Source organism: Myotis nattereri (assembly GCF_964212035.1).
Source record: "Myotis nattereri genome assembly, chromosome: 2".
In the NCBI taxonomy this organism is placed as follows: domain Eukaryota; kingdom Metazoa; phylum Chordata; class Mammalia; order Chiroptera; family Vespertilionidae; genus Myotis; species Myotis nattereri.
Window position 1 is genome coordinate 153214948 of NC_138076.1, and position 219030 is coordinate 153433977.

The following is a 219030-nucleotide window of genomic DNA, read 5'->3' on the forward strand; positions in this document are numbered from 1 at the left end:
TGAAACACCAAGTTTGAATGCCTTTGCGGTTATCAATCTGTCATGAAATGCATCAAACAGAAACAAACCTCTTTATTTCATCAGAACGGATCCATCATATGCCCTGCAGACCTGCTCTGGGTGTGGTTGGAGCCCTGAGGAACCGGTCCCCTGCCTTCTGTCTCCAAACGGCAGAGTGTCAGTGACTTAGTGCCACTGGCAAGGCCATCCCATCCCCACCGCTGGGGCTCTACATCTTTCTGGATAGGAGAGATTAACTGGGTCAGCGGTGCCAGAGCTGATGTATTTTGATCAAATGCATCTTTAGTATCACCTGTATTCTTCTGTTTTCACCCGTGAATCCAGAATGTGGCTTATTTGTTTCTGTGATAGTTAGAAATTATTAGGAGTATTAAAGTTGGTCCTTGGGGTAGGGGGAGGGGGGAGATGAAACTCTCCGTCACTGAAATGTAAAAAATGTAAGGTACACAATCCTTAATGAACCTTCTCTGAAATAGGCAGTCACACTGCCAAATGTTTTGGAAGGGCAAATTGCAATTAATTGGAAATAAATAAGAAATTATATAAACACCACCACCACCACCACCTCACCACCCCCCGCCACCACCCAGTGTAAAACCTATGTTAGTGAACTGAACACTAACCAAATAGCTAGTGCTAGATTGAAGGCAGTTTAATGTTGAGTAGGGAGCACAGCCTTGGAAGCCTTTAGACAAACTTGGATTTCAATTTGAGCTTGGCCAGGTATTAGCTATGTCACTTGCCTTAACGGCTCTGAGCATTAGCTCACCAACTGTAAAATGGGGATATAACTACCCACTTCATATTAGAGATAATGGATCAAGTGCCTGACTTAGGGAGGTTGCTTAATACACAGAATCATTAAGATGAAAAGAAGTCCCATGATGCCCTAGCCAGTTTGGCTCAGTGGATAGAGCAGCAGCCTGTGGACCAAAGAATCCCGGGTTTGATTCCAATCAAGGCACGTACTAGAACTTCGGTTGCAGACTCCTTCCTGACTCGGGCCCTAGTTGGGGGGTGTACAAGAGGCAACCAATCAATGTGTTTCTCTCACATCAATATTTCTCTCTGTCTTTCCCTCTCTTCCACTCTCTCTGAAAATCAATAGAAAAATATCCTCGGATAAGGAATAAGAAAAAAAAAGTCCTTAGGACCAAGGATCCAGTGCAATCTCTCTCTGAGAGGGTGCCCACGCCTTTCTGCCTCCCTCTTCTTTCCCTCAGGAGTGTTCCCTTTACCTTTAAAGAAAAAGGAGGAGGAGGAGGAGGAGGAGGAGGAGGAGGAGGAGGAGGAGGAGGAGGAGGAGGAGGAGGGGGAGGAGAAGTCCCATAGTGATATCAAAAGCCTTGGGAATGAAACTTCGGGCATCCCCACTTTAACTCGTTCTCTCTCCTGTGCTGTCTAATAGATACAACCTCTCTGCAGTGTGGGCCCTGACAGTTGACTTTTCTGTCTGTAATGCAAGTGTCTGATCTAAGCTTTGACAGCCCCAGGCTATCTTGAATACGCACATTGCCAGCAACACAACTAGATGAAGAGCCAGGATTTACCTCACCCCATCAGGAAGCTCCTTTGGTTTAGAGACCCTGGTTGATTTAGATAATTGGCCACTTGGGATTTTTCATTTTTCTCTCTTCCTGCACTTCATTTTTTTAAAATATATTTTTATTGACTTCAGAGAGGAAGAGAGAGGGAGAGAGAGATAGAAACATCAATGATGAGAGAGAATCATTGATTGGCTGCCTCCTGCACTTCCCCTACTGGGAATCCAGCCTGCAACCTGGTTATGTGCCCTGACCAGGAATCAAACCATGACCTCTTGGTTCACAGGTCAATGCTCAACCACTAAGCAACACCAGCCAGGCTTTTCCACACTTTAAATTACCACTCGTATCGTATGTTTTAAATTCTCCAATAAAGAGTGATCCTGTGAAATCCTAGAGCCCCAATCTTGACTTCAATAAAAGCAGAACTCCAGGCCTATGTTCTCTCTCTCTCTCTCTCTCTCTCTCTCTCTCTCTCTCTCTCTCTCCCCCCCCCCCCCCCCCCAACCTCTCTGTGTGCTCCCTGGCATGCCTTGTAAGCTCCAGGGCCAGTAATAAACGTGTTTTTTTCCTTTAGGGTTTCCTGATGGTTATTACTGAAGGGCATATTGCAGGCAGAATAAGAACCACAAGAGTGGTTCCAGTCATAACATTGGACTGGAAAGGGGAGATGTCAGTGGGAAACTCACTGGGGCCCAGGTGAGTGGCCCCAGGCACCTCTTGCAGATAGCATTGCCATCATCACAGGCTGAGACGGGTACACACAATTGGCATAGTCAGCAGGATTGCATAATTGACTTTGCAATGAACTCAGGGGACTGCCTTTTACCTGCAACTTGCTTATTCACCACCTAACACAGGTGGGTAAGACCCTCTGGGAGAGGAGCACAACTCACTGGGGTCTGTTGAGCTGCTTTGTGCTTTTGCAAATTGCCCCTGTCCTGTGCTGTCACACCCAAAGGTCACGGCTGTCATAATAATCCAAGGATCTCCCCAGAGCTGCATGGTCAAAGCCATATGGTCTAACAAGAGGATTAGACCACTAATTATAAAGGCCTTAATTGACTATGAATGTGCATAAGGGTCCTTCATGCCTCCAGGCCAAGGAGACTCAGGGAGGTGGATTGGCGTGCAAGGCTATTGTCACCGCCCAAGGACCAGCTCTGGGATGAAAGGATGAGGAAAAGATGCCCACAGGTGAGGAAGACAGGCGACCTCTACCTTCGATCACTGAGTTGGTGAGTCACGCCTGGACTATGTGTCCCAACCAGGAAGAGGGAACTTACCTTGCAACTGGTTTGAAACCAGTGCACCACCAGAGGGAAAATACAGCAGAGTCTACCATCTCTGTGTCACTTCTTCACTTGCGGCTGTAGCTCTTTGTCTCCTGACCCAATGGGATATTGTGGGTCCAATCTTTGGTGCAATGTTGCTAAAAACTAGTGGACAAATATAAATGTCCCAAACATCTAGTGCCAGTGCCTCCTAAGAATCTGAGGGGGTACGCCAGCTCCTTGATGAATGTAAAGCCCCTATGGAAGCCTCCTAGGCATTGCTCAGTGGCACAACATACCCATAATGCCAAGGCTCTACTATTATGCCCCAGAGGCCTATGGCGTTTTCTCACAGACCCTATGCCTATTGAGCCAATGGAGGCAGACCCCAATCCTGGAGAGGAAAGTGGCCACCTGTGAAGAGGGCTCCCAGAGATGTCATCCACAAATGTTTCCAGTAACAACACCGAAGATTAGGGTAACAGGAGACAATCAAGTAGAAAATAAGATCAGGAACTATACCTTCACTGAAAATTAAGTGTTTCATAAAGATTTTATGCTGCAGGAAGGCTCTGAATTGTTACAGCTGCCAAAATGCGTCAATTGGCCGATATCGCTAAAGACCCTAACATATGTAACTTTCTTAAAGATTCACCTGGGCTTTATGCTTGTTTCCCCCGAGATACTACAGGCCCTGAGCCCCCTCAGCTTTACCCCGGTCAGGGCACAACTATAAACATGCCTCACAAGCTGTCCTTGCCACCAAAGGAAAAGCTGAGGGGGCTATTGAAGCCTCCAGTGAGGAGGAAGAGGGGGATGGGAAGGCAACGTCCCCTGGAGCCACCAATATTTGTAGCAGGGCCCTTCCTGTCCTCACTTGGACGTTTCTTGTCTGGTTCTGTGCTTGTCCTCCCATCACACTGATCACTGCTAAGGCTCACAGTGAATGGAAAGCATACGATGAAGCCCAGGTCCTGCTGGGCAGAACTGGCAGGGTCCAATGTGGTTATCATTTCCAGGACCTTAGTGACTCAAAGGACCCGCTCTTCATTTCCAACCCTGAAGAGGCCCCATCTGACCCTGAGTTCAGAGATTTAATTTTACAGGTGTTCCCCTAATGGCAGGGCAGCGCTACTGCATTTTATTGGAACTGCCCAAACCATCCAAAAGGCACTAGAACGCCTAGGCTAGGAGAAAACTCACATTCTTTCTCTGTCCCTTGCAGATGCAAATCTTGTCATGTCTTTGACATGTAAACTAAAATTCTGCCCATAACTGCCTCAGACCAAAGAAAAATGGAGGTCTTTTAAAATATAAAATTCTTTAAAAGACCTTTTGCCCCAAATCTATTCCACACACCTTAAGGTTATTTGTCAATGATAAATACAAATCTTAAAAGTCTTCTCCATAAATAGCAGTATAAAGCTTTAGCCATTGGAGTGGGTAACCTTAACTTGTGTCATCTGCCAGTTTGGATTCAACAGTGATTTATAAACTAGTGAGTTATATATTGTTGAACCTGATGACTAAACTTTTAGGATAGGAGCTATACGGTTCTCTGTGTCTGTTTATGTGGTTATGTTTGAATATGTGATTTCTTTCTACCTCCAGACGGTATTGCCAAAACTAATTTGTAAAAGAGCTCTACTTAATTGGCTTTAAAATATGTACTTATGAATCAAGTATTCTTAAAACCAATAAATATAGAAACTAACCAAAAGGTTTTTTTCAAGTTCACATGATCTGGGATAGTCTTTGGCAATAATAGTTTAAGTTTGGTTTAATTAAAATAGGTTTGTCTTCAGAGTTATTAGCATTGAATATCATTCAGATATGCAACTTTTATTATATATGAGTTTACTAGTCAAATAAATTCATGTTATCTCAATTATAAAATTTGTCAACAAGGGAAGTAGCTTGGGATGATGGCTGACTAATGAAGCTTAATGAAGTTTCTAATGAATAGTCTAAACGTCATTGTTGGGGGCAAACAATTTAAATAGATGTAAGTGAAATAAAAGTTAAGGCCAATTTTTCGGCAATAATTATATGTTATAGTATGTGCACTTAAAAATAATTTCCAAAATCTCTTTGGTAACATGCTGAATTAAATTAAATGACAGGGATTCTTTGACTGTCTAAATCATTTCCAAATAAGATAAAATAATAGAACTAATTGCTAAACAAATCTAAGTTTATTTATTGTTGGCCTCTTCTTACAGGGAATTAAAAATTTGGGGGTGTGTTAATAAATATGTCTTGTGCCACATTAAAATATTGTGCTATGAAGAAATATATGTTTCTGAAACTTCTAAAATGTATTCATAAACTTGTTAATCTAAATAATGCTGACATAATGGATAGTTCATAATTGCTCACTTCTTAGTTTTCACTAGAAATTAAAGTTTCTATGGGTTAAAAATTCTAATTGATGTATGTAATTGAATATACTAGAAATAATAATAAAAACAACGCCATATACAAGGAAAGTAGGATGTATTTTTTGTTAAGAAAATGAAGTATGAAGATACATCTTTGCCCTGACTGGGTTGGCTCAGTGGATAGAGCGTCGGCCTGCAGACTGAAGGGTCCCAGGTTCGATTCCGGTCAAGGGCATGTGCCTTGGTTGCGGACACATCCCCAGTGAGGGGTGTGCGGGGGGCGGCTGGTTGATGTTTCTCTCTATCCCTCTCCCTTCCTCTCTGTAGAAAAAGCAATAAAATATATTTTTTTAAAAAAGATACATCTTTAACATTTAAAAAAGGAAGTAAATTTATTCTAAAGCAAACTGGTTATTTCAGAATAGGAAAGAGAAAAATCAAGGATAAAATGATATAGAAATTTGGGGAAAGAGAAGAAAGAGAGAATTTTATTTTGTGTAGTCAAAATTTCTAAACCAGAGTGAATTTATTACAAGGGTTTTAAAAAATAAGTTTTGCTATCAACGGTGTATCTATGTAAAAAAGACAGCATTTATTGTACTATTAATCTGCTTGCTCTTGATAAGACATTGTGAAAGATTTTTCTTTATATTTTAAGTAATCTGGCTGAAAAGCACAGATTTTATTTTGTATCAAATTATTTTCCTATGCTTCATGTTATCTTATTCAGGTCTTTGATTAGTTAGAAAAACTGTCTCCTCAATATTGAAAGAGCTAAGTTTGGTTCACAGCTATGTACCTTCTGTACCTGCCTTTAAAATCTTTAGTCACTTTGGTTAAGTAGATAATTAAGTATTATTTCATGATGATCTGTGATCTTATTTAGTCAACTGTCCAAACTTATATCAAATTCCTAAAAATCTGATATGCAATGCTATCAGTCATAATTCCAGTTTTTATTTTAAAATTATATGTGTCTCAGAAATAATCAAATTCCTTGTCAATGCATTATAACTCTCTTCAGGTTTTTAATTATGGGCATTTTTAAGACTTCGGTTATTAACCGACAGTTATTGTTTTCCTTCGATGCTTTGGCAAAAGTGCTTCATCGTCAAGGATATTCATGGAAGGCACTCAGACAAGGTCCTGATAATTTACAGAACATACCACTGACCTGGTTAAGAATTTGCAAAAATCTAAGGAAAGCCTGAATTCATTAACCTGCTAACAGAAGTTTGCAAGCAAGAATTAATTAGACGGGACTGAATGAACTGGCGATGACTCTAATTTTTATGATTCTTTATTAAAACATCGCTGGTTCTTGATTTTTTTCTTTTTCAATTTTAAGGAAGCCTTTTCTCTTTAGATAACTATGACTTTCAGCAATTTGAAAAGTATACCTTCGTTAACAAAGATGAAAACAATTTTTCACCCTACCTGATCCCAACAGAATTCAGAAACTCCTGATGAACATTCTTATTTTTGTGGTGATATAGTTATTGCATAAGTTCAAGTAACAGGACACAAATGGAAACACTGGTTATATTACCAAAGCTCTGACTGCAATGTCCTATTTGAGAGAGATAACGTAGACTCAAATATGACCAGACAGCTTTAAGGGAGTAAGGTTGACTTTATGGAGCCAATAAAGCCCCTTGAAAAATATCAGCCTAGAACTTTAGTTACAGGGATCCCAGCAGCTTTACCAAGGTGAGTAAGAAAAGTCACTTCCTGGTAGACCCAGGAACCTCAGAGGACCTCAAAGAGAGAGGAATTCATCCAGTCAATAGGTATTAGAGGTGATGTCTAATGGCAAGTCCTTGGCTTGGCTGAGATTCCTTATGAAAGGTTCCAACCAAGGTACATGCTCTTGACCGGGAATTGAACCTGTGACCCTTCAGAGCTGGGGCTGACACTCTAGTGGCTGAGTCACACTGGCCAGGACCCTACCCCTGACTTTTATTTAGCATATCAGCCACCCAGGCTGTTTACATCCTCACTATTGACTCTGATGCCCTGCAGCACAGGATTGTAGTGTGAGCTGGTCAGGTGAGTTTCCTTTGGGAACTGCCATTTCTATCAAAGATAACAAACCAATTTGTTTGCAAGTGCCTGACATAAGCTTTGAAAGCTGAGGTATGCACTTTAAAAAAAAAAAAAAAAAAATGCATTCACTTCAATGAAGGCTAGCTTAGGTCCCCCCAAGATGAGGCTATTGTTTTGGAGGTTCTGTTTTATTTAGATAACTGGACACTTCCCCGCCCACCCCCCACCCCCACCCCCGGCCCTTCTCTTCCCACACTTTAAATTCTCCCTTTTTTTAAAAAATAGTTTGTTGATTTTCAGAGAGTGAGGAAGGGAGAGGAGGAGAGAGAGAGAGAAACATTGATGTGAGAGTGTAACATCGATTGGCTGCCTCCTGCACACCCCGCACCAGGGATGGAGCCCGCAACCCGGGCATTGCACTGTACAGGCAATCTTTCAGTGTGCAGGATGACACCCAACCAACTGAGCCACACCAACCAGAGAACCCACTCTTATATTTTAAATTCTCCAATAAAGAGTGAGCCTGGGAAACTCTAGACCACCAACCTTGACCCAATAAAAGAAGACCCCAGGCCCATCTCCTCTCTCTCTCTCTCTCTCTCTCTCTCTCTCTCTCTCTCCACTAATAAAAGAGAAAAATGGTAATTGGCGTACAGCGCTACCCTTTTCATTGGCTAATCAGGGCTATATGCAAATTAACTGCCAACTAAGATGGCAGTTAACTGCCAACAAAGATGGCGGCTAATTTGCATATGTAGGCACAATGCAGGGAGGCAAAAGGGAAAGCAGGAAGAAGCCCCCTGCCACTGACAGTGATCGGAAACCCAGGGGGAAGCTAAGAGCTGGGGGGCAGGGCAAAGGTGGAGAATCAGGCGCCTTTGCCACCCTGGCCAGTAATAGCAGGAAGTAGGGGTGGAGCCAGCGATGGGAGCTGGGCACAGTCGAAGCTGGCAGTCCCGGGAGCTAGGGGTCCCTTGCCTGGGCCTAAAGTGGAGCCCACGATCGCGAGGCCGCTGCCACTGCGGGTCCCCGCTGCCCGGGCCGGACGCCTCGGCCAGAGGCGTCCGGCCTGGGCAAGGGGCCGATCAGGCGATCGGAGGGTGATGGGGGTCTATGCTTCTGGCCGAGGCATCAGGCCTGGGCAAGGGGCAGAGCCAGCAATGGGAGGGGTCTGGCGGTCCCCTGCCCAGGCCTGACACCTGGGCCAGAGGCATCAGGCCTGGGCTGGGGGCAGAACCAGTGATGGGGGGAAATGAAGGTCCCCTGCCCAGGCCGGACACCTCTGTCAGAGGCATCAGGCCTGGGCAAGGGGCAGATCCTGCGATTGGAGGGTGACGGGGGTCAACGCCTGAGTGCTCCCAGTATGTGAGAGAGGGCAGGCTGGGCTGAGGGACACTCCCCCTCCCCCACACCCAGTGCACAAATTTCGTGCACCAGGCCCCTAGTGTGTGTGTGTGTGTGTGTATATATATATATATATATATATATATATATATATATATATACCTGGAACCTCTCTGTGTGTCTCTGGCATGCCTTGTATGCTCCAGAACCTGTAAGTATAAACTTTTTTTCTTCAGAGTTTCCTGATGGTTCTACTGCAATCAGAATAAGAACCACAAAGATGGTTCCAGTCCTAACATTGGTCTGGAAAGGGGAGATGTCAGTGGGAAGCTCACTGGGGCCCAGGTGAGTACCCCCCAGCATTTCTAGCAAATAGCATTGCTATCATCGTAGGCTGAGACTGGTACACAACACTCTCTTACTTTGCTCTCACGTTCTTTCTTTCTCTACCCTTACCCGGTCAGGACAGTGCTGAGGTAAGGACTTCCTGATTACTAGCTGACCTGCCCTGCTCTTTATCCTGAAAATCTGCCAAGTTCCTGCCCAGCCTGAATGAGATGGGTGAGGTTGTGTTTCCTGGGAGTTGTGGTGGTGGACACTGCAGGGAGGGGAATTGAAATTCTGAAATAAAAATAAGGTTCCCAGGTAGCCACAATCTGACAATGGTTCCATAACCAACCTAAAAATTGGGAAAATCTCATGTGGGCCTAAGGATCTGATTTGTTTCCCATAGCTTTATCCTGGGATGGCTTCATCAATGCCCCTTACTCACAGAGCAGACTTCCAGGGGGTTGGAATCAGAGCTGCCTAATTTAGAACCTAAACTCACCTTCTGGCCAATCCCTTTCCAGTTGGTCTAGGACCATGGTCGGCAAACTGCAGCTTGCGAGCCAGATGCGGCTCTTTGGCCCCTTGAGTGTGGCTCTTCCTAAGCCTTAGGAGTACCCTAATTAAGTTAATAACAATGTACCTACCTATATAGTTTCAGTTTTAAAAATTTGGCTCTCAAAAGAAATTTCAATCGTCGTACTGTTGATATTTGGCTCTGTTGACTAATGAGTTTGCCGACCACTGGTCTAGGACAAAGCCAGCCTCTGGCAGACAGTGGATGGGAAGAGTTCTCCCCAGACTACTCTTAAATGACATGCAGGCTTTTTCAGGTTGTCCACATTTATGAGACCTTTACCGAAACGAGTCAGGAGGGCCTGTGGAAGGAGCTCTCACACCCTATGTTGGGCACAAAACTTCTACAAGAATTCAGGGGTTACAAACAGAGCTCTGGGTTATAACAGCCTCTCCCCTTATCTTTCTCTTCCCTTCTGAAAAGAACTTCATTTCCTGTCTCTTTAAAGTTAAGCCCTTTGAGGACCCCAAAGTTTGACATGTTCCCTGGACTAAAGCTGAATTATGAGCCAGTTAAAGAATTTCCTGCCATGGCCAGTGTTCTAGGTGGTTAGAGCATCGGCCCATGCACCGAAGTGTCTAGGGTTCAATTCCCAGTCAAGGGCATGTACCTGGGTTTCAGGTTCATTCCTCACCCCAGTCAGGGCTTATGTAGGAGGCAACCAATTGATGTGTCTCTCTCACACTGATGTCTCTCTTTCTCCCTATCTATCTATCTATCTATCTATCTTTCCTCCCCATCCCTCCCTCCCTTCATTCTCTCTAAAAATCAGTGGAAAAAATATCCTCCAGTGAGGATTATCAACAACAAAGAATTTCCTAAGGTAACTGAGGATCCTTACAGATTTGCTGAAGAAATTAACATAATTTTCCAGACCTACCAGCCTGGGTTTTCTAATTCACATCAGCTAGTTCATATGCTAGTTGGTGAAGGCCTGACTTAGCATTGGATGAGGCTTGCCCAATGGGAAGATTCCAAACAGATTTTTTAAAAAACAAATTCTGATTTTTGAGGAAAATGCTAGAAAAGTCACTTGAGATCTCTACTGAGCAATTTCAGAAGCCTTTCCAAAGCCTGTTGATCAGGACAAAATTCAGACCTGCTCACAAAAGTCTGACAGACCTATTATAATCAACTTCATATTTAAAAAAAAAAATTCTGGTGTTCCTCCAGATGTGGATTCTACTCAAGTAGCCTTTAACTCTGCGTTTATTAATGGGCTGAACTGAGACTTTCCCCTTTTAGTTAAAAGAACCAGGCTGGAATGGGAAACCATGTCCACTCTAGATTGGGTTCATTTGGTAAATAAGCTTGCTTGTACCCTAGATGAGCCACCAGAAGTAAGACCACGAAGATTTTTAATTTTCAGCCCTGGCAAATGAAGCCCCCTCTACAAAACCCAAAGTCTCCTTGCTTCTGCTGGTATTGCAAAGAGTCAGCATACTGGAAAAGAGGCTGTCACAGGTTAAGCACTTCAGGAGGCCTCAGCCCCTTAGCCAGCCTTCCCAAGGCCTTCCTCGTCCCAATGGTGGGGCCCCGAGGAACTACAGGGGCTCCCCCAGATCCCCCTCTTCACCGGCTCAGAGAAACTCTTCTCCAGGTTGGGAAGAATCTCTGTTCCCTGGACACCAGAGCTCCACTCAGTGTTAACCCCGCTGCGATAAAGCGGGCCCTGCTCCAGGTGATACACAGTCCAGATAGTGGGGACTTCAAACACCTCCGCAGGGTTCTGTCTCTGAACCATGCCTTTTTATTTAGGCCCTTTGAGAGGTAATTTCTTAGCCCCGTAGTGCTTCTGCCCCTATTTATTTATTAGTCTGAGACTTCCTAGAGAAGTATCATGCCAAAACTTCTTTCTCCTGACGGGGGAAAATAATCCTAAAACTTGACAGTAGCTCTCAAAATAGCCAATCAGGTGAACGAAGAGGCACCTCTTTTTCTGGCAGCACTGTAACTGGCTCTGGACCGCTGATCATTGGTTCCTACGGGACCAGCTGCCATCCTCTTTGTGGGCAAAATCTCCAACGGGTACTTGCAAAACTCGCAGCGCACCGCCTCGTAAGATCAAATAGATCCCTCGAAACCCCTTCCCAGATTACTCAATCCCCCATCAGTCAAGGGGTCCTTCGAGGTATGTAGCCCATAATAGACTACAGAGCTCAAGGCCCTCGTCCCTCCACTCTTACCTATGAGAAACCCAAGGCCGAGGATGGAGGTTTGTGCAGGACCAGGGCCTCTGAGCAATAAACAGCCTTGTTATCCCTCCACACCCCGTGTTCCTAGCCCTCACACACTACGAGCTTGTTCCCAGCTGGAAACAAATTCTTCACGTAATTGATTTATGCAGTGCATTATTTAACATTCCAGGGATGGAGCTAGCCAATACCTTCCTGCCGTCACTGGGGAAGGGAAACAGTGCACCTGGACCGTAATCCTTCAGGATTCTGCTGAGAGCCCTTCCTATTTCTCACAAATCTTGAGGCTGGTTTGGACGATGTAACTTTCTCTCAAGGTTTTCCTTTGTTGCAATCCGCCCGTGATTTGTTTCTCTCTCTTCCTCCCAGGTCTTCTCACAGCAAGATAGCATCTACCTTTCAGAATGTGTAGCCTTAAAGGAAAGAAACACTCTAAAGAAAAATCAGCTTGTCTGAACCCAGATTCCATGTGTGGGGCATCTGATATCAGAACAAGGATTGCAGCGGGACCCTAGCAGGCTTCCTGGTCCTAAAGTTCCCGGGGCCCAACCCTAAACAGCATCTGTGAGGCTTTCTTGGGCTACTGCGAAACGGAATCCCAAATCCCTGTCTTGTAGCAAACACCTCTGTATGTTTTACTAAATAATGACAGTCCCAACCCAATTCTATGGGGACGACATGGCCTTTTAAGCCTCACAGGAGAGTTTAATGGACCTGTCTGCTCTTGGATATCCCAGAAACATGGGCACCACGATAGGCGCATAGGGTATTATAGGCAGCAACCGGGCCCTGTGGCTCGGGATAGCTCCCTTGCTGGAGCCGTTACTGCCACAGCTCTTTTGGTTAAGACCACAAAGGAAATTGTTTTGGGATCCCCTTTAACCATCTCTGCACCCCATGCCCTAAGAGCCCGCCTGGATTCTCACCACAACAAGCACCTTTCAGTGAGTCACTTCCCTCCTACGAAGCCCGTCAGAGAGGTAGGGGGAGGGAGAGAGAGGTAGAAACATCAATGATAAGAGAGAATCATTGATCGGCTGCCTCCTGCAGGCCTCACACTGGGGATCGCGCCTGCAACCTGGGCATGTGCACTGACCAGGAATCGCACCGTGACCTCCTGGTTCATAGATTGACTCTCCTCACATGACACGAAGCTCCTCACCACTTCTTAACGCTGAAGAACCACCCCCGTAACGATCTGCAGGAGACTCCCCTGGGTAATGCTGATTTCTCCTGGTTCAGGGTGGTGCATATTTGAAGGGTAAAATGGGAGTAGACTTTTGAATTCATGCATGCACCTAAAGAGGTGCCGTCACCGAACCCTGACCAGAACTGCACACAGAAGCATTTTGGCATCTGAAGGACACAGTTTTCCCCAAACCAGCAGCCCAGGCCTGCACAACCTTGTCTTACTATTGCTTCTTACTTTCGTTCCCTTTGTCTTTCTTAGAAGGAAAATGCCCTGGTCCACATTTCCCAATCTATTGTGAAAGGGGAAACCTCTCCAGTTGCTGGATCTGTCATCAAGAGCTTCAATCTGTCCAAGACAATAATGACCCCTTATTTCACTACTTGCAGGTTTGAGCTCCTGGTTTGGAATCGTACAGACTAAGTTTGTTACGTTGTTTTTAATTTGGCTCTATGTTCTTCTTGTTGTTCAGCTCTGCGCCTGTTGCTTGTGGAGCCTACACAGGAGCAGTTCCAGTCCACGCACCTTCCCTCCAACGTTAGCCGCATCACCCAGAAGAGATCTTTCCGAGTATTGAGGGACAAAAGGCCGCTGAAATGAGAGGATGTGACCGCTGATCAGCAATGCTTTCAGAGAAAGATTCTATCAAAAGGGGAAACATCCAGATTTATGGTAGAGATCGTAACCGAGACAGGAATCCAGAGGGCCTGTGGGCGGCGCTCTCACCCCCTGTGTGGGTCATGAAAACCTTACTGAACAGCCCTGAGTTTACACCGGAGCTCTGTGGCTGTGACAGCTCTCTCTCCTTATGTTCCTGGCTCACCCTGTCTGTACATATGGGGTTGCAATGTAGATCTGTTCTCTAATTCTTGGAATTGCTGAGGTGAACCCTGCCGCGGACACCCAGCAGGTTAGAGAGGCAGCTGAGCACCCCGAGGCAGCCTGCAGTAAACCCAGAAACACTACTAGGAGTTAAGGTGGTGCTCCTTGACGAGACATCAGGACAGACAGCGGCGAAGGGCAAGAAGAACTGAAAGACATGAAGCTTTGGGAAAACTGATCATCTCTATAGCAAGACAAGCAGTGATGACAAATCAGGCCTTTGGGGGGAGGGGCCGGTCAGATAGAAATGCTTTTAAAATGAGCATTAATTGAATTTTTATCACTAGAAGTTCCAAGGCAGCGGTTCTCAAACTTGAACAAGAACCAGAATCGCATGGCAGGCTTGCTAAAGCACCAACTGCAAAGGCCCCAACCCAGAACTCCTGGTGCAGTGAGTGGGAGAGGCCTGAACACCTGTATTAGTAGCAATTTTTTAGGTGATACTGATGCTGCAGTCTGGGGACCACACGTTTGGTGTGGGACCCTCTTGTGGGGTCGTCATCACATCGTTAATCTAAACATTATGTGATGCATGACTGTGTACAGAAACTCTTCTGCAGAGATGATTTTAAAGGTAAATTCATCTGTGAGCAATGGGCAGCTCCTAATGCATTTCCTTAGAGACCAATTCTTGAGAAGAGTGTAAGTTTCCTGTCAAATTCTTTAATGGAAACCTAGGCATCAGCATGGTATCATTCCTGTATTTTTATCCATAGAGTTCTATCAGGATGAAACTCCCCAAAGTCCATATTTGAAGCAGAAAAACACAGACAAAGCTGCTGAAGTTTCTGTTGAGGTGAGGTGAAGGTGGAGTAATTCTGCAAGTGTTTCCTTTCCTCCCATCTTCAGAATCCCCGGAGGCCTTTCCTGGGTTCTGGGACTCCGCCCGACACTTAGAGCTCCAGCTTGCACAGGCCACAAAGGTAAAAGGCCCTCTATGCAAAATACAGGTTTGTCAGCCAGGCAAGGAGGTCAGCAGAGCAGCCTACTGCAAACTCCAATGGATGGTCCATGTATCTGTGCTAAAAATGAGGAGTCTAGGAATCAGACAAGAAAACACTTTTGTAAAGAAATTTTATTGCATAATTATTGTATACAATAAACATAGGAAAGGATTTTTTTAATGAAAATTTCACATCATTTTCAAAAGTTTTAAATTGTTTGAGAAAAAGTTATTACAAAGCTATCTAAGGCAAAAAGAATATCTATCCTTCTGAACCAATGGTAATCCACTGTATTCTGTATTTAAAGCAAGACATTTTCAATTCCGTTAACCTGGAGAGGCTTTTAAATTACTATGTTATTTGCATTAAGAATGTAAATGCATCTAAGAAGTGCAAAGTTAAAACACATAGAAATGTTCTCTAATACGATATATACTGCTGCTTTCTTCAGAGCTGTTCTGCATGATTGTCTGGACATACTTTGTACACACGGCAGAAGTCTGCGTCTCCTAATGGCACAGCCAGGACCGGGGCAGAGAGGGAAAGTCCCCGCATTTCCTATGCTAAATGGCATAACTCCCACAGATCACATACACCTCGCCATATTGACTCAGTTCATTGCACTCCATATCCTGCAAAAATAAATCCAGTGCTCGACAGCTGACATTATTGCTCACTGACATTTTAGTAATATATTTCCTTAACATAAGACAGAAATATACTGAAATTTGATACCACTTAAACTCAAAAGCAATCTGGAATCAAATCACATGCATACACCCCACTTTTTTTTTTCGATGGATGCTACATTTTTCTTAAAGTTGATGCTGGGAAATGTGGTAGAATAAAAACTGGCTTCCCGTGAAACAAAGACTAAGGATTAGAAACAGAGTTTTTTGAGGGAAATGTTAAGCCCTACAGTAAAAATGAAGGAACAGTAAGAACCCAGAGTCCCCGGGGAGAGGAAAGAAGCCCCTCGTTTATCTTCCTTGTCTAGCCCAACACTGTGGCTCGTGTCCAAGGGACCCCGGGGCAGGCCACCGCACCTAACTCGGGGGATGTGAGAAGTGCTGCGTGGACCCCCAAAGGACAGACTCACACAGTGGCAGGAAATGTCTGGGGAGACCCACTACTTTGGCCGACTCCACATGGGCTCGTTGGGTCACTGGATAATGTTGGGGCTCCCTCTGTGAGGTTGGGAACAGCTTCTAAGACTGTCTAGATGCTGAGGCTTCAATGATCTTAAATTTTATATCTCATGTCGACAGGGGAGTGAAACCTGCAAATTCCCCCAGCGACCCTGGCCTGAGGGGAAACACCTGGCAGTGAGGGGAGCCGGGATTGCGAAGCTGAGGCCTCAAGGACCAGGAGCCACACCAAGACGTCAGGGCCTCCCCAGGATGCCGGTGGAGACATAGAAGAATGTAGACGTGACCACACTGACATCTCGATTTGTCACAACTTTTCATTTTAATTTCTCATTTTTTCTCTAAAACTGTCAGGTGTCCCTCTATCTTATTTTTGTCGTGGTGCATATAAGAAAAGATGTCAATTTTCATGTTTTCAAAGATTTACAAAAATAATATTTTTCCAAAAACTACATTTCAGGATTAGTGTTCAAGGCTACAGGGACAAAATAGATTAGCCATAAAAGCTGTACCTGCACACCCGGTGGCGGCGACACCAACTTGTATCGGCACGGCTCACCTCCGTGCACAACAACAGCCATCCCACCAGCCTACATGTTCTACAGCAGCTGAGTGGGGCTCCTCCGAGTAAAAGCAGCCACGCTGCTACAAAGAAAACATTTCTGGCTCTTAGCCCAACTGCTTCCATACCAATCAGCTAAGTCAGCCTCCTCTCTATGCTTCTTTCCATTTCAAATGCCTGGGTTTCAGCCTCATGGGCTATTAGAACCAGATCAGTTTAATTTCACCACACTGATCTTCACTGTGTGGCAAGATAGTAATGCTGCCCTGAGAGTGTCAATTATTTTACAAATGTTGTATGTCTCGGTTTATACATGAAGAGGAGGCACACAACAGATCAGTGTCAAGGGTGAGACTCAACTCCTGGCTATTCCTATGTTAACTCCCGCCCTCTCTCCAGAGTTCACCTGAACCTGTGCACAGAGTCCCTCCCTTTGGGTGCTGTTGGCTACGCGCAGGACCCCCGTCAGCTCTTCCGCAGAATACTGGCTACTTGGGCCCCAGGACGTGCTCTTTGGTCTCCTCTGCTCTCTCGTTTCTGCTGCCTGGCGAGTGCTTGTTCCCGACACTGCAGGTTGCACAGTGGAGTTCACCGGCATGCCCTTCCAGGCCCAGCTGGCATTAGGTGTGCAGGACGGACTTCTACAGGGCCAGGGCAGGTGTTCTCCTTTGTGAACTCTGGGCAAAACGGGGCTCCGCGTTTCACAGTTGTCGTACATTCCAAAGTTTTCAATGGAAAATAAAATAAAGGCCTCACCGTGAGGTAATGTTTACTTCTCTGCCACAACGCTCCTTGCGCCCCCTCAGATCTGGCAACAATTTAACATAAGGAAAGACTTTAGACCTTCACACCCTTTTAGTGAGAATAAACGACCTCAGCTCAAACAGTCCACAAAGCTAAGAAGTCTCGGGAGACATCACTCCGTCCTTATCTGTGCAATGCCGGGCCATGTGTCTCACAGGTCTCCCCCTGCTCCTGCACCCGGCTCCGTCCCTGCAGCGCCCACCGGGAGCTCTCCAAGCACTGCTGCCTCTGACGTCGGGGGAAACAAATCTCAGAAGGAGCTATGACTATGTGGTGAGGAAAATTATGTCCAATGGTACTGAAGTGGCTTGTGAAGAAGTTTCCCAAAGCTGTCTCGACTCGCTAAAGTTATAAACAGTTCCGGATCTAGTCAATAGCAAAATACATTGGTGGCTAGGGCCTCTGTTTAAGCAAAAGAAGAAATATATCAATAGCACAAAACTGCCCCTGTATTTTTTTTTTTTTTTTGGAAAAAAATATATCTAAGATAGACAATTCTGAATTCTGTTAATAAGCTGTGCATTAAGTACACTTGTCTCCCTCGCGGCCCCGGGCTCTACAGCTCCGCCTTGTCCGCCTGGGCAGGACTGCCGGCCCCATGACCCCCGGAGGCGGCGCTCTCTGCAGGTGCGAAAGACAAGGAGGCCGAGTTGATGCAGTATCTTTTGCCGGTTGGACGGGGCCCGTCATCAAAAATGTGCCCAAGGTGAGCACCGCACTGAAAGAGAAGAGCAACATGTAAGGGAAGAGCGTGGACAAAGCAGGCTTTGAGAGGAACGCGCATTGAGCAGTTTAAATGGATGGCCAGCCTGTAGAGGAACGATGGAAACCATCGCGGATGATTTCTAATCCGCCTGTCAATAGCTGCAAAGATGGTTTCTGGCAGGCTCTGCACCACATGCTGAGAAGAAAAAACACTAGAATTGTGCATATCAGAAATCATTTAGGAGCCACTGTATTTTTTGATCTGTGAAGTCTCTCAGCCAGCTGAAAAATGACTGCAGTAATTTTATGAATTGAGTTGACCCTTGATCTCCTCTTGTAAGAAACATGGCAGAATAAAATCTCTCCCCCCCTGGCATTACTTTTGGCTTTGGATGGGTGGGTTTCAGATATGCAGAAGTCCACTGTAAAAGATACTGTTTAACTGGCCGTGACGGAGGTGATGTTTGCCTTCATGGGCAGTAAAACTTAACATCAGAGAAGCACGGGATGTTCTCAGAACCCAGCAAAGCAATGACGAGGCTCAATGCATTTGTCCCGGGCGCCAGGACTGCAAGTGTGGCGAATGCAAACGTCGCCAGCCCGCACAGTCTCGTTTCCTGGCTTCCCATAGGTGGAGTGCCATGCTGGCTTCTTTGCTCGCATGAACTGCATTATTATGTGAAGAAGGAATAAGCTATTTAGCTCAAATCCATGCTACTGACCCTCCAAAAGGCTGGGGAAGGAGAAGAGGCACAGAATCCAGACAGAGATGGGAGGGAAGGTTGATTTTGATGGTGTTTAAGGGAAACTCAGTCCAGAGAAAATGTCTCAAAAAAAGGCTGGCTCACTGAGTGAAGCTTTGCACTGCTGGCCCTGACGCTGAGTCTGACTCCAGGAGACCACAATATAGGCCACACTCAGACCTTTGTCAGCAGGGACGGGGGTGAAGGCTACGGAGACCTTAGTGCACCGCAAACAGGCTGTGAAAACACATCATTTATCATGTAACAAAGAAACCAAAGCCTGGGGCAAATGACTTCCATTCATTCATTTGATAAATCTATATGGAGCGTCTGCTGAAGTAAACTAGTTGCCCGATGAAGAAATCTCAGATACAGGACGATCCTTGGCCTCATGGAGCTTACATTCCAGCGGGAGAGACAGACAATCCAGACCCAAAGAAACGGTCAAGTGTGGCCGTGGAAATAAAGGCGAAGGAGAAAAAACAGTGATATGAAGTGTCAGGTTTGAGGGCTGCCATTTTAGGTGTGGTGGTCAGGAGTGGCTTTCCTGGGGCGACTTTGGTATAAGAACACGAAGTCAAGGAGTGGCTATGTAGGGGAGGGCATTTCCAACATATGGAAGAGACTTAGGGAAGAACTTGAGAGAAAAGGCATATAGGTGATTTATTCACTCTTCTCACGGCTTGTTTGTTGTGTAAAACACTTATAAATTGCAGAAAAAGAGAGGAAGAATTGACAAGGGAATAAGGCTAAGATACCAAATGGAGATGGTGCTCATTACACTAGAAAGAACTAGAATCTCAGTTTTCCCATCAAAAGTGCTAAGTTCAATTCCTGAGGGTTCTCTAGTTATTAATAAACAGCACAAAGACCAAGTTGGTCTCTGTGGCACTTCCATGTGAAAGTGCATTCTTATTTTACTGCCAGCACACTGCGTCAGCTTGTTAAAGAACTAAAAATGAACCCTGATTTGATCTATTGCCTGGAAAATATGAAACAGGCCTACAAAACAAATCTTGCATTATTTGACCACATTCTATGCAGGTTTAGGTAATATCAAGGCTGACAGCTCAGATTGCTTTTCCTTTCTATAAACAATTGAGGCCAAATTTTCAGGCATCAGCAGCTAAGATGCTCCGGTAAAAAATCCATGTGCTTCCCCAGTGGACACAGGAAAACACCTATTTCTGCTGCCAGAACAGTCAGCGTGCAGGCAGCAGGAGCCAGTGCCCTCGGTGGCCGTGGGAGCACAATTACGGATCTCACACGCCGCGCGGCGCTTTGATCACCTGGCATCTGAGAGGTGGACTTTTCACATAAAAGCCTCAGATAGGTTTTTATTTTTTTAATGAGTGAATACAGCTATCTGGGCAAAATAAACGATATTGCCTTTATTAATCATCTCCTGGACATATTTAGAAAACAGTTCTATTTACCTTCCTCCAGAAATAAAGCACCATCGGGACTGGCTTGAAGCCTTTGGGAGTATTTGTAGGGTCCTCATTTCCCAAATCATTTGTCAAAATTCCAGATTAGGGTAATTTAATCTGCTGAACTGAGCTGGTTACTGGCCTGCAGTTTCATTTGCCAAATCTGGAACTAGGCTTTTGGTTAAACAGAAAGGAAAACACAGATTCTAGATGTCCCTAGACGTCCCAGGCAAAAGACACGGGGGGGGGGGGGGGGGCTAGGAAGAGCAATTACATCATCTGCAAACGCCTATAATGGGTTGGGGAGGGGTAAGAAATCCTCGGCAAAGGTGTGAAAATGGACCGATGGCATCCCCGTGCTTGCCACCGGGTATTCTGCAAGAGTCACACTGAGCTCCGATCACTGAGAAAGGAGCAACATGTCCAAGCACAGCAAGGTGTCCATTTGTTATCTGTGCCACCACACGCCCATCCACCCCCACTGCCTGCAAAGCAGAGAGGCCATTTGTAAGAGGGAAGCCTAAGCACACAGGGCCCTGTCTGTGTCCCCCCAGGCACATGCAATCTCACATAAAAGACGCTGCCGGGTTTCTTTTAAAAGTGCGCAAGCCCTGAAGGCTCCTCCCCGAGAGCGCACATGGAGACCATTCTTTCCAGCTCCTACCCCTGGCCGAAGCCGAGATGATGAATGGAAGTTGTCAGTGATGCGTTGTTTCTTTAGCCGCCTGCAAGGTCTGCCTCCCTGGCCCCAGCCAACTGGCAATGTGTTGGGATCTCTCTGCACACCTGGTTGTAACTGAAACAAACTAGTTGCCCGATGAAGAAATCTCAGAAACCTGCTGTTAATGATTTATTTCAGGGTAGAATCTTTGGTGTGCTTTTTGAAGGTTGTTTTAAAATGATTATGGATTTCTGTATTTTATAAGTAAAATACAAACCATCACTCTTCTAGCTCCCATTCTGAAGAAACAGGAGGTAATTGTTCAAGAGGAAACTTTTAAAAATTCCCACAGGAATCCTTTATCACCTAAGCCTCCCACTCAGAAAAGCTGGCAACTAGGGAACCTGGAGAGAACCCAGGGAAAGGACTTCCCTCCCCCCCCAAGAAAAGTGATTGAGCATCAATTTTAACAGAACTCCTTAAAGTCTGACTGCAGTTCCCACTCGTGTGCAATAAGAAACACGAGCAGTGCGCGCCACATCGCTGCATACTTCCGCACTGATGTATTTCCAACTGTCCTGGAGGGTTTTCTCCCAGCTATTCCTAGGATGTTTGGGGCCTTATTATTGTCATCTTCTCTTACATGTTTGATCTACAAGATGAAGTAGTTTCAAAGCGGTGCTTTTACACTTGGGCACATGGGGCAGGATGGGAAGGAGAAAAGAGTTGTAAGAAGAAAGGCAATTTACTATGCCAGTAGTATCCTGCTTGCCCCGCCGTTATTGAAGACACTTGTGTGTAAGGAGGGCTCTTTTCCTCTGTGCTTACGAGAGTAATCTTTTGCCAAGGAAATGACTGTAAAGTCACCAGTTTAGCATTATGATTGTACTGAAAGATCAAGAAAAAGAGAGATGGGCTGTGCGTCTGCAAGCCCATGGTAACACATGGGCATCTTTAATCATCAGCAATATATGGATTGTCATCTGCAAAAGATTAATAAGGTTTGGGGTTTTACCAAAAACTGCTTAACTTTTGAAAAATACTTTGCATTGGTGGATATTTACCTTTCCGTTGATTTGGAGTTAGGAGAAATTAATAATGATCTGAAACAAACTGGGGGGGGGGGGATGGGGGGGGCTCTACCATAGATTCAAGCAGTAAAAGCAACAGTCACAAACTCCAACTTGGGTAAACTCAGGGTCCTGATGGTTTCCTTAAAGATCATTACAAACAGTTCTTTGATTCACTGGTCTCCCACTTGTTTCAGATGTAGAATTTTAATCTAAAGAAGGAAGCCTTTCCAGGAGGGCCTTACTTCTCTGAACTACAGCAGAAACCCTGCAAATCTTACCTCTGCACTAAATTTAAACTCCTGGCAAAAACTGATTAACAGGCTGGGGTTGGAGGATTAGGGAGAAGCGGTCAGACAATTACTCCTAGTGGTCAGTGCACTGGAATAGAAGCAGTGTGCTTTATCATTAACTGGAAACTGTAAAGTAAAATTAAGGAAAAATTTTTATAACTGAAAATTGTTAGGAAATTCCTATAGCCAGCAATAAGATGCATATGCCCACCCAAAGTGAGCAAATTTAAGACAAAGATCCTCTTTGGAAGAGCTAACTGGAATAAAACTCCTCAATTCAGTAGGTAGAATAGTCAAAGAAAACAAGTGTGGTTGCCACAGAAATCAGAACGTAACAGTGTCTCCTATTCCCCCAACAGGAACCCTGGTGATGTTTTCCAGGCTGTCAACCTAAGATCCAGCAGTGAGCCAGGCTTCGCACACAGCAATCCTTATAGGAGGGCCTGACTGCAATGTTCCTTTGAAAAATGAGGATAGTGCTGAATTGAACGTAACTTTCTCAATAAAATTGTACTAAAATATTGTTACCTAAGAAGTCACTAGACACATGGGAAAACATACAATGTAGTATAAAGAGGTGGTAGGTTACGGCTCCCAACATGTTTGCAATTTCTACCCAAGTATGAGGCCTAATTCACTGCATGGTGTGATCCATATCACAATTTAAAAAAAAAAAAATCCTAAGTATTACAGGAAGAATTAGGGACCAGCCCTGGCTGGATGGCTCAGTTGGTTGGAGAGTCGTCCCGTACACTAAAAGGTTGCAAGTTTGATCCCCAGTTGGGGTAGGTACAGGAGGCAACCAATTGATGTTTCTCTCTCACATCAATGTTTCTCTCTCTCTTTCTCTCTCTCTCTCTCTCTCTCTCTCTCTCTCTCTCTCTCTCTCTCCTGTCCTCTCTCTAAAGCATGTCCTCAATGAAGATAAAAAAAAAAAAAAAAAGAATCAGGAACCAACAGAACAAAAAAAAAAAAATCGCATATTGCCAGGCAGGCATGTTGAGTTTACCAGTTTCATCATGGAAGCTCAGGTCATTTGTATAAGTTGGCGGTAAAAGGGTCTTCATGTTTAGATACTGCACCTTTACTACAAGGAAAGAAGTAGTTCTCATAATAGGTCCAACTGAGCCTGTCTATGAGATGCTCCAAGCCTCTAAGAGTCTCTAACATCGATGCAATTCAGTCCAGAGAAAGAACAAGACATGTGAATTCAAAAATGTAACAAGATATTTAGAAAGAGGAGTTTCCCACACCCTGTCATATCAAAAAGGAAACAAAACAAAACAAAAGAATGGGAGAGGTTGGGAGTAGGAGGAGAGACTACATAAACTGAAAGAACTGAAGGCAAAAGAAGATAAACTGATAATGAAAACTCATGTTGAACATGAGAAACTGGGAAGTAAAATACAAGTGGTTACTCTGGTATGGAAACCATTAAAGCAGTTTTGGTGTGTGTGTTTTTCAAGTCAAGATAAAAAGGACGAATGAAAAAATTGGAAAAAAGAAAACTAAAGGGAAATGTAAAAAAGAAAAATAAACTTGTGTGAAACACAAATTAAAAGACAAAGAACTGGATGTGAAAGGCACCGGCACCCTTTAATTCAGGAAGCTCACACTCCACCTGGGTGACAGGTGGCCCCTCCTCTGTTCACATGGGGAAGGATCCAGAAAACATTTTGGGGGTTGGAACCCCATTATTTTCTACATGGAACTTACTTTGCAAACCATGTGTTTTTACACATGCCTTAGAGCAGTGGTTCTCAACCTTCCTAATGCTGTGACCCTTTAATACAGTTCCTCATGTTGTGGTGACCTCCAATTCCATTGTTACAAATTGAACATAATTAAAGCATGGTGATTAATCACAAAACAATATGTAATTATATATGTGTTTTCTGATGGTCTTAGGCGACCCCTGTGAAAGGGTCATTCGACCTCCAAAGGGGTTGCGACCCACAGGTTGAGAACCTCTGCCTTAGAGAAACAAATTTCCTTCCCTCTTCTCTTTAAACTTAAAACTTTCTTCCCCTCCCCGCCCCATTAGCCCCTTTTAGGCCCCCTCTCAACCCTTCTCCCCGAGGCCTTCACCACCCTATTTTCTGTGTCCATGGGTTATGCTTATATGCATGCAAGTTCTTTGGTTGATCTCTTCCCAATGCCTACCCTTCTCCACCTTCCCTCCAAGATTCTGCAGTCTGTTCCATGCTTCTATGTCTCTGGATATATTTTGTTCATCAGTTTATTTTGTTCATTAGATTCTACATATGAGAGCGATCATGTAATACTTGTCTTTCTCTGGCTTATTTTGCTTTAAACTTAAGCTTTCATTTAAGAAGGGTCAAACACATTTATTTGTTTGTTTGTTTGTGTTTTAAGCATTTTTATTGATTTCAGAGAGAAAGGGGGAGGGACAGAGATAGAAACATCAATGATGAGAGAGAATCATTGATCAGCTGCCTCCTGCACGCCCCCTACTGGGATCGAGCCTGCAACCCAGGCATGTGCCCCGGACTGGAATCGAACCTGGGGGACCCTTTAGTCCGAAGGCCCACACTCTATCCACTGAGCTAGCGCCACGTTTTAAATATGAGAAGTAAAGGCGGTGGGAAAAGAAGCTGAAAGGGAACAGGCCAGTGTTAGTTCTTCACCCAACTGTATCAGTAACCGTCACCAAGGCCTTTAACCAGAGGCTGAGAGCAACAGCTGGGTTAGCTTGACATCCTTCTATGAAGTTTGTCTAATTTTGGCAGTTTGTGAGTTTCATTTCTCTTTGGTCACCTTCATGGTCTTTTCTTTATTACTACTAGTGTTACCTCTGTGGCTGGCACAGAGAAAGAAGAAGTTTATTCCCACTGTGAATTTTAAGAATTAGTCACAAAGCCATCAGAGAGGAGGGCCTTCAGGAAAGTTATCTTATGCCTTACTTTTTTTTGTACCTTTTTTATTCAATTTTCATGTGACTCAATGTTTGAAAGTGGGCTCTAAGTGAAAAAGGAGAATAACAGTCATTTAACAGCCTTTAAGGTGAAGGAAGGAAGGAAGGGAGGGAGGGAAGGAAGGAGGGAGGGAGAAAGGAAGGAAGGGCTATTACTTTCAATAATAAAGATTTTTTTAAAATAAAAGCTATTAGCCTTACTAAGAGGCTTACTAAGTATTATGTATGTGCCTAAATTATAAATTACTATGTGCCATCCTATCAAGTTACTATTTTGTCAAATATTTTAGATTCCTGGGTAGATAGTCATAATTTGTTTTAGCAGCAGTTATAAAAATATCAATTAAAATTCAGTTGGATTCAAAACTGAACTGAATTAAACTAACTGCTGGGGGATCATAGGATTTCTTTTTCTTATTTCAATGTGACTGTTTATGGTGCATCTATCTATCTATCTATCTATCTATCTATCTATCTCTATCAATTTAAGCACCACAAAGAGCTCTGTCGCTAAGTGCCCAAAATCAATCTCAGTTCTGCCCCTTAAATCTATGTAATTTATGCAAGTGTAATTGTTCTCCTATGCCTCCATTTCCTCATCTGTAAAATGAGGAGAATGAAAATATGTACCTAATAAGGTTATTGTGAGTATTAACCAGAGGGGTTTTTATTTTTTTTTTATTAAAATATATTTTATTGATTCTTTACAAAGAGGAAGGGAGAGGGATAGAGAGCTAGAAACATCTATGAGAGAGAAACATTGATCAGCTGCCTCCTGCACACCCCCTACGGGGGATGTGCCCACAACCAAGGTACATGACCTTGACCAGAATCGAACCTGGGACCCTTCAGTCCACAGGCCGGCGCTCTATTCACTGAGCCAAACCGGTTAGGGCCAGAGGGGCTTTTAAAAATGCTGATGTTCAGGCCTTGTCCCAACCAATTAAGTTAGAATCTCAGGAGGTGAGACGAGCTTCACAAAGTCCCACTCTCTTGCTTAGAGAAACTCTCTTGCATCATACTTGAGAAACAAGACTGAACTGAAATGTGACTGGAAAATAAGAAGTCTGCTTTTCAAAGGAGAGAGTAGCTCTCATATTTGAAGACAGTAAACTTGCCAACCTTATTTTTTTTAAAAATGAAGACAGAAATTCATCAGATGGTTAGGGTCAAACCAATCTCCCTCCCCACTTGGTAGTAAATATGCCACCTACTCCCTAAAACTCTTGTGCCTGATGGAGGGGGTTAAAGGGCAGGTAGAAGAATTTTGAGGGAGGCCCATGTGGCAATCACTTTGCTATTACAGCTGCCTGACTGTGCCCCCTTTACCTTTGATATATGCAACAGACATCCCCCAACGAAATACTCAGTAGTATCAATGAATTTCAGTGCCACAATACTCAGACTTTCCATTACACTTAAAGCAGATAAGAACAGGACTCCCTACTGCAGAATAGCATGTGTGGTTGCTCTCACTTGGTGTGCAAGAAGGTTCTAGCTACCTCTCTAGTTTCAAGCATCAGATATCCACATATTCAAGTCTTTTGACTGGGATGACAGGTTAACTATTTTTGCCTCCTCATTTGCTCTCTTGGAGCCAGCAGAGCAAATGTGGTAAGAGCAGAGTAAAAGGAACAAATTAGAACATCCTTGGATATGAGGATCAGTCTATATTCTTGGAGAAGCAGGGAAGAAATTACCATAGCCCGTGTTCCCACTCTGCACTCACAAGCCTACCATTGAATTTCCTCTTCCTACAGCCAGTCTCCGCCCTCCCTCCTCACACCCACCCAAAGAAAGCTGTTTATGGGGTCTCTGTTCACTGTGTTTAGATCATTACCATTAGAGGTAAGATGACTGAACAATGAGTGCACAGAACCAACCCCAGGGAGAGGAGGACCTAAACATCAGATGACATAAGGCCACGGAATGAAGTCTTCATATGTCCTAAGAATGGCCCATTCTTTACTCTATTGAGTCCACTGACAATGATTTTTCCTACCATGATTTTGTCTAATAATGTTGAAGCCAATAACTGGCATATAATTAGACTTGCTAAACACATGCAGACAGGTACCCTTAAGATTCACAGAGACTTCGCTGTGGTCGTCTGCTCCTTTTGAGACAGTCATTCACTGGGCTTTGTTGCTGTATTTAGCAAAGCTAGGCATCTTGGGAGTGTGTGCAATGCAGAATGGGCCCTGGGTTTCAGGGGAGGGAGGGAACTGACCTGAGAGCAGCTCGTCTCCACCCTGTGCATCCCGTAGGAAAAGTCATCGGTGAGTGTGATTGCTTCAGAGCTGATCACATCGTGGAATGAAGGCCAACCTGGGGCAGAGCCGGCACAAGACCCAAACCAGAGAGAGGAGAGAAACAAAGACTTGGGTTAGAACGCAAGAATCGTGTTTACGTTTTTCAACTTGGAAAAAAAAAAAAGTTAAAAGTTGATGGCTAATATATTTTGCAAGAGTGCAACTCAATTTTAAGAGGATCCTTTTCCTCCCACTCAGATGACAGTTGAATTGGCATTTTTCTGTTTCCTGAGACATTCTTAGACCATCTAGTAGTTTTCCAGAGCATCCCTGGACTTATTAAGCTCTCCCTCACCATTTTCTCCTCTCTCATTTACCTTCAGGGTCACTGGGCAAGGCTCTGAAGCACTATGAGCCTTACAATGTGCCATTTTCCAACACACAATCCAATGGGTCTGGATGTTGACTTTTCAACTATCCACGCTTCTTTAGGAAATATGCTTTTTCATCACTTAGTTTGGATGGTTAAAATACAAAAAAAGGAAGACTTAATTTTCTGGGATGGGGATACCTGGAAAGCTCTGCTTCTATCTATTTGGGGGGCAGGAGGCTTGCTCATTGCTCATTTCATAGGAGAAAGTCATAGAACAGTGTTCTTCAGCATTTCTGTGTAGCACCTTCTCTCAAATAGCATCTTGTTCCAGTTTTCATTTATTCTAATGACTTTTAAAATATGCACACAGCTTTAAGAAACTCAATGGTAAATGAACCATAAGATTGTACAAATGTTTATGAGTGTAAAGTCAGGTTTTATGTTCAGTACTTATGGACCATAAGATTATACAAATGTTTATGAGTGTAAAGTCAGGTTTTATGTTCAGTACTTATGGGCATGTTTTTACATGTTTCCAGAAAATATGTCGGGAGTTACTGAGCTGAAGCCTGCGTCCCCAAAATGATGAAAGAGGGGCAATGTTGCTGAATTGCTGGTGCAATTTTTTTTTTCTTTTTCAGAAGCCAAATTTATTCCTACAGAAAGGAGGAAACTTTTTAAAAACCTATTGAAAGAAAACAGAATGCAAACTTTAACAATATGATTTCCAGTTTCAAACAAAACAAATTAGCTCAGGCCAAAATGTTATAAGAAACTCCCTTCCAAGCTCCCCATCCCCCACAACACAACAATATAGCTTTCATAGTCAGCGCTAGATTTAACCCCGAGACTGTGAACACTTTCTAGTTCCTTGACTGAGTACAAGATTACTGCAAATCACCAGGAAAAGTTTACCCTTCTACTTATAACATTCCCCTAAATTTAATTATGCTAAGACACACCAGCATCCTCTAGAAAACTCAATTTTCCCTATTGTCTAAATTCTGGGGAGAATCTGAACATATTTCACATAGGTGAAAGTATTTGGTTTATAACGATTACTTGACACATTTAGGTGTTCTCTGTTCAGTGACTGAAGTGCCAATAGCTAGTAAAGAGGAATTCAATGGTGATGCCTGAGGACATTGAAAAAAAATTTATTTATGAAAAGAGAGAGAACATTCTGTATTTTGTAACCTCCCATGTCATAATTCATTTGATTGCAGTCTATGACAACTAATATTATGAGGGGACATAACTGATTCAACAGAAAACAGGTAAAGAATTAGGAGTGCTGTTTTGATTTTAGTTTAGCATAAAGCTGCCTCTACACCGCCCCCGCCCCCGCCACATACATTTTCCTATTTCTACAACTAAAAATAGGTACAGAAATATATATATATTTCTCATACTACCCTGAATCATATATAACTCGTCTTGTTCTGCTCATCTCATTGTATTTGTGATGTGTTTGCATGCCCTCCTCCCTGACGCAGTGGTGAGCACTCTAAAGGGAGAGTCTGACTCATCAACAGCTGAAATGTTTATTAACTTGATTTCCAATGAGCCTTAAACAAAAAAAAATGAGATGAATAATTATGCTACCTCACAGAGATTCACAGGAGAGAGAAAATATAATCATATTCCTTTATTGACCAACTAGATCAAGAAATACCAACACCAGTTTCTCACTGGAGTATGCAACTTGGCTCAATCATTATAATGAAGCCTCTCTATGTAGGTGAAATAGGCTTATTATTTATTTAGAATGTTAAAAACAGGAAGATCATTTAGGTCACTCACCTACAGCATTTGGGGGGAGGGAGGAGAACAGAAGGATAAGTTATTCGCCAATGTTACACAGCAGTAGTGCCAGGGCCAAAACTAGAATATGGGTATTCTGACTTCAGTGCAGGGCTCTCTCCTGATCCACCTTCTTTCTCAGCGCAAGGCTGAGCTCATTAATTTGAACTCTAGCAGGAAGGAGGTGGCAGTTTTTAAGAAATATGTTTAAGGCTGTGTCTGGATTAGTTGGTGAGTTACACTGTTACACTTAGGAGCTTCGAGGTAGATGCAGATAATGCATCCAAAACAATACTGATTTTCTCACCTTCTAATGACCAAACTGTTCAAAGGGCAAGTCCAAGAGTAATGATGTAAATGATGCAATGGAGGTTGGGACATGGATAAGCTTCAAATCATTTATCTAGAACCACCACACAGACTTAAAAGTTCACCCTTAGGCAATACTGTTGAGAAAACTGCCCATTCTATTTGGGGTTTCTTAATACTAATTCTTTCCTAACAATTGTGAATCATCGCTGACTAAAGATTTTGGGCAGGGAAGTAAACTGCTTTCCAATGAGCTAGTAAACCATACAGCTATACATTTTGTAACCATGAATTAAATATTTATAGAATTTTCCAGAAGACTATATTCAAGAACAGAATAGAGGTTCTCAAAAGAATTCAATGTTTCCAGGAAAACTGTCGGCACTTGAATTATTTGTTGCTTACCATTGCGTTATTTAAACATCATAAGAGTCTCTTAAAAATATAGCACATTTCGAAACTCCTTCAAATTCAGAGTGTCCCTTTTCACCATATTAGTAACGTAGTTTTCAAGATGGAATATTCAACCTGCCACCCCAATCTTACTTAGTAGAGATTGACAAGGGAAACCATGCTGAGGACTATAACCCGAAGTGATGAAATGAACACATTTCAAAAGAGTATCCTGGTCAACTTCACCAATGAGGTTAATGCAAGAGAATGCTGAGTTCTTCTGCTAGGTCTCTCAAGAAAGCACAGCTCTATAGAAAGGGAATCCATCAGAAAGGTAAGTCCTTACTGACAATCAAACTAAGAAGGCCCTTCATGCAGGAATAAAGTGTCTCATGGCGGAGAAGCCACGTGATGACAGCACTTTGAAAGCGGAATTCCCTCATCATGTGAAAATATTTAAAGGAGGAACTCTTCACTGCGGTAAAAATCCTCAAAGGAAACCCTGCCCCCACTCCTACTAATAAGGAAAGTGCTTCAAAGGATGATAGGCAAAGACTGAAGCAATCTGGGTCTTGTTGAGAAAACTATCTTGAGCAAAGGGGGGCGGTGTTTATGTCAGTTCTGACATTAAAGAAAGATCATCCATCCTCCTTTCTTTAGGATTTCCCTTTTGGTCTTCTCATCTAACAAAACATTATTAGTTTTGGATGCATTCCATGCACTTTTTTAAAATAAAAGCCGATTGAAAACCTGTATAAACAGTTGGCTCATCCCACCCCCAACACATCCCTTTGTTTCTACTAGATGAGACTGGCTTTGGGCATATTACATTATAAACTGTATTTTTAAAGATATTAACCTATTATTATCAAGAATATCTTATATTCAACAAATAGCTTCCCCCCTCGAAGAATTCTCATCTCTGGAGACAAATAAATACAAGTACTTCAACTAAAGCAGACACGCAGGAATATGGCAGTTCTGCTGAAATTTTATCCAACCATCAGGCCAAATCAATATGCAGACATAACAATACTGCTGGTAAAATGTGAAACAAATCCAAACTATATGCATTTGCATCTCATATGTATGAGCAAGTGATCCAGTTAGTTATAACACTAGATTCCGGGTGCTTGCTAACATCTACACTAGAATGATTTTTTTAATTGCAGTAGAAAGAAGCATTCTCTCTCACTCATAATGTGGCGTAATTCAAGCTGTTCTGAGTCTGCTTGAGCCCAGAGTTGAATAATGACACAGCTCTCCACAAGTAGTGTTCTATTGACAATTTTTAAAAATATATTCTTATTGATGTCAGAGAGGAAGTGAGAGGAAGAGAGAGATAGAAACATCAGTGATGAGAGAGAATCACTGATTGGCTGTCTCCTGCATCCCCCCCACTGGCGACCAAGCCCACATTCCAGGCATGTACCCTCGACCAGAACTGAACCTAGGATCCTTCAGTCTGCAGGCTGACGCTCTATCCACTGAGCCAAACTGGCTAGGGCAGACAATTTTTAAATGTTTCACTCCAACTGCCTCCTGAGAAAAACTTCGTCAACTCTCTAGCCCAACTTTTTCCTATTTCCTTTCAAAAAAATCTTTGAACTTGTTAAAACCAGCAACAGATTATAAACAAGTTGAAACCAATTCCATCTGTACCATGTCTAGAAAATGTGGCCCTGGTTCTCCTACCTTGATTTACCAAGGATTGCTATCCATACACCTTCATTTCTCCTACATCTCCTAAACCCCCAAATAAAAACTTAGAAACCTCAGGAAGTTGGTTACATGAACCATCAGAACACAGCAGAAAGAACCCAAGACCAAAGAATTCATTGAATTGAAATGTGATTACAAATATTTTATCATCTTCAAATGCAAAATAAGCTTGAGCACAGTAAATCCCACTCAGGCCTGGGTGATGGTTTAACACGGAGGGCACACATTTCAGTATGGTTTTGATTAGACTTGCTGGAGATTTGCAGATCTATATTTTTATGTGTATACCAATTCTCACAGCTCTATAATTCCACGACCATATTTCAAAATGTGTAGTTTTTCGTTTCTATGAAGCCAGAATGTGTTAATCTCACACAATTCACCTTATTAACTACCTCAAGCCAAATAATAAAACTCTCTATGAAGAACTCCTGCTAAAATAATTTTTTGAAGCTTAGAGCCCTGATTCTTAACCAATTATTCTCTTCAAGCATAACTTTTATCTCATCTTTTAAAGGATGCTTCTCTATTCCCCCTCAAAGACACAAAAGTTTAAGTAGTAATCAACCAAATACATACATGTAATAGAAAATCATATACTGCAAATAACTCAGTGAATTCTTCCCTTCCAATTCTCCCTACCCCTGCAGACAATGATGTTAACAGGTTTTTTATTTCTTTAAAAATATGTTTATGTGCCCTAACTGGTTTGGCTCAGTGGATAAAGCATCGGCCTGCGGACTCAAGGGTCCCAGGTTCGATTCCAGTCAAAGGCATGTACCTTGTTTTCGGGCACATCCCCAGTAGGGGGTGTGCGGGAGGCAACTGATCAATGTTTCTCTCTCATCGATGTTGCTAACTCTCTATCCTTATCCCTTCCTCTCTGTAAAAAATCAATAAAATATATTTTTAAAAAATATGTTTATGCTGCTCTCTTCATGCCTTCATTTTAAACCTGTACTGTCCAATACAGCCACATGTCCCAATTTAAATTTAAATTAATTAAAATTAAATAAAATTACATTTCCAGTTCTCAATGGTTACATGTATGTGGTGGCTCCTTTCTTGCACAACACAGATGCCGATACAGAATGTGTCTATTATCATTTCCACAGACACAGAAACTGCCACTATTGGACAATACTGCTATAACATTATAAACTGATTCCCTCTTTTGAACAATGAAGATTTAGAATTCATATAGTGTATCTCAAAAAAATGTGTACACATTTTAACAGCTGATAACTCACTTAATTTTCACTCTTTTTCTGGTTTAACTGATTTGAAATAATGGGTGAAGCCAGACTAAGCTTTGAACAAAGAAATTTATCCTAAAGTGCCACTAGACTTTATTTTATGGGGGTACATAAAAGATAAAGTTGACGGTTTTCAATGAATTAAGGGCACACATATATCAAGCGATATGATTCCTGATTTATGCAATTCCATTGCTTTGCACAATCAGCAGTGCCTGGACCAGAACAGTCATCAGTTTGAGAACAGGCATTGACAAAAATAACTATTCATTTCTGTAGATTCTTTTAAATTTTGAAAATGAACTGTATGTTAATAAACACTGACTTTATAATCATCCAAAGTGTGTGTATATTTTGTGGACACCCAGTACTTAGACTAATCTCCCATTATCCTTCCAATTTTTGATAGTTATATTATTTTTAATTCTTTTCAAATCTTGTTTGGTCATGTCTGCACCTTGAAGTAAAATATAAGAGCAGGTAGTCTGTCTATTTTCTCCTCCATTGTATTGCCAATGACATAAAATAGTGCCTGAAGCATAAGAGGTGTTGCAAAAAGCTATCTGATGAACAAATAAAGGTATGGTATCTTATGTCTTCATATTATTTGACTGTCCACTCCACCCTGATCTTCCCCCCATCGATTCCTCCTCCCACCCCCATCTCAGTGCCCAACTATAATGAAGTCTTCTCTGCCCTTACGAAGATTGGTTCTAAGGAACTGAAAACTAGTAAACGGGTGGAGTGGGTGGAAGAAGGTCTGGGGATGGGTAGGGGTTGGGTGGAGGGGAGCTAAACAGGGGTAAATGGGGGACATCAGTAATCAATAAGATAAGACTAAAAAAACTAGTGAACAGCGTTCATATCATTATGGCTATACGCAAAGCTCAGGAGTCCTGGGATTATACTTCCAATTGTCACAATCCCAGGCTGCCTAAAGTCAAACAGGTCTCCCTTTTTCACACTGCATCACATATTAAAAAGCACATCATATTTTTTGTCTTTTGTTTGAACCATGACTTTATTATATAATTGTCCAAAATTTTTCTGTAATTCAACATTTTAATTTTTAATTATAAATATTTCAAGCATATGTAAAAGTATACAAACTATAGTTTATGATTGTTCATATGGAAAATAATGCAATAATCCTATCTAATAATAGACAAACATGGTAATTGACCATACCTTTGCTATGCCTCCCATTGGATAATCAGTGCGATATGCAAATTAACTGCCAAAAAAGATGGCGGCTAATTTGCATACTGCAGGCAGGGCGGGACAGCGCCATCCCGCCTGCCCTGCCACCATCCGGGCCTGCTATCTGTGACTCTGGGCGGCGGGCATCCTGTGCGCGACCCGACCCGGGGCGGCCAGGTGGGGCAGGGCTCGTGCAGGAGGCAACTAATCCACGTGTTTGTCTCACATCTATGTTTTTCTCTCTTTCCCTCTCTCTTCTACTCTCCCTAAAAATCAATGGAAAAATATCCTCAGGTGAGGATTAACAACAACAACTAAATTAATAATAAATGAAAGTCTAAAGAACAGCTATATTAGTTTTACGTCTTCTTCACTTCATTTTTTTTAATTTATTTTTTCAATTTTCATCCTCCTACTGGGGATGTGCCTGCAACCAAGGTACATGCCCTTGACCAGAATTGAACCCAGGACCCTTTGGTCTGCAGGCCGACGCTCTATCCACTGAGCCAGACCAACTAGGGCTAGACTTTAATTTAAACACCTTGCTGCGGATCTGTTCTCTGAGCCTCGTTAGAATCCTGCTGGGAGTCTCTGCAACAACGGTTATATGTATTTTGGGCTACAGATTTCTTTCATCAGTTGTACCCATTAATGCATTTCCACCCTTTTTTTTCCCTTTGGAAAAATTGGTTAAAATTTCTTGATGGCTTAAGACCCCCTGCCCCCATCCAGCTCCCTTTGCAATGTGTTTCTTCTTCTCCACCCCTTCCTCCTCCTCCTCCTCCTCTTTTCTTGTTTTTCTTGCTCTCACTTTAAAGGGGTCTCTTGAGAGAAAAGGAAACAAACATGTATGTTCAGTCTATCACTCTGGACAGGAAGCTGAGATTTCTTTTTAATAAAGTGCAGATTTTACTCTCTTGATCTAATATTTTATGGGAGGAGGCAACAGATTTCAGGCTCCATAATTTTTCTGCTAACCACAATTATATTATTTTTTACCTTACTGATAAAAATACCAAAATCAATGTAAGGCTTAGCAACTTTAACTGGCTCAGACTTGACTCTGCTTACAAAGTGATTATGGGCTAAGTGTATGAGATTAACACTTACATTATACGACATCCGAAATGGCCTCTGAGTCAGAATCAAGGCAGATCCAGATAGTCTATTCCCTGACTGGTGCGGTGGGAAAAAATGTCTTGGACTACTTTTCAGCACTCTATTTGATTGTTGGATACAGTTTGAGAATTTATTGTATTTCTGTACTGCTGCCATTGCAAATATAAGGACAAGTATCCCCTTAAATGCTGATGACATCATTTCATTACTGCAAACAAGCAACAGTCTCAAGAGGCAAACTATTCCAGTCAAAAAAATAGTGTAATAGTAATAACGACAAAAAAAATCATTGGTTTTGGCAAACATTCTCCCATGCTTCCTTCAGCTTTATTAGCCAGTACCTCAAATAAAAACAGTACTTAAATACTTACCTTAAAAAGCAAAGAGTATATATATATATATATATATATATATATATATATATATATATATGAATTAGCATAGATCTGCAGTCTCTAAATATTCATGAAGATAAGAAATGCTAATAACATTTGAGTGCAATGTACTATTCGAGCATTGATTTTATTTTGGTTACTAGCTACCTTGCTTTTTCATCTTGTTGTCAAAGCAACCCAGTGGTTCTAAATGGCTGTAGCCATTTAGATGTCATGATGATTGGGGCCACCCAAAGGCTTTTAAGCAGACTAGTAATAAGATCAGACTTCTGTTTTAGGAAGATGGCTTGTGGGGCAGCCGGAGGGTAGGGGATAAGAGGGAGGATAAAAACAGGTATGTCAGAGGGAAGACCATATATGGGAACAGAATTGGTGAAGCTATAAATGAAGGCATTTGCAATGAGACTGGAAAGGAGGGAAGAGATTATAGAGAGATTAAGAGCAGAATTATTTGATGCTGCTGACGGAGGGACCTGTGGGGAGTGAAGGAGAAGGACAGCGTCAAAATTCCTACTGGGTTTCCAGCTGGAACACACTGATCATACATTTCTTTTTCAGAGAAAATAATTAAATCAGGTTAGTGTGGAACTATCTAAGAGGCAGAGCAATATTTGGGCTCAGAAGTGAGGCTCTGGCTAAATATACAGATGTGAAAGTCTGTATATTACTTTTCTAATGAAAATTTTGCAATAAAATGAGTGATGTGAAAATATTCAGGCATGATAACATTTTAAGCATTACTCGAATGTTCCTTAGGATATTGAACAGAAGCTATAGTTGAAGAAAGACTAGACAACTAAAATAAAATTCCATCCCTGGAATCTCTTTTATCATCAGTTTATTTTTAAGTTGTTGGTTGTTGTTGTCTGTAATACCCTCTGGCCTACCAGACTGTGAATCATGTGTGTAATGGTTTAAATGACCATGGAAATCCGTTTTGCTTTGGGGCACAAAGTAGGTCCTCAATAAATAAGGTTGATCAATGAATCCAGACCTTTAATTTTAGGTCAGGTTCTCCTGCCAAACATGTTCACAGCCGCCAGTCCTTTCGCATCAAAGAACGCATCACAATTTGCCATTACTTACTTATGTGGGCAATTTTAAACTAATGTCTGCTTCTCTCACTAAGCTCCAGGGGACCACGATTGCTTTGTTTACCACTATATCCTCAGCCCGTAGCTCATGCGAGTACTTGTTGAATAAATTAATTAACAAAATATCATGTTTTATTATTTAACAACAAAAATAGACTCGCTCAAAAGATTATCACTTAGTTTGGATATGCCATCACTAGGCAATCAAAAAAATTTTTTTTAAATAGGCAAAGAATTTCTGCTAGCTCGCTTCAGGCAATTTTTTACAAGTATCAAAGTCAATATGGTTATTTTCTTGCCTATCTAAAATAGTGCATTTCTTCAAACTGATTATTAGTAATTTCATATGGAGAAACCACATAGCCTTATCACCCATCCGCATTTCAGACAGTTGAATCTATATAAAGGACATAATGACTAAAGACTGTCAAGAGCACTGAGGGGTCCTTTGGGCAGTGTGAACATCTGGTGTCTATTCTCTGTGGAGATTAATAATGCAGCTATACTGTGGCAGGCTTTGCTAATTCCTTTGAGCCCTGCGCGGCATTTTTAAGTGGTTCCAAACACACAAGATCTCTAATTGGTATGGGTTTCACCCACAGTTTTCTTGCGATCTCAAAATATCTCAGAAACTCCTAAGCAGGAATTGACAGGGGCAAGCTTCCCTATTTCCCTTTGTTGAGACAGCTATTAATAATTTTTTTCAGGTTCAATAAAATTCCTGAACTCAAACCATTTCAACCGAAAAACTGGGGAAGGGGACTTTATTTTCCCTGGCCTGAACACTGTCTCTTGCTACTTTAAATCACAGTTAATGTTTTAAAAAATATATCTTACACATAAGTCAGTTGTAGACCTTTAGCATCAAAGGATCTGAGCAACATCACATGTAACAGCCTGACCTTTAGCCATAATTTCTAAGTGCCATTAAAAAATGTCTCTCAAACTGTCTTTAAATTTAGTGTTGACCTAGTCACCTTTATCCAAAAACATTCAGCTTTAAATGATTATTTTATTTTGCTTCCAAAAGCTCTTCAGTCCAGTGAGGTAGCCATTAGGGATGCTTCACAAAGGGTTTAGAGTTTGCTTAGAATTTATTAGCTCCGTCGGATGGGAAGATGGTAATTTGGATTGCTTGCTGAGTGAAGATTATTTACTGTGCTTAACTGACCTTAAGAATACCAGGAGGGATATAGGACAGGGAAATTCAAAGAAATATAGACTAAAAGTGAAATAGTGTTCCTTTCAACTGCAGTCTTGAAGTAGGTCTATTCACTACATAGCATCATTAGGGACTGTCACACTATTACTTATATTCTTCAGTTGGGAACCTATCAAAAATTTCAGAATAATGTGCCTGATAAAAATATAACATTACTTCTTCTAAGAGAGAGTTAAGCCTTGAGATTCTTTTACTTATCTAAATTTTCTCTGGATATATTTCTCTAACTGAAATCTTTCTAAATTCCTCAGTAGGCTTTAGATCTTTATTGTATTACTAGAGGCCCAGTGCACAAATTTGTGCACCAGTGGGGTCCCTCGACCTAGCCTGTGGGATCTGGTCAAAACCAGCTCTCTGACATCCCCTGAGGGGTCTCGGACTGCAAGAGGGCGCAGGCCAAGCCAAGGAACCCCACCGGTGCATGATCAGAGCCGGAGAGGGATGTGGGAGGTTGGCCAGCTGGGGAAGGACCGCGGGAGGGCTCCAGGGTGTGTCCAGCCCATCTCATTCAGTCCTAATGGGCTGAACCCCAGCAGCAAGCTAATCTACAGGTCAGAGCATCTGCCCCCTGGTGGTCAGTGCATGTCATAGCAAGCAGTTGAGCAGCTTTAGCATATAATTAGCATATTGTGCTTTGATTGGTTGAACGGTCTACCGGTTGACTAGACATTTAGCATATTAGGCTTTTATTATATAGGATGTGCTTTTAAGTACTGCAATCTGAAATGAAATATTTTCTTGTTTTCATAAATCTATGATCCTTCACTGGTCTACATAAACTTTTCATCTGTATTATACCTACTATGACTTAAATTTCTGACAACCCATTTTCTGAAACAGAGTAGATTGCTCAGAAAAGCTATTAAATACAAATATTTTAGAACACAATAATTGCTTAGAGTTGTTTATAGGAAAAAAAGGTGTTTTGACTTTGTAGCACACACAGCAAAGTTGAAGCAATTTATCAAGCACTAAACATTTCCTAATATATTAAAATTTATAAATAAATTACATAAAAAAGGCATGAAGCAAACTATATCCAACCAAGGTATACTCTGACAACTATTCATTCTCTTTAAAACTCTTTATGAAAATTTTTTGCTAACACACAATTCCCATTACTCCGCTCTTCCTTTTTATATATTTAATCACATTAATATACTATAACTTACTATTTACAGTTTTTTGTTTGTTTGTTTACTGTATTGCTCAAACTAGCATGAAAGCTCCATCTCAGAGATAACTGTTTAGTTTCAAAGCTCCTAGAAGGATACCTGGCATTTAATAAATTTTAGTATAATGCCTCTTCTATATGTTCTTGTTACTCTGGAAATCTGAGATTTAAAAATAATCCAGGAGTGTCAACCTATGAACCAGGAGGTCAGGGTTTGATTCCCAGTCAGGGCATATGCCTGGATGCAGGCTCGATCCCTGGTAGGGAGCATGCAGGAGGCAGCCTAACAATGATTCTCTCTCATAATTGGTATTTCTCTCTCTCTCTCTCCTTTCCTCTCTGAAATAAATAAAAATACATTTTAAAAAATAATAATCCATGCTTTGGGAGTTTTTTGTGTGTTTTATTTTTGTGTGTGTTATTTTGGTTAATCCTCACCCGAGGACATTTTTTCCATTGATGTTTTTTTTTTTTTTAAATCCTCACTGGAGAATATTTTTCCATTGATTTTTAGGGAGAGTAGAAGAAAGAAGGAAAACATCAATATGAGAGAAACACATCGATTGGTTGCCTACTGCATGCACCCTGACCAGGGCCTGGGCCAAGGTGGAGTCTGCAACCTTGGTATGTGTCCTTGATCGGAATCAAACCTGACACTCTATCCACTGAGCAAAACCAGCTAGGGTTCTATTGATGTTTAGAGAGTGGAAGGGAAGCAGAGTTGCGCAGCGGAAGCGTGCTGGGCCCATAGAGAGTGGAAGGGAGGGGGAGAGACAGAGAGACCTGCCCCGATTTGCAACTGAGGTACGTGTCCTTGACTGGAATCGAACCCGTGACCCTTCAGTCTGTGGGCTGATGTTTTAACCACTGAGAAAACTGTCTAGGGCCATGCTTTGGTTTTAAAACACATAATCACAAAAATCTGCTATAGAATTAGTTATAGAATCTCTAGGTTACTTACTAATATTTATTGAAGATTTTGGCACTCCAAACTCCTACAAATATTCTAGGGACCACAATGAAGGAAACCCACTTACTATCTCTCAACTCAAGAGCTCTTTGAATACCCAAGAAAGCAGAAACTAAACTAATCCATGGAGCCAAAGTCCTGTGTCAAGCAAGATCCATGGGTATAAGTGGTCTTTGCAATTCAAAAGCTGCAATGGCTTTGATTTTGACCAATGAAAAGTTTAATGCATTAAAAAATTAGATGTTGCCCTGGCCAGTGCTGCTTGATGGTTAGAGCATCAGTGCACGCACCAAAGGGTCAGGATTCAATTCCCAGTCAAAGGCACGTACCTGGGTTGCAGGTTCCATCCAGCACCCTGGTTGGGCACCTAGGAAATGTGCAGGAGGCAACCAATCGATGTTTCTCTCCCACATCCATGTTGCTCCCTCTCCTCTCTCCCTCTCCCCCTACCTCCAATTCCCTTTAAAAATCAATGGAAAAAAATATCTTCGGGTGAGGATTAACAAAAAAAATAAAATATAAAAATTAGATGTCATCACATGAAGAAAGCTGAACTTCAGATGCATGAATTAGGCTAAAGTGGTATGGTACTGCACACATATTTTAATTTGGCACTGGACCAACATAACAAAAAAAAAAGTAAAATTCCATAAAGGCCCAAGCACATCCATAATATATTCCATAGCCTATAGGTTGATATATTATTATGTCAATTGTGCAGTAATATTTAAGCCATACCCACTGGCCCAGTTGTAAATGAAGTGGGTGCAGGTGCAAGACTGGGCTCCTGAGTACTGAGTAGGCAATAAATAAATATTTGTTGAATAAGTGAACCAAATTGGGGCTGAAGAAAATATTAACAAAAATTGTGAAAATGATATCACATTAAATCAATGTATGTATTTCAGACGTTTTTGACAAGGATCACCTCTTACGTATTTATTTTCCTTATGCCACTAGACCAGAGTATAGCACTCCATGGATTACTTTCTCTTGGTAGTATGTCAGGGGCATAGAAAGCTAGGCAAAAATTATTTTTTAGTTTTATTTCCCATATTAGAAAACTTCCTTAAGGGAAATTTGTCAAGATCTGGTGCAATATAAAAGATTTTTTTTTTAAATATCTAATTTAAGGTGTAAATCAACAGCCAGTGTAATAACAGCTCTTTGATCTTTAACAGTTTTTATTTTTGTGCATTTTTATTTATTTTATTAAATCATTTTTACCTCTCAATTAATCTCAACTTCTTGCTCAGTTAGTTCCAGGTACTTGCCCTGGGTTTCTAGCCGCCAAGCTACCTTAATGTCATTACTCTTTTGATGCCATGTTGCTTAGCTCCTGCTGCTTTTTAAAAAATCTCATACACATATTTATTAACCATTTATAAATACATAAATGTGAATAAAACATACTTCAAATGCAATCTCTGCCCCATTTTCTTGGTCCCTTTTCTCACCCTACAGAAAACCTGTGTTAACAGCATAGTAAGCGTTCTACCTCATTTCTGGCCATATTCTCATAGCCTTACAAAATCATAAGTATCTACATACACATACAGTGTTTTAGTAGCTGCATAGTATTCCTCAGATAAGTAACCCGAAAGCCCAAGACGCCGCACCTAGCTAGGCACGAGGGCAACGCAACTGAAGAGGACCACTGCTGCTGGCTGCAGTGTATGGCTCAGAGAGAATACTTTGTAGAGGAACAAACGCAGATGCCAAAAGAGCAGGCTCTGGGAGAGGAAGCAGCATAGCTGCAGACGTAAGGTTTCCCTTACCAGAAAGCAAATGAAATAAAATAAGGCCCTGGCCAGGGAGCTCAGTTGGTTAGATATGCCAAGGTTGCGGGTTTGATCCCCAGTCAGGGCAGATGCAAGAATTGACCAATGAATGCATAAATAAGTGGAACAACAAATTGATGTTTCAAAAAAGAAATAAATTTTGAAAAAGCAAAGAATAGTTTTCCAATCCTGAAAACTCTGGACAATTATTAATGTCAAACAAGAGGGTGATGAAATTCAACCCCCAAAACACCCCAAGCATCCCTGTGACAGTGCCCAGGACTGTGGGCTGTGATGTGAGGGGATGGAAGTGTGCAGCCAGGGTCACATTCTGTACATGACAGATAAAAAGAGAACTGAAATCAGAACTGCTGAAATTTGACATTAAAAATGTCTGGTGGGTGGGAAGAGATCAACCAAAGAGCTTGTATGCATATATACATAATCCATGGACATAGACAATAGGGTCGTGGAGGTCTGGGACAGGAAGCAGGGGCAGGATATAAGGGGTTAATGGTCAGGGGGAAAAGGGACATATGTAATACTTTCAACAATAGAGATTTAATAATAAAAACATTTTAAAATGTCTGGTGAGGGTTAAGTTGGACTTGGAGAAGAATTTGGAGGTGTTACTTCTCACTAACAAAGTGAGGGGTGAATGGAGAGAAAATGAATAAGAAGAACTCATTCTTCCCAAATATAAAAATCAACAGACCACATTAAATTTATAATCCAGCCCTGTGGGACCTTTGTATCAAAACACCCAAAAAGGTCCACTCTGAAGTGGAAGAATAGTTTAAAACTAGAAGGTCCCCCCCAACCCCCCGTGCCCTTTGGTTATTTTAATTGGGATCTGGGAGAGGAGGGAAGAACAGATGTCTTTTCATCTGGACAACGTACCTCAAAGTCTAACTTTCCCCCTCTTTAATCCCTAGTTATGATGATTTGAAGAAATTCTTATATAGGACTTTAAAAAAAACTACTGTTAAATAAAAGTGAAGGTAAATAACATTAGATATATATATATATTTATATATTATGATTTAGATAAGAAATATATATTTTGTCTTCGTCCCTGTTTCTGACAAGATCTCCAATGGAAGCATGCAAACCTACATGGTCTCTCTCTGGAACACAATTACATAATTACCATAAAATGATGTGCTAGGTAATTATTAATGACTATATGAGATTCTAGTAATATGTCAGTATCTTTTGATTTTTGCAAGTGTTTTGCGGTAAGGGACCCCTATTTGAACACAGGAGTTTACGCTGATAAGGTGAGTTTTGGAAAGCCCCTAAGTAACCTGAGGATGGGGGCTGGTTGCCAGGAGATTAGAGGATTAGAACGTCCCGACCTCCTGAAGGGGAGAGGGGCAGGAAACTGAGGTCAGCCTCCCCAAAGGCTCAAAAGGATGGGTTCAGAGAGCCTCTGGTTGATGAACATGTGGAGTTGCTGAGAGTGGTGCCCCCACAGAGGGTACGGAAGCTCTGCATCAACTTCCCACAGAAGCTTTGATTGGTTGAACGGACGACCGGACAACCAAACACTTAGCATATTAGGCTTTTATTATATAGGATGCCACTTTTGTTTATCCATCCTTAGATGGAAATTTGAGTTGTTTCTACCTTTGGCTACTGTGAATAATGATGCTATGAACACTGGTTTAAAATATCTGTTTGACTCCCTGCTTTCAGTTCTTTTGAGAATATGGTCTATATTTGTAATAGCTATGTTTAATTTTTTTGGAATCATCATACAGTTTTCTATACTGGCTGCACCATTTTATATTCTGACCAGTAATGTACACAGGTCCTAATTTCTCCACATCCTCTCCAACATTTTCTGTTTGTTTGTTTGTTTGTTTGTTTGTTTAATAATCACCATCCTAACGGGCTCAGAATATATTTTTAATGAGTCACTCTCATATTCACAAATCCCCTTACCTCAAATTTATATAAACTTATAGAAGAGTGAGGTGAGCAATATATGTCTAGACAAAGACCTTTTTCACTGTATGAAAATACTCACACTGGCAATCAAACATGTGACCCTAGCATCATTAGCAGCATGTTCACAGCAATTAAGCTAACAGGCTCCAGCCACTACATCACTACTGACTGATACAGACCTGTCTCTGTTAGGAAAAACAACTGTTAAAGAAGGACCACATAAGAGGATGGGGTAAGAGGTTGGGGAAAGGCTACAATGATAAACATCTTTGTTTCTGCCTTCACCTCCTAAGAAGGTGCGTCAGTTCATTTACCTACATCAGGATCGGAAGAGCTAGAGGAGAATACAGATGAGAAAGGGACTTAGCTGTTTTAAATATCAGTTTGTGTTAACATCCTATATAATAAAAGCCTAATATGCTAAGTGTCCGGTCATCTGGTTATCTGTTCAACCAACCAAAACATAATATGCTAATGATATGCTAAGGCCGCTCAACCACTCGCTATGACATGCACTGACCACCATGGGGCAGACGCTCCAACCAGTAGGTTAGCTTGCTGCTGGGGTCCCTCTGATTGGGACTGAGACAGGATGGACATGCCCTGGAGCCCTCCCATGGTCCCTCCCTAGCTGGCCAACCTCCCCTGTCCCTCCCCAGCCCCGGTTGTGCACTAGTGGGGTCCCTCGGCCTGGCCTGCACCCTCTCGCAATCCAGGCTGTGGGACCGGCCCCCAAGTGCATGAATTTCATGCACCAGGCCTCTAGTATACATATAAACCCTCATTTCAGCTCTCTTATGTCACTGTGGAACCATGAAGCTTTAAAAAAAAAATTTTAATTTTGGAATCCATTCATCTTTCCTTACCACAAAATTGTCCTGTGCCATTATCTGGTACTTTTCTCATAGGTCTAACATTTCAGCTTGTTATAAAAGTATATACATACAGATTAATGTGCACTACATTCCAAGGACTTATACTTTCAGTATATATGTGAATAGCAAGTAATTATTGCATTGATTTTTCTCTACTCTAAAAGTAAATAATATACTAATCAACCAAGTAAAACACTAGTCTGTTACATATATTCTTTTATAATTTATAAACAGAATCTCTTATTTTATTGATTTAAAATTTTTTGAAAGTCATGTGCTGAAAAAATAAAAAAGTAACCATGCAACAAACACTATATAAGTACGTAGCTTTGTGGATAAAATTCTAGTTTTGTCCTTAAAGACACCAAACTACTTAAGTCTAGTAAAAGATTTCCTGGTAATCAACTCTGAATGATGTATTTGTTAGTGCCGATGTTCTGTTAGCCTTACATTTTTCATTTGTCTCATGCTAGAGGAATCTTGCCAAACGGCATATCCAGATTCAGACTTCATTTTCCTCTGGGCATGTTCACCTGCCAGTTATGATCAGAACACGGTTAGGCATTATCTTTTACAACACACAAAGACATGCACATGCATGAAGCTCTTCACAGAGGCAAAGTGTGTATTAACAATAACCACCAAGAATTTCTGAAACTCATGTGTCAAAAAGTATCATCTTCACTTCCCTGGGCCTTTCAAATGGAAACACACAAGGGCTCTGGCTTTCCACTATAACCTGACTTTCACCTTCAAAAAGAGCTTTGCAAAGATTCGGGAAAAGGATATCCAAAGGCATTTCTCATCAATTGCTAAATGGTCCGATATATTTGTAATTCTACCTCCTTTTCCTTTACACCAGTGAGTGATGAAAACCTGATGGGACAAGCAAGCAACACACCAACATCAAGTCACTAGGGAGTATTCGCAGAAACAGACAAAAACAGGCTTCGGTGGGCACAGAAAGGTGAATGCTGGGAACTGCATAAGCAGCAAGTGAAAACATCTCCATCATGAGAGGAAGAGGTTAAAAAGTTTAAGAAAATTTTTGAATAAAATTACTAGGACTAAGCTTGTGAAAGGGATTAATTTTTCAATTTTCTTGAAAAACAGGATCAATCTGTGCCCTGACTCCACAGGTATTACATACAGACCTCAAGAACACAGTTGTTTATAAAGTAACTGCTTCATGGGATCCAGCTAAAACTACAAAGACGTGAAATTCTAGGCAGACACAGGAAATTCTTTGGGGAATAAAAGAATTTTATGACTCATAAGATTACAATCTCCTGAATAACCAACTAAAGTAATCTAATGAAGTATTGTCAGCAGGAAAGGAGTTTGATAAATTTGTATGTTGTGCAGGAAAATTTTAAGCAAAACAGGAAATTGAACAAACTTGAAATTACAAATTAATTTGTAATTTTTCCTTTCAGGGTAAAACTTCAAGGGCACCAGGATTTTGTATACTGTATGACATTTTGTAGAATGGCACATTTTTAACTGCTGGGAATTTAAGCAAAATTCCATATCTATATTTAAAAAATAAATCAAGTCTGCTAAGGAGTAAGCCCAAGATTCAAATACAGGTCCTGGTGAAGGTTCTTAGTCTTCAAATGTAATACAGTTTGAAGAAGTTATAAGAGTTGGAGGTAAAGGCTTGAGCCGAGATGCCAATGTAGAAAGAAAGAAAGAGGTTCCGTTTTTTTCTGGGGGTGATCAACAACAAAAGCTAGAGATGGTACTATTTTCTTTACTTCACACAATGCTTAAGCATAGAAGAAACTCAATACCAGGAGGCTATCCTTACCTCAACACTTTATCCATTTTTTCCTTTCCTTAAAACATTTTCTATTTTTTCTGACTTAATTCTAATTCAAACTGTTGCTTGTTCTATATGAAATTCCCTTCTCATAATAGGTTGTAAAAATACAGCAAGCAATGAAAGCCCTCTGTTTAATCTTTCCCAGGGACAAACAGTGTACTGCACAATATGTAACCTTGAGTTAGATTGCAAATTACTTTTATTTAATTTAGTCTAGTGTTTAACTTCACCTTTGAATTATCAGTCTGCATCCTTCTATTTTGGTTTGATTCTCTGGTCCACTTAAAATGGTAAATGTTTACATTAAAAGGACAAGAGAATGTGTGATGTATTTTAACTGTCAAAAGTGTTGTGAACAGCAGCAGCTGGAAGAAGAATGTGTCGTCCGCTTCACTGTTAGCCTGAAGCCTTTTAGATTCTTTCCATCAGCAGTTACAGCTTTCATCACTCATACTAAAAAAAATTAAATTAAATTAAATTAAAAATTTCAACTGTCATCTCAGAAAAATGTCGTAAAATTTCTAGAATTCACTTGTGGCCTTTTTGCTGGGTTTGACGCAAACTTTCTGCTGGTACAAGGTTAGTGGATTGGTCACCAGACATGGAGCTTTTTTTTCATTTTCTGGATCGCTTGTTCAGATGAAGATAAAGGCCAGCAGCAAATGAAAGGAGTTCCATCCTGGGTGTTGCTGAGAGGTCTCTATGAACTGCAATCATCCTTCACATCATCCTGAATTCATGATGATATCACTCCTATCAAAGGCCTGCTCAGAAGACCAAACACTGAAAATAAGTAGATTCCCTTAATGTTTCCAGATCTGGTGCAATTCCAACAATAAAGCTGAAGAGAGAAATGTGATTTCAGGCCCATTAGAAACACAGCCGGCGTGACTCAATGGTTGATTATCGCCCTATGAATCAGGAGGACATGGTTCGATTCCAGTCAGGGCATATGCCCGGGTTGCAGGCTCGATTCCGGATCGTGCCGGAGGCAGCCAATCAATGATTCTCTCTCATCATTGATGTTTCTATCTCTCCTTCCTTCTCCCTTTCTCTCTGAAATCAATAAAAATATATTTTTTTAAAAAAGAAAGAAACACAGCTGGGAAGAAGTGGAGCCTAAGACTATGTTGGAGGATGAAGATAACCAATTCATGCATAATTAGACTTCAGGTTTGACACATTCAAGAAATACTTGTAGGTGGACAAAAGCCTACATGACCTAACTCCTACCTACATTTCCAAACGCATCTCCAGTCTCCCAATTGTGCTTGAGCGCACTGGTCTTCCAGTTCCTCTGATATAATCAAGTTCATTTGCTCTCTCCTCTACTTAGAACACTCCCCAAAACTCTGTTTGGATTCCCATACCTCAGACCTTAACTCAAATATCACGTCCTCATTGAGGCATTCCCAGAAATCCCTACCTAAATAGTGTCTCCCCTAACCCTATTGCACCACCATCGTCCCCTATCATCTGATCCTTTCTATCCTCTACACCTCTTCTCAGATGTCATCACATTTATCTGTTTCTTCTTTAGTGCCAGACACACATAAGCACTAGCCTGTAAACTCCCTAAGAGCAGGAGCCCTGCCTGTTCGTTTACCTGTTGCAGTGGTAATGCTATTACTACTGTTCCTAAAGCAACAAATACCTAGTGAATGCATGTGTTTAACACTCTACTAGAGGTTGAAGGTAAAACAACATGAAAAGGTACAAACTCATCCTCAAAAATCTTACAAAGACTACGGAGACTCAAGGAGTCATAATATAGTAGGATAACTGTTTACAGGGGGCACATAAGTCCAGTAGAAACAGCTTCCATATATGTATCTTAACAGTAAACAAACAAACAAACAAACAAAACAGAAAACCTATTTCAAGGAAGAAGACTATGTGCAAAGGCACAGAAACAGCCATAACAGCACAATTCTGTTCTGGGGAGACACTTTGTTAAGGTTTTATAAAATACAAATTGCTAGGGAGAGGAGAAAGAGAAATTAAACTTAACAGAGAGGGATCCAGGTCATGAAAATCCTTCTTGTCACGCAGAGGGGAGAGGTTTCATCCTAAGGCCAATGGGAAGCCAACAGGAACACCTCTGGGCAAAGGGATGACATGGTCATATTTGAATTTTAGAAAAATAACACTGAAAACTGATTTAGGTGATTTAGAAAATCAAATCATGGGCAGGTAGCAGGACAGCCAACAGTTACAAAATAAATAGGTACCATTGAAAGGAAGGGGACTCCGTGGCAGGAAAAGCTTAGACAAATTTTTCTGAATAATCCATCTTATCTCTGGATAGTTTTATTAGGCCATATGCTATGGCATTCACCCATGGAGCAGCCCTGACATGAGGTTCTAGACTAGTGTCTCGTTTAAGAAGTGTTAGCTACAGGGACGAAGCTATTCACTGGACAGGAAGCTTTCTTTCCCCGTTGGGTATTTAACAGTCCCGGACATTCTCTCTCTTGAATACAGGCAGGAGTTTGAGCACTGCCACTAAGCAAGAAATTCTGTTTCATGAGTGTATAGACATTTCTCATCCTTTGGGCCCCAATTCTCTAGCTCCAGGGCTAGTAGGAGGACTATGATCTACACAATGTAGTCATGTAGACTGCAAGACATCATGTATAGAGGGCGAAAAAGTAGAGGCAAGAGGACTGGAAGTCCTACCAGGCCAAGCACAGGAAAACTAGTAAAGTGTAAGGTGTGCAAGTGGCTTCACGCACTTGAGTTTACAAAAAGCAAAAAGCACTAGGCACCTGTCACTGGAAGACTGGGGATAAAATGAGATAATAACGTGATCTCCAATTTAGGAGGAGAGCCCTAAGGATTCAGATTCATGACCTGTCAGTGGGGATCTTCCATGCTCAAGCCTTTCTCAACCAGAGTTCCCAGATTGAATTAAGCTTGAAAGCCCTGATGTAGGGCCTAACCTGAGGCATCCATTGCAATTAATTCTCTAGAAGCATCTAGAAAGGTACTTTTGTGTATCATCCTTAGGGAAACTGAGAAAATATTACTCAAATCATTTTCTGTGGCCTATGATTCAAACGAAGAACCCAGGGTAAGAAAGGCAACAGGGGGGTTGCTGTGTTCTCTCTGGCCTCAAGACCTTCACTTAGTCTCATTTCATTGCTTGGGATTACTCCCACCCAACCCACCTACTCCCTTGCCTAACTCTCTCATACTCATCCTTCAGGTTTCAACTAAAAGCCAAAGGCCTTCCTTGACCTCTTCTACTGTATGAGTATGCCTAAAATTTGGACAGAGAGGATTCCAGGTCATAAAAGTCCTTCCATGTCATGCAGAGGGAGAGAGATTTCATCCTATACTAATGGGAAGTCATTGCAAACTCTGGGCAGAGTGACGTGATCAGGTTTGCTAGCTCCAAAAACCTCTCACTTTGTCTTTGTAATCTTATTTTTAAAATCCATTCATTTGGGCAGGGCCTGAGTCTCTGCTGCACCATATATACTCAGTGCCCAACCCATTAGGACATGTGTTGAACTGGTGTTTAAAAGAATGGATGAAGAAAGAGGGAGGGAGGGAGAGAAAGAGAGAGAGAGAGAGAGAGAGAGAGAGAGAAGGAAAAACCTGATGTGTGAACAAATGTGCCTTGATTGGAAGGTAGGAAAGAGAGCATTTTCAATTTTAAGAGACAATGTTAACACACATACAGAAAACTCTCAGGGCTACTTACCAAAAACTGAGTACTGTCTACCTCACAAGGAATGGAAAAGAAAATTAGTATTACCCAGGGGTACCATGACAAATGCAAATAGACAGAGGTAGCTGTACTTTTAATAAATTGTTTCATGAAAAGGCACAGCCATTGAAACATCATTTTTAGTCTTAAGCCGATCCAGTTAATTATGATGAACTTGAACTACTTAGAAACCTTTGAACCCGGCATACAATTTCAAAGCCCACAATAGGCAGAATGAAGGGCACAGGTGAAGGCAAAAGAAAGTAACCACTTATTCTTCTACTAGCACTTCAAGAGAGGAATATCCATAACATGTTATAGGGACTGGGGTAGCTGTTCTTGAACTTTTTCAATGAACCATGCCAATTTTTTTTCCAGTAATTTTTATAGTTTCTTATAAGACAGCTGCCTAATATGATGGTTCTTGTTTAAAAGAATCTGCCAAATTACTGGCTAGGAAAACTGGAATGGGCTAAGCCATGCAAAATACTACTACTACTACTACTGATTATAATAATAACAATAACAGTAATAACAACTGTAATAGTAAAAATAAAATTAAAATAAAAAGGGTGTGGAATTGAGTGAAAATCCTATCTAATAAAAGAGAAACATGGTAATTAGCATATGACCGCTACCCTTCCCATTGGCTAATCAGGGCGATATGCAAATTAACTGCCAGCCAAGATGGCAGCCGGCAGCCAGGCAGCTTAAAGTGAACATGAGGCTTGCTGGCTTCAGTGACAGAGGACTCCAACGTTCCCTGCCTGCCGCTGCCGGCCTCTGAGCTGCAACTCTAAGCTACTATGTTACAAATATAGAAGCTAAACAAAACCCCAGAAACCTGCTTTAGTCAGCCAGGCTTCAGCCAGCAGGATCGCAACATTGTTTCAAATACAGAAGGTAAACAAAGGCCAGAAACCTGCTTTCAGCAGCAGAGGCCTAAGAGCTGGAGCCAAGCCTCAGAGATAAAGCTGGCCCAGAATAAAATTTTAAAAAAGGAAAAGAAAAAAAGGAGCGGTTGGGAGCTTCAGTAACCCGCCAGCCTGAAAACAGCCCTCAGCCCCTCACCCAGACTGGCCAGGCACTCCAGTGGGGACCCCCACCCTGATTCAGGACACCCTTCAGGGCAAACCAGCTGGCCCCTACCCATGCACCAGGCCTCTATCCTATATAGTAAAAGGGTAATATGCCTCCCAGCACCAGAATCAGCGGAGCCAAGAGGCCTCCCGGCACCAGGATCAGCGTGACAGGGGGCAGCGCCCAAACCCCCTGATCGCCCTGCGGCTCTGTGTGTGACTGGGGGCGGGGCCACAACCTCCCTATCCGCCCTGCTCTGTTCGTGACAGGGGAAAGCATCCTAACCCCCTGATCAGCCCTGCTTTGTGCCTGATAGGGGGGAGCTCCCCAACCCCCTGATCGCCCTGCGGCTCTGTGTGTGACAGGGTGCGGCACCCCAACCCCGCCCCCCCACGGGCCCTGCTCTGTGTGTGACGGGGTAGAGCCATAACCTCCCCATCGGCCCTGCCCTGAATGTGAAAGTGGCGGCACCCCAACCCCCTGATCGGCCCTGCTCTGTGTGTGACAGGGGGCGGTGACCCAACTCCCCTATCGGCCCTACTCTGTGAGTGACAGGGGTGGCGCCGCAACCTGCCCATCAACCCTGCCTTGAGTGTGACAGGGGGCAGTGCCCCAACCCCCCAATCGGCCCTACCCTGAGCATGACTGAGGGTGGCATTGCAACCTCCCGATCTGCCCTGCTCTGTGCATGACAGGAGTGGCGCCCCAACTCCCCAATCATCCCTGCTCTGAGCCCGACCAGGGGCTGCACCTAGGGATTGGGCCTGCCCTCTGCCACCCGGGAGCAGGCCTAAGCCAGCAGGTCGTTATCTCCCGAGGGGTCCCAGGCTGTGAGAGGGCACAGGCCAGGCTGAGGGATCCCCTCTTCCCCACCCCCCCCCCCCGTGCACAAGTTTTTGTGCACCGGGCCTCTAGTAGGACTATAATAATGGTATCATGAACACAGCCCTGAATTGGTGACTAGGTTTTCCCACAGGAGACCTTGGGTAATCCGTGGGCTGCCCTGCTAAGTTCATATCATTTGTGAAATAAGAGCCCTGGACTACATAATCTTTAATGTTTCTTCTTCAAATGCTAACATCGTGTTTTATATATGCATTTAGATTTGTTATATATAACATGTGTTACATATTTAGTGTGTACTAATTATAAATCTATACGTATAAAAATATGAATGTATTATAAATAATCTAGTTCACAATGACTTCATCAATACATTATGGAGTAGCAATACAATAAAAATATTTTCTTCCATTTCATCAATAATCATATATACATAGGTGGGGCAAAAGTAGATTTACAGTTGTGAGTATGCAAAATAATTTATCTATACATTATTTATTAATGGTTGTATTATTTTTCATATGAACAACTGTAAACCTACTTTTGCTCCATCCTGTATTTTTGTCTTTCTAAAAGGCACCTATGATTGAATATCTGAAAACTAAAAACAGCTTACAAAGGGAATTTTCTGAGAACTAAGCATTTACTAACCTAATGATCAAAAAGACATGGTGATCATTACAAATCTTTCAAAGGTAAGAGTACAGTTTTCATTCATTTGTGCTTGTGGGGTTTAAAGAAGGATATCTGAGTATAATGGGGAGTATATCTACAAGGGCTGCACCAGTGACCATAGAGAGGACATATTTTATTCAATGCAGATATACAGAATATAGATACATAAAACTTAAATAAAAAGGACCAACACAAGTAAGACTTCCCAATGAAAAGCTCATGTTCCCATTCCTCCAAGTTTTTCAGAAAGAAAACTGTCATGAATCAAAAAAGAATTAAAGTCTTCATGGCATAGTCAGAGATAGGGACACCCTATTTTTCACTCAATACATCTTTACTTCCACAACTGCCATTATCATGTAAGGAGGAAAAACGAACTTAAAGTCTACTCTGTAACTGAAAAAAGAGCATTATTTACTTTAAAAGTATACTTAATTGAAAAACCTCACAATGACTGCCCAACAGATTCTCAAATTACTGAAACAAAATAAGAACAATATTGTATATCAAATATGCTACCTCATGAAAGGGAGGGGAAGTCCACTGGCAGTAGTTCTGGTAAATAAGATGCAAATACCACAATGTAAAAAGCTTTTCAGCAAGTTTCACTTGGGGAAAGGTTAATAGGAAGAAGCCAAACAGGGTAGCAAATATAAATCATTCACTCACTCATTCTACATCATTTTTATCTCTACTTAGTTTATCTGTTAAAAAGATGAGCTAAACTTATCTGCTAAGAACACAAATAGTAACAACCAGAAATGAATGTGTGCTTACTAAATTATGACAGGAATTATGCTAAGCCCTTTAAGTCATTTAATCCTCTCAACAATCTGATGAAGTTGGCACTATAGTTTTATATCAGTTTCACTGAGTTAGGAGAGATTATGTAATTTCCCAAGATTATCCTATCTAATAAAAGAGAAACATGGTAATTGGCGTACAACCGCTACCCTTCCCATTGGCTAATCAGGGCGATATGCAAATTAACTGCCAGCCAAGATGGCGGCAGGCAGCCAGGAAGCTTAAAGTGAACATGAGGCTTGCTTGCTTCAGTGACGGAGGAAACCAACGTTCCCCGCCTGTCTTGCCGGCCTCTGAGGCTGCAGTTTGAAACATAGTTACAAATATAGAAGCTAAACAAAACCCCAGAAAGCAGCTTTCAGCGAGCTGGGATCTCAGAGCTGGAGTTGATACAGAGTTTCGATTATAGAACCTAAACAAACCAGATACCTGCTTTCAGCAGCAGAAGCCTCAGAGCTGGAGCCAGGCTAAAGCTGGCCCAGAATAAAAAAAGAAAAAAGAAAAAAAGGAGCAGTTGGGAGCTTCAGTCCCAGCCTGAAAACAGCCCTCAGCCCCTCACCCAGACTGGCTAGGCACCCCAGTGGGAACCCCCACCCTGAAGGGTGTGTGACCAGCTGCAAACAGCCATCATCCCCTCATCTAGGCTGGCCAGGCACCCCAGTGGGGACCCCACCCTGATCCAGGACACCCTTCAGGGCAAACCAGCCATCCCCACCCATGCACCAGGCCTCTATTCTGTATAGTAAAAGGGTAATATGCCTCCCAGCACCGGGATCAGCGGAGCCGCGAGGCCTCCCAGCACCGGGATCAGTGGAGCCAAGAGGCCTCCCGGCACCAGGATCAGCGTGACAGGGGGCAGCGCCCAAACCCCCTGATCGCCCTGCGGCTCTGTGGGTGACAGGGGGCAGGGCGAGAACCTCCCAATCGGCCCTGCTCTGTTCCTGACAGGGAAGGTGCCCCAACCCCCTGATCGGCCCTGCTCTGTGCCTGATAGGGGGGAGCTCCCCAACCCCCTGATCGCCCTGTGGCTCTGTGTGTGACAGGGTGCGGCGCCCCAACCCCCGCCCCCCACAGGCCCTGCTCTTTGCGTGACGGGGTAGAGCCATAACCTCCCCATCGGCCCTGCCCTGAGTGTGACAGTGGCGGTGCCCCAACCCCCTGATCGGCCCTGCTCCGTGGGTGATAGAGGGCGGCGCCCCAAACCCCTGATCTGCCCTGCTCTGTGTGTGACAGGGGGCAGTGCCCCAACTCCCCTATCAGCCCTACTCTGTGAGTGACAGGGGGGAGCTCCTCAACCCCCTGATGGGCCCTGCTCTGTGCATGACGGGGGGAGTTCCTCAACCCCCCTGATGGGCCCTGCTCTGTGCGTGACAGGGGGCAGCGCCCCAACCCCCTGATTGGCCCTGCTCTGTGCGTGACAGAGGGTGGCGCCGCAACCTCCCCATCGACCCTGCCTTGAGTGTGACAAGGGGTGGTGCCCCAACTCCCCAATCGGCCCTACCCTGAGCATGACGGAGTGTGGCATTGCAACCTCCCAATCCGCCCTGCTCTGTGCATGACAGGGGGCGGCGCCCCAACTCCCCAATCAGCCCTGCTCTGAGCCCGACCAGGGGCTGCACCAAGGGATTAGGCCTGCCCTCTGCCACCTGGGAGCAGGCCTAAGCCAGCAGGTCGTTATCTCCCGAGGGGTCCCAGACTGCGAGAGGGCACAGGTTGGGCTGAGGAACCCTCCCCTCATCCCCCCGAGTGCACAAATTTTTGTGCACCGGGCCTCTAGTACATAAATAAATGGCTAAACTGGGATTTGAACCCAGAGCCCATGCTCTTAATCATCTCTCTGATGAAATCCCAGCAACTATTCATCTGGTACTAACTTGAAAACAGCATAAATAAACCTAATAAAATATCAACTTTGTAAATTATTTGTAATATATATGAAGATATCCTTAATAGATAAAGAGACTTTAGAAAAAAATACAATTTTCAAATATTCTAATAGAAAAAATAGGCAAATGAAAAACCAGCAATACAGAAAAGAAAAAAAATCCTATCTAATAAAGAGGTAATATGCAAATTGACCATCACTCCAACACAAGATGGCCGCCCCTATGTGGACACAAGAAGGCCTGCAGGGGAGGGCAGTTGTGGGGGACCAGCCCTGCAGGGGAGGGCAATTGGGGGGACCCAGGCCTGCAGGGGAGGGCAGTTAGGGGGAACCAGGCCTGCAGAGGATGGCAGTTGGGGGGGGGGGGGAACAACCCTGCAGGGGAGGGCAGTTAGGGGTGACCAGGCCAGCAGGGGAGGGCAGTTGAGGGTGACCAGGCCTGCAGGGGAGGGCAGTTGGGGGGAATAGCCTTGCAGGGGAGGGCAGTTATGGGGGAACCAGGCCTGCAGAGGATGGCAGTTGTAGGGAAACAACTCTGCAGGGAAGGGCTATTGGGGGGGACCAGGCCTGCGGGGGAGAGCAGTTAGGGTCAATCAGGCTGGCAGGCAGGCGAGCGGTTGGGAGCCAGCAGTCCTAGATTATAAGAGGGAAAAAGAAAAAATTATATATATATATATACCTCTACCCATGAGCTTACCCCAAATCCCCCAGCCCTAGGCAACCACTAATCCTCTGTCTCTATAGATTTATCTATTCTGGATACTTCACATCAATGGAATCATGTAATATGTCCTCTTTTATTACTGCCTTTTTAAAAAACATAAATAATGCTTCCAATGTTCATCATATTGCAGCAGGTATCAGTACTTCATTTATTTTTATAGCTGAGTAATATTCCATTAAATAAATATACCACCTTTTATTTATCCACTCTTAGTTGATGGACATTTGGATTGTTTCCATCTTTTGGCTATTATGAACAATACTGCTCAGAATATTTGTGTACAAATTTTCATGTGGACATATCAGACCCCAAAAAATCAATTCTAAAACCATTAACTGAGATAAGAGGGGATTTTTTTTAATAAAAAAGTAATAACTCGCCCTAGCTCATTTGGCTCAGTGGACAGAGTGTCAGCCTGCGGACTGAAGGGTCCCAGGTTCGATTCCAGTAAAGGGCATATGCCTGGTTGCGGGCTCGATCTTCAGTAAGGGGCGTGCAGGAGGTGGCCAATCAATGATTCTCTCTCGTCATTGATGTTTCTATCTCTCTCTCCCTCTCCCTTTCTCTCTGAAATCAATAAAAATATATTTTTTAAATGCAACCTATTTCTGAATATTTTTAAAATAGTAACTCAAAAACATACCCCTCATGAATTTTTATGCACTATAAAGCAGCAAACCATTAGAAATACAAAGAAATTTGGTAATCTTCAACTATTGTGGGTGGTGTTAATGCCCATCTTTCAAGAGAAAAATAAAGGTGAACAAAAATGAGGGAAGAATAAAAAGATATGAATAATATAACTGACGAACCTCACTGAATAAAAGAACTGCTTCTGTGCATTTACAAATTACAATTAGTTGCAGCAAGAGGGAGTTTGCAAGAGAAGGAAAGGAGCAGTGGTACAGAGAGTTCAAAATGTCAGCCAACCTTACAGGCCCTCAGCTGTAAGGCTGAGATTCATATTCTGTCTTAAAAAGTGAGGCTGACTTGAGAAAGTCACAGTTCTTGACAGGTTCCTGACGACCAAGGGAGAGAAACAAGGACCAAGGGAGAAGACATGAATTGGGGTAAACGTTTCTTAGGAATCTGGGTTGTATGAATTGAGACGAGATCAGAAAGAGACTCACCATAAATTCAACCTAAAGCTGAACTATAATATGTGGAATTAGAGCTAATTAAATCCATTCATTCTTTATTCGTTGATTCATTCTTTCATTCAAGCAAATATTCATTGAGTTCCTATTAGTCAAGCACTATGCTGGATGCAGAGGTATTGTGGTGAATAAAACAGACACCCACTATTTTTACCCTAGGTAATTTGCTTCTGATTCCAACCAGCAACTCTCTCCACTCTAGGTCCACATTAGAATCAGCAGAGAAGCTTTTACAATAATACCAATGCCTGGGCCCCAACTGCAAAGATTTTGGCTTAGTCTAGGATAGGCCCAGGCACCACATTTTTAAAAAGATCCTCAAGTAACTCATATGTGAGACTAGTATTGAGGAAAACTGCTCTAAGTGAAATTGGTAACCAGAGCTGAGGTTGGACTCAGAGTGAGTGTAAATAACTCCAGGAATAGGTAATAGGACTACTGCAGCTGGAACATTAGACAGGCTTTGTAGAGCTTCATCATTCAAGAAACACTGCTTTTGAAGTCTTCAATTATTCCCCTCTCCCCTCCATCTGTAGATTCCTAAAATAGTCTCCCATTTTCTTTTAGCACCTGGCTCAAATTTTCTCTCTCTAATCCAACTTTTCATGATCCTATATAACTTTCACAATCATGTTGGTAACTCTTCCAGCACCCTGTCTTCATGCTTCCTCAATCTCCACAACTCCAAAAACATTCATTTTCAATCCTCTGTTGTTACTGACTGGCTTGGGCAAACCATGTACCTAATTATCTATAAAATCTGCTCAAAAGTCCAGGAGGAGCTTAAAGCTGGAGGAATCATTTTTGAAACAAAACAAAACAAAATGTAACATGAAATAGTGGAATGGGAAGTTGATTCTTGGCATCCCAACCGGAAGTTCTGAATAAAATTATTCACTGAAATTATTATGTCCTCTCAAGTACATTATAGGTTAAACATGTTTGGTGAACTGGCCTTTAAATCCAATTTTTCTATTGTAAAATGTGTCCTACATTCAAAAACAATCAAGATACAAATGAGCTTTTAACAAAAAGTCTATTCATTTCTTTGAGAATGTTCTGTGTATCATATTCTGGCCAGTGTTTGATATGACAGTATCACTTGTATAAATATAAGTTATGAGCAAAGGACAGAGCCAGGGAATCCACACAGTAATTTTTAGTCTACATATGTAAAGTCACAAATTAAACGTTTTCAGCTAGAAGCATATATCATGAACATTTCTATTTAACCAGCAGCTGCTTCTGGCCTCTGAACAGGAGCACCCTAACTTCACTAATCACTTTTTCTCTTTTGGGGGGGAAGGAGCCAACCCATGCTTACTTTTAACTAAATGATGTTTTTGGTTTTCAGTCTTAATAGGAGGTGAAATTATTATGGGACAACTATTAAGGGACAAATTATTATGGGACAACTGATGTGCACCTACTGCCTATTAGCTTGAGATGATCTGGTTCCTTTGTTCCCAGTTGGTCTTTCTTCTCCTTTAATGCTCCCACACATCTTCCATTGGTGAGTTCCTCTCCTCCCTCCTCTAATATCGTGTACAGGTCAACATATTCCCATCATTGTCAAACACTTGATGGGAAAATCACGTTTCCCATCCTTCTCATAATGTACTCCAATGTTTCATGAAAGTAAACCAAGGAACAACTGAAACACACTGAAAGAGTATGGACATTTAAACACCATTTTTACAAAAAATCTCTATTCTTTGGCCAGAGGCAGAGAAGGGGGAGGGAAGAATGTTAAAGTTATAATATACCTTTCATTTTCTCTGAGTGTATGTGCAATACATGCTCTTGTAAATAAGACTAGAATTTTACAGGAATGTATAAGGGAGATAATAAAATCACCTGTAATTTTATCACTCTGAAGTAACTACCATTAACATTGTGGTGTTTTTCCTTTTGGACTCTTTTCTATGTAGAAAGAGAGTGGTAACCTGTTTCTATTATTGGACATTTAGGCTATTTCCTTTTTCTTTTTTTTTTTCTACTGTTAAATAATGCTTCCTGAACATTCTTTCCCATTAATCTCTAAATATTTTCTTTTTTAAAAAAAATATATTTTATTGATTTTTTACAGAGAGGAAGGGAGAGAGACAGAGAGCCAGAAACATCGATGAGAGAGAAACATCGATCAGCTGCCTCCTGCACATCTCCCACTGGGGATATGCCCGCAACCCAGGTACATGCCCTTGACCGGAATCGAACCTGGGACCTTTCAGTCCGCAGGCCGACGCTCTATCCACTGAGCCAAACCGGTTTCGGCAAATATTTTCTTTATAAAGTCTTCAAAGTGGAATTATTGGATTAAACAATTACCAAACTGCTTTTCAGGAAGACTGCATCGATTTATAGCCCCACTAGTAATATTCAAGATCTCTCCAAATCTACACTAATAATAGCTTAATGCTGTCACAACCTAAACAACCAGACTGACGATCAGTCACCAGGAAGTGCATGGAGCACCTCTCCATCCCTCCCCCGCGGCCCACAAGGCTGGTGGCAGGGGGACGGGGGGGGGGGGGGGGGGGGGGGGGGGGGGGGGGGGGGGGGCAAGGCGGGCACAGGGAGGTCGTTAGGCCTCTGGCCAATGCTGGGCCAGAGGCCTAATGACCTCGCCACTGCCGCAGTGGCTGCGGATCAGGCCCAGAGAGAGGCCCGGAGAGAAAGGCAGGTCCTGATCAGCAGCCACCACAGCGGCTGGCGAGGCCCAGAGAAAGAGAGAGGCAGAGCCTGATCAGCAGCTGCTGTGGAGGCTGTGGATCAGGCCCAGAGATAGGCCTGGAAAGAGAGACAGCTTTCAGTGGAGCTGTTCTGGATTTCCCAGACGAGCCAATGGCTGCTTAGGAGGCGGAGATTTTAACACTGACTGGCATAGAAACTGACCAATCAGAACCAAGTCTGGATGAACTGCGAGGAGCCAATGGCTGCCTAGGAGGCGAAGCTTTTGACACTGAGTAGCATAGAAACTGACCAATCAGAACCAATTCTGAGTGAACTGCGAGGAGCCAATGGCTGCCTAGGAGACAGAGCTTTTGATGCTGACTGGCATAGAAACTAACCAATCAGAACCTAATCTGGGTGAACTGTGAAGGCAGAGCCTAAGGTGGGGGCTGAGGAGGGGTTTTAAGGGCAACAGCTGTTTGATGTCAGGTGTAAAGAAGCGGCTCAATTTTTTAATAACCAGTTTGGCAGTATAGTGCATATGGCTGGCTATCAGTCCAGATAGAGAGATTATGTATTTTTGCCTGCCAAGAGCATCTCCTCCTGCTGAAAAAGGCTTCCCCCACCCCCCTTTTAAACAATCCTATCCTATATAATCTATCTATACTAATAAAAGGGTAATATGCTAATTAGACCGGGTTGACCAGCCATCTTCCGGACGTCCAACTTCCTTTCGGACAAAGCCATGGTGGTGGGGGCCAAGGCAGAGGCAGTTAGGGGTTATCAGGCTGGCAGGGGAGGGCAGTTGGGGATGATCAGGCCAGCAGGGGAAGGCAGTTGGGGGCAAAATCAGGCCTGCAGGGGAGGGCCGTCAGGAGCAACCAGGCCAGCAGGGGAAGGCCACTGGGGGTGACCAGGCCAGCAGGGAAGGGTCGTTGGAGGAGACCAGGCCGGCAGGGGAGGGCAGTTAGGGGTGACCAGGCCGGCGGGGGTGGCAGTTGGGGGTGACCAGGCTGGTAGAGGGGGCAGTTGGGGCCGACCAGGCCAGTGGGGGGCATAGTTAGGGATAACCAGGTGGGTAGGGGGCAGTTAAGGGTGACCAGGACGGCAGGGGAGAGCAGTTGGGAGCAATCAGGCCAGCAGGGGAGCAGTTAGGGGTGATCAGGCAGGCAGACAGAGGTGGGTAAGGGCAATCAGGCAGGCAGGCAGGTGAGCGGTTAGGAGCCAGTGGTCCCAGATTGTGAGAGTGATGTCCAATTGGAGAGGGTGCAGGCTGGGCTGAGGAAACCCCCCATGTACGAATCTCGTGCACCGGGCCTCTAGTTCTTTAATAAACATCTTGTAGTTGATATAATTTGCATTTCTATGATTAATACTGAGGTTGAATTTTCGCAAATTATTTTTGGTCTTTAATGATTATTCTATTGTCCTTTGTCCTTTTTTACTAGGTTATTCCTATGAATAAGAAAAAGTAGAAACAGTGCACTGAAAACCTTAATTCCAATGGGAAGGGGAAAGAGAATTAGAAGAGAACAATGTTGAAGGAGTTATGTTTTATTGTTTGATTTTTTTTTTAAGATGAAATGATTTGAGCTCATCCTCAGACTATGGGGAAGAAGTAAGCAGAATCAAAGAGCTTCAGAACTCAGGAATTAGCGTAATAAGTGATGGACTAACATTCTATTGGAGCATAGTTAATGAGGTTGCTAGAAGAAAGAGCATCTCTTCCTTCAATCAAGGAGGGAAGGAAGGAAGTGTTGGTAGAGATGTTTGCAGTTACAGAAGGGAAAAGCTGGATGAACTCAAGCTTTGTAGCCTCAAATTTCTCTATGAAATAGAAGGCAAGATTATGTCTGAGACAGAAAGGAATGGTAGAAGAAAAGGGGATTTGAGAAAAGTGATAAAGATGTAGAAGGACTGCAAAATAATGCCAAGAGGTGATCTGAAATTGAAAACCATAAATCTCTGACGGCAACTATTCCATAATTATGGTCTTTTCTTTAGAGGGCTACGCAGCCTTGGTGAAGGAGCTACAACCGCAAGCAGATGGTTGGGAATTTCCCAGGGAATTCCATATAAGGAAAACAAATCCAGAACCCCAAAGATACTGGAAAAAATAACAAAATGGTCACCAGAGTCTAGGATGGATGTGGAAGAAAGTAAAACAATGAGGGGCATAGTAGACTGAGAAGGAAAAAAAGGGGGGCCAAGATATGAAGGTTGAAGCAACCCAGTTGGACTGTCCAGATGGTCACTGAAATTACCCATGAGGGTGGCAAGAACTAGAGAAGAAGACTAAAATCCTCAATAAATAAAGGGCATTACCAGGGAGTTAAGAAATCACAGCAATGATGAAAGGCAAAAAGTAGTTGAAAAAGATGGCAAACCTCAAAAGAGGAGTTCTTCCATGAGGAAGGGAAACTGAGGTTCTGAAGGAGGTATGAAGAGTTACTACGGACACTGCCTCTATGTGTGGGAGAACTGCAGTTACAGGATGGACCCTGGGAGGGAAACAAATCTCTAATCAGGGAAATGAAGGAAAGGGTTTTGAAGATACTTGAGGATTAAAAATTGTATTTACAATAGAATGAGAGCAAAAATGGCTGCAAATCTGGTAAGAAAGAATCACGAATAATAAGCTATACAGGAATATAGGGGTAAGAGAGAGGAGTACCATAGGATAGTTAAGTACAGTTAGAGGGTGAGACTTCTGCAAAGCACATTTTGCTAGAGATTCAACATAATGCCTATCAAATTTCCCATAACAAGAAAAACATTCAAGAATACATGACCTCAGATGGGTCATTAACATCACTATTTACTAGGAGGAAGAAATCAACCCTTAAGTGCTCAGGACTTCATACCCAGGGTGGGAGAATAGAGGCTGTGTGATTGGTGCTAGTGCTCTTATTTTTTGCTCTTGATTTTAAAATAAAAAGGCTTTTCTTTTCTTTTGTAAAAATACCCATAGAAAAGGTTGCTCATTTCAGTTGAATTATGCAGGTGGACTTAGATAAATTAATGATTCATTTCTCAAAATTAATCTTATTTCAAAGTTATGTGGTAATACTGAAACATGGGGTCATCTTATAACATGGTGTAATCTGGGCATAAAACATGGTGGAAGAGATAAGTGGGAGCTAAACTCAAGCTCCTGCTCCCCTCACTCCAGGCCTGTGTCCTGTGTACCTGCCTTGGCCCAAAGAAGTTATTCAGCTGCAGTGGGGAGGTCAGGTAGGGAGTACCTAATGCATTGGACCAAGGACAGAACCATTTTCTAATGGACACGGAGGCATTGTATGTATAAAATAGCAGAGAACCTTCCTAAACACACCAATAATGCAGAGGAATGTATTGTCAACGTGATTTTTTTAAATTTAAAAATAACTTGTTAAATATGTGAAGTATTTTCTTCACATAATCCCAAAGTAAACATCATAAAAGACTAACACCCTACAAATAAATTTATTTTTAATTTCTGTAAAAAAGAAATTTAAACATCAAGCAATCAATTGGGAAAATAATGTGTTATCACTATTTTTTATCAGCAGCATCACACTAATATGTACCAAGCACTTTGCTGAGTTCTTTATATATTTTTTATTTAGTCCTCACAACATTGAGGTAGGTATTCTAATTATAAATATTCTTGTTTTACAAATGAGGAAGTAGGCTCAGAGAGAGATTACATTACTTGCCCCAAAATATGCAGTGCTTAAAAGATAGGGCCAAGATCCAAATGACAGTGTCTGACTCAATTTGCTCTTACTCCTAACCTCACTAAAAAACAAACAAAAATGTTAGTAACCAGTTCACAAACAAGAATTATAACTGATAAATAATACTTAGCAAGAAAATATTAAATAAGATTCTACTTCCCACCTATCAGACTGGTAAATAAAATAATACTCAGAGTAGATGAAAAAAAAAAAAAAAAAGCAAAACCTATATACAACTGGTGAGAATATAAATTGGTACATTTTTTTCTAAAAGACTATTTCATCAAAAAACTCAGAAGTCTTAAAAATGTACAAACTTATTTATTCACATTGCCAAATTTCCTCCTTATTTCCCTTTGTTCAATGCTCTTTATTCTCAAACTACATTCTTTGCTGTGTCAAACTCACTCTCTGAATGCTTTTAAAGTAAGATACTGATGTTGTACTATAATCCTGTCATCCATTAACTCTGCAATAGCTTTACATAAATAAACCCATAAGTTGAAATAATGAGATAAGACTGAGAAATATCAGGAAATATAGTCTATATTAAAGGTACATATATCTGCATAACAGATAATTCTATTCCTTCCTTTACAACAAAACTGACATGAAAGGTTTTTGCCACATTAATCTTTGTGAACTAGAAAAACAAAGTGAAATTCTCTCATCTGTTGAATTGCTTTAACATATTGTTAATTTAGCTAATTATCCAAAAATAGATCATGACATTTAAAAAGTGGTGCTATTTATACTCTAATTTGATCAAATATGATAATTTAATTTAAATATATACTTAAAAGCAAAACTCAAAATTATAAAAGCCAAATATAAGCTATAACATGAAAAAACATATACTTTATTGTTTCCATAATGTGTTTATTGATTTTTAGAGAGAGAGGAAGGGAGAGGGATAAAGAGATAGAAACATCAATGAGAGAGAACTATCATCCCGAAGGGCTGCCACCTCCTTCTAGAGATGTAACCCGCAACCCATGTGCCCTGATCAGGAATCCAGCCTCAATCTCTTGATGCCTGTGTCTACACTCAAACACTGAGCCACAGGCTGGGCAAAAATACCTTTATTTTCATACATTTAACCAAGTAGTGTATTTAATACGTGCCTACTCAATACTGTATATTTGTTGAACAGAAAGGTGTTTGTTAAGTATTTTGAAGTATAAATTTTTAACATATTTATATGATAACTAATGAATTCCCTTTTTTCCTCTCCAAGAGCATATTTTTAGTATATGAATTATAAACTAAATTCAAGTCATAGTTATAAAAAATAACTATTTCAGCCGAAACCGGTTTGGCTCAGTGGATAGAGCGTCGGCCTGCGGACTGAAAGGTCCCAGGTTCGATTCCGGTCAAGGGCATGTACCTGGGTTGCGGGCATATCCCCAGTAGGAGATGTGCAGGAGGCAGCTGATCGATGTTTCTCTCTCATCGATGTTTCTAGCTCTCTATCTCTCTCCCTTCCTCTCTGTAAAAAATCAATAAAATATATTTTTTTTAAAAAAATAACTATTTCATAGTAGCATTTGAAAGAAAAATATAAAGTCCACCCTTAATGGATGCACACATGAAGATCTTAGAACCATGCAAGTTCTCTTCACAAATTCTTGCACTTGGAAAATAAATGGCATAATGATGTGTGTCTTCTGCCTTAAATCCTTTTGATATCAAGAGACGTGTGAATAAATAATCTATGTATAAAGTAATTCACAACTGGCTATCTGAAACAGTTTCTAAAGGAATGCCTAAAGAAGAATACAACAAAATGAAAAATAGATCTAAGAATGATCAGGACATAAGAAACAGCAATCTACACTAATAGAAGAGAAAGATCCAAACTGACTGTACCTTCGCGATGCCCACCAGCCAATCAGGAGAGTATGCAAATTAACCCAACAAAGATGGCAGGTTAATTTGCATATGCAGGCATTCCGCACCGCCCCAGCCACTCAGGGCCTGTGGGCAGCATGGGAAGGCGGAAAGGTGGCTCCGGCCTGACCTAAGGCGGCGCCAGCAGCCAGGGGAAGAAAGGCCCATTCTTGCACGAATCTTCGTGCATTGGGCCTCTAGTGAATAAATCATGAGGTAAAATTAAATAGTTAAGTCTAAATAGTCAACAATGTAGCTGAAACGCTTAATGCAATTCTCAGGAAATGAACTGTATCAGAGTAGAGGCATAATGAGAAGTATTACAAAAATTCCATATTGGAGGCAGCTTAAGGGCATAGGGCTCAGAGACAAATAAAAAGTACTAAAGTTCTAGTATTGGGAGAAGTGGAAAGAAGTTAGATTTCAATTAATTCCCAACATTAACAAAAAAATACAAGGTCAAATATGTTCCTTAAGTTAAATGGCAAACAAGTAAGAAATAGTATATTTAACTTACAACTTTTTTTAAAAGGGTAAAATTTTAATCAATCCAACCAAATGAGAGAAAAGAACAAGATCACAAAGGGAAAACAAGATGGCAGGAATAATACCAAATATATTATTCTTCATAATAAATGTAAGTAAGCAATTAAATATTAATTTATTTGGCCTCAGATGGGTTGGCTCAGTTGGATGGAGCATCATCCCCTACACCAAAAGATCGCAGGTTTGGTTCCTGGTCAGGCACATACCTAGATGTGGGTTTGATCCCAGGTCAGGGGGCCTACAGAAGGCAACCCATTAATGTTTCTTTCTCACAATGATGTTTCTCTTTCTCTCTTTCTCTATCACACTCTCTCTCTCTAACCCATTAATGTTTCCCTCTCACATTGATGTTTCTCTCTCTCTCTCTCTCTCTCTCTCTCTCTCTCTCTCTCTCTCTCTCTCTCTTTCTCTCTCTCTGTATTTTTCTCTCACCCTCCCTTTCTCCTTTCCTCTCTCTAAAATCAATAAACATATCCTTGGGTGAGGATTTATTTTATTCCATTTTTTTGAGATTTCAAAATTAGATATAAATAAACTAGCATACTCCTTTTTCCTGCATGAAACTATACATTTACATTCCTGGCTTTCTAGAAAATTGTGCTATAAGGTATCTGACTAAAGACTAGCTTCAAATTTCTGTCAGAGATGAATCCCAGTTTTCATAAAATGATATGCCAGTGGTGATGGAAGTTAAGAAGCAATGAAACCGTGTGCAGGTGGCGGTGGAGTGATTCCCTTAAATAGAGACAATCAGAAAAATGTATCCAATTTTAAAGGGCTTTAATACCAGTTCACATAATTTGCAACATATTTTGCTTTGGTCTTATCCATCCTCCTCCTCTCCCACCAAACAAAACTCAAATCATTATGCTTTCAAAGGCAGACTGATGTGTTTGTTTAAGATGAATGTTATCTTTAGACAAAACAGACTTTCTTCCATTTGCCATTTTATGTAGTATTTACACATAACCTCAGTAAAGGAAAAAAATAAGGGATTAAAAAGACTTCCTCTAAGTAAATATGACAGAGACTGAATACACATCATTATCTCCGGATAAAAAAAAAAGACAGAACAACTGGAATCAATGGGCAAAACTCCAACATTAATAGTTACACTTGCCACCTTCATGTACAAATATAAAGCATTTATAGTTAAACTTTCTAAAATGGCCTATTTCCAAATGATGAAGACTGGTCTAGTTGTAAAGATAAATTTAAAAATTACGTACTGACTGAAGTGCTACTCTGTCTAATTGAAAAACAAAACAATAATCTTAGCTCTTTTCTGCTGAACCTAATATATATTAACTCTTTGAAGAATGTACTTAAGAATAGCACAAAAGCTATGTTTCAGTTAAAATTTGTTTTTAATTTATGCTGTTTTGGCTAAAAAGCAGGCACAATTTGATAAGGTAAAACACAACTTCAAGTGAAATATGAATGATATATATTTTCCTGTAATATTTTACTAGTTATAAATTTTAAAGTAGAAACTTAAGATAGCAGTCATTAAAACAGAATGTGAAAATATTTTAATCTTACTCAGTCATTAATCATGTCACTTTTACCAGATTGCCCTGCTAAATTATTCGAAACTAATTAAAACATTTCTAACCCATAGCTTTCCTGTTTCTGATAATGGTATATAAAACCATTCCATTGACTCTTAGTGAGAAAGGCATATAACATATAAAATACAAAAGCCTTGATTTTTCTGTTACCTAGTCCATGGCTTGTGTGGTGGCATCATATATATCAAGAGTCATATGAAATGAAAAAAAAAATCTTTTTGGAAAAATTATGCTCAAAGAGAAATATTATTAAATCTAGCAGTAAGAATAAAGTATAAAAGTAAGTTCCCTGCAATCATTTTATAAATGTAAAACATGGTGTCTTTTAAATTTCTAATGTACAAATTTGAAGTATTTTCAAAGAATATAAAAGTTTACTGGTAAACTGGTTACAAAATGAGAATTAATCTAATTACAGTGGGGCCTTGACTTACGAGTGTCCTGACTAACGAGTTTTTCGAGATACGAGCTGTCTCTCGGCCGATTTTTTGCTGTGAGTTGCGAGCTAAAATTCGGGTTACGAGCCAGCTTCAGATACCCCACTGCTAGTTAGCGCAGCGAACGTCACAGTGAACGCCACAACATCAGCCCAGCATCACGTGTCTCACTCATTCACTTTAAGCTTTGACATACGAGTAATTTGAGTTACGAGCTCTGTCACGGAACGAATTAAACTCGTAAGTCAAGACCCCACTGTACTTTCAAACTGGGGAATTTCTAAAAGGCAATTTTCTTTTCTTTTTTAGTTATTGCCTTTTGAGAGAGAGAGAGAGCATAGATTTGTTTTTCCACTTATTTATGCATTCATTGATTGATTATTGTATGTGCTCTGACCCGGGCTTGAACTCACAATCTTGGCATATCAGGATGATGTTCAACCCAACTGAGCTACAAATTATTTTTAAAAATCATAAAAGATTATTTTCTTAAAACTGGTTACAAAATGTAGATTAGAATTAACCATATGTGAGAATATAATTAAACTGTCTTTATTTTCCAAAAATCTATAGAAGCATATCTATCTATTAATAATAAAAGCATAATATGCTAATTAGACCAAACAGCCAAACTACCTTCCAGACGACCTTCCGGACAAAGCCTGAGCTGAGAGGGCCGAGCCCCTTGCATGAATTTTGTGCATCAGGCCTCTAGTTAAGTAATAAATTTGGTTATTATTGAGCTGAATATATTTAAATTTAAAATAATTCTACTAATAATGCATCTTTGTTCATTTACACAACTTACTACTTTAGGGAAAAAAATTCACTTATTATCACTTTATTGTCACCCATACCACCAAGAAGTTTATGGGTACTAAAATATTGTTAACAGTAACTACCTGTCAAATCAACAGTTCGACCAACTTATTAATTAAACTGACACTGGGATCTGTGATTATTTCTTCCTTGGTATGTGTAGACACATAGGCACAAGATAATCAAAAACCTCTCTTGGCCTTACTAACTGCAAAATAAACAGATAAGCAGCAGAGAGAGGTGACTATCTTTCAAGTTTATCATAATCGTGTAAGAATATCCTAAAAGTAATACATTTTTATGCAGAGAGTTATTTCTGTTAGATACTAAATTATTCTAAAACTAGAGGCCCGGTGCACAAAATTCATGCACGGGGGGGGGGGGGGGGGGGCGGAGGGGGAGTCGTCCCTCAGCCTGGCCTGCACCCTCTCCAATCCAGGACCCCTCAGGGGATGTCTGACTGCCTCTTGCAATGCAGGACTGCTGGCTCCTAATCGCTCGCCTGCCTGCCTGCCACCTGCCTGATCGCCCCTAACCCCTCTACCTGCCTACCTGATCACCCCTAACAACCTCTGCCTGCGTGATCACCCCTAACTGCTCCCCTACCAGCCTGATCACCCCTAACTGCTCCCCTAATGGCCTGATCGCCCCTAACCGCCTCTGCCTCACCCTGCACCTGGGACCCAGGATTCCCTCCTCTGGCTGGTTGCAGACACCCGGGACCTGGGCTTCCTCCCTCTGGCCAGCCACAGGCACCCAGGGCCAGGGCCAGCTTTGCTCAGGCCAGACACAGCCACAGGGGACCGTGGGGCATGCAGCTTGTCCCTCTCCCAGGCTGCAGGCACAGGCACAGCCACTGGCACTGGCACCCAGGATCGTGGGGTGGGTGGCTTGTCCCTCTCCCTGGCCACAGCCTGGCTGGTCCCCATTCCTCTCTCACCAGTGTGTAGTGTCTGAGCCATTACGGTGTGATGGCATGAGGGTGTGACAACCATTTGCATATTAGCTCTTTATTATATAGGACTAGAGGCCTGGTGCACAAAATTTGTGCATGGAGGGGGAGGATGGGGAGAGAGTCCCTCAGCCCGGCCCACGCCCTCTCACAATCTGGGACGACTCACTCCTAACTGCCCACCTGCTCGCTCCTTACCACTTGGCTCACCACTCCTTAGTGCTGCTGCGGAGGTGGGAGAGGCTCCTGCCACTGCTGCTGCACTAGCCAGCCATAAGCCTAGCTTCTGGCTAAGCCGCACTCCCACTGTGGGGGTGCACTAACCACCAGGGGCAGCTCCTGCATTGAGCGTCTGCCCTCTGGTGGTCAGTGTGCATAATAGGGACCGGTCAGTATGGCTATTCCGCTGTAATGGTCACTGGGCTTTTATATATACAGACTAGAGGCCTGGTGCACAAAAATTTGTGCACTTGGGGGGGAGGAGGGGTCCCTCAGCCAGGCCTGTGCCCTCTCACAGTCTGGGACCCCTCGGGAGATAACGACCTGCTGGCTTAGGCCTGCTCCCAGGTGGCAGAGGGCAGGCCCAATCCCTAGGTGCAGCCCCTGGTTGGGCTCAGAGCAGGGCCGATTGGGGAGTTGGGGCGCCGCCCCCTTTCATGCACAGAGCAGGGCGGACTGGGAGGTTGCGATGCCACCCTCAGTCACGCTCAAGGTAGGGCCGATTGGGGGGTTGGGGCACCGCACCCTGTCACACACAGAGCCGCAGGGCGATCAGGGGGTTGGGGAGCTCCCCCCTATCAGGCACAGAGCAGGGCTGATCAGGGGGTTGGGGCTCCTTCCCCTGTCATGAACAGAGCAGGGTGGATAGGGAGGTTGTGGCCCCGCCCCCTGTCACACACAGAGCCACAGGGCGATCAGGGGGTTTGGGTGCTGCCCCCTGTCATGCTGATCCCGGTGCCAGGAGGCCTCGCAGCTCCGCTGATCCTGGTGCTGGGAGGCACATTACCCTTTTACTATATAGGATAGAGGCCTGGTGCATGGGTGGGAGCCGGCTGGTTTGCCCTGAAGGGTGTCCTGGATCAGGGTGGGGGTCCCCACTGGGGTGCCTGGCCAGCCTGGATGAGGGGATGATGGCTGTTTGCAGCTGGTCACATACTCTTCAGGGTGGGGATCCCCACTGGGGTGCCTGGCCAGCCTGGGTGAGGGGATGATGGCTGTTTGCAGCTGGTCACACACCCTTCAGGGTGGGGGTCCCCACTGGGGTGCCTGGCCAGTCTGGGTTAGGGGCTGAGGGCTGTTTTCAGGCTGGCGGGTGACTGAAGCTCCCAACTGCTCTTTTTCTTTTTTTTTTAAATCTGGGCCAGCTTTAGCTCTGACTCCAGCTCTGAGGCCTCTGCTGCTGAAAGCAGGTATCTGGTTTGTTTGTGTTCTATAATCGAAATACTGTATCAACTCCAGCTCTGAGATCCCAGCTGACTGAAAGCAGGTTTCTGGGGTTTTGTTTAGCGTCTATATTTGTAACTATGTTTCAAACTGCAAGCTCAGAGGCCGGCAAGGCAGGCGGGGAACGTTGGAGTCCTCAGTCACTGAAGCAAGTAAGCCTCATGTTCGCTTTAAGCTGCCGGGCTGCCGGCCGCCATCTTGGCTGGCAGTTAATTTGCATATCACCTTGATTAGCCAATTGGAAGGGTAGCGGTCCTACGCTAATTACCATGTTTCTCTTTTATTAGATAGGACTAGGGGCCCGGTGCACGAAATTCATGCACTGGGTGTGTATGTGCGGGGGGAGTGTCCCTCAGCCCAGCCTGCCCCCTCTCACATACTGGGAGTCCTCAGGCGTTGACCCCCATCACCCTCCAATCGCAAGATCAGCCCCTTGCCCAGGCCTGACGCCTCTGAGAGGCGTCAGGCCTGGGCAGGGGACCCTCATTTCCCCCCATCACTGGTTCTGCCCCCAGCCCAGGCCTGAGGCCTCTGGCCCAGGAATCATGCCTGGGCAGGGGACCCCCATCTCCCTCTGATCGCTTGCTCCACCCCCCGCCCAAGCCTGATGCCTCTGACCCAGGCTTCACGCCTGGGCAAGGGGACCATCATATCCCCCCAATCCCCGGCTCAGCCCCCCGCCCAGGCCTGATGCCTCGGCCAGAGGAGTTGACCCTCATCACCCTCCGATCACCAATCACCGGATCGGCCCCTTGACCAGGCCTGAGGCCTCCGGCAGAGGTGTCAGGCCTGGGCAGGGGACCCCCAGCTCCCCGCGGTTGCAGGCTCCGCCCCTGCCCAGGCCTAACGCCTCTGGCTGAGGCGACCGGCTCGGGCAGCGGGGACCCGCAGCTGCAGCGGCCCCGCGATCGTGGGCTCCGCTTTAGGCCCAGGCAAGGGACCTCTAGCTCCCGGGACTGCCAGCTTCGACCGTGTCCAGCTCCCATCGCTAACTCCACCCCTACTTCCTGCTATCACTGGCCAGGGCGGCAAAGGCGCCTGATTCTCCGATCATGGCTGGGGGGCAGGGCAAAGGCGGCCCCAGCCCCCCAGCTCTTAGCTCCCCCCTGGGTTTCCGATCACTGTCAGTGGCAGGGGGCTTCTTCCTGCTTTCCCTTTCGCCTCCCTGCATTGTGCCTACATATGCAAATTAGCCGCCATCTTGTTGGCAGTTAACTGCCAATCTTAGTTGGCAGTTAACTGCCAATCATAATTGGCAGTTAATTTGCATATAGCCCTGATTAGCCAATGAAAAGGGTATCGTCGTACGCCAATGACCATTTTTCTCTTTTATTAGTGTAGATAATTTACAAATAGCTTGCTCAACTGCAATGTGCAAAGTTTTACCTGACTGTGCAATCAATAAACATTTGTGGAATTGAACATGGTTATATTTAACTTCCTAATTGGTACAATGATATTCATTTTGACATTAAAATTTCCCTTTCAGTCATTCATTCATTTATAAAAATTTATGTTTTCAACTGAACATCATAATATGTAGTTCTATTTGCCTCCATATCTGACATGACTATATTTGCCAAAGTTCTTAGGTTACATAAAATGCATGTTAGTGTCACACAGAATACTTCTAGGGGGAAAATGATATTTCATCATGAATAAATTAACATGATTTTAAAACTGAATTAGGAGAAAATTTGTCTTCTTTTATGTATTAGCATATATACTAGAAACTAGTCAATTTTAAGTTCTAGCTACACAATATTTTTCTGCAATTGTGAAAAAATATAAAATCTTATGCTAGAAAAATAAATACATTAGTACATTGCTTCAAATTTAAAAAACCAACAAGTTTCCCATTAAATAATCAAGTCACATATCTAAACATTGTTTTTAAAAATACTGCTAATTAAAAAGACCATGTTTAAAAAAAACTGAATAGATTTCTATATAGTATACTTTAAAAGGTAAATATTCAGATAAAATTTAATATAAAGTCAGCCACAAAATACAATAAATTTGAAGAAATTCATAGATAACTATAATGATTACGTTTGAATGAGGTTCAATGACACTTTCATTCATACAATAAAAGCATATTTTACTATTAGAACACAAAAACACAGGGAAAAACTAATTTTAACAGAATATTACGGCATAGAAACAAATTTAAATCTAAAATTTTAAAATAATACCCCAAAACTCTATTTTTTGATTGGCTGTAGAGCTACATAATGGCCTTTCATCCATTGTAAATTATTTGGATGAAAGATAACTTATAGACACATTTTTTAAGAAAAATATTATTTTTATAAGTGGAAATATTCTATATTATTTTGGAAATGGCAAAATACATCTCTTTGCAAAACTCAACATCATTTCACTTATCATTCATTCACTTAATAACATTCAACAAACATCACCATATGCTATTGTGTGAAAATATAATGTTGACTAAATATGTCTTTAATATATGTCAATTAAATAATCTTTAATTTCAACAAAACCAGAAAAGTACAACTAGAATAGAAGATTACTAATTTGCAACATTTGAATACTAGATAGGCCATCTAGCCATTTATGTTCTTAATTAAAAAACTGCATTTGAATCTCTAAAACATATATATATATATATATATATATATATATATATAATTTCACTAAAAGATTAGTGGTCATCAAGCGAATATTTTCTTTAAATTTCCTATTCAGGGAAATTCATGAAAAATCAGAAGACTCTCTTGTAAAATGTTATTTCCTATAAGACAGTTCTATAATACAAAAGACAGGACCAATATTTATTGAGACATAAAAAGAACTAAAAAGTCATTGTCATTTGAAACTATTTTAAAAGAACTATTTTTTTTCTTTTTAGGCAGGCAGGGACCAGAGAACATGGGAGCTTAAAAACCTTGTGTAGGAGTCAATTTATCCTGAGGGAAATGGGAAACAATTGAAGAAATTTCAGCAGGGGTGTGATATGAATAAATTTTCATTTTTATTTTTTATTTTTTTAATCTTTATTGTTGAAAATATTACATATGTCACCTTGTTCCTCCCATTAACCCCTCCTAGCCCACTCTCACCTCCTGCCCTTAGCCTTCACCACTCCATTGTCTGTGTTGATGGGTTATGTATATATGCATACAAGTTCTTTGGTTGATCTCTTCCCTCTCACCCTCCCTCCACCATCTCCCCTCTGAGATTCCACAGTCTGTTCCATGCTTCTATGTCTCTGGATCTATTTTGTTCATCAGTTTATTTTGTTCATTAGATTCCATGTATGAGTGAGACCATGTGATACTTGTCTTTCTCTGACTGGCTTATTTTGTTTAGCATAATATTCTTCAGGTCCCTCCATGCTGTCTCAAAGGGTAAGAGATCCTTTCTTTTCTTTTCTTTTTTTTTTTTTTAAGAGATCCTTCTTTTTTACTGCTGCATATTCATGGTATAAATGTTCCACAGCTTTTTTGATCCACTCATCTACTGATGGGCACTTGGGCTATTTTCAGATCTTAACTATTGTAAATTGCGCTGCTATGAACATTGGGGTACATATATTCTTTCTGATTGGTGCTTCGGGTTTTCTTAGCATATATTCCTAGGTGTAGGATCACTGGGTCAAATGACAGTTCCATACTGTTTTCCATAGTGGCTGCACCAGTCTGCATTCCCACCAGCAGTGTACTAGGGTTCCCTTTTCTCCACATCCTTGCCAGCACTTGTCATTTGTTGATCATAGCCATTCTGACATGTATGAGCTGATACCTCATTGTCATTTTAATTTGCATCTCTCGGATGATTAGTGACTTTGAGCATTTTTTCATATGTCTCTTGGCCATCTGTATGTCCACTTTGGAGAAGTGTCCATTTAGGTCCTTTGCCCATTTTTCAATTGGGTTGTTTTCCTTTTGTTAAATTGTATGAGTTCCTTATATACTTTAGATATTAACCCTTTATCAGATGTATCATTGGTAAATTATAACTTTTAAGTTCTGAAGTTGCTGCATATGGTCTCATGCTCCAAGAACTTGGAAACAAAGTCTTGGGCATTGTACCTGTAGTTTGTTTTACAGGCCCAATGGCAAAGCTCTCTTTTATATGCGTGGATGAGTGGATGAATGGATGAAGTTGAAGCCAGTAAATGTTATGTTATATAACGTCTCACTGGCCAGGACATCCCTATTTTGATATGGAAAACTCAAGTTAACTTAAACTTATGAAGCTAAACACTCAATTTGTCTATTTCCTTCATTCTTATTCAGTGCTCAACAGAGCAACTTTCTGGTTATGATCTGACTCCCCATGTAGGTTGGCCTTTAGGATGATAATATACTATAGTAAGGAAAATTCGGTTCGATTATGAATGATTTATTTTTGCAAATTGATAAAGTGAGTTCTTATAGTAATTTTGAAATATAGCTTCCCTACTTATAAAGAAGACACTGGTAAGTGTGCTGAGCCATTGAAAATTATATTTTTCATCATGAGCAAATACACTGGCATTCTAGTTTCATCCATCTGTCTTTTGGTTTGTTAATATGGGTCCCTCCCTGAGAGATACTGAAACATCTAGGTTTCTGACTCTGAAAGTTTAAGACCAGATAGTGGAACAAAGAAAAGTCACCAAAGCAATTAATGCTATCTTTTGAAGCCTCTTGGGAAACTGCCTGAAACTTTATCAATAGCTTACTAATGGCCACATTGTAGTCATATATAAATCTGTATTATACTTTGTATTTTCAAGGCATGTTTATAATCGTATTATTATGTTAAGATTGAGTGGAAAACATTATAACTTTTACTATATAACAGTTATTTAATACTAGAGGCCTGGTGCATGAAATTCATTCATGGGTAGGGTCCCTAGGCCTGGCCAGCAATCAGGGCTGATCAGGGCCTTCCGGCTGCCAGCTGGGGCCTTCCTTCATTCCACGCCATCCCCTGGTGGTCAGAGCACGTCATAGTGGGTGATCGAACTCCTAGTTGAACTCCCAAGGGGACACTTTGCATATTATCCTTTTAGATAGATAGATAGATAGATAGATAGATAGATAGATAGATAGATAGTAATTATAGAAAAATAAAAGGCTAATAATAGAAAAATTAAAATAAAAACAAATTTGCTCATTGAAAGAAATGTCTTATGATCTAATAAAAAGGACATAATGTTTGCAACTTAGAAATGTGAAGTCCAATACCAGATTGGCCATTTATAAGCTATGTGGCCTTAAGTGAGTCTCTTAGCCTTTTTCTATCTCAGTTCCTGGTAAAAATAACCTTGTGTACCTTACTAAGTTTTTTGTGAGTCTCAAACTTAGTAAGATTCATTAAAGCACTTTTTAAACAATAAAGCATTATACAAATATTTTCATCACTATATATCCATTAATATCATCTCTGAAGTTAGGGTACCAAAAATGTGATTATAAAGGAACTGGACCCCACTTTAAAAATATAATCACTCTAATTTTGTAAATATTTTTACTAAATAATTGATCTAAGCACATGGCATTTTAATGTTGTAGAATCAATTATTGGCTCCTATTCTTTTCCCCTCCCTACCTTTATATTCTTTACCATGAGATTCAGCAGTTCTTTCCTTTACTCTGAGCTTGGCCCTGGCACTTGCTTAGCCAATGGGATGCTAACAGACCAGACCTGATGCAAAGACAGACTTGCAGAGTTGTACTTACACTTTTCCCTTTTATCATCAATGACAAGACTCACAGAGCAGACCTGGACCCAACCTGGGACCAGCCTATGTCAGCCAACTCCCAACCAACCCATAGACATGTGTACATGAATAAATTATTATTGTTTTAACTAACTACTTTTTTTTATTTGAGAGGGAGGGAGGGGAGAGAGAGAGAAAGAGAGAGAGAGAGAGAGAGAGAGAGAGATGGATTTGTTGTACCACTTATTTATGCATTCATTGGTTGATTCTTTTATGTGCCTGACAGGGGATCAAACCCACAACCTTGGCATATCAGGATGATGCTCTTATCAACTGAGCTATCAAGCAAGGGCTAAGTCATCATTTTTTGTAATAATCACTGATAGGCTTGGTGATTACATAGAATATAATCTATACCTATAAAAGCCTAAGCGACCATTATGACCGAACAACTGGATGACCAGCTGATAGCTATGACACACACTGACCACCAATGCAGGAGCTGCCCCCTGGCGGTCAGTGCGCTCTAACAACCAACCTCCCATAGTCTCTCAACCAACCTCCTGAGGTCCCTCCCTGCTGCCCCACCCTGCTGCCAGTCAGCCCCAATCAGCCTCGATCGCCCACCAGGCCAAGAGACCCCACCCGTGCACGAATTCATGCACTGGGCCTCTAGTATACTATATTTGTATGATCCTTAGTTTAAAGAACCATCTTCAGGTTAGATAGCATAATCCCTAGCCATTATTTTTATCATTTATCCAACAATAATCAATGAGTAGCAATATTTTCCAGGGCGTATTCTAGGTCCTGAGTTAGTCAGGTTATGTAACATTTGTTGCCATAATAAACATGGCACAATCTCAGTGGCTTATTACAATAAAGGTTTATTTCTCTCTCTATAAAACCCAAATAAGGTATTCTTTGATGAAGGGCTCTCTGGAGTGGATCTCTTCCAAGTATGACTCAGGATCCAGATTTCTTCCATATTTTGATGCCATCACGTTCAATGTATACCTCTAATGTAAACTCAGAAGATGAAGAGAAATGTGGGGAAGTGCATTGGATACTTAATCCCATTCACCCAGAAATGACATAAGCGCCACTGGGAGATTTCGTTATATGTCCTCTCAGAGATGCAAAAAGGTTGGAAATTATAATCCCTGGCCTCTAGCCACTTTCCAACAACTCTATACGATGAAAAGGGAGAATAAATCTGTGTTTGTTAGTTAAGCATTTCTATCACAATTGGGGAGTAGAACAGACCAAGATTCCCAAACTCATGGAATTCTTATTTATTGACTATTTATAATCAGATACCAAAATTATAAAGATGAGCAAGACATAGTTCTTCCCTTCATGAAACTCACAGACTTGGAAGGAAAGAAGAAATCCACACAAATAATTATAGTGGGTGACAAATGCCATAAAAAGCAGTAAGGGCACATTCTTTGACCGCCAAACAATGAAACTGAAAATTAGAGAAAAGTAGAAAAATTTGGACACTTTCCTAAATAATCATATATTCAAAAGAAAATCAAAACTGCAACTATTTAAAATATAATACTGGGATTCAGCTAAAGATTTAATGAAAAAAAAGTCATAGCTTTAAATGTTCTAATTCTAAATTTAAAAGGAAAAAATACAAATGTAAGTATGTTACATAATGGTGTATATGAAATCCAAGAAAACTAATTGAAAATTATTAGAAGTAAGGAGAAACTTCATTTAAATCTATCTGACCCAAAACCTCTGCACTTAGCCACCATGCCTTGCTGCTTCCTGGTCTTTAAGTTAGTTTATGAAAAGAGATGAAGGGCTTTGTTCCCTCTACTTGTTTCTACACAATCCAGTAAGATTGTTATCGAAAAGGTTGCCTGATTTTTCAGGCCAACCTTGAATAAGATCCAGTAAAATAATAAGTGAATGAATGAATGTGAAGAAGAGAACAGTATTCGAAAACATTTGCTATTCTTCAAAGTTAATCTCTTTTAATGATAATGAAATGTGAACTGTCACTCCTTATTAAAAGGTATAGAAAAACTACACACTAATCATTAGCATTATTAAGCCATTCTCTTAAAAGTTGAAGGAAAACAAGTGATATGGTTTGAATAAAGTAAAGAAAGGTGAATTTGTCAAAATCTAAAATATATTAGCTTATGTTCAAATATCAAGATTTAATTCACCATCTGGATCTAAATTTAACCTTGTTAGCCCTTCTCAGCTAAAAATGCTAAGAAACTCAGTGAATTTATATAATGGACCAACTAGCTGTAAAATTCCATGAGAGAAGAAATTTATCTACCCTGTTCACAGCTATAATCACTGCATCTGGCAAATAGTATTCCTTAATAAATACATGTTGAATTAATGAATAGTCATTTCAATTAGTGAATGATGCCCAAAGATTTCAATATTCTCATAAAGATTTATATTTACTTGTTCTTCTATGTTATGAGGCCTCCACAATTAAATTTAAAATGACAGCATTGATTTGCAGCAATTAAAAAGTGTTGTCAACATGTTCTCACACTTATAAGATCTGAAAATGTTTTCCTTATAAACATTTCTTGAGAAAGGTTCACTATGTTAGATAGATTGTCTCATTTACTTATAAACTTTCAAAACTCTAGTTTGTGCTACATTCAAATTCCTTGCTTCCCTTCCACTTCGTGACCAGCATTATCAGCCTACTTTATTTGACACTACCCTTATGCTTTTGCCTCAAGCTTTAACTGATTATATTCTTTGATTTCCTTACCCTAGTGTAGATTCCTTTTTAACTGCAGATCTTAAAAGCGACATTGGCTGCTTTTTGTTCCTTGGAGGTTTTTTTCCCCTTCAGGATAATTACATTCTGTTGTGCCTTTTATTATGGTGTCTTTTAGGATCTTCTAACCTTGTACACTCTTGGGCTCTATTTAATAGTGAACTCCCTCCTCCACTCTCCACACTAAACCATGCTCATTAGGTTTCTTAATCCTCCATAATTTGCTTTCATGAAATTTTATACCTTCCCGTTGGTATGTTCTATGAATCCATTTCCTTAGCATACCTACTGCAAGCAGCCCAGAATCAACAGCACTAAACAAGCTTATTCACCAGCCAACATGACCCTATTCTGTACTATGCGTATGTCCACCACATACTCTGTAAAGTCATGTTGGCTCGGGGCAGGGGTGGGGGGGAATCTTTGTTTTGAATGTTTATGGACCATGAAACTATACCATTTAACTTGGTATTTCATTTTCTCATCCAAACATTGCCTGAGAAGGTTGGGACCACAGAATGAGACACTGGGTTAACCTGAATATACAGTTATAGACTCCAGCTTTTTCTTGGTCAGAAAGCTATTCTATTTTAACAGAACAGAAATAACAATATCCTGATGTTATGTAGTGACTAGTAAATTCCAACTATATCTTTTGTCTCACACTCAGAATTCAGAAGAGAAAAACATCTTTTTTCAGTTATTCTGCAAGAGCTCTGCTTTTCCAAATGGGTTGTTTTTCAAAGACATATGCATGTTCTTGAAATCTGACTACACAGCCGACGCTGGTCATTTCAGCAGCTCGTCCTCTGCTTTCTCTTCCATTCTACTCATCACTAGCACCTCTGCTGATGGGGATTTTTTTTTGTTTTTAACTTCCTAGCAAATACAGTTAAATTATTTAAAAAAAAACACACACACAAAAAAAAACTTGTTAGTGAACTGAAAGAGTTAATGAAATTTCCGAAGGTGCATAGCTTCTTCAAGCAAAGTTTGCACTTCAACCCTGGGCAAGTTAACTTGTGATCCTCCCCAACCAAATGACAGAAAGCAAAGCCAGTAAGTTCTTTATTTAATTGGTTTGCATCCACACACTGACCTCCACGGCTCTGTTTACATAGCGTATCATGCAATATGCGCCACAGTTCTCTGCTGCTTTCAAAAGCATGTTTCTCCTGAGATTTGATATATGGCTTTCATGTTTAATCACTACATTAAACTCAATGCTCTGCTTCCTCCAGCATCAACTAACTTCCCTTCTTGGGAGGTGGAGAAAGAGGACAGCTTCTTGCTACTTCTGAACATAAAAGGAAGTCTGTTTTATTCTATTACTAAGATCTCCAACTACACACACTCGTAGGCAAGCAACACTAATACATCAACTGGGAAACAGTATTAAAATGGGAACCTTTTAAAAACTCCTTTAAAATGATTGCTCTCAACTGGCGAAGCTGAAATCTTTAGACACGAATGAGTTATACTAAACCAACAGAAATGGAGTTCAATCAGTATATAACTCAGGATACAGAGGACACAGCTAGATGGCAGCTAAAATTTAAATCAAATTAATCAAGGATAGAACATTCATTGGGTTCTCAAGTCAGAAAACCTCTGCCTTTTGGTTGAGGCTTTCTTAAACTTCACCACAAATAGAACTTTCCTCTATTTATTTGTTTGTTTATTAAATATTTTTATTGATTTTTTTTTTAGAGCGAGAAAGGAAGAAAGAAACATTGATGTGAGAGCAAAACATTGATCGGCATCCCATGCACCAAAAGGTTGCTGGTTCAATTTCTGGGCCCTGCCTTTCAATGCATGCAATGCCACCCAACCGAGACACACCAGCCAGAGCAAACTTTCATCTCTCGGCGGTTCTCAACCTGTGGGTCGTGAACAATGAAAATACATCCTGCATATCAGATATTTACATTACTATTCATAACAATAGCAAAATTAGTTATGAAGTAGCAACAAAAATAATTTTATGGCTGGGGGTCACCACAACATGAGGAACTGTATTAAAGGGTCGCAGCATTAGGAAGGTTGAGAACAACTGCCTGAATGTGTACATAGTAATACCACAATCCTTCCATAAGAATTTGTACGTGACCCAAATTTGAGATAGATAAAAACCTCAAAAAATGAACAGGTCTCTTTCAATAAATGAAGACAATCCAAAATTTCCAGGTTTTAAAAATAACATGAAATGTATGTATTTTACTTTAAAATATTTCAAGCAAAAAAAAAAAAAAAGAAAAAAGAAAAAAGATAAGTGAAACAAATACGGCAAATTATTAAAAACTAGAGGCCTGGTGCACGAAAATTCATACACTCGGGGGAGGGAGGTGTCCTTCAGTCAGGACTGTGACCTCTCGCAGTCCAGGAGCCCTTGGAGGATGTCCGACTGACAGCTTAGGCCTGTTCCCCTCCCACTGGGAGCAAGCCTAAACCATCAGTGGGACATTCTTAGCCCTACAGGAGAGGCTCCCGCCACCACCACTGTGCTTGCGAGCCATCAGCCCAGCTTGTGGCTAAGTAGCGCTCCCCCTGTTGGAGTGCAATGACCACCAAGGGGCAACTCCGGCCCTGCACCTCCATCATCCCTCCACTGCTGCAGGTCACTGTTGCCCCCCCCCCCATCACTGTCCCCTCCCTCTGCCCGCTGGCACTCACTTTGGCTGGCCTGGCCCCGCCCCCCCACCGACCAGTCATTCCATTGTTCAGTCAATTTGCATATTAGGCTTTTATTATATAGGATAGTAAAATCTTGATGAGGGATATATATGTGCTTATTATACTATACCATGGCTACTTTTATATATAATTCACATTCTTCATTATAAAATTTTTTGAAACTTAAAAAAAATTATCTATGGGTTGCTTTTGAAGAAAAAAAGGACACAATTTTAATACGAAAAATTTAAATCATTCTCTAGGTTGACCATTTTGGTATATAGTCAACAACTGACATTTTTCATCAGGTGTTGACAATGAAAACTTTCCTTCCTTCCTCTTGAATCTGACTCCACAGCCTGAAACTCATTTACACAAACTGCAAATGTGCAGTAAGCTCTGCATAAGTTGGATTCTTTACTTGAGAAGAAAAAAGGTTATGTGTGTGTGTATAATTTTACTTTGAAATACTTTATGGCTAGTCATTGACCATAGTATTTGTTTTTAAGGGATTTTTTTCCTTAGTAAGATGGCATATTCCTTCATTTAAAAATCTTTGTCAAGAACACTGTTACAGCTGTATAGAACATTAAACAGAGTTAGTTTACTTTCTGTATTTGATGAACAATAGAGAATCTGAACCTATTAAAGTAAGACATTTAATTGTTCCAATATGCTACCTTATTTCTAACCAAAATTTGCATGATATAGAATGCCAAAGACTGCATTTCTAATTTTCTTTGTCATGATTCCCTCATTTGATAGTAAGCTAAAAAGAGTTTATAAGAAAAAAAAAATTATGTTTCTTAATTTGAAACCATCTAAATTCTTTCCAAAATGTATTTAAAATCCAAATTAAAAAAACACACACGCACACAAATAAACTTTTAATCAGTATTTCCCATAAGATTTTTCAGAGTACAGGACTTTATAAGTTTTCAAAGACATGCAGATGTTGTCCATGATAGACAGTTTAAAAAAGTAGAACTTGAAAAAATAAGACTCATGAACAAAATCTTTGGTCACAAGAGTGAAAGATGTGTGTCTGTACAGATGTTATAACTATTTTCAGAATAAATACCAACCTTCACTACCAGAATTTAGCAGCACACTTAAATGTGGATTTGAAAATTTAACATAAATTTTCTGACTTTGACAATAGCTGCCTAATATTTCAGTTTTGTACACCATTTCCAGGTTTTACCTTCAAAATGAACCTGGTGGACTTTTTCATTTTTAATAGCTATATTCAGGATCCTGGAGCTTAAAACCTGTTTCTGACTTAATATTTAGAGAATTAAATCAGATTATAACACCCAGTGGGTTCTTAAAAAAATTTTTGGTAACTGATTGGCAATGATAAAGACATGCAGTTTTATGTAAAAATTCATTCTTCGTCAATTTTATTCATTTATTTTTATTATACTTAAAGATTTTATTTTTTAAATATATTTTTATTGGTTTTAGAGAGGAAGGGAGAGGGAAAGAGAGATAGGAACATCAATGATGACAGAGAATCAGTGATCAGCTGTCTCCTGCACAGCAGCCCCTATTGGGGATTGAGCCCACAACCAGGCATGTGCCCTGACTGGGAATGAAATCGTGACCTCCTGGTTCATAGGTCAGTGCTCAACCATGGAGACACACTAGCCAGGCTTAAAGATTTTAACTAGTAAAAATGACAAAGATTTTTCACCTTATTTTGAATCACCTCTTATAAATCAATAAAAAAGTAAAATAGTTGATATAACCCACTGGGCCTTTAATCTCCTCATAGTCAATACTATAAACCAGAAATGCTTATCTTATACTATCAATGTCACAGGTGACTCCAAAGCCCAAGAACACACAGATGGAAAGATTTCTGGAATCATAGTTAACAAATTGGGTGAAATTGTGAACTCAAATGTCCAGACTTCATACTTAAAAGAGTCTCACCAAATTGGGGATTTTACAATAAAAGGAAGAACGAGCTTTTGAAAAAAATGAGTATGTTGGCTCCTTGTAACCACTCTCTCTCTCTCTCTCTCTCTCTCTCACACACACACACACACACACACACACACACACACACAGTGGCCAGATTATTATGACGACCTGACTTGTAGGCAAATTAGCCATACACTGCATCGTATGGGATATGGAAGCCGAAGGCCTGTTTGAACACCTTTGCTGTCCGCAGTTACCAAGATCAAATGTCTCCAATTCGCACAGGAACACAAGGATTGATTGGACAGTCGAGCATTGGAAAAAAGTCATGTGGTCCGATGAATCACGTTTCCAGTTGCATCATGCAGATGGCAGAGTGAGAATTTGGCGGAAACGGCATGAAAGCATGCACCCCACATGAAAGAGTACAACCCTTAAAGCGGGTGGGGGCAGTGTTATGGTTTGGGGCACGTTTTCCTGGCATGATTTGGACCCTTGAATTCGTGTGGAACAACGTCTGAATAGCACAACATACCTAAGTATCGTTGCTGATCAAGTTCATCCTATCATGTTGATGGCGTATCCCAATGGAGATGGCTTCTTCCAACAAGACAATGCGCCATGCCACAGTTCTCCTATTGTGCAGGAGTGGTTTCAAGAACATGAGGGAGCCCTAACCAGTTTGGCTCAGTGGATAGAGCATCAGCCTGTGGACTGAAGGGTCCTGGGTTCGATTCCTATCAAGGGCATGTACCTTGGTTGCGGGGACATCCCCAGTAGGGGGTGTGCAGGAGGTGTGATCGATGTTTCTAACGCTCTATCCCTCTCCCTTCCTCTCTGTAAAAAATCAATAAAATATATATAAAAAAAAGAACATGAGGGAGATTTTACCTTGCTTAGGTGGCCCCCACAATCACCAGATCTCAATCCAATTGAGCATTTGTGGGACGAAGTTAAAAGAGCCGTCAGGCAGCTGGTTCCACAACCATCAAATCTCACAGAACTGGACAGTGCTATTCATCAGGCATGGTGTCAGATTCCTCACATCACCTTTCAACATCTCGTGGAGTCAATGCCAAGAAGAATCGCTGCATTATTGAAGGCAAAAGGTGGCCCAACAAAGTACTGATGGGGTGGTCATAATAATCTGGCCACTCAGTGTATGTATATGTGTGTGTGTGTGTGTGTGTGTGTATGTATGTATGTATGTATATATATAGATATAGATATAGATATATAGATATATAGATGTATATCTATATATCTATATATCTATATATCCAACATTAAAAGGCTGTTAAATCGTATTGTTTAACCATATCTTCAGAAAAGAATCACTTCTACTGTTGTGGTAAACAACCTGCTTCCCTATTTATAATGGTCTGGCTCTCTAGCAACTTGAGCACGAAATTATAGCTAATTTGCCTACAAATGTCAGGTGGTCATAATAATCTGGCCACTCAGTGTATATGGTTTCTTTGTGGACATAATAAACAAAAACCTTTATTTTAAAAAAAGTAGGAATGTTACTTTTATTTCATAAGTTACATATTTCTGTGCAAATTATTTCTCCTGGAATAGAAAGTTAATGTTTATTTATCCATTAACAGTTCGCGAAAGAACATAATTCCCTTGCACCATACATGAAGCCATTTTTGTGCTTTAATTGTAAACATCATCAGAAACTCCAAGGCTCACAGACCTCAGCAAGTGACATAGAGACATAGTCAAACATAAGGATTATATGGCTACATTTGTGCTTAATAAGAAGAAAACACCCAATAATGAGGCTGGTATGCCACTGTTTGTGAGAATATAAATTTTGTTTTGATAGATACCAAATAATGGCTTAAGGTGACCTTAGTTTTCCACTACCCCCCCCCCAAGAAAACAAATAAAAAATAAATAATAAGTCATAGACAAATATCTATTTCTATTGGCTAAAACTCTTTATAGTTTACTGGGTTAGATGTAAATATTACCCACATTTGATAACAAGACACTTGCAGAGAATCTTCAAACTATTCAGGATGCTTTGTTCACTGAGAAACTAACTGTGTTTTGAGCAATGATTTTGCACAGCCCCCACTTCTGCTTTTAAAATAAAACTGTAGATAGAGAGCATTAATGCTTCTTGCAGAACTATCAAGAATCCCATAGTGAACATCTCAAGTGAGGATTCCAAGCAGCTCAGAGCCCTGCTTTGAGGTGGGGTTCGTGTTTTGAAAAGAGACTGCCTCGTCTGTTTAAAATCAAAATGGTTCTTGATCTGATGAATTACTCCTCAGAGAATAATGTAAATAAAATATACTCAGAATAACATTATTAATGTAAACATACCTGAACCAGAGTCAAATTTGGTTTCTGACCTGCAAAGGGAAAGACATTTTTTACAATATAAAAATCGCTTATTAAAGAATAACTGTTATTTTATGGGGAGGGCAAGGGGTAGATGCAACAGTTACAGATTTCAGTACAATGGTCAACAACAAGTAAAATAGCTTTAAAAAATGTAAATAGATATTTATTTTAACCATTTTAAATGCATGCATTACCCTAGGTCCCCTAAACATGCAGATACCCATAGACATAGCACAATATGGAAAAGATATTAACTTTTCACTTGTTTTTGAGAGAAAGAAGGTAAATTATATATATTTAAAGCACCCAATCTCTACAGATTAACTTTTTCAGTAATATAATAAAGCAATTTTTAAAAACCCACAAATTTAAAACTATCCTCTTGACCTATTATTAAAGATTTTTAATTATTTAACAAGTAATTTTTCACTAAGTTCTTCACAGAGTAAATGAACCTGGTAACCCCATATGTTTAATAAGTCGGAGGAAAAAAATCCAAGCCCTTGTGGGAACATTATGCTTCAGATATAGGTTAATACTGGTTGTAAATTCAGAAGCCTTTGAAGCTCTCGGTTCGGCTGTGGGAAAACTTCTGTGAGGTAATTACTCGCGAGATGCTGCTGATGTGCTGTCAAGCAGAATTAACCCCGAGACTAGGCCTATCTACACAAGCTCCTCTAAGACAGCATTGTCTATATCTAGCTCTCAAACCAATTAGTGGGCATGCTCCAGTCGGGTCTATATCGCACATTAACAATCAGTAGTATATATGTTCACAGCTGCCATCCCAAGATACAAGGACCAGCCAGCAGGAGTCCTGTTTAAAGGATGTTACGTTGACAGAGAAGACTTTTTCCTGGGGAAATGTAGTTAACTAAATGGGGAAAGAGATTTCTTTGAAATTATGCCAAGGTACCAAAGCACTTTTGGAAGTGGTGGCTTTTTTTTTTTTTTTTTTTTTTTTACCTAAATTAGCATCAGGAGAAGTCAACAAAGAGCAGAGAGGCAGAAGATAAGCAAGAAGCGGCTTCTTTTGTCACAAAAATTTATTTTCTCAAGTACTCCCAAATAAAGTTTCACCTGACGCTTAAAGTCAATAACTGTGAGAACAAATTATTATTATCACTACGGTTATCAATCACCACTGTAATTCAGGTCCACATTTTTCCCCAGTCCTGGGCCCACTAGTTGGCATCTCAGTCCTTCTCTTAGCTGTCCCTGACACTTGTTCAGGAGCAGGCCCATTTTCTTTTTTTCTCCTGTTCTGGAAAGCCTTGCTCAGGCCTTTTTGTTTCCACATTCTGAGCATAACTCTAGCCGACCCTGACCACTGTAGTCCTGCTGGTTTGCTTGCCTATCTTATCTTTCCCACTAGACTATGTCTATGAACCTTTGTAGCCACAGCACCTATATAGTGCCTGCTGCTTGTACTCAACAAATATCTGTTGAGCCCTAACCAGTTTGACTCAGTGGATAGAGCATCAGCCTGCGGACTCAAGGGTCCCAGGTTCGATTCCGGTCAAGGGCATGTACCTTGGTTGCGGGCACATCCCCAATAGGGGGTGGGCAGGAGGCAGCTGATTGATGTTTCTCTCTCATCGATGTTTCAAACTCTCTATCCCTCTCCCTTCCTCTCTGTAAAAAATCAATAAAATATATATATGTATAGATAGATAGATAGATAGATAGATAGATAGATAGATATCTGTTGAGAAAAACATCCTTATCTCCTTACCTGTATGTTCTCCCTCCTAAGGTTCCCTTCTACTTATGTCCTAAAATGCATTCTCTCATGTCCCCTGAAACTAGGCCATAGCAATTCCTCCTTTCTCTGTCATATCTTCAGTATCTTGGTTTCCACAGGTTTCTCCTCTCTTCTTCTTAGAAGTACTCCAAAATCGAATAAAAGCCTTCCTTCAAATATGTTCCCTGCTCTCATCCTCCCTCAATCTTACTGACTTTACTATCAAGTTTATTGAAAGGATGGACTATATCTTATATTGTATGTCTTCCTTTCCTGACCTCCCAACACAGGGATCTGCCCTTGCTAAGGTTTATCAGTGCCTTCCTAGTGCTAAATCCAAAGGCCCTATTATAGTGCCTGCTTTTCCAAACCTCTCTCCAAACTAGCACACAACGCTGCCTGAATGTCACAACTGCAACCTCAAATGCCACAGGTACTAAGCTAAACTCACTTTCTTTCCCCTCAAATATATTTATCCTGCTAATTTCCCTATCAGTTAAGTTGGAAATCATGACGGTATTCTAGTTTTCTTCTGCATCCCATTACCTAATTAGCCACCAAGACCTGCTGCTTCTACTGCCTTCCCCTCCGCTCTGTCCTCACACTAAGCATCTTTAGGCCGATCTTTGATTCAATAATCTCATAACCAGATCCCCGCGCCTTTTCAACCCATCATCTAATCAGCTACCAGATGTTTCCAAAACATCAATCTATCTATCACATTACTACCACCCCAACAACTAGAGCAGAGTTTTCAAAATTGGGTCACAAGAGAACCCATTAGTGGATTACAAAATCAATTTAGTGTATTGCAACTAGTATTTTTTTTTTAACTGAAATGGAATAATGAAGAAGACTAAATTCACCTCACATTTTGAGAATTTATGTAATTTTGTACAACTTTTAGGTACATGCATGTGAATGTGTATGTTTGTGCATGAACACTTGTTTACACATGTGTGTATGGAGCAGTAGAACCCTTACAAGTGAGCAAAAAGCCTCTGCTCTGGCGTTCCTCTGGCTGCGTCCTCCTCTCCCCAGGCAACCAAATACTCGGGTCCCCAGTATTCCCTACCCAAATGGCTCTGAGCCAGCTTTCTCAGCCTCAATTCAGGTCAGGTACGCTACCAGTGTGTGTATGTACCTCCAGCCCAAGGGGTAGCCAAAGGCTATGACTTGAAGGAGGAAGCTTGGACCTTAGGGCAGAAGGAACAAGGAACAAAATGGGTAGGGCAGGCCAATATGCTTTCCCTACTCTTCTGTGTTCCTGTTCAGAGAATTCTTCACTCAAACCTTCCTGTGAGAGTGGAGCGCTGACAGCACCCAGGAACCAGAGTTCCCCTGTGGACAAGATGGGCATGGTCTGGAAGGCCTTGGAATTCAGGTGCCTGCCTGGTGAGGACAGGGAAGGAGCGCTGAAAGAGCTCCTCCCCCAATAAAGAGGAAAGAAAGGAGGTGTTTCTCTTATACATTCCATAACCACTGGAAGAGAAGGCAGAGGGAGCCTTCTCCTCCTCACCTCCCACTTGGCCTTGTTGCTGTTATCCCTCCATTTCCCAGGGTTAATCACAGCATTTTGCCGGAAAACAAAAGTAATTTTAAATTTGCACCATTCTCAATTATTTGGTTTCACACACAGACTTTATTGTTTTTGTTATGAGATATGTTTGTCAAGGTAGGTTGGTATATTCTTTGCTAACAGTTAGTTTATTGCCTTAATTTATAACTTTTAGAATAATTAGCTATACTGTGCCCCAACTTGTCCTCTTGCCCAGCCACTGCAAATTCAAGGGCCAACGCCTGGTAATAAGTCATCGTGTAAAAAGGTATGATTTTTACTATGGGCCACAGACAACATGTTTGAAAGCTACTGACGTAGGGACACCAAGTTCACAATCTGGTGCATGGTGCACCATGACAGGCTTGTTTTTACATCTCTAATCCACACTGTGGCCTTTACTCTCACCAAACCAAACTATTGCCATCTTAGTTCACAGCCTGCATCCAGCATCCTCAGTCTTCCCCAGCTCATCACTGACAAACCTTGACTCAACCCTCAAGACTCACCTCAATCCCCTCAGCATCCTGCCTGCCCCCCTTGCCTCCCAGGGCTCCTGGCTCACCCCTGGGTTACTCCACAGTTGGGGGCCTGGCGTGCAATCTCACACCACGATGCGTAGCACCAACTCAAAGCTCAGCGAGCTACAGACTGGGTCTCATCCATCTTCATATTCTCAACACTTAGCACAGCACCGTGCATTTAAGAGTTCTTAAAAACTTGTAGTGGGAACAAATGAACAAATGAATCTGTAAATTAACAGAAGGACAAATACAAGATACAGTGATCAAAAACTCTATAAACACCTCTTAAGATATGAAAAATCATATCAGGAAGTTTTTATTCTTCAGACCATCTCATCTTCTCTAGGTATAGCTAGCTGGTCAGTATGTAAAATAGATACATAAAGTGCATAGAAAATATCTTCACAAAGTAATTAATAACCTTTGGAATACTTTTTTTATTTTAAAAAGTATTTTCAGAATTCTTTTTTTTTTTAATAATGTTTTTGTTAGTCCTCGCTGGAGGATATTTTTCCACTGATTTTTTTGAGAGAATGGAAGGAAAGGGGAGAGACAGAGAGAGAGAAACATTAATGTGAGGGAGACACATCGATTGATTGCCTTGAGATCAAGCCTGCAACGGAGATACTAGTATGTGCCCTTGACCAGAACTGAACCTGGGACACTTCAGTCCGAAAGCCAATTCTTACCCACTGAGCCAAACCTGCCAGGCTACTTTCCGAGTTCTTAAACACAGCACTGAAACTTCAAAAATACAACTACTCTATTAATAATTAAAACATAACAACAGAAGTTAATACTGTCAGTGTGAAAAGTAGGGAAAATGGGTTCTATGGTATAAGTTAATTCAGGTTTATATCAGATTCCACATACACACACTTATATACACAGGGACACAAAGTACTCCTGTACATATTATGGACTAATCTCTATTCATAAATCCTTTTAAAGAAAATAAGTAACTATAGATAGGAACAAACAAATAACAAGTATGACAAAAGAATTCACACAATACAGATTATATAAGAGAGCCAAGAGAAAAAAACCAAGATGGCGGCATAGGTAAACACCGGAGTTTGCTGCCTCGAACAACCACTACAAAAATACAACTAAAAGACAGAACGGACATCATCCAGAACCACAGGAAGGCTGGCTGAGTGGAAGTTCTACAACTAGGAGGAAAGAGAAAAGCATACCAAGACTCAGAGGAGGCGCAGTGCTGAAGTAAAATACTAAGGTGCAGAGTGCATGCGGAGCGGGCTGGCGGCTGAGGGCGTGGTTGTTGTTTTCAATCGGGAGGGAGTCTCAGGCTCTGAGCTCCAGTTCCGGGTGAGTCTCTAGGGACCCAGACTCATACGGGAGAAGCGGGACTGTCTGGCATCGCTCAGAACCCTAGGGCAGCTTTCTCTCCCTGGGGCTTGCAGCGATTACTGGGACACCGAGAAGCAGAGCCTCTGAGGGCAAGACTGAGAGCAGCCATAATTGCTAACCCCACCTGTTGATCCCGTGGGACCCACCCTGCCCAAGCCCTGCAGGGAGACTTTTGCTGGATAGCCTCAGGCAAAGGCTAGATTAGCACCTCCCTAGAGATCCAGGAGCCAGGAAGCCCAGAGGTCAGAGTGGGACCATCCAGTTTGCAGCTCTGTGGAACCATAAAAGACACACTCAGGGGGCAGACTCAGTGAGCACCAAAGCCCCATTGAAGCAAGTCTAGCCCCAGAGAGGTGTCTCCAACACAGAAGTTCTCCCACTGCAGACACAGCTGATTCTCACAGCCAATTGGCCTGGAGGTCAATTCCTCACAGTGATAATGACAACAATCAAGGCTTAATTACAACAAGACTGTGCACAAAGCCCACAAGGGGGTGCACCAAGAGTGTCTACCTCAGGTAATTGGGACACTTAGCACAGAAAGGCACTCTATTGACACAGCAGAGCATAAAAAATGCCGAGACAAAGAAACAGGACACAAACGACAGAATGGGAGGAAAGCAAACTGCTGGATTTAGAGTTCAAAACCACACTTCTAAGGTCTTTAAAGAACTGTCTAGAAGCCACTGATAAATTTAATGAGGCCCTCGAAAAGACTGGTGAGACCGCCGATAAATGTTGTGAGATCTTCAAGAAGACTGGTGAGACCACCAATAAATGTAGTGAGATCCTCAAGAAATCTAATGAGACCCTCGATGTTGTGATAAAGGACCAACTAGAAATTAAGCATACACTGACTGAAATAAAGAACATTATACAGGCTCCCAACAGCAGACCAGAGGATCGCAAGAATCAAGGCAAAGATTTGAAATATGAAGAAGCAAAAAACATGCAACCGGAAAAGCAAAATGAAAAAAGAATCCAAAAATACGAAGATAGTGTAAGGAGCCTCTGGGACAGCTTCAAGTGTACCAACATCAGAATTATAGGGGTGCCAGAAGAAGAGAAAGAGCAAGATACTGAAAACCTCTTTAAAGAAATAATGACAGAAAACTTCCCCCACCTGGTGAAAGAAATAGACTTACAAGTCCAGGAAGCGCAGAGAACCCCAAACAAAAGGAATCCAAAGAGGACCACACCAAGACACATCATCATTAAAATGCCAAGAGCAAAAGACAAAGAGAGAATCCTAAAAGCAGCAAGAGAAAGAAAATCAGTTACCTACAAGGGAGTACCCATACGACTGTCAGCTGATTTCTCAACAGAAACTTTGCAGGCCAGAAGGGAGTGGCAAGAAATATTCAAAGTGATGAATACCAAGAACCTACAACCAAGATTACTTTATCCAGCAAAGCTATCATTCAGAATAGAAGGTCAGATAAAGAGCTTCACAGATAAGGTAAAGCTAAAGGAGTTCATCACCACCAAACCAGTATTATATGAAATGCTGAAAGGTATCCTTTAAGAAGAGGAAGAAGAAGAACAAGGTAAAGATACAAATTATGAACAACAAATACACATCTATCAACAAGTGAATCTAAAAGTCAAATGAATAAATAATCTGATGAACAGAATAAACTGGTGAATATAATAGAATCGGGGGCATAGAAAGGGAATGGACTGACTATTCTCGGGGGGGAAAGGCATTGGGGGGGTGCGGGAAGAGACTGGACAAAAATCGTACACCTATGGATGAGGACAGTGGGGGGGGGGATAAGGGCAGAGGGTGGGGTGGGAACCGGGTGGAGGGGAGCTATGGGGGAAAAAAGAGGAACAACTGTAATAATCTGAACAATAAAGATTTAATTTTTTAAAAATCAGAAATGTCGAAATCAAGATAATCATGAGCAAAGGAGCAGCCGAGTCCCTGCAATGCTGCTTGAAGATGTCTCACCTGAGCCTGTTAATGAGAATCTTCAGGGTCTCGTTACAATTTTTCTCCTCCTTCAACGACACTCTTCCATTGGGCACTGTGCTACACAGAGCACGCCTGTGTAAACTCCTGCTGCCCATGGGCACACTTGTGTTCCCACTGGTACTGCTTTCTGTTTTGTTTTCCTTATAACCAGCCCATGGCACGTTCACTGGGATCACCCTGATATGTTGGAGACTTTATGCAGCAGGGCAGTCTAGGAAGCATTTAATAATGAGGTAACAGTCACGGAAAAGGCAGCCAGTGGAGACAGACACACCAGAGTCCAGGCACAGGTCTTCCACTTTCTACACTATGTGACTTTACAGAGGTTAAGAGTCTCTCTAAGTCTGAGTTTCACTATGTATAGAATGGGAGTAATTTATTTACCTTTTAAAATTTTGTGTAGATTAAATGAGAGGTTGCTATAAAGTGCCTATGTCAGGACCTGGCACAGATTAGAAGTTGAATAAAAAACAGGTTTTATCTAAGCAATGATACTAAATAAAGTTTACCTATGGTAACCATTACAACTAGCAATATTTTAGCTAAGTAAATAAAACCCCACTATATTATTTTTAAAAAGACTGCTTTACTCTGGTTGAGATCTTACTTGGGCTGCAATTTTATTATGAGTGTCAAATGATGTGGAAAAAAATAAGAGAGAATAGCAATAAAAATAACTGCAGAAACTGGAAAACAGTTAAGAGAGAGGGCTCATGGAAAGTAATTAAATGACCTGATTATAAAGTATGGAAAATAAATCTCATTTGCCCTTAAAGCACCAATAAAACATTCTCTAACTAAAATAGTTGCCCAATGCACTATAGAGCATACTGGAATGAGAATCTTCAGACTGGGATTCTAGCTCAGAAACCACGACTAGTCATTTAACTTGTAAGCCCCATTTTCCTCACTAGTTATATAAGGCATATGAAATAATTTAATGTTGCCCCACAAAAACTATCTCATGGAAAGGTAAGCTATCTAAATTTTGCTACAGTTCCCATTATAAAGAAATGAAAAAGAGAACAGAGGGAAAAGTGAGTGTGAGATAAAAATTTGCATCTGTAGAACTCAAAACTACAGATGGATAAGACTGAAAAAACAGATCATTCTTAGGGCCATTTTTTGTTCCAGGGTTCTACGATCCTTCTCCAGGACATATTGATAACTGGCTACTTTGAATTCCAATACCATTTCCTGCTTGCATAGCTTATAGCACTTAATTGTATGTTTCCTTTAAAATAAGTTTTTTTTGTGTGTATATTATATCTCTAGAAAGAATAAAGCTTTAAAAGTCAAATTCCTTTCGCTATTAAAAATTAAATCTAAAATGCTAAAGAAAACAATGTTAATGTTATGAGCTGAATTGTGTCCTCTCAAAATTCGTATGTTGAAGTTCTAACCCCCTACTACCTCAGAATGTGACTGTTTTTTGAAAATCGGGATTTAAAAGAGGTAACTACATTAAAATATGACATTGGGGTGTGCCCTAATCCAGTAGGATTGGTGTGGGTATGAGAAAAGAAAATTAGGGGGCAGACACACTCCGGGGAAGGCCATGTGAAGACAGAGAGAGGACAGCCATCCACAAGCCAAGGAGAATGGCCTCAGTTGAAGCCACACTTCTGACACCTTGATCTCAGACTTCCAACCTCCAGAATTGTGAGGAAATAAATGTCTGTTGTTTAAGCCACCCAGTCTGTGGCATTTGGTTATGGAAGTCCTAACAAGCTACTACACTTCATGTCTTCTTCAGTCAAATATGCAGGAACCTCAAATCTCCAATAAAAGCCCCAAACCTAGAAATTAGCTGGAAATAAAAATGTCTACAGCTCTTATACACTTTAACCCATTTTAGGTAGAACGTATATTTGATTTCTCTATTCTGCTTATTATTTTTAACCATATTCTGCCAAAGTGCTTTACCTACATTTTGATCATTGGGCAGCTGCTTCTGTAAATTACTAGAGACCACCACTAGGCATATCATAAGATTTTGATCAATGGGCTCTTTGTCTGTTCATATCGCTGTGGGGGAATGTTTCCAATGGTTTTGCCTGGTCCTTTACACAACTAGTATTGTAAACATATTTTTCATGTACTCTCTGGGGATGAGGCAAACTTGGGAGGTAGTAAAATTTACTGCCCTACATCCGTTTTCACACAATATTTGTTTGCCTATTTTCCCAGGAAATTTTCATTTCTACTCTAGGTTGTAATCAGGAATAGGACAATAGAAGTTATGGCTAGCAAGTTAGTGCCAGACACAATAATTGGCAGATCTAAAATTTTAGAGACAATAAAAGAAACTCAAACAAGAGAAATCCAGAGTTGACTAGTAAAAACTAGGCAAAAACTAGAGATCTTGATAGGCTCTGAAGATGCCCATGGGGATGAAAAGGTAAAAGAGCTCCATCCTCTACACTTTACAGAACTCTACAGCAATTCCTAAAGGGACAAGCAGAGCTCTATGTAGCTCATTAAGGCCTAACTGTATCCACTATTTTATAATTCAGTTTAATAATAATAATAATGACAGCTACGATCATGAAAGTAATCATTTAATTATGCCATATACTAAGACATGGAAGAATGTTATTTGACAGCATTAAATTTTAAAAATCATTGGTTAATAATTTTAGGGTTAAAATCGATGTTCTGATTGTCCAGATACTATGTTTATCCAGAGCCTTTCATTTCACTGTACACAAACAGAGGAATCAACACAAAATTAGAGAGAGAGAAACATAAATTAAGAATAAAGATGCCATGGAGAAAACAATCTAATTTCCAGTCTTAAGTCTACCCTCTGTTTCTACAAAACCCTAAAAAAAAGCCATTTGGATCTAAAAAAGTCAGGTGTGGAGGTTTTTTTTGTTTTGTTGTTTTGTTTTGTTTTGTTTTGTTTTGTTTGCAAAGTAAGGATAATAATATCTGCTATTCCATACAGATTTTTGGTAACAAAATAAATAATGGTTGAAACTGGTTTGGCTCAGTGAATAGAGCATCAGCTTGCAGAGTGAAGGGTCCCAGGTTTGATTCCAGCCTAGAGCACATGCCTGGGTTTCGGGCTCAACCCCAGTAGGGGGTGTACAGGAGGCAGCCAATCAGTGATTCTCTCATCAATGATGTTTCTATCTCTCTCTCCCTCTCCCTTCCTCTCTGAAATCAATAAAAATATATTTTTAAAAAATGGTTGAAGCACAAGGAAAATGTTGTAAAAATGAATTTTCCTTGAGAATTTTAGGATTACACAATTCAACAATTTAATTGAATATAGGAATTAATTTTCATAAGTATCTTAAACTCATTCGTTATTTTACTTAAAAATTTATCCTTTCTAGTTAGCGTAATTAAAACCCAGCCTGAGGCAAACCATCAAAGGTAAATGGATGAGAAAGTCATTGATTCTTTTTTCCATTCATCCATTAGACTTATTCATTGAGAATCAACCGGTGCAGGTAATGTTCTTGGCTCTGGGATACTAAGACAGAGTGTACATTCTGGGAAAGAGAGTCAGTAGCAAACAACTACATAAGTTAGATTATTTAAGAGAGAGGCTTACACAGAGTGCCTTCTGTAATGAAACCTAATGTGGAAGAACTATGTTAAATAAAATGGTCAGGAGTACTTTTTAAGGAGGAGGTGACACTTCGCTGACACCTAAAGAATGAGAAGTAGCCCACATGCAATGTGGGTGCAAAATGGAATCTTTGGTAGAGATTCTAGAGGAAAGGCAAAGGAAAAACCCAAGTTTGGCATGAAGAAAAAGGAGGAGAAGAAAGGGGAGAAAGGAGAAGAAGGGGCAAATAAAGGTCAATGTATGTAGTAGGAAGTGAATGAAAAACAGAATAGTAAGAGATGAGTCAGAGAAGTAGACAAGGGCCAGATCTTGCTTTGTGAAGAATGAATTACAATGGAATAACAGTCAAAGTAGATAGCCCACCTAGCACCCAGATCTTGGTTTTTAATACTATTTTCTAGTAAAAGGAACCATGGCCCTTTAGAGAATTGGCTGATTCTAAGACCGGGACAGAAAATATACAAGATAAGCCTAGAGCATCAAAGTAGTGCTAGAAGTAAGGATGGGCTCAAAAAACAACACCACACAAACAAATCCCTACATTGATAGGAACCTGTGAAGGGACACAGCCAACTGAAAGAGCTCCCAATCGCCAAAGCTGGAACAATCTGAGCAACAAGATAAATAAAGCAGTACTGCATTATAATCCAAAGGATAAGGTAAGTATCCATGAGTCCATATTGATATAAACAAATGATTGATTAATTAATTAAACGAGAGAAAAGACACAACTCTCCCTTCCAGAAGAATTCCAAATAATTTATGTAGATACTCGGTCCTCAAATTGGGGAGCATAGCTCCCTGCTCTTTAAGTGTGGGCTGTGCATAATGACTTCCTTCTGAAGAGTATGGTAAAGAAAGGGGTGGAAAGAGTAGCTTGACAGTAAGGAAACTTAGCAAACACTACCTCAGCCATGTCCCCAGCTCATTATCAAAAGTGATGTCATGTTGATAGTATGTACCCCTGATAGGTAATGAAAATGGCACTTTATTTCTTTGACCTGCCTCCCCAAAGTCTATAACCTTAATTGAATCATAAGAAAAAACATTGAAAAATACCAGCGGAGAGGCATCCTACAAAATACCTGATCAATATTCCTCAAAACTATAAAGGTCATCAAAAGTAAGGGAAGTCTGAGGAACTGTTCAAGAGAAGCCTAAGGACACATGTGATGTGGTATCCAGGTTATGACCTGAGCAGACAAAGGACATTAGGTAAAAGCTAAGAGATTCTGAATAAAGTATGACCTTTAGCTAATAAAAATATATCAATATTAGTTCATAAATTATAACAAAGACACTATACAAATGTAGTATATTAATAATAGGGGAAACTGGGTAAGGGAGAATTTGGAGCTATATACCATCCTATTAATTTTTTTGCAAATCTAAAACTGTTCAAAAAAATAAAGTCTATTAAGGAAAAAAAAAGCCAAAGCAGAGGGACTATCACAGTAATTTGGGTAAAAGATGATAAAGATGATGGTGAAGCAGTGGATATGATGAGGAGACAAATTCAAATTATATTTCCAAAGTGCACAGCACAAAATATGGTGGCAGATTAGATATGGAGGGTGAGGGAAAGATAATAATCAAGGATAACTCAAGTGTTTTACTCAAGTAACTGGGTAGATAATGAATACTACCTTTATTTAGTGAATGGGGGCGGGGGGGGGGGAAAGGGAGGGAAGAGTAGGTTTTGTTTGCCACCTCTGTCTATTTCTAATTCCTGTTTTATTCTGGTGAGCTATAGGATCAATAAGAAAATTTCAAGCTGTATGGTCTCACACAGGATCTCAGATTAGTATAATTCTTTTCTTTTTAATCACAGAGATACTAAAATCCTACTTTACAACAGAAAAGCATATAACTGTCTTATATAAAAGAGATGGTATAAATGTTTCTTGACCTAATTTAGGGACAAAAATTAGTAGTAAATCACTGGTTCCCTAGGTCCAACTCAATGATTCTGGAAAATGTATGATTATCCAAATTACATCAAGCTTTCACAAAGCACAGATTAAAGAGTTGGGAAATGTATACTTTTAAGTTCTCCAGATGATATTGAGAACCATGACCTAGATGGCATGCCTTTAAAGCAAAGAAAACTTCTCCTGTTTAAAATATGAAAGCATCCAGCCTTTCTAATCATTTCAATTTGTTTACGTTAGTAATTCCCAAAGGAACTTTTTGCCCAATGAGGAAGTAAAAAATGTCCCATCATAATATGGAAACTTCCACATTCACAAGTTGTTATGCATCACCATTATAAAGTTACCTTTGTGGGGAGCACTGAACTAAACACAGAACAACAGATCTGTCAGAAAAGACCCGGTCCCCAGGCAAAAAAAAATAATAGGTTTACACTTTCTCAGTGAACTTACTGAAAACATCTGATTTTACAGTTATTGTTTCTGGCCATTAATCAAGTGATAAAACCTTGGGTTCCATGAATTACACAGTGGGCCAGCAAATCATGAAAAGATTTATCACTAAGATGATGTTTTATGTGGTCAGAAAACTTACACTCCATTAAACCCCCAAGCAAAAATAATATGAAGAACAAAGACTCAATGGCAAGAAGCTGTCCCTCACGTCTGGAAACCATGAAAATAAGGTCACTGGAAGATCTAAGTCATAGTCATGAAGTCACAGTCAAAAGCACTTATGGAGTGCTCACTATGTGCAAAGCACTCTGTTTGAAGGAAGAGGCCTTTTTCAAGTAGCCATAATCCAGCTCATAAAGCCCCTTCTACTTTAAGATCAACAGTTTGAACCCCCATCAGGAGCAAATGGGTAGCTGGCTCATCCTGAAGGATGGAGGTGTAATTTGGTCAGTACCCCTCAGTGTCTAAAATGGAATGGGCCTCTGCAGTCTGTGTAAATTTCACCATCTGGGTGGTCTTCCAGAGCCATCTCAAAGAGGGCACACCACAGAGGTACTGAAGTTAATTTATGCTTATGTAGACTATGAGTCATGCAGCTGCCATTAACACTATATGCTGAAGTGAGTCCATAGACGTAAAATGTGAAAAACTCCAGCAGCATAAAGCCAACTTTCCTTAGAGCAGAAAAATTGCAACTAGAACCACTGGAAAACAAGACACAAGTGAACTAAAGTGTAGTTTGTTCCAAGGATAATGCAAGATAATAAAGATGAGTTATGAACAGCAGAAGGAATCATGAGTTACAGCCAGCTAATCCATGATCATAAAATAAAGGAATAATAAATTGAACATAGTTATCTGGTTTGACTTTAATTGACTCTCCTTTGTCTACCTACTTGTGGTGGTGCGATGCAGTAAAAAAGGCTCAAATAATGGAACCGGCAGCAACACTACTAAGAGCCGCCATATGTTAAACTCCTATTAAATGGCAAGCCCACTTAACACCCACAAGCAAGGAACCTAGCCAATTAAAAAATTTGAAGATTTAAAAACTCATCTCATAGATGGACAATTACGATTCTAAAAAAAGTCTTTTACCTATCTCCCAGAAGGAAAAATGTTTGTCTTCTTTTCTAGAGTTTATCCTACCTGCTAGTTAAATCCCTCCCCCTCATTTCTAATACCTTAAGTATATCCCAGTTTACACCTTTCTTCAATTTATCAAAAAAATAAAATAAACGTTTCCCTTGAGTTTGCTTTCCCACCAGTTCTAAGGGGTTAGCGCAGGGGTGGGCAAACTTTTTGACTCGAGGGCCACAATGCGTTCTTAAACTGGACCGGAGGGCCGGAACAAAAGCATGGATGGAGTGTTTGTGTGAACTAATATAAATTCAAAGTAAACATCATTACATAAAAGGGTACGGTCTTTTTTTTTTAGTTTTATTCATTTCAAGCGGGCCATAGTTTGCCCATGGCTGGAGCGGCACCTAGTCATTGTGACATAACCATGATGACTGTGTTTTCTGGGGTTATTTTCATTTCTGATATTTTATCACATTATCTCCATTTCAGCTTGTGGTCTGAAAACATGAGACTATATCCAAAAATCGTAAGAGTCTGACTTTCACTACTGGTTCTACCGAAGTTGTTCTCCAACAATGCCAAACCCAACCACTGGTTCTTATTCTTTTAAGTCTCTGCAGCATTACATAGTCTAGTTCATCCCTTCCATGGTATCTATACATCTAACTTCAGCCTTTTTAAATATCTTTTTTAAAATTGATTTTAGAGAGAGAGGAAGGGAAAGAAATCGATAGAGAGACTTTTCCACTTATTTATGTATTCATTGGTTGATTCAGGATGATGCTCTAACCAACTGAATTACCTGGCCAGCCTTTATTATACTAATACTAGAGGCCCGGTGCAAAAAAATTTGTGCACTGGAGGGAACAGGGAGGGGAGTCCCTCAGCCCGGCCTGTGCCCTCTCACAGTCTGGGACCCCTCGGGAGATAACGACCTGCTGGCTTAGGCCTGCTCCCGGGTGGCAGAGGGCAGGCCCAATCCCTAGGTGCAGCCCCTGGTCGGGCTCAGAGCAGGGCCGACTGGGGAGCTGGGGCACCGCCCCCTGTCATGCACAGAGCAGGGCGGATTGGGAGGTTGTGATGCCACCCTCAGTCACGCTCAGGGTAGGGCCGATTGGGGGGTTTGGGCACCGCCCCCGTCACACTCAAGGCAGGGTCGATGGGGAGGTTGCGGCGCCACCCCCGTCACGCACAGAGCAGGGCCAATCAGGGGGTTGGGGCGCTGCACCTTGTCACGCACAGAGCAGGGCCCATCAGGGGGGTTGAGGCGCCGCACCCTGTCACACACAGAGCCACAGGGCAATCAGGGGGTTGGGGAGCTCCCCCTATCAGGCACAGAGCAGGGCTGATCAGGGGGTTGGGGCGCCTTCCCCTGTCACGAACAGAGCAGGGTGGATAGGGAGGTTGTGGCCCCGGCCGCGGTCACACACAGAGCCACAGGGTGATCAGGGGGTTTGGGCGCTGCCCCCTGTCACGCTGATCCTGGTGCCGGGAGGCCTCTTGGCTCCGCTGATCCCGGTGCTGGGAGGCATATTACCCTTTTACTATATAGGATAGAGGTCTGGTGCATGGGTGGAGGCCTGCTGGTTTGCCCTGAAGGGTGTCCTGGATCAGGGTGGGGGTCCTGCTTGGGTGCCTGGCCAGCCTGGATGAGGTGGTGATGGCTGTTTGTAGCTGGTCACACACCCTTCAGGGTGGGGGTCCCCACTGGGGTGCCTGGCCAGTCTGGGTTATGGGCTGAGGGCTGTTTTCAGGCTGGCGCGTGACTGAAGCTCCCAACTGGTCCTTTTTTTCTTTTTTTTTATTCTGAGCCAGCTTTAGCTCTGGCTCCAGCTCTGAGGCCTCTGCTGCTGAAAGCAGGTATCTGGTTTGTTTGGGTTCTATAATCGAAACTCTGTATCAACTCCAGCTCTGAGATCCCGGCTCGCTGAAAGCAGGTTTCTGTGGTTTTGTTTAGCTGCTATATTTGTAACAATGTTTCAAACTGCAAGCTCAGAGGCCGGCAGCGGCAAGCGGGGAATGTTGGATTCCTCCGTCACTGAAGCAAGCAAGCCTCATGTTTGCTTTAAGCTGCCTGGCTGCCGGCCGCCATCTTGACTGGCAGTTAATTTGCATATTGCCCTGATTAGCCAATGGGAAGGGTAGCGGATGTACGCCAATTACCATGTTTCTCTTTTATTAGATAGGACTAGAGGCCCAGTGCATGAGATTCATGCACCTGGGGAGGAGGGTCCCTTAGCCCAGCCTGTGCCCTCTTGCAGTCTGGGAGCCCTCGGGGGATGTCCGACTGATGGCTGACAATCAGACATCTTTAGTGCTGCTCTGGAGGCTGCTCCCGCCACTGCCGCTGTGCACTGACCACCAGGGGGCAGCTCCTGCATTGAACGTCTGCCCCCTGGTGGTCAGTGCACGTCATAGGGACCAGTCATTCCCTGTTTGGTCAATTTGCATATTAGCCTTTTCTTTTTTTTTTCTTTTTTTTTTAAATATATTTTATTGATTTTTTACAGAGAGGAAGGGAGAGAGATAGAGAGTTAGAAACATCGATGAGAGAGAAACATCGATCAGCTGCCTCTTGCACATCTCCCACTGGGGATATGCCCGCAACCCAGGTACATGCCCTTGACCAGAATCGAACCTGGGACCCTTCAGTCCGCAAGCCGACGCTCTATCCACTGAGCCAAACCGGTTTTGGCAGCCTTTTCTTATATAGGACTAGGGGCTCAGTGCACGAAATTCGTGCACTGGGTGTGGGGGGGGGGGTTGTCCCTCAGCCCAGCCTGACAGAGGCATCAGGCCTGGGCAGGGGACCCTCATTTCCCCCCATCACCGGTTCTGCCCCCAGACCCCTCCGATTGCTGGCTCTGCCCCTTGCCCAGGCCTGATGCCTCGGCTAGAGGCGTAGACCCCCACACCCTCTGATCACCTGATCGGCCCCTTGCCCAGGCCTAACGCCTCCGCCAGAGGTGTCAGGCTTGGACAGGGGACCCCCATCTCCCCCCGATCACTGGCTCTGGCCCCTGCCCAGGCCTGAGGCCTCTGGCCCAAGAATCATGCCTGGGCAGGGGACCCCCATCTCCCTCTAATCGCTTGCTCCACCCCCCGCCCAAGCCTGACGCCTCTGAACCAGGCTTCAGGCCTGGGCAAGGGGACCATCATATCCCCCCAATCCCCGGATCCGCCCCCCACCTGATGCCTCGGCCAGAGGAGTTGACTCTCATCACCCTCCGATCACCAATCACCGGATTGGCCCCTTGACCAGGCCTGAGGCCTCCAGCAGAGGTGTCAGGCCTGGGCAGGGGACCCCCAGCTCCCCGCGGTTGCAGGCTCCGCCCCTGCCCAGGCCTAACGCCTCTGGCCTAGGCATCCGGCCCGGGCAGTAGGGACCCGCAGCTGCAGCGGGGGGCGCCGCGATCGTGGGCTTCGCTTTAGGCCCAGGCAAGGGACCCCTAGCTCCCGGGACTGCCAGCTTCGACCGTGCCCAGCTCCCATCGCTGGCTCCACCCCTACTTCCTGCTATCACTGGCCAGGGCGGCAAAGGCGCCTGATTCTCCGATCATGGCTGGGGGGCGCCTTTGCCCTGCCCCCCAGCTCTTAGCTCCCCCCTGGGTTTCCGATCACTGTCAGTGGCAGGGGGCTTCTTCCTGCTTTCCCTTTCGCCTCCCTGCATTGTGCCTACATATGCAAATTAGCCGCCATCTTGTTGGCAGTTAACTGCCAATCTTAGTTGGCAGTTAACTGCCAATCTTAGTTGGCAGTTAATTTGCATATAGCTCTGATTAGCCAATGAAAAAGGTATCGCCGTACGCCAATTACCATTTTTCTCTCTTATTAGTGTAGATAGGCCTTATAAATCTTCCTTTATCTTCCTCTTTAGCATTTCCCAATGTGTGTTAACAGTAACATTAGCCTTACAGTATGTTCCTCAATTAAGAAAATATTCTGTGGTCAAAATTTTTCAGAAATGCTACATATAACATTCTACTCCTAGAGCTATATATCAGTGAATTTTGTGCACTCCTTGCTTTTTTTTGATAAAGCAACCATTGACTTATTTTAACTGAATGTTTTCCAATAAGTAATCCTGTGTTTTACTAATCCACAGAACTCTTTTTTTAAAATATGATTTTATTGATTTCAGAGAGGAAGGAAAAGGGAGCGAGGGGATAGAAACATCAATGATAAGAGAGGATCACTGATCAACTGCCTCCTGCCTGCACCCTACTGGGGATCGAGCCTGCAACCCACGCATGTGCCCTTGACTGGAATCGAACCTGGAACACTTCCGTCTGCAGGCTGATGCTTTATCCACTGAGCCAAACCAGCCAGGACCACAGAACTCTTTTTTAATGAATACATATGAACATATCATGGAACTAATATAATGTAGAGTGGTATTTTGATGAAACAAATCTAAATATATAAAAGCCTAAGTGACCAAACGACCGAATGACTGGTCAGCCAGTCGCTATGACGCACAGTGACGACCAGGGGGCAGGTGCTCAATGCAGGAGCTGCCCCCTGGTAGTCAGTGCACTCCCACAGTGGGAGCGCCACTCAGCTGACCAACAGGCGCCACACGCTGGGCTCACAGCTGGCAAGCTCTGCTGCAGCAATGTGAGTCTCTCCTGCCTCCACGGCAGCACTACCAAGTGATGGTGGTGGCGACAGGCACAGTGGGGCCAGGATGAGCAGGAGCAGCGAGGCACCAAGTCCAGGCTTGGGCTCCTCCCCGGCTGCCTGCTCTTTGCACATTACTACATCCCCCGAGGGGTCCCAAATTGCAAGAGGGTGCAGGCCAGGCTGAGGGACCCCACCAGTACATGAATCTAGTATTTAGTACTAGAGGCCCAATGCATGAAATTCATGAAAGGGGCTTGGCCCTCGAAGCCACAGCAGCTTGCCTCGGCCCTCACAGTCCCAGCTTCATCCGGAGGTCTTCCAGAGGTGGTTTAGTCTAATTAACATATTACACTTCTATTATTATAGACTAGAGGCCCAGTGCACAAATTCGTGCATGGGTGGGGTCTGGCTGGCCCAGCCCCAATTGGCCAATCAGGGCTGGGCCTGTTGGGAGGAAGAGATGGTGATAGGTTGGCCGGCTGGCCACCCCGATTGGGGCCAATCAGGGCTGGGGTGGCTGCGGGGAGGAGCTGAGGGTGATTGGCCAGTGGGCCCTGCCCCCGATTGGGGGGGGGGGTGACTGAAGGCAGGGCCGGCCATGGGGAAGGGCTGTGGCTGGTGGGCTGGCCTGCCCTTCCCCCAATTGGTATTGAGGGGCCAATCTGGGGTAGGGCCGGGTGGGAGGATGGGCTCTGGAGGTTGGTCGGCCAGCTACACCCCATATTGGGGTGGGGGTGGGGATCAGAGGCTGGGCCGGCCGGGGAGAGGGGCTGTGGGCCAATGGAGGTGGTGGGGGCCCATCGGGGATGGGGCCAGCTAGCAGGAGGGGCTGCAGGAGGAAACAGCTTTTCACCAGTCTCGCATTCAGAGAGTTAAATAGATAAATCTACCCGGCTCTATCTATTGTCTATAGTTTGTTCCCTCCCTTACAGGCTATGGACATCACTCTCCAATCTTCCTTAAGCTCATCTGACTTATATTAACCAAACAAAGAATTAGGGGACAGCCTTAAAAGAAAAAGAGAAAAGCATTCTGGCTCCACCACAATCTTGCTCAATCCGAACCTTGTGGGGGAGAGGCTTGGAATCTGGGAGCATACTAGACAGCCAGATTGGCAAACTGCTGAAGTAGAACATGAAGCCTCCAGGACTCGTCTGCTCCCCCTGACCTAAGCATTTTCAGTTCTCTTCCATCATCTCCTCTTCATGAAGTGGCATGGTTTTGATTCTCCTAACCATCAGCTGCTCTTCTCTGTAGTGCATTTTGTCTATCATGCTTTTAAAGTGAGGGTCTTGTACTGAACCACAGAACACTCTGAATATAGGTTGGTCAATTGTAACACAGTAGGACGATCCATTAGCTATTATCTCCAGGGTTTCTCCACAGCTGCCTTTATGTTGGACAAGCAAAATCACTCTCTTCCCTGTTCCACCGCCTGGAGCAAATTACTACTTATCCTCAACATCAACCTGCAGTAGCCACTAAAATGTGAATCCAACAGCAAACAGACAAAACATCCCAGAATTTTAAAGCATTACTTATCTAATTGACCTTTTGGTCTCTGTTCTAAATAAAGAGCACAATTCTCTTTCTCTAATGAACTTTAGGTCTGAAAGCTGCAACTTATACCAATCTTTACAATGTTTTAGTGCCAATGCTTCACATTTACAGTGGTTTTCCACTAACAAAACATTTCAACATTATTTATTTAATCCTCTCTAAAGTTCCTGTGACATGGGTATTATCCTTACAAATGAGGAAATTAAGGCTCATAGAGGTTAAGTAGCTTATTCAAAGTCACACACAGTAAGTGGGGAAAGTTGTGACTTTAACCTCACATGTCTTATACCTTAATCATAGCTTTCTCCACTTTAAAATCCAAGTATAGTCACTTGGCCATCATCAGAAAACTAGTACCAATTAACACCAGAGTGTGATAGCTACCAGATGGCGAATTACTCAGCAAAAAGAATAATCAGCCAGAATACAGGGAGGCATCTATATATATAAAAGGCTAAGTGACCGTCCGACCATCCGGTAGGTATGATGCACGCTGACCACCAGGGGGCAGACGCTCAACGCAGGAGCTGCCAAGCTATGGTGTCTTGGCAGGAGCAGTTCTCAGGTGACACACCCTGGAACCAGAGAGGAAGGAGCCCAATTCCGGGGTGTGTCACCCAAGAACAGCCCTTTCACAATCTGGGACCCCTTGGGGGATGTCAAAGAGCCGGTTTCAGCCCGATCCCCACAGGCCAGGGTGAAGGATCCCCACCTGCCAGAGGAACCCTGCTCACTCCGCAGATGCCCTTCGAGCCGCGGCGCCACCCCAAGTGTGGCTGGCCAGGGAGGAACCACAGGAAGTTGGCTTCAGGTTGTGTCTGGCCTATCTCGCCCAGTCCCGCCCCACCAGCAACCTTCTAATTAATTTCCTTTCAATGTGCACAAATCTGTGCACCAGGGCACTAGTTACGGGGTGGGGCCACAACATTAGTAACAAAGAAAAAGAATTTCCAGAGGATGAGGCCCAGAAATCAGGATTTTAAAAAGATTCCCAGGTGATTCTAATGTGCAGCCAAGATTGAGAACCACTGAGTTATAATATAATAAAGGAGATGAGGAGCAGTGCTTTTGGGGACAAACAGATCTGAATCTGTGTCCTAGCTCCATCTCTTACTACAAGTGTTATCTTTTGTGAGCTTTGATTTTCTATTTGTTATGAAGAATAAATGAGATAATTTTTTTTAAAGAGTTTAACATAGCCCTGTCTGTTGGCTCAGTTGGTTGGAGCCTCTTCCCTGGGACCAAAAGGTTGGGGGTTTGATTCCAGATCAAGGCATATACCCAGGTTGCAGGTACCAATTGATGTGAGAGAAATCTCTCTCACATTGATGTTTCTCTCTCAAAATCAATAAACAGCCTGGCTGGCGTGGCTCAGTAGTTGAGTGTCAACCTATGAACCTGGAGGTCTAAAGGGAGCGGCTATAGTGTCAAGCCTCGGACTGACCTGTGGCAGAGCCACATATAAGTCCCAGCTTGGTGGGCAGAGCCCCACTAGCATAATTAAGCTTGACCTTATAGTCCTCCCTTGTTCCTACGTAGCTAATGGGCTATGGGAGGTGCAGCAAGTGCAGCCAAAACAAGGCTTGAGTAACAAAATAGATTTGAAACTTGCAAGAAGATTGTAAACATGTTGACCACTCCCCTTGTTTTGCTTTGTGTGCTCTGACTATAAAATAAAGCTTCGGCTTACAGGCTGTGTCACTGTTTCCTCATCCAGGCACAGTGATCCTACCTGGCCCCAACTGTATTCTCTTGTTTGTCTTCTTTAATCTTTCACCACCCCTCCTCAGGTTCACCCCTTACTGTGCTGGATGTGGTTCGGTTCAGAGTTCACTGTCCAATTCCTGGTCAGGGCACATTCCTGGGTTGTGGGCTCCATCCCCAGTGAGGGATGTTCAGGAGGCAGCCAATCAATGAATCTCATCATTGATGTCTCTATCTCTCTCTTCGCTCCCTTCCCTCTCTCTTGCTTTCTCTGAAATCAAAAACAGATTTTTTAAAAATCAATAAACATCCTCAGGTGATAATTAAAAACTAAATAAATAGAAGTGTTTAACATAATGCCTGGTACATGGTAAGTCCTCAAGCAATGTGTTTTTTTTTTAAAAAAAAATCCCTAATTTAAACATGATAGACAGTTTACTAAAATATGTCTGCTTGGAAATAAATACAAATCTTCTGACCTTGGTGTCCCATTCTTCATCAATTACCTCCAGGTGTCTGGGAATAGAACCATGTGAGAATTATAGAGAGATGGAAGGTAGCCATGAGGGAGGAGAAAATTTGAAGTGATGTTGAAGTAGAGGCCGAGAGAAGGCAGGCAAATAGAAGGTCTGAGCTAAATCTAACCTCCCAGTGGCTATCTTTTCTGAGTTATCACCATCACCAGTCACTTAGGAAGAACCAACAACTTAGAAGAAAAGGCAGTGTGTAAATTATCTACTTGGGATGTGAGTACATTAATAAGTAGATAGGATGAATTTGGGCTCTCAAAAATAAATTTGGAATTACATTCCATTTCATTCTTTCAAATTATCACTGGGGAAAAATAAATTGGAAGATAGTAAAATAACGTTTTAAATAAAATTTTAAAATACTAAATTATTCAGTGTTAGCAACATAGTGAGCAAAAGTAATATTAAAATAATGTAAAATATTTTTCTTATTACCCAAAAAATACATGTTCATCTTTAAAAAAAAAAGAGAGAACAGATAATCAAAACAAAAAGGTAAAAAATAAAACTTACAATCCAACAACCCAGAGATAATTACTGTTAACATTTGGTACAAAACCTTCTAAAGTGTTTTTTGTTTTTATATTTATAGACATATGTATTTTACAAATATGGAGTCATATGTAATTATTGTTTAGTAAACTTGTAAATTCTTTCCAGGTCAATACATATTCTTTTGCAATATTGAAATGCCATACCTGTATATATTTTCACTAGTTTTTTTTTAGCTAGACACCTATTTTTGATATTTAAATTATTTTTTACCATCGTAAAGATTAAAATATTTTTGTAGCTTTATCTTTATGCATAAATAATTTTTAGCATAAATTCCTAAAAGTCTATTTGCTAGATCATAAATTCCTAGAATTCTAAGACTTCTGACATACTTATTCAATTGTCATCCAGAAAGTTACTACTAAGTCACACTCTACCCGGCAGTATTTTAAAATGCTAATTTCCCAGATCTTGACCAACACTGAATTTGATGATATTGAAAATGTTCAATCATCCATCAAAGGGCACTTAGGTTGTTTCCAAGTCTTGGCTACTGTGAATAATGCTTCAATGAACATAGAGATACATACATCTTTATGAATAAGTGTTTTCATATTTTTCAGGAAGACACCCAGAAAAGGGATTACTGGGTCATATGGTAGTTTTATTCTTAAATTTTTGAGCAAATCTTAATATTATTTTCCATAGTGGCTCCACCAATTTATATTCCCACAACTAGTATAGGTGGGTTCCCTTTTTCTCCACACCCTCTCCAACACTTGGTATTTCTTGTCTTATTGTTAATAGTCATTCTAACAGGTGTGAGGTGCTATCTCATTGTGGTCATGATTTGCACTTCCCTTATAATTAGTGGGGGTGAGAGAGTATCTTTTCATATATCTGTTGGCCATTTGTAAGTCTTCCTTGAAAAAGTGTCTCTTCAGGTCCTCTGCCCACTTTTGAAATTAAATTGCTTGGAGTTTGTTGTTGTTGAGTTATAGGAGTTCTTTTTTTTTTCAATATATTTTTATTGATTTCAGAGAGGAAGGGAGAGAGAGATAGAAACATCAGTAATGAGAGAGAATCATTGATGGGCTGCCTCCTGTAAGCCCCCTACTGGGAATCGAGCCTACAACCCAGGCATGTGCCCTTGACCGGAATCGAACCCAGCACCTTCCAGTTCACAGGCCGATAATCTATCCACTAAGCCAAACCTTCTAGGGCTATGAGTTCTTTATATATTTTTATATTAGCCCCTTATTGGAAGTATCATTTGCAAATATCTTCTCCTAGTCAATTGGTTGCCTTTTTGTTTTGTTGATGGTTTCTTTTGCAGTGCAAAAGCTTTTCAGTTTGATGTCGTTCCCATTTTTTATTTCACTTCTCTTGCCTTTGGGGTCAAGTTCACAAAAACAGATGATTGGATAAAGAAGATGTGTGGTGTACATATATGCAATGGAATAAATACTACTCAGAAAATATTGTCATTTTCATCAACATAGATGGATCTTGAGAGTATTAGGCTAAATGAAATAAGTCAGACAAAAAAGGAGAAGAATGGTATTATTGCACTCATATGTGGGATATATTTGTGAAATAAACAGCAAAAAAACAAAAAACAAAACAAAAAGACAAACTCACAGATAAAGACAATGGAATGGTGGTTACCAAAGGGGAAAGGGGGTGGGGGAAGGACAAAGAGGATAAAGGGGATTAAATATATGGTGACAGAAGGAGCAGAGAAGAGAGTATACAGATGTCATATTATAAAGTTGTAAACCTGAAATTTATATAATACTAGAGGCCCAGCGCGCACGAAATCGTGCACAATTCGGGTTCCTAGGCCTAGCCTGGCCTCCGTCACATGGCCTCTGCCACTCTGTGACAGTACGTGAAGCTCCCCAACCCAGGACGCTCTGCGAACCCCATGACTGCTCCGCGAGGCTCCCCCTGCCCCTCAATGCTCTGCGAAGCTTGCTGCTGCCCTGGGAAGCTCACCGCTGGACGCTCCACAAAACTCTCCCCTCCCCCCATCCCATGACTGCTTCACGAAACTCACTGCTGCCTTGGTGACTGCTCCGTTAAGCCCACGAAGCAGCCCGCCACCGCCGCTCAACAGTCCCCAGTCCCACCCCGCCGCCAGCCCCACCTCATGGTGGGCAGCTCGGGGGGCGGGGGTGGGGGGGTACTGAGAGGTGCTCCATACACTTCATGGTGACTGGTCGCCTGTTCAGTCGTGACGGGCACCTAGCTCTTTATATATATTAGGATTAACAAATGTTACCCCAATAAATTTAATTTTAAAATAAATAAAAATTAATAGTAAAGAAAATGCTTACTAATTTGGTAGTTAAAAATCTATTGCTCCTTTTAATTCTTTTTTTATTACTAAGAGATAGAAGATTGCCCCCTATGCTTACTTATACTTATTTTGAAAAGTATCTGTTTATATCTTCAGCTTTTTTTCTCGATGTTTGTCTTTCTCCATTGATTTAAATATTAATCTCCTATCATGTGGGTTAATTTTTTCCCAGTTTGCCATTTTTTTTAAACAGTGTTTCTGATCTACAGAAATGTAAAGTATTTAGGTATTCCAAGCTAATTTTTTTCCCTTTTGTTTTCTGTTTTGGAATCTTGTTTAAAAAGGCAAATTTCCCACTTAAGACTTGCATAATCTTATTGTTAATATTTAAAATTTTTACTTAACCTAGACTTTATTGGGCTATATATTGGGTTGTCATATACTAAGGATAGGATCTAAATTTATATTTTTAATACTTAGTTGGTTGCCCCAACACTATGTACTTTATTTCATTGATTCTACTGGACACTTTATTTTTAACATGTTAACATCTCTGAAACCTGAATGTGTCTATAACCAATAAATAGTATTTCACAATTTATTTAGCAGGTTTTTTGTTTGTTTGTTAATCTTCACCTGAGGATATTTTTTCCATTGACTTCTTAGAGAGTGAAAGGCAGTGGGAGAGACAGACACATCAATTGGCTGCCCCCTGCACACACCCTGACCAGGGTGGGATCCAGCTTGCAACTGAGGCATGTGCCTGTGATGGGGAATTGAAGGCAAGACCCTTCAGTCCATGGGCTGAAACTCTAACCACTGAGCGAAACCAGCCAGGGCAAATATGTTTTATTCACTGAATTTTTATTTAGAAAGAGAGAGAGAGAGAGAGAGAGAGAGAGAGAGAGAGAGAGAGAGAGAGAGGAAGGGAGCAGGAGATAAAAACATCAATGAGTGAGAACATAGATTGGCTGCCTCCTGCCTGCCCCTCACTAGGGATGGAGCCCGCAACCTGTGCCTGTGCCCTGACAGGGAATCAAACTGGAAACCTCTCCGTGCATAGGTTGATGCTCAACCACTGAGCCACACTAACTGGGCTCCATTGATTTTTAGAGAGTGTGGAAGAGAGGAAGGGAGAAAGGAGAGGAAGAAGGGAGGGAGAGATAGAGATAGAACTCGCAACCCAGGTACATGCCCTGGACAGGTCATTGAACTTATGACCCTTCAGTGGGCAAACCAATGCTCCCCGTGGTCGGCAAACTGCGGCTCGCGAGCCACATGTGGCTCTTTGGCCCCCTGAGTGTGGCTCTTCCACAACATACCACAAAATACCACGTGCAGACGCGCACATACAGTGCAATTGAAACTTCGTGGCCCATGCGCAGAAGTCAGTATTTTGTGGAAAAGACACACTCAAGTGGCCAAAGAGCCACATGTGGCTCGCAAGCCACAGTTTGCCGGGCCGCAATTTGCCGACCACTGCTAACCAATGAGCACATTGGCCAAGGTGGCAGTTTTTTTCTTAGTGTTACTTGAAGTAGTGATAAATACTTTAATCAATGGCTTCTTAGATTTGATAAAACACAGTATTTTACTTTTATTACTATTTCACTAAGATTTTTTTTTGAAAAATATTTTGATTTCAGAACGGAAGGGAGAGAGAGAGATAGAAACATCAGTGATGAGACAGAATCAATGATCGGTTGCCTCCTGCACATCCCACGATGAGGACAGAGCCCACAACCTGGGCATATGCCCTGACCGGGAATCAAACCTTGATCTCCTGGTTCAAAGGTCGACGCTCAACCACTGAGCCATGGCAGTTGGGCTCACTCAATTTTTTTCATTAAAAAATTCGCTTTGCCCTAGCTAATTTTGCTCAGTGGATAGAGCGTCAGCCTGTAAACTGAAGGGTCCCGGGTGTGATTCCGGTCAAGGACACATGCCCGGGTTGCAGGCTCGATCCCCAGTAGGAGGCATGCAGGAGGCAGCTAATCAATGACTCTCGGTCATCATTGATGCTTCTCTCTCTCTCCCCAATCCCTTCCTCTCTGAAATCAATAAAAAATATTTTTTTTTAAAAAATGTGCTTCACCGGTTTGGCTCAGTGGATAGAGCGTCGGCCTGCGGACTGAAAGGTCCCAGGTTCGATTCCGGTCAAGGGCATGTACCTGGGTTGCGGGCACATCCCCAGTGGGAGGTGTGCAGGAGGCAGCTGATCGATGTTTCTCTCTCGTCGATGTTTCTGACTCTCTATCTCTCTCCCTTCCTCTCTGTAAAAAATCAATAAAATATATTTTTAAATAAAAATTTGCTTTCAATTTTTATAAACTTTCTTCTATTTTATAAACTCTCTCATATATTTTCCTGAGATGTCCCAGTATTGAACTACTTGTACATTCCTGAAATAAACTCTAGCTTGTTGTGGCATATTACTCTCTCCACACATAGCTATATTCCTTTACTAATGTTTTAAGATCCTTACATATATTTTCATAGGTCAGACTGGTCTATAATCTTTCTTTGATTGTAATGTCTTTGTCAGGTCTTGGTTTTAGGAGTATTTTACATTTGTCAAAGGAAATTATAAGGTTTCATCCATTTTCTGTGATAGACACAGTTTACATTAACACAGAAATGATTCTTTGAATTTTTCTATAAAAGTCCAAATTGGTTTGTGATAACTCTCAATTTCTTTCAGGATTACTGTCAAATATTATAACCTTTCTATAGTCAAATTTTTTATTTTATTTTTAGAAAATTATACTGAGATTTTTAACTTATTAGAATAGGATTATATACAGTATCCTCTTACATCAAAATTTCCCCCTATCTTTGGTTTTATCCCATTCTCATCCTTAGTGTTTTAAGCCTATATCCTTTTCTTCCTCCCTTTCTTTCTTGATTGGACTTGACAGAAATGTTCAAATTTGTTGGTCTTTTTGAAGATCAACCTTTTGAATTTATTTAACAGTTCTAGTTTTTTACTTTTCAAGTTATTTTATCTGAGTGCTTTTAAGATTTTCTCCTTGCCTTTGATTTTCATCAGATTTGCTGCGTCTAGATGTGGTTTTCTTTGTACTCATCCTGTTTTAGATTTATAGCACTTTTTGAATCTGTGACTTCAGTTTTTTTTCAGTTTGAGAAAATTCTTGCTATTATCTCTTCAAATATTGCTTCTTTCTAATTATCTTTTTCTTTCTTTTCTGTGGCTCTAATATGTTATACTTGAAACTGTACATCTTGTGCATTATCGTTTCAACAACTTTTCTTTTCTCTTTTCAGCTGTCTTAGCTTTAGTCTAGATATTCTCTACTGACCTGTTTTTCTATTTGCCAATCCTGCATTCTTCTATGCCCAACATGCTGTTGAATTAATCTCTTATGTTTATATTTCAGTTTTTGCTTTTTTCAGCCCCAGAACTATTTTATTCTTTACAATAGATTCTGTTTCTCTGGTGAAATTCTCCAACTTGTCATCTATTTTCTTGAATATATTAATCACAATTATTTTTAAATCTATGTCTGATGACTTAACTGGATTTGTGGGCCATCGATAGATCTGTTTCTTTTGTCAATGTATTTTCCTTGGCCCTTCACTTTGGTGTGCCTGGTAATTTTTGATAAATGCCAGATATTTTGCATGAAAAAACGAACTCTGGATGAACAGAGGATTCATGCTATCTTCTGATAGTCAGCTAGAGTGTGGAGGAGAAGGAGGAGATTACTTTAATCAGGGACTGAGCTAACTTGAGGTTGGGCTGGAGTTTTTTATAAACTTGGTCTACCCTTGGTTTGCCCCCATTACATTGGTGTGATGATGCTCAAGAGAGATTATTATTAAAAGTTTAGGATTTTTGAGAGCCAGTTGCTAAACACAGGCATCATTAAAAATTAATTACACAAACTTACAATTAAATAAGTTATATTTTAAAAGGTAATACTCAAAGCTCACCACTAGTAGATTTTTAAATTTAACTGTTGTCTATGCTATTTACATCTGTTGTATGGTATTACTAGAGGCCCAATGCATGAAATTCATGCCAGGGGCTTGGCCCTGGCAGCCGCAGCGGCTTGCCTTGGCACTCGCAGCCCCAGCTTCGTCCGGAAGGTCATCTGGAAGGACATCCTGTCTAATTAGCATATAACACTTTTATTATTAAGATGGCAATACTATACAATGGTATTACTACATGTCTTTTCCCAACTCTACATTCAGTGATGCCACATTTGTAGCTTGATATAGTCCATGATGGAGGTATTTACACCACAGAAATAAAAAACACTACAAATCAGAGCTTGATTAATTGTTATGTTGATTATCTAGATCAGTTGTTCTAAACTGGAGGTGATTTTGCCCCCAAGGGCAAATATATGAATAAATATCTGAATGAAAATATCTGAATAAATTTTTGCACAAATTGTGGTGAAGAGGGCAGGTACCACTGACTTATAGTGGGTAGAAGTTAGAGATGCTACTAAATATCCTACGATGTATAGGAACGGCCCTCTACAACAAAGAATTATCCAGCCCAAATGTCAACTGTGTTGAGATTAAGAAATTCTGGTCTGCTGGTAGCTCTGCTTCAGAATGTCTGGAATCTTTCCCTCTCTTCCCATGCCTAGAATTGGCAAATGCCTGTAGAGAAAAGGTGGGCATTTTATCCCAGTTTATTTTATTGTTGTTATATTTCTAGCTTTTGAGTTGCATACTTAGTTCAGATATTTTAAATCACTTATATATTAACTAGAGGCCCGGTGCATGAAATTTGTGCACGGGGGCGGGGGGTGGTCCTCAGCCTGGTTTACACCTTCTCCAATCCAGGACCCCTTGGGGGAAGTCCAACTGCCTCTTGTAACCTGGGACCACTGGCTCCTAACCGCTCGCCTGCCTGCCTCCCTGGTCGCCCCTAACCCCTCTCTGCCTGCCTGCCTAATTGCCCCTAACCACCTCTGCCTCCCTGCCTGATCGCCCCTAACTGCTCCCCTGCTGGCCTGATTGCCCCTAACTGCCTCTGCCTCGCCTTGCACCCGGGACCCAGGATTCCCTCCTCTGGCCAGTCACAGGCACCTGGGACCCAGGCTTCCCTCCCTCTGGCGGGCCACAGGCATCCAGGACCCGGGCCGGCTTCACCCAAGCCGGCTACAGCTGCAGGGGACCGCGGGTAGGCGATTTTGCCCGGGCCACAGCCGCAGGTGCTGGCACCCAGGACCACGGGGCGGGCGGCTTGTCCCTCTCCTGGGCCACAGGCGCAGGTGCTGGTGCTGGGGACCATGGGACGGGTGGCTTGTCCCTCTCCCGGGCCACAGCCTGGATGGTCCCCTTTCCTCTCACGCGAACTCATTTGTGCCTGGCTGGTCCCCATTCCTCTCTTCCCAGTGTTGAGTGTCTGAGTCGTTAGAGTGTGAGGGCGTGATGACCATTTGCATATTGGCTCTTTATTATATAGGATAAAAATATGTGACTATGAACTTTGCTTTTGATATCGCTTTGGGTAGCTGATCTTATTTTTGTCACTTTTTGTTCTTTTCAATGTTTCCATGTAAAAGGTCCCAGCCATAAACATGTTCATCTCTCCCTTATTTGGGAAAGGTACAACTTTAGTGCAAGCTATGCTGTTGTTGAAATAAGCATCCAGTAAAAGTAAGATCATGAGTAGTCTACAAAAAACTTTGGGAAGTGTGGTAGAGGATAAAAATTTAAGGGTAATAACTCTTCAAATATCTTCAAATTCCCTCTGGGAGGCAAAATCACCTTCAGTTAAGAATATCTATTTATACTTCCACCAATCTAATATCAACTTGAATCATGTAAACTGCCGTTTGTTATTCTTGATTTACTAGATAGTTAAGTACCAAGGATATGGAAAGTCCTATGCCCCTGCAGATGGAGCTTACAAAAATCTTAAGACATGACTATTCTCTCAAGAAGTTTATAGACTTGCAAATAACTAATGTATTAAAACTCTCAGTTACTAATCTAAGTTACATTATTTGGGAAATTTAGAATCAAGACTCAATTTTTAAAAATTATTCATCAGAAACTGAAAGTATTTTGAATGAGAGATCACTGAGTCACACAATCCTATCTAATAAAGAGGGAATATTCAAATTGACCATCACGCCATCACAAAGATGGCAGCACCCAAGCTGAGGCAGGGTTTCCGTAACACAAGATGGCTGCACCCACAGCAGAGGCCGAGTTCCCGTAACAAGCCTTAATGAGCAATCAGCAGGGACCTGAGGTTGCGTGGTGCTGGGCTGGGGCAGGGGACCTCAGGCTGCGCCCCCCACCTGGCGGGGCTTGACAGGGGACCTCAAGGTGCACCCCGCCCCCCGCCAGGCAGGGCTTGACAGGGGCCCTGAGGCTGCGCCCCCCACCTGGTGGGGCTTGATGGGGAATCTCAGGCGGCGCCCCCCACCCTGGTGCCAGGCCGAGTGACCTCAGGCCACGTCCCTTACCTGGCATGGCTTGACAGGAAACCTCAAGGCACACCCCTGCCTCGGCCAGGGCTAGGGGACCTCAGGCCGTGCCCCCAGCCCGGCAGGGCTTGATGGGGGACCTCAGTCCACACTGCCCGCCCTGGCACCGGGCCGAGGGACCTCAGCCCGCCCCACCCTGGCGCTGGGCCGGGAGCCTGAGGGTGCGCTGGGGGACCTGAGGCTGCACCTCCCACCCAGCAGGGCTTGATGAGGGCCCTGAGGCTGCACCTCCCACCGTCAGGGCTTGATGGGGAACTGAGGCTGTGCCCCCTGGCCAGCACCGGGCCAGGGAATCTGAGGCTGTGCCCCCTGCCTGTCACTGGGCCAGGGGACCTGAGGCTGTGCCCCCTGCCTGTCACTGGGCCAGGGGACCTGAGGCTGCGCCCCCCGCCCAGCAGGGCTTGACAAGGTTGGGGCCAGCCGGGTCTGGATCTCGCCCAATGGGGGTGGGGCTGGCTGGGTGTGGGTCTCACGTGACTTTGAGGTGCCACAGGTAGGTGAGGACTTGACTTTGGGTACCACGGCATGCCCCAGACTCTGACAGGAGGAAGGTTTTCATATACATTTTACTAACTTTCATCTCTGACACTTCTATTATAGAGAAAGGGCTAATAGCAATATTAAAACATTGATTCTAATTAATCCCCTTTTAATGTGCACAAATTTCGTGCACCAGGTCACTAGTATATTATAAAACATGTGGTAATGTTGGAGTCAACATTAATTTTGAGAACTTTAGATTTTCATGCTGTTAATGCTTTACCATACAAATGTATTTAAAGCTGCAGTTTTTACAAATCTTACCTTTATAATACCTTTATATTTTTTACAGCATGTTTATGCCATTATTTCACGTGATACAGCTGCAGTTCTATGAGTTAGAAGGAGCTGCCATTATTCTCACCATTTCACAGATGAGAATAATGAGATGGGAGGTGTAAGTAACTTGCTCTGGTTAAGCAGCAAGTGCATGCTGGTCTTCCCAGCACGGTGCTTCCACTTGGTCCTCTGGATGGCTTCCCCACTTTCCTTAATAATGGTACGTGATGGATCACTTACCCATGTATAAGATACAATGAATGAAAATTTATGCAATTCTTATTGAATAAGAGATCAGATTTTGAAAAAAAAATATTTACTTACAAGAAGAACAGCTTTGTGGATTACCTCAGAAGTAATTGCTAAAAGTTATACATTATTTTTTTATAAACTAGCTTTAAGTTGTTACAAAGTCTGTGAAGTGAAATATTCATGAATTTTCTGATTCGTGAATTTTCTGATTACACAAACAAGATAAATTTACATGAATTATAAATAAAACCTTTGCCTATGATGTTTCCCAGCTTATTCCAACTATCCATCCTAATTCACTAAAAAAAATATAAGCTATTTCTGTGTACTTTTGGAAAATTAACTGAAGAAACAGAATTGTGATTTAGACAATATAAGGCAAGATTATCCTTTCCTCACTTTTCTTCCCCCAAAATATACATTCATACATACACACACTCATGCTCACACTTTCAGCTATCCAGAAATGTTATGTATAAGTATTGCTTAGATTTTTCCATGTGTATGTGTATATAACTTTACAATAGAATAATGCAGTTATAATAATTTTTGCATATTGTTAAACTTTGAATCGTGCCTTGCCATAGTTTTCTGATTTCTTAAAATGGAGTTGTTCTTTATTTTATGCTATGCTTTTATGCTATTTAAGCTTTATGTTCCTGGTAGTTTGACAAATCAGGCATTCACAATGTTTTTTGCTCCTTATCTTTGCCAGTGACTCCAGGAAGTATTTTTCTTTCAATCTAGCTGTGGTCTTTCCCTGAGCTTACAGAGGAAATGAATATAGAGAAGTAACTCCCTCTGTTACAGATACTTTTCCTGTAAATCTCTGTGTGCAGGGACAAGGCAGTAAGAGTCAATGGGATGAGAGAAGTCCATTTTATGTTCTCTTCAAAATAATATGAGATATTTAGATATAACAAAAGTTTAAGCCACTACTCAGAAATACAGTTCATTACAGAATGGTTTTATTGTACTGGAAAGCTTACTTTGTTAAAGGATTTAGAATGAGGTGAAGGGCAATTCAAATCTTTTAAACTCAAGTTAAATGCATTTTGTTAAAGATTAAGAAACATTTGCTGGAATTATGAGTAATTTCCAACTAGAGTTCCATAAAAAGAAACCTTGAAATTAAGTTCGTATTTCTCTCCCTGGTAGAATTCCATAGTGACTGGGATGGTTTATACTAAATATCATAGGGATAGAGTTTAAAGGGGTTGAAAAATGGGATTTGAATGGAGTAAGAATAGAAAACTATCTCTCTTGCCTCACTCCACTCTCCCCTCCCTGCTTTTACATTTCTCCCTTTGCCCTCCCAAACACACACGTGCATACACACACACACACACACACACACACACACCATTATATCAGAAGGGGAAAAGATTATGTTGAAAGTCTCCTTTAGTGGTAAATGGAGTAACATACACTGAATAGCACAGTTGAGTAAATTGTGTGTGGCACTGAACTGGAATTTCTTCAGTGAAAGGGCTTATGTTCTTAAAGAGTTGAAAAACGGCTTAAATTTTCTAGTAGCCTAGAATAAAATTGCACAGGAGGCTCATGTGAAATGTAGCATGTGTGAATAGTTTTGCAGCAGCGTTCCATCTGAAATATAGCAACACAGCTGGCGCAGTGACTCATCACATTAATATATACTATTAACAGACAGTCTCTCTCTAATAAAGCCTGCACTTTCTCACATTATAAGGAATTTCTTAGGCTGTTGTGATAGTATGACATGTTCCTAAAACTTAGTCAGGCCACTTGAATTTAACATTTGTAGAATACCTACCATATACTATGAATTTTTCTGCATTTAGTTCTTACACCTGTTTGGTTTTATTTTCCCCATCTTATAGGTGATGAATCTGAGGTCACACATCTGGGCTAATATTCAACTGTTTCCACCAGTTGCTTTCAGCCTGTACATGGGTGTTCTGATTGTTTGATGAAAATTAAGATACAAAGAAAATTTAAGACAGGAGAAAAGACATTTAAGATAGCTCATGTCAGTTGGCCTCAATCTTCTCAGAAAAATAAAAGGTTTTAAGTGGTAAAAATTTTAGCCCTGGCTAGTTTGGCTCAGTGGATAGAGCATCAGCCCATGGACTGAAGGGTCCTGGGTTTGATTCCAGTCAAGAGCACATTGGAGGCTTAATTCCTACCCCTGGTCAGGGCACATGCAGGAGGCAACCAATCAATGTGTCTCTCTCACATCGATGTTTCTCTCTGTCTCCCTTCCTTCCAGTCTCCCTAAAAATCAATGGAAAAAGATTTTTAAGTGAGGATTAATAACAACAAAATAAGTGGTAAAAATCTGGAATACAGCTACTTGAGAAAATGTAATGGGAAAACAATAAGTGAAAATAAAAAAAATTACCTTTAGTTTCAAAAACCAGAATCCTGCCCATGAATCCAGCTGCTGCCCTACCTCACAGATGTTAAAAGGCCTACAGCTTACTTAACATTGGTTCCTTCCTTCCTGTCAGGATCCCAAGGGGCTTCCCTAAGGATAACAAACAGCCGGAAGCTGAGTCCTTCTGGATCATCTGCCATGAGGGATCTGTTTACTTTTGGTTCAGCCCTTCCTATATTAGAATGGTCTTCAATTTTCCACTTAAGTACTATGACGAACTCAGATTTTTTAAGGAATTGAGTGTGTGTGTTCCATTTGTTCCCATTGTGCTGAGCAAAATAACCAGATAGAATGACCAAAGTAAAATATTAAAACTTTATTTTCCTAAGATTCTTTACCTTTCATCTTTTCTAAAAGGCTGAGTGTTACTACATTATTCTATATCCATTTGAATACTGGCATGTGATCTTCACATGGTACTTATCCTCTCTCAGTTTCTTCGTCTATAAAATGTGTTGTTGTGAAGATTAAAAGACTTAATGCATATAAAGCACTTAGAACCATGCCTAGCATCTGGTAAGTGCTATGTAAGTGTTAGCTCTTGCATTATTATTATTATTATTACTAGAAGCCCAGTGCACAAAATTCATGCACTTGGGGTGTCCCTCAGCCTGGCCTACACTCTCTCACAGTCAGGAGCCCCTGGGGGATGTCTGACAGATGGCTTAAGCTGGCAGTCGGACATCCTTAGCGATGCCATGGAGGCGGGAGAGGCTCCTGCCACTCCGCTGCACTCACCAGCCATGAGCCTGGCTTCTAGCTGAGCAGTGCTCCCCCTGTGGGAGCACACTGGCCACCAGGGGTCAGCTCCCTGGTGGTCAGTGCACATCATAGTAACCGGTCATTCTGCCGTTTGGTCGATTTACATATTAACCTTTTATTATATAGAATTATTATTATCATCATCATTAGTGAACCTATTTAAATGAGTCATTAATTCAATGCAAGGTTTGGCAAGTAAGTGTATACAGAATAAAACTATCCTATGTGGTTCCTCAAAGTCTTAAAGTTATCAGGAGCTAATTACACATGAACAAGATTGAATAATATTAAGGCTTATCAGCTAACAAAGAAAAAAGTTCCTATTGAGGCTGCTACACCCCTATTTGCTTCTCTTTTCACCCACAGAAATATGTCTTATACACTGTTATGGCTTACTTCCCATTTTCATCATGCTACTATCTTATTCAAAAATATCTCCACAATCTGTCTGACAATATTCTGACATGCATCTGATCAAACAAATATTTAGTGATTATGATAAGCCAGGGAGTAGAGACAAGCATGGCTAAGACACATCCTTGCATTGTGGAGTTCACTTACTAGTGGGCAGACAAGCCCATAAACAGATAATTAAAACACAAAGTCATGTAATTACAACACAAAGTCAGAGAGTGGAAGGGAGGGAGTTCCTTGTATGCACAAAGGTGGAATGGCATACAAGGAACTATGAGATCAGGGATGAGGGACAACAAAGTCCACCCTGGAAGGCTCGGGTAGGGCTTCCTGGGGGAAAAGATGCCAAGACTTAAAATATTTCAAGTAAGAATTGAAATGCCTTCTTTGATATCCTTCTTTGGCTTCCTTAATAGGTCCCCTTAAGCACTCCAGCCATATCTCCCATTACTCCCCACATAACTCACCTCCTCACTCCTACTGGACAGTCTCCTAACTATTTCCTTTAAAAATCCACTTCTGATCCTATCTCCAATTCCTCTTCTCATATGGCATGCTCTATCAGGTATCCCCTACCTGGGAAAAACGAAACCCTTCTCTCTGCCTGGTGAACTGTCTTCATGAAACCTGGCCCTGCTTTGATGCAATCACATGCCCTCCTGTGATATGTGAAAGCATTTCTTCAAACAGGCACATTTGGGTAGACACTAACATCTTTCCACATTTATAACTGTTTATGTGTTTTCTTACCACTCCAACAAAACTATAAGTACATTAAGGGGAAAAGAGTTCATAGATTGTTTCACAACACCTGGCAAAGTGTCAGCCAAAGCAAAATATAAGTGGTCATATATACTTTTTGAATTAAATTATTTCACCAGTGCCTTCTCTGGTTTATCTGATGTGCAATAAATTCATTTTATGACATTTTAGAAGTTCAAATAACCAGAGGAGAGAACATTCTTACTTCTGTCAGTTAATTTACTAACTGAAAGTCAGTAGTACTTTATGAGAAACAAACTAGCCTGGTAGAATTTGTGAATGTGAAGAAAATGTGAACCATGGAATAAATTACACATTAGGTTTAGAAGCAGTCTGTGAATAAGGTTCTTGTACTTGGAAAGCAGTAAGAAAGCAGTATATTGTTGAGTGGGAATGTATTTAGGGCAAAGTACAAAAATGAAATAAGAATAATTGAATGGCCTTTTTTATAAGGAAGTATTATATATATCAGTCAAGTAAATGAAGAGGATTATACAAATATGTGGATGCACACGTGCATGCGCGCATGCACACACACACACACACACACACACGCACGCACTGAGTGTAAATAATGGAAACGGCAGTTGGGAAAATAACCTTTTCATATTGCTAATGATTAGGCATTTTCAAATTTAGCACTTTTCTTTCTTCTTTTTATTTCCTGTTTCTCTCCCACTGTTATTTCTCATATTGTACTGCTATTTAGTCTTTTCTGCCTAATTTTCTTCCTTCACTCCCTGCTAACAAAACTTCACATGTTTTCACACACACACCACTCAACTGTTTCCTACAATCTGTGTTCAAAGTACAAAACCAATTATCTAAAGAGGGTATCCAATAGCGATGCCATTGATTCACTGGACCAGTGATTTTCAACTGGTGTGCTGCAAGAATTTTTAAAACATGTAATACCTGACTATTTAGTCAGGGGCACTGACCTCTTTTCCCTTAGAATCTTCTATAATAATAAAAGTGTAGTATGCTAATTAAACCAGACATCCTTCCGGACAACCTTCCAGACAAAGCCAGGGCTGCGAGGGAAGCCCAGGTCCTGGATGCCAGAGGGAAGCTGGTGCCTGCAGCCAGGGGAAGGAAGGCCTACTCTTGCATGAATTTCATGCATTGGGCCTCTAGTGTCAAATAAGAAAATGACAATAGCTAACAATAATAGCCATCCAGTGTGAATGAATCAAAATTATACCTATTTTTTGTCAGATTATCAAAATATATAGTATTTTTTTTGTTATGCCACAGAATTTTAGTAATTAGTTTATGTGTGCCAAAAACTAATGAAAAAGGTTGAAAATTGTTGCCCTAGAGGTTAGATTTCCAGAAAATTCCAGAAGGCAGATTTCTGGAAAGTTGCATTATCGTGACACTACAGTGACTTCTCTGCAATTTAGTGAGCTGCAGCCATGCCCTCTCCAACAGGCCAGATCTCAGCCTCAGGGAGAGGGAGATAGGAGGTGGGGCTTGCAGGGAAAACTTTTTCTTGGGCTGTATATCAGTCCTAGGGCAGTCCTTCTAATTGCTATTTCTGTATTCCTTAAAATTTCTATTTTTCTAGTTTACTAGACAATCCCTCATTATCATAATCCTCTGTTATAGGTAATAATTCCTTATATCAAATCTTCCTGTTCAGATTACTGTGTGGTTTCTGTATCCAGACTGGTGCTGACTGATACATACTTCCTCTTATACTTTAGAGTAACAACTAAAATATCTTATCAAAATTTTAAACAATTGAAAAAGATGAATTATCTGGTGTTCTATATATAAACTACATGCTTAAAATATTCTTTTCAAGACCTTAGAGCTGCCCAGCAGGTGTCACTCTGTGGTTAGGCATCAATCTATGAACAAGGAGGTCACAGTTCAATTCCCGGTCAGGGCACATGCCCAGGTTATGGGGTCGATCCCCAGTAGGGGGAATGCAGGAGTCAGGTGATCAATGATTCTCTCTCATCATTGATGTTTCTATCTCTCTCTCCTCCCTTCCTCTCCGAAATCAATAAAAATATATTTAAAAAATCAAAATCTTAAAGCTATATATAATGAAGAGAGAAGCCCACAATATAACCTAATTTGCTACGGCAGTTCTATCTGTTATATCTACCAACCAAATCAGGCTTATTATCTGTTCCAAGAAAAGACTTTCATTTTTTTCTATCTTAATAAGTATATAAATATGCTGATACATGTTCTCACAACAACCATCTCACTTAAGTACTAGTAGACTAGTAGGAAATGGACAGACAGACAACAGAATGAGAGAGAAAAGAGCAAACAAGCAGGCGGGCAGACTGAGCCTTGCCACAATGAAATAATATGTCAATAATTTTTTACCAGTTCAATATTTTTTTCCTTGCTTTCATGGGCTCCTCCTTCAGAATTAATGCTGTTGTTTTGCTTTATGCCTTAGAGATTACCCTGGGACAATAAATCACAGTACAAGAACCTTTTGTGAAGTGGGAGAAGGCTGATTATGATCAAACAGATAGTAAGGAAGAAGTGGCCAACCAGAGACTGTCTCAGACACATCAGTTTCAGGAGAGTGTCCATACAGAAGCTGAGGACCAGAAAATTGGTTCCCTCAAAACTGTCCATGCCCTGTGGTCCCTGGAAAGTTCTCTGGTAGGAAGATAGTAACACTAAATCAATAAACTACCATTCTACAGCAGAGGCGAACGCAGGGGTATTTCCCCCCTAAAATGGACAGGAAACCAAATAAGGACAATTTTTTAAAAGTAGAATAACAATATGAAACCATATTCCATAAAAACTTAGAAAATCAAAGCTTTCCTTCCAAGAAGGCTAAAGGAAACAGAGGCACTAGCCCATCAAATGTGAAACTTCCTGACCCCCGCTAGTACCTATGTTTGGATAAGGGTCTTCCTTTTCGTTTTTGTGACTCAAAATTTCCCATGGGTTAAATCCTTCATTCACAGTGGTTCTGCTTTTTATTTAAAACAGTAAGTTTTCCTCAGATTCATTACTTTATTGAATCACATGATTAAACAAGAGGTGGAGAATCGTAAACAAAAAGCAAAGGGGATGTGGCTAAATTTTTACCTTTTAGGATATTAACAAGTTTAACATGGCTCAGCAACTATCTTAAGTGTTATATCAACTATTATGACACACACTAGAGGTGTTGAAATACAAGGACGTATGTTTTCTGAGAGAAAATGGGTGGCAATTTGAGGGGCTGGGGTTTTAACATGAAGAATAAATACTTAAGAAATCAGAACAGATTCTCAACCAACACTAATGTGCAAAAAGGTTTATACAAGCTAAAAAGGGTTTGAAACTTAAAAAAAAAAATTTTTCAAAGAAACTACTGTTTCCTGTTACATTAAAAAAAATGTAAATATTAGTGCTTTAAAAGGGAAACATTTATTGAGAGATATGTTTTACATACTACACATATTAAATTATTGTTTGTTCATTTCCCCTAAGAAATTTGTAATTGTTTTAAATACATGACATTTACTCTCAATTAAGGTTTCTGCCTTTTTATTCCCCCAAATCAACATCCCACGGGAAGCATGGGGCTTCTAGGATTTTCTCCTCCTAGATAAATACATTTTTGGTAAGAATTTTCCTTTCTTGAATAAAATTCATAATCTCCAGAATACACTGTCTGAATTAACTTTTTTGTGGAAAAGTCTATACACTGCCTATTTTATAGTAAACTATTGAGATCTTTAAAATAAAGATTTTGGACCAACGCAAAAACTGTTAAACTCATGTCATGCAATTTGCTTATAGATGTACAAGTATCTGTTATAATTCCCATGTTACTTTCAATACAGGTATTGCCCTTCACTGAAGAAATATGAATAATCAACTTGGTGGATATTATTCTACCTGAAGGATACACATGAAGAACTTTCATTATGGTCCAATAAGTAAATGTAGGGCCATTACTTGATAGAAAAATTCAATAAATAGAGAAATATTTTTATACTCACCAAAATCTTTTATAGCTCTGCTAAGTACCATGTTTACTACAACGAACAAGCTAATGTTGGATATTTGAAAAATACAAATGGTGCAAAATCAACAATTACTTTTATTTTGTGGGAGGGAAACAGAAATATGAAAATCTAGTAATGTAAAGACTCTAATATGAACAAGCACTACCTAATTTGTTGCCATCTGTGATGTGTCCACAGCCAAAGGTTTGTAACATACTTACTTGAACAATGGAGTTCCACAGACAACACATTTATATATTCCAGGATCTTTGTGATGAGTATATTCTCCTTCGAAGGCACTGATAAACAACAAACAGAGCATTTAAAAAATTAAGTAAAGTTAGCATTATTTCTTACAGAATGTATTTACTTAAAATATATTTCTCTAATAAATCTTTCAAGGGCTTTTTGTCCTATAATGAGAACAGACCAAACATATGGAAATCTGAACATTACTAATATATTTCAAATCTATATAATAAAATGTGCATATAACTACTCCAAACTAGTCCAGGTTAAATAAAAAAATTAAGCCATGTAGTTACGTAATGCTTAGGGGGAAAAAAATCCCATTAAAAAAAAGCCTAGTTCAGATTTGCAGAAAAAAAGAGACAACATTATTACATAAGATTTCTGCTACTCTGTAGTGTCCAAGAGTGTACACCAGAAAATGCAGAAGGATCCAAAGACTTCAAGTGGAAGGAGTCTTGTTTTTTGGTTTGAAAAGGAATATTGCAGCTTTAAGGGAATATTTTTCTAAGTTAACAATCTTAAAGGCTAGGAGGTCATTCAGCTAATACAAATCAGCTGTGCTAGCCCAACAAAAAGTCTATGTGCTCTGCAGCTTGTTTTTATTATCCTTTCACCCTCTTTATGAGGTCCAATTTTTTTATAAACAGAATTTTTAAGAATGACCTAATCTCTAGTTGTTTGTGTGCATTAAATCATTTTGCTAGTCATGTACACAACAGGACGGGTAGAAGTCCTCCTGGGCTAGGACTGAAGTCCGCCGCTAGCTCATTGTGTAGTGAAGGTGGACTTTGTCAGGGATTCAACACTTGGTAAATTCAGTAAACAATATCCACTGTGGCAGGAAGAGAGTGTTGCCTATTAACAAGAACCCCATGTGTGGTAAAGAGCTCTTTCAGCTCATGAATGAAAACAAGAAGTTACATAATTAATAAATTTGGATCAGAGGTAAGTTACGGCCTTATGCCAAGCTCCATGGTATAAATTAGACAACGAAATGGTTGGATCTTGGCAAGTTACCTTTGAGCTGGAATCAGCTGAGAGAGACTTTATTCACTAAAAAGAGTCTTGGAAGTGAACAAACTCTTTTTTCAGGACTTAGGGCGAACTTCCAAGGACCAAAGCCATGTGAGGGCAGTTATTGAAAATTTTTGACATTCCAACCACAAATGAGCCAATAAATACTTTCTCCACATGTGCTTCAAAAAGAAATTGGAGTGGGGTAGAAAGGAACTAAATTATGCTACCTTCTTTTTGCAGCCAAAACGTCTATACTTACAATGGCCACCTTCAAAATTTCAGCATCCTGGCAAAGCGCCAGGTCCCTCATGGTTTTGCTTACTGTGATGTCTTCCCAAAAAATGTACCTAAATCGCTATTACTTCCACACATTTTGTAGTAAACTAAAAACAGGCCCTTAATAAAAGCCTTGTGACTTTACATAAGATAGAGTGTTCATTAAATGGGGGAAAGAATAAATAAAACTTAGTCTTAACCTAAACAATACCATTTTCAAACCTTTCCAAGGATCCTAATTTGTAGTCTTTAGCAAATAAGTGTGGAATCCTTTAAATGTCAAGGAAGAGGATTCAAAGGCAGAAGTGGGTGGAGGGGAATGAAAAAAAACTAGCTTTCGCTTAATGGCTTTTTCTTACATTTCCCCTTACCTTTCGGTCCCTTTCTCCTGAGTGACATGATACTGCAGGGGTGTCAGCCGCTTCCTCAATTCCTGCTGGGAAAAGACCACCTTACAGTTCTTTCTATCCCTGCATGACCCTGGAAAGAGAAAGGATAAAGAGGAGGAGGCTTTTTAGCTTGAATCCTAAATAATTGCTTTGGCTGGCCGCCACAGCACAGCTTCTGCAGTCACTTGTCAATGACCAGAGCAGTCCCTAACGCACAAATTTACCTGAACTACAGCTGATTATTTCTCTCCATTAAACAACAAAAAGAGTTCCTCAAGATTCAGGTGGCTGCACTGGAGCACTGACAAGGTGCTGTATCAACTGCGAGCACATGACAGTAAAAACTCACGGAACACTCACAAGATGGGAGCGCATCCTTTCTGCCTCCCAATACCTTGAAATTCTTTTTTTTCAAATAGAAAATTTTAGAAGTATAATTCTATTTACACTGTATGTATAAATACATACATACAGAATTATACTATTTACACTGTATGTATAAGATGATGGGCATATTATTACACAATAATTATCTATTCAATAATGTTGGGTTTTATAGTACAGAGCAGCTTCATCATTCAATTTACATTCTAGGTGATTTAAATACCATCTTGTTTTTTTTTTAAAAAAAAAAAAAAACACCAAAAACCTAAAAATATATTTTTCATGGCTAGGAATTGTTGTTTTCTGTGATTCTGTTAGATACTTCACTAGATTCTATAGAGTTCTCAAAAACAAATGTCTTTTTAAAGACTGTATCTTACCATGTTAAACAGGCAGCAAGAAACTTTTCATAGACCCCAGGAGAAGACATTTTACACTAATGCAGACTCAAGAAGTTCCAAAGAGAGGGTGATAAAAATAGGGAAGAGGAAGGCCAAAGAGAAGAGGAATCGTGAATGCGATTTTATTTAGAGACCTACATTTTCTTTTTGCAAAGTATATCTAGGAACACTTCACTGATTAAGTGTATTTGAAGGGTGAAATAATTTTAATGTGATTCTAATAACAATGGCAGCTTTTATTTTAACCTATACAGACTGCAGTAAAATGTTCAGACAACACCTGTTTGTATGTAGTATTTTATTTTACCTGCACAAACGAGTGAAAAGAAATATAACTCCAGGACAAGGCAACCTTCCTGGCTGCAGTAAAAGTGCTTTTCTTTGCCATCCATCACTGGGGGAAGGAGGCTCGCAGATGGCCCTACCTGCAAACACTTCTTGTCATGTTCTGAAATCACTAAAAGAAGGCTTGCTTCGTTTCCTGAATATTAAGCTCAACGTCTTTTGAAATATAAAGACATATGATTTAGGTGTAGAAATGCTTTATACTGCTTTTACTTTTAAGGCACCTAATGTTCACAGTATGTGAGTTCCTTGATATTAAACTAGGAGAAAACTAACCAGTTACCCCGATGGTGGGATGGAAGGAGGATATCAGCTTCCAGACTCAGGGCCACCAAGGCAGAGGGGTTGGTTCTCTAGGAGAAAATACGGAGGCAGGAAAAGAGCAAACCAGAGGCAAAGGGAAAGGTGCACCTTGGAGCAGGCCAGGGGGTTGTCAAACAGCGCCTTGCCTGACCTTACACACAGTGCATTGGCCCTGCCCTGGCCTGGCAAGATCCTTAGGAAAAGCTGGCCTATCCTTAATGGCAAGATGGTCTCTCCTCTCACTGGGCGCACCCCATGTTACACTAGGCTTTATCCAAACACCTACTTCTTACACTGTTAATACGTTCCAAGGAGGAGATAGAAATGTTTCCCTGAGAAATGTTTGTCCTGTCAGAACAGACCTCTCCACAGCTTGAATGCAGAACTGCTCTTTCTTAAATTAAATAAGCAATTGACTGTGAAAGGCCCCTTTCTTTCAATTCACTATAGACTTCTTAGACGTTATCTTTTTGTTTTTATTCCTTTGTTTTCTGTAAGGGTTATATCTTTGTTGATTTTGTTCCCAAAAATCATTAATTGCAAATTTAACACAACAAAATATCCTGTTTGAAATTATTCTTCCCAATGGCATGGATAGTTAAAATCTGTACAATTAAACAATTCTGTCCAAAATATTTTTGCTAATATATGTTCATTCATACAAAAAGACCAATTGTGTTCCCAAAGTTGAGAGAACTAAGCTACCCATCTGTATGTCATTTAGTACAAGAGAAGCAACTGCAGGTTTAAATTACATGGTATTGGATTGCAATTTCCTAACATTGGATGCTTTTCTGCTTTTTTACCTTGAGTCATTTACTAAGGAGTGTTCATAAAAAGTAGCTTAAAGCACAGATGCTTGCAAATCATTTAGGCAAAGATGGTTCTCTCTTTTTCATTCCCCTCTCTCAAAAATCTCTCTTTTCTGAAGAAAAAGAATAAAACTGTTGGTCAGTATTGACGAACCATGTCAAGTATTTGTAGGAGAAAAGGTAAAATTGAAAACATCTGATTGAAGCAAATAATACAAACATAAAAGCTTTACTGGTGAATGAAGGGTATTGAAGAGACTTTAGCTCATAGATTAGAAATTACTTTTGATCTAAACATTGTTAAAAACAGATTATTTCCCACCATGAGCCATCTCATTAACTGCGCTGCACAGACGCGCCGTACCGGCGAGCTTTGAAAGAGTGCTGCTGTACCTTTTGTAAGTCTCCGTCTTATTGGGGAGGGGGATAGAGATTTCATTCCAGCTCTCTTTGTCTGTCTTTCAAGAACCACTAAAGCAGTATTCACACAAATTTTGTAGGAATGTGCCCTATGTCATAGCCTACAAATTATTTGGTTTTGGTGCCCTTAAAGGTCATCTTCCAAATTAGCAAAATTTTCCTACATCCTGGCTTTTCAACCTTAAATATAAATATTGTTTCCTAACTGTAAGTGAGGTTTGTTCTTTAAGAAAGGCCAGTGCTTATTTAAAGTTGTCAACCTGGTACATTTTTATTCTTTGGTCATACTATGTTCTCAAAATAATTAGGCTGGGAAAGTGTACCTAATAGCAAAAGGAAGTATATATCAACTAGAAACAACTATTGTGATTTTATATGAAACGACTCAATGAGAACTCAGTCAGATTTTAATAAATTTCTTGTCACATGGTTTAACAATAAAATACTTCCAGGACAACTGAAAGCTATACTATTACATTAGTTCTTTAGCATCACAACCAAAGATTGGCAGACACAGGTCAGAGCAAAAGTAGGTTTACAGTTGTGAGCACATGAAACAGAGTTTATTCTTGTAGTATTTTATTTGTTATTGTTATTTCCCATACATACAACTGTAAACCTACTTTTGTCCCACCCTGTATAAACAAAGAAAAGCTTCGCTTTTGTCTCTGATTTCCTTCTTCCTATCCGACTCACTTTCCTAAAGTCATGTGGTGCCACTGTCAATTTTGAAGAAATAATTTCATTTTGAAATTCTAGAATAATTCATTTGATGGTTTCCCTTTACTATCTTCACTTAGGTACTATAATTTTCTTATTGCACAGGGTAATTTAACATCAGTATTATGTGACATCTGCTCAATGACCTCTAAATTGGCTTAGAAGTATGTTATGAAAAGATTTTTCCCTTTATTTAAATGTTTAATAGAGTACTTTGAAGGTAGAAGTGTGTGTGTATACATGTAACACAAAGTATATTTGAGGGGGCAATACTGCCACTTTGATATCTAATCACAATACCATTCTCTACAGAGTAACTTCGGTATAGATAAGATCCATCGTGGACCCAAACCAAGGGCATTTATTTACTGAAATACGCCCAAAGCCTCTTTTTATATTAAGGCTTGTTCCATGTTGTTGCCTCAGAGGCAATACTGTCTTGAAGCTCCAAAGGGAAACCTTTGCTCTAAGGAGTAATCAACTTAGAGCAAGAGTCCATGTTCTGGCTAGGCCTGCTTCCCAGTCATGTGACCGCAGCAAGGCAGTCTCTGACTTTGTACTACCACCCTCACAGGTCTGCTCTAAGGAGCACAGTACCACTTAGTAAACTCTGAACAAATGCAACATTACGTTATCTTTCTGATTATAGTAAATCCGCAGTGAAAACTGTATTTTAAAAGGGAGCCAGGTCAGGTATTTCAGTGTGCTGCAATAATTTACTGGTAATTAGTTTTCTCTACTAATTCCCTCAGAACAGTATTTTGCTCAAGTTATCATTAAAAATGTTTAAAATAGGAATTGAGCCCTAACCGGTTTGGCTCAGTGGATAGAGCGTCGGCCTGCGGACTCAAGGGTCCCACGTTCGATTCCGGTCAAGGGCATGTACCTGGGTTGTGGGCACATCCCCAGTAGGGAGTGTGCAGGAGGCAGCTGATCGATGTTTCTCTCTCATCGATGTTTCTAACTCTCTATCCCTCTCCCTTCCTCTCTGTAAAAAATCAATAAAATACACATTTTTTAAAATGTTTAAAATAGGAATTGAAAGAAAATAACTGAAACTTAGTACCTACTATGTGCCAGGCACATTTCTAGGCACTTTTACATGAACACATTTAATCCTCTCAGTGATTCTGGGAGACAGATGGCATGCCTATTTTACAGACACAGAAACTGAGGTTCAGAGGTTTAACATAACTTATTAAAGACAAAAAGCAAATAGTAGGTATATCTGCTCACGCCCAGGGCTGTCTAACTGCAAAGCCCATGGTCACTGTATTTTCTGTGAGGAAAAAATATGTTGCAACTTACTTCTTTAATTATGCAGTAACTTTCAGCTTAAAAATTAACACTGACAACTTAAGATAATAAGGAAGAAAAGTTATAATCACCACCGTACATCCAGAAAAAATAAATACATTTGTCTATTAGCTAACGTCTGTTTTCTGTGTTCATTCCTTCAGCACAGGGTCAGTGACAAGGTTCAAACGGGATTCTCACAAAGTCTATAAAATGTTGAAAGGCTTTTTAACTTCCTGTTAAGAAGTAAATCAGATCTGTTACCTCAATCTTAAAGCACTTTAAAGTCATAAATCTTATATTCCAGTGTGAAAAATCAAAACAAAACCTAAAGATCCCATAACTTTAATTTTGCTTCTAGGATCAGAAAAAAAATGAAACTATTAAATATTTTCCAAAGATAATAAGTGAATAGTAGATAATAAAACTATCTTGTTTTGAGTTTACTAGATTAAAACAGTAAAATTCATGTTGAAATATCTTGCTACTATATTTTAAAATAATATACTTTGATTTTAACAAATAAATTTCAGTAGGTTATTAATTTGTCAGATTGGGAATCTAAACAAAATTTTATCCCATCAATGCAGTGTTAGAAATTTCTAAATAAGTGGGTATTTATAAAGCCATATCTAGTCCATTTTTGAGGTATCATGTAAAATAATATTCATAAAGGCTTTTTAAAAGTGCAAAGCACACTTTTAAAGAGAGAAAAGCTCTATGCTTGTAGAAGCATAAGCAGTCCTTCTGATTTTTTTCTCAGTGTAGACCTATGTAGGGAAAACACTCCTAAGATTAACATACAATCTAAAATGTCATGACACTTGCTTACTGTGCTTAGGTTTCCATGAAACTAGGGTTGCAGGGCTTACTTTGAAGACCATTGATCCAACATTTTTTCTTACTTTTTTTTTTTTTTTTAGTTATAAAAACGTTGAGTGTCTACGGAATTCCAGGCAATGTACTAAGTAAAATATACTCATTCATTCATTCATCCATTCATTATTTATTGAGCACCTACTATATGCTGGCATTATTCTAAGTACTTAGGATATACCCGTGAACAAAATTAAGATCCTACTTTCATACAGCTTCCACAGAGGCAGCAGGAGTAAAAGTAGACAGCAACACATAATGAAAAATAAGTAAATTATATAGCCAGTTAGAAGGTGGGTGATACGTATATGAAGGGGAAGAGCAAAACTAAGTACAGCACAGAGGACTGGGAGTGCTAAAAGCAAGAGCTGTGATCTTAAATGGAGTGGCCAAGGTAGGTCTCGCTGAGAAGGTGGCATCTGAGCAAAGCCTGAAGCAAGAGAGGAAGTTGGCTGTGCTGATATCTGAAGGAAGTGCTTTCTGAACACACATCAGAAAAGGCCAATGCAAGGACCAATATGCCAAGAAGTTCATACTCCAGTGGTAGAGACAGGTAACTGCAATACCAGTGCTAAAACCTGAATATCTACACTAATAAAATACAATCATGTAAATTGACCATACCTTCGCTACACCTTAAGCCACGCCCACCAGCCAATCAGAATGAATATATGCAAATTAACCCAACCAAGATGGCGGCCAGCAGCCACGGAGCTGGAGCAAGCAGGAGGCTTGGTTGCCCCAATGATGGAGGAAGTGAAGCTTCCCACCTGCCGCTGCGGGCTCTGAGCTCCACTCAAAGCAACAAAATTTCAATTATAGAAGATAAATAAACCCCAGATACCTGCTTTCAATGGGCCGTGGCCACGGAGCTGGAGCCTTGGGTTGCCCCTGGCGATGGAAGAAGCCAAGCTTCCCTCCCGCCCACCCTGGCCGGCTCTGAGCCCCACTCCAGTCTACAAAGTTTCAAATATAGAAGGTAAATAAATCCCAGAATAAAAAAAGAAAAGAAAAAAAGGAGAGGCTGGGAACTTCTGTCGCCAGGGGTCTTGGCCAGCCTGAAAACAGCCCTCAGCCCCTCACCCAGACTAGCAAGGCACCCCAGTGGGGACCCCCACCCTGATCTGGGACACCATTCAGGGCAAACCAGCTGGCCCCAACCCGTGTACCAGGCCTCTATCCTATATAGTAAAAGGGTAATGTGAAAATTGACCCTAACAGCAGAACGACTGGGAATGGTCACTATGACACACACTGACCAGCAGGGGCCAGACGCTCAATGCAGGAGCTGCCCCCTGGTGGTCAGTGCACTCCCACAGGGGGAACTCTGCTCAGCCACAAGCCAGGCTGACGGCTGCCAGTACAGTGGTGGTGGTGGGAGCCTCTTCCACCTCCTCAGCAGCGCTAAGGATGTCCAACTGCAGCTTAGGCCTGCTCCCCACTGGCAAGTAGACATCCCCCAAGGGCTCCCAGGCTGCCAGAGGGATGTCTGACTGCCAGCTTAGCCCCAATCCCCCGGGGAGCAGACCTAAGCCAGCAGGTGGTCATTCCCCGAGGGGTCCCAGACTACGAGAAGGCACAGGCCGAGCTGAGGGACCCCCCCGAGTGCACAAATTTTTGTGCACCAGGCCTCTAGTGAATAAATAATTGACTATTTAAATATGCAAAGAACATGTGTTTACACCAGGAAATTTACAATTACATATCTTACTACAGTGTCTCAGATTACCTTTTTACTTCCAAGAGAAATCTCAGTGAATATCCTTTCAGCAAAGTGCTATACTCAAAATAGCCCTCAGAGAGTATCTGTCCAGCTAAACTTTGAACGGAAGCCAGAGTGCAAGCTCTGCTAGTCTACTCCCTTTCACTCTAGAATCTAGATCAGCCGTGGGCAAACTATGGCCCGTGGGCCAGATCCAGCCCGTTTGAAATGAATAAAACTATTGAAAAAAAAGACTGTACCCTTTTATGTAATGATGTTTACTTTGAATTTATATTAGTTCACACAAACACTCCATCCATGCTTTTGTTCCGGCCCTCCGGTCCAGTTTAAGAACCCATTGTGGCCCTCGAGTCAAAAAGTTTGCCCACCCCTGAATCATTCCCAATCTGGAGTCATGTGTAAGAAGATACTCAATAGATGTTTTACGTGTTGAACTTTTTAAAAATACGTTTTTATTGATTTTCAGAGAGAGGAAGGGAGAGGAATAGAGAGATAGAAAAATCGATGAGAAACATCATCGATTGGCTGCCTCCTGCATGTCCCCTGCTGGAGATTGAGCCCATAACCCTGGCATGTGCCCTGACCAGGAATCAAACTGAACAGGTAACCTCCTCTTGGTTCCTGAGTCGACGGTCAACTGCTGAGTCACACCTGCTGGGCTATGTGTTGAATTTTTGATGGGCCTAAAGAGCAAAATCCTTTGGCCAAACAATGCATTCACCCTTCTGAACTACTTCAATAACTCTCCCCTTCAGAGTAATCTTGAAGGTGATGGCAGGAACATGTATAACTGAAGAGAGCATAAAATTAGTACCTAAACTTAGCTTCCACTTTTTTAAAACATTCTTAATTTTCACCTACAGATTCAGTTTAGTTTCATCTGTCCTCCAAGTTCAAAAGATAACACAAAGAAAATAAAACTCCAAGTCTTAGGCATCAGAAAACAACTTTTTTTTTTTTTTACGGTAAAGATTTTTCTTTTCTATATGTGAGAAAAATCATATCTTTGTCATAGTAATAATCACAGTTAATGCCTTTTTGCTGTTTTTCTATTATTTCACCTAAAACAGTTGTATGGATGTTTCAGTAATATTCCACTGATGCATGTATAGAGTTCTAATTAATATCAATGGACATTATAAGCATATCAAAGCAACCCACCATCTTAAACTTCTTGAATTAAACAAGATCCTATGTTTTCGTGGTGCATAGCTGAATGACAGCATTGGTCTTCTGGCTTCCATACTGAAGGTTTGAACAGATAAACTGAGAAATATTTTCAAGCAAGTTTTCCTTCTAAGTAAATAACTTGATAAATTCACCCCTATTCTGTTCACTCCTTTCATCTGTAGACCCTCAGTATTCGTGTATTTACTCTGCAAGATACTATTTATACAGGCTAATGTAGCATTTGAAATTATCCTCAAATGTCTTTGGTTATTTCTGTTTTATTCTCCCAGGTTATTAATTCTTTGAAGATATAAACTGTTGAGCCTAATATTAACTAATACTTTCTACAACTATTTATTGGACATTGACAATGAATCAAGATCTGTGATGAGCACTGAAAAGTTGAAAAAACAAGCCAAGGTTCTTGCCCTAGGAGAGTACATACTCTAGCAGGAAGAAAAGAAACAACCAATACAATGTGCAGTCTTATAGCAAAGGTATTTGCAAAATTTTATGTAGTCAGAGTTAGCAAAGAAGACATTAACACTCTTAAAGTAGTGCCCACCTAGACTGACCCTGTCTGGTTATGATTGGGATATAGAATACTCAATTTGCAGAAACAGCATCTATAGGGTCAGAGGGCCAGAGGAAATTCAAACAGGGAACAAAATTCCATCCAGACAAGCTGAGAGATGCAGTATGATCAGATGTGTAGTGTCGAGGTGGGAAGTACCTTATCCTAATGAAAGGAATGCAGTGTCTTTCATGTAAGTGGCATCTATCAGCTAACTTAACAAAGCAAAAAACAAGCCAGGATAAAATGTATATTCAGATTTGTTAGAGGAGAAATTGGGGAGGTGATAAATAAGGCAGTTTTAAAATTAAGGGGTAAATGTGCAAACATTTTCTCTCTATAAATCAATGGGAGTAATTATATTTCCCATAACATCTAAAGCCTATTAATGACTCAAAATTCTACCCCGTAATAGGAGGTTCTCCTTTGTGAGGCGGCATGATTTTCTTGAGAGGAGACAATGGAAAGCTTTGCTGCTACGTTCATCCTGATGAAACATTCACCTGAATGACTCTTTAAGATAGAAACCACATTTTACATTTCTTTTACTTGTGTGCAACAAATTTTTAATTTTTTAATTCATGTGCAGTAGTCATTCTATCAGCATCCTTTAAGTATCAAAAAGAACTAAAGAGTACATGTCAACTATTTAAAACATAATGCCAATACCAAGAGCAAAGGTTTTTATATTACAGAAAGCCTAGAGTTTAGGAAAATATTTAAAACATGTCTTGATCCAAAAAAAACATTTTCTGTCTTGCAAGGCATTTGAGTAAAAAGAGAATTTTTAAAGGCACTTCCATCATCAAATGACAGTAGTGGAAGAGAAAGTCATTTAACTCTAAGTCTATCTGATTGCATGTGAAACGTCTGACAAAGTTGGAGTTCCCTGTTTTTAATTTTTTTTTCCAGTATGGGTCTTCACTAGAACATCATAGCCCATACAGAAAAAAAAATTAAAAACAGACAGGCTCATTTCCATTCTACATTTCACATGCAATCAAAAAGACTTGCAAAAAATAGCTTTCTTTCCCATTCTCCCCTGCCCCCTTGGGAACACAGACTGCAAGGGAGATGAGAGGTAACCACCCACAGAAAGGAAGGAAAGGAGTCCTCTCTCAGATTATTATGCAGAATTTTATTTAAATATAACATAAGTATTCATTAGGAAAAAAATAAAATTTATATTGTCTAAGAGCTCAACTTTGTAAATTTCTAAAATTACACTGTTGCCAAATCAAATTTAAAATCTGAATTAATTAAGCACAATGAGCAAAAAACAAGTCTGCAATTGCTATTCAATAAAGCAGCTAAATCTGAGTCTCTACATTCCAGAAAAATCTGGTAGATTCTAGCGAGAAAAAAAGGTCAAGAATTTTATCACCCAGATAATTAAAGAATTATTCAATATCTCCTTGCAGGACAGTGCACAAACTAATATATATTTTTGCCATCTTTGCATGCCCAGCATCTCATAATGTGCCTGGGCAAGAGGAAGCACTAAACAAATATAAGTTGTATTTAAACATTTATTCAACTCTTCATTTTAATTATTGCTATTTAAATTTTCTTCTGGAAAGATATTTTCTAAATAATGTCTTTGCCTTTTGTTTCTTAGAAGTTAGTTTAAAAACTACAACAACAGTATTTGCTTAATAAATCAGTAAAATTATAAAAAGAATGATGGATTAAATTTTTTTCCTCTTTTACTACTCTGAATCTTTTATTAACTCTCTAGAGTTCCACATTCAAATCTTTTATGTCTAAAATTCCATTAACTCTGTGGATTTAAGACTATGAGATTACCTAATCTAGCATTCCCCAAAATGAATACTGGCTCTGAAAATAAATGCTAAGGTTGTTCCTCCTAGTGGGAAGGAAAGGAGAGAAAGTTTCCATAGTCAAACCAGATTAGGGAAATCTTGCTTACATGGGCTTCTTAATGAAGACCTCTTATGCTGATGTGTAGTATGAAAAATGTGGTATTTTGATGCACCATTATTTTATGCTCCATTAGAAAAGTAAAAAAAAAAAAAAAAAAAAAAAAAGAGTTGCCAATCAAACTATGACACAATGCTTTCTTATCACAATTTTTAAAGATACATCCTGGTCACCAAGATGATAAAATATAAAATGTAAGATGCACATCTTAGAATTTATAAAATCTGGCAACATGCAGAGTATCTCAGTTTGATAATGGGGTCTGATTTACAGGGTATTCGTAGAACTAAGTTTTTTTTTTTTAATAAGAGTTTGAGCCAAACTGACATTATATGCTGGGGAGCAAGATCTCAAATGCTTCAAATCCCATATGAGGAAATCAAGGCCCAAAGAAGTTACTTGACATGGTCACACACCTGGTTAATGAGAGCCAGGTTCTCTTGTCTGCAGCTTTCCCCTTTTAAGTTGTTCATTCATTACATTTCTCTCTTGAACCCATGCTTTGTTGTGCTTTAACATGCCAATCTTTTACTAACCAATGTGCCCACATTCCATTCCCACCCCCATGCTGCCATCCCCCACCCTACCACCTCCTGCTAATTACATCTACACATTCCTTCAATATCCTTCAGAAGAACTGTTGTTGTTTCAAATCCTATCCAACAAGCCATTTTGCCACTCTGGCAGAAGGAAGCACAATGCTTCTCAATTCTTCTACTCCCTCCCTCCACAGCACAGCAAAAGAGGAAGTGTTTATATAGATTCATAAAACCATCAAGGATATAACTTCCTTCATCCTATATATAACAAAACTTGGACTTAAAGTAGCCATCTTTCTCACCAGGATATAGATTCCTTAAAAACAGAGATCACATTATTTACAATATGACATTATTTTGATACATATGATGATGCTATTTATTCATTGATTCATTCAACAAATATTTCCTGAACATCTATTAGGTAACAAACACAATTCTAGCTACTGAGATGGAACAGTAAGCTAAATAGACCCCAAATAAACAGTCTGCCTTTCTGGAGCTCCCTTTGCAGCAACCAAGGGTTTCCCTGTCTTAGGAAAAGACTTTGGCTGATCAAACCGAACACCTTTCCCAGACTTATTTAATATGCCCCCCGAATTTTAAAATGTTTTTCTAGTTATTCCTCCTTACAGCCAGAGACAAAAGTTTCACAAAATAGATTTCTAGGAAACATCAGATAATGTTGACACCTGATGCTAATATATAACTGAGAAAATTTTAACAAGTATGTTTAATAAGATGAAGAATAGGAATAAAAAATTAAACGGGCTGGTGGTAAAAACAAACCACTAAATGCAAATTAAGCTTTACAATCAGTTTCTTCACCAATACTAATAATATAATGGCAAGCTCTGAAACTTATGATGTTATCTCTGAAACTTATGATGTTATCTAAAATGTGCACAAGATATATTAAAATATTAATCAAAATGGAATATAACATGAAGAGCTTTATCATTCTATGAGCTAACATGCATTTCTGCAACAAAACCAAATCTTAAAACCTACAGCTACAGAATTTTGCATTTCCTTTGTTTGCTTAAAATTCAAATAATCTAATTCTTTAAATTAGCATTCCCTTCTTTGCAATTATGTGGCTGAACATATTAAATATATAGTGTTGAAGCACATACTTATCATAGTAGTTATTGAGTAAATTTAAATTCTATAAAGGTATACCTCTTACAAACCACCTAAATAACTGACACCTTTGTCATTTCATGGTATATTTTCTATAACATGCATTTTATGTGACTAATACTAGTGCAAAAACCTAAATATTTTAGAAAAGGAGAAAAATAGGGATTTGAAATAAATGAGATGGGGATTTTAAATTTTCAAATAAATGGTTGCTTTTAAATGCAAAGGCACAAAAAGTAGAGACAATTTGCAATTGCATCTCAGTAAAATTTATTTAAAGCATTTTAAATTAAAATGTATCTAGCAAAAGCAGCCATGAGAAATGAAATCGCTAAATAAAATGTTTAGGATGAAGCTATAAACTATAAAACACTGATAATGAAAATTTATCAAGAAACTAGCCTTTCTATTAGTAAGTCTTTGTGAATTGTCGTTCATGCCTCATTCCTTCATTAAACACGTGTTTGTTGAGAGCCAAAGGTGGCTCAGTCTCATTTTAATAAATCCTTCTATAATCTGTTAGGTAATATTATTGTGAACATGTGTTTAGATAAATAAACATCTAATAACTCTACCTGTATAATTCTCCACAACCCATATTGTCTAGATAATTATCATCTGTTTTTAGAACTCATGTTTTATATTCTTTCCAATCATTATTAATTACTGAATTTCTCAAACAAAACTAAAATTTGTTTTAGTTTTTGTACATGCCCATTTTATCTCTGTTGCTACTAGATTTTGCTATATATTTTATAATTAATATATAATATTAAAATTTATTTCATATTTAACAAAATATTGATAAAACACATTTAACAACAATATGCCCAACACCTCATTCATACAGATGCAGTGTTCTATAAGTATTTAGCCTTATGCACAAACAGTTTTTAAAACACATGTAGTAATTAGATGCTGTATAGCAACTTTTACACATTAACTAAAAGGTTATATCATAGAGCTACTAAAACAGTTTGTTTTAGAAAAATATAGCTACACCAGAGTACTTATTGATCCATATTTTAAATGTAAACTTTCTTGGTTTCCAAAAATATTTTAATTCATGCAAAAAACAGTTCGTGCTAACAGTCAACACATTAAGCTAATAACATTTTCAAGATTCTATAGAAATTCAAAACACAGCAAAACAAAATGTGAAATTTTCTTTAATTCTTGGGTGGTCTGCTGAAGAAAATTTAGCTGCATATAAAACTGTAAATTATTGTTAAATCAGCTATTTGGATGCAAAATACATTAACCTATGAAAACTTGTTTTACTTCATAAAAAGTTTACACATGAAAGACAATTTCAATGCGACGTTCAAGCATGAGGAAGCTGGGTCCCACTGAAAACGGAGAAAGGCTTTGCATCCCACAGATAGTCTGAATATAGGAGAAGCGGGAAAATTTGTGGTGGATAAGTCCGTATGTTCTTAACTGCTTACTCTTTACATACTTTTGTTTAAGTTGTCACCATGTACCTATGTGCTGTGTAGCCTTATATGCTGTGAAAGAATGTAAATCTAGTGCCATCTACTGGAAACAGTGGATACTATTCAATCAATTATTTGCAAATTATTCTGTGAATTACGTGAGTTGAAATTTGTATGTCTATTTTTGAAGAACTATTTGTCTTTTTAAAAAAAAAATTACTCCAAAGTTTCTTAAGTGCCATCAAATGAGTTAGGTAAGATGAACATGTGGGAATGGTGAAAATGCAGAAGAGAGGGCATTAATCTAAACAGGTGGGCGAGAATTCCATTGGGTATATCAATAGAGAAATCAGAAATACTGTATTCTGACCAATTTTTATATTGGTTTCGTGTGTATCTTTTAGAACACGGGTTTTAAACCCTGGGTCAAATTGGCTCTCTTAAGAGTTCAGAATATCTAACAAAAACCCTTGAAATTATATGAAAAATAGTGTGTAGGTACACATATGTATTTTCTGGATGAGGAGAGTCAGAACTTTATCAAATAAACATGAAGATGGTTTATCTTTTCATGACCTAAAAAGGGTTTAAAAAACTAAAATAGAAAGCCAATTATTCAGTAGGTATAGAGCACACTGGTGACTTCAATTTTTCTAAAAATGGTAAATATAACATCAGATACCATCAATGAACTACTGCCAGCTCAAACTACAATAATAAGTAAGTACTTATTTATGGATGTTGTTTTGGTATATATTTCTTTACATGCATTTCTTCTTTACAAATGAACAATTTAGAGCACAGCAAACAATATTAGTTTGTTCCAGATAAAAGTGCTCAAAAAAGCCAGAATTCTTAATTCTTATTCTAAGTACACTATGTACTTATTCCCTTCCTCAAACAGTTTATTTACCATCAAAACTCAAACTGAGAGAAAAAGTAAAAGCAAGTCTGGATAATACACACTGAATCTGTGTTGTTATTTGCTTAGCTAGAATGCATACCTAAGATATCCACCATAAGTGAGAAAAGAGAAATTGTTTTTCACTCAAAAGGCAACCAAACTATCAGCTTTACTTTTAATTTTCCCATATAAAAGAGTCTCAAATAAATTTGTATCTGCATTATAGCTGTCACTTCATCTCCATGCAGACTTTCCAAAAGTTTATTCATTCATTTAACAAATATTTATTAAGTGCCAGGCACTGTGCTAAGCTCTGGAGCCACAAGTTCCTGATTCATAAGACTTCTAGTTATATAGATTATATCTACTAGAGGCCCAGTGCATGGATTCATGCACTGGTAGGATCCCTCAGCCTGGCCTGTGCCCTCTCACAATCCAGGACCCCTCAGAGAATGTCGGACTTCTAGGTTTCAGCCCAATCCTCACAGGCCTGGCCTTCTGGCTGAGCAGTGCTCCCGCTGTGGGAGCGCACTGACCGCTGGGGGGCAGCTCCTGCTTTGAGTGTCTGCCCCCTGGTGGTCAGTGCGTGTCATAGCGACCAGTCATTCAGTTGTAACAGTTGCTTAGGCTTTTATATATATAGGTATATTAGTTACTTACAAACACCATTTGCAAAATATTTCTCTTTAAGACTTCTAATTTCTACATTAGAACAAACTGCCACTAAAATCTAGTAAGAGTAACAACCACATATTATGTGTACGATGTTAGAGAAGAATATAATTTATCACTGCAATTAGTACTATTTAGACAAATACTCTCACTTGGCTTAAAACTACCATGATATCCAGTCTAAGCTACAATTAGACTTAATTTTTATCAAGCATTGAAACTATGTATAAAATTGTGCCTCTTAATCCCTCCTCAGATAATTGCCTCACTCTTGATCTGGAGGAAAGAATTCCAATGTTCAAACATGGAAGATAATCCTGTCCTCCCACCACTGTCTATCAGACTGTTCTGTAAATTCCCAGCCATTGATCAAGGCTGTTTTAAGATTTGTTTTAGCAAAAGCTAAAGTAAAAACAAATGGGGGAAAAAATCACAAAATTTCAGAGATGATATAATTCGAATTTCTCATTTTAAAGATAAAGAGACTAAGATCTGGAAAGATTTACTGGTATATTCAAGGTCATGGGAAGTTAATTACAAAGCTGTGGTTAGTTTTCTGACTCCTATTCCAGTGCTCTTTTTAATATATAAAAGAAACTGTTAGTAAATTAAGAAGAAATTCCGAGAGAGAAAATTTACCTTTAATTACAAACATGAGCAAACCATAACTCAGATGTACTTAATAAGCTCTAAATTAAAATTATGCTTTATTAAAAAATAAGAAGTAAAGGAAGTCAAAGCTGAAAAATGATAGATCACTCTACTGGGATATGGCCTTCATACAGGTCAATCCGGTTATAATCAACTTTAAGAGCCTGTTCCAATTATTTTTTAGTTCTGGAATTATTTCATATTGAATAATACCTGAAATTAGTAGGGTACTGGCTAGGGAGCAGAAATCTTTTTGATTTACAGAGACTTTTGTCGTAATGGGTTTTGACCAGGGAACAGTAAATTAAAGCAAAACTTCAAACTTTCACCTTAATTTCCTATATCTCCAATTTTGACCTCTTCCCTCCCTGCTTGTACAAAGCAATAAAGGCTAGAAGTCCCACTTGGATTTCATTTTTATTTTTCAAAATTTAAATAATTTGTTTTATTACTGTTGAACTTAATTTCTTCAACATTTCTATATTTCTACAAGTCAAATTGTGTTTGAGAAATGGGTGATAAAGAATTTGCTAATATTCATTATTATGCAAATAATAAAAGACTGGCTTTCCTAACACTTCAAAAAGTGTGAATGTCTAAGGAATTATGGAATACTATTCTAGCCAATTCATTTATCAAATTAAAATGGGTTTCCAAGCCAGAAAGACAGACACTTTCTCTGGGCTTCCAAAGAAATGTGTTCTATACTGATAGGACTTGAATTCTGGCTCAGCAGGATATATAAGAAAAATAAAGAGATCAAGACATCCTACTGAGATGGTTATTTCTCTAACATAAAGTACACTTTATTTTATATTAAAATAAAAATAGTTAAGTGAAAGATAGGACTAACTTAAATGTTTTTAAAAGTCTATTGCACTAGAAAATTACAATATAGAGAGGTAGATATATAGATACATACATATGTCTATAGATATGTATAGTAAACTTAGTGAATATTTCTATATGGTGCTTGCTCTATGCCAGCTACTGTTCTAAGCAGTTTTCTCATTGTAATCTATTCATTCTTGCAGCAACCTTTCAGGTATGTACTATTTATCCTTTTTTTAATGTTTTTATTGATTTCAGAGAGGAAGCAAGAGGGAGAGAGAGACAGAAACATCAATGATGAGAATCACTGATTGGCTGCATGCCACCTGCATGCCCCCTACTGGGATTGAGCCTGCAACCTGGGCATGTACCCTTGACTGGAATCAAACCCAGGACCCTTCAGTCCACAGGCCCAATGCTCTATCCACTAAGCCTAACTGGCTAGGGCCAGGTGAGTATTATTATTACTACCTATATATATATATAAAAAGCCAGTGACTGCGATGACCAAAACGACTGATGACTGGTCACTATGATGCCCACTGTGGCCAGCGAACTGGCCTGATCAGGGGGTGGGGCCCGCCAACCAACCTCCCACAGCCCCTCCCCCCAGCCAGCCTGCCCGATTGGACTTTCCCACCCCGATCAAGGGAGGGGCCAGCCAGCCAAATGCCTCACCACACCCCCCTGCCCTTCCCCCCTGGCTGGCCCTACCCCTGATTGCCTTCCCCACCCCAATAGGAGGTGGAGCCAGCCAGCTAACCTCCTGCAGCCCCTCCTCCTGCCCGGCCCCACCCCAGATCGCCACCACCCCCCCCTATCAGGGGCAGGGCTGGCTGGCCAACCACCCATGGTCCCTCCCCCAGGCCACTGGCCCCAAATCGGCCCTCCAACCCCAATCAGGGGTGGGGCCCACCGGCCAATTGCCCACAGCCCTTCCCCCCAGCTGGCCCGCCCCTGATCAGGCCCCCAATTGGTGCAGGCCAGCCAGCCAACCTCCCTCCATCTCCTCCTCCTGACAGGCCCAGCCCCGATCTGCCCCAATTGGGGCCAGGCTGGCCAGACCCCACCCATGCACGAATTTGTGCACTGGGCCTCTAGTTCTAATAATAATACAATGAGGAAGCCAAGGCAAACAGCTAGTTAAGTGTCAAAGCCAGATTTCAAATACAAAGTGTGTGTGCTTAAGTGCTGTATTATTATGGTTACTTCTTAAAAATTATCAATTCAACAGATAAACCTTGTCAGCTCTACAACCTGAATCTCTCCCTAATCCATCCTTCTTCTTTCCAAACCTACTGTAATGACCATTGTGAAGGCTCTCAGCACTTCCTGAGTCCCTCCAGCCTCAAACTCCCGCAGTGTAATCCACGGTGTCAGTGCAGGGCCACAGCTGGGTCGGGGAGGCAAAGAGTTGAGAAGAGTGACTGGGGGCCCTGTGCACTGAGCTTCATTAGCCTCTCATGTCACCACAAATAGACATAAAATCTATTTTAAAAAACAAACAAAACAGATGTTTACTATTCTAATACAGCTTTAAGGCAAATGCTCTATCTTCCCTTCTAATCAAGTTGCCATTCCTGCCTTCTTATAGAAACATCTGAAATCTGCACTGACCTTCCACCCTACTAAATCAGTAATCATAAAATGCAAATTAAAGACATGTCATTTCCCCTTCACCCCTTCCCCAAGATTTAAATTCCTTAAAACTTCATATAAGGCACTTCCTCGTTTGGCTATCTTTTTTTCTCCTCTCTTCTACTTGCCTCCAAGCTAGCCATAATAAATAACCTGCATTTCTCTGAACATATCTTGCTTTTTCGGATGTTTTGCCCATGCTACTCCATATATTAGAAATGTCTTTCCTCCTCTTTGGACACTTGGCTGACTGTTGCTCATAGACTGAGATTCAGCTCAAACATTATATCCTCCATAAAGCCCTCCTTAAACTTCAGAGAACTTCTCTCCCTTCCAAAGTAAAGACTAGGACCAGCCTTGTCTGGATTCCCCTAACTTCCCAGGTATAAATACCTTTGGTCTATTCTTAGCACCATGTGGTTCAATGGTCCTCACACAGCTCCAGCTCCATTTTGTACTGGTTAAAGCAACTGGTTTGATCTTGTTTATCATGGTACCCTCACTGCTTCACACAATGCCTGGCACTCACAATTAATATTCAGCTGTGAATATTAATTCACAGTAGGTGAATATTAATTCACGATCAGGCAGGTAGGCAGAGGCAGTTAAGGGCAATCAGGCAGGCAGGCAGGTGAGCAGTTAGGAGCCAGTGGTCCCAGACTGGAGAGGGTACAGGCTGGGTTGAGGGACGCCCTCCCCATCCCATGCACAAATTTCATGCACCAGGCCTCTAGTATGTATGTATGTATGTATGTGTGTATGTGTATATATCTATATACATATAGATAGATAGATAGATATAGATATAGATATTATATGTATGTATGTATATATACACATATATATATTTATATATATATATATAGCAGTAATATGCAAAATAGCCAGGCATCACAACCGGCTCAGGAAGAAGCTGCATCACGACCGCTCAGAAGCTGCGTGCGCAGATGGGCGGGAGGGGACTGCATGCTGCTCCCAGCCCCAAGGTACACAAACTAGGGGTGGGAGTGTGCTCCGAGTGGTCACAGTGCAGCTCGGAGCACACCTTGGTGGGTGGCAGCAGCGGCCAAGTGAAGCAGCCCCGGTCCCAGATGCCTGGCAGTGGCTGGAGCGAAGCAGCCCGGGTCCCAGTGGGTGACAGTGGCAGCCAGAGCAAAGCAGCCCGGGTCCCGGGTGCCTGGCAGCAGCCGGAGTAAAGCAGCCTGGGTCTTGGGTGCCGGAGGGAAGCCGGTGCCAGCAGCCAGAGGAAGGAAGGCCTATTCTTGCATGATTCTTCATGCATCGGGCCTCTAGTAAATAATAACGACAATATTCACAGACATATCTGACCATTGTGATTGTTTAAATAAATTAAAGTATTAAACTTATTTTATACAGGCATATAATGAAATTTTGGACTTTCATGCTGCACTTGTTTAAGTGCATAAAATCATTTTTAAAAGTGTGGTGGTTCTCATTTAAAAATCAGTTGAAACATGCTATATTAGTTCTGTTGATTTGGTCATTTGCTCAGTAGAACATTTTTTCTTTTTAACTACAAGAACTAACTTTATTATACAAAAGTTGTTCATTTTAATTTTTTTTTTTATTTCCTAAAGGAATGACCACATGTGGAATAAAAAGTATTTCATTATCCTTTAACAAGATGAATGTCTTATTTTGTGTGATTTGGGGCAGTTTCTTATCAAGACTGCCAGCCTCTTATGAACAGCATTATGATTTTCAGATGTGTAGCGTGCATTAAAGAACAAGAAGATATCATGAAATATTAGTGACAATTATATGCTGAGGTAGAAAACTGCACAATGTTTCCAAGGGTTGTAAGGATTGTGGAACTGAATGTTACTCAAAGTAGAGTGGTGATTTATAACCAATTTCCGTCTTCAAATTAGGGCCTAGGTAAAAGAAAACGAAATTTAGCAAAGCATTATGGTGTATCATTTCCTGCAGCAGAAACACCCACCCGCCCAGTGCCCTCACTAGGTAGAGTACAAGAAGCAGTGACCTGAGGGAAGCCCACAGGCTCGAAGGGCCACTGGCTGGCTCTTTGTCACCAAATGCAGCAGGTTGAATGCAGACATCACTGTGATATCTTCACCAACAAAACGAGAGCCAAAGAACTGGGGCAAGAGCTGAGTAGGAGAAAAAAGAAAAAAATTAAAACATCACAAATGTTAAACACATCCATTGCACAATTGATGGTTACGGTTTTATCTGGAACCGAACACACATACACAGTGCTAATAAATTTCAAACGCCTATTTTTCAAATGGTGAGCTTACTTTCAACCCAGGATTATTTATATTTTATGAATAAAATATATACAATAATAACAGTGTAATCTGTGAACACATTTTGCAAGCCGTTCAGAAAAGAGAGGAACTTTAAAACAGTTGAAAGGAATTAGCATTTACTAAGTTTGTACCATGTGACAGGAACTGTCTGGGGCCTAATAAACACATTGTATCATTTCATTCTTGCAGTAAACCTAGGAGGTAGGTTTTATCCCCCAATAAATATGTGAGGAAACCTAGGCTCAGAGGTCCAAGGGCACAAAGCAAATAACCAGTGAAAAGGATTAGAAAACCCTGTAACATCTACTGCAAAGCCATGTTCTTTCCTTACACCACACTGCTTTCTTCCAACAATTTTTGCAAATCGCCCTCCCTGGAGAAGACTATAAAATACTGTAAGATTAAGAGATTTCTTTTATTAGAGTTTCATTTTTTATTAATTGAGAGCCAAATAACCTAGGGAACACTCAGAGACTTCACTTTAGAAACAGTGTTAAGTTTGAACAAAGCATAGCGAAAATGAATTTTTCATATGATTTTATAGTTTATAATTTCTACATTAATTCTGTGAATAATATTCACAAACTAGTCTTAAAAATGGCAAAGATATTTTTTAAAGTTTTTAGAAATGAGTCTTGTGGAAGAATCTCAAAACTGAGTGATGAACTTCAGAGAAAAGTGCAGTTAGTATTTTCTTTAAAGTTTTGTACAATCTTTCTGTTGGTAAAGATTAACTTCAAGTGCAGATGGAAAATAACAGATTAATATTCTAATATTTTCTTTAAAATTGGCATTATAAGTGACCTTATCCACTACGTGTTCAAAAATGGATATAAAATTATTGTCTAGTTCATTTCCTGACCCTCAGCCCCCCAAAATAAAAGTCTGTTCCTGGTCTCTTCTGACCTCCTTGAAGAACAAACACATAGTAAACAGTAATATATTTAACCAAATCACTCTGGAGTATATCTGACAGAAATCTGCTTGTATTAACATGCCTGAACTCTGACTTCTCCAAACTAAACTCACTACAAAACTAAAACATTTTTTGTGTGACTAACTGGAGACAAAAGGGAGGAAGAGGGAAGGTAAGTATCACAATGCACAGCCTGAAAGAACCATTAAACGTAAATAAACATGCCATTTCCACGAGTGATTGCAGAGCAGGGAAAAGAGAGCATTCCTTTGGAGCAGACTACTGACTAATAAAAGATCAAAGGTCTATACCTCACAACACTATAAATAAAAATGTATTTTTTCCTTGTGACCTTCTCTGTGAGGAATAAAGTGTGCACGGTAAATGTAATTACTTAGCAAAGCCACGGCCTCATTGAGCTCCCGCAGCTGATCATAAAACGTCTTCCTATTCTGCTTCATCAACTGCTGTACCAGGCAGCCTGCGCGCCTACCGATGACTGTGGCCATCTGGCTTGTGTCAAAGCCAGCGCACAGGAAGAAAGGGAGTGATGTCACTCTGCAGGTCAGGCAAAGAACAAAGATGCATTCTACAATTAAAAGCTGAGGGCTTCAAATACCGGGGGGCCCTCGAGCATGATATGATTGTGTGATTTAATGTTCCCACTCTGTTGCATTTTTACCCAAATAGCCAGGGCTCCATCTAGTGGCAAATTAGTTTTGCCCAGTTTTCTTTAAAAGCAAACCCAGAAAGTGCTATATTAGCGCCAATAAAGTAGAGCAACAGAAATGATGGATAACTTTTACAAAGTATAGTCTTTTTACACTGAAGATTACAAAAAGAGTGATTTTTTTCAATGTTCTGCATTTTCAAATCCTACAAGGTATGTATTTCATAGGACAGGATTTGATATAACCCTAATTAGTGTTTTAACCCTAATTATAGCAAAAAAAAACAGCTAATTTTGCAAAATGCATGCAAAGTGACATTACTTAAACACTATTCCAAAAATATGTAGTTGAGATGTAAAGTGAAAAACTGTTCTAAAGAATGGATGCTTGTGTCTGGATGCCTTGGTGAAATCCAACTCATAATCTTCCAAAGAACAAAAGAATCATAATTAAAATGACTGTAACATGTGGCACCAAGAGTAACTTATCTCTACAACAGAAAAAGAAATCTTCTTATGCTGTAATGACTTAGCAAAATTAATTTTTCACTAATGTTTTTCACTTAATTTATGTTTACAGTAAATCAAATGAAACACTTTGGCAAACCTATCTAAAATACAGAATGCATTTACATGAAAGATGGGTTATTATGATGGATGTGTGTGTGTGAGCTATGAGGTCAGATGGTCTCGGTTTGAATCCTGGTCCTGCCCCTAACTAGTTGTATTACCTTGGGCAAGTCACTTACCATCTCAATGATTCAAATGTGACAGTTTCCTCAACTCTAAAATTAGTTAATTGGTAAAAAGGACTCGTAACAACTCTTGGTACATAGTATAAGCTCAGCAAATGTTAGTTATTATTATTTAAGTGAATAAATATTGGCTATATTTTTAAATTACAGAATTAAAATTTTCTAATAGTCCATTTATACCCAAACCTATTTAGAATTAGCAGGCCATTCTCCAAAGACAGAATCCTATTTAGGCCAGAAAGCTAACTACTCTTTGATGGACTTCCACAATGAATTATCCCAATAAAAAAAAGGTAGGACAGAGATATCCTAAAAATAACAGTTGATGAAACCCTTGGCATGTGGCAGGTACTATTCTAAGCACTTCACAGGATTATCTCTTTTAATCCTCATGGCCTTATGAGATACCTATTATCATTTTTCCCATTTTTAGATGAAGAAACACAGATACAGGGAGGTTAAGTAATTTGCCTAAAATCTTACAGCTAAGCTAATAAAGAGCAGGTCCCTTAGATAATTGGACTGAATGTGTTTTAATAGATTTGAACCCAGAGCAGCTAGCTCCAGGGCTAGTGCTACTGACCACTACACAACTGCTGACTAAAAGCCTGAAGAAGTACCAACCCATCCTAGACAATCTGATTCTATGTGTACCTATCAGATAAGGTGGCTGATAATAAACCTTAAGGATTCAATTAATTCAAGAAGATTATTTGAAGAATCTCTCCCTTGGCACCGAGTAAGAAAAAAGTAGGGAATTAATTAAAAAGTTTGAGACATACTCAGATTTCTAGATTTGATCTTTCTGTTTTCATGAAATGCAACTTCCCTTTTTCTTTCACCTTTAAAATTTTTCTCCAAACTCCATGGATACACCTGTGATATATTCTAAAGACTCCACTTGAATATACCAAAGCTCCAATATGTTGATGGAATGGTACTTTTGAGGGCCAAGCTAACAGTCACCCCCCAAACAATAAAATTCAAGTTTCAATTTGTTAGCTTTCTTCCCACTGCACTCCCTGAGCTGCCTGGGTGAGGTCCCCAGCCAGACACAATTCTCGTCCTAGAAGAAGCTCATGCTTTGAGTGGGGACAATATTTGGCGAAAGAATGAGCATTAAACACCCTGTAGGAATCAGCACTGAGCAAGGGCCACCAAGAACATCTCTAATTCTCAAGTCTATCCTCAACTTCCTCACTTTTGTATTGCCTTTGAATAATTGAGTAGAATTCAGTGGTTCTCAACCTCTGGCCCTTTAAGTACAGTTCCTCATGTTGTGACCCAACCATAAAATTATTTTCGTTGCTACTTCATAACTGTAATGTTGCCACTGTTATGAATCGTAATGTAAATATCTGATATGCAGGATGGTCTTAGGCGACCCCTGTGAAAGGGTCGTTCGACCGCCAAAGGGGTCGCGACCCACAGGTTGAGAACCGCTGGCATAGATGAAATAATTGAATAGATGAAAACCATTTATAGATAATCAACATGTTTTTGTCAGACACATAACTTATGCATCTTTCTAATTTCCTGTAATATCTAGCACATCATTTTGAAAATATCTGGTGTTAAAAAATACTGGTTGAACAATTCTAATGAGCAATATCACACTCTGTGTTGAGAATAGAATCAGATTACACGATTGTCTATAATTCTCTGCTGAAAAGTTTTTCATGATTCCCCATTGCATATTGCAAGGTCTCCCAAACCCTATTATGAGAAACGGGAAATACTCTTCCAAGCAAGTTAAGTAGTCAAACAACTGTGGAAACGCTGCCCAACATAAAGGGTCTGAGAGGCTTTGCAGTGAATACACCTGCTTTGTCTCCATTGGTGCCTCTCACATAGTTTTGACCATAGAAAACCCCTTTCTTTCCTATCACCATCCCCCAGAACACATTCTGGTAAATCCTTTGGATAAAGTCCAAATTCCTAAACAAAGCATCTAAAGTTCTAAATATTCAGCCTTTCTCTTGCCATAACCGCATCCCACTCCACACCATGCTAGTCCCATACCAATATACTCGTAATTTCACCCAAATAGGTCCACTGTTTCCTACTTCCACCTCCATGTCTTTTTTCATCCCACATCCTCACTCTTCCTGTCACCACTCCCACCTCCCACCTCTCCAATATGGTCCCCACTGAGGCACCAGGCATGCTGTTATATCTCCTATAACACCTTTCAGAGCACTGATTTGCTTATATCTCTGCCTCCCTCTTCTAGATTATAAATGTCTTAAGTGCAGGGACGGTGTCTTTTTTCATCTCAGTGCCTGGCACCATTCATTGAGTGGAAAAAGATGACTATGTAAATGACTGAGTCTATGGAATTGATGGTTTATACAGTGGTCGGCAAACTGCAGCTCGTGAGCCACATGCGGCTCTTTGGCCCCTTGAGTGTGACCACGAAGTTTCAATCGCACTGTACGTGCGCACCCGCACGTGGTATTTTGTGGAAGAGCCACACTCAAAGGACCGCAGTTTGCCGACCACTGGTTTAGGATCATCATTTCTCACCCTGTTCTCTCTGCCATCTCAACTGTTAATGGTTCTTAAAAGTAATAATTAGAATTAAAACAAGCTGGTTCCTTCATAGGACTCAGCAGTTCCTATGAAGGTAGGAGCTTGAAAATGCATTCTGACTTGAGACCCAAAGATAATTTAAATGTCCTATTTTGATCAAAATTTTTTCCTTCTTCTCCATCTCTTCTTCCCTCCCACCCCCCCACCCCCACCTCCCAGAAATCTGACATCCAAAAATTTGCTTAAAATTAGTTTGTTAGTTTTTGGTTTGAGTTTATTTTTATTCACTTTTACTTTTTTCCTTGCAATTGAATGATAAAATGCCAAAGAAAGATGGTATAAACAAGGAATCCAAAGAACTCACAAATTTGATAATTAGCTCCAGAATAAATGAGCTGGCTGTGCTAGTCGATTTAAAGGGTCAAACCTAAAGGTCAAATCCCTTTCCAATAAATGACAAAGGAATGTCTACATCAGTGGTTTTTCACAGCTAGTAAAATGTCCCCCCAAAACAACAGGGGTCAAAAGAGAGTTGACATATAAGTTCTTTGGTTATGTGTAAAACCTATGGACACAGACAATAGAGCAGTGAAGGCCTGGGAAAGGGGAGAGGGGAGTGAGAAGGAGGGGTCAACAGGGGTAAAAGGGTAACATCTGTAATATTTTCAACAATACAGATACATATTTTTTAAAAGTTGATAAATCTGAATTTTGTCAACTAAAGACAAAATAAAAACAAAAAGCCCCAAACTCTAATTTCATCATGATAAATAAAAAGCATTCTTTTGAATAGAACATATTTAGTTTTATGGGGAAAATTTTTCATTGTTTCTATTTTTCTCATTTCATTATTAAAGCAGAAAACTTCATTGTGGTGGGCCAGCATTTGGGAACCACTATTCTGTCTACTATAAAGTTCCATAAAAACATTTTTGTTCTTATCAGCACAGTGCCTGGTACCAGTTATGCTCAACTTATGTTTGTTGAATGAACTAATCACTCATTTACTTGTTGAAATCAATAGACCATTAGATAGAATTGGGCATCCTTTTTGTTAAGCAGAGATCTTTTTGTATTTGTTATAAGAAACAACAGGACCCTGGCTATTCAGAATCCTCAGCCAATTCTCCAAACCATTTTGAGATAATAGCTACATATTTTTAGAATAGTGTGTAACTAATGTCGCTTTACATGTATTTTGCAGAAATAGCTGCTTTTTCACTATGATTAATGAAATAATACTATTTCTTCCTTAAGTAACAGCCCCTCTTGATTATTTGTTAACTAGTGGCCCGGTGCACAAAATTCGTGCACATTAAAAGGGGATTAGAGAAAATATTTTAATATTGCTATTTGCCCTTTCTCTATAATAGAAGTATCAGAGATGAAAGAAAATTAGTAAAATGTATACAAAAATTTTCCTCTTGTGAGAGTCTGGGGCACACTACGGGATGCAGAGTCAAGTCCCAACCCACCCACATGCGCCTCAAAATCGCGTGAGATCCAGACCCCGTTAGCACTCCCCCACTGGGCTAGATCCAGACCCAGCCGGTCCCACCCTTGTCAAGCCCTGCTGGGTGGGGGGCACAGTCTGAGGTCCCCCAGCCCAGAGCAAGGGGAGCAGCCTGAGGTCCCCCAGCCCAGTACTGGGGTGGGGGGTGCACCTCAAGGTCCCCCGTCAAGCACCACTGGGCAGGGGGCACAGCCTGAGGTCCCCTGTCAAGTCCCGCCAGGTGGGGGGTGCACCTTGAGGTCCCCCGTCAAGCCCCGCTGGGCAGGGGGTGTGTCCTGAGGTCCCCCGGCCTGGCACTGGGGTGAGGGGCATGGCCTGAGGTCCCTAGTCAAGCCCTGCCTGGTGGGGGGCACGGCCTGAGGTGCCCTGGCCTGGTGCCAGGGTGGGGGGCGCAGACTGATGTCCCCTGTCAAGCCCCATGGAGATGGGGGCAGGGGTACAGCCTCAGGTCCCTGCTGATTGCTCGTTAAGGCTTGTTATGGGAATTCAGCCTCCACTGTGGGTGCAGCCACCTTGTGTTACAGAAACCCCCGCCTCTGCTGTGGGTGCTGCCATCTTTGTGGCAGAGTGATGGTCAATTTGCATATTCCCTCTTTATTATATAGGATAGTCCCCATAACACTCAATAGAACTGAAACTATGTCTCTTAGAAGGTATTTTATACTAGGGGCCCAGTACACAAGATTTGTACACTGGGGGTGGGGGGGGGGGCACTCAGCCCAGCCTATGACCTCTCACAGTCTGGGACCCCTCGGGGGATGTCCACCTGCCAGCTTGGGGGATAGGCCTAAGCCAGCAGTCAGACATCCCTCTCGTAGTCCAGGGCTGTCGCAGTCCACAGTCCGGGACCACTGCTCCTTACCACCTGCCTGCAGTGTAGGCAAGAGAGGCTCCTGTCACCACTGCTGCGCTTGCCAGCCATGAGCCTGGCTTCTGGCTGAGCAGCGCTCCCCCTGTGGGAGCGCACTGACCTGCATTGAGCACCTGCCCCCTGGTGGTCAGTGCGCATCATAGAGACCGGTAGTTCTGCTGTTCAGTCAATTTGCATATTATGCTTTTATTATATAGGATGGTTGATTTTCCTTATTGAAAACATTCTTCGCCTGACTTTTCTATGATACTAAAAGGTATCACTTTCTTCCTCCCTTTCCAAAAATTGCTTCTCTATTTCTTGTGATACTTCCTTCTGATTTTCAATTGTGCTTATGCTCCAGAGCTACCCCTTAGTATCCTCTGTACTTCTCACTACTTAATCTCTTTCTTGCAGATCTCACCTATTCTTACAAATTCAACTATCATTTCTTGACAGATAACTAACTATAAAGATCTAGCTCTATACTGGGCAGTTGTGGCTCCGTGGCTGAGTATTGACCTAGGCACCAAGAGGTTGCCAGTTCGATTCCAGGTCAGGGCACATCCCCAGTAGGGGGCATGCAAGAGACAGCCAATCGATGTTTCTATGTGTTTCTCCCTTTCCTTTCCTCTCTCTCTCAAATCAATAAAAATATATATTGGCCAGCTGGCATAGCTCAGTGGTTGAGCATTGACTTATGAACCAGGAGGTCATGGTTCAATTCCAGGTTGGGGCACATGCCCGGGTTGTGGGCTTGATCCCCAGTGTGGGTGTGCAGGAGGCAGTCAATCAATGATTCTCTCTCATCATTGATGTTTCTATCTTTCTCTCCCTTTCCCTTCCTCTCTGAAATCAATAACAATATATTTAGAAAAAAATAAAAATATATATTAAAAAAATAAAAGATCTACTCTAACATTGAAACAAGCTCTAATGCTGTATCTTCTAATATCTACTAGGTAATAACAATATCAACTTATATTTGCACACTTATGTTCTAATATACAAGGCACTTAATATTGTTATTCAAATATTTTGGAAGTGTACATCTTACTTATGATATTGCTAATGATAATCAATTTTGAGCACCTGCACTAGATGACTGTGTAGTGTGCATATATTATTTAATCCTCACATCAACCCCGAGGTAGGCATTCCTATATGTAGTAGTCTTAGTACTATTTGCCCAATATTTCTGGCTCTCCATTTTCCAGGAACATGGCAGGAATGTATTTCCTGGCCAACCCCCTATGGTTGAGTGAGACCACGTCACTAGTTCTGAGCACTAAGTTGTGAACAGAAGTGATAATGGGTGTCACTTCTGAGCCAGAGTACTTCAGTTGTTGATGTGAGACTCTCCAGGTCTTCCTTTCCCACTCCAACAGTGACCAGCAATGTTCTATAATTAGATAGTGGCTGCTCCATTAACCATGACCCCTGGAGCAAGGAGACATGGAGCAGAGTTCCCATCTAACAGATGATGAACATGCATTACAAGCAAGAAATAAATTTTCAGTGTTTTAAGCCATTGGGATTTGGGGATTGTGTGTTCCAGCAGAAACTAAGGTTCATAAAATAGCTTGCTGGAGGTCATGTGGCCAGTAGATGACAGAGCTGGAATTTGAACTAAAGTCTATTTTAATCTCTTCTACTTCATTATAAATTCCTCAAGGGCAGGAATTCGTGTTCCACATTGCTGTCCTTGTTTGGGAAAACAACAGGGTCTGAAATGATGGGAACTCCTTTGCCAAAGACAATGAGACCACCTTGAAGAGCCCAGAGTCTCTCACTAGTCATCCCTTCTATTCCTAAATATTTCAAAGAGATTTTTATTTTGGTCCGAAGATATTGCTCTCCTCTCATATTGAGACATCAAAGGCTAGGGGAGAATTACTTCGCCTTGGATCAACTGGAGCTTACAAACTGGTCTAAGCCCTTCGAGAACTAAGATTTCACTCATCTGTAAAACTGACTGAGTAGCTCCTGGTCACAATAAAATGATTAAATACGAAGATCTCATTTCCTGAAGTGACTGAAAGCTCCCTGGAAACTAACCACATTCACTGCATCTTCTCTTATTGATCTAATAAGTCAGTGCGTAGATGCAGATCTTAGAAATAAATCCCTTGCTTTTAATCAATCTATAAATATTATTTTTTTAAAAACTATTCATTTGTCATGATGTTAGAAAAATGTGTATCCTTTCCAGTGGCCCAGAGATCATGAGCCTGGACCTAAGGAGATGGAACCGTAGTAATAGCTCACTTTTTTGATCTGTAAGTAAACAGTGTGTGTGTGTGTGTGTGTGTAAACTTTTAGAAACAAAAACTTGGCTGTGGTCTCAGAACAGAATGTAAACATTAGTAATTTCATAATTCAAAACAAAAATGTATATAGCTAATAATATATAAAGAAGGCCAAAAAGAAAAGCAGAAGAAATGGTAAAAGTATGAGAACCCTCATCATATAAAGTAACGAGTTTAGAGATACTAACTAGATTAGAAAATTCTAGTTGACCTTTAGAATCCATTCTTCCTTCTTTGACTTAGGTATAGAAACTTCTGAAATTTTAGCTGCACATACAGCTACATTTCTCAGCCTCCCTTGCTGTGTTGTGAACATTATACTAAGTTTTGGCCAATGGAATATAAGTCAATATGATGTGTGACCTCTCAGGTCGCCTCCTTTAAAGAGAGTCACTTGCTTTAGATTCTTCCCCTGGGAAATGGCAGTACACTTTGACCATGAGATGAAAGCTACTTGATGAGGAAGGCAGATTTAACAGGTCATGAGGCAAAGCTATTCACCAATCCAACCTTGGGCTATCTTTGGCTATTATGGCGGAGACAAATAAACTTCCACTTATGTAAGTCACTCTACTTAAAATCTTTTTTTGTAACAACAGCTTGGCATGTAGCCTATCAAAAGTTGAGGAAAAAATACTATATTATTTAATGTTAGAAAAATAAACATACGGCAATTAAAAAACAACAGAACACTAAACAGTGGTAAACAGAACAGAGAGGAGAGATCAGACAAATCTTTATTTTTCATAACTGGATGTTACCTGAAATTGATGAGCTTAAAAGTAGTGCTATACCAAATGGGCTAAAATTAGGGAACTACCAGAAGAATGATTTTTAAAACATTCCTCCAGAGGAGTGAGACAGAGAAAGGGAAGAGCGGAATTGGACACTGCTGCTTTTTATCTTAGGTTCCCCTGTACCAAGAACCTTGTGCAGGTTTATGATTAAAATGAAGCTTATGGCCCTGGATGGTGTAGCTCCATGGTTGGGCATCGTTTGGTGCACCAAAAGGTGGCTGGTTCAATCCCTGGTCAAGGCACATGCCTGGGTTGTGGGCTTAATCCCTAGTGTGCAGGAGGCAGCTGATGGATATTCTGCTTTCAAATTGTTCTTTCTCTTTCTTTTTCCTTCTCCCTCCTCTCTCTCTAACACTCAATATTAAAAAAAAAATAGAGCTTTTACATACAAAAAAGTTGCAGTGTCACAACAGACTGTGTTTCATCTTAATAAACACTAATGCAGGCTGACTAAATTCTATGTCTTGAACTATAAACTACAGTATCTATAGCACTAAAATACTACTTTTAATGAGTTTCATATAAGCCCTAAAAATACATATCCTTATATAATGTTTTAAATATTTTAAATTATAACTTTGTGAATCCCTGGCAGGGTAGCTCAGTTTGTTAGAGCACCGTCCAATATGCCAAGGTTGTGGGTTCGATCTCTGGTCAGGGCACATACAAGAATCAACCAATGAATGCATAAATAAGTGGATTTGTTAATCAATGTTTTCTCCCTCCCTCCCTCCCTCCCTAAAATCAATAAAATGTTTAGCCCTAGCCAGTTTGGCTCAGTGGACAGAGCACTGGCCTGCAGACTGAGGGTCCTGGGTTCAATTCCATTCAAGGGCACATACCTCAGTAGTAGGTTCCCAGGCCTCGGAGTGCGTGCAGGAGACAACAAATCGATGTGTCTCTCTCACATCAATGTTTCTCTCTGTCTCTCCCTCTCCCTCCCACTCTCTCTAAAAATCAACGGAAAGATATCCTCGGGTGAGGATTAAGAAAAATAAATGATGATGATAATAATAATTTTTTAAAAAAAGAACTTTGCCACCATTCTAGGAATAGAAAAATTTTAGCACTGAAATAGCAAATAAATATTTGCTCTTGTGTCAGAATTTTAGCACCCTTCCCTTCCAAGTTCAGTACTTTCTATTACAGAAGTGAGAAAATTATGCAATAAAATTCTCATGATGGTATGCACTGTGTCTTGTACCTGATATAACAGATAAAGGAGATGTTTTATGAAAATGGACTCCTTCTGATCTACTGAAAGGTAAATCTTAACAGCCTCTCTCAGCTATCCTTTGACACCATGTTGAACTTCGGAGGGAGGAAAATCCCTGAATAAGATCATAATGTGAAAGAAAAGAAAATATTTAGCAAAATATTCTTTTGACTTTGTCCTACAGTGGTGTTCTCTGCTGATGTTAGGTGATTAAGTCATGTTTTTAAAAAATAATGGGAGTGTTTGCATATGATAAAGAGTTTGAAATATTCTACGTGTACCTCAAACTCTTTATCATACCCAAACACTCCCATCCACCCAGCCACTAAACCTCAAACCTAGGGGTCTCCGTTAATCATTTTCTATTCTAACCACTAAGAGCTGTCCATTTTATTTCCAAGATATTGTTCTAACATATCCTTTTCCTCTCTCATCTAGAATGCAGTGCTGGGCTCTTACTGGTTTTCCTGCCTGCCCTGACTCCTGCCTGCCACCCTCCGCACGGCTGCAGGAGCGCAGTGGACCAGCTCCACCACCTCAGAGCCCTGCCTCCTGTGCTCCCACTGTGCACTAGCAGCGACGGGGGGGAAAACGCAGCCTGTCTGTCTATTTTGGCAGCAAGGCCTATCAGGTTTCCTTCTTTTCCTACTTGTATAAATAACATCAGTCCCCAACACTCCCTGGTATGTTCCATGAACTCTCTTGTTCTTTACTTTATCTCTAGTACCTCACACAGTGTCTGACCCTTAGTAGGCACTCAATAAGTACTTGCTGACTAAATAAATGTTCTCTTCTGATAATAGCCAACTACCTATCATTTCCAACACACCTTTTTTACCTTCACCATACCTCACCATATATTCCATATTTTATAAACTCTTCCATCTTAACCTTCAAGACCCAGTTTAAATATCATCTCCTGTGGAAAACTTCTTTACAGCTATTCCCCTCACCTTTCTCCATGTCCCTTCCATTAGAAAATGAGTCAGTTCTTCCTCTATACTACTCCTGCTTTGGTACTTCTCTTTCCATGGCCATTATTACATGGTAGGGTTTTAGGGTATACATGCCTCTTATAAACTCCTTGAGAGTAGGCAGTGACATTCACCTCTGTAAAATAAAGGATCAACAAATGTTTTCACAGAACTGAACTCAAATGTCACTCCCTCTGTGTCCCCCATCTCTGTGCTTAAAGTCCACACCCCAGAACTAGAGTCCTGTAGTGTATCTAGGCATGTGCTATACAGGAAAGAGTCAGACCTGGGTTCAAATTCTGACTCCAGCTGATAAATCTTGAGCTAATTAGTTACTTTATCTGATTATGTTTCCTTATCTGCATAATATACAGTGGGGCCTTGACTTACGAGTGTCCCGACTAACGAGTTTTTTGAGACACCAGCTGTCTCTCGGCCAATTTTTTGCATTGAGTGGTAGAGTAATTTGAGTTATCAAGCTCCTTAACAAGCTCAGTCTCAGAATGAATTAAACTCGTAAGTCAAGGCCCCACTGTAGTTCATAACACTTCATTAAGTTTTGGAAGGAGCCGAAACCGGTTTGGCTCAGTGGATAGAGCGTCGGCCTGCGGACTGAAAGGTCCCAGGTTTGATTCCGGTCAAGGGCATGTACCTGGGTTGCGGGCATATCCCCAGTAGGAGATGTGCCGGAGGCAGCTGATCGATGTTTCTCTCTCATCGATGTTTCTAACTCTCTATCTCTCTCCCTTCCTCTCTGTAAAAAATCAATAAAATATATTTTAAAAAAAAGTTTTGGAAGGAGTAAATGAGATAATATTTTTGAAAGTAACTAGTAGACTGTTCAGTGAATTTTACTTCCCTTATTGAGAAGGAAAAGCAAGAGGAAGTCTGAGATATCATGTAGAGGTAGAGATAGAGAATGAGAGAGAGAGGGACTGTATGCATGTGTGCACATGGTGGAGGGTTTAGTTTAGTTTAGTTTTGAAAAAGGTAAGTGCCGGGAGCTGGTCCATGCTTGCTGTTTCAAGGGACCTGGCATATATGGCATACTGTTCTTAATATGTTTGCTCACCTTCTTGGCACTATGTGTTTTAACCAAGGTCTCTGAGAAAGGTTGTTTCCCCAGGTAGGGATTTTCCCCTGACGTTAGGGAGGGAATAAAACCTCTTAACTAAGTGCCAGGTGGGTAATTAATCACTTTAACTACGAACAATCATGCTTAAGCTACATAATCTTTACTCCCTGGAATGGAGATAAGAAACGCCCTAACCTTTGTAATAGAGATTGATAGGATTGAATCAACTGGTATAAATACAGATGTAATAAGACAGCAAGACACAGAACTTAGGAGACAGAAAGGAGGCACAGAACCTACACAGAACGTTCTCTAGAGACAGAAGAACTTCGCTGGAGAGAACATGGCAAAAGATCCTGGACTGAACCTGACTACAGAAATTGGCAAGAGAACCTGACTAGAACCTGGTGACTGAACCTGGCTGGAGAACCTGGACAGAACCTGGCTGGAGAACCTAGCGAGGGAACATGGCTACAGAACCTGGCTGAAGAATCTGGAGAACCTAGCAAGAGAACATGGACACAGAACCTGGCTGGAGATCCTAACCAGAACCTCTCTGGAGATCCAGACCAGAACTTGGCTGGAGATCCTGGCTGGAGATCCTGGCTAGGCTGCTGATCAACTGAACGCTGTCTCCGTGTCATTCCTTCTTCGCCGACTCCGTCCACACCTTTGGGGACCCCTGGACCCGCTGGGGTTGGACCCCAGCAGGTAAGAATAAGGTGATTGTCTAACAGCAATTTTCAACCAGTGTGCGTGGCAGGCACACTGATGTACAACAAGAATTTTTAAAACATGCAGTACCTGATATGCAATTTAGTCAGGGGCACTGACCTCTTTTCCCTTAGATTGTCAAATAAAAACATGACAACATCATGGTTCAATTCCCAGTCAGGGCATATGCCTGGGTTGCAGCTCAGTCCCTAAAACTGGTGAAGTAAAGGTTTAAAGGTAGCTATAGTAACCACATATGCAGTAGGTGTTATTATATAATTGCTAGTGGCCCGGTACATGAAATTTGTGCATGGGAGGGGGGTCCCTCAGCCCGGCCTGCACCCTCTCCAATCCGGGACCCCTCAGGGGATGTCCAACTGCCTCTCACAATGCAGGACCGCTGGCTCCTAACCGCTTGCTTGCCTGCCTGCCTGACCGCTCCTAACCCCTCTGCCTGCCTGCCTGATCGCCCCTAACTGCCTCTGCCTGCCTGATCACCCCTAACCACCTCTGCCTGCCTAATCATTCCTAACTGCTCCCCTACTGGCCTGATCGCCCCTAACTGCTCCCCTGCTGGCCTGATCGCCCCTAACTGCCTCTGCTTCGCCTCACACCCGGGACCCAGGATTCCCTCCTCCATGCTGTCACAGGCACCCGGGACATGGGCTTCCCTCCCTCTGGCCAGCCGCAGGCATCCAGGACCCGGACCGGCTTTGCCCGGGCCAGCAGCAGCCACAGGGCCCCATGGGCAGGCGACTTCGCCCAGGCTGCAGCTAGAGGCACCCGGGACCGTGGGGCGGGGGCTTGTCCCTCTCCCAGGCCACAGGTGCAGCCACTGGTGCCCAGGACCACGGGGCATGCGGCTTGTCCCTCTCCCAGGCCTCAGGCACAGGCACAGCTGCTGGCACCTGGGACCATGGGGCAGGCAACTTGTCCCTCTCCCGGGCAGCAGCCCCAGCCACTGGTGTCCGAAACTGTGGGACATGCGGCTTGTCCCTCTCCCGGGCCATAGGTGCAGGTGCAGGCGCAGCCACTGGCACCCAGGACTGAAGGGCGGGCGGCTTATCCCTCTCCTGGGCTGGAGCCTGGCTGGTCCCCATTCCTCTCTCGTGAGCTCATTTGAGCCTGGCTGGTTCCCATTCCTCTCTCTCCAGTGTTGAGTGTCTGAACCGTTATGGCATGAGGGTATGACAACCATTTGCATATTAGCTCTTTATTATATAGGATAAGAAAAATATTTTAAAATCCTTAAAAGAGAAAATATATGATATAAAAATAACAATGCAACAATAATCATGTGGATCTTTAGTTAACAAAGGCAGTGGGAAAACATAAAAGAATCCAAAATCCCCTCCTGCAGAGAAGAGTCTTACGCTATTGCCTCTTGCTTATTTATTTAATTTTAATTTTTTAAAACTTATTTATTTTAATTCTCACCTGAGAATATGCTTTTCATTGATTCTAGAGAGAGTGGTAGAGAGAGGGAGAGAAAGAGAAACATTGATCGGTTGCCTCCTGCACACACCCTGACCAGGGATCAAACCCATAACCTGGGTATGTGCTCTGACCTGGAATCAAACCCATAACCCTTCAATGCACAGGATGGTGCTCTAACCACTGAGAAACACTTGCTAGGGCATTCTTTTTCTTTTTTTTTCTTTTTTTAAATATATTTTATTGATTTTTTTTACAGAGAGAAAGGGAGAGAGATAGAGAGTTAGAAACATCGATGAGAGAGCAACATCGATCAGCTGCCTCCTGCACATCTCCTACTGGGGATGTGCCCGCAACCAAGGTACATGCCCTTGACCGGAATCGAACCTGGGATCCTTCAGTCCGCAGGCCAACGCTCTATCTACTGAGCCAAACCGGTTAGGGCAATTTTCTTTTTTTAATGTACATTTTATTGATTTCAGAGAGGAAGGGAGAGGGAGAGAGAGAAAGAAACATCAATGATGAGAGAGAATCATTGACCAGCTGCCTCCTGCATGCCCCCCCCTGAGGACTGAGCTGCAACCTGGGCATGTGCCCTTGACTGGAATCAAATCTGAGACCCTTCAGTCAGCAGGCTGATGCTCTATCCACTGAGCCAAACCAGCCAGGGCTTAATTTATTTTTAAAATTTAATAATTAAAAATCTTCAGATTCAGTGGTAATTTTAAACACTTTTTCAAGACCACGAACCTAAAATATGACATCAACCCTTCCAATCCCTGTGAGAGAAAAAAGCAAATAAAACAGAAACCATATGGCCAAAGACTGAAAACCAAGGGGTAAAGATCATAAAAGGAGGCTAAAACAACAGGATAAGAATATTATCGAAATTGTATAGGGAGAGAACCAAGATGGCGGCATAGGTTAACGCCGGAGTTTGCTGCTTTGAACAACTACTTCAAAAGTGAAACTAAAAGACGGAGGGACATCACCCAGAACCACTGGAACGCTGGCTGAGTGGAAGTCCTACAACTAGGAGGAAAGAGAAACGCATACGGACACTCAGAGGAGGCGCAGTGCTGAAGTCAAATTCTGAGGTGCTGAGTGCGCGGAGCGGGCTGGCGGCCGAGGGCGCGGTTGGCGTTTTCAATCGGGAGGGAGTCGCAGACTCTGAGCTCCAGATCCGGGCGAGTCTTTAGGGACCCAGACTCAAACGGGAGAAGCGGGTCTGTCTGGCTTCGGTCAGAGCGAGTGCAGCTTTCTCTCCGAGCTTTGCAGCGGGTGCTGGGACTCAGAGAGGCAGAGCCCCTGGGGACAGGACTGAGAGCCGCCATAACTGCTCTCTCCGGCCCACCCTGTTGATCCTGTGCGACCCGCCCCGCCCAAGCCCTGCACAGAGGCATTTGCCGGATAGCCTCAGGCAAAGGCTAGATTAGCACCTCCGTAGAGGACAGAAGTTCTCTCACTGCTGACACAGCTGATTCTCACAGCCACTTGGCCTGGAGGTCAAACCCTCCCTGGAATTAGCTACAACAATCAAAATTTAACTATAAGACCACGAACAAAGACCACTAGGGGGTGCATCAAGGAAGCATAACAAAATGCGGAGACAAAGAAACAGGACAAAATTGCCAATGGAAGATATAGAGTTCAGAACCACACTTTTAAGGTCTCTCAAGAACTGTTTAGAAGCCGCCGATAAACTTAATGAGATCTACAAGCAAACTAATGAGACCCTCGATGTTATACTGGGGAACCAACTAGAAATTAAGCATACACTGACTGAAATAAAGAATATTATACAGACTCCCGACAGCAGAACAGAGGAGCGCAAGAATCAAGTCAATGATTTGAAATGCGAGGAAGCAAAAAACACCCAACCGGAAAAGCAAAATGAAAAAAGAATCCAAAAATGCGAGGATAGTGTAAGGAGCCTCTGGGACAGCTTCAAGCGTACCAACATCAGAATTATAGGGGTGCCAGAAGATGAGAGAGACCAAGACATTGAAAACCTATTTGAAGAAATAATGACAGAAAACTTCCCTCACCTGGTGAAAGAAATGGACTTACAGGTCCAAGAAGCGCGGAGAACCCCAAACAAAAGGAATCCAAAGAGGACCACACCAAGACACATCATAATTAAAATGCCAAGAGCAAAAGATAAAGAGAGAATCTTAAAAACAGCAAGAGAAAGAAACTCAGTTACCTATAAGGGAATACCCATACGACTGTCAGCTGATTTCTCAACAGAAACTTTGCAGTCCAGAAGGGAGTGGCAAGAAATATTCAAAGTGATGAACACCAAGAACCTACAACCAAGATTACTTTATCCAGCAAAGCTATCATTCAGAATTGAAGGTCAGATAAAGTGCTTCACAGATAAGGAAAAGCTAAAGGAGTTCATCACCACCAAACCAGGATTATATGAAATGCTGAAAGGTATCCTTTAAGAAGAGGAAGAGGAAGAAAAAGGTAAAGATACAAATTATGAACAACAAATATGCATCTATCAACAAGTGAATCTAAGAATCAAGTGAATAAATAATCTGATGAACAGAATGAACTGTTGATTATAATAGAATCAGGGACATAGAAAGGGAATGGACTGACTATTCTTGGGGGGGAAAGGGGTGTGGGAGATGCGGGAAGAGACTGGACAAAAATCGTGCACCTATGGATGAGGACAGTGGGTGGGGAGTGAGGGCGGAGGGTGGGGCGGGAACTGGGAGGAGGGGAGTTATGGGGGGGGGAAAAGAGGAACAAATGTAATAATCTGAACAATAAAGATTTAATAAAAAAATAAATAAAAAATAAATTGTATAATCAAAAAAAAAAGAATATTATCAAATATATCCATGATAACATAAAATATAAATTATCTAAATGCAACCTACTCTAAAAATCACTCTCACAGAGTTACAAAACAAAGAACTAGTACAGAGGGATCAAAAAAAAGAAGTGGAGAGAAAAAGGGAGACTGCACACATGCATTCACACATGCACACACACACACACCTGTGCGCGCACACACACGTAGCAATACAAAATAAATAAATACCTTTTAAAAGAAAACTCACTCATGTTCTCCCTCAATGAGATCCCTACCAGTTCTTATTGGAAGGGTGTCTCTGAAAAACATCCATAGATAAAGTGAAGAGAGGATGTATTGAAAAAAGAGCCAAATCCCAACTCATCTCATGTGTGAACATTCTCATGTGTTCCTGCATGTTAGTGAAAGAGAATCTAGCAGATTCCCACTAGGATTCTAATTAGAAGCAGCCAAGGCCAGACAGCAGGTAAGTCACACGTATAGGGAGCTTTGTAACTAGCACAGGGTATAATGGGGCCCAACAGGTAACTCTGGCAAGCATTTCTGACACTGGACGCCACACCTCCAGGGGTTGTGTGGCAATATTCATGCCTAGTGTACCAAAGATTCGGGGAGCGCTGCCATGGCTGACTTTTCAAAAAATAGGCAAACCTGGGAAATACTAGGGGCCCTCCCCTAGAAATACTAGATGTCGCTGGGATCTGAGCAAAGAAACTTCAACCCTAAGGCAACAAACACTTCATGAAATAGCCACCTTCAGTTCTGATGCTGCTTTCCTCCTCTCTACCCTGAGGCCACTGGAATCTGAAAGTTAAACTCATACTGTTGTTATTAACCTAGTTATTAATAACAGGAAAGGAGCAAAGGGCGAGGCCAAAAATGTAGGCATGTCATTTGGGCAGCTTTGCCAGAAAGCTACTGCGTTATACGCCCCAGGGAGCCACCGGTCCCTTTACTGTAGATACTGGGAAGGGTCTGGACAGTTAAGTCTGGGTGACGCAGGGAGGGTACTCTGTCAGTCACACCTGGGAACAGGTCATTGGCCAGAATGGACATGGCCACTGCAAGGGTGAGAAATATGGGATATTTAATCCCCTAAACAAAGAGACTTGCTCTCTGGGTCCTCTCGGCACACTTGGCTCATGACTCACGCTTGGCTTCCAGGCATTCTCCTATGTGGCCCATGGCCAGGTGGACCCCCACACACAATGGACTAATGGGCTGTTAACTAGCCTGATGCTGAAGTGGACCCAGTTGCAAAATGGACAGGAAACTCTGGACACTGGCTTTGCTTTTAGCTCTACTGGAACCCCAGCTACACTTCTTCTATGAATGGAATGGGACTTTGGAAACACAGGGATGTAATTCTACACAAATAAAAATCACTCACCCCCTCCTGTGAGCCTCAGAAAATTCTTTTTCTCAAGATATCATAAGGACCCCACCTCCCCCAGCAGCCAGTGGGGAAGGTGACATCCCAATTTCTCTAATAATAAAACCACAGTAAACCTAAACTTTTCTCTTCTGCCCTTTATCACCCTGGAAAATTAAGAAGAACACACACCACATAGAAGGTCTCTCATTCCCCAAACCGGGCAAACCTTTGCTGCATCATCTCCTACTCTATTTAACAAATAGATGCTGGGGATGAAGTGAGAAACAAGATGCCATGGTCCCTGCCACCATGAATCATACATACAGTATTAGTGAGAAAGGTATTATTAACAAGAGCAATAAAGATCACAGAGAGACAAAGAAAGAATAAACATCTTATATAACAGGAGTAGTCTAGTTTGGGAAGCATAAGAACATGTAACTGGAGGTTGTGTTTAACATTTAAACTAAGAATGAAGTAAAAATCTGTGTTGCCCAGATTAAGAATCAAAAAAGAAGAATTCCAGACAAAGAAAACGACCAGCAGTGGCCCTGAGATTAGAGTGAGTATAGCCTATTGGAGGTTGTGAAAGAAGAGCAGTGTGGCTGGACAGCGTGAGGAGTAGAGGGGGGAGGCTAACAAGGTAGGCAGAAACAAATCTTGGAACATATACAGGGTGGGGCAAAAGTAGGTTTACAGTTGTGAGTATGCAAAACACAATTTATTCTTGTATTATTATTCATTAATGGTATTATTTTTCCATACAAATAACTGTAAACCTACTTTTGCCTCATTCTGTATATGAATTTGAAACTTCATCCTAAAGAGAAAGGGAAATAACCTAAGCACAGTAACATGATAAGATATGCAAATTAAAAAGATTACCATAACTGAAAGGTAGGAAATGGATGGGGGTGGCATAAAAAGAGGTAGTGATACTAATTAGGAAGCTACTGCAGAAAGCTAGGCAAAAGGTTGATACAAGGCACAAGGTAGGAAAAAATTTAGGAGGACTCTAATTGTGGCTCAAGCAACTGCACAAATGGTAATACCATTTACTATGCTAGGGAACAAGGTGGGAGACTTCAGCTTGGGCCAAAAAAAATTCAATTCAATTTTTGATATGTTGAAGGTACCTAAGATTCAGCCATCCAAATGGAGATGATATAGGGGCAAGTGGGTATAGAGGACTGTGCCTTAGGAAACAAAACTGGGTTTCTGGGTAGATTTAGGGTAGTTAATTTTATACAGACATAACTGAAGCAATGGAGTAAATAAGACGACTTAATAAAATGTGTAAAATGAATCAAGAAAATGTCAGAGTCCTAAGGAACTTCAGCATTTAGAGGTGACCTGGAGAAGAAAGAACTAGCATATAGGAACTAGCAAGAAGGAGCAATGGCCAGAGAAGGGAGAGGTCCAGGAAAATCTTGCCCCACAATGACAGTGACGATGAAGATAACTGGGATGATGATGATGATGTTACTGGCTAATATAATCACATATTATCTCATTTAATAATTACAACAACAACCTATGCAGTAGAAACAATACTATCTACAAGTGAAGAAATTGGAGCACTAATAATTTAATTAATTTGTCTAAGATCACAAATCTAACAAAACTGTTAGAAACCAGGAGAGAAAACTATTTCTAGGAGTGAGTGGTCAATGTACTAAATGCCCTGAGTCAGAAAGATAGGGACCAAATTGAGTCCTTTGGATTTAATGATATTGACACCATTAGTGGCTCCAATCAGAGCAGTTTCAGTGGAATAGTGTGGATGGTTCTTATTTGTAGACCTTATCCATCAGCAATCTATCAATTTTGCCACCAGCACTCTGATCCAAACCATTATCAACTCTTACCAGAACCACTGAACTAGCCCTAAGTAGGGGGTATTTGATGCCCTACAATCTATTATCTCCAAACAGCAGCCACAGGGATTATTTTTTTAAATCTTGAAAGCAGTTTTATTTTTATTTTTAATTCCTTATTGTTTAAAGTATTACATATGTCTCCTTTCCCTCCCCGCCCCCTTGACCTCTCTCGGCCACTCCCACCCCCAACACAAGCCCTCACCCCCCTAATGTCTGTGTCCATTGGTTATGCTTATATGCATACATACAAGTCCTTTGGTTGATCAGAGTGATTATTTAAAATTGCAAATTAAATCTTGACACTGCCTGCCTAAATCCTCTAATAGCTTCCTTCCATCACAGAGAGTAATATCCCACTCCTCATACTGGTCTAAAACCCCGCATGATCTGACCCTCCCTTTACCCTCAATTCTAACCATTTTCCCTCTTGCTCCTACCACAAAATGTTTTTCTCACTCTTTCCAAACTGAATGAAAGTCCCTCATCTCTCTGGTTCATACTGCATCCCCAGGGATTAGATAAATTAGTGCCTGACATGTTACACAAGCTAAATACCTATTTTTGGATGGATGACAGATAAAGAGAGCCAGCAAGGATGTAAAAGTATTTGTAAAATAACTTGATTACAGAGGATGGCAAGTTGAATAGGCTTTTTGGCTTTTTTTTAAGTTGAGAGAAAACTGAGTATGTTTAAATAAGGGATATTGGGAGATTATCCAAAAGCGTGGGAAAACTTGAAGACATCAAAAAGTCACAGAATGTATAAAAAATTCATTTTTTAGGAAATTTATCCATTTAGGAAAAAATTAAGGCCATACAAGGACGTTATGGTACAAAGAGATTTTATCTCTGTATACCAAAGTTTTTTGTTCTATAATTTGAGAGGCTGGGGAAAATCAGTAGTTTCCAACCACTATCAAGAACTTTTTATTTTTGTCCCTTATGATCTCCTTTGGTAATTTCACACTGAAAGGGAGTTCTAATTAGCAATTACATATGTCTGCTTAATAAAATAATTATACTAAGCAAATGCATCTTAGTTGGGAAATCCAAGGCTCAAAAAGATTAAATAATTCTTTTAAGTTCACACAAATATATTTTTAAAAGAGGATGTCATTTTCTTAATATGAAGAAACTGGTCCAAATTATCACAGGAAATTAATGGAAACAATTCCAAACTATGGACCAAAAGTAAAAAGCTAAAAGGTTTTTAAAGGATAATGAAGAGGCATTGTTTCTCTTTCTAATCTATAATAATAAAAGCATAATATGCTAATTAAACCAGACGTCCTTCCTTCCGGACAAAGCCACAGCAAGTAGGGACCGAGGCAGAGGCAGCAGAAGCCCCCGGCCGCAGCAGCAGCAGGCCGGAGCCAGGGCCAAGGCCCTTGCATGAATTTCATGCACCGGGCCTCTAGTCTATAATAATAAAAGAGTAATATGCTAATTAGACCAGACGTCCTTCCTCTGGACAAAGCCACAGAGGGCAGGAGCCAAGGCAGAGGCAGCAGAGGCCTCCAACCAAGCAGCGGCGGGCAGGGGCCAGGGCCAGGGCCAAGGCCCTTGCATGAATTTTGTGCATCGGGCCTCTAGTCTATATATATAAAAGCCTAAGTGACTGTTTCACCATTTGACAGGTTGACAGGTCACTATAACATGCACTGACCACTAGGGGGCAGACACAGGAGCTGCCCCTGGTGGTCAGTGCACTCCCACAGCAGGAGCACCACTCAGCTGACCAACAGGCACCAGATGCAGGTCTCACGGCTTGCCGCTGCAGCCCAGAGACCACAGCAGAGCAGCAGCGAGCCTACCCAGTGGCAGCAGCAGGCACCACAGGGCCGGAGTGAGTAGGAGCAGCAGGCAGGAGTGGCAGGCAGTGTTGGACTGCCAGTTTCAGCCCTATCCCCACTGGCCACGCCGAGGGACCCCGCCGGTGCACGAATCCGTCATGCACCAGGCCTCTAGTTATAAATAAAAAGCAATAATAAATCCCAGAGAACTCGGGGGAAAAACTTGTATAAGAAAGTCATAGTCTTCCCTAACCAGTTTAGCTCAGTGGCTAGAGCGTTGGCCTGCAGACTGAAGGGTCCCAGGTTCGATTCCGGTCAAGGGCATGTACCTTAGTTGTGGGCACATCCCCAGTAGGGAGTGTGCAGGAGGCAGCTGATCAATGTTTCTAACTCTCTATCCCTCTCCCTTCCTCTCTGTAAAAAATCAATAAAATATATTTTTAAAAAAGGTCATAGTCTAACCATGAAGCAAATTAAATTGTGGCATGACATTAAGCAATTGGTGTTATACAGGAGAACTAATTTGAACCATCACACTAGGGTCATTCCTTTTGAATGTGACAGAAACATTTAATTTCTTCAAAAGTTAAAGGGAGAAAACATAATTAAAAGAAAAGGCTGCATAGGAGTTAGAACAGTGTTATGATTAAGAGCATGGAATCTGGAGCCAGACTGCTTACATTCAAATAATAGTTACACAAATTACTGAATGACTGTACATCAGGCCCTAAACTTAATATATGCGTTCATCAGGATACTACTGTACCTTCTTCATAAAGATGCCATGAGCATTAAATAATATATGTAAATAATAAAAACTCAGACTAGTGCCTGGCTCATAGTAAGATCTGTTTGGGAATATAGGCTATTATTATTACCACTATCATTATTGTTATTATTTAATATATGGATGTTGACACTTAAAAGTAATGGGAGAAAACACAAATATTTGACTCCATAGGAAAACACAAGAATCCTAATGGATAAACGTGCAAAGAGCAGAAATACATTAAAAGTAGAAAAACACGTAGATCATTTTAAACTGCTAATCTTTTAAAAATGAGTTACATACACCAGTATGGATAACACGAACATAATGTCACGGGGGGCGGGGGGATACCATTTATATAGAGTTCCATAACATGCAAAACTAAACAATAAAGTATGTAGAGACATATCAATGCTAAAACTGTAAGGAAAGCAAGAGTTTATCAGTTGTCATTTATTTTAAGTGATAATCACAAATGTGTGACTATGGGTACCTCAGAGCAGAGGAAGTATGTGGCCGGTCAAGGTCGCACAGGCAGCTTCAATATTCCATTTGTGCTGGGTGGAGGTTCCCAGATTTTAAAGATTATTATTTATGTAGATACTACATATTCTTTTGGTTTGTGTAAAATATTTTATAATAATGGGGCAAAAACTTACTGAGACATTTTAAAGACAAGAGAAGATACTTTTTTTTAAAAAAGAAGATACTGTTTTTTAACCTATCAAATAAGTAAAGTTTTTTTCTTTAAAAATCAATGGAGAAAATCTTCTTCTTGAATGATAAAACCAAATTAACTAGTTTTAAGAGTCAAATATATTTCTAAGCTGGTAAAAGGCAAAGTCTATGGCAGTGTACCCTGCTAAAAAAGGACTTTTCCCAAATGATGTATCATCAAGCCTAAATAAGCAATTCTTTGCTGTACATTTAGAACAACTGACATAATATCTAGTAATGCCATTAATTCTGATGGGATATTTAATATGATGTTTCTAATACAGTGTAATCTATATTCTAAATAAATACTAAATCTTTAAACGGATTATGTAACTTTGCTTATGGATCAAATTACTGGGCACACTAGCCTACAAAGTTCAAACGTAAGATCTTAGTTTATATTTATATTTAATTCCACAAAACAGACAACTCAAGCCCAACGTAACAAGACATAATCTTGTATAATTTATTAATCATGTATTCATTAAAAATTATGAAGGCTATTTGAAGACTTTTAGACAACCTGTAGATTACAGAATCTTAAAGCAAAAGCAACAAGGAGCTTACGTGGCCTTGGAGTTCTGGTCCCACAGTAATTGAGAATGAAAAATAAGAAGTGCATGCATTGTAATCCTGTTCCTGATTTCTTGGTGTGTGAATATGCCTTCTAGTCAGACCACCTTTGGGGGCCAGGAAGGGGATAGGTTGAAGGCAGAGGATGTTTACCTATGTTCCGAGCCTTTTTAAAAATTGCACACTCATGAGCGTATTTGCATCCTTGTGTATATGTTCATGTTGCCAGGGAGTCAGTCTAGTTTGATGAAAAGAACATTGGAAGACTGGGTTTTCCTAGTCTTGTTCTTGCCTAAGGCCACTGTAGACCTCTCCCAACCCCAACCACGCCCAGATTGTTTAACATACTTCCAAAAGGACCGACTGAGGTATTTTTGTGTGTTTGTTTTTTCTTTACTTGCGGGGTTTTTGTTGTTTTGTCTTGTTTTGTTTTGTTTTTTGGCCTTTAAATAAAATAGCTGACTCAAGAAACCATAAAAATTCATTGTGTAATCTATATAATAAAGAGTCAGGGTCGTAACGACCGAAGGCTCCACCAGACCTGAAGTCTGGCTGCTTAGAGCGCCCCGACCCAGCACTGACTGCTTAGGAGGCTGAGGATCAGGCTCAGAGAGAGGCCTGCAGAGAGAGAGACAGGGTCTGATCTGTAGCCTCTGTGGCAGCCGTTGATCAGAACTTGCATCTCTTTCTCTCCCCGCCTGGCCAACAGCCACACCTCCATTTCTCTCCAGGCCTCCACAGCCCCGCCTTTCTGATCAGGCCCTGTTTTGATAGGCTCAGAGACAGTGACTGGCATAGAAACTGATCAATCAGAACCAAATTGGCCACCAGAGGAGGGCAGTTGGGGGCAAGATCAGACCAGCAGAGGAGGGCAGTTAGGGGTGATAAGTCCAGCAGGGGAGAGCAGTTAGGGGCGAGATCAGTCCGGCAGGGGAGGGCCATTGGGGGTGAGATCAGGCCGGCAGTGAAGGGAAGTTGGGGGCAACAAGGCTGGCAGGGGAGAGCAGTTGGGGCGAGATCAGTACGGCAGGGGAGGGCAGTTAGGGGTGATCAGGCAGGCAGAGGCAGTTGGGGGTGAGATCAGGCCAGCAGGGGAGAGCAGTTGGGGGTAATCAGGCAGGCAGGCAGAGCCAGTTAGGGGCAATCAGGCAGGCAGAGAGGTTAGGGGCGATCAGGCAGGCAAAGAGGTTAGGGGCAATCAGGTAGGCAGGCAGAGGGGTTAGGAACAATCAGGCAGGCAGGCAGGTGAGTGGTTAGGAGCCAGCGGTCCCAGATTGTGAGAGGGGATTGGGCCTAAACAGGTGGTCGGACATCCCCCAAGAGGTCTCTGATTGGAGTGGGGGCAGGCTGGGCTGAGGGAACCCCCACCTCCATGCACGAATTTTGTGCACTGAGCCTCTAGTATAGTAATAAAAGGCAGTTATGCCATGGCCAAAATGAGACTTCTGTAAGTATATACTGTATGCAAATCATCTACTAAATTTCATATTTAAAGTGGTAGGATAGACCTAAGAATAATGCTCAGATACCTGAAAATATAATTTTCTAAAACTATCCATATATTAATTCCTGAGACCATTTGATAGCCCAGTCTTGACATACTAGCAAAGTCCATTGCCTGGCACAAAACAAGCAATTGTTTTAAGAGGATGTTGAGTTTTCCTGTCATTCCAAAATTTCAGTTATGGCTCAAATTTTTAAACAAAAGTGAAGCCATAATGAGTGGCTGAAAGCTGAGAGCAGAACTTCCCTGAGTATCCACAAAGCAAGAAGTCAAGTATTGTCTATAGACTCTATAAGTCATAGTTTCCACATAGGTATACTGTCCAAACATGTGAGAATGCTTTTATATTTTAAAGAAAACTGATTTCAAATGTTATAGTGGCTTTTTGCGATTACGTATCTTCTCAGTCCACAGGTTAAAAAAGCACAACAAGCAGAATATGGGAAGATCACCTTTTTAAAAGTGATTTAGTAATTGCTCTTATTCCTGTATACTAAACATAAACATGTCACTTCAGAAAATGTATTAACAATGTATTATTTTTAGAAAGTAGAATCAGGATTGACAGTTGGTCAGGAAGCCAGGCCCTTGAGAACACATTTCCTATACCAGTATTCTCTCTATTTCAGCTCCATGTTTTATAAACCTCTACCGTCTGTGCACAGAAAGCCCTCTCAGTAAAGTAAATTCAACCCATTTTCCTTCAGAAAGTCAGGTATCAAGAAACTGTCCCACTGTTCTCAAATCAGCACGCAGCTGAGTAATCCAATCACACAAGTGCCAGGTAACGATGCTGCTCCAGGTGATCACTGCCAAGTGTCAGCAGTCTTGGGTATGAGTGGCCAGGATGGCCATCTCACATGTATAGGAATCTTGCAGGTAACACTTTAAGAGATACTGGAATGAGTAAATGTGATGTCCCCTAAACAAAGTTCACAGACAGAATGCCATACACTGGGCATTTTTCAAAGCCAGCTCAAATCGTATCTCCTTTTTACGCATTTCCTGTGCCCTTCCTCTTTCTAGTCAACACGTTTTCTTCTCCCCTTCATTTTTAACCTTCCTTACTTATACATGTTTATCTCCAGCCCCGGTATCTCCAAGTTAGTCTTACATTTCCAATTCTACTACACATCTCCACATGAATGTTCTTCCAGCACCTCAAATGCAATAAATCTAAACATTTATTTTTTACCCCCACCCACAACCCTGCTCTGAGTTCACATTCACTCAATTGTCTAGCCTTAACCTCATCTTTTATTCATCCCTCTCCTCATATCCAATGAACTGTTTATTTCTGTCCAATCTACCTCAGCAACACTTCTCCAATTCTACGTGCACTGCCCTAGTTTAAGTCTTCATTCTCTGAAAAACTCTTAGAACATGTCTTTATTGGCCCACCGGTTTCTTTCCCAGTTTAATTTATCCTATAAACTATTAGATAATCTAGCCTATAATTCAACTCTGATCATGACATTTCAAGGATCCAAAAAAATTCCAATCTCATAGCTTACTCACTTGGTGGTCCAGTCCAAATTTCCTAGCCAAGCATTAAAAGTTTTCCATGGTTTAGGCCAAATCTAATTCTCCATCTTTATACTTTGTCTTCACACTATTTCCCCTTCTTTTATTTTAATTATCAGAGGTTTTGGATTTACAATTGTTTCATCTTCATAATGTTTTAAGATGGTTGGGTGGAATTAGGCATAGCTATTCCCTTTTTTAAAATTTATCTTTATTGTTGAAAGTATTACAGATGTCCCCTTTGTGGTTTTTTTCCCACTGACTCCTTCACTGCATACCTGCTCCTCCTAGGCCTTCACCACTCTGTTGTCTGTGTCCATGGGTTATGCATATATGCATATAAGTTCCGAGGTTAATCACTCCCCTCCTAACCCTTACCCCTGCCTTTCCTCTGAAATTCGTCAGTCTATTCCATGCTTCTATGTCTCTGGTTCTATTTTATTCATCATTTTATTTTGTTCATTAGATTCCACCTATGAATGAGATCATGTGATACTCATCTTTCTCTGACTGGCTTATTTTGATTGGCATAATACTCTCCAGGTCCATCCATGCTGTTGCAAATGGTAAGAGTTTTCTTATAGCTGCTTAGTATTCCATTGTGTAAATGTACCACAGTTTTTGTATCCACTCATCTGTTGATGGACACTTCAGCTGTTCCCAAATCTTAGCTATTGTAAACTGTGCTGCTATGAACATAGGGGTGCATATATTTTTTCTGATTGGTGTTTCGGGATTCTTAGAATTTTCTACAAACCGCTGATAAATTTAATGAGACCCTCAAGAAATCTAGTGAGACCCTCGAGGTTATGAAAAAGGACCAACTAGAAATTAAGCATACACTGAATGAAATAAAGAATATTATACTGAGTTCCAACAGCAGACTAGAGGATCGCAAGAATCAAGTCAAAAATTTGAACTACGAAGAAGCAAAAAACACCCAACCAGAAAAACAAAAAGAAAAAAGAATCCAAAAATATGAAGATAGTGTAAGGAGCCTCTGGGACTTCAAGCGTACCAACATCTGAATTATGGAGGTGCCAGAAAAAGAGAGAGAGCAACATATTGAAAACCTCTTTTTTTAAAAAATATATTTTATTGATTTTTTACAGAGAGGAAGGGAGAGAGATAGAGAGTCAGAAACATCAATGAGAGAGAAACATCGATCAGCCGCCTCCTGCACATCCTCCACCGGGGATGTGCCCGCAACCCAAGTACATGCCCTTGACCAGAATCGAACCTGGGACCTTTCAGTCCGCAGGCCGATGCTCTATCCACTGAACCAAACTGGTTTCGGCTGAAAACCTCTTTGAAGAAATAATGACAGAAAACTTCCCCTACCTGCTGAAAGAAATAGGCTTACAAGTCCAGAAAACGCAGAGAACCCCAAACAAAAGGAATCCAAAGAGGACCACACCAAGACACATCATCATTAAAATGCCAAGAGCAAAAGACAAAGAGAGAATCTTAAAAGCAGCAAGAGAAAAACAGTCAGTTACCTACAAGGGAGTACCCATACGACTGTCAGCTGATTTCTCAACAGAAACTATGCAGTCCAGAAGGGAGTGGCAAGAAATATTCAAAGTGATGAATAGCAAGAACCTACAACCAAGATTACTTTACCCAGCAAAGCTATCATTCAGAATTGAAGGTCAGATAAAGAGCTTCACAGATAAGAAAAAGCTAAAGGAGTTCATCACCACCAAACCAGTATTATATGAAATGCTGAAAGGTATCCTTTAAGAAGAGGAAGAAGAAGAAAAAGGTAAAGATACAAATTATGAACAACAAATGCACATCTATCAACAAGTGAATCTAAGAATCAAGTGAATAAATAATCTGATGAACAGAATAAACTGGTGAATATAATAGAATTGGGGCATAGAAAGGGAGTGGACTGACTATTCTCAGGGGGAAAGGCGTGGGGGGGAGGGGGTGCGGGAAGAGACTGGACAAAAATCGTACACCTATGGATGAGGACAGTGTGGGAGGGAGGTAAGGGCAAAGGGTGGGGTGGGAACCGGGTGGAGGGAAGCTATGGGGAGAAAAAAGAGGAACAACTGTAATAATCTGAACAATAAAGATTTAATTAAAAAAAGAAAGAAAGAATTATAGGCCAATACTCCTGACAAACATAGATGCTAAAATTCTCAATAAAATATTAGCAAAGAGGATCCAGTAATACATTAAAAAGTTCATACACCATGACCAAGTGGGATTTATTGCAGGGATACAAGGCTGGTACAATATTCACAAGTCAATAAATATGATACATCTCATAAACTGATTGCAAGACAAAAATCACATCATCATATCAATTGATGCAGAAAAAGCATTTGACAAAATCCAACATCCTTTTTTTTGATAAAAACTCTCAGCAAAGTGGAAATAGAAAGATGATACCTCAACATAATAACGGCCATATATGACAAACCTATAGCCAACAGCATGTGCAATGGGCAAAAACTAAAAACATTTCTCCTAAGAACAGGAACAAGACAGGTATGTCTGCTTTCAACACTCTTATTCAACATAGTACTGAAGTTCTAGCTATAGTGATCAGATAAGAAGAAAAAATAAAAGGCATCCAAATTGGAAAGAAGGAAGTAAAACTGTCATTATTCACAGATAACATGTTACACATAGAAAATTCATTTAAAAACTATTAGATTTAATAAATGAATTTGGCTATGTAGCAGGCTACAAAATTAACAGCCAGATACCTATGGCATTTTTATTTCCCCCTCATATATGTTCTATTTTTTTCCTTCTATACCAGCCGTGGGCAAACTACAGCCCGCGGGCCAGATCCGGCCCGTTTGAAATGAATAAAACTAAAAAAAAAAAAAAAAAAAAAAAAGAACGTACCCTTTTATGTAATGATGTTTACTTTGAATTTCTATTAGTTCACACAAACACTCCATCCATGCTTTTGTTCCGGCCCTCCGGTCCAGTTTAAGAACCCATTGTGGCCCTCGAGTCAAAAAGTTTGCCCAATCTATACCTACCTTTCTATATGATCTAAATATTGGGTGCTCAACAAAAGTTGCTTTTCTTCCACATGAGTTTGCCATACTCTCCTTCCCCATGCCATCTCAGATTACAGGAAAACATGCTATTATTCTATTTATTCAATCCTTACACAGGATATTAGGATAGTCATGGAAAGCCTGTAAAATCTAGAAAATAGACAAGGACTGAGAAAGGAGAGCAGTGTGACTGAGCTCCAATGTCAAAGGAAGGTGGTGACATTGCAGGATTTCATAAAAGCTTCAGAATATTTGAAAAAGCTGGAATCATTATACCTGGGACAATGGATCCTAAGAGCCTATCAGAATTCTCCTAGATGACATATTAATCTAATAGAACTTACAGTACAGTGAAGAAGATGACTACGTACAGACTTTACAATGCAAGATGGTAAAATAGTGTTCCAATCAAGGCACAAATGTCTTAGAAGCAAAAGGAAATGACAAATTCTAAATGATAAAGTTTCACAAAATACCATGTGACCAGGACTTAAGCATTTCAATAGATTATGACAGAAAATTATTCCACGCAGCAGAAATACTGTAAAGGAAAGGTAAAGATGGAAAATTCTAGATATATGAGAGAAATATTAAAATAAATGATTAACTCTTTGTCCCTAAACTATTTTGAATGTCTCTGATTATCACAATTTGTTTTAATGAATTTACTGATTTTTAAATCACATTTTATTTTTAATTGAATTTATTGGGGTGAAATTGGTTAAAATTATATAGGTTTCAGGTGTACATTTCCATAATACATTTCTATATTGTTGTGAGCATTGGTGGTTCAGTGGTAGAATTCTCGCCTGCCACATTTCTATATTGTATTGTGTGTTCACCACCCCAAGTCAAGTCTCCTTCCTTTTATTATTCAATTACAGTTGACATATTAGTTTCAGGTGTACACCCCAGTGATTAGACATTATGTAACTTACTAAGTGATCATCCCAATACTGGTATATCTCATGCCCATTTGACACCATCATACTTATTAGATTATTGACTATATTCACTATTCTGTACATCCCTATGACTATTCTGTAACTACAAATTTGTGCTTTTTAATCCCTTCACCTTTTTCACCCATCCATCCAACATCCCTCCCACCTGGCAACAATCAAAATGTTCTCTGTATCTATAAGCCTGTTTCTGTTCTGCTTGTTCATTTATTTTGTTTTTTAGACTCAATTGTTGATAAATATGTATTTATTGCCATTTCATTGTTCATATTCTTCTTCTTCTTCTTTTTCTTCTTCTTCTTCTTCTTCTTCTTCTTCTTCAAGACGACTCTTTAACATTTCAAGTAATACTGGTTTGGTGGTGGTGAACTCCTTTAGCTTTTTCTTGTCTGGGAAGCTCTTTATCTGTCCTTCAATTCTATATGATAGCTTTGTTGAGTAATTTTGGTTGTAGGTCCTTGTTTTTCAACATGTTGAATATTTCTTGTCAATCCCTTCTGTTCTGCATAGTTTCTGTTGAGAAATCAGCTGATGAAGTCTTATGTGAGCACCCTTATAGGTAACTTTTCTCTTGCTGCTTTTAAAATTCTTTGTTTTTAACCTTTTTTGCATTTTAATTATGATGTGTTTTGGTGTGGGCCTCTTTGGGTTCATCTTTTTGGGATATCTCTGTGCCTCCAAAATTTGTATGTCTATTTCCTTCACCAGGTTAGGGATGTTTTCTGACATTAGTTTTTCAAATAGGTTTTCAATTTCTTGCTGTCTCCCTTCTCCTGCTGACACCCCCATGGTGTAAAATTTGGTACACTTGAAGTTATCCCAGAGGCTCCTGACACTATCCTCACTTTTTTTGGATTCTTTTTTCTCTCTATTCTGATTGGACGTTTGCTTCCTTATATTCCAAATTATTGGTTTGATTATCAGCTTTATCTACTCTACTGTTGATTCTCTATAAATTATTCTTCATTTCAGTGTATCCTTCATTTCTGACTGGTTCTTTTTCATGGTTTTCATGTCCTTTTTTGCTGTTGAAGTTCTCACTAAGTTCATTGAGCATCCTAATAACCAGTGTTTTGAACTCTGCATCTGGGACATGTTTCTCTGCCTCCTTGTGTTTGTCTCTATGTATCAGGCAGAGCTGCTACATCTCTCAGGCTTGGAAGAGTGGCCTAATGTAGTAGGTGTCCTGTTGAGTCCAGTGGCACAGCCACCCTGTTCACCAGAGCTGGGCACTCCTGGTGCACTCCCACCATATCCCCCATATGGGTTATGTACACCCTCCTGCTGTAGTTGAGCTTTGATTACTGCTGGCGTGTCAATGGAAGGGTTTTACACCCAGGCACATCATCTGTAAGGACTGGCTTTGACCACCATGGAGGATCAGCTATTCAGGGGACCACTCTATAGAGCAGGACTTACTTTGGTGACTCCTAAGTCTTCCCCTTGAGTGTGTCACTTGTGGAGGTGGTTGGGTGGTGCTTCAACATGGTCTGAAGCTGTCCACTAGGTGCAATGGCTCTGGAGCCTCCTGGGAGGAGCAGGCCAAAGTCAAATGCAGACTTTGTTCTGCCTGGGGCCTCTGGGCATGAACTACAAAGCAATCTTCAGATGGCTGCTACTTGTGCCCGTCTCTGAGGTGCCCAGGAGAGGCCAAGCTGTGAACCAAGCCCAGTTGCTGCTAGTGCCAGGCCTGTGGCCACTTAGCAAGAGGTAAGGGGCATGCCAAAGCTAGATGCTGCTTGTTTTGAGAGATTTTAGGAAAGTGTGAATGAAGCATAAGCCAACACAGGCCATTTATATGAAAATGCCACTGAAATAGGTTGGGTGTGCCCACAAGTTGGGTGGGGTGGGGTCTCAGGGAATTACCAGGGCAGGGCTACCAGTGATACCCAGGTTGATAGAGACTCATATGTGGTGCCTTGTGGCTCCACGGGGGTAGGATTTAGCAAAGGAACAATGGCCTCTGCCAGCACTTCTGTCTGGGAGAAAGCTGCCCTTCCAGCCCTGGCCCCAATGCCATACAATTCAGTTCCTCCTTGGATGTCCCTGGTACCTTTCAAGCTTCTGCCTCAGCACTGAAGCTCAGAGGAAGTGAGTCCAAGTAAGTCCATTTGTGGGCCCTTTAAGAGAAACACCTGGGACTCCAGAAGCACTCCACCTCACTCAGCCACAATCCCTCCTGGTGTTTACAGCCAGAAATTGTGGGGACTTTCTTCCTGGCACTGGAACCCTCGGCTGGGGGGCCTGGCGTAAGGTTCGGACCCCTTACTCCTCAGTGGAGATCTCCTCAGCCAAGATATCCCTCCTGGTTTTTATCCGCCAAATGTGGGTGTGGGACCAGCCTGTTCTGTATCTCTGTCCCTCCTACCGGTCTCAATGTGCTTCTTCTGTACGTCCTTAGCTGTAGGACTTCCATTCAGCGAGGTGTCAGGTGGTTCTGAATGATGATTGTTCTGTAGTTTAGTTGTAATTTTGATGTGCGTGTGGGGGAATGTGAGTATGCCACCATCTTGCCTAAATCTAATAAATTTACTTTTAAGAGCTTTTGAGCTTAGCATTTTAATTTAGTGGATTTCTTAAGTTATGCAGATGGTTATCTGCAGGATGGATTAGTTGTTAGGCAGTATTTTCACAACTCAGATGGATCCCAAGCTCTGCCGTAATTCTCGAAAGTGGTGCTACACTCACTTTACTCCCCACAGGCCTTCTCTTCAGTGCTGGTCTAGCAGTATGAATGAGCCAATCTAACATCCTAGGATCCCAGGAAAGGGTCACACTCTTTTACACACACATTGCAATCAAGAAAAAATTATATACTGTAAGGACTAATAACCCCATAATAAAAAAAGGTAATAATGTAAAATAAACCATGTAAATGTTTATACTGCATTCTATAAAGAAGTCTAGAATTAAAAGAGACTTTAAGGAAAAAATCTAGATTAACCATTTGACCCAAACTGTGTCTGCTAGGTTCTTTCTCTCAGTTTATTTATTTATTTTTAAAAAATATATTTTATTGATTTTTTACAGAGAGGAAGGGAGAGGGATAGAGAGTTAGAAACATCGATCAGCTGCCTCCTGCACACCCCCTACTGGGGATGTGCCCACAACCAAGGTACATGCCCTTGACCGGAATCGAACCAGGGACCCTTCAGTCTTCAGGCCGACGCTCTATCCACTGAGCCAAACCAGCTAGGGCAGGGGTGGGCAAACTGTTTGACTCAAGGGCCACAATGGGTTCTTAAACTGGACCGGAGGGCTGGAACAAAAGCATGGATGGAGTGTTTGTGTGAACTAATATAAATTCAAAGTAAACATCATTACATAAAAGGGTACAGTCTTTTTTTTTTTTAGTTTTATTCATTTCAAACGGGCTGGATCCGGCCCGCGGGCCGTAGTTTGCCCACGGCTGGGCTAGGGCATCTTTCTCTCAGTTTAGCATCAAGACTAAATGATTAAGCCTCTCTGTAAATACTCAGGAGCCTCTGAGAAGTCACATTCAACCATGAATACAAAAAAAACCAGAATTAAAATGGTCAGCAAATAGAGAACAATGAAGCAAAGAAAGGCAAAGACTAGAGACTGGAAAAGTTGCAGGTTGTCCAGTCCCTGGTACCTAATAAGGTCTGTCTGCATTTGGCTCCCATCAAATTCCTTTCTTTTTCCTAAAACTAGTTGAAGTTCACTTCTGTTACTTGCAGCAGAAGCTTAAATAATGAAATAACCAAAATCCCCCATAAAGTCAATTGATTGATTCATTCGTGGTCTACCTCTCCTATACTTTTCTTTCTCTTTATTTGTATTTCCTTAAAAGTTATAAATATGACTTTGATATGCTATAGAGACAAATATGTGAACGGAGACCCAGGATTGTGCTGAGCATTTTAAAAGTAAAACCCATCATGCCCAGGGAAGAGAAAACAGAAATATTCAAGTAAAAGCCTTGAGATATCTGTACAGCAAGCAGAGATGCTAACAGCTGGCAAATTAAATAAATAGCTATCTGATTACCCTCCTATTGAAAGCCAATTTAATTCTGAATAACACAGATGGGTAAGTCCAAATCAGCCTACTCCGAGGTATGATCAAAAGGTGAAATTCCGTATAGGGCATTTCATCTGGAATGCTCCCACAAAAAAACGCCACAGTCCTCCCAATCATAGAAAGGTTTGGGTTCTCTCCAGTGGTAGCCCTAACCCGGATGCAAATTCCAAAACTAAATACCAAACCATCTTAGGGCCTGGGCTTAACTATCCCCAAAGAGCTGTTAGGCATTTACGCTGTGATGTAACTAGAACTTTCTGGTATCAGGAAGATATTCACAGAAGCTTAATATTATAGAACTCTGTCCAGGTGTGTGCATGTGCCAGGTATTAAGACATTCCTGAGGCAGATCCGGGCCCCCTAAAGCTGGACCAACACCCATCAGACTACAAGCAGACCAGTTTAACATGTATAGCAAGACAGAGTTGACAATCAGAAGTCTGAATCAATGTAGTGGGTGGCTCTGCAGGATTCTATAAACAAAAACAGTATTATAGGATCCTGCGGTTAGAAGGAACTTGGGAACTATGTCCAACTTCATCATTTTACTGAGAAGAAAGTTAAACATCAGAACCAAATTCATCAACTAAATCCTTAACTATAATAAGTAACGAAGGTGAGATAACATCAAAGGGACTGTGACCGGATTATGATAGAACCTAAAAGCATGTGGTTCGTTATTTCAACTTTATTTACTAAAGTTGCTCTTTAATAGTTGAAAATTATTTTTAATTTAAGAAAGGGTAAATGTGTTAGAAAAATCTATAAAAACTACTGTTAGGATAATTTTTTGATATTTTTTTACTTAATTTTAGCAAAAGAGTAAAGACTTCTAACCTAACGAGTTAACATTTTAGTTAAGTTATTAGAGTAAGCACCTTTAAAAGCCAAATAATGGGTGTGGATTAAAACTAAATGATATATGTATGCTTGCAACCTTGGCAGACAGGCAGTTTAGGCACTGTGACAAAATTCTGAATGGCAGAGAGATACTTCTAATTTTAATACAAAAAATTTGAGACATGCACATAAGGCCCTAATGAAAGTCACCAGAAATTAGATTGATATGTCAGGTGGGACCAAAGTTAAAAGAATAAATGTTTAAATCATTTAAATATAAACTTGATACTCACTATTGCTGGCAAGGGGCCACAGAACAGTGGATTTGGTCTTCAAGGGCTGTTTACTCCAGTAAACAGTATTAGGTAAGTCAACATATCACTGAGGGGGAAAACCATACATCTATTCCCTGCACAATCCACTATTTATGGTGCAGCACAGTATTTTTTTTAGAAGACCATTAATACAATGTGGTTAGAACTGGTTGTGTTTCCCAAGAAGTGCTACTAAAGTTATTCCTAAAATATGAATTCATAAAAAGTAGGTCTTTTTGAAAAACAATATTAACCAGAAACAAATATGCAAGTGATATGACTTAAATTAATATTTTTAAATTGCACATTTAATGAAAGTTAAAAATTTTTTAAATCTCCCATTAATCTGAATTGACAATCTGTAAGTTACATAAATCTTTAAGACTTTTTATAGAAAAAAAACTAACTTTTAAAATCTATTTTGCCAACAATGCTGCAAATGGAAAAATATAAAGAGCTAGCCAAAGACTGCTGAATAGAACCTAAGCTTAAGAATCAGCTTTCCACTAATGTATGAGTCCTATTTGTTAGCCCTATCTTATTTGCAACAGTTTAGTCCACGGGTGGCAAAAACAAAACTAAACTAAAATTTCCTAAGGAATCTCAACTTTGAGGATTTACAACTTCTGTTCCTTCAAGCCAGATAAAACTAAGAACCGAGCTCTGATAACTAGATACTGATCGCAAATATAAAAGTTCATGCGCTTTCACATTTACCTGAAACTCTGTATGGGTGCTTTCAAATAATTAACTTTTATAATAATCTTATATTTAAAAAATTCCTCACTGATATGTGCCACAAGATTTAAAGAAAACGATTCTTAAAGATTGTTCTAAGAACTCAAAACTGCCCCACCTGATAGCCTATAGTCCTCACCAAACAGTGGAATGGCACCTTTCGTTCCCATAGTTCCCCTTGAAATAGTTGGTGCAGGGTAAAACTTAAAAAACAGACTTCGATGCTTTTTTCCCTTCAAAGCAAAACAAAACTAGTACCTGGCAAACTCGGGGTTCGGTGTGGTCCTGGCCTGTTAAGTGCCAGCCGGGCCCGCCGGAGCCCGAGCTGCCCGCGTGGAGGGGGCAGCCGGCTGGCGGTGGGCGCCCCGCTCCTCGCCCGCCGCCCACGGGTCCCCGCGCTGCCCCCGCGCCCCCGGCGCCCCGCGCGCGCCCCTCCCCGACGCGCGGCGGGAGCGCGGGCCTGGCTGGCACCTTCCCACGCGCCCGGCCCGTTATCTGAGCCGCCACCTCAGCGGGGCCGACCTGCGCGGAGCAGGGGGCTCCGGGAGCCCCGCTGCGAGCGCCGCGCCCCGCGAGCCGGGCGGGTCCCCTCCCTGCCTCTGGCCGCCCCCCGCCCGCCCCTCTCCCGGGCCCCGCGCCTGGCGAGAGCCCCTGCGGGCTCAGGTTCGCTCCGGGACGGGATAAGGTGTCAGCGCGGCGGCCAGGCGCCGCCCGTCGGCGGGGCGCAGCCACCAGCCCTGACCTGGTTCCCGCCGCCCCCACCGCCCGCGGGCGCTCTCCTCCGCGCCCCTCGGCGCCCCTCCGCGCTCGGGAGGGGGCGTCCCGCAGGAGGCTCAGGGGGCGCAGCCGGCGCTCGCACGGGACTGGGGTCGCGGTCCCGCTTCAACTTGGCAGGGTCCGGGCGGGAGGGCTGCGGGTGGCGAAGCGGAGCCCAACTTACCGGGCTGCGCGGCTCCTCGCGTCGCGGCCGCGGCCAGACAGACGCAGAGGCAGAGCGAGAGGGGGCGCGGGAGGGTCCGCCGCGGGCTCATGGAAGGAGCAGGGAGCCGCCGCCGCCGCCGCTGTCCGAGCCTCCCTTCCTCCCTCCCCGGCTCCGGGCGACGGACGGGGCGGCGGGAGGCATGACGGGAAATTCCTGGGCACGGGCAGCCGAGTCCAAATATGAGCAAAGGAGACGAGCGAGGGAGGACGGCGAGCGCGCCCGCCGCAGACGGGGCCGGCTGCCCGGCCTCGGCGGCCGCCAGCTCCCACCTCCTTCTCCCGTTCCTCCTTCAGAGCCACCCAAGGCTGACCTGGGGGGAGAGGGGGAGCCCGCTGTCACGGGCATCCCTTTCCAAGGTGGCGGCCCAAGTGCAGAGCCAGGCATCCCACCCACGGGTCCCACCTGAGACCCCTGGAGGGGTAGGAAAGAGGAGCGCCCCCACCAGGAGGCCGGACAGCGAGCCGGGGACCAGTGGGGAGATGTTTAAAGGGTTGGAGGAGACTCTAGCGCTGCCCCTCATCAGTTGTGAGCTATGGTAGTGAGGGGATAAACGATTTGGTAAATAGGTCTCTGAAAGTGTGGGAGGGTACGACTGGAGCCACACTTCCAGTTATGCACACACTCAGGTGCGCCATCCTGGGGACAACAAGCAGGCATTATAATACTTAAAACCACCCTCCTGCATTCCAGGTGAGGGGCCTTCTGCACCAGGTGTGCGGTGGGTGTGTGCGTGGGGTGTGGGGTGTGTGTGTGTGTGTGTTTTCTTAGCCAGAATTACAAAGGGGCTGTTCTCAAACTTATATTTGAACACCATATATGGAGTTGAGGCAGGCTGAGGGACAATAGTTGTTCACACTACCTAGATGCTGATGTTTAGACCTGCTGTTCTTTCTGCCTCCAACCTCCTTTCATCTCCCTTACACTAGTTCTGTACTTCTTGTAGCTTGTTTTAAGGGCAACGTTGAAATTTATTCAAAAGGTGCTACCTCTCATGATCAAAATGTCAGTCCCAGATGTGTAATTACAGGCCTAAGCCAGTAGTACCCTGACTTTTCTTTGGCACTGATAACTCCTCCAGGAATCAAGTCCAAATGACCCTTAGCGTTTCAAGACAACATAATTATGTCTTAATTACTGTAATTTATTTATTTTCACTCACACTAATGGGACAGGCCCCGGGGATGTAGGATGTTATGTAATTACTTAAGAACATTTTAAGATGCTGCAGAAATGATTTATTGATGCAAAATACTTAAGGGGTAAATGTCAAACAGATTTAGAGTGTGGGTTATTCTAACATGAACTAAAGAATGGTAATTTGTACATCACACTGTTTGAAAATGCTATATATATTTGAAAATTATAAATTTTATTTCAAAACAAATTCCATTTTGGCAAAGTATTAAGACCCATATGCCAAAAACCAGTCCATTTGCAAGTGGCTCCCCTTAAATCATCTGGTTCTGAGAAACACCACAGCCCTGGCAAGGGGAGAGAGTTCCCATAATGTACTAGCAGTAACAATGGGACTAAAGGCAGATGACCCAAGTCAACTAACAGTCAATAAACTAATCTGGTAAATAAGGGATCCAAAAGATACATCCCATCATTATTTAATTCAGGTACCTAGAAGCTGGGTAGTTGGAAGGGAATACTCAGGAAACTCTTGAGTATTACCTCCCTTTCCTCTTTTTTGTATATTTAGTTGTAAGACACCACTGCACTCGGACCAGCCTCTCTTTTTTGTATATTTAACTATGTTTTTATATAAGCATCTGTTTTTCTTACTTTCCCCACAACACCTAGCATAGTTCTTTGCCCATAGTGTAACTATTTAAAAACAAAAGCAAAATGAGCACAGTCATTTGTAGATTGACATATAGGAGCTCCCTAAGTATGGAGAAAAGCTTGCTTCAGATGATTGTAATAATTATGGCTATATTTTAAATATTTTAGTTGACCTGAAGTACAAAAATGTAAAATTATAAAGCACGCAATCTTAGGGCAACCTAATTCATGTTAATACAATTGGAGAGTTAATGAATTGGATCAACTCTGCTGACCTCACAGGGAGCAATACCAGCAGCTATTCTTAAGGCCTGAATAAGTATATTAAAGAGAGGATAAAAGAACTGAAGTTACTGGGCGAATAATAAGTGCCAGGCACGATGCTAAATGTTTTACACTTGGTATTTTATTTAAGCCTTACAGATATCTCTGACTTATTTTTTAATCCCTATTTTACAGGTACAGAGACAGAGGCATAGATAAGCAAATTATGCTACCAGGAAGGGGTGAAATGCTGTTAGGATTCCGACCTCATCCCAAAGTCCACCTTAATTTGACTCTTTTACCATCCGAATCGGTCCCATTTCCTCTACAGCTTTAAAAGAAAGCGGCATTCAAAAACTGTATTCACTGGGCTCTTGTGGTTTTAAGTAACTGGTGTGCACTCAGGTTACCTCAAGCAATAGGGGTAAAGAATACATGTGGAAATAAGGCCAGAGACTTAACCGGCTTGTCAAGTCATCTTTTTGTGGGCCTGAGGGTTGGGACCTGCGCCTTTGATAGATACCAGGAACTAGAAAGGCTCTACCCTCTGACCACATTCCTGGGAGTTTTGTAAATTTAACCACTGATATTCACATCATATATTTCACAATGTTTTCTATAATATCTTTTTTTATTATAATCTTAATAGCAATCATGCTGACATATTACTTTCAACACTGTTTGCTTTTAAGACAAGGGCCCAGAGGAGGTAACTTCCTTCGCTGCTTTCTATATACCCTCCCCTCCCCAACCTAGTAGTGTGCTAGCAAGTGCTTAACAACTAGATCTGGAGGAAGGAGGCCTGAATTGTCACACACACACAAAAAACGATTACTGTGGTGTCAATACTCCCGCCAAGCCGAGTCTCTGAAGAGGTGCCCACCACCAGCTCTCAGGCCCGTAGGACCAGCCCCAGCACACCACTGCCCAGCTGCTCGTGAAAAGTCTCCGAACACAGCAGTAATTCCGGTTCCACAACCATGGTTTCTCCCACCTCTGCTCCCACGGCCAGCTGCCATTTCTCTCTCTGTAGCCCTGGAGGTGAACACTTGATGCTATCACCATTGTCCCTCAGAAAGTTCTTATGTGAAACTGTGACGTAAGCCACCGGGCAGGCCTAGATTGGCTCCTCTGAGCCAGATGTCCTCTCCTACTTCAGCTGTGGCTAGGACGACAGATTCACATGTTACACAAGGTGGTCGTCTATGCAAAAACAAAAAAAAACAAAAACCAGACTGCGGTTCTACCTTTCTAGGGGCAACCTCTTTCAAAGGGCCTCTGTAAGCCCAACAGGCATGCAAGCTGTAATCTCTCTAACATACTAGTCTCAGGTCTTTAATGATATCCCTCAGCCACTACACAAAGCTTTGGGACAGGCCCCATCCACAGCCCCCAAGGAATATCTTGATTGGATGCCAAAAACTGCAAGCAGGAGCATGGACCTACTAGGACTAGATACTATTCAAAAGCCCCGGTCATGGTGAGAAACCCTAAGTTAGTTCTTAAATTCAATGACTGCTTATCAAGTGCCATTTTCTTTTCTTTTTTAATATTTTTATTTATTTTTAGATAGAGAGGAAGGGAGGGGGAGAAAGAAAGAGAAACATCGATGTGAGAGCGGAACATCGATCAGCTGCCTTCTGTGTGCCCCCTACTGGGGATGAAGCCTGCGACTTGGGCATGTGCCCTGATCAGGATTCGAACCAGCAATCTTTTGGTGCACAGGATGATGCCCAACCAACTGAGTCACACCGGCCAGGGCTCAAGTGCCATTTTCTAAACCAGCAATGATCAATGGAGAATATGGGAATTACCTCCTAGGACAGTGATGGCGAACCTATGACACGCGAACTCATTTTTTTTGTTGATTTTTCTTTGTTAAATGGCATTTAAATATATAAAATAAGTATCAAAAATATAAGTCTTTCTTTTACTATGGTTGCAAATATCAAAAAATTTCTATATGTGACACGGCACCAGAGTTAAGTTAGGGTTTTTCAAAATGCTGACACGCCGAGCTCAAAAGGTTTGCCATCACTGTCCTAGGACCTAGGAGGATGTCACCAGCTCTCCAGAAGAAAGTTTTTGAAACTATGCTCAATCCAAACTCCCAAAATTCTGTTTTGCTATCCTGGGAAGTAGAATATTGTCTCTCTCACCCTGCCTGTCTCATGCTGATGGGAGTGTGTCCCGTGCCTCAGTGTGCTGAGAACTATTTTCTCAGGAACAGGAGGGACTGGCTAAGGGAGGTGCCTGACATTTTCTCTCAGATCTTTTTTTCCCTTTCTCAGATTCTGTTCCATGACACCCTTTAAGCCCCCCCACCCCCATCACCAAATGCACTAAAATAACCAGGACTCGCCCAGCTGGCATGGCTCAGTGGTTGACCTATGAACCAGGAGTTCATGTTTCGATGCCCTGTCAGGGCACATGCCCAGGATTACAGGCTCGATCCCCAGTGGGGGGGGGGGGGGGGGGGGCGTGCAGGAGGCAGGCAATCAATGATTCATCATTGATGCTTCTATCTCTCCCCCTCCCTTCCTCTCTGAAATCAATAGAAATATATATATTTTAAAAATCACAAGAACTCTACCATTACATTGAGTAGGACCCCTAGACAAAGATGGAAGACTGAATGAAAGTGAGCCTTGCCTTCTGTTCATGGTAAAATGGTTTGCCTGCAACTAAAATGGCATATATTTTACACCAGTGGTTCTCAACCTTCCTAATGCCGCGACCCTTTAATACAGTTCCTCATGTTGTGGTGACCCCCCCAATTTCATTGTTACAAATTGAACATAATTAAAGCATAGTGATTAATCACAAAAATAATATGTAATTATATATGTGTTTTCCGATGGTCTTAGGCGACCCCTGTGAAAGGGTCGTTCCACCCCCAAAGGGGTCGCGACCCACAGGTTGAGAACCGCTGTTTTACACAGTGGAAGCCATTCCTCTTGCTCATGAATTCTGGAGAGATTTGAAGTATCTATTCCAATGATGGATGCACTGCCTGATTCTACCAGTTTTGGCTGTGAATATGCTACAACAAGTAATAGATAGTTAACAAGACTTTCAATAGTATAGAGTCAAATAAACCTCTCTAGACTAGCAAAGCTGTTTGGCTTTTGAAAGAATGCATCACATAAAGTGGTATATGCAAAACCACTACATACACAGAAGAGGAAAGCAGAGGAGGATGGGTGAGAGTGAACTTTTTCAGTCCTTTGGGAAGAGAGATAGGAGACTTGATTCTACTCTTTCACTCAGCGTCCCTCCATGCGAGTATCTCACCCCATGGTGCGCGTGTATCCAGTGTTGAAAGGTGTGTACTTTACTACACACAACTTGTCTGTAACTGCAAACCAGCTCCTTCATGTGTTGTTCATCCCAAGTAGTTACAGTCTGACCCAGCAGAGGAACCCTGACTGTGCTGGGCCTGCTGGGAAAGTGTGCTGCTCTCCAAAATGGTGCCTTCTTACAGGATTCCCCTCAGTACTTCACCTCTGCCGGAAACTACCCGAAGAGCCAAATCTCAAAGTAAGATACAGCTCAAGTGGTCAGTGCCTTCATCTTTGGTGTCAGACAGATTTAGGTTCAAGCATGGCCTCTACCATGAAAGCTTGTGGGACAATGGGCAAGTTACTTAACTACTCTTCTCTGTAAAATGGAAAAATAAGAGTACCTACCACTCAGGAGACTTAATACTATGCTAGCAAAGGGTAAATCCTTAGTAAATAACAATATAATGCTAATATTAATTTTATCATTGTTTACCAACTTTCAATCACCACAAAGTCACTCTTTGCCTTTAAGCCTTATCTGATATGATTTCCTTTATCTGAAATGATTCATAGTTTCTCTTCACAGCTCAGAGCCCTACATTTGTATTCATAATCACCTCTTACGGAAGTGTTCAGATTTAGTAATCTTTTCAAAACATATTTTCTTCAAATCTATTTTTTATAGTTATATCCAAGGTCACTCATCGTAACTATGTTTTCAAATATGTATTTAAGTTTTAACTTCCTCAAAGTAACCATATTAGGAGGATATACAATATATGAATGATTATTCAAATCATTTGTGAAGACCACTTTAAAATTGCTATCAAAATATATAATGCAATTTTAAAAAATCTTCAATACAGGAAAATTCTTTGCATTCATTCACTTACAAATATTTACTGAATGCTTACCATGTGCTGAACAGATGATAAATAAATCAGTAAAATATTTAGTATTGTTAGAGTAATAATTGCTAATAAAAGAAATAAGGCAGAGAAGGTTGCTAAAGTGTTGGGGAAGTAAAATTAAAGACATGAAAGAAAGAAGGAAGCCATACTGGAATCTGGGAGAGGAGGAGGAGTAGCCACAGAAAGGGCCACAGCCAAGGCACAAGCAGGTCGGCTGGGTAGGACCATACAGGAGGCTGGGATGGGGAGAAAAGGGTGCAGGGGTGGGGGATGGGAGGAGCATGAGATGTGGCCCAAGGGACAGGGTCTTATGGGTCATTATAAAGACTGTGGCTTTTATCATGACATGAGAAGCTATAATAGGGATTTAAGCAGAAGAGTGACATGATCTGCCTTAAATTTTAACAGAATGGTTTTGGCTGTTCTGCTAAGGAGTGCAGAGACAGAAGGGAGACCGGTTAGGAGGTTCCTGAAGTAATCCAGGTGAGAGATAGTGGTGATTTGGAGTAGGGATGAAAAGGTGAAGGTGGACAAAAGTAATCAAATTGGAAGGAGGGGACACAGTATTTGCTGACAGACCAAATTTGTAGGATGTGAAAGAAAAGTGAAGAATGTCTCTCTGCTTTTAATTCTGTTTTTGTTTTGTTTTGTCTTTTTTTCATCTGAGCATTACAGAATTGCCATTTCTGAGACAGGGATGACAGCAGCTGGTGGTGGGATAGTAATATTAGCAGCTCAGTTTTGAACATTAGGTTTGAAATGGCTTTTAGACACACAAGATATTATTCATCTGGACAATATGAAGTTGCATTTATATGGGGGATGTCTGGACAGCAAAGAGAAGAGAGAGATTTAAATCATAAGTCCATGGATTGATGAAAAAGGCCATTAAGAAGGTGAGGCTCCAGAGGTAGGAGGAAAATCTGGCAAGTATGGAGCCTGGAAGGCAAATGAAGCTTTTGTATTGTTTTGAGAATACATTTGATTTATGAAAAAAAGACCAAACAATTTTAGAACCAAAACAGAATAGTTGAATAACCATATGAAGTTATACCCTTTTTATGATTTTAAAAAATACATGTATATTTTTTATTGATTTCAGAGAGGAAGCTGAGATGGAGAGATAGAAACATTAATGATGAGAGAGAATCATTGATCGGCTGCTTCACGCATACCCTGACTGTACTGGGGATTGAGTCCGCAACCCAAGCATGTGTCCTGACCGGGGCAATCAAACCGTGACCTCCTGATTCATAGGTTGATGCTCAACCACTGAGCCACACCAGCCGGGTCCTCTTTTATGGTTTTAAAGAAGTAAACAAAATATAAAAATTTTATTTTATGACTTATAAATTGCCTCTGAAACTTACCTTAAAAGATAGTCTCTAAATACCTGAGGAATAGCAGCACTGAGATTCAGTTATATTCTACCACTGTGACCACACTGAAAAGCCATCCCCAGGGGTCAAATGGTCAAACACCCAATCGTGGTGGTGTGTAAAGGACAGTTGAGTGACAAGGGCCACCAAACAGATGGGACTGAGGACATCTCCTTAGAGATGGAGAGGAACCTTTGTGAGGCTCAAATGGAGACAAACTGGTATGAGAACTATTGTTTGAAGTGCTGTACAAATGTTGATTTTCTACTTTTCAAAGCTGACTGTCATAAAGTGAAGAAGTTTGCAAATGGAAGGTTTCTATTCAAACTCCAACTATGCCATGTGACATCTGTGTATGACTTTACAATGAACATCTCTGGGATTTTCTTGCCTTATCTTTGAAATGAAAGTAATAATACCTGCCTTGTTTATTCTGCAAAATGTTGGTGGAGTCGAATGATATAATAAAAGGGCCTTCCAGCTGCTGGTGTCTAAAGCAAAAATCATGATTGAGGTGAGGTGCATTTTTCTAAATTCACCCACTTTTATTTCTTTGTTTTAAAAAATAAATTTTTTTACTTGATTTACGAGAAGAAGGGAAAGGGAGAGAGATAGAAACATCAATGATGGCAAAGAATCATTGATTGGCTGCCTCCTGCATGCCACCTACTAGGGATCAAGCACGCAACCCAGGCATGTGCCCCTGACCAGAATCGAACCTGGGACCCTTCAGCCTGCCACTCTATCCATTGAGCCAAACAAGCTAGGGCCACTTTTGTTTCTTCATATTAGCCACAGTTCTTAACATATCTTGACAATATGTCTTGAGATTTTGATTTTAAAAAGACCCTCCAAGGAGCATGTATATACACACAAACACGTAAAAATCTGGTATACATACAATTGAACACTGATTGAAAATTGCTTTGGAAAGCAATAGGAGCTACCATAATTACTTGTGTGGAAGAGAAACTTAATAAAAATAGCATTTTAGACAAATTTAGTGTGCAGTAAGCTATAGGGTAGATCAGAAAGGGAGAGGAGTGTTGGGAAGGCTACCCAGCAGGTACAGATACTCAGGCTTGAGGTAATAAGAGCTCCTAGTCTCAGGTGATGACAGTGAGACTGGAGATGAAAAAAGAAGGTATGAAAGGAATAGAGTTGCGAGATAAAAATGCAGGCTTCCCAGATAAATTTGAAATCTAGATAAACACCAAATAATTTTTTAGCATACCCTAAATATTGCATGTGGCATACTTACACTAAAACATTATTCATGGTTTACCTAAGATTCCTATTTAATTGGGCATCCTATATTTGTATTTGCTAAATCTGGCAACCCTAGAGAAACTAGTGAACTTATTCTACCCTCAGTCCTGTATGTCTCTGAGGCAGATTCTGAAACAAACCAAAAAGTATGTGCAGAGTGATCACTGTGAAACAGAGAGGAAGTCACTCAGAGCTAGTCCAGCTCTTTTGTGGATCCAGAGAAGATCAATAGAGATGTCAAATAGTTCTTTACAGAACCATTGTCAAATATTTCTTTTCCAGCCAGGGAATGAGCCTTACTGAGGTTGTGGCTGTAGTCTATTCTCAATATATGGATTGTGAATTACCCAGTACAATCTACTTGAATGTGTGTGCATGCATGTGTGCTCTTAATGTATAGGTTAATCAGCAAAGGAACCACCAGCTTATGGTTGCCCTGAAGAGAATTTATAATAATAAAAGTATAATATGCTAATTAGACCGGATGTCCTTCTGGGGCTTCGAGGGAAGCCTGGGTCCCGGGTGGCAGAGGGAAGCCAGTGCCGGCAGCCGGGGAAAGGAAGGCCTACTCTTGCATGAATTTCATGCATCGGGCCTCTAGTCTATAATAATAAAAGTGTAATATGCTAATTAGACCAGGAAGCCTAATGACCTTCCAGATGTCCTTCCGGACGACCTTCCAGACTAAGCCAAGGCAAGCCACCACAGCTGTGAGGGCCGAGGCAAGCCACTGTGGCCACAAGGGCCAAGCCCCTTGCACGAATTTCATGCATCGGGCCTCTAGTATTCTATAAAAAATATGAATTGGAGGACCCACAGTAGTTCATCCATCATCCCCACTTATGCACACACACGTGCATGCATTTGTGAGAGACAGGGTAGGGAAGACTTTTCCCTATGCAGCCCAACCTGTGGCCTTACCTGATTGGATAGTGTATGCTATGGGTGGGAAGGAGGAAAGCCTTGGACAATGAGGTCTCTTTCAACGAAGGAGTAGGGACAGGTGAAAGATTCAAAGAAGGAAATCCATTTGAGGTGGTAACACAAACCTGAAGGCAGGATAGGCAGGAGCATTCAACAAGGTGACTCTGCATCTAAAAGCTTAGGACCCTTTAAGGTCTTATCACCCCTTGTGTGATACAAGTGAAAATCCAAAATAGAGCTGCAAAACTTTATTCCTCTCTCCTACTTTGTAATTCTGTTCTGCTAATGCCTTCACCAGGCCCTGCTGTCTCATTTTGTGAAGGTTGAAAAGTCAAGATAACAAGGAGAAAGGAGCCTGGTGGTTTCAACCCCCTCCTCTTGTAGGAGCAGGGACAGAGTAGGATTCACCATAGATGATCAACAGTACCCAAGAACAGCACACAGTGATGCCAGTGGCACAAAAGGCCCTCAGCCCACACCTCTGGGGAGCATTTTGGAGAAGACAAGTGGAGGAGAAAGTAAGGCCAACCTTCATGATTGGCCTGTGGCTTAGTGAAGGCTTCCCCTGGGCAAAAGTGAGTATTGCGGATTTTTAAGTAGTTGAGATATGGAGCAATACTTGGCAAGACTTGGATGCCAACTGAATTCTCAACAGTAAGAGAGACCTTTGAAAAGGAAGCTAAATTCTCCTTGCGAGACTCCCCATAGTGAAATGAGTGCTTAATCAATGCTGTTGGCTGAGGCATTAAACTGGGGAAAGGAAGAGGGAGGGGGTGGGACTGAAGGGGAAGGACAGAAATGGTTAAGAAAAATGTATTTATGTTTCAACTCTCATACAAAAAGCAAATAGGCCAAATAAAACTATATGGCATAAACAAAATGAAATAAAAATCAAATTGTTCCTTCTAAAAACCATTCTATTCTGCTCCTGGTGGTAAAAACAGTAATAAATAAATAGAACTACAAATAAAATTGGCTCGTATTAATGAAAATATGTTAACTATATCACAACCAAAGCTTTGAAAACTCAAAGCTATTTAGTGGAAAGAAATTCTAAAGAGACATTTACAATAGTGTTTGAAGTAAAAGCAAAGCATTAAAACAATAAAAACATTTTCTAAATGAATCAAATAATGCTCAGCTAACTTCACGTCACATCAATAAGGAAAAATACATTGGAAAATCTACACATTAAGTAAGCAAGGATGTTATAAACATGCATGAACTAGCTTTGTACTATTTCCAACTTTGCCTCTAAAATTCCTTTGGTCTGACGGCAGAACATATTATTTCCTGTTTTGTACTTTGTGGGAAGTAGCTCACCCATTTCAATCTTTGCCACTTTTTTCCTGTTAGCAATATTCATGGGAGGAATTATTTTGGTGGTGCTCTGATAATTCTCCCTAGGTTGATATCTCAGATCCATAGACACGTGGCAATGGGTCTCAACATCAAGTATCAGAATACCTGGAGAGCTTGGAACAGTGACTCAGCAGGTCTGGTGAAGGCCTGGGGAACCTGCATCTCTAAGTTCCTCAGATGATTGATTCTCAGGCAGGTGATGATTCTTTGAGTAACTCCGGTTTGGAGTAACCAGAGTAATTTTTATGTCTACTTTCCAGTTGAAAAAGGTAAGCTTTGACCTTTCTTTTCTAGAATGCCCATAACAGGGGTGAAAAGGATTATGGGAAAACACATGAGAGTATTTATGACACAGTTTTCATGACCTTTACAAAATAAAAAGCTTATTCATAATCCAAATAGCCAGTGAACTCAAATAGCTAGAATTTTCAGTTTTACCCTACAATAAGTGAGGTTCATTATAAAATGAAGCACTCCAAGATTTTGAGTTGCTTCATGAGTCATCAATGATTAAATTAAGTTCCCCACAGTTTTAGCACTGTGAATATTTTATTAAATTCTTTGAAATCTGGTTATTTTTGAATCAGGTTATAACTCTTAGGTAACTGGAATATTAAATGTATTAAGACATCTTTAAAAGTTATGCCAGGTACATAGAAATTTTCTGTAGTGATCTAATACTAAACTATTATATACTAGTACTTTGATAGTACATGTTTTTCTGAACACAATGAAAATAGCATACTTCGCCAAGCATTTCAATTAAATGGGGCAATATTTATTCCAACAATCTCTATATATAATAAGGTTCTGTTTTATAACTAGGTAGTGTTTTAAGTATTATTCAGGTGTCCTTGGGGAAAACTAAGGAAAGCAATTTTGGTTTTCCCATGTTACTAAAGCATTGTGGAAAATAAAAATGGTAACTCTATATAATTAGGCCGTTTTATTTAATGATACATTGTAATTTTTGAAAATGTGGTTTTATTTAAATGTGACATATGGAAATGTGATTTAAATGTGAAACAAATAAATTATGTATAATTCATAATGGTGAATAACAGAATGAGTGGCCAATTAGCAAGGCTCATTGGCTAGGTCTTTGAATGTGAGAACAGTATTCAACAACCCACATGACTGCTCACAGAAAGTCTCTCTTGCTCACTGTCTGCTTCTCAACTCATCTCTTGGCTCCTGTTACTTTCCAGGGGCATATACCTCACAAGAGAGCCTAATTGTTACCTGATATGTATCACATAAAATTAATTTCTAAGACTCCTACAGTTAAAAGATTAGACCAGCCTATTTGTTTAGGGAAACATTAAGCAACATTTTAATAACACAGGACTGGTTGCAGACAATCATTTTCAAGATTTAATATCTTCCATTGGTGAAGCATAACTGGTTCACTCCAGCCAGCTGACACCATTCTCACAGACACAGTCATAGTTTGGATCTGCCTATCAGCTGTTCACATTGAGAAAGAGAAATTTACATCCAAATTTTCCACCTTTTTGAAGTAGAAGAACTGAGCATAAAGAGGACGAATTTTTAGACACAATTGTTGAGAAAAACTAACAATAAAAGGAATACTTTAGGAGAGATGAAAGACAAGGTATAGAGTTTCAAAGTCAAATAAAAAGGGAGAATACATTAGTTCAAAAGAACAAAGACTTACTAGTGAAAAACAATAATCAGTTTTAGAAATAAAGGAAGATGTCAAAACTTCTGGTGTTCAAAACTATACTCAAGACTTAGGAATACACCAGAGAATTCACCATTAATATGATGTTCACTTTAGATCTTTGGTAAACATCTTTTGTCAAATTTAGAAAGTTCCCTTCAAATCTTAGTTTGCTAAGTGTTACTTTTTTTTAATAAAAGGTTTTATGGATGTTGAATTTTATCAGATGGTTTAACTGCATCTTTTTTATATGATCATATTTATTTTACTAATGTTGATTTTCTAATGCAAGCCAATCTTGCATTCCTGGAATAAATCCAACTTGGTTATGATGTGTAATTCCTACCTATTTGTTGCAGGATCTGGTTTGCTTCTCATGTTGGTTTGTGTGGGATTTTTGCATCTTTGTTCAATGAGACTGGCCTATAAAATTTCCCTGTTTGGTTTCTGTATCAAGGTTATACTAATCAGGAGTGCACCACTTTTTCTGTTTGAATGTGCCATTTAAAAAGAAGCACTGATGCCCTGACTGGTTTGGCTCAGTGGATAGAGTGTCGCCCTGCGGGCTGAAGGGTCCCGGGTTCGATTCCGGCCAAGGGCATGTACCTTGGTTGCGGGCACATCCCCAGTCGGGGGTATGCAAGAGGCAGCTGACCCTTTCACAGGGGTCGCCTAAGACCATCGGAAAACACATATATAATTATATATTGTTTTTGTGATTAATCACTATGCTTTAATCATGTTCAATTTGTAACAATGAAATTGGGAGTCACCACAACATGAGGAACTGTATTAAAGGGTCGAGGAATTAGGAAGTTTGAGAACCACTGCAAAGGTCTCTCCTATGTGAGTGCTGTTAAGGGACATGCAATGAAGAACAGCAAAGAAATGTAAACAAATCACATTATCAAGTAATTGGCCGCACAGACCCAGACTCAGAAATGGTAATAGGAATATTTTGTGACATGCATTTTACATTATTTTATTTCGTTTTTTCAACTCCACAATTATCATTGTTTTAAAAATGAGGAAACTGAGTCTTAGACTACTTAAACAAACTTAACTAAGGTCACACAAGCATGTGTCAGAGTTAAAATTTAAGCATGGTTCTCCCTTCTGAGACTGTGCTCTTAACCACTCTTCTTTTTTTCCCCTCCTCCCTCAATGCAGGGACTCGGTATTTAAGAAGACCTTCATACACCTGCTAACAATAACCCACAGATCTGAAACCAAAATTATCACAGCTCTTTCCCAAAGTGCTGAAATTACTAAACGCCTAAAATATCTGAGCTTCATTACCAAGGGTTGGAATGATTCAAAATATACTAGCAGAGTATAGTAATCAAATTAAGAAAATGGAGTAAAGATAATTATGGGAATCATAATTAAGTTAAACATTTAAATACATGTAATAAATGCTGGTGGAGAAATTTAGTAAAATACATATGCAACCCAACAGATTGAACTACACTGCTAAATTTTGGATAGTCCCCTCTAATCAGATGTATGTTATACTCGTTTTACTATTTAAAATGTTATTTTATCTGCTATTTATTTATTTATTTATTTAATTTCAGAGAGGGAGAGAGCTAGAAACATCAATGACACCCTAGCAGGTTTGGCTCAGTGGATAGAGTGTTGGTCTATGGACTGAAGGGTTCTGGGTTACATTCCGGTCAAGGGCACTTACCTTGGTTGCAGGCTTCTCCTCGGCCTGGGGCCTGGTCAGGGCTCATGCAGGAGGCAACCAACCAATGTGTTTCTCTCACATTGATATTTCTCTGTCTTTCCCTCTCTCTTCCACTCTCTCTAAAAATCAATGGAAAAATATCCTTGAATGAGGATTTAAAAAAAAAAAAAAAAAGAAACATCAATGATCAGAGAGAATCACTGATTGGCTCCTGGATGTCCCCTACTGGAGATCGAGCCCATAACCCAGGCATGTTGACTAGAAATAGAACCCTGACCTCTTGGTTCACAGTTTGATGCTCAACCACTGAGCCACACCAGCTCGGCTCCTTTCACTCTTAACACACAGCTTTTACTTAAAGGTAAAAATTCTGGCCTAACGGGTTTGGCTCAGTGGATAGAGTGTCGGCCTGCAGACTGAAGGGTCCCAGGTTTGATTCAGGTCAAGGGCATGTACCTTGGTTGTGGGCACATCCCCAGTGGGGGATGTGCAGGAGGCAGCTGATCGATGTTTCTAGCTCTCTACTCTCTCCCTTCCTCTCTGTAAAAAAAAAAATTAGCCGAAACCGGTTTGGCTCAGTGGATAGAGCGTCGGCCTGCGGACTGAAAGGTCCCGGGTTCGATTCCGGTCAAGGGCATGTACCTGGGTTGTGGGCACTTCCCCAGTGGGGGATGTGCAGGAGGCAGCTGATCGATGTTTCTCTCTCATCGATGTTTCTAACTCTCTATCTCTCTCTCTTCCTCTCTGTAAAAAATCAATAAAATATATTTTTAAAAAAAATCAATAAAATATATATTTTTTAAAAACTCTGATATGGAAATTAATTTTAGAACCAATGGTGTCTTAAAAAATCACTGTCAAACTTACAAAGGAAAATAATTCTGTCTACCTGCATTAAGTCCATTTCTGCTAGGGTACTGATGTTTGCTTCTATCTGGGAGAACTATCAACTGTGAATACTTTAAATTCTCTGCTTGAACCGTTTTGGACCATGCTGGTGGTAGGAATTGAAACCACGATCTGAATGAGGACCAGCTGGTTTCTTCTTCTCCCGTTCAGATACAAGCCTAGTTCTCATCTACCCTGGCTCCAGGGCTATTCTAGCTTTAGGTCTTTCAGCAGAATCCATAGCATGTGTTATTTTTGTTGTTTTCTTTCTTCATGCCAGGGAAAATGGTGCCTCTTCCAACTAATAGCATCTTAGATGAAATACAGATTTTAAATAATGTACAGTGGGGCCTTGACTTACGAGTGTCCCAATTAACGAGTTTTTCGAGATATGAGCCGTCTCTCAGCTGATTTTTTGCTTTGAGTTGCGAGCTAAAATTCGGGTTATGAGCCACCTTCAGATACCCCACCGCTAGTTGATGCAGCGAACGTCACAGTGAACGCCACAACATCAGCCCAGCATCACGTGTCTCACTTGTTCACTTTTGATTTGACATATGAGTAATTTGAGTTACGAGCTCTGTCACGGAACGAATTAAACTCGTAAGTCAAGGTCCCACTGTATATGCAATTTAAGTGACACAAAGACAATATTTTCCACACCTTAAATATTGTTCAGACATTATTTTAATAATTGCCCATGATTCCATCATAAGACAATCCATAATCATTATTTTTACTAGGGGCCCGGTGCACGAAATTCGTGCGGGGGGGGGAGGGGAGTCCCTCAGCCCACCCTGCCCCCTCTCACATACTGGGAGCCCTCAGGGGATGTCCTACTGATGGCTTAGGCCCGCTCCTGCTCCTCTTGGGGAGCGGGTCTAAGCTGCAGTCTGGCCTCCCTTTGTGGGAGGCAACTGGGCTGATCCGGGTAAGGAACCAGCCCCATCACCCCACTGCTGCAGCCACTGCCAGTCACCGCAGCCACCAAGGTGTTTTCATCAACACGGACTCCAGTCCCTTCACCACGAAAAAATGACAACTTTCTTTAAGCATTTTCAAGATGTGTCTTTCATAGGATATGACATTTCTTTATTTTTTTTTTATCCTCACCTGAGGATATGTTTCCATTGATTTTTAGAGAATGTGGAAGAGAAAGGGAAAGACAGAGAGAAACATCAAAGTGAGAGGAAAACTTTGGTTGCCTCCTGCATGAGCCCTGACCTGGGCCCCAACCAGGGAGGAGCCTGCAACCTAGGTACATGCCCTTGGTCAGAACTGAACCCAGACCCTGCGGTGGGCAGGCCGAGGCATTATCCACTGAGCCAAACCAGCTAGGGCAGGATATGACATTTCTTAGCCCTCCAGCAGCAGACCTTCGTTTTTTTTCCTACAGGAGTGTGGTAGAAAAACCCTAGATCACCTTTTTGGATTCTTATTACCCAAGTTACTAAGAATATTACCAGTGGCATACAGGGAGCTTAGCCAATGAGCAGTCAGACAAGGTGTTTCCTCTATAGTTCACTCCAATCATCGGCTCCACCCCTGCCCTCTCCGATTGCTGGCTCTGCCCCTGCCCAGGCCTACAGCGTCTGGCTGAGGCTTCAGGCCTGGGCAGGGGACCCCCAGACCCCTCCAATCGCCGGTTCTGCCCCTGGCTCAGGCCCTTCCTAGGCTGCTTAGGACCCACAGGGGGCCTACCTCAGAATAACCTGGGTGCTGCTGGTGTTCCCGGGACCCAGGTCGTTGGGTGCCTACGTATGCAAATTAACCATCTTTGTTGAGTTAATTTGCATACTCATCCGATTGGCTGGTAGGTGTAGCAGAGGGATGGTTAATTTACATGTTTCTCTTTTATTAGGTAAGAAGATAAACTTCAATTACTTCTAATTTTTTATCATAGTATAAAGCTGTAATAAGCATCATTTCCATATATCTTGTCATCTGGTTTCTTCAGAATCAACTCCTAAAAATTAAAACATAAGGTCAGAGTATGAAGATTAAGACTTCCATGTATTGCCACATTGACTATAGAGATGCTAATTTTATAAGACTATCACCTTTTATGTAGGAAGCCTATTTTCCCTTAGCTTAAGTAAAATCTATCACATTTCATGTGAAAAATACTTTCTCAATTATTAATTAATTTGCACTTATTTCTGTGGCTGCATGTTTCATATATTTGTTGGGCATTAATAGCTCTTTATAGATCACCTTGTGTGATGTGATTTGACTATTTTTTTGTTGGGATGTTAGTCTTTTTACGTTAAAATAATTTTTAATTTGTAGAATATTATTGTAAATCACATATGCTAACCATTTCCTTGCCTTTTGTTCTTATAATTTTGGATGTACTGATGTTTTTATTTTAGTAAATCAACCATGTAGTTTAAAAATAGATTTCTGTGCTTAACCCTACATCAAATGTTTCCCTCTGATTTTGGTTTTGATTATTTTATGACCATTTCTCAACTCATTATTCTTCCTGGAATATATCTAGGTATGTGTAGAGAACTATTAACAAGTAAAAATTTCAGAGGCTGATACTAATGTAGATATCATATTGATGATATCAAGTTCAATGTGAAAACAGAACTGGAGTGATTTCAGTCAGGAAAGAAGCTGCACCCTCACCCATTCTCCACTATAATCTGCTATTCTCTTCCCTAAACCAGATGACTCCATGTTCACATAGCATTATTCCTGCTCTCATTGTTTCTAGCTAATTGCTTAGAATAGTGCTCCTCAACTTTTTCTTTTTTTACTTCACTGCACTGAAAGAAAAGGATAATTATTGCACAGTACACTGGTTGAATGAGGAGGCTACTTAAGCAGCCTTCCAGAGGTAACTTCAAGTCCTGCTGCCACTCTAAAGGCGAATATCTTGATACATCTGAAACCCATTTGTGGCACATCAGTTGGGAAGTTTTGTTCCAGAATAGCTCTACTAATGTTCTTCTGATAGGAACTCTTCTCCTCGGATGTTACTAGGGTGCTGTAATTTAGATGCTGGTAGTGACAGAGAAGCCCAACTCTAATTATAAACTAAAAAGAGAACCCTGAACAAAATAAGCATCAGGAAACTTCTCCTGCCCCTTTTGTCCTGGAGCTTGCCATGGCAAGATTGAACTTTAAGAGGACAACTGAATAGTTGCTGTACTATTGGGACATAGGAAATCTTTGTGAAGGATATCTTCTCCAAGTCCAGTAAGTAGGAAGCCATTGAGTGACTGCCACAGCATGGAAGTATTCAGTTGTTAAAGTCTTCTAAGTTTCTACAAGCCAGAGAGGTCTGTGCCTTTTCTAATGAGACAGAGTTGTACGATTCTTAGGCCCTGGTACCAGTTACATTGAGTCTTTTAACTTTTTCTCCTAACTTTTTAAAACTTTTAGTGAATGACCTACTTTCCCTGCGAATTTTTAAACACACTTGTTAGGATCGTCAATCAGAGCATAAAACACTTATCCTATATAATAAAAGCCCAATATGCAAATTGTCCCCTGGACTGGGAGTTCGGCCATTCGACCAGTTGCTATGATGCACACTGACCACCAAGGGGCAGATGCCCCGACGATAGGTTAGCTTGCTGCGGGGGCTGGTGGGCTGGGCTGGAAAGTGAGGTGTGAGGTGAGAGCCCTCAGGAAGCTCCCAGGGTTTGGCCCAAGCCCCAGGTGGAGGTGGGAGGGGGCGGGAGCCTGGAGGGACCAGGTGGCACCAGAGGCTGCTACGAGTAATCCGAGAGCCGTGGACTGTGCAGCCCTCAGCATCCTGTGGTGTTCTCGATGCGCAATTTATAATCTTCAGAGCTGCTTCTTTTTATTTGTTAAGTTTCACTAACTACTCCAAGAGAGTGGGTAGCACCGTTATGGGGGCGGGGATGGGCCAGGCTCGCCTGCCCGTGGCCAAGGGGCAGCCTTGGGCTCCCAGGGACACAGCAGAGGGGAGTGGGACTGAGTCCCTTGGGCTCCCGGGGACTCAGCAGAGGGGAGCAGGACTGAGTTGGAGAAATCAAGTCCAAAACTTGAAAGGAAGCAGGAGGCAGTGAGGGGTGGAGGGCGACAGCTGCTGAGGGGCCTAGAAAAGCTGCCGGGTGGGGGCAGCCGAGGAGCCTGGTGCCTCTCCTACGGAACAGGCTCCACATCCCTCCCTCCTCCACCCCATGACCCGTCACCCCAGCTCTCTCCAAGGCACCACCTGAGCTAGCCCCTCACAGCTCCACACCCATCGCACAGCCCAGCCCTGTCCTGTCCCACACAGCCTTTGGGGAGCTCAGACCCTGGAGGAGAAAGAGGAAGGTTGCAGACAGTTCGCAGGAGGAGGGGGCAGGGCAGGGCCCACTAAGTTAGGTAGAGGGAAGGGAGAGATCCCACAGGACTGGGGACAGAGATGGGCAGGGAATGAGGGCCATGCAGAAGTGTTGCCTTTGGTTGAAGCAGAAATCCTGAACCCATTTACAGATCCTAGCAGAGTGTGTGTGTGTGTGTGTGGGGGGGGGGGGGCGAAGACGAAAGAGGGTGTGAGGAGACTGGATGGATGGAAAGCAGCGACATTTGATTCATGGCCTATTTATTTTTATTTTTGTTAATTTATTTTATTGATTTCAGAGAGGAAGGCAGAGGGTGAGAAACATCAATGATGAGAGAGAATTCATCTGCTGCTTCCCACACACCCCACTACTGGGTATTGAGCCTGCAACCCAGGAATGTGCCTTGACCGGAATTGAACCCAGGACCCTTCAGTCCGCAGGATGTGACTCTATCCACTGAGCCAAACCATCTAGGGCAGTGATGGCGAACCTATGACATGCGTGTCAGAGGTGACACGCAAACTCATTTTGGGTGACACACATCGACAGAGACAAAAAATTGCATAATTCAAATATCTGTCTCTCGCAATGGCCAGAGTTGGGCATCACTCGAGTAATATTATTACTCACGTTACTCATGATCAATAATGCAATTCTAAAACCGGATGTAAACATGTACATCGGTGCTGCATAGCAAAGATACATAGTGAAAACATCCAAGATACATTGTTCCAATATTGACATTAATATAAAAAGGTTAAGAATTGCACTATAAAGAGATAAATCTTTACTCATGACATTTTATTTTTACTCGAGTGACAAAATGCCCAATTCTGGGAACGGCCTTGTTATTGTCAATGTGGCCTCGGGTAAGCTTCCCGTGCGTTCGGGTGCATTCGGCAACTTGATCGCCATGTTCGCTAGGAGACAGGAGTGGGAGGGTTAGAAGAAAAGGATATACAGTGCAACAGTGCTCGACAAGACATTCTGTGTGTTGGATAATTGATTACAGCACCATATATTTGTTTGTTATACATACTATCTTTGAATTGTTTTGCACCAGGAGTCAGTGCAACAACACTGCAAAAAGTTAATAGGTAAGAAACCTATCAACCTTTTATAAAAAACGCCGTGATTTATATTTATTTATTTTTGCAGCCTTGTGATGGAGAATCAAAAAAATAAAAAAGCAAGATTAAATGATAAAGGAAGTGGAAGTAGCAGTAGCCGACCCTTTCAAGACATATGGACAGACCGAGATGTACGGGATTGTCGACAGAAACAGCAGATCATTGTGCATACTGTGTAATGAAACGGTAGTAAGCAGAACGTGGAATGTAAAGAGACAGTTTGAAACTAATCATTGTCAGCTCTTGAAAAAAAGTATCGATGAAAGGAAGGAATACATTTCTAGGCAGCTACACCTCTATAAAAGTCAATCAAATTCCATCATTAAACTTGTAAGATGCTCTACAAATTTAACATCAGCAAGTTACTGTATTGCTCACTCCATAACTCAGCATGGAAAAGCCCTCAGTGACGGAGAATTTATTAAGGAAACATTTCTAAGATGTGCACCAGCTCTATTTCACGATATGAAAAATAAAGATATTATTAAAAGAATTTCTGAGCTACCACTCAGTAGAAATACTATCAAAGACAGAATAATAGGTCTTAACAAAAATGTACATCAATTAAAAAAAACTTAAATAATTGTAAATATTTTTTTATTTCTCTTGATGAAACTACTGATGTCACATCAAATGCTCGGTTGGCCATTATTGCTAGATATTCTGATGGTCTCACAATGAGAGAAGAGTTGATAAAGTTAGAATCAGTGCCAATAAGTATATCAGGAAACGAAATATGTAAGGTTGTTATAAAAACATTCAGTGGCCTAAACATTGATATCTCTAAAATTGTGTCAGTCACGACAGAAAGGGCACCAAATATGGTGGGAAAAAATGTGGGATTCCTGAAATCGTTTATGGAAGCTATCAGACATCCACTTGCACCTTTTCATTGCATTATCAATCAGGAGGTGTTGTGTGCCAAATCGGGATTCTCAGAATTGAATGATTTAATGTCAGTTGTAACAAAAATTGTGAATTTTATAGCTTCTCGACTCCTTTACAAGCAAGAATTTTCTGCACTTTTACAGGAAGTTGATTCAACCTATATGTGAGATGGCGGAGTAGAGGTAAAGTCCTTGAGCGATTTGTGGAGTGCTTTGAAGAAATTACGGTATTTATTGAGAATAAGGATCTGGCAAACTTTCCTCAGATCAATAATGATCATAAGTGGGTCAGCAATTTGATGTTTTTTACAGATCTCTCTGATCATATGAATGAACTGAACTTAAAATTACAAGGTTTTGGCAAAAGTATTGACGTTATGTTTGGATACATCAAATCTTTTGAAAGTAAACTTAAAATTTTCAAGCGAGATATTGAAACTAAAACTTATAAATATTTTCCTTGGATAAAAAAGTATTTCGAGAAGGCCACTACAACGAGTGTAATGGAGTCCATACTTATGTACCAGAATATAGTAACCTCGTTATTTGAACAGTTCAACAAAAATTCAGACAATTTAGAAGCCTAGAACAGACCATTAAAATAATTAAGTATCCAGATGTAGTTGTTACAGTACTTTGGAATTAAAGGATTTCCAATGGATGCAAATTGACAATTTAGAGATGCAACTTGCAGATTTTCAAGGTAGCATTTGGACTCATGTGTTTGTCGACTTAAGGTCGAAACTTGAAAATCTGGAACGAAATCGTCTGAATAATGAAGAAGAGTGCAACTACGAACAAGAAATTTTGAGTACTTGAAACAGAGTACCTGATACTTTTAGAGACATAAAAAATCTAGCGATGGCTTTGCTAACAATTTTTTCATCAACATATTTTTGTGAGACTTTGTTCTCAGTATTAAATAATATTAAAACGAACAAAAGAAACCGGCTAACAGATGAAGTTAGTGGCGCTTGCTGGGCCTTGAAGTGCACCAAGTATGAGCCTGCAATCGAAGAATTAGCAGACAAACTTCAGCACCAAAAAAGTCACTAATTTCTAGTTTTCGTACCATTTGATTATCATTTTTTTTATTATTATTTTTTCCTAAGTGTACATTGTTTTTCTGTTTTTGTTCATTTTATACATATTTTTGGTTGATTTTTCTTTGTTAAATGGCATTTAAATATATAAAATAAATATCAAAAATATAAATCTTTGTTTTATTATGGTTGCAAATATAAAAAAAATATTATGAATATTTCTATATGTGACACGGCACCAGAGTTAAGTTAGGATTTTTCAAAATGCTGACACGCCGAGCTCAAAAGGTTCGCCATCACTAATCTAGGGCGACCCACGGCCTATTTAAAAATGCTGCAGTAGGCTGAGCAGGGGTCTTACCACGACGGTGTTACATGATAATGAGGGTGTCTCTCCTTATGTTGGGGTAATTGGAACTGCAGCGAAGTAAAGACACACCCATGGACCTGCAAAGGGTTTCCATGCACACTATGCAATTTACTTCGTGTGACAGCTGAAGAGGGTGAGTAGAGCCTTGGAAGGACATGAGGTCTCCAAGACCAGGGGCTGGAGGGAAAGTGTGTGCCAAGCATTCCGCACCATTAGTTACCATCTATATATATAAAAGCCTAATATGCTAAGTGTCCAACCAAGCAGTTGACTGATCATTCAGTATGATATGCACTGACCACCAGGGAGATGATGCTGTGCCTGGTAGGTTAGCTTGATGCTGGGGTCCGGCCAATTGGGACTAGGCGAGATGGCCCTGATCGGCCCCAATTGCTGGCCAGGCAGAAGAACCCCACCCATGCACGAATTCGTGCACCGGGCCTGTACTATAACATAAAGTCAGTGCCTCCTTAAAAATCCTTCCCTGCTTCACAGTACCATCTATGCTAATCTCTGTGTTTGCTAGTGTCTTGCAGATTGCCATTCAAAAATACACTGCAAGCGCAATGACAATTCAGTACAAAGTGATCTAGCAAATCTTGCAAAATATGTAGGATTTTATAAAGTTGACAAAGATGGAGAACTATTCAAATCACAAGTATAGCCATAGAATGTGTCAGCAATTAAAGGAAAGTTGCCAACGATAAAAGGACCGTGACACAAGAAGTAGATAAAGGAGTGATCTGACTAGAGACCCTAAATGGATGAATCTGGGATATTTTTATAAAGCATTTCAATTATGGAGCAGAGATCAAACAAGTGAAAATTATCATTTCATGTTTCAAATGATGGCCAAGAAAAAAATGTCAAAAAATTATCTCTGGTCCTGGCTGGAGAACTCAGTTTGTGTTGTTCAGATACACCAAGGTTGCAGGTTTGATCCCCGGTTAGGGCACATATAAGAATTAACCAATGAATGCATAAATGAGTAACAGCAAATCAATGTCTCTCTCTCTCTTTCTCTAATCAATAAAAAAATTTTAATTGAGTTAAAATAGTTCTAAGTTAACTTTGTTATATAGAAAATTATTTCATTTTTTATTTTAGCAAAAAATTTCAAGCTAGCCCTGGCTGGTTTGGCTCAGTGGATAGAGCATTGGCCTGGGATAAAAGGATAAAATCAAACAAAGTACGTTATCCAACTACATGGAATGAAATTTGAAATTAGTAATAAAAAGAAATGTCAGGAATTCACAAATATGTGGAAATAAAACAAAAAACTTCTGTATAAGCAATGGGTCAAACAAATAATCCCAAAACCCACAAAAGGTATTAGAATACTTTGAGACGAGTAAAAATGAAGACACAATATGCCAAAACTAATGGGATACAACTACCACAGTGCTTAAGAAATTTATAGCCATAAATGCCCATATTTTAAAAAATATCTCAAATCAATAACCTAAACTTTTACCTGAAGACACTGGAAAAGTAAGAGCAAATGAACCAAAATAAATATTTAGAAGGAAATAATAGATTAATGTGTAAATTAATGATGTGGGAGAATACAAAAACAATAGACAACATCAACAAAGTCAAGAAAGTTGATTTTTTATGAACAAAATTGGCAAACTTGTAGCTAGACTGACCAGGAATGAAAGAGGGGACATTACTATTAACATTACAGAAATAAAGATTATAAGGGAATACTATGAATAACTAACTATATACCAACAAATTAGGTAATAGATGAAATGTAAAAATTTCTAGAACATTAACTACTGAGACCGACCCAATAATTAGAAAATCTGAATAGACCTATAGCAAGTGAAAAGACTGGTTTGGCAATCAAAAAATTACCTACAAGGCCCAGACCTGATGGTTTCAATGCTGAATTCTATCAAATATTTAAAAAATACTACCAGTTCTTCACTAACTCTTCCAAAAAATAAGGGGGTACCACTTCCAAAAATCACTCTGATAACAGTATTACTGTGATGCCAAAACCAGACAAAGATCTTACACAAAAAAGAAAATTACAGATCAAATGTCTTGTGAATATAGATACAAAAATCCTCAACAAAATACTAGCAAACATATAAAAAAAATTATACATTACTAGAGGCCCGTTGCACAAAACTCATGCACTTGGAAGGGTGAGGGTGGCGGGGAGGGGGGAAGTCCCTCAGCCTGGCCTGAACCTTCTCCCAGTCCCAGAGCCCTCAGGGGATGTCTGACTGACTGCAGAGGCTCCTGCCACTGCTACTGTGCTCGCCAGCCTTGAGCCCGGCTTCTGGTTGAGCAGCGCTCCCCCTGTGGGAGTACACTGACCACTAGGGGTTAGCTCAGGGGTGGGCAAACTTTTTGACTCAAGGGCCACAATGGGTTCTTAAACTGGACCGGAGGGCTGGAACAAAAGCATGGATGGAGTGTTTGTGTGAACTAATATAAATTCAAAGTAAACATCATTACATAAAAGGGTACAGTCTTTTTTTTTTTTAGTTTTATTCATTTCAAACGGGCCAAATCCGGCCCGCAGGCCGTAGTTTGCCCACGGCTGGGTTAGCTCCTGCGTTGAGCGTCTGCCCCCTGGTGGTCGGTGCGTGTCATAGCAACTGGTCATTCTCCCGTTTGGTCCATTTGCATATTAGCCTTTTATTATTTAGGATAATCATGACCTGGGATTTATCCTAGGAATGCAAGATTGCTTTAGCATTTGAGAATCAATTCTCATTACCAACAAAATAAAGAGGGGGGAAATCACATGATCATTTAAATACATATAGAAAGTGCATTTGACAAAATCTAACACTCCTTCATAAAAAAAATAACAAATGAGATATAGAAGGGAACTTCTCAACTTGATAAAGGAAAATAAGAGAATACTTTGAGATTAATGAAAATAAAAATTACAGTATGTTGTAACATACCCATAGTTAACATCATACTTAACAGTGAAAGACTCAATGCTTTCCCTCTAAGATTAAGAACATGACAAAGATCTCTTCTCTCACTACTTCCATTCAATATTGTACTGGAGGGCAATTGGGGGGCGGGGGGGGGGGGGAATATAGAAATAAGAAAAACTACGTCTATATGCAGATGACATGATCTTATATATAGAAAATTCCAAGAAAATCACTAAAACCTATTAGAACTAATAGGCTGATAAGAAGGCAAAACCCAATTCTATGCAATTTGAAAATTCTACTTATAATCCTATATAATGAAGCGGTAATATGCAAATTGACCGTCACTCCAACACACAAGATGGCCGCCCCATGTGGACACAAGACGGCTGACAGGGGATGGTAGTTGTGGGCAATCAGGCCAGGAGGGGAGGGCAGCTGGGGGGGACCAGGCCTGCAGGGGAGGGCAGTTGGGGGGACCAGGCCTGCAGGGGAGGGCAGTTGGGAGCAACCAGGCCTGCAGGGGAGGGCAGTTGGGAGCAACCAGGCTGGCAGGCAGAAGCAGTTAAGGGCAAGCAGGCAGGCAGATGAGCGGTTGGGAGCCAGCAGTCCTGGATTGTGAGAGGGATGTCCGACTGACCGTTTAGGCCCACCAAGATCGGGCCTAAACAGGCAGTCAGACATCCCTCAAGGGGTCCCAGATTGGTGAGGGTGCAGGTTGGGCTGAGGGACAGCCCCCACACGTGCACAAATCTCATGCACCGGGCCTCAGGTAGCACATAAAATAACATACCTAGGAATACATTTAACAAATGAAATAGAGAATTTATATTCTGAAAATTACCAATATTATTGAAATTAAAGACGATATTAAATAAATGGAAATATTTCATATTTTCATGCATCAGAACACTTAATATTGTTAAAATGGCAATGCTTCTCATGTTGCATATTGATATACAGCTGAGAACAACCCCCCAAAAATTCCAGCTGACTTCTTTGCGGTAACTGAAGTTAACCCTAAAATTTCAGTTTGCCCTGGCCGGTGTGGCTGACTTGGTCCAAATGTTGTCTAGTACACCAAAAGGTGGCAGATTTGATTCCTGGTCAGGGAACATTCCTAGGTTGTAGGATCAAGCCCCAGTCTAGGTGCATGCAGGAGACAGCGATCGATATTTCTCTCTCCCCCTTACTCTCTCTAAAAATAAAAAATATATATAATCATAAGTTTGGCTTTTATTCAGTAGGAAATAAAGAGCCACTAAAATCTGAAAATGTACACAATAGTAGCTTTTTTTAATAGTAAAATGAAGTACTGCAGCATCTAATCTAATAAAAGAGAAACATGGTAATTGGCGTACGACCGCTACCCTTCCCATTGGCTAATCAGGGAGATATGCAAATTAACTGTCAGCCAAGATGGCAGCTGGCAGCCAGGCAGCTTGAAACTAACATGAGGCTTGCTTGCTTCAGTGATGGAGGAAACCAACGCTCCCCGCCTGCCTTGCCAGAGTCTGAACCTGCAGTTTGAAACATTTTAACAAATATAGAAGCTAAAAAAAAACCCAGAAACCAGCTTTCAGCGAGCTGGGAACTCAGAGCTGGAGTCAGAGCTGGAGTTATACATTGTTTCGATTACATACTTTCAGCAGCGGAGGCCTAAGAGCTGGAGCCTCAGAGCTAAAGCTGGCCCAGAATTAAAAAAAGAAAAAGAAAAAAAGGAGCGGTTGGAAGCTTCAGTCACCCGCTAGCCTGAAAACAGCCCTCAGCCCCTCACCCAGACTGGCCAGGCACCCCAGTGGGGACCCCCACCCTGAAGGGTGTGTGACCAGC

The 219030-nt window shown here is 41.1% G+C and overlaps 1 protein-coding gene across 4 annotated transcripts; it reads right to left on the bottom strand.

Moving 5' to 3' along the window:
* Nucleotides 1–15525: 15525 nt before the first annotated feature.
* Nucleotides 15526–191581, bottom strand: MSRB3 (methionine sulfoxide reductase B3; the record flags this gene model as incomplete). Of its 4 annotated transcripts, XM_081082306.1 has the most annotated exons (8): nt 15526–17956; nt 27306–27403; nt 87117–87145; nt 128694–128771; nt 130389–130497; nt 151191–151317; nt 161871–161938; nt 191067–191157. In XM_081082306.1, 8 exons carry the CDS (start codon nt 191155–191157, stop codon nt 17795–17797), a joined length of 762 nt encoding a protein of 253 aa, XP_080938432.1. In that variant the 3' UTR covers nt 15526–17794. The 4 variants fall into 4 exon arrangements, with proteins under 4 accessions (XP_080938432.1, XP_080938430.1, XP_080938431.1 ...); XM_081082304.1 differs by lacking the exon at nt 161871–161938 and having other exon boundaries at nt 191067–191581; XM_081082305.1 differs by lacking the exons at nt 161871–161938; nt 191067–191157 and adding an exon at nt 189368–189455.
* Between the last annotated feature and the right edge of the window lie 27449 nt (nt 191582–219030).